This window comes from Hypanus sabinus, chromosome 14 (assembly GCF_030144855.1).
Source record: "Hypanus sabinus isolate sHypSab1 chromosome 14, sHypSab1.hap1, whole genome shotgun sequence".
Taxonomy (NCBI): Eukaryota; Metazoa; Chordata; class Chondrichthyes; order Myliobatiformes; family Dasyatidae; genus Hypanus; species Hypanus sabinus.
Genome location: NC_082719.1, coordinates 46,349,887 through 46,606,750, shown reverse-complemented (window position 1 = coordinate 46,606,750; position 256,864 = coordinate 46,349,887). Strand labels below are relative to the sequence as shown.

At 40.5% G+C, this 256,864-nt stretch overlaps 2 protein-coding genes across 9 annotated transcripts; one reads left to right on the top strand and one right to left on the bottom strand.

Moving 5' to 3' along the window:
• The first annotated feature begins 37,762 nt into the window (after nucleotides 1–37,762).
• On the top strand, nucleotides 37,763–100,426 carry LOC132404715 (BEN domain-containing protein 4). 2 transcript variants are annotated; one of them, XM_059989109.1, is made up of 5 exons: nucleotides 37,763–38,590; nucleotides 74,792–75,349; nucleotides 76,451–76,542; nucleotides 81,330–81,570; nucleotides 95,874–100,426. In XM_059989109.1, exons 1-5 carry the CDS (start codon nucleotides 38,116–38,118, stop codon nucleotides 96,089–96,091), a joined length of 1,584 nt encoding a protein of 527 aa, XP_059845092.1. In that variant the 5' UTR covers nucleotides 37,763–38,115; the 3' UTR covers nucleotides 96,092–100,426. The 2 variants fall into 2 exon arrangements, with proteins under 2 accessions (XP_059845092.1, XP_059845093.1); XM_059989110.1 differs by lacking the exon at nucleotides 95,874–100,426 and adding an exon at nucleotides 84,096–84,179.
• A 4,310-nt stretch (nucleotides 100,427–104,736) lies between these two features.
• Nucleotides 104,737–212,416, bottom strand: slc30a9 (solute carrier family 30 member 9). Of its 7 annotated transcripts, none has more exons than XM_059989103.1 (21): nucleotides 212,230–212,416; nucleotides 209,054–209,125; nucleotides 206,055–206,186; nucleotides 195,871–195,994; nucleotides 191,144–191,323; nucleotides 189,789–189,836; nucleotides 187,988–188,087; nucleotides 182,622–182,714; nucleotides 145,168–145,250; nucleotides 143,379–143,437; nucleotides 132,714–132,781; nucleotides 130,639–130,741; nucleotides 129,523–129,578; nucleotides 129,113–129,248; nucleotides 127,997–128,036; nucleotides 127,251–127,322; nucleotides 118,451–118,558; nucleotides 114,084–114,249; nucleotides 111,800–111,929; nucleotides 110,605–110,718; nucleotides 104,737–110,202 (listed from the first exon to the last, which is right to left on the bottom strand). In XM_059989103.1, exons 4-21 carry the CDS (start codon nucleotides 195,965–195,967, stop codon nucleotides 110,158–110,160), a joined length of 1,698 nt encoding a protein of 565 aa, XP_059845086.1. In that variant the 5' UTR covers nucleotides 195,968–195,994; nucleotides 206,055–206,186; nucleotides 209,054–209,125; nucleotides 212,230–212,416; the 3' UTR covers nucleotides 104,737–110,157. The 7 variants fall into 7 exon arrangements, with proteins under 7 accessions (XP_059845086.1, XP_059845087.1, XP_059845089.1 ...); XM_059989104.1 differs by having other exon boundaries at nucleotides 195,871–195,991; XM_059989106.1 differs by having other exon boundaries at nucleotides 212,301–212,384.
• Between the last annotated feature and the right edge of the window lie 44,448 nt (nucleotides 212,417–256,864).

Here is a 256,864-nt window from a genome sequence, read left to right as displayed (position 1 = left end):
ACTCAGAACAGGGAGTTAGAGGACAGATGGCACCTGGAGGTATGTACCCAACAGCACCTGGAAGGGGAGGCTGTGATAATTGGAAAGCAAGGGGCAGCTTTACAAGTTAAGTGCAACACCTTTTTAGAAAAATGGTACAGGATACCGGAGGCTGCGCCCCACATAACGTTGTTGGTAAATATGGGATATCAGACTTAGGACCCTTAGTTAAGAGTATTGAAACCGTAACAGTGTGGAGGAAAATCACGCCAGAGGTGTGGATATCAGAAGACAACAATTGCATTAAAATAATGGTAAGTGTAGATATGGTAGGGACAGTGAGAGAGGTCGAAATAACTCCCCAACCACACCTGCCCTTGCTGGGAAAGCAAAGAGGCCAGTGGAAAGATAGAAGGTTAGATGAGTTACCGTCTATTCTGTGGTCACAGCATGACACGGACGTAGGGAAAATAAAAACAGCTAGTCCGGTGGAAATAAGGCTGAAAAGTGGAGCAATTTCACCCAGGAGACCACAATACCCTCTAAGACCAGAAGCAGAAGAGGGAATAGCATTGACAGTGCAGGGGTTGCTTGAAATAGGAGTGCTTAAAAGAACAAACAGTCCATGCAATACCCCGTTGCTGCCGGTCTTAAAAGCAGATAAATCTAAGTGGAGATCGGTGCATGATTTGCGAGTGGTAAATGATGTGGTAGAGGACTGGCCAGCGGTAGTCCCCAACCCACACACGCTTTTGACTAATGTTCCACCAGAAGCAAGTTACTTTTCAGTGATTGATTTGTGTTTGGCTTTCTTCAGCATTCCTCTGGCCGACCAGTGTCAGTATCTGTTTGCATTTACTTACAGAGGTGCTCAGTATACCTATACCAGAATGCCGCAAGGATTTAAACATTCACCACACGTTTTTAATCAGGTGTTGAAGGCAGACCTAGAGGGCATACCATTGGAAAGTACATTGTTACAGTATGTGGATGACCTGTTGACTTGCTCCCACAGCGAGGAACAGTGTGAACAGGACACTATAACTCTGTTAGAGAAGCTGGCGCACAGAGGACATAAAGTATCCTAAAAGAAACTGCAATTTTGAACGCAGCAAGTGGAGTACTTAGGCAGGGTAATATCCAAGTGAGTGAAGGCGATAGCACCAGATCAGATTGAGACAATAACTAAGGCCCCAAAACGCCAGACTGTAGGGCAGATGATGACGTTTTTGGGAATGGCAGGGTACAGCTCAGATTGGATAGGAGAATATGCTGAGATTGTGGCACCTTTGAGAAAGATAATGAAAGAAGCAGGACATACAAATTTGAAAAACGGCTTACAGTGGAATGGAGAGGCAGAGATAGCTTTCAATACTATTAAGCAGGAATTGCAGTCAGCACCAGCATTAGCTTTGCCTGACTACGAGAAGGTTTTTCATTTGTAAGTATCCAACAGACAGGAGGGTTATGTCACAGCGTTATGTCACAGGAGGGTTATAACACAAGAGACAGGCACAGGAAAAGCAAAGCAGCCGATAGCATAACTATACAGAGATGCACTACCAGTAATATAGTCAATTTTGTCCCTTTGGGCTATGAAGGAGAACCCCATGATTGTGTAGGGAAGACAATGACATTTGCCAAATTGAGAGCAGATTTACGGTCAGAACCACTAGAGAATGCAGATAAAAAGGTTCCGTTCGTAGATGACTCTTGTTATAGGGATTATGATGGAAATCATGTAGGGTTCTCAGTAGTGCATCAGGATCAGTCGAGCTATAAGATTATTAGGATGGAGTCCTGTCCCCAACCGTGTTCTGCCCAACTAGCGGAAATCAAAGCCCTGACAGCTGCGTGTGAAATGATGGAAGGTGAGAAAGTAGATGTCTATACTGATTCGGCATATGCTCATGGATTATGCCATTTGTTCGGGGCAGTGTGGAAGCAGAGAGGTTTTAAAAAACGTAGTGGAGATCCCATACAACATTGTCAGCAAATTCTAGACTTAATAAAAGCCATAATGAAACCTAAAGCATTGGCTATAGTAAAATGCCAGGCACATAAAAAGGGAAATGATGTAATAACAAAGGGAAATCAAGCTGCGGATGAGGCAGCCAGAAAAGCGTCTGGGTGTACATCAGCTGTCATTGCCCCCCAGGTAAGCCTAACTCCAGAACCGGAGGTAGAGGACCTAATTGAAATACAAGGTAAGGCAACTTTGACAGAACAGACAATGTGGAGACGAAGGGGGGCCAAGCAGAACCCCGAAGGCTTGTGGAGCACGGAAGACGGTTTGTTGGTAGCGCCCACCCCTCTACTAACGATTCTGATTTCAGAAGCGCATGGGATGGACCATTGTGCAAGGGGAGAAGTGATAAAGAAAATAAAGAAGGATGGTTTTTGGTCACCTTATTTACAGGCTTCAGTGGACTTTGTCTTGTCACAGTGCGAGGTATGCGCACAGAATAATGTTCGGAAGGGAATTACAACCCCAATAGGTCACATTCCTGTACCTGAAGGACCATTTAAACATCTAGTGATCGATTACGTAGACATGATAAAGACAGTGAGAGGGAAAAGATACATGCTGGTAGTAATTGATCGATTTAGCAGATGGGTGGAGGCGGTACCTTCAAGAGATGAAGGGGCAAAGACAGTGGTAAAATTTCTGACAAATGAAGTGATCCCAAGGTTTGGAATACCTACAGAAGTTAGCTCAGACAATGGTTCAGCTTTTATCCAGAAAGTGGTCAAACTGGTACTACAGGCGCTGAGGATAAAGCAAAGATTTGGATGTGTATACCACCCTCAGTCGCAGGGCATGGTAGAGAGAATTAATGGAACCCTGAAAGCATTGGACTGGCTGTTGGCAGAAAAAGGAGGAGTTTGTGTGATGTTTGGAGAGAAGTGCTGTACTTTTATACCAAATGACACTAGTCCAGAAGGATCGTTTACTAAGGCAATGTATAAGTTGAAAAGTCTAAGAAAGGAAGTTAAGCAGAATGCAGGGTTCGGACATCAGTTATTTGATTGGTTAGAAAGTAGACTCGGAGGATGGGGAGCATGGCTGACTAAAATGGCAATAACTGTCAGTATTGTATTGTTGAGCTGTGCGCCTGTGCTGTGCTGTTTTCTTCCTTGTCTCAAATCTCTTGTAGTGCGTGCTGCAACCAAACAATTTCCGATGCTCTTGGCAATTACTGAAGCAAGCTTAGTGGAGAAAGAAACACCGAAAATGTATCGTTACAGCCTACAACACCTGCAGGATGACCAAGAGCAAAATGACAGTGTGGGAGTAGATTGTAAGGGCTTCTGAGTCTTTTTCCCTGTCTCAGGTACAGAGGGACAGGTTTTTGGCTCAGCGGCCCAGGGTAACAGGGAGAGAATACTTTGAGGTCTTGGCACAGAAAATTATAGTTTAACCTGAGATTTGGGAATAAGTGCTTGAGTTTATTGGGGCTTTTGTGCACAGACTCTTAGTCTTTTCTCTGTGTGAGAAACCTCTGGGTCTCAAAGGGGGGATATATTGGAGTATAAAAGTTGAGATTGTTTGCTGTGTAACCAAAACTATGTAGTCAGCTTTGAAACTTGCTATTTGCTATGCATGCACCCAATTTAGTGGGAGAATGAAATCCTAAGAATGTAGAAGACAATGGTGTGTTAATAAGAGGAAGCTAAGAGATGTAAATTATGTAGTCTGAGTTTGCTATTTGCTATGCATGTACCCAATTTAGTAGGAGAATGAAATCTTAAGAATGTAGAAGACAATGGTGTGTTAATGAGAGGTAGCTAAGAGATGTAGATTAGAACATGATTAAGTCAATGGGTAGAAACAATAGTGGCAGATGTACATGTGGTTGGATATGCTAATGCAACTAAATCACGAGATTGCTATAAAAAATGCTAGTACAAGGATTGGTGGGCAATCAGCGACTAGCTCAATGACTGTCTCAGCTTTGATTTGCAAAATAAAGTTTAACCCTTCTTGAAGAATCTTCTGCGTCTCCTGGTCATTTGTGGGGCACGAGAAACCAGGACAATGTTAAGATATCAAAGGAAGTGACACTGTAATCGTTAACTGTTTAGATGCTGAATTGAATATATACCTGTATTACTCTGTAGAAAAAAACTTTGGTGTTGCATTAGATTCTAAAATCCTGCAAGATTTTTGTATTCTGTATTCTGTATTACTCCGTTTTTACTGATGGTAAAAACGTGCTGAAGAAAGGGGGTGTTACACCCGTGGCCCCCTCCTTTTTGAGAATCGCAGGATCGCTATTGATTCGAGTCAGGAGACCCAGGAAATGAGAGAAAGACATGCAGAATCCACAAAGAGTTTGGAATGTGTCCTGGCCTCCGAAAGGCGGAACCATTGATAACGGCTATTGTCTCTTAGAGAGGGGATTGTGTATTGAATACTGTACGATGCATCGAAGCCCCCCTGGCAATGAACCGAGGTGGGGGGGTTGGTGGAGGGATTGCATCATCTCACCCTGATTGACATCTGAGACCCTGTGAGTCAGGCTAAAAGAAGGTCTGGGGAACAGCCCCTTCAGACACACCAGAAGAAACGCTAGCGATCCCGTAATAGTGAAAGCCGGTGGGAAGGCCACGTGCGTCCATTTCCATTTGCCCCGGAATCGGTGAGCTTTTACCACGGAAGAACGGTTTTTAGCTAACAACGGGGAAATCAACTCCCAACGACTCTTGAAGGAATGACATCATAAAAGGAATGGGCAAGTTTTAACCCGTCTTTCTCTCCAACCAAAAAGCTGCAGCTTGAATGAACTAAAGTGACTTTTATATTTCCATCGGACAATACATTATCCCCTAGACAATGATAGAGCTATTCCTTATCGATTATTATTATACCCGCGCTTTTAGATTTAGTATTGATGACGTATATTATCTGTATGTTTGCATTGATATTATTTTTGTGTATTTTTATCAATAAATACTGTTAAAAATAGTACCATCAGACTTCAACGGACCTCTCTATCTTTGCTGGTAAGTGATCCAGTTATGGGGTATGTAACAAAGGAAAAATATTGCCTGATAAAGCTGTTACAAAAATACAAAAAATATAGAGATATTTTATTTATATAAAACATAACAAGTAGGATGCACAAAGGAGAATTGGTGGATGTTAGATTTTCAGAAGGCCTTTGACAAGGTGCCACACATGAGGCTGCTAAACAAGATAAGAGCCATGGGTATTTCAGGAAAGATACTAACATGGGCAGAGCAATGGCTGATTGGCAGGAAGCAAAGAGTGGGAATAAAAGGATCCTTTTCAGAATGGCTGCCAGTTACTTGTGGTGTTCCATGGGGGTGTGTGTTGGGAATGATTCTTTTTATGTTATATGGCAATGATTTGAATGATGAAAACTGCACCTATGTACAGTGCTCCCATGATTGTCATCTTCTGGATCGACCATGAAACCATCTATTTCATTTCTTTTATGACTATGGGCCAAACGGTCTAATTCTGCTCCAATATCTTATGACCTTTACATTTGTTTTTCACCTGGAACGGTTGGAGCCTGTGATTTTCAGTTTGGAGATCATTTGGGTGTTTCTGCCCTCTGCAGTCTCCAAGGGGATTCCAGGACACACAGGTGTCGTGCGTGAACTTCGCGGCTAGGCGGCTGCAGGGTGGGGCGCAAGCTGATGTTCAACTCCATTTCACTAATTCAGGCTTCCATTGTTTACCGATTAAAGCAATGAGGAAGTTCGAAGCTTTGAGGCAAATTGAACTGGGGATGAGAAAAGTGAATACAATGTAAGCATTCATTTCAAGAGGACTAGAATATAAAAGCAGGAATGTAATGGTGAGGCAGTGAGGCCTCACTGGAGTGTTGTGAGCAGTTTTGGACCCCATATCTTAGAAAGGATGTACTGACATTGGAGAGGGGTCAGAGGAGGTTCACAAAAATGATTCCATGAATGGAATAGTGATTGAAGGTCTGGGCCTCTACTCAATGAACTTGAGAAGAATGAGAGGGGAATCTCATTGAAACCTTTCAAATGTTAAAAGGCCTATATAGAGAGAATGTGAAAATGATGTTTCCTTTGGTGGGGAGTCAAATCCGAGGCATAGCCTCAAAATAGGGCGATGTCCATTTAGAACAGAGGTGAAGAGGAATTTCTTTAGCCAGGGGGTGGTGAATCTGTGGAATTCATTGCCACAGGTGGCTGTGGAGGCCAGGTCACAGACGTATATAGGTTTATGATTAGCCAGGGTGTGAAAGGTAATGGGGAGAAGGCTGGAGAATGGAGTTAGAAGAGAAATGGATCAGGAATGATGAAATATCAGAGCAGACTTGATGAATAGTCTAATTCCAGCTCCTATGGAATTATGGACAGCCCTCTCTCATCGCCCAGAACCCTGAAATAGATTCATTATTCCAGGTCCTGCCATGGAAAGAGACTACCTGGTAGACAGAAGAAAAGATTCAAGAATGTCCTTGAGAGCTCCCTGAAAAGAATACAACATCGCCAAAAATTCTTGAGTGCCCCTTGACCATGGCCTCCCAAGCATCAGAAGTACACAGGAGCCCAACAGAAACAACAGTAAGCCCACCAGCCCACAAATTACTTATCAAATGACAGAAATTACTAATTCTGTCAGGCATTTCCCACCCCACTCTGGTGCCAAAATCTGCAGATACCATACTTAGACCATAAACTATTAGAAATAGGAACAGAATTAGGCCATCCAGCCCAACTCTGTTTGACCATTTCATCAAGGCTGATCCCAAATCCCACTCAACCACATACACCTGCCTTCTCACCATATCCTTTGACACCCTGACCGATCAGGAAACTATCAAATTCTGTCTTAAATATACCCTTGGACTTGGCCTCCACCACAGTCTGAGGCAGTGTATTCCACAGAATCACTACTCTGTGGCAAAAAGAATTCCTCCTTACCTTTGTTCTAAGGAGATATATTGGCCCCAGCAACTACCTATAGAGAGCACAGAACTGGTGTAGAAGCAGAGCATCATCAGTCCCAAGGATCCTCATACCAGTTGTTCTGAGGTGCCAGAAAGTTAATGAGATTCAGAAACATTTATGTTCCCAAGGTAATTTCCATTGTGGAAAGTTGTGTATTTAATACTTAAGTAATACTGTAAATATGTTGTTGATTAAGCATTCTTGTCCACTTAAATAATTCACTATAGGTTATATATAAATATACATGAATTCCGTATGTCATAAAACTACCACATGATACATGCACACCTTGCTTAAAGTAAACACTAAGCTAAACTCACATTTCAGATTCCTGTGTCTTCCTTTGAATTGGTTTAATATTTTGAAGTTACAAAACATAAGATGGACAGACTCTAAAAGCAATAACGAAGGTTCAAAGATTTTCCTTAATGTTGAGTGAAAGATTGTTCAAATATGGAAAGCTGTACTACATTTAGCTACTGAAACCAAGTCAAGCAAAACACTGAAGAAAGAACTATATAAAATTGAGAAATTCATTGAAGGATAAAGAGTGTATTACACATTGCCATTATTAAGCTAGCACTATTACAGCCTTTACATAAACAGGTCGATGCCAGAAAAAGGGCCAGCGATTTCATGAAGGATCCTATCCACTGTACTAACGGTTTGTTTGACACACTCTCATCAGGGAGGAGGCTACATAACGTCACCAGACTCAAAAACACCTTCACTCACTAAACCACCCCACCACCACTACTTTGATCATCTCCTGTCAGAGTCACCTTATGTAGAGGCACCCCTGTACCTACTGTCACTTCCTGTACATACAATCAATGTAGATGAATGATCATATGTTTTTATATTTATTGTGTTTTTATTATTATTGTGTTTTTTTTTTAGCTGCATCAGATTGAGCGTAGCAATTATTCTGTTCTTTACACTTGTGTACTGGAAGTGACATGAAACAATCCTCAGTTGTGAATTTTGAACCTTAGTGGGCCAAATGACCTCCTCATGCATGCAACAGTGATCTATTATACATGAGAAGGCAAGAAGCAGAAGCAAGTAGCCCATTAGTCTCTTTGAGCTTGTTGTGATGTTCAGCATTATATTCATGCTGATACTGTGCTCCATTCACTTTTGCTGCATGCTCACTATGTCATTTCATTGCCAAAACCCTGTTGATCTCAGCCTTGAATTTCCTCAATGCCAGAGCTACCGCAGATATCTGAGGTAGCAAATTCCAAGTTTACAACATCCCGCGTAAAGAAATATCTTCCCAATGCATTTATAAATGACTGACACTTGTGATTTTACCACTCACTTGCTGTGTGAATCAGTGACTAGTGGTGAAAGCTAAGATATGTTTGTACCTGCATTCTGATTGCAGGTATATCATATCTTCATATCTTCTTAACTTACAAATGATTGCACTTAAAAAGATGAAACAGATGCACATCTTGTCTAAACATTAAGCTTTCTCCATGTCTCCTACTGTGTATTTGCTTCTTCCTTGTGGTTCATTGCATTAATGTCAAGCTGGACATTGTTCTCTTTGTAGGGCAGTAGCTTCCATCAGGTCACATGAGCTGGTTATCAAAAAAATCCTAAATGTATTATGTGGATCTCTGGGTGATAACAGGATTCCTGTTGGTACAGCCAGACATGGAATTATCATTTTCTTAATAAATGTTCAGAATCTTAAATAAAAATCAGAAAATACTCAGCAGGTTGGGCAGCATCCGTGGAGAGAAGAGAGGAATTAATGCTTTGGATCAGTGACATCTTATGTGATCTTTCAGAACAATAATAGTTTCTAATCATGAACCAGAAACATCTTCTCTCTTCACAGCTGCTGCCTTACCCCTTTACCTCCTACAGGGTAAACACATTAATGAAGGACAGTCTTGAAGTTTCTAAATCAATCTGATGCAGCTTTCACACAAAGCAGAATATGCACTGATCTGAGAATAACTGAATAATTACATCCCTGAAGAAGGCCACTGAGATATTAAGAACAAATCTTTTAGTTCCATTCCCTGTTTATTTTTCTCCCTTAAATTCCTGTCCAATTTTCTTTTGAAAGGATTGAATCTGCTTGCACAGCTTCTCATACAAGTGACAGAAGAATGCGCAGTGCTTCTGTCAGTGCTGACACTTTATTTTCTTTTCCCAGTCACAATAAATCCACATCCTCTTGTCTTCATTCCCTCCGAGGATGGAAAGGGTTTCTCTGCACAATATTTTCTTTGTCTGACTGGATTTTGCCTGATCTTGAACATTTCCACATCATCAGTCATCTGAGAGTTATTTTAGCTCCTACCCACGTCTATCATCCCAAGTACTATTCTATTAAACCTTCCCTGCAGCCTTTCTCAAGCCTTCATGTTCTTGCTCAATTTCAGTGGCCATTATTGAAGTGTGATCTTTTTTTGTCACAGAACCATTGTTTTATAAGTGTTCAATGTAACAATGTTCATTGAACTGTGTTCCTTTCCTTATAAGGCCTTGTTTCTCCAGTTTACCACTTTTTGGTAAAAATCATTTTTTTCAACTTATCCTGCCACCCACCAAGATTGATGTACTTGTACACACTAATGTCTGAGTTGTTGCATCCATTTTATAATTTTTTTTTGCTTTTTTTTCTTTTCTTTTGCTGAAAATGTATCACTTCTTAATTTCTCTGTTTCCTCCTAATGTTTATCACCATCTTATCAGTATTTATTACACTTCCAAGTTTCATCTCCATTTTGCACTGGTGCCCTGTATACTCTGTTGCAGTTAGTGACATTTATCAAAAAAAAAATCAGTGGGCCAAGTAGACAATAGACAATAGGTGCAGAAGTAGACCATTCGGCCCTTCGAGCCTGCACCGCCATTCTGAGATCATAGCTGATCATCTACTATCAATACCCTGTTCCTGCCTTGTCCCCATATCCCTTGATTCCCCTAACCATAAGATACCTATCTAGATCCTTCTTGAAAGCATCCAGAGAATTGGCCTCCACTACCTTCCGAGGCAGTGCATTCCAGACCCCCACAACTCTCTGAGAGAAGAAGTTTTCCTTAACTCTGTCCTAAATGACCTACCCCTTATTCTCAAACCATGCCCTCTGGTACTGGACTCTTCCAGCATCTAGAACATATTTCCTGCCTCTATCTTGTCCAATCCCTTAATAATCTTATATGTTGCAATTAGATCCCCTCTCAATCTCCTTAATCCCAGCATGTACAAGCCCAGTCTCTCTAACCTCTCTGCGTAAGACAGTCCTGACATCCAGGAATTAACCTTGTGAATCTACGCTGCACTTCCTCTACAGCCAGGATGTCCTTCCTTAACCCTGGAGACCAGAACTGTACACAATACTCCAGGTGTGGTCTCACCAGGGCTCTGTACAAATGCAAGAGGATTTCCTTGCTCTTGTACTCAATTCCCTTTGTAATAAAGGCCAACATTCCATTAGCCTTCTTCACTGCCTGCTGCACTTGCTCATTCACCTTCAGTGACTGATGAACAAGGACTGCTAGATCTGTTTGTATTTCTCCCTTACCTAACTTTACACCGTTCAGATAATAATCTGTCTTCCTGTTCTTACTCCCAAAGTGGATAACCTCACACTTATTCACATAAAACATCATCTGCCAAGTATCTGCCCATTCACTCAGCCTATCCAAGTCACCCTGAATTCTCCTAACATCCTCTTCACATGTCACACTGCCACCCAGCTTACTTGCTGATGTTATTCTCAATGCCTTCATCTAGGCATTGAGGCAAGTACCTACTACCCATGGGACACCACTGCCTCCCATCCTGTTTATGTCTTTATACCAAGTTCACATCCATGCTGCCACTGTCCTTTCCCTTCCACTGACTTCAATTTTATTGGCTAGCTTATTTATAGCAATTCATCATATTCCTGTGAAAATGCATTAACAAAATTAAATACATTACTTTTATCAATGTTCTTCATTACTTCTTTGAAAAAGTATTAACATATTGGCCTTTTAAAAAAATCTGCTTTTCCTTTTTTTACCCTTTAATTGTTTAAATGATTATAATTGTCTGTGTGCTCATTGTCCTTCAGAGCTCTGACATGACCTCCATATCAGAAGATTATAGCCCATCTTTCCCTAGCTTTGACTGTTGACTGTCTTCTGCAACATGAAAGGCATCCCATCCAGATCTAATGACTTGTCACTCAGTGTTCACTCCCCTTTATCAGTTTGTGGTCAATTCAACATTTCAACTTCTTGCTCTTCGAGGATTGCTTTGGTTGCGTTTTCTTCCTTAGTGAAGATAATTACGAAGGATTCATTTAGATGCTCTACCATTTCTCCTGCTCCCATGGTCAGCGCTATTTCTTCTTGTGTCACCAACTCATTGTTTATATGCTGGTGATGACTTTTTGATGGACCTCTTTTTATGAAATCTCTGTCTACTCTCGTATCCTTTCATTGCCCTTTATGTTTCTAATTCCCTCAGATCTTTCTAAATTCTCGCTGATTTTCACTTACGAACTTGACATTTCTTTCTCTTTCAAGTTAGCATTTCTTTTGCCATTCAGCAGTTTCTGGCTCTCTGTGCTCCACCTTGCCCTCCGCTGGACTTTTTCAAATCGCCTCGTCTGCCCATTGCTCAATTATAGTTTTGCCTCTCATCTCATCTTTCCCTGACCAGATCCATTTTTAACAGACTGAAATTGGCAGACTTCTGGATCAAATATTTATGCTCCAGGTTACTTGTCCTTCTCTATTGTTAATCTAAGCCCTATTGTAAAATAAACACAGTTCACTGAATATCCTGACATGAGGAACACATTTAATAGTGTAGGCTTTTTGCCAGTCACAATAAGCAGGTTTTTTTTTGTGTATTAATGAAGCCAAATAATTATATAACATTTTGTGTTCAAGTCAAATCAAACTGGATAGCAATGAAAATAACAAGAATAGGAAGCATGACTCTTAATTCTGTCTCTTTCCCTGACCTGGAATTCCTTCCCTGCCCAGTCAAGTGGATCACTAGACTTCTTTCAGAGAGGTGGCCCAAGACTAACAACCATCTAATTCTCTTTCACCTTTTTGTATACACCAGTGCACTTGGATTAGTCAACCTAACTGCAATGGAGAGGCAAGCTAAGAACACTGATGAAGGGTCTCGGCCCAAGACATCTACCATTGTTCCTCTCCATAGATGCTGCCTGCCCTGCCAAGTTCCTCTGGCATTTTGTGTGTGTGACCCTTGTTCAGCTCTGCAAACCTTTGCCTTGTTCTTGGCTGAAGCACAGAGGCATTTTCCTTTTTCTCTTTGGAGCACTTCTGCATGGTTCAATTCCAGTTGTGTCTGACATTGCAATGATGGTGACAGTCAAGATTTGACTCTCATGTGGCAGCAGATTTAATCTTAGTTGCATCTGTCTTTCGTGGATCATGCCCTACATGAGCATTAACCTCCTTTCCACACGCAGTAGGCCTAGTTTCATTGAGGCCAAAAGGGGAAGGAAATCTTATAATGTTTCCAACCTGCTGTTAGCAGAAAAATGCAGCCTTTGGTCTTGACCTTGGTGACTATTAAAGGTTCAACACCAAGACATGAGTCAAATGGATTTGCTTCATGTTAATTTGTATTAATTGGTTCGTTTCACTCAAGGCTACAAAGGAAGTTTTATGTGGGAAATGAAAATACCAGGTTCCAAGCAAAGCTCATTAGGAACTTCAAATGCCATAATTTGTTAATACATGGTTGTGAGTGACTTAAAAATATGCAACCTTATAGGATTTGCCGCTGATTGAAAATTGAACCAATTTCCTTTCCCCGTCATCACTAATTATGAAATATATGAACTACGTAAAACGCAATTAACATTAACACTAGGACTTACGAGAATGTTCAACAAAGTAACAAACCAGTACGCTTTGCCAAAAAAATGCTGTGCTCACTTTGAATTTAAAATGATCATGTCAGAAGTAACTACACTGGAAAATAATACTGAATATTCAAGTTGCATTTGGTGTCGTTAGCCATTTGGATCAAGTTAGATAAATTGAACAATGTCCCATTTTGTTTGTTGAGCTTTGATCTCTATGTTACTTGGGTGCATAATGCATGCTCTCATTAAATGGACATAATTGCTCACTTTATCACCTGTTACATATACTGTATCTATGTAAGACTTCTCTGCTGCTTAGAGTTTTCAACACCTTTAGATAATCAGCTTTGTTCTTGCTTAATTCAGATCTGATTTTGTATTTCTTTGAAAACTATGGGATGACTGAGTGAAAGTCAAAGGTTAAAATGAATGCACAACAAAAAAAAAATCAATCCTAACTCATTCACTTTTGCTATACTCAGAAATTAAATTGTGGATGTAATAATTAATAAAGAATTACTTTATTAATGGCATAACTGGTATTAATAAAGCGTGATGTACAAAATGCAGTTTTGATGTTGTTTCCTACTTTCTGAAACATGTTGTGGACAATATTTCACAGCACCCTCTTTGCCAGGGTCCAGAGCATAGAGCATGGAAAAGTACCACACACATAATGCTGGAGAAACTCAGGCGGCCAGGCAGCATCTATGGAAAAGAGCACACAGCACCAGAATTACATTCACGGGGAAGCTAGTCTAAAGGATTTAAAGTCATAGATGGAAACAGGATTTGAATCAGCACTGCCCATCAACCTTCCAGTTACACTAATCTTATGTTACTCTCATTCTGCTCTCCCTATCAACTCACCCCAGTTCCTACACCCTCCTATATATCAGGGTAATTTGAGGCAGTCAATTAACCTGCATGTCTTGGAATGTGGGGCGGGGGGGGGGTGGGAATTGTAGCATGAAGAGGAAAGCCATGTAGTCACAGGGAGGACAATCAAACACCAAACAATCAGCACTGCAGGTCAGGATTGCACCTGGCTCTCTGGGACTCTGAGGCAGTGGATCAACTAGCCTCATCAGCCAGCTGACTAGTGCAATGTTGTAAAAAGGAAAACCTAGTTATTATAAATGATGCAGCGATAAAAGGATATCAATCTGATATCCTTTATTTACATTATATACAATATTTACATTATTTGCATATCACCACCCACTGGTTCCCCTCAATGTCACATGCACTCTATGGAGGAAAAGTATGGTTGGTCCTCCACTGTTGCTGGTTGAAATCCTGGAACTCCCTTATCAACAGTACTGTGGGAGTACTTTCACAAGAAGGCTGAGGTGGTCAAAGCATGCTGCTCAGCACTAGTTTCACAGGCCTATACAGAGGGGACGTAAAGAGGGTATTTCCTATAGTGGGCATAGCCTCAGAATAGAAGGATTTCCCTGAAGAACAGGGAATTTCTTTAGCCTGAGAGCGGTGGATCTCATTGCCAAAGAGGACCGTGGAGGCCAACTCATTGAGTATGTTTAAAGCAGAGGTTGATAGGTAACAACATCAAAGGTAACGTGGAGAAGGCAAGAGGGGGAAAATACAGCAGCCATGATCAAGAAGTGGCATGGACTCAATGAGCAGAATGGCTTAATTCTGCTCCTGTGTCTTAGTGTCTTCACAGTCAGTTAGGAATGGACAGTAAATGTTGGCTCTGCGAATGACACCATGATCCTGAAAAGCAAGTACACAACAGTAAAAGGTTTTACTTATATATCATGTATCTGCAATAGCTGAAAGACTGTGCAGACGAGTAAGGGTTTATTGGGAAAACTATATTCGATTCTGGTTCTCCCATTTCAGCAATGTTGCGGAGGCTTCGGAGAATGTGCTGAAGTGGTTCACGAGGATATTGCCTGGTTTAGAGAGTATTTGCTATAAGAGGTTAGACAAACTTGGACTATTTTCTTTAAAGTATTGGATGCTGGGAGCAGCTCTAACAGAAGTAAACAAAACTAGATGAGGCATAGATAGGGTAAGTAGTCAGAGTTTTCCCCAGGATAAAAATTACAAATACCAGGGGGCTTAACTTTAAGCTGAGAAGGAAACATTTTCACAGAGATGTGCAGGGCATGTTTGGAACGTAGAGAGCAGTAGGTGCCGAAAACACATTGCCGGGGTAGTGACAGAAGTGGGACTTACAAGGCATTTAGACAGATACATGTACATGAAGGAAGTGGAGGAATATGGATGAAGTGCAGTTAGATGAGGTTGCTTTTCTTTGGCTCCATGGTCAACACAGACATTGTGGGCCAAAGAGCCTGTTCCTATGCTGCACTTTTCTATAAAAGTTTCTTAAGAAGTCCTCAGACATGATGATGCTTTATCAATGCAAGTTTGTTCTCACTTTTAATGATAAGGTGGTAACATTAAGATGAGAAATATAACTATGGGGCAAAAAGCAGCCTGCTGGAGGAACTCAGTAGGCCAGGCACCACCTTTGGAGGGAAATGGACAGTCGGCATTTAGGGTCAAGACCTCTCATCTACTATGTTTGTGGACAGCCTCACTTGCAAACTTTTGGTGGTAAAAGTCAGGAATTCCAAATGGTCAAATTTAAGGCGTGAGGATTTCTGCACATGTCGTCCAGTGCGGATGTCAATCACCACTAGCTGTAGCCATTTATTGCAGTGCTCACCTCTGTGGCACTCTCCACAAGGAGTCCAACAACTGAGCTGCATCTTGTTGAAATCCCCAGCACCTACACCATGCACTTGATCTGGACTCTTTATGCACTTAGACTGGGTACACATAAAAGCAAAAAGAAAAAGGTCAAATGCTGGAAATATGAAAAAAACTGAAAATATTAAAACACTCAGCAAGTTAGGCAGCATCTGTGAAGAGAGAAATAGCGTTAATGCTTCAATTTGCTGATCTGATGATGAGCTGTTACAAAGACACTTGAGAAAGTAAATTAATAAATATGTATTTGTTTATTTGTAGTTCATTTACTGTTTTAATTATCCTCACTGACGATCGACACTGGTGCACCTCAGGGGTGCATGCTTAGCCCACTGCTGTACTCTCTATATACACATGACTGTGTGGCTAGGCATAGATCAAACACCATTTATAAATTTTCTGACGATACAACCATTGTTGGTAGAATCTCAGGTGTTGATGAGAGGGCATACGGGAGTGAATTACACCAAATAATGGAGGATGGTCTGTTTCTATTACAGTTTGAGTATCCTTTGCATGCATACAGAGCTCTCAGTTAATAGTTACTTGATTGGATTCACTCTTCCTTTATCTTCAATCTCCTGCCTGCCCCCCCCCCCACATAATTCTTGTTAGTATTTTCTTGCCTCTGGTTCATAGAGTATCAACAAGACAAAACAGCTAAACTTGTCTTCACAAAACAAGGTTATTTAATGCTGTAAAAAGCTCTAACACTACAAGCATTGTACTCATTGCTGTTTAAACAATTTGGTTGCTTGAATTCTTAAAGAGACAACTGCAACCCCCATCTAGAGACTTTAATTTTGTTCACACTCATTTTTATTCATGACTGCAACTCAATTGCATCTCTGTCTGTGGTTTCCATTGAAAAAGCAATTTCAACGGCTCTTTTGAATGTATATTGTGCTTCATTTAGGAGCCATTTTTGAATGCTTTCTTTTAAGATTGCACAAATTAAATGATCTCTCAGCGTATCAAGCCCATTACTGAACTGACAATGCTTAGACAATCTCTTCAGTTTGGTCACATACACTGAATGGACTCTCCTTTACATTTGATACCACTTATGAAAGTTGAAGGGTTCTACAATCAACAATGGCTTTGGTTCTAACTGTTCTTGCATTACAATTTAAAATAGCAGCAAAACTCTTTTCTGCTGGTTTGATTGGAGCAGTTAAATTTTGAAGCAAACTGTATGCCTTTAAACCCAAGGCACTCAGCAAAATTGGCACTTTTTTCTCATTTGCTATTCCACTTGCTTCAAAATACTGCTCAGTCTGTTCAGTATACATGAACCAATTACCTGTTGTGTAATCTAGCTAATCAAACTTACCGATGTAGCCAGCCATTTGAGTCTTTAATGAATTATCACCTGGTACTCACTCTTTATGAACACATGAATTCTCCATTTTCTAACTTAGAAAAAGAACTCGATCCTGCCCTTCCTTCCAAAGAACATGCGCTGTGCTGTTTTTTTAGACTCAACCCATCTCTCCATGTGCTGGCTGTTTTTTCACTTGCCAATTCTGTCTGTGCTTTTCTTTGAAATCAAATGTCTCACTGCACTTCAACAGGTCGATAGCTGTCTCGGGTTTGTTTTAAAATTACCCCGACGCCAAGGTTAGGTTGCATTAAACTACTTCAACAGGAGACAAGGGAGTCCAAATTGCTTCATGTTTACTTTAAGCGAGGTGCACAGGGTAGTGTGATGAGATATGCAATTCATGTATTTATACATATAATGTGTAGTGAATTATTTAAAGAACAAGAATGCTTAATTAACCTATATATATATTTTTTTCTTTTCATTCCTCTGTGACTGGTGAGCAGACCTCTGGTAGATGTGTCATCATGTCTACCACAGCCTTTAACCCTGCACCATTTCCAACATCAGCTTGTTTCCAAGGGTCTAGGCTCTCAGTTACGACCATAAGAAGTACTTAATTTCCTTTCTTTTTTGTCCCTAAGGAACGCATGTAGTCACTGGTTCATTTAGTGGTCCCTCAATTCTCTAAGCAACTAGTTTCATGACACACTTTTACTGCGTTTATCAGTTGATCACCTTCTGCCCCTTCAACTGATTCCCCATCACCATGATTCAATTCAAATCTACTTACAAATTCCCTCTAACCCTCTCGGTTACGTCATGTACACCATGATTGCAACTGGTACATTCAAACATTGGGTAAAATTGATTGTTCATATCAGAATCAGAATCAGAACCAGAATCAGGTTTATTATCATCAGCACGTGATGTGAAATTTGTTAACTTGCAGCAGCAGTTCAATGCAATACATAATCTAGCAGAGAGAGAAAATAATAAATAAAATAAAACACAATAATACTTAAACAAGTAAATCAATTATGTATATTGAATAGATTTTTAAAACATGCAAAAACAGAAATACTGTATATTTTTTTAAAATGAGATAATGTCCAAAGCTTCAAAGTCCATTTAGGAATCACATGGCAGAGGGGAAGAAGCTGTTCCTGAATCACTGAGTGTGTGCCTTCAGGCTTCTGTATCTCCTTCCTGATGGTAACAGTGAGAAAAGGGTATGCCCTAGGTGATGGGGGTCGTTAATTATGGACACTGCCTTTCTGAGACACCACTCCCTAAAGATGATTTACCTTAATTAACTTATTGTTGGATGAGCAAAGTCACCGGAGAGAAGTACTTGGAATCTCTTCCCAATCTCTTTATTCTCTTTATTTGACAAAATATTACAAATAAGCACCTAGCCTTTGAAGTCATGAGAGAGAGAGAGAGTGAGAGAGTGATCATTTTATCATTTTTAAGACTATATCCACCATTATTTCTGAAATGCAAGTATTTACATGTGTTTGTGTAACTAGATATGATTTCCTGTAATATTGCTAATGAAAATTATTGGTGTTTTATAATACATTAATGATTTGAGAAGAATACATCAAATAACAACTGGTATAGTAATATCTTGCTACTTATCAATATCTTGACAACTATAAAAGCAGTCGTTGACATTGCTGTAACCAGGCAGAGTAAAGGGAACTGTATTTTGTTGTTGGAATATTATATTTCCCATTCAACCTTTGGGCAAACAATTATACTTACTGGCATCTGGACATATTTTGCTCTCATTCTTTTGAACTAGGTCTTTAAATCTCTAAGAATGCATGAAATCCTTTATCATATAAAATTCTTATCCCCATTCGGTTAGTGTTCAGCCTGATATGGTAGTAATTGTTCTTCATTCTAGAAAGGTGGTGAAAGGAAATTGATGATTTTAAGAAAAGTCAAAGCCAATGATTTTGCTTAAAAATCCAAACGCTGCATTGCTGTAAATGTGAAATAATACAAAAAAAATGCTGAAAATGTGAAACAAGAACAAAATGCTGGAAATACTCAGCGGGTCAGGCAGCATCTGTGGGAAGAGAAATCAAGGTAACATTTCAGGTGGAAGACTTTGTTTAAAAGGGAAGGAATCAGCAAGTCAGCAATTAAACTAAATTGTATTTTTTACCTTTTTTCAGTTCTGGCAGATGTTATTTGACCTGACCTGAAGAGTGTTTCTGGCATTTTTTGCTGTAATTGACCTTGGTGTAGGAAATTCAGGTCACTGAATATCCTACATCAAAGACAATGAGAAGAGGGCAGGGTTGTAAGCATTGGCATATTAACAGCAATTAAGAATTTTAAAGAATGAGATAATGTTAACTTAAGTGGGAATGTGGTCGATAATAGTTTATTAAATTTGATGCTTTCTCTTTGACCTCTTCTCGTTTCTAGCCCATTGTGATATATTAACCGAACCCACAGGATTGGTCATACTTGTAAAGTTAATAATTAACTTTATGGTCTGAGTTATGTCAAAACCTCAAAGTATTTCTTAAATAAAGTGCTCTATTACTATAGCATATAAATCTTCTCTGTAATTTGGAAGGAAATTAATCTTGGGAGTATAAAGCATTCCTTCCATAAAACTGGCCTCCCAGCTCCTACAATAAAAATAGATAATATGGAGGATACTCTGGTGGAGAGAGAAACATTTCAGGTTGGTGTTCCTCTAGCACATGGACTTGTGAGAAATCAAGTAATTCTAAGTTTCAGAGTGCAAAGAGTGGAGAGAACAAGACAAGCATTTGAGTTAAGAAGTCTGTAGTGTATTTAATATTTCATCAGTATTTGAGTAATAATGCAAATATATTGTTTGATTTAGCAATCTTTGTTTGTTACATAATTCATTATGGGTTATATGTAAGATATGCCTGAATGACATACGTCATTAAACCACCAGAACATATCTGAGCACCTCAATTAAAAAAATCTAAGAGGGCATGTATCCTGACTCTGATGTTTCTGCTTTGATTAGTTTCTGGAGTTACAAATCATAACAGAGACCACAGGACCATAAGAGAACCTAAGATGACTACCTACTTGTTGAAGAACATCACCTTTTTCTTTCGAAGTTGAGAAAGATATTTCAGTTTTTAAAAAAAGCAGAAAACAGATGATTTAAATATGCAATAAGTATGGAGTTGGGTTCATAAACAGTGAGTACTGGGTGATAATAATAAATAATAAAAAAGCAGAAATGGTTAACTACATCAGAAAGAAGGACATGTTTGATTGCGCAACAGATAACTGGATGATGTACATTGAATGAATTGAGCAGTATTTGGATGCAAATGAAATGGCCAATAAAAAACAAGTGTCAGTGTTGCTAAATGTAATGGGTGCAAAAGTACAGAGTTTGCATAGAAGTTTAACTGTCCATCCAAACCAGCTGTCATGAACTTTGCTGATATTGTAATACAGGAACATCTAGAACCAAAACCATTGTTAATTCCAGAACACTTTAGGTTTCATAAGTGGAAGAGTATCCATTTCAGCTTACTTAGTTGAATTCAATAATTTGCCTAAGCATTGTCAGTTCAGTGTTGGGGTTAAGGTTGCACTGAGAGATCATTTAGTTTGTAGAATCTTACAAGAAAGCGTTCAAAAACAACTCACTGAAGCACAACGAACATTTAAAAGAGCAGCTAAAGTAGCTGTATCAATGGAACCAGCAGGCAGAGACGCAATTGAGTGGCAGTCAGGAATGAAAGCGAGAGTGAACAAAACTGTAATATCTGAACAGAAACCTGCCTGCCTGACTGAACAAACTGCACTATCGTTGTGGCAGGAGATCACATATACCAGAGCAAAGCAGGTTTAAAGATGAAACTTGGAGGAAATGCAACAAGTAGAACACATACTTTGCAAGACATACCAAGAAAAATAAATGGACTGCTCAAGGAAGAGAAAAAGATAAAAAACAAGTCAGTTTTAAAAGAAGAGCACTAATCTGCAAGCTGTTGATGAAAAATCTGATAATGATGAGAGTGCTACAGGACTGAATCAACTTGAGAAATACAATGTGAAATCTAACAGTAGATAAGCCATATTGCCTCCACCAGAAGGGTATGGCAAATAAATTAAAATGTAATTGGATACTGGCTGTGCTGTTTCAGTCATTCCACAAAGTAAGTCCGAACAGCATTTGAAAGATACTGATCTGAAGCCTACAGATATCCAACTAAGAATTTACTCTGATGAAAAGATAACTCCTGTGGGAATCACATTTGCAACAGTGAAATACCACAATCAACAAGCCACATTGGGCTTCTATGTTGTTAAAACAAAAGCATCAGCATTGTGGGGCCATGATTGGCTGAGACAATTACAACTTGATTGGAAATCCATCCACCATTTGCATGTCACATCCCCTGTGATAGAGTTAACTGAAAGAAAATTCAGAAAGGTACTGGATGATGCCACAGCAGTGTTCAAAGATGGCATTGGGATCTCAGATAGATCAAAGGTAAAATAATGTTAAGTGAAAATTCCTCCTTGCATGTCACGATACAACACACCCCATAATCAACAGCTCTGATGTCATCAGTCATTTGAGGAGAGCAGAGAAGAAAGGACCTCCGGGGCTGTCAGAGCCACTTTTTGCAGTCCCAGAGTTAACTTCTACAACCACTATGAAGGAGGCCTCAGAACCTGAGATTGTTTCACAGCTACAAGCCTCACCTGCGAGGCAGAGATCCCCCCATCAGGAAAGAGTAAGAAATCCTCCTCAGTGATTAAGTCTTTTGGCCTGAATGGAACAATTTAAAATTTGCTATGCTGTGTATGTTGATATAGTAGTTGTATTATAGAGTATACTGTGAAATTAAAAAAAATATATAAAGATAGCTGGAGAATAGTATGTTACATATTTGAGTTGAGATGTACTCTATATTGAGTTGGAGTTTATAGCTAAGCTGGAAGGAGTGCAGTGTATTTTCTATTTTAGTAATATTTAATTAATACTGTAAATATATTGTTTCAGCATTCTTTGTTTACATAATTAATTATGGATTAATGTATATGTAAGGAGTACTTAAATGGCATATGCTATTAGGCCACCACACCATACAGTAAGCACCTCACTAAAACTAAACTAAGTAGCAAGTATCCCAGCTCCTCTGTCTTTACTTTGATTGGTTTCTGGAGTTACAAATCGTAATGGAGACCATGTTTCCCTTTCCCTTATTCCTGACGTTGGCATAAAATAAAATGAAAATGCCTGTAGTTCTTAATCTAGGTAGTATCTTAAAACTATTTATTTTACACTGGGATTAAATTTCCATTCCTAATTGCAAATATGGAATACTTCTAAACCACCTTCACAAATAGAGAAGAAAGGAATTTTTAAAGAGCTACAACTAGAACTGTTAGGGCTGACATTTAACAATGGATTCCCAAAAGCTATGGACCCGTTGTATGCTATATTAATGAAAATCTGCGGACCAGTCACAAATACTGATACAAACCAGACAAGTTATTTTGGTTTCTTACATTGCTCTCTTTTGATTGAATTTATTAAAATCAGAATCTAAAGGCAACATATCTCCAATTCTTGAGAATATCCTTTTCTGAGAAGGAACCACAAACTCTTCTGATTAAGAAATTCCTTATCACTGCAAGCAGTACAAACTGTTCATAGATAACAAATGACTTCCACTTTTACAGATGTCCATAAGTCAATTTTATCTGCAAGTTGGGAAATATCCAAAAGTCACTCAATACGGTCACTATACCTTCATAGTATTGTAATGAATGACATCAAGTGCACTTAAGATCGATAAGAAAGAACAATTACTAAAAATGGGGAGAGAGGAATTTGTAGGAATGAACATTGGTATGTACGTTGGACTTCTGAATTCAATAATATCATGGGTGCTCATTTGTATATGGGGATGTCACGACTGTAAGTGAGTGTTCATAACTCAAGGATGCACAGGATTTCCCCAGGGTAAGTGTAGATTCCATCAGTGAGAACTGTCCATAAACTGAAATTTCCCTGTCAGAAATGGATAATCTCCACCCTAAACCCCACAAATTATAATGTGAATTCTTTAGCCCCAACAGCCTTTGGGGACAGAGTTACAAAGAATAGACGAGGAAGGGTCAACATAGGTGGAAAGAAATGTCACCAGCAAATGAACTATGATAAATGTTTGTTTGAATACAATTGGTGTGACGAGGGAAGCTGATCTGCTAATTAGTGTTAGTACTATCAGCTGTTTAATAAAAATATGTGGCATCAAGTTTGTAAAATTTGATCTTACCTGAAGTGAACTTTGGAGAAGGCATTGGCTTTTCCTGTAAGTAGTCTCTGCATTGTTTCCTAGTAAGGAGATTCTGTACAAGGGCAGAATCTAGGAAAATTTGGCTTAGGTTGGTCTCTGCTGTAACCTCCAGATCCTGTGTCTATGGCTTTATCCTGACTTACAGCTTTGTAGAGATTACTGAATTGGGAACATACAAAACAACAGATATATGCAGAGCATTCTTAAAGCAAAACTAATGAATGTGTTCATTCTTAATGCCATATATTTATTGCCAACTCAGGTTTTATTGATGGAAAAAGCACAATTTTACAGGTAGACTTTGGGGATGATTTTTATGACTTCTATTGGTTAAAACCAAACAAAAAATCATTTATATAAGTGAGCAGGTGTCGTGGTTTCTCGTGCCCCACAAATGATTAGGAGACACATAAGATTCTTCAAGAAGGGTTAAACTTTAATTTACAAATCAAAGCTGATTGCCCACCGATCTTTGGACACAGCATTTTTTATAGCAATCTCCTGGTCCAGTTGCTATAGTTGCATATCACACGTACCACATGTACATCTTGTCCCTATTGTTTCTACCCATTGACTTAATCATTTTCTAATCTACATTTCTTAGCTACCTTTCATTAACATTCTTAATATTTCATTCTCCTGCTAAATTGGGTACATGCATAGCAAATAGCAAGTTTCAAAGCTGACTACATCTCTTAGCTACCTCTCATTAACACACCATTGTCTTCTACATTCCTAGAATTTCATCTTGGATACATGCATAGCAAACAGACTACATAGTTTTGGTTACACAGCAAATAATACAACTTTTATACTCCAATACAGGCCAGAACCTGATTATATCGTCCTTCCCAGAACTGCTGCTCTGGGGTACCAACCCTGCACTTTCCTGGAGCAGATGTGAAGGGTCAGTCTAGCTGGGCTTCAAAGTGACCCTCAGGAGGTACAGAAAGGAAGCCCTTCCCTCAAACACCTCAAAAGCCTCTCACAGCCAGTTTATGGATTGTAAAATTTATCATTGATCTTAATATTTTTGATGTGCTTCTGACATACAGAAACATTTAGAAACCACAAAACTTTGAAATAAATAATTTAAAGCAAAAAATTGTATTTTTAAAATCAATTTAACTGAGTAATTTTAAAAAGTTAAAGTAAAGCAGAATAACTTTAATAAGCTAATACACCATACTCTGCCTTAGATCTTTGCCAAATGGGGTCTCAGATCCTGAATCAGGCCTAACTTGGCATAGGATCGGAGAGGTGATTTCCCAGTAAGACTGAACACTACTGTTGGTTCCAGGAGGAGCCTGATGTACAAGCCTTCTGACATGCTGGTCTTCCAGACCTGTCAGCAAGTCCCGGACCTGTTCCACAGTAGACGTGTGGGATTTCAGTTTTAACGGCTAATTGGTAGCAGTCAGCAACATCTGGCCCTGTGTCTTTGTACACACATCCTCCATGACTTCCTGAACAAAGGTGATTCTAGCACTGTAAAACAGAGTTGTGGCTTGTGTAAAGGGCACTATATCATTTCCTGATGGCACAATGGAACTCCGCTTTCTCTCATATTTTCAGATACATTAGCTTCATTCCTGCATTAACTCCCAGTGACAGGTATTAAACTTGGGTAGTCCTGTTGCTCTGAATCCTTCATCCCAATAATCTTCACTTTCCTGTCTCCCCTGATCTCAAACAGAATTTCTGGGACTAACTAAAGATTTCATTGTGGACTGGTTATCTATTTAATATCAAAGACTTTCATTCCACCTACATTACCTACATACTCCATACAAGACGTGACAACTGGAGCTTCAGACACTTTTTCCTTCCTTTTAATGTTCTGCAGCTTAAGCACTGGTCATCCAGACAGTGTTTCAATATCTCAAATACTAAAAGATTAAGCAAGGTTCCATGCCCAAATTGGCTTTTTATTGTTACAAGTATCAAGGTACAGTACAGTGAAAAACTTTGTTTTACATGCCATCCTTGCAGATCATTTCGTCACATCAGTACATCGAGGTGGTACAAGCGAGAAACAATAACAGAATAACAAGTGTTTCAGTTTCAGAGAAAGAGCATTACAGGCAGAAATCAAGGCACAAGGCCAAATCAAGGTAGATTATGAGGTCAACAGTCCAACTTACTGTACAAGAGATCCCATCAATAGTTTTAGAACAGCTGGGCAGAAGTGGTCCTTAACCCTGGCAATATGTGCTTCCAGGCTTCTGCCTGACGGGGTGGGGGAAGAAGAGAGAATATACGGGGTGGGTGGGGTCTTTGGTTATATTGGCTGCTTTACTGAAGCAGCAAGCAGTGTGGATGGAGACTCAGACGGGGAGGCTGGTTTTCATGGTTTGCTGAATTGTGTTTTCTGGAAGATAGTAGGCAACATAAATATGGAAAAAGAGAAGTACGGTAAAAGAAAATAACCTCACAGGAAATAGAATGGATGATAAGAAAAGATCTTAACATCAATTTCACCTTATCATTTGGTACAGCTAATGTGACTGAAGCAGCTTGCCCTTTGGTCATTTTAATAATTTTATGAGAATTAATATGTCATTTCATTCAAACTCTTAGTTATTTCATTTAGATAATTCTCAGTTTGAATCACGTGACATTAATTCTGCCAAAACAAAGGCAGTGGCCTTTCGAACCTGCAGTTACTCCAGGCCTAGAGAGACAGTTAACAGTGCTGCTTGGTACCAAGCATTTCAAAGCGCTTTCTCTTTCGCGTATGATTTACTGTGAAACTATGTGGCTTCCTTTCATTTAAATAACTAATCAAGGAGACTGGCAAAATGGATAATATAAGAAGCATGACTGGTATTCAATACAGAGAGTCTATTGAAGGTTGTTCCTTAGCTCTAGGTTAGTTGACAGCACTCTCACATCCAGGCTTGAAGGTTGAGGGTTTAAGTTCCCTCTAGAGACTTTTGCATTTTTATCTAGTTCTGTCATAGGCAGTGAACTAGAACCGATGAGCATACACTGAAATTTATACTAATTGAGGGACCTGATAATGTCCAGTATTGTTAGTGTATGAATTTATGCCTATAAGTCATGAATTACTTTGCTATCACATAATATGTGAGAAATTTCATGAGGATTGCAAACCTGCTGAACCAGCACTGCCGGACATCAGGGCTCCTTCTCTGGAAGGGAAGTAACCAACGAATCCAAACATAGCACAATATCTTAACCATGGAAGTGGTTTTTGGGCCTGGAGCCAAATGTTATCCGATATTGTTTCTCTGTGGAACAAGCCAACAACAACAAGGGCTCCTTCACTCACAGGTGTAGTGAGAAACAAGCTGTCTCAGCTCAGACTTCCTCACAGCGGTCTTGCACCATTATCTGCAGCCTCCTCCATTGCTAGGGAGCAGTCGTCCACTGGCTTGGCTACAGTGACATGGACACATGGTGGATCTGGCAAGGACATGAGGAAGGAAGGCACTAAGTAAAATCATGAGGATGATTAGTTAAAGAGATTCACTTTATTTATTACGTGTACAGAAAAACATCATGAAATACGTCATTTTATGTCCAAACAAATTAATGAGGATTTCCCTGGGCAGCCTGCAAGTGGTGCCATGCTGCTGGTGCCAACATAGCAAGCCCACAATTCACTAACCCTAACCATAAAGCTTTGGAATTTGGGAAGAAACCGGACGACACCCATGTGATCATGGAGAAACATACTGACTCCTGACAGACAACTCCAATCTTACAAATGGTGCTACTGTGCTGGCCTGGTCAGTCACTTTATGTACAGACATCCCTGTGCTTAGCGTCCCTTTATGGACATACAATCAATCTATGTATATCAACTATTTTATGGATTTTAGTTATTTATTATGTTTTTATTAATATTGTGTTCTTTATCTTATTGTGTGTTTTTTTGTGTTGCCTTGGATCCGGAGTAACAATTATTTTGTTCTCCTTTACTCTTGTGTATGGAAATTACATTAAATGATCTAGAATCTTAAATATTATATACTGGAGTTGCTTGATTCTGTCTTTCACAATAATGCAGGATAGTACCCTAGCTGAAGGATACCAATGTGTGTATTGAGTGAGTGGAGGGAATTCTTGACAAACCTCTCTTACTTCTACTGAGTCTGTGGTGGGACACACCCAGACCTGATGCAATGATTTGCTGAAGGATCTATGATATTTGCTTTCATCGGACCATCTTGAACGCAGTTACCTGGGAGGGGAACAACCTTATCTAAGAGAAGAGGTTATGTGATATCTCACAGATGTTTGAATATCCAGCTCACCTTCTGTGGACGAGTAGCGTGCAGCAGACAAGCTATGACACACTCCGAGGAGAGCACTGTACGGTATCCTATCACTGATCTGGATAAGGGGGGTCATCTGGAGGATGCTTGTGGCACGTTTCTCTGGGCTTCTAAAGGCCAGTAATATGATTGCAGTTTGCTCTACAGCACAGCCAGCAATCCTCTCTGAAGTGAGGAGGATATGATCCACAAGGACAGGCTGAAATTTGGTGGGCAAAATGGACTGGCTGAGGATGGATGTGTCATGCAAGCTTCACAGATACAGGTTGTTGATCATCAGCATGGACTTACATCCCTGAATTTTCAGAGGGTGGTAGCCCTTGCTGCTGATGAAGGTTTTCAGGTTAATGAGTAGAACTTGTCATACTACAAGACATCAGGGACCCCATTGTTCTGGCAAGTGTGCAGTCACTGCTTTCTGCTCAAGGAGAAGGAAATTAGTGTGGAGAGACTTCCTATGTGCTACCGTGCATTAGAAACAGTGAGGGGTGGTACCTGTATACCTCTATAACCCTAGGGAGGTATGTTGATCCAGAGGATAATCAGTTTGAGGACATGATAGAGAAGACTATCTTTAAAACCAGAGGGGTCTAGCTTTGGATGTGACAGGTGGTTATCTTCACTGCCTTGGAAAACTTTCTCTGTTAGATGGAGGCTTTTTCCACCCAGTCCATAGTTTATTCTGAATATCAATACTCATGGTCTTTGCCCAAGTGACTTTATTTAATTTTATGAAGGTTCCAGCACCACAAAGGTCATACTTCCACATGATTTGGGCTACCTGGTTGCTTTGACTTATCCAATGAACAGATAAGACTAGATAACACGAGTGAATCTGCAGATGCTGGAAATAAATAAAAACACAAGATGCTGGCAGAACTCAGCAGACCAGACGGCATCTGTGGGAGGAGGTAGTGATGATGTTATGGGCCGAAACCCTTCATCAGGAGTGAAGTAACATGGGATGGTCAAGGGGGGATGAGAAGTAGGGGGAGGGATGAAGTAGAGAGCTGGGAAATGATAGGCTGAAGGGAAATGGGCTAGGGGGAAGGTGGAGAATTATGGGAAATAAAAGAGAAAGAAAGGTAGGACCATTTTGCAGAACACCGGCGCTCAGTCCTCCAGCAGTGGCGGGATCTCCCTGTGGCCACACACTTCAATTCCACAGACCACTCCCACTCCGATATGTCTGTCCATGGCCTCCTCTACCGTCAAGATGAGGCCACACGCAGGTTGATGGAGCAATACCTTATCTCCCGCCCAGGTAGCCTCCTACCTGCCGGCACGAACATTCAACTCACAGACCTCTGTTGATACCCCTGCCCCCACCTTACCCCATCCCTATCTATAATTTTAGTCTGGTTCTCTTTCTCTCTCCTTTTCCCCCCTCACTATAATCTCCCCCCAGCCCTACCTTTCTTTCTCTTTTATTTCCTATAATTCTCCACCTTCCCCCTAGCCCATTTCCCTTCAGCTTATCACTTCCCAGCTCTCTACTTTATCCCTCCCCCCACTTCTTATCCCCCCTCGATCATCCCATGTTACTTCACTCCTGATGAAGGGTTTCGGCCCATAACGTCATCACTACCTCCTCCCACAGATGCCGTCTGGTCTGCTGAGTTCTGCCAGCATTTTGTGTTTTTATTAGATAAGACTAGATGATCAGTCCTTCCCATTTCAATCTCCAGTTGTTAATCAGTTCACTTTCTTCTTGGTGTCCTATAAGACCCTGATGGAAGTTATATACAGACCATTGAACAGCAGCCAGGATGTAGATTTAAATTATAACAAGAGATAAAAAAGGCATGTAAAAATGGAAATGTTACAATCGTCATGGGGGATTACAATATGCAGATAGTTTGGGAAAATCAGATTGGTGTTGGATTCCAGGAGACAGTATTTGTAGAATGCCTATGAGGTGGCTATTTAGAGCAGCTTGTCATTGAGCCCACTAGGGGAAAGGTAATTCTGGATTAGATGATCATAATATGATAGATCTGGGAGTGCATGTCCACTAATCCCTGAAAGTTGCCTCACAGGTAGATAGGGTCATTAAGAAAGCTTATGGAGTGTTAGCTTTCATAAGTTTTCTTATAGATAAGTTGAGGGATAGAGTTTAAGAGTCACGGGGTAATGATGCAGCTCTATAAAACTCTGGTTAGGCCACACTTGGAGTACTGTGTCCATTTCTGGTCGCCTCACTATAGGAAGGATGTGGAAGCATTGGAAAGGGTACAGAAGAGATTTACCAGGATGCTGCCTGGTTTAGAGAGTATGGATTATGATCAGAGATTAAGGGAGCTAGGGCTTTACTCTCTGGAGAGAAGGAGGATGAGAGGAGACATGATAGAAGTATACAAGATATTAAGAGGAATAGATAGAGTGGACAGCCAGAGCCTCTTCCCCAGGGCACCACTGCTCAATACAAGAGGACATGGCCTTAAGGTAAGGGGTGGAATGTTCAAGGGGATATTAGAGGAAGGTTTTTCACTCAGAGAGTGGTTGGTGCGTAGAATGCACTGCCTGAGTGAGTGGTGGGGGCAGATACACTAGTGAAGTTTAAGAGACCACTAGATAGGTATATGAAGGAATTTAAGGTGGTGGGTTATATGGGAGGCAGGGTTTAAGGGTCAGCACAACATTGTGGGCCAAAGGGCCTGTAATGAGCTGTACTATTCTATGTTCCATGTTCACCCTGCAGTTTGAGCAGAAGATAAAGTCAGATGTATCAGTATTAGCAAACACGAGGAAATCTGCAGATGCCGGAAATTCAAGCAACCCACACAAAATGCTGGTGGAACGCAGCAGGACAGGCAGCATCTATAGGAAGAAGCACTAGGAAGGAGTTCTGGTGAAGGGCCTTGGCCCAAAATGTCAACAGTACTTCTTCCTATAGATGCTGCCTGGCCTGCTGCGTTCCACCAGCATTTTGTGTGTGTATCAGTATTAGAGTAAAGTAAAAGGAATTACAGAAACATGAGAGATGAGCTGGCCAAAATTGCTTGGAAAGGGACACTAGCAAAACAGCAATGGCTGGAGTCTCTGTGGATAATTTGAAAGGTGCAGGATAGATACATTCAAAAGGTGAACTATTCTAAAGGGAGGATGAGGCAACCATAGCTGAAAGTGAAGTCAAATGCAGGAGAAAACCAGAAGAGAGGCATAGCAAAAATTAAAGGGAAGTTAGAGAATTTAGATTAGATTAGATTAGATTCAACTTTATTGTCATTGTGCCGAGTACAGATACAAAGCCAATGAAATGCAGTTAGTATCTAACCGGAAATGCAAAGAATAGTGTTATTTATAAAATAACTACAAATAAAAAGTAAGTGCTACAGCACACAAATATAAAAGTACTGAGACAGTACAATATGGGTGCAATACTGCTTAGCTGCAGGGATTTGTAAAATTATTCATCTCTAACACAGCTTAGCGCTGTGATGTGAGGTTCAGCAGGGTCACAGCCTCAGGGAAGAAGCTCTTCCTGTGCCTGCTGGTGCAGGAGCGGAGGCTTCTGTAACGCCTACCGGATGGGAGGAGAGTAAAAAGTCCATGGTTAGGGTGAGATGCATCCTTGATATTGCTTTTCACCCTATCCAGGCAGCGTTTATAATAGATGTTCTCAATAGTGGGCAATTGGGTGCCGATAATCTGCTGGGCAGTTTCCACCACATGCTGGAGTGCTTTGCGGTCCAATACGGGACAATTGCCATACCACACTGAGATGCAGTTGGTGAGTATGCTCTCAATGGTACAGCGGTAAAAGTCCGACAGTATCCTGGGACAGAGGTGAGCTTTCTCGATGCTCCTCAGGAAATAAAGGCGCTGTTGCGCCTTTTTGATCAGGATGGAGGAGTTCAGGGACCAGGTGAGATCCTCGGAAATGTGGACACCAAGGGATTTGAAGCTTGGTACACGCTCTACTACAGCTCCATTGATGTAGGTGGGGACGTGAGTGTGGCTCCTAGCATGCCACAATGGTCTCCTTGGTCTTCTGGGTGTTAAGGGCCAGGTTGTTGTCGACACACCACGTGGCCAGGTGCTGAACCTCATCCCTGTAGGCCGTCTCATCATCCCCTCTGATCAGGCCAACCACAGTGGTGTCATCTGGGAACTCGATTATGGAGTTAGAACCAAGTACGGGAACGCAGTTATAGGTGAAAAGGGAGTACAGAAGAGGGCTCAGCACACAGCCTTGAGGCACACCAGTGTTCAGGGTGAAAGTAGAGGAGGAGAGGTTGTTTAACTTAACAGATTGGGGTCTGTTAGTCAGAAAGTCCAAGGTCCAGTTACAGAGGGATGAGCTGATACTAAGCTGGCAAAGTTTGACAATCAGCTTGGAGGGAATGCCGAACTAAAGTCAATGAACAGCATTCTGATGGAAGAGTTGGGGCTGTCCAGGTGGGTCAGGGCAGAGTGAAGTGCCATGGAGATGGAATTGGGAAACTTTTAAAAACCAGAAGGCAAATAAATAAGCCATTAGGACAGAAAGGATGAAATATGAAAGTAAGCTAGCCAGTAATATAAAAGCGGGTACCAAAAGTTTTTCTCAGGTATATATAGAGAAAAGGAGAGGTGAGAGTGAATATCAGTCTGCTGGAAAATGATGCTAGAGAGGTAGTAATATGGGACAAAGAAATTATGGACGAACCTAATAAATATTTTGTATCAGTTTTCACTGTGGAAGACTCAAGCAGTATGCCAGAAATTTGAAGGACAGATGTCAGTGTTGCTGTTGTTACTAAGGAGAAGCTTCTTGGGAAGCTGAAAGGTCTGAAAGTAGATAAGTCACCTGGACCAATGTTCTGAAAGGGGTAGTTGAACAGACAATGGAGGCATTAGTAACGATCTTTGAAGAGTGAATTCTGGCATGATTCTAGAGGACTGGAAAACTACAAATGCCACTCCACTCTTTAAGGGAGGGAGGCAGAGAAAGAGTTATAGGCCAATTAGTTTGACTTCAGTGGCTGGGAAAATTTTGGATTCTGTTATTAAGGATGAGTTTCAGGATACTTGAGGCGCATGATAAAATAGGCCAAAGTCAGCATGGTTTCCTTAAGGGGAAATCTTGCCTGAGAAATCTGTTGGAATTCATTGAGGAAGTAACAGGCAGAATAGACAAAGGAGAGTCAGAGGATGTCGTGTACTTGGATTTTTGGAAGAATTTTGACAAGGTTCCACACATTAAGCTGCTTAGCTAGATAACAGCCCTTGATATTACAGGAAAGATACCAGCATGGATAAAAGATTAGCTTACAGGTAGGAGGCAAAGAGTGGGAATAAAGAGTGACCTTTCTGATCGGCTGCCGGTGACTAGTGGTCTTTTGCAGAGGTCAGTATTAGGACTGTTACCTATTACGTTATATGTCAGTGATTTGGATGATGAAATTTGTGGTTAATATGAAGGTAGATGGACTGGCAGGTAGTGTTGAGGAAGCAGGGAGTCTGCAGAATGGATTTTGACAGATTGGGAGAATGGGCAAAGAAATGGCAGATGGAATACAGTGTAGAAAAGTGTATGGTCATGCAGTTTGGTAGAAGGAATAAAGATGTAGACTATTTTCTAAATGTGGAGAAAATTCAAATATCAGAAGTGCAAAGGGACCTGAGAGTTCTTGAGCTGGATCAGAATCAGAATCAGGTTTATTATCACTGGCATGAGACGTGAAATTTGTTAACTCAGCAACAGCAGTTCAATGCAATACATAATATAGAAGAGAAAAAAAAATAATAATAAATAAATCAATTACAGTATACATATATTGAATAGATTAAAAAACATGCAAAAATCAGAAATACTGTACATTAAAAAAAAGTGAGGTAGTGTCCAAGGGTTCAATGTCCACTTAGGAATCGGATGGCAGGGGGGAAGAAGCAGTTCCTGAATCACTGAGTGTGTGCCTTCAAGCTTCTGTACCTCCTACCTGATGGTAACAGTGAGAAAAGGACATGCCCTGGGCACTGAAGGTCCTTAATAATGGACACTGCCTTTCTGAGACACCGCTCCTGGAAAATATCCTGGGTACTTTGTAGGCTGGTACCCAAGATGGAGCTGACTTGATTTACAACCCGCTGCAGCTTCTTTCGGTCCTGTCCAGAAGTCCCACCATACCTGACAGTAATGCAGCCTGCCAGAATGCTCTCCACGGTACATCTATAGAAGTGTTTGAGTGTATTTGTCGACATGCCAAATCTCTTCAAACTTCTAATGAAGTATAGAGGCTGTCTTGTTTTCTTTATAACTACATCTATATGTTGGGACCAGGTTAGATCCTCAGAGATCTTGACACCTAGTAACTTGAAACTGCTCACCCTCTCCACTTCTGATCCTTCTATGAAGATTGGTGTGTGTTCCTTCGTCTTACCTTTCCTGAAGTCCACAATCAGCTCTTTCATCTTACTGACGTTGAGTGCCAGGTTGTTGCTGTGACACCACTCCACTAGTTGGCATATCTCACTCCTGTACGCCCTCTCGTCACCATCTGAGATTCTACCAACAATGGTTGTATGGTCAGCAAATTTGTAGATGGTATTTGAGCTATGCCTAGAAACACAGTCATGTATATATAGAGAGTAGAGTGGTGGGCTAAGCACACACCCCTGAGGTGTGCCAGTATTGATCGTCAGCGAGGAGGATATGTTATCACCAGTCTGCACAGATTGTGGTCTTCTGGTTAGGAAATCGAGGATCCAGTTACAGAGGGAGGTAAAGAGGCCCAAGTTCCGTAACTTCTCAATCAGGATTGTGGAAATGATGGTATTAAATGCTGAGCTATAGTTGATGTACAGCATCCTGACTTAAGTGTTTCTGCTGTCTAGGTGGTCTAAAGCCGTGTGGAGAGCCATTGAGATTGCATCTACCATTGACCTATTGTGGCGATAGGCAAATTGCAATGAGTCCAGGTCCTTGCTGAGGCAGGAGTTCAGTCTAGTCATGACCAACTTCTCAAAGCATTTCATCACTGTAGATGTGAGTGCTACCGGGTGATAGTCATTTAGGCAGCTCATGTTATTCTTCTTAGGCACTGGTATAATTGTTGCCTTTTTGAAGCAAGTGGGAACTTCCCTAAAGATTATCTTGCAGATTGAGTCTTTGGTAAGGAAGGCAAAAGCAATGTTAGCATTAATCTCAAGAGGACTAGAATATAAGAGCAAAAATGTAATAGTGAGGCTTTATAAGGCATTTTTCAGACTGCACTTGGAGTATTGTGATCAGTTTTTGACCTGTTATCTAAAAAAAAGGATGTGCTGGCACTGGAGAGGGTCCAGAGGAGGTTCACAGGAATGTTTCCAGGAATGAAAGGGTTAACGCATGAGGAGTGTTCGATGACTTAGTGTCCATACTCACTGGAGTTCATAAGAATGAGGAGGGGATTTCTCTCTGTCTCTATCTCCACTCTCCGCCCCTTCCTCTCTCCATCTACCTCTCAACCCTTCCAATTAGCTGCCTGTCCTGGCCTTACTCTTCCCACCCATTATACTGGCTGTATCCCTCTATACTTCCAGTCTTGCTGAAGATACAATTTCAACATCTAAGAGAAATTTTGATAGATGTGTGGATGGAAGGGGTATGGAGGGCTATGGCGCGGGTGCAGTTCAAAGGGATTAGGCAGAATAATATGTTGGTATGGACTAGATGGACTGAAGGGCCTTTTCCTGTGCTGTAGTGTTCTATGACTCTATAACAGTCTTGACCTGAAATATCAACTAGCCCTTTGTCTCCACAGATGTTGCTCAACCCACTCACTATTCGCTCCAGGTGACAGCATATACAGTCTCCAAAAAACTATGTAAAATGACTTTGAGATGGTCGTCTCCCACCATGCCTTTAGTTATGGATATGACCTCCCCAAAGATCTCAAATAATAGAATCCTCCAAGAGGATTACAACCTCATCGTGGTTTGAAAGCTCACTTGTGGCGCTTGGTACTGTCACCCATGGCAAACAGGTTGACGCACCATCAATAACTCTCCGAGATGTGAGGCAAGATATTGGCTTTTATTAACTGGAAGAAAGAACAAGCAGCAATTGACGACCACGCTACATCCTGGAGATTGAGAGGCAGGGCTCAGGCCCCAATCGCCTTTATACCGAGGTCTGTGGGAGGAGTCACAGTCAGTGGGAGGAGCCACAGGAGCAGTCAGCAGGGGGGGCGTGTCCAGACAGGTATATGTAGTTCACCACACAGGTCAAAGGTTAGAAGCCAGACTAAGGGTGGCCAACCAGTCCTCCAGTTTTGGGGGGGGGGGGGGTTCAACTCAGGGCTAACAAATTTGACTGGTAAAACAAAATTGTTAAGGAAACAGTGATGAAGAATTCTTCTACATTGTGTTCCCAAGTCTCCACCCAAAACATGAATGGTTGGCAGTAGTGAAAACCAAGAAGGATTGATACAATGAAGGAAGCCCTGAGGTGGAAGACCTTCACTGCTGCCCAACCTGGACAGTAAGTAAATAAGTACTTCTGAATCCATGAAACATCATTGTATTCTCATATAAGCAACAATTTTGGTTGGACATAGGACTTAATATACCTACCATGGATTCAGATTATTTCCATCTACTTCCATTTAGCAATAATTATCTGTCTCCTTCATATCACTTGTGAAGTGAGAGAGAACAGAGCAGTTCACTCCATAGCATATGCAAGTTTGCTGGGTAAGACAGAGGAAGGTCCTCATAAATATATTAACTTGTGAATCTCAGGTATAGGAAATGTGTATTCATAGATTTAGTTTATTGAGAGGCGCACAAGAAACCAGAAAGCACCAGCCTCCAATCTTTTCTGTGGTCACTGGGTCACTGCAGCTGTATTTAAGTACTTACTGTAAAAAAAAGTTCAGTTTTAACTATGAATTTTCACCCTAATAAACTGAATATAACAACCATGGATGACAAAGTGGCACTTGACACTTGGCACTTGTAAGATTCCCAACAACCCTGTCTGAGACAGTAGGATCACCAGCCCAGTAGTCATAGAATTCTAAGTGTTACTCAACATAAAAATAGCCCTTTGCATCAGAGCTTTGAGGACATCATTAACACAAGTGTGAGTGACAATAGAAGTCTTACAGGCTGGAAGAATATAGGTCTATAACATATACATAATGCATTGAATAATTTTCTACCTGCTTTTGCTTTCTTATTATTGCAGAATTTAGCAGGGCAGGGACTACACTGGAAATTGAATTGTGGCTGGTTATTAATTTTCTTCTAGTTGCATATTTAAGAAAATTGACATATAATCTACAGGTGTAGAAAGAACTGTGCGCTGTGTGCTAAGATGATAAGAACAAAGATTGGCATTTTGCATGTCTTGTTTATCCCTTGCTGACAAGGCATTGTGTAAATTATATTGGAGTCATTGTAGACAGCCAGAAACATTATACAGAGGGACAGACAGATACAGGCACAAATCTACAAACACTAAGGCAGGAATGCCTGAACAGAGGTACAAAATTTTACTGAAGGTGAAAGAAGCCTGCAAAGACTTACACTTGCACAAGCTACAATGTACCTTCCCTGTATCAGCGCCAGAGACCTGGGTTCAATCCTAACCACGGGTGCATGTTCTTCCTTGGGTGACTTCCCGGTGTGTCAGTTTTCTCCCAAACCCCAAGGACATGTGGGTTAATGGGATAGGTAACCACTGTAAATTGTAATGGTAGAATTTGGGGGAATTGATGGTAATTTGGGGAGAATAAAAAATGAGCTTAATGGAAAATTAGTGCAAAAGGGCAGCTGATGGCTGGTGCGGACTTGGGTCCATGGCCTGTTTCCATGCCTTTTTATAACTCTCTCTCTGTCTCTCTCTCATTCTCCCTGACCCCCTCTCTCTCCCTGTCCCTCCCCTGCTCTCTTACACTCAAACTAAGGGGGACATGCAAATATACCACAGCCAAACATGCACACATAAACATAACCACCAACACAGAAACATAGAGATGCACAAATACATAACCAGAGGTATACACTGAGAGACATATACAACACAGATGCACGGAGGGAGATCTGTGTACGTACACTTGCCCACACATACACACAAATCACATGGATATAGAAACAGAAAGTTTGACACAGACACACGGTGAGACATACGTAACGAGAATATTAATGATAATAGGGACAATGACACATAAGTATACATACATGCTAGAGGGTGACAGATACATAGGGAGACTGAAACATGTAAACATGCTGAGACACATTAGGAAGCGCAGACTCATGCTGGGTCACTGGTGCTTACAGGCACATAAAGAGGTACAGAGACCCACCCACTGTGATACCCAGGTACAGGGTGGGACACTGACACACGCAGACTGAGAGAGAGACCCAAGTGACAGAGACCGAAGCAGTTACACAGACAGCAGTGACAGAAGCCTCTGTTGAAGCAGAAGTCCCGCCCTCCTCTTCCTCTCATTGGGTCGCTCCGGGGCTGCGCGTCGGTTCGCCGGTAACTTTCCCGGGCGTAGGTCAGCGGCGCTGCCAATCACCGGTGGCCCCTTCCGACTGTGAGCTGGGCTTGGTAGAAGCGTCAAAGCAGAAGCTGAAGGGAAGCCGCTCGCCCGCCTCCGCCTCCCCGGTACCAGCGAGCCGCAATGGAGGAGGCGATACATCAGACGGAAGATGAAACGTTACGCGCGGGCACCGTCCCCAAAGTGTGCAAACAGCGAAGCCCATACAGTGTGCACAAAGCGTTCCCCGGGAAGAAGGTGATGATGGCCAGGAGGTACGAGAGACCTACAATGGTGGAGATCCCGCAGCTGGCCATTGGCGCTGGAGCAGGAGGAGGAGCTCCCCATCAGAGTCACCACCAGCAGCCCGTTGCCATAAACAGCGGGCAGCAGCAACAGCATTACCACCATCAGTACCACCAACAGCAGCATTACCCTTATCAGAGCACGTCCAACAGTAGGCTGGTCCCGGGAACAGCATCGCCAGCGACATCAACGTTTGCTTCGGCATCTCAGTCACACCTTGGAGCGACCGACCCTGACCATCCTTCCGCCAGGTACAACGGCATATCCACGAACCAGCCAGCGGCTGAGAGCAGCAACATCAACCTGAGCGCAGGTATTTGCCCCTGGTCATGTGTTATCCATGTGCTGCTCTGCATTTAACTCCCTCAGCTAAAAGTTTCTCGTTTTGTGCTTTGCCATTTTGTGCTTGACAAGTTTTCCGAAGAATGGCTGAACTAACTCAAGTTAGTTTTTATGTTACAACCTGTTATCCAGCTTTGGCAAGCACCATGGCGACAGGCACTGAGTTTGTAACTCCGCGTTACAGCAGGAAGGTAGGATTTACTCTCAGTTAAATCCGTATTACGAGTAAGGTTTTGAGGAACAATTTTAGCAGATGATTTCAGTTTTATTACTTAGAGACACGGCAGCAATTCAACAAATTGAAGCTGCAAGGTAAGCTTACGAAATTAAAAACCTGAGGACGTTGAAAAAATGAAACAAATTAGTTGGTGTCTGAAGCGAAGACGGGCATTACAGATGGGAACACGATCAAAATGATAGCATTTGTATTCTGTGTACATGCAATATTAACAATCTCTAAAGCTTTGTTGTTGGGAGTTAATCTTGCTGTGCAAATTACAACATCTTCACTGTGTATATATTAACGTTAAAGGTAACACCTTGTGGTACAGCTAAAAACAGCTTGAGTTTTGAATTGCATTTGTAAAATTGATTGTGAAACGGATTTTCATAGTTACCACATTGTTTCTTCTGATTGTAAGAAAAGGATGAATGTTTTGGACATTCTAATAATCTAAACTAGAATACCCTAGTCGCAGAAGTGTACAACAGGACAGAAATCACTGTTAAACCGGGTAAATCATGAGATTTGTGCCAGTTCTAGGGATCTGATCTTTAATTACCCGAGGCTGTATTGGCATATTGAAGACAATGGTAAATTTCTTCTACGGTTTAAAGAGCCGCTCGGAGTCTGGAGCTGTCGTTGTACCAGGTCTTCGTTCAGAACAAGCAAACATACAAGAGAGAGCAGTTGAATGTATCTCCAAGATCATGTTGCTGTACGTTTGAGGTATAAAAGTAAGAAAAGCTAATGAATATAAGTTACAGTGTGTAGTTTACCTCAATATGTTGTGAGTGGACAGATTATTCTATGGAATTTTGTACTCAAACGGGAACACATCTTAAGTGGCAAGACGAGTTCTGAATATTCAAACAACTTTATTGAGACTAGGTAGTGTCAGTGTCAACATCAATGTTCTAAAGTCAAACCCAGATGCCCAAAACATACAAATGTTTAACCACTACATGGTGAGGGGTGTTTTCTTTAATTTACAGATAGCCCAACATTTGTATTGGACTGTTTGTTCTGCCCATTGATTGACAGACAAAAAAGCTTATGACCATGTTTGAAGTACTAAGTGGCAATATTGCAAGTACGGAACTTCCTTTGATCCCAGACTTGGAGAAACAATTATCTATGTCATTTATCTATGTCACAAAGACACAAAGTATTTAACTCATGACATCTGGTGCCTCATTCCAAATCCTAGAACTTCATCTATTGTTTTTCCATAGATATTACACTCCCCAATCACTGTAGTCATGATTGGGAGTTTGATGTCCTGTCGTTTCTACCTTCGGTTAATGCATGTGAAGATGTTTCATGATCATGTCACTTTTGTTTTGGGCAAATATTTAACAGATATCTTTATGCAGATATCCGTTAAGGGACCACATATTACCTTACCAATTTCCAAAGGATACCTCTTGAGCTGTCTCCAATTGTAGACTCCGCCTTTCACAGAAAACATTACTTATTTATCCATATGTCCTTGCAATTTCAAAATCCATTACTGCTTGTAAGTTGCTTCTGAAAGTAACTAGGTAGGTGGGTCTTATTTGTATGAATGAAGCCAATGGTTAATTCACTTTATACCTCCCCTGGGACTGTGGCTTGATGCTCCCTAAACACATGAACTATATCTGCCTTTGTTGAGAAGCCACCTGAGACGCAAGAAATTGAGCTAATCTTCCAAGCTGTTGCTGAGAACCTTTATAGTCAGAGGCATGTGTGTGTAATAAGAGGAATTGGTAGGGGACCTTCATGTGGTGCTCATTCAATGTAAGGCCCACCTTTTTGTAAGCTTCGGTGAATGAATTGATGGTGGCCTCAGAATGGTCTCCAATCACTTCCAAAATGTAAGTGTTGTCTACATATTACAGCCCACTGGGTGCAGGTAATCTTGGTTCTGGAATGTAAACACTGCAGTTTGAACAGGTCTAAAAATTAGCTCCCCTGCGATAGGACATTGTAAGAAACCATGTTATAGTGAGAAGGCATGGGCCAATGACAGTCTACCTTGATAGTGGAATTCATTGAGCTGGTCTGTAATGTAACTTGGTTGGTTAGGTTCATTGCTTGTGTAAAGCAAACATAAGATGAAAATAGCTTTCAGTGAGTCGTGGAAATAGAGCCGCTGCTGCACATTCCCTCTTGGTTTGGTGGTGTTGAAAGAAATCTGGAAGGAGATGGTTGATGCTGCTCCCTGGATCTCTATTAGAGTTGTCATGTGGTGAATATTGTGTGCACTACGCCTCCATATGGATCGAATCACACTGTAGTTTGGAGCTGGGCAAAGCTACCCAAGGATAATGCTGGCAAAGACTTTTCCTGTGGCAAACAGCAGGGGACTGTGTACCACAGTGACATGGCTTGCTTTTCCTTCGATGCCAGCTACCAGATGGGTTTCCCAGGGCAAATTTCGGATCTAATGACAAGGGAGATTAGGACAATTGGAGACTAGGCTCTGTTGCATGTGATTTTATGCTCACACAACAGCGGGCATATAAACAAGTATCATTTATCAGGTATATCCTTGCTCTCTTGCACCCACCTAAAAGATGTAGGCTCGAGTCCAAGAACCCTTGCCCACTAACCCGTTCCTTGGTTCTCAGCAACCCTACTCACCCTCCTGTCTATGTGCCCACTTAATCCCAATCTGTTTGCACCTTGGAGGGGTGGTGGTGTCACAACAAAATTACTAACCTTTTTCTCGCTAGTTTGTGGGGTTTTGGTGATGCAGCTTTATCGAGTAACTACAATATATTGTGCAGGAGGCATACACTGTAGATACAGTATATTGTTCTTGGGGTTGTTGAATGTTTGAGGTATCATTCATTCTTTCTTTTTCCATCTTTTTATTATCATTATTAATAACAACAAAATAAAATTGGTACATAGATAATGGGATTACAAATGTACATATTTCAACGAACTATAAAAGATTACAAAAACAATAATTACAGTATAAATGAGTATTCCCACATCGTAAAAGATACAATATACATATAAACAAGGCAAACCTAGGTGTATCATAATATAAAATAAAAAGAAAAAATAAAAAGGAAAAAAGAAAAAAAAGAAAATTTATTATGCAAAAACTAAACTAAAAATCTAATAACTAATAGGAGAAAAAAAACAAAAAAGAAAAAAGAGAAAATAAAAAAGAGAGAAAAGAAAAAAAAGGGCTGTTTATAATATCTCACAAAAATACAAAATCATCAGTGTTGTCAACTCCGATCCTCTTGACATATATGAAAGCAAAACTGGAAAATCAAATAGGCCTGGAACAGGGTCCTATTTTGAGGTATCATTCAGTTGGTTTGCTTTGGATACTGTTGAATTTGTTAAGTTTTGTTGATGCTGTCCTCATCCAGGCAAGCAGAGAGTGTGTTGTTATTTCCACATCTCACCTGTAGTACCTCGGGAAAATTAAATCAATCTAGAATAAAAAATTATTAGCAGAAATTATGACTGTGAATTACTGGACTGTGATTTTAAACAATCAGTCTCATTAATGTCCTTTAGATTAGAGTGGAAATTATAGAGTCATGCAGCACAAACAGGCCTTCAGCCTACCAAGTCCTCACCAACCGTCAAGCATCATTTCCACTAATTCCATTTTATTCTCCACATATTTCTGTCAATTTAAGCAATCACCTAATTGCCTTAACATGGTATGTCCTCACCAACCACCACATGAGACTCCACATCCAACAGATCATTCACCACAACTTACACCATCTCTAACAGGATCCCACCACCAATCACAGCTTTACTTCCCCCTACCCCCACTCTCCACTTCCTGTAGGAATCACTCCTTCTGTGACTCCCCTCTCTATTCATCTCTCCCTCCTGGCACATACCCCTGCAAACAATAAAAATGCTGCACCTGCCCATTCATCTCCTTTCAGGGCTCCAAACAGTGCTTCCAAGTAAGGTAAGACTTCACTTGCAAATCTTTTGCAGTTGTCTGTTGTATCCAGTGCTCCCAATGTGGCCTGTGTTTCACCTGTGAAGCAGCGGTCTTATTGCATGTGAATAGTCACTGCACTCTTTGAGAAAATCAAATTACACAGTGCTACACTAGGTGCTAATAGGCCATCAGAAGTTTCTAGGTATTGGAAGGAGGCAGTGAATAGAAACCATACAGTTTTGGACATAAGTTTTGTTGGTAAGAAAAAGAAAACAATATGTACAAAATATTTACATGAGCAAGAACAATTCAAAATTCCAGTATTCTGATTAGGTTCCAAATTTAGTTATCAAACCAAAGCAAATTAATTTTTAATTATTTTCAGTGAGATTCCTTTATTACTCTTAATTTCTCTAACTAATTAGATCTAATGTTATTCCCTAGTTAAAAGTTTACAGACCAAATTTTCCTTTTCACTTACCCCTAGTTAATTAGAAAACCAAATATAATTTCTATTCTTAAGTATATAGTTATCTTCAGTTTCAGTTCTAGGCAGTATATCTACAAGTTTAGATTCCAATTCAAAAATTAGATTTGCACAGTTTAACTCCTTTCATGACAATTCTCCAACATCACAACTTCTAAGTGAAGTAAATCTGATTCAGTGACTTATCAAACTCTTTGCGAAAATAATCAGTTCTTGCAGGGAATCAAATTCGGATTCTTTGAATGAAAATAAACATATTCAATCACATTAAATCTTTGCGTCATTACACATTTTGTTCCTGCGCTGGTTCTTCAAATCTTGGGGAGCTCGCCATCTTCTTTCTTGGTTCATTGGGGTGAAATAGTTTAACATCTATGGCAAGTCAATTCACAAACTCATACAAAAACATGACCAAATTCCCTGGGATGATTTTACAGAACTAATTCACGACTACACGGTAGGGATCTTGCATACTCATCTCTGCTGATATTGTCTCGTTGTAGCTGCTGCGTTTTATAGCCATAGCTTCTATAAATCTTTTATTTCTGTTGTCTGTCCTCCAGGGGCTTCACCCTGAGGTTTTCAAGTTCAGGTAAAGATACTCACTACTAATTCCACTCTTAACTGTTCATATCTTTAGCTTCTAATCAGTGCTGTGTTTCTCTCCTTGTCCAAGCCTGCATCAGCTGCACCTTGTTCTTGCGTAGAGTTTTTTCAAATTCTCTTTTTTAAAAATCAGTAAACCTTGTTTTCATCCTTCCGCAGGTGAAGCTTTCTAACATTGCATCTTTGGGTTTAATTAATGTGGGTTACACCTGCTTTAAGCTGGTGAAATCCGACGCAAATCGGGAATCTCGCTTTGTTGAGCACCTTCACTTCATCCAGAATTACCTGGTGGCCAACCATTTTAATTCCTATCCTCATTCCTGTTCCGACATATCGGTCCATGTTTCCCTCTTCTGCCACAGTGAAGCCACTCTCAGGGTGGAGAAGCAACTCCTCATATTCTGTCTATGTAGCCTCCAAGCTAATGGCACGAACATTGCTTTTTCCTTCTGTTAATCTTCTTTTTTTTGCATTTCCCCTCTCCATTCCCTCTTCCTCTATTCCCTTACAGAGTGGTATAGATTACAGAATTCTTCTATTGCCCACTCTAGCTTCTTACTTCTTCTCCACTCCTGCCACTGGTGCCCTGCCTTCTTCCCTTTCTCCCATGGTCCACTCTCCTCTTGTATCAGACTCTTCCTTCTCCAGCCCTTTACCATTCCTACCCACCTGGCTTTACCTATCACCTTTGAACTTGCCCTCCTTCCCCTCCCCCCCACTTATTTATTCTGGCATCTCTCCACTTTCCTTTCCAGTCCTGATGAAGGGGCTCAGTCCGAAACTTCGACTGTTTATTCATTTTCATAGATTCTGCCTGACCTGATGAGTTCCTCCAGAATTTTGTGTGTGTTGCTCTGGATTTCCAGCACCTGCAGAGACTCTTGTATCCATCAACTTAACCCCCCTCCACCCTCAACCATCTCCTCGGCAGATTATTCCACTTACCTACACACTTGCGATGATTTACAGTGGCTGATTAACTTATGATCTCCATGTTTTTTGCGGAATGAGTGGGAACTGGAACACCTGGGAAAACCACATGGGAACGTGTGAATACTCCATGTGGCCAGCATCAGAGGTAGGGACTGAACTGGGTTGTTGGAGCTGTGCCCTTACTTACTGATGCACCATCACTAATTCTCAGAGACGGGAGGCAAGCAATAGGCTTTTATTAGCTGCAAGACACCATGATTAGTAGCAAGAGACCACCACATAACATCCTGGAGACTGAGGGAGGAGCAGTGCCTCCAATCACTTTTATACAGGGGTCTGTGGGAGGAGCCACAGGAGCAGTCAGCAGAGGGGCATGTCCGGACAGGTATATGTAGTTCACTACACTTACATTACATCCTTAGCAATATGATTACTGGCCCCCTGAAAAGGCCCAGCGAGTTTCTCGATTTGAGAGATTTGTGCTTTGTAGATGGATGTCAGAAAGAATTCTAGTTATTGAGCCACGTGCCGTGGGATTCCAGGATCAATGACTCATTCTTATACTGAACTTGTGTTGCTGGCCCAATGGATTACCAATAAGTGGTGTTCCCCTCCATGCGGGAATTTTAATGTTGGCCACCATGAATATGGTACTGTAATTAATATAGATTGTCAACATGGTTCGACATTGTTTTGTTGGACTTAATAACTGTTGAACACCTATACAATAATCACAGCAAAACCACTGATTGCAGTAAAAGAGACTTCAAACATAATTTCTCCTGTACTTATGCAAATAACTTTAATACATATTATATACCATGCAATTGTCATACACTTTGGATTACTGGGGAATATTCACAATGTTCAATCGAGTACATGGGCCCAAGTGAAATTTTGAAGTTCCTCTGTTAAATCCTGGGAAGTCACATCAAAAGCAGAAGTTATCTCTAGTTCTCTTGGATGCCATTCCCTAGTTTACTCACTTACACCAGCGAGAATGATATTATCATGATGACAACCCCTTTGAACATGTTCCAGTTTCTTTCCATCAATGTTGGCTGAAGACTCAAGAACACAAGACATTCTGCAGATGCTGGAAATCCAGAGTACAAGTACAAAATGCTGGAGGAATTCAGCAGGTCAGGCAGCATCAATGGAAAGGAATAAGCAGTCAACATGTTGGGCCAAGTCCCTTCATCGGGACTGGAAAAAAAGGGGAAGGAAACCAGAATGAGAAGGTGGAGGGAGGAGAAGTAGTACAAGCTAGAAGATAATAGGTGAGGCCAGGTGAGGGGGTAGGTGAGTGGGAGAAGGGGGATGAAGTGAGAAGCTGGGAAGTGATAGGTGGAAAAGGTAAAGAGCTGAAGAAGAAGGATATTCTTAGGAGAGAAGAGTGGACAATGTCAGAAAGGGAAAGATGAAGGGCACCAGGAGGAGGGGGTGATAGGCAGGTGAGCAGAAAAGGTAAGAGGGAGCCAGAGTGGGAAATGGAAGTAAAGGGAAGAGAGAGAGGGAGAAAGCTGACCAGAAGTTAGAGTAATCGATGCTCATGCCATCAGGTTGGAATCTACTCAGATGGAATATGAGATGTTGCTCCTCCAACTGGAAAGTGGCCTCATCATACCAGTAAAGGTGGCCATGGACCAACATGTCGGAATGTGAGTGGACTTTGGAATTAAAAAGGTTGGCCACTGGGAAATCCTGCTTGTTCCGGACAGAGTGAAGGTACTCTGCAAAGCAGTCCTCCAATCTGTGTCGAGTATCAGCAACGCAGAGGAGGCTGCATCGGGAGCACCAGATACAGTAGATGACCCCAACAGACTGCAGGTGAAGTGTTGCCTCACCTGGAAGGACTGTTTGGGGCCCTGAATAGAGGTGAGGGAGGAGGTGAATGGACAGGCATAGCACTTCTTACGCCTACAGGTATAACTGCCAGGAAGAAGATTAGTGGGGAGGGACAAATGGACAAGGGAACCATGAAGAGAGTGTTCCCCATGGAGGGCAGAGAGTAGGTGGGGGAGGAGGTAAAGATGTGTTTGGTGGTAGGATCCTGTTGAAGGTGGTGGAACTTCCAGAAAATGATTAGTTGGATGCGATGGTCGTGATGTTCTTTCAAATCCAAGTTGCATCAACTTCAGTTGCCCACAGCCACTGAAGGCAGAACAAGAAGAAATTTCAGGCAATTCCAAATAATTCTTACATAAATTATATCTTCCCTTTACCATAATAAACTTTGATTTACAACAAAGTCTTTACATATATCAAGCTCTTACTGATTTAAACCCTTGGGCAACATCATGCTACAAAACACTGCAGCAATGATCTTCTGTCATCTCATTTTATTTACATCTTCATTGCTCGGACCCTTGACAGGTCATCATTGTTGTCACCTGCATCAAACATGATTTTTGTTGCAAAGAGCTGAAGCATCAATTTGCCACAAAACAGCCTATAGTCTTGTGTTTCAAAGCTACATTTTAACATGCATTTCAAATTGTTGAAGGACAAGAACGAGACTCAGTGCCCTTTCCCAATGGAGGAATACTTTGCTTGAGAAGTAGCTGACCAACCTTTCCAGTCCGGCACTTCACCTTAGATCAGAATTTCTCCCACTCATTGCAAGACTCAAGAGCCACTTCAAAGAGATTCCTAGAATCAGAGGGTTGGACCCATTTATTACAGTGACCCTCAATTTCTCAAGTGCTCTTTGTCTTTACAGATTTTATATATTTATTTCCACAGTAGGGTAACTACAGTTTTGAATTTGGAACAAACACAAGATGGTTGCTCTGATTAGAATTGATCTCAAAGGTCATCAGCATACACAGTCCGCCGTTACTCAACATGGTAATCACTTTCCCGGTCATTCTCTGAACGGTTTCCAGGGGTCTTCCGTACCAAATGATATGGCTTTATGCTGAAACAGCCCATCTGATGTGCAAAAGGCAGGTAGATCCATCCACTGGTCAGTTAGTAATACTTGCTGATATACTTTTTGCGGATTGATTTAATTTAACCTTTCAGTCATATTCTAGGGCTCAAATTTGTCTTGTACATCTCAGAGACATCTCAGTGCGTAAAGGGCAAGGTTGGAAACCACTGTTGAATGTGCATGATCTTTGAGCCAAGAAACCGTCATCCTACTGTGACAATTATAGCCACCTGGGCTCGGGAGTACTTCAGAAAACCATTGTCACTTAACACAGTCCGTTGCTGCATCCAGAAATGCAACTTGAAACTGTATTACGCAAGGAGGAAGCCATACATCAACTCTATACAAAAATGCCGGCGAGTTCTCTGGGCCCAAGCTCATCTCAGATGGACCGAAAGACTGTGGAACCATGTGCTGTGGTCAGATGAGTCCACATTTCAGCTAGTTTTCGGAAAAAACGGGCATCAAGTTCTCCGCGCCAAAGATGAAAACGACCATCCTGATTGTTATTAGTGAAAGGTGCAAAAGTCAGCATCTGTGATGGTATGGGGGTGCATCAGTGCCCACGGCATGGGTGACTTGCATGTATGTGAAGGTACCATTGACTCTGAGGCGTCTATTAGGATTTTAGAGAGACATATGTTGCCATCAAGGTGACGTTTCTTCCCGGGACGTCCATGCTTATTTCAGCAGGACATTGCCAGACCACATTCTGCATGGGCTACAACAGCGAGGCTTTGTAGACACAGAGTGCGCATGCTTGACTGGCCAGCTGCCAGTCCAGATCTATCTCCTATTGAAAATATATGGCGCATCATGAAGAGGAGAATCAGACAACGGAGACCACGGACTGTTGAGCAGCTGAAGTCTTATATCAAGCAAGAATGGACAAAATCTCCAATTGCAAATCTACTACAATTAGTATCCTCAGTTCCAAAACGATTAAAAAGTGTTATTAAAAGGAAAGGTGATGTAACACTATGGTAAACATGCCTCTGTCCTAACTTTTGTTGAGTGTGTTGCAGCCATCAAATTCTAAATTTGTGTATATTTACAAAATACAATTAAGTTGGTCAGTAAAACTATTGAAAATCTTTTCTTTGTACTTTTGTCAGTTAAATAAAGGTTCACGTGAATTAACATATCACATATTTTTGTTTTTATTGCATTTTGGAAAATACCCCAACTTTTCTGGAAATGGGGTTTGTATATCCAGCTCATAACATTAGTCCCACCATGCTCAACCTTTTGATTCCTGACATTGTTTGAGGTCTTAAGAAGATCTGTCTCCACAACCACTCCACTATCTGTTCCGTCACTCTGCAGCTCTAGTTTAAACGCTCCCGTGCAGTACTTGCAAACCTTCCTGCTAGGATACCAGTCCCATCCAGTTTAGGTGTAAATCGCCTCTTCTATACAGGTCCCATTTTCTCTGAAAGACAGCCCAATCATCCAAAATTCTGAAGCCCTCCCTCCTTCACCAACTCACTGGCAACATGTTAAACTGTATGATCTTCCTACTTCTGGTCTCACTAGCATGTGGCATGGGTAGCAACCCTGGAGGACCTGTCCTTCAGCTTAGCATTTAACTCCCTGAACTCATTTTGCAGAAACTCATCCCTCTTCATACCTATGTCATTTGTACCTATGTGGACCACGACTTCTGGTTGCTCATCCTCCCATTTAAGAATGCTGAAGACTTACTTGATCTGAGATGTCCCAGACCCTGGCACCCTGGAGTCAATATATGGCCTGTTTTACAGATTCAGCAACAATAAATATATAAGTGAGGCAGGGTTTTTTTATAACAAATAAAACATTTATTAAACACTGAAAAACAAACCCCCAAATGTAAACAAACCACTAATGTAACCAGAAATCAGCTGCTGTGCGGCAGCTTAAACAGTTCTTAAAGCAATAATGCTTAAACAGTTCTTAAAGCGATGTTGCAAAAACAGTTCTTCAAAGTAGTACTGCAAAAGTTCAAAATGCTTACAGTCCATTAAAGGAGAGACTTTTTAGACGATTTAAATTCTCTTTCACGTCGTGTTGTTGCGGTTCCCAGTCGAACTATACTTTTCCCTGGAGAATTTACGAAGATGAAAATGAAACGGCTTAAAGGCACTGACCTTTCCTTTACAAAACTGTACCCAATCCTTTCTGCTATTCACAGGGGTTACCATGGGGACAGCCAACGAATTCCTTCCGAATGAGGATCAGACAAGGTCGAACCTGTTTCACCGTCAAAATCGACTTTCCTCGATCTTTTAGCTCCCGAACTCTGATCTTCACTCTCCATTGATTTTTAACTGGCAGTATTATAAAGAAACTGCCAGCAATGACCTTTTAAACTTTAGGCATTAAATAAAACTCCACCTTTCAACCAAACTGCGTCATAATATTGGACCATGCAGTGGCATGGAGTCAAAATGGCAAATCCAGCCATGAACTGCCCCTCCTCACAGGGAGGGGTCCTCCTTTTATACCCTGTGAAAAAAACCTGTCACATGACCTCTACTGGTGGGGAAATGACATCACTCCACCATCACAAGACCACTACCTTAAGTCCAGTACAGCTTCAACACCACTGTCACGTGACAAGTACAAGATACCTACAGGTACGTAACATCTGGAATTCTCATTCTCGTCCACAGAACCTCCTTTCTGTTCCCCTGTCATCACAGCTTGCCTCTCCCTTTCCCTTCTGAGCCACAGGCCAGACTCAGTGCCAGAGACCTCTTTCTTTAATTTCTCCTGTCAGCCACAATGAACCACTTTTCCTGTGGGGTTTTGTGCCTTAAAGGTTATTACTGCCTGCTAGCACTGTCAACAACACCATTCATCACTTTGCTGATGATTGCGAGTAAACTGATTGGGATGCCATTAAGGTGGATTAAATTTGTCCTATGTGTTCTGGACAAGGCATCCCTAGGCTGTCAGGCACATGCCAGGATTATTAACTATTTTCCCATTCCAATCAACATTCCATCTCTTCCTGTATTCTTTCTTATTCCTTATTCATTTAATCCCAACAGCATGCTCATTACGTTAATACGATAAACATCTGAAAGAGGTCCCTGTAAATATCCCAAGGATGCACTGCTGTAAGTACAGAAGTATGGATAATATGTTCTGCCCCTGAATCTGAACCATTAGGTTCGGTCAAGGCAGAGCTGAACCACAAATTCATATATATCTTTGATGAATATTGTAGCAGTTACTTGAAAACAGACCAATACAGAGACTAAGCACGGGGTGTTAACATTGTATGACATGCTCCACGGTAGTGAAGTCCTATGTTGAAGAATTATATTCGATCCTTTATTAAGAAACCTACAAAAATGAACAACCTTGTAACGATAAAAAACTCAAAACTAAAACTAGCAATATAACAAAATAAGCAGTCTAAGCGTATTCAAGCATACTTAAGTATTAGCATATTTAAATGGACAACAAAAAATATAATTCCGACTGCCTGTTGTTCTAACCTGGACTAAACTGAACAAGACAAGGCATAACTATATTCTTCACTTCTCCCATACCCCAACCCATGTGTCAAATTACACATAATAAACGCACAACACAAAATACAATCCAGAAAGACAAAAAATAGATATATGGCTCCTGCATCCCAGCACCTAATTATTACACGAAAATTATTACAGCTACATACTACTAAAAACAGGAGACATGAAATCCTAACATTCATGCAAATGTCCTTTTTCTTCTTTCTTCTTCCAGATAAGTCATGCAACAGTTATTTAGGCCAGAGGTTAACAGCACTTACCTCAGTACAACGTGATCTTTGTCACCACTCTCTGTCAAGTCAAGGTCATGAAACTTCTAGAACTGTAGCTCCTCAAACCTCTGCCTCCTGTAGAAGATAGATCATGGTTATAGGACTGTCCAGACAGTTTGTTCTGATCTTGATGCACACAGGCCGCACAAATCCTCTTCAGTCCAAAAAGACTTGAATGATCCATGAGTTTTGAGGTGTTGTGTCATCAGCTAATTATCTTTTGGAGGGAGATTGCATTTTATACCTGAGCATCTGTGATGTTGTAGCTGTTGTAAATACTCCTTGAGTAACCGTGTCCAAAACAAGTTTAACATATATTGGACTTGCTTTCATCTATGACAAGCATAAATGTCGACCTTTTGAAACTCTCCTGGTGGTAAAGATAATGAGGTCTTCAGAAGCAACAAATGGTTGGAAATTGATGCTTCCAAATATTGAGGTCAGGATGAAGCTACTGTAATTAGACAGCCATTGATAATGGTCTCCACCAGACGAAAAGCTGTGTTGAAACCTTCTTGGTCAAGATTCTGCTTTCTCCCCTTTGCAAACTTAAGAACTCATCTGAAAAGCTTTCTTTGGCAAAAACCAATAATCTCCATTTCAGCCTTTCTGAGCTCCTCCACTGAGAAACAGTCTCGGCTGATCTGACCTTTGTCAATCTCAGTCTCTCTCCCCAAAAAATACCATTGCAGTTCTTCATCCAAGTCAGACTTTGCAAGAACAATGTTCAATTGCTTCAACTTCTGACTAAGAAACAAGATAGGTTCTTAAATCTAAGCACGCAGACCACTGTCTTCCTCAAGCAGGTCCAAGACGAGCTGTGATGGATTATACCAATCTTCTTCAATCTGTATGACATTCACTGTAACACTCTTCTTGACTTTCTGATTATATAGCACAGGGGTTGGCAACCTTTTTGCCTCTGTGAGCCAGATCGTGTATTAATGAGCAGATGGTGGGCCAGATAAATGCCATAAAAAGTTTGAAATATGGGAATTATCCACTTAAAAACATCTAGTTACGTTTTGCCTCAAATTAATGAATAACCCATGCTAGAAAACCCCATGGGCTGTAGGTTACCTACCCCTGGTCCAACAGAAGGTCTCCAGAACAATCGGGATTCACAGGCCATTTACTTTCAGGCTGATGAAGGTACTGAGGCCCTGACACCCATGTCTTATTCTTTAGGAAAGCCTTCACCTTCAACCCTCCAGAGACCACATCTGCCGGATTGCTTGAAGTGTTTACATACCTCCATTGAGATGCTTGTGAGACCTTAAAAAATTCTGAAGCTTTATTAGCAACTAAGGTTCGGAACCTGAAAATTTTATTCTTGATGTATTTCAGCACAGAAGCACTATCGGTCCAAAAAACTGAGTCCTGAAGGTACATGTGCAATTTCTTCCTCCACAATGTGCCCATCCTAATGAAGTATAGTCACTGTCTTGCCTTCTATATAACTGCATCGAAATGTTGGGACCAGGTTAGATCCTCAGAGATCTTGACACCCAGGAACTTAAAACTGCTTACTCTCTCCATTTCTGATCCCTCTATGAGGATTGGTATGTGCTCCTTTATTTTACCCTTCCAGAAGTCCACAATCAGCTCTTTCATCTTACTGACATTGAGTGCCAGGTTGTTGCTGTAATATCTCTCCACTATTTAGCATATCTCACTCCTGTATGACCTCTTGTCACCATCTGAGATCCTACCACCAATGGTTGTGCCATCACATTGCGTCCTTTGTAGCAGCGATGAACTCCATACAAGGGGTGGAAACCAGCGTCAACAAAGCTACTCTAGATTTTCCCCATGATGCACCTGAGAACATGTGTTCTGCAACAATAGTCACTGCTCCATAGTCATCTTCATTTGCATCTGCAAAGTGGTATAACTGTGCAGCAATAACCTCTCCAAAATCCAAAAGTATCAAGACAACCTTGAAGTCTTCCAACTGGCAGAGTTCTTCCAGCCATCTTGTCCACTCATGAGCAACAGATATTGGTATAGTGTTATCCCAGCAAAGCTGTTTCTTACATAGATCTTGTAGGATCTTCTTAGCAGATAACACAGCTGGAGTCGCGATTCCGAAAGGATCATAGATGGAACTAACTGTGGAGAGGACCACCTTTCTGGTGAGTGGTCTATCTTGGACTGTGATCTTAAACTTGAAAGTATCTGAATGCACCATTGCACACCCAGTGCTCTCTCCACCGATAGAATATCTTGATCCAAATCCAAATTCTTCATGTTTTTCGCTCTTTGCTCTCTTTGTTGCTTAACCACTTTGTGAGTTGAGAACTGTCCTTAGCACGGATGGATACAAGGTCATGATAGAGCGACACCATTCCTTCCTCAGAGGACACTAACACAAGGCAGTCATCAAGATAGAAGTAACCAAAGCCTGATCCGCCATATTGTGGCTGAACTGTTCTTCGTTATCTTCTGCGTATTTGGCACAGAGTGAAATCGGCACAACTCTGTTTAGGAAATAGATGGCAGAGGGGAAGAAGCTGTTCCTGAATCGCTGAGTGTGTGCCTTCAGGCTTCTGTACCTCCTACCTGATGGTTACAGTGGGAAAAGGGTATGCCCTGGGTGCTGAAGGTCTTTAATAATGGATACTGCCTTTCTGAGACACCGCTCCTGGAAGATGACCTGAGTACTTTGTAGATTAATACCCAAGATGGAGCTGACTAGATTTACAACCCTCAGCAGCTTCTTTCGGTCCTTTGCATTAGTGCCCCACCACCATACCAGACAGTGATGCAGCCTGACAGAATGCTCTCCACCATACATCTATAGAAGTTTTTGAGTGTACTTGTTGACATACCAAATCTCTTCAACCTCCTAATGAAATATAGTTACTGTCTTGCCTTCTATATAACTGCATCAATAAGTTGAAACCAGATTAGGTCCTCAGAGATCTTGACACCCTGGAACTTGAAACTGCTCACTCTCTCCACTTCTGATCCCTCTATGAGGATTGGTGTGTTCCTTCATCTTACCCCTCCTCAAGTCCACAATCAGCTCTTTCGTCTTACTGACATTGAGTGCAAGGTTTTTGCTGTGACACCACTTCACTAGTTGGCATATCTCACTCCTGTACGCTTTCGTCTCCATCTAAAATTCTACCAAAAATTGTATCATCAGCAAATTTATAGATGGTATTTGAGCTGTGCCTAGCTACACAATCATAGGTGTAGGGAGAGTAGAGCAGTGGGCTAAGCACACACCCCTGAGGTGCATCAGTGTTATCGTCAACATGGAGGAAATATTATCACCAATCGGCACAGATTGTGGTCTTCCAGTTAGAAAGTCATGGAGCCAATTGCCGAGGGAGGTACAGAGGCCCAGGTTCTGTAACTTATCAATCAGGATTGTGGGAATGATGTGGTTAAATGCTGAGCTGTAGTTGATGAACAGCATCCTGATGTAGGTGTTTGTGTTGTCCAGGTGGTCTAAGGCCGTGTGAAGAGCCATTGAGATTGCATCTGTCATTGATCTATTGTGGCGATAGGCAAATTACAATGTAGTTGTAACTGTAGTTGTGTTCTCCCTTTCAAAGCATGCATAGAAGGCGTTGAGTTCATCAGGATCTTCTCGACCTGTGGTACATAGGAGAATGTGTGTCCTTTTTCCTGTGAAGTTGAGCTTGTTCATTAGGCCCACTGTGCAAAACACTGCTGTACTCTCTTGATTTAGGAAAGCACAGTAACCATTGTCTTGTTACCTTTCTTAGACTTCACTTGTACTGGAATTATGGGAAGTTTACAATCATGATTGCCAGCCCCAGTAGAGCCATTAGACACCAGGGCACTACTCACTGCTGTGTCTGATTCTTTCACGGCTTGTTTAGATTCTGCACGCTTTTCATCAGAGTGAATGTGAAGTATGAAGGGATGCTTGCCACTGCATGCCTTCCATAAAAGACGCTTCCTGCAATCCTTACTGATGTGTCCTGTGCACGAACAGCCAAAGAAGACACCATTTTCTTTTAGGAAAGCAATCTTCTCAGTCTGAGCCCTTTTCTCCAGATGAGGGCATGAATCCAATATATGTTCACCTTTGCAGTACGGTGAACCCTTTTGCCTGATGAGGCAACTTCCATTCCATTAGTTCCGGGTTCAGTTTTAGCTTTACTTCACACAGAGGCCTCAGTAGTGACAAAGTGGCTTCCTTTAGCCGTAGAACAAAATAGTGACTGACCTTTGTTCACACCTTTGCTCATTGCTGGTAATATAACATCCTGTATATTCCCAAACACCAGGCACTATTCTCAAAAGCCCCCATGAATGCATGATATTGCAATGGATCACCATCGAAGGTTTGAATCTATCTTTTAGGCAGAGATTAAATGCATTATTATTGTACCAATGAAGTTGTTATTTCATTTTCTTCCTCGTGGCTTCAGTAGTACTATTCAGGCTTCTTTCATCTAAAACAACAGTGGTTACATGCTGTAAGTTAATGTCCCCATGAGCACTTTGAGCTGTTGGATAGGACATAGATTCAGAATGCCTCCTTACTGCAGGCTGAGTATGAACACCCTGAACTACCTCTTGAGGGTCTAACTCATCTTTCACAGACACGTGAGGACCAGATGAATCAACATTGACATTGAGCATATTGGGTTTTCTCTTTGTCATCAATATAGGAACTTGCACTATATGACTGTCCTGCTGAAGCACTCTAACACCTGCCTCACTTGAAGCCCTTAGCATATTAACTTTGGCCATCTATGTGGCAATTTCTTCCTGAAACATAAGCTTCTGAAGCTGCTCCTCCAGCTCTTCCAGCACGTTGGTCCTTCAATAATTGTTGCCATGTGATCAATGCAACTAAATTAACCTCCATTTTACGTTGTTCAGAGGAGGTATTAGATACAGAAGATGCTCTGCTTGCAGAAGAACTAGGAGCACAGATACTCTGATGCACTGATGCACTGTCGCTCAGATTTACACCATTCTGTGGGTCCTTCGCTATATGCTAGTCAAAACTTACCTTGGAATTTGAGAAACGTTTTCACTTGTTTCAACAACATGACCTTCAGCCTCACATGTCTGGATCATCCATTGTTCAACATCCCCTATGACGAAGGGATGACAAAGGGATTCAATATCTACAAAACTTTCAGTTTGCTTATCTTGCTCTGGCTGGGATTAAAGACAGTAATATGTAAAGTTGCTTAGCAACAGCTTCACAGAGACCAGTCAAATCATTAAAATAAGATTGCACTTGTAAGACATTTTTCAAATTCCCATAAGATCCTTAATTAATGGTATTAAATCTTTAATTTTGTTCACACTCTTCTTGTATTCCTTTTGAAGATTTTTGATTCTACTTGCTAAAGTTTTTGAAGTAAATTTAATTTCTTTTAGCCCTGACTTCAATGTCACAGCCATCATTTCCAAACTTTGATTCACTCCTGTTACTTTTTCTAGCTGTGCCACTTGCTATTAACTCTTTGTTCGGCTGGTGAACTGGCAATATTCTAATATGATAAACATAGTCAACAACAAACTATCCATGCTTCCACGGTGCTTAAAAAAGACCAAACAAACAGCATTCAATTGAAATGTCAGCATCGGAATATTTCAGCACTTTGATAAAACAAAGTGACAAACCTTCAGGCAAATACCACACCATTGAGTAATGGTCCCCAGTGGGCAGCGCTGACCATTCCAGACTACGTTTAAACCACAAACACATGGCACGAGTCAACAAAAGGCCATTACCTGCTGCAAGCTGCTTTGGCTTCCCAGTGTTGTGATTCCAATTTCACCAGTAGGTCCGAAGCTATCTTTAAACATAGGCTTGTGTTCATTTGGTACAACGATTTTTCTGTTGACAAAATGTAGCGGGTTACGTGAAAACAAACCAAACCGTTCAGAGACTAAGCTTGGGGGTTGGCACAGTATGATGCACTCTACAATAATGAAGTCCTATGTTGAAGAAATTATATTCGATCCTTTATTAAGAAACCTACAAAGATGAACAACCTTGTAATGATATAAAATTAATGAAAGTAAACTAGTATACTGTATAACAAAATAAGCAGTCTAAACGTAGTCAAGCATACTTAAGTATTAGCATACTTAAATGGACAACAAAAAACTGCCATTCTGGCTGCCTGTTGTTCTAACCTAGAATAAACTGAACTAAGACAAAATGTAAATTCATAACTATACCATTTGCTTCTATCAAACCCCAACCCATGTGACAAATTACCCTTAATAAACACACTACACAAAATACAATGCAGACAGACAGAAAATAGATACTGTACATTGCTCCTACAAATATCTTTTCCTTGAAAAATGTATTGATTTTGGTCTTAAAAGTTTAGATTCTAGTGTTCATGGCCTTCATGAAGAATGAGTTCCATAGTTGCACATGTCACTATTTTCTAAATGGCCCCAATTTTAAGAATGATTTGGAATCCTCCACCAGAATAGTTTATTTTGGCTAGTCTATCAAGTCCTTTAGTTGCTTCAATGACATAACTAAAATTACCCCCCAACTAACAAACGCAGAAATGTCAGGCAGATTAGCACTATCTATCCTCTGTTGGAAACCACTTTTTTAAAAATAATACTTTTTATAAGATTTGTGCTTTTTAACAAACTCATGTATTTTTCATACTCACTGGCAGAAAGTGGTATAGCAGCTAAACTAACAGTTTATCACTGATCTCGTTTTTCATTGGCTAAATATTAACACATTAGCCATGCAATGTAATTGTTTTAATTATGTAGCCTATTAACTAATTCATCACTCTCCAAGGAATTTTCTTTATCTTTTCTATAAAAGTAATAGGATTTTCAGAAGTGCCATCTTTTATTCCTTTGTATTACACCGCTTAGCATTACCGCCCCCCCCCCGCCCCCAGCATAGTTTCTCAGCTCTGTATTTACTTTGTGTGGTATTTGTATGTTGAATTAAAATGAACTAAGACTGCTCACTATTTTTGACTCCCGGAAGAATGCTCAGGATCAGAAATGAAACAGTGATCCAGCACCTTGTAATGTGATCCTTTAAGTCTCCATATCATTCTGTTATTCCTCCCTGAATACTTCCATGTTTACTTTCTTCATTCCCAGTTAGTTTTCCTAACATTGGTACCCAAGTCTGAATTGTGTATGCCAGTTAGGGTTTGACTGAGGTTGTGTCAAACTGAAGAGTCACAGCCTGCTCCATCCGTCAATATAATTCACTCTGCTTCCTAAAATAATGCCCTCTGCAAACTGGAATATCTGGCTCTTTACTCTTTTTTTTTGTATGGTTGGAGCAGCATTTATAAATTGAGGTTTGTTAATCATGATTTAATCAGTTTGGAGCAACCATTATCTAAAAGGTAATACCATTGAAATTATGCTATGGACAGGATGTAACAGCATCTCTTAAACACAGAGATTCTGCAGACACTGGAAATCCGGAGCAACACACAGAATGTTGGAGGAACTCAGCAGGTCAGGTAGCATCTATGGAAGGGGATAAACAGTCAATGTTTCTGGCCAGGACCCTTCATCAGGACTAGAAAGGAATGGGGGATCAAGCCAGTATAAAGAGCTGCAGGGTGGGGGGGGGGTGGTAAGAGAGAGGAAGGTATACAAGCTGCAAGGTGATTGGCGAAGCAGGGTGAAGGGAAAGCTGGATGAGTGGGGAAGGGGGAATGAATTGAGAAGCCAGGAAGTGATGGATCGAAAAGGTAAGTGTGGAGGATTTTGGCCAACTGGGTCTGGTAAATACCTTTCCGAGACTATAAAATTGTGTGTCTGTAATGTTTAATGCCTGGATCAGCAGAAAATCGTGGAGCTGCCCTCTGCCCTACTGCTGTAGACATAAGATTATGTGTTGTTGCTCTCTAGCCTACAGCTGTACACCCCGTGACTTCGGTATTTGTTCCTATAGCTTGCTTATACCAAATATTGAAATGTTGAACAAATCATACCTGTTAGAATCAGCCATAAAGGGGTGTGTGTACTGATTATAAACAGAGTTGTTGGTCTTGGGAGGGACAGTTCTCCATGTCATGTAAATAAAGAGTCTCCTAAAAAAATACCTGGATCTGAGTCTTCTGTGGAAAAGGAAATTCCCTAGCATTAAGGAATCTGATGGGACAGGAAAGTGGAACAATGGGAGAAAGTAACTGTTCTTGCTGGTTGTGCAAGTCCAGAAACACCTGAAGGCAGAAGCAAGAAAAGAGTGTGGTCTGGGTGATGAAGACCTTCGATGGATACCACTTTCCTACAGCAACATTTCAAAGCTCAATGGTTGGGAGTGTTTTACCTGTGCTGTACTGGGCCAAATCCACTACCTTTTGTAGGATTTTCCCCTCAAAGGCATTGGTGTTCCCATACCAGGCCATAATGCAGACAGTCAGCACACTTTCCACCACAAATCTGTAGAAGTTTGCCAAGATTTTTGATGACATGCCAAATCTCTGCAGACTCCTGAGGAAGTAGAGGCGCTGTTGTGCTCTCTTTGCAAGTATATTTATGTGATGGGTTCAGGACATGCCCCCTGAGATAGAGCCAGAATGGAGGAATTGAAAAGGAGAGAAGAAGTGAGGAGAAATTACTGCAAGTTAGAGAAAATAATGTTCATGCTGTCTGGTTAGTGGCAAACAGGCAGAATATGTGCTGCTCTTCCAACCTGAGCAGGCCCTCTTTGAGGCAGTAGAGGAGGCTGTGGACTGACGTAAGACTAAGACCGAGGATCATTTGGCCCATTGAGTCTGCTCTGACTGTCAGAATGGGAATGGGAAGTAGAATGAAAATGGGTGGCCACTGGGAAATCCTGCCTTTTGTGGCAGACAGAGCGAAGGTACTCATCTAAGCAATCTCCCAGTCTACACTGGGTTTCACTGATGCAGAGGAGGCCACTCTGGGAGCACCAAATACAGTAGATGACCCTGACAGACTCACAAATGAAGTGTTGTCTTACCTGTAAGAACAGTTTGGGGCCCTGAATGGAGCTGTGTGGTAGAGCCTGAATGGTGGTAATGGCATCTCATCCACAGGCCGAAAAGGATTTTTGCTGCAGTTTTGGCATGAAGTGGTCATGGTCTCTTTCTCCAGTTGCAATCTTATTTAACACTTCCAATGTCCTTCAAACCTGTTTAATGATTGTTTGCTTTGGTTCTTAAATGAGTTCACTATGTTCATGATTATGGTTGAATGACAATTAAATTTGAACTTGAGCTTGAAATTGAAGCAGTTTTATATCTAGGATTTACTTTCTTTGTCCCTTTTGAATTAAGGCAGGGAGGATAGAGACAAAGCAGGTGGTTATTGACCAGGAGAACTTGTACGTCTCACAGCTCCTTTCACATCGGCAGCACTTATTGGAGTATAAAAGTTGAGATTGTTTGCTGTGTAACCAAAACTAAGTAGTCAGCTTTGAAACTTGCTATTTGCTATGCATGTACCCAATTTAGTAGGAGAATGAAATATTAAGAATGTAGAAGACAATGGTGTGTTAATGAAAGGTAGCTAAGAGATGTAGATTCGAACATGATTAAGTTACGAAATCCTTAGAAGACAATGGTGTGTTAATAAGAGGAAGCTAAGAGATGTAAATTATGTAGTCTGAGTTTGCTATTTGCTATGCATGTACCCAATTTAGTAGGAGAATGAAATCTTAAGAATGTAGAAGACAATGGTGGGTTAATGAAAGGTAGCTAAGAGATGTAGATTAGAACATGATTAAGTCAATGGGTAGAAACAATAGTGGCGGATGTACGTGTGATATGCAACTATAGACCGATTGGATATGCTAATGCAACTGGACCAGGAGATTGCTATAAAACATTCTATGTCCACGGATCGGTGGGCAATCAGCGACTAGCTCAAAGACTGTCTCAGCTTTGATTTGCAAATTAAAGTTTAACCCTTCTTGAAGAATCTTCTGTGTCTCCTGTTCATTTGTGGGGCACGAGAAACCACGACACATTGCAGTGGAAACTGCAAGCAGTTTCAAACTTCTGGCAGTGCACCTCACACACAACCTCTCATGGTCCCAGAGCACATCCCACACAGTCAAGAAAGCTCACCACCACCTCTCCTTTCTAAGTAGGTTAAAGAAAACTGGACTTTGCACATCCATACTCACATCAGTCTACAGGTGCACAGTAGAGAGCATCCTGACTAGCTGCATCACTGCTTGGCGTGGAAGCTGCTCTGCGGCGGACAGGAAGATTCTCCAGTGGGTAGTCCAAACTGCTCAATGCATCAGTGGCATCAGCCCACCCACCATCAAGGGCATACAGTATATACCAGAAGAAGGGTCAGTCACATGAAGGGTTGCACCCATCCTACTGATTGTCTGTTTGCCCCACTCCCATCCGGGAGAGGGCCATGTAGCATACACACCAGAACCGCCAGCTCAAAACTGTTACTTTCCCCAAGCAGAAAGGCTGGTCAACACCTCCACCCACTAACTCCACCACTACTTTATTATTTCCTGCCAGTCGCCTTATGTACAGCCTGGAGTCACTTTATCGACATTCAATCAATCTATACAAATATAAATAATTTATTGTGTTTTTATTATTATTGAGTTCTTTATCATTTGTGTTTTTTTTTGTGCTGCATCGATTCCAGATTAAGGATTATTTTGTTCTGCTTTACACTTACGTACAGGAAATGACATTGAACAAATTTGAATTAAGCACTTTTGTGGTAAGTTGAGGCAGTCAGTGAGATCTGTTGCATTGAAAGATAGAAAATGCTGACAATTTGCACAGTCTCTGACATCTCTGACATCTCTGACATCTCTGGCATCTCAATGAATGTGAGAAGGGTGTGACATTTAAAGGCATCGAGCCATCAATAAGGTGCTGACTTCAGAGTTCTGGTGATGGTAGCGTTCAGCTATGCATCAACAACCCTTGTAAAGCAGCTCATTAGTAGGATGAGAGTGTGGTACCTGCAGATGGAGTGTGTGAGCATGAGAGCAGAGCTCTGCAGTAGTACCCAGGCTAGGGCCTGCTAATTCACAGACTACATTAATCCATGGTTTGGTCTTGGCTGTGATCTCCCAGCAGTGATCAGAATAGTTCATTGACTTGACAGGAATTGCCCCAAAGTGCCAAGAAGTGATTCTCAAAGTAAGTTAAAGTCACTGAATTTTTCATTTTGATTCCATGTTGGCTAGTCAATGTTATTCATGTGTTAACCAACACCATTCTGTCTTTATCTTGGCTTCTGCTGTTTTTTTTCTCTCTCATATTTCTTCACTGGGGTATGACTTTTGTGTCTTCTGTCACAAATTCAGTTCCTAAACATTTTATTAAAATTACTGTTCATATTTGCACCATCAACTTCCAAACTATTGTTGTCCAGGGAAAGCAGCATATCTTTATGTGTGTGCTTCACTTTTAAACATTGCTACTGTCCCCATTTACTAACTCTAAGTGTTCGTACTCCTTCTTTAATTACCATTTCTAAAACTCCAGGTTGTTTCTAAAAGCCCTTTGTGATTCTTCATGAGGCACCAAGTTCCTTGGTGTGCACATAACTCAATAATTTACCCTGGATCCACACCACCTCCTCATTAGTCAAAAAGGCACTACAGCATCTACACTTTCAGTGAAATTGAGGCATGCAAGGCTCACCGCTTCCTTTCTAACAGCTTTCTACAAGAGCACCATCAAAATTGTCCCGTCTGGCTGTGTCACTGTGTGGAACGGAAGTTGCGAGGCATTGGACTACAAAACCCTACAGAGGATAGTAAAAACAGCTGAAGGGATCACCGGGGTCTCCCTCCCCCCATTTGTAACATTTGCCAGGAGCGCTGCATACAAAGGGCCAAAGCTTTGTCATGGATACCTCGCATCCATCCCACAATCTCTTTGAGTTACTAGCATCAGGAGGGAGGTACCAGAGCATCAGGACTAGAAGTGTCAGACTGGGTAACAGCTTCTTCCCCTGCCTTATGAATACCCTGGTCGCATCACTAGGACAGCAAGCTGTTTATTGTTTACCTGTGCTGTACACTTCACATGCATTTAAAATTGCATTTTATTAACTTATTTGTGGTAATATTTTGTTTTATGTGCTGTGTATGATACATGTTTTGTGGGTGCACTGTGATCTGGAGGAACATTGTTTCATTTGGTTGTATATATGTACAGTCAAGAGACAATAAACTTAAATTTGATTGAGAGCCTTTTATACATTTAAGGAATGGAGGGTTATGGGCTGAGTGCAGGTAGGTGGGACTAGGTGAGAGTAAGCATTTGGCACGGACTAGAAAGGCCGAGATGGCCTGCTTCTGTGCTGTAATTGTTATATGGTTATAAATCCTATTGACCTACCTAATCTCCTTTTTAAAAAAATATGTGTAGTTTTCTTTTATACTGTTCTTGTCTATTTTGTTTGCTTCTTTTTAACTTTACTTCCTGCTCTAACCTTCCTGTGGAAATCCCACTTTGGCATCCCACCTTGATTCTGGGTCAGAATGTATTTGAAACCTTGGCAACCTCTTGTTTCAATATTTCTAACTGCTGGACCATTATTTGATTTGGACTTCACCCGAAGAATTACTCAGGCTCTCTTATATGTCACTAAAAAGAAATAGTTTTTCACTCTGGCTCTGTTACATTTAATTATGCTTTGAAATAATTCTAAGTCTAATTATTTTACAGTAATGGTTTTCCTTGTAGCTTTAAACATTGAGGTCAGTACTAGTAGAGTGCTATGAAACATGCTTCACTTTATGGAGATGCAAGGATTGGTTTGTGATGCTTACCAAGAATCCCTTTCCCATTTTGATAACAAGCTTTTAAAACTACTTAAGTTCTAATTTCTATAGTTAAAATGGGGTGTGATGCCTGTCAGCTGTTTGTAAGGATGCATATGGATTGGTGCGGGCAGTGGAAGTCAAGTTCTTAAAGGGCATTCAGTTGACCTAATCTTAATACGACATTCACACAATACCATATCAATGGGAATCTCATTGAAATTAAAACAGCTGCATGGTTAGCAAAGGCAATGAAATATGTCATAGTAGTACATTGTGTGCTTGTTCATGTGTGAGACAAAATGGTTGGAGTAAGTTGAATGGCGTCTGACAGCGCTTGGCTCCCTAGACTTTGCAATTGATGCTGAGACTATAAGATGGAAGGTTTTCTATCATGGCATCTTGTGGGCAGCCAAGAGCTGCACAAAAAAAGCAAAGCATTTTCTTTCCTCTCCACTAACCTACTGACATAACCAGGTTCTTAGAACATAGTGGATATATGTTCTGGAACTGTCATCAACCCAAGTTTCTTTACACCAGCCACTTTCATTCAAAATGTAGTTTTAATTAGTTTGTATGCAGTTCAAAATAAACGTGGAGGGCACGTTTACCACTGAAAGAGCCAATATGGACCCATTTCCCACAGAAAAGAAAACACTGGGAGCCACAAAATGAAATAACACTGCATACAACGGGTTTTTTTTGCCTTTATGCTATGTATAAACAAACTATAATGTGTTGCATTTATGAAATTGATGAACTCCTGCAGAGAAAACGAAATTACATTTCTGCATGCAACAAAAACATTTTGAACTCCGAAAAAAAGACGTTGGGTTGAAGGTTACTCCCCAGGTAGCCTACCTTGGATCGAAGAATTAAAAGAAAGCGCGCACTGGCGGGTGTCAGGGATTGGCAGTGGTGATGTATATTAATAGCGATAAAAAACACGTTGTAGCGGTGTAGCGCTAAAATAAAGACACTGCAGTCAAAGGTGACTTTATTCGAACTAAACAGCCTTGCTTTAAAGCCTCCCTCAACCCGTCCCCGTGGGCGCGGATGCTCCAAAAGACACGTACTCACAAACCCCCGTAGGCTATCTCCCTTAGTCGGAACGGTAGCTAATTGTGAGCCGGTTCGGATGTGCCAGGAAACGGTGTCTCCGCAAAGTTTTCATATTGTACAAGATCACCATAATCTTCAAATTTCGAATTACATTTCAAAAGCTAACAAACCACGGGGAGCCGCATCACAGAGATCAAAGAGCCGCATGTGGCTCTGGAGCCGCAGTGTGTTCATTGGATTTCTTGAGTATGCCCACGAGAAAACGAATTTCATCATTGTATATGGTGACATATTTGTACTACGATAATAAATTTACTTTGAACTTTGAGTATCATTGCCTAGAAAATGATACTCAAAGTTCAAAGTAAATTTATTATCGTAGTACAAATATGTCACCATATACAATGATGAAATTCGTTTTCTCGTGGGCATACTCAAGAAATCCAATGAACACAATAAAATCAATGTAAGACTGCACCAACAGGATGGACAAGCAACGAATATGTAAAAGACAACAAACTGTGCAAATGCAAAAAGGGAATAAAAAATAAATAAATAAACAGACAAACAAGCAATAAATATCGAGAACATGAGATGCAGAGTCCTTCAAAGTGAGTCCATAGGTTGGAAACAGTTCATTCATGGGGCAAGTGAAGTTGAGTGAAGTTATTCCCTCTGGTTCAGGAGCCTGATGGTTGATGGTTAATAGCTGTTCCACAGGTGTGAGTCCTGAGGTTCCTCTACCTTCTTCCTGATGGCAGCAGTAAGAAGAAAACAGGATCTGGGTGATGGGAGTCCTTGACAATGGATGCTGCTTTTCTTCTAACAGTGATTCTCTTTGGAAAATCTGTAATTAGAGCTACAGTATTAGCTAAATGCAGACTGCCTCTTCGGTTTCAGTCTCATACTTCACACTGGCAAACAAACACTGCAAAATGACATTTAAACAGGTTGCTAAAGGTTGTGAGTTTAATATTATCTTACAGTGGCATGGCAATTCTTATAGCTTTATTAGTCTCATTCGTATGCAAAACCGGCCTTAGTCTCAGATCTTTTGTAGCATATCTATTTTGGTGATGACAGAATGTCAAACATGCCTGTACATCATCTTATGCATATTTATGAATCATCACATAAATGACAGCCAATCACTGCTGAGTGTACCAAACGTTTAAAGCATTATTTCTGTGGCCAGAATACTCTGTGTGAAACTATCAGCAGTGCTGTGTATTTGGCAGTAACATTTATCTTTGGTGAATCAAATAATGCAGCTAGGAAAGAAAAGTAATTAAAGATCCAAAAGGCTTAGATAAATATCTGCATTTTAAAAATGTAGGAAGAGTGAAATTGTAATTTGTGAGTAGAAACTCACAACCGTGGCTTTTATTGAGCAGTTTTGATGTGTGTTTACACTGCATGTTTGAAAAAGCTTCAGGTCCTGTTCAAACCATTCTTAAAATAATAAACTGCTGGTAGAGCTCAGCAGGCTGAGCAGCATCTGTTGAGGGAAAGAGATGGTTGACAATTCAGGTCAAAACCTGCATCAGGACTGAGAGTATAGACTGGGGCAAGGTGGCCTGTATGGTGAGTAGGTGCTGGCTGGTCGTGCGGGTGGGGATAGGCAGAGGGAATGGTGAAACTAGGTGAGGGAGAGGGAGGATTGAGACAGTGGTTAGTAAGCGATAGGTAGAAACATAAGGAGAAGAAACAAAATAAGCAGGTGGAGCCAGATGGAAGAGCTGGAAGGTAGAGATCGGCTGGTAGGTGATATGTGGAAATAGAAAAGAGCAATAAAGGCGGATGGAAGCACGATGTGGAGGGAATAGGAAAGGCAAACCAAGGGGGAAGAACACTAAGTTCGGTAGGAATGTGGATGAAGGACTTATGGACCCCACTGGTGAGGAAATGGGTATGGTACCCAGGTAATGGCAGGAGAGATATGAAAATGGTGAACAAGAGGAGAGAAGATCTGTGTGGACAGTTGGTAGTGGGAAAGGGAGACTTTGGAAATGGAATATATATATATCTCTGTCTCAGCTATTGTCCTCCTCTACCTGGTTCCATTTACCCATCCCTTCTGGTTCCACCTATCAGATTGACTCCATGGCATTCTAAAAGGGGAAGGTGAGCACCCAGAATTCTCAGTGAATACTGGCACTAATGATATAGGTAGGAAAATGGAGGAGGCCCTGGAGAGGATTTAGGGAGTTAGGTGGAAAGCTGAAAAGCAGGATCTCCAGGGTAGTAATTTCTGAAAGTTGCCTGTGCCATGTGCCAGTGAGGGTAGGAATAGAAGGATTTGGCAGATGAATGTGTGACCCAGGAACGGGTACAGGGGGCAGGGCTTCAGATTTCTGGATCATTGAGATCTCTTCTGGGACTATGACCTGTACAAAAAGGGCAGGTTACTCCTGAACCTGAGGGGGGACTAATATCCTTTTTGGCAGGTTTGCTAGAGCTGTTGGTGAGGGTTTAAACTAAACTAGCAGAGGAAAGAGAACCAGAGTGATAAGGTTGAGAATGGGGCAGTTGGTGTACAACTGGATGCAATGTGCATTGGGACTGACAGGAAAGACAGCAGATGATAAGGCAAAATTACAGTCAGTGGGATAAGTTGCAGTGTAACAGGGGGACAAAATCTAAATGGGCATCAAATACAGGGCTGAATGTGATATATTTGAATGCACACAGAACAGGAAATAAGATAAATGGTCTTTTAGCACGGTTAGAGAATGTTAGGTATGACTTTGTGAGCATCATTGAGTCATGACTGAAAGAAGATTATAGTCAGGAACTTAATATCCAAGGGTACACATTATATCAAAAGAACATGTTGGTAGGCAGAGCGGGTGGGGTCTGTTGGTAAAAAGTGAAATCAAACTCTTAGAAAGAAGTGATATAGGATGGGAAGGTACAGAGTACTTGTGGGTAGATGTAAGAAACTGCAAAGGTAGAAAGACCCTGATGGGAGTTATATACAGGTCTCCAAACAGTAGCCATGAATTACACCAGGAAATAGAAAATATGCGTCAATATATTCAGTTCTTTGTGGGAATGGGACCCGCTGTCAGGGCCTCACAAGCGGCCATTTTTTGATAAGCCACAGATGTAGCCTGGAAGGCTAGCATGCCTTCAGGGTGCCGGATTTTTGTGTCTCTGGGGGTCAGTGCTGCCGCTGAAAACTGGCGTGTCATGGGGGTACATGGAAGATCGAAAGCAGTGAGCTGGCTATCACCTACCAAGATCTTTGGGCACAGAGCTCAGAAGCAACAGACTTTTAACATCGTAAATCAGTGAGTTGTTTGTTATGTCTTCCCTCTCCCTGTGAAACGGGGACACCTCTTTTACCCTTATTAGGGAGAGAGAGAGAGCCTGTGGTATGTCGAATTACCGGGTGAACGAGTAGTCTTTCGAGTACTGCAAGTCTGTGTCTTTATTGATGTTTTGCTGCACGCTTGAGTGCTCAGTGAGGCGCACCACTGCTTTTTTGCTGATGGGGGAGGGGAGTCATTGTTTTGCTGCTGCTTATGTGTGGGGGGGAGCTGGGGGGGCTTCAAGGTTCTGACATTTAACTGTCGTTCATTCTTTGGGGCACTTCTCTGTTTTCATGGATATTTGCGAAGAAAAAGGATTTCAGGATGTATATTGTATACATTTTTCTGACATTAAATTGAACCTTTGAAAAGGGCAATGTTACAATAGTCATGCAGGTAAATTGGGAAAATTAGGTTGGTGCTGGATTCCAAGCTACAGTATTTGGAGAATGTCTACAAGATAGCTTTTTAGAGCAGTTTGTGGGGGAGCCCACTAAGGGAAAGGCCATTCTGGATTGTGTGTTATGTGATGAACTGGATTTGATTAGGAAGCTTGAAGTATAGGAACCCCTAAGAGACAGTGATGATAAATATGATAGCATTTACCCTGCAGTTTGAGAGGGTTAAGACAAAGTCAAATGTATTAGTATTAAAGAGAATCATAGAGGCACGAGTGCACGTGACTGATGCTAGTTAGAAACTACTTGACAATAGTCTCCCATGTCATTAAGTGGCATAGTGACCCAAATATAAAAGGGAATCCTGACTATTTTCTTGATTTATTTTTCTTCTTTGAGTTGTCCTAAGTAAGAGGCTGTCTCAATTAACCAATGGCCCAATTAACTTGAATCCACCATAATCATTTAGCTTGTTGATTATGGGTCAAATCTCAAAGCTGACCATCACACATATACCAATATAAACTAATATGTAAATTAAGAGCAGAAGAAAGCTATTCAGCACTTTCAATCTACCACTTAATAAACCCTTGGCTGATTTGACAGTATCCTCAGTTCCTCATTCTCGCCCTCAACTTTGCTTATCAATAACCTCCCTTACGCTGCCTTAAAATATTTAAGAATCGTCTTCCACTGCCCTTTGAGCAAGAGAGTGACAAAAATTCATGACCTTTTGAAAGAAATAAAATTGCCATACCTCTGTCTTAAATGAATGACGTCTTTTTAAACAGTGCTGACTAAATCAATGATTCACGCATAAAAGTAAACCTCTTCTCCACATTCACTTTGCCAAGCCCCCAATAGAGGATCAATGCTGCATTTTTACGGTTGCCATCTTTCACAATGAAACATGAGATTAAAGGAGATTCGTTTTATTTGCCGCATGTACATTGAGACATACAGTGAAATGCATTCTTTGTGTCAGCAGCCATCACAGTCTGTGGATGTGCTGGGACAGCCCATAAGAGTCACCAGTGCTTCCGGTGCCAGCATAGCATGCCCGCAACTCGGTAACCAGAACCCCGTATGTCTTTAGGATGTGGGAAGAAACCATGAGCACCTAGAGGAAATCTACGTACTCATGGGGAGAATGTACAAAGTCTTAACAGTCAACAGCGGAACTGAGCCTGGGTCACTGTCACTATAATAGCATTACAGCTATGCTGTTGTGTTCCCATTCCCATGTGGCCCCATATCCAGTTCAGGTTTTTATTAAATATTCCAACTTTTACATTGATCCACCCATGACAGGTGGAATAAGAATTTAAATATGAGAAATATGTTACAATTATCCTCACATGATTGTTGTTTTTAAGGCAACGAGTACTGGAGTATCTATGTTTCTTGCCTAGTGCATGGGACACCTCATTAGTATAAATAAGTCAAATCCCATGGTGTATCTGGGAGTGTGTTAATCGCAATTGTCTGGGTTTGGAAAGCCGGGCAGTGAATGTGAGATAGAAAGGGAAGACTTTGCTGCATGAAGGCGCTTTACAACATTTCTTGCAGCAAAGTGGAAAAAATTCACTTCAGCCCATTAAGAAAGCCTTCAGTCTTTCCACTTCTCTGATCAGCAACCTTCCCTCAAACTCGCAACAACTCTCCCTACCTTCTGCCGACTTGCCCAAACCCCAATTACCAATCCTTTCCTAGTTTAAATCTATTTGCATAAATGGTAATTCATCTCTGCTTCATCAGGCAAAAGACAAGGAAAATGAGAATAATATTGTGAGATTGGGCTAGTTCTGAGATTAAACACTAAGTAGTTTCTCAGTAGCTTTGGAGGGGAGGAGAACTCCTAACCCTCAAGACTGTCAAAAATATTCAGTCATCTCTCTCAACGTAAAGCAGAAAATATCTGTGTACAATGGGGTTAAATTAATAGAGCAGTAGACCAAAATGAGTCAATTCTACATTGCAAACAGGAAATGATGACTTGACAAGATAAAGAAAAGATGAAGTGGACTTGCCAAAGTACAGCTCTCTTGGACTAGAAATAATGACTTTGCAGAATAATAGCTGTACAGAATCACTAATGTATTTTTCTCCAGTTATTTGCATAGCGTACAGTGAAGATCTTTTTCAGTCCCATTTTTGTAAATTGTGTAATGACACCTGCTTCAGTTCAACTATCTTTCAGAAGTTTTATGCAGGCAGTGTATAGTCTTTTCAAGTAAGGGCATTTGCAAATGAGTTAAGAGTGTGATATGTTGGTTATGATCAACAGACAGCAGTGTTATGCGAAACTGTTCTTTTCACATTCTACTTAACCACTGTATTCCCAAGTCAACGTACACAGTACATTTTTATCACATTTCCAGCGTCTGCAGTTTTTTTTTGTATTTTCTGTTTACTTTTGACTCTCAGCTAAATGAGGAGATAAACATAAATTCTCCAAACCGGCAGTTCTCACTTGGTGACAGAGAAAGCAAACTCTAAGGGCTTTTCCCCTTTGTTCATTTGGTTTCATTATAGGACTCACTTATTCCCATTCTCTTTTTAAAAATATTATTTATTTATTAAATTTTAGAAATTACAAAGAATAAATGTGGTAATAAAATAAAATTCCCATTCTTGAGCTCTGAGGAAGGGCTTACACCCAATATATTATTTCACCTTATATCTTTACAGATGTGCATACCCAGCATTTATTTTTCATCTATAAACCCATACTCATTGGATAAATTTTGTAAATGTTCGGCAGGTCTACCTGCATTAGTGATGGAAGGTCACCATGTTCTAGTGCGATTGTCTTTCTTCACAGTCACTCTCTGCCCTACTGAGGAATTCCAGCACTCACTTTTATCTTAGGTTGTAGCATCAGCAGTATTTTGTGTTTGTGATATTTTTGTGGGGAGTGACCCAGATCAGCAAGCTTGTATTTTGATTGCTTATCACTAAAAAGAGATAATTAACTTATTTGAATATGTATAGGCATCCGTTAGTCTTGTGAGACCATGTATTTGTGCCTTGGAAGGTTTTTCTAGGGTGCAGGCCTGGGCAGGGTTGTATGGGAGACCGGCAGTTGCCCAAGCTGCAAGCCTTCCGCTCTCCACGCCACCGATGTTGTCCAAGGGAAGGGCACTAGGACCCAAGCAGCTTGGCACCGGTGTCGCAGAAAAGCAATGTGTTGTTAAGTGCCTTGCTCAAGGACACAACATGCTGCCTCAGCTGAGGCTCGAACCAGTGACCTTCAGATTACTAGACTTGATGCCTTATCCACTAGGCCACATGCCAACCCATTTGAATATAATGTACAGTATTTCAATGTGACCAAATCACTCTACAGTCACTATTTTTTCAATGGTCCTTTCACTGCAGTCAGTTAATGGTTCCCGTTTTAATCTTACTCTTATTCTACTTTAATTACAATGCAATCAAATGACTATAAGATCTCACCTGCTGCACTGTGAGCAGTAACTATAAATGGGCTTGTGTCCAAGGCACTACGCTGCCCTCAACATGGCATTGGCACTAAACTGCTAACTCCTGTCAAGATCTGTAGACCAGTTGATGACTTCATGCCAACAAGAATTGGAGCTGGAGTCATTCTAGTAGAGGACTACACCAATCCAAGAGGAATTGGAATCACTCCAACTCAAACCAGAGCAGCTCAAAGATAGGATGGAGTTCCAGCACGGACGAAGGTCGATGTCAATCCCAGAAGGGAAGCAGCTGTGCCCAAATCCTAGCAGCAGCTGGAACCACACCGACAGCAGCTAGTGAACAAAAGAACATAATCAATAGAAACAGATATGAGGTATTAGACCCCCTCCCCCCACCACCCCGCCACGTGAGCTCCACAACTCAGTGAAATCATGGCAAATTTTTAATTCAGCAATACTTCCCTGCTTTGATATGCTTAGATTCTCTTAATATCTAAAAATTAATTGATCTCCATCTTGAATATACAAGTCATATCCTCTCAAACTGAAGACAAATCTTTTATTATTTATACCTTACTGAAATTCAGTAAGAAATATCCCCATTCTACCTCTGATAACTTGGTTACTTCTTGTTCTAAAAAATAATTTGCTCAAAAAATATGAGTGATCAACTTTAAATTAAACAGACTAGAGTGTATGCAGTGGGTGCTATCATTTGATAGAATTATGGTGAGTGCAGTTATCTGCCGAATAATTATTGCATTATGGTAACAAAGATGTTGCTGCAAGTTCAGTGCATGTACTGATCATAGGCTGTTGTAATGTATGTAGGCTTAATCTAAAAAGAAACCTGTATCCTGTAGGATTAATCAATGTGGTGGTTTCTCAGGTTCAGAATAATGGTGGTTGAGTGTCTATCTATTAGTGTTAAACGGGAAGCCAGAATTGTCTTAGCAAATCATTCCATTGGGGATGGGATTCAGTGTTGATTTGTCTATCAGTTAAGTGATATCAGTGAGCATAACGCATTTCCAAACTTCCAGCGTTTAACCACTTCTCCGTGCAGAGCAGCCTTTCTCAACCTTTTTGCCCTGGAGGAACCCTTGAAATAATTTTCAGGTCTCTGGGAACCCTTGCATAGAAGTTATGATACCTGCAGCTCACGGTATAGTAGCATAATCAATAAGTTGTAGATATAATAATCCCAAAATAATTGTCATTGCTCTTTTGAGTAGAGAAGGAATTTTTAGCCAACCTTTCTTGAAAAAACCAGATTGCTAAACCTAGTTTACCATTCTTGAAATTAATCTCTTTCTTTCCCTTTCACAAATGTTTAAAAAAAAACTCATAAGGTAAACATAACAAATGTCTGTCAAATAACTGACTTAACGCACTGTATTTCCAAGTCAACGTACTCAGTACATTTATGTCACATTTCCAGCATCTGCAGTTTTTTTTGTAAATTGATATTAATTAATGCAATTTACAACATGAAAATTTATTGACAATGTTGAATAGTAAAGTTACTAAAAACCATAAGCCAAAGCAGGGGTTAATAAAATATTAAAAAGAGTGACATAGTAAATGAATGAGAAAACCTCAAAAACTTCACAATACAATTCACTTCTAACCTACGCAATCCATATTTTGCAATGTTTACAACAACAGCTGAGCTATGGCACATAAAAATTCCTTCTTTAGAGTGAAATTCTCTGTCCAGATTTCTACTACACTTATAGAGTTTGTTTGCTTCCATAAGTCAGTCAGCTGTGCGTAACGGGAAGTTGGGGGATGTAATTCAGGAGGGAGAGGCTGACGTCACAGCCCAAGTTGGCCAAGACCATTCAGTGCTTGGAAAACACGCTTCACACTCCTCATCAGTCAAGCAAACTCCCCTCCATGCAATACAGCACTAACCAGTCATCAATGGCCTTCCCTATCTCACATCAAAACTGAGAATGGACTCAAACAGATAAACACAGTCCTACTGTGCACTGTCACTCTGTGCTGAGGGATCTCTAACAAGATTGCTAATGGGTCTGCTTGGTCACGACCCACCACTGTGAGTGCTACCATTGCACGTTGCATGAAGTTCAAAAAAAGCTAGTTATTTTTTTAATCACAATCACTCGCAGAACCCTAGGGTTCCATGGAACCCCGGTTGAAAAACCCTGGTCTAGAGCAATGGAAGCCATGGTAAGACAATTAGTTGGGTGAAGAAATAGAAGGTTGGGGAGGAGATGTGGTGGCCGATCAGAAGACTTTGCTCTTGCTAATTTGTAGAACATTGTGTTTTTCTGTTGCGCCACAGAGAGCCGCTTAATACTTGATGCCTTTGCACAACAATGCAGTCGAGTCCTGACTCTCCTGAAGGACAATGGAAAACTTCTGGACACCAGCCACCCTCAAGTTATTTCATGTGTGAAAAGGGAGAGTGGATGTTATGATGAGCACACAGGACAGTGCCAACTTGTCCGAGGTGACCCCGTGCAGCCACAGACAGCAGGCAACCCCGAGATGGAACTGGAGTATGTGCAGAAGAGACATCAGACCTCAGCCTTGCTACGGGTATTTACTGATTCCCTTCAAAGTTACCTCCTGACTGGAGGGCGACCTTCACAGAGTAATGTAGAAGGAAGTGAGTGCAGTCACATGACAGAAATGGATCCACTTTCCACATCTCCTACCCACACGATGGGAGGGTGGACATCCCCAGCAACATCAGAATCTCATGTCCATCCGTCATCAACATTTCCTGAGGAGGAAGAAGAGGATGGCTACTGTCAGAGGTGCCAAGAGCTGGAACAGGAAGTAGTTTTACTCCAACAGGAAAATGAGGAGCTGAGGAGAACCTTGGATAACATTCCAGGTATGTAGTGCTTAAACCAGTCTTTCTATTACAGTTCCACCATAGCCACGGTAGATGACAACTGTTATCACCTTTTACACCAATTATTTTATAGGCAGAGGGGAAATTCTGTGATTGAAATGAATCTTCTTAAATATCGATTTTATCACGTGTTAGAATATCAGATTTAATTTTAGGAAATCAGTTCAATTTTAGGACAGAAGCTAATGTTACAGGAGTACTTTCCTTGGAAACACGAAATGCAATAGTTGCAGTTTGGTCAAGCACACATTTTACCCTGGGTGCTGTGACCGTGGCACTAATTTGTTGACAAGATGAAACTGGGATGGTTTAATGTGATCTGGTTTCTCCTTTCCTTTCCGAGAGCAATGAATCAGTGGAATAACCTGTCCCAGGGGGTGGTGGAAGACAGGTCACTAGATACATTGAAGGTGGAGATAGATAAAGGTCAATGAATTGAGGGTTATGGAGAACTGATACAAAACAGGAGGTATCGGTCATGATCGTAATTCAGTGACAGGACAGACAAGGGGCTGAGTGATCAACTGCTCTTATTTTCTTGCATTCTTTTGTTCTATGCACTAATTCTAAATCTTGACAACACAGTACTTTCTCATGAGATTCTAGTAACTCCGCAACAATACACGTGTTCTACAAACGTACCTCTTGGCCTATTTCATTTGTAAAACTGGCAGTTGTATGGTACAATGCTCACAGCTGTTACTATTCACAGTGTAAGGCAAAGAAAATTTACTGTAAGTTCTGCTTTAATGGGCCAGATTTTACAAGACTTTAATTTTATCTGAATGATATCAATCTTCACAGATGTCCCATGATGCAATAACTTCACAGAGGTTTGTCGATAACTTGTTATTAACAGAAGCTCTTCCTTGCTGGGAGTTAAGTGTGTCTGGAATATGCTGTAAGAGTAAGGAAAGTCATCTGGTTAGCATCTTATAATTATTATAATTGGATAGTCCTGAAAATAACCTTTTAATCTTTGTAAGATTTCACCTAGTTGAATGATGAAGTAGTCTTTCATTCTATTAATATTTCATGATTGTATTAGGTGATTATTTGAAATGATTTTAATCTATGCAGTGCCCTGCCAGACTGTTCTCGATTATTACAAGACTGTCCTTCAGCATCACAACCAACTTGTTCAACCAGTCTCAGAGGAGCAGCCACCAGAGGTAAGTACTTTCGAGAAAGAACAACTTCATGATACGCTCTTGTGGTTTAGAGAGAGCGATCTCATTAAATGTCAATTTCACTCGGAAGCATAACTGCAGCTTCTGTCACCACAGGTACAGCCTGACTGCTGGGAACGTCCAGCATTTCCTGCTTTATTTCAGACTTTCAGTATCTGATGTTTTTTCTTAGCATGCAGAAGAACGTGGAAAAGCAACAGCACAATACAGGCTCTTCGGCCCACAATGCTGTGCCAAGCATGTACTTACTTTAGAAATTACTGAGGGTTCCCCATAGCCCTCAATTTTTCTATGCTCCATGTACCTATCCAGAGTCTCTTAAAAAATCTTATTGTATCTGCCTCCACCACCATCGCCGGCAGCCCATTCCACGCACTCACCACTCTCTGTGTAAAAAAAAAACTTACCCCTGACATCTCCTCTGTACCTACTTCCAAGCACCTTAAAACTGTGCCCTCTCGTGTTAGCCATTTCAGCCCTGGGGAAAAAGCCTCTGACTATCCACAAGATCAATGCCTCTCATCAGCTTGTACACTTCTATCAGGTCACCCTTTCATTCTCTGTCGCTCCAAGGAGAAAAGGCCAAGTTCACTCAACCTATTCTCATAAGGCATGCTCTCCAATCCAGGCAACATCCTTGTAAATCTCCTCTGCACTCTTTCTATAGTTTCCACATCCTTCCTGTAGTGAGGCGACCTGAACTGAGCACAGTACTCCAAGTGGGGTCTGACCAGGGTCCTATATAGCTGCAACATTACCTCTCAGCTCCTAATTTCAATTCCACGATTGATGAAGGCCAATAAACTATACACCTTCTTAACCACAGAGTCAACCTGCGCAGCTGCCTTGAGCATCCTATGGACTCAGACCCCAAGATCTCTCTGATCCTCCACACCGTCAAGAGTCTTATCATTAATACTATATTCTGCCATCATATTTGACCTACCAAAATGAAGCACCTCACACATATTTGGGTTGAACTCAATATGCCACTCTCAGCTGAGTTTTGCATCCTATTGATGTCCCTCTGTAACCTCAGACAGCCCTCCACACGATTCACAACACCCCCAACCTTTGCATCATCAGCAAATATACTAACCCATCCCTCCACTTTCTCATCCAGATAATTTATAAAAATCATAAATAGAGAGATCGCAGAACAGATCCCCGAGGCACACCACTGGTCACTGACCTCCATGCAGACTATGACCTGTCTACAACAACCCTTTGCCTTCAATGGGCAAGCCAGTTCTGGATCCACAAAGCAATGTCATCTTGGATCCCTTGCCTCCTTATTTCCTCTATAAGCCTTGTATGGGGTACCTTATCAAATGCCTTGCTGAAATCCATATACACTACATCTATTGCTCTACCTTCATCAATGCGTTTAGTCACATCCTCAAAAAATTCAATCAGGCTCGTAAGGCACAACCTGCCTTTGACAAAGCCATGCTGACTATTCCTAATCATATTATGCCTCTCCAAATGTTCATAAATCCTGCCTCTCAGGATCTTCTCCATCAACTTATCAACCTCTGAAGTAAGACTCACTAGTCTATAATTTCCTGGGTTATCTCTACTCCATTTCTAGAATAAGGGAACAACATCTGCAACCCTCCAATCCTCTGGAACCTCTCCTTTCCCTATTGATGATGAAAAGATCATTGCTAGAGGTTCAGCAATCTCTTGCCTTGTCTCCAACAGTAACCTAGGGTATATCTCATCTGGTCCCTGTGACTTATCCAAATTGATGCTTTCCAAAAGCTCCAGCACATCCCCTTTCTTAATGTTTATATGCTCAAGCTTTTCAGTCCACTATAGGTCATTCCTAAAATTGCCAAGATCCTTTTCCGTAGAGAATACTGAAACAAAATATTCATTAAGTACTTCCTCTATCACCTCCGGTTCCATACACATTTTCCACAGTCACACTCGATTGGTCCTATTCTCTCACATCTTATCCTCTTCCTCTTCACATACTTATATAATGCCTTGGGGTTTTTCCCTAATCCTGCTCGCCAAGGCCTTCTCTTGACCCCTTTTGGCTCTCCTAATTTCATTCTTAAACTCCTTCCTGCTAGCCTTATAATTTTCTAGATCTCTATCATTACCTAGTTTTTTGAACCTTTTTAAGCTTTTATTTTCCTCTTGACTAGATTTTCAACAGCCTTTGTACACCACAGTTCCTGTACCCTAATATCCTTTCGCTGTCTCACTGCAATGTACCTATGCAGAACGCCATGCAAATATCCCCTGAACATTTGCCACATTCTTGCCATACAATTCCGTGAGAACATCTGTTCCCAATTTATACTTCCAAGTTCCCGCCTGATAGCCTCATATTACCCCTTACTCCAATTAAGCATTTTCCTAACTTGCCTGTTCCTATCCCTCTCCAATGCTATGGTAAAGGAGATAGAGTTGTGATCACTATCTCCAAAATGCTCTCCCACTGAGAGACCTAACATCTGACCAGGTTCATTTCCAAATACCAAATCAAGTGCAGCCTCTCCTCTTGTAGGCTTATCTACATATTGTGTCAAGAAACCTTCCTGAACACATCTAACAAACTCCACCCCATCTGAATCCCTTGCTCTAGGAAGATGCCAATCAATAATGGGGAAATGAAAATCTCCCATCATGACAACCCTGTTATTATTACACCACTCCAGAATCTGTCTCCTTATCTGCTTCTCAATGTCCCTATATTGGGCCTATAAAAAACACCCAGTAGAGTTATTGACTCCTTCCTGTTTCTAACTTCCACCCACAGAGACTCCGTAGACAATCTCTCCATGACCTCCTCCTTTTCTGCAGCCGTGACACTATCTCTGATCAGCAGTGCCACACCCCCACCTCTTTTGCCTCCCTCCCTGTCCTTTCTGAAACATCTAAAGCGTGGCAGTCAAAGTAACCATCCAAGCCCCTGAGCCATCCAAGTCTCTGTAATGGCCAAAATACCACAGCTGCAAGTACTGATCCATGCTCCAATCTCATCCTCTTTCTTCATGATACTCCTTGCATTAAAATAGACACATCTTAAACCATCAGCCTGAGTGCATCCCTTCCCTATCACCTGCTTATCCTCTCTCTCACACTGCCTACAAACTTTCTCTATTTGTGAGCCAACCACCCCTTCCTCCAGTAATTCTAGTTTAAACTGTCCCTAACAGCCTTAGCAAACCTCCCCGCCAGGATATTGGTTCCCCTCGGATTCAAGTGCAACCCATCCTTATTGTACAGGTCACACCTACCCCAAAAGAGATCCCAATGATCCAGAAATCTGAATACCTGCCCCCTGCTCCAATCCCTCAGCCACGCATTTATCCTCCACCTCACTCTATTTCTATGCTCACTATCACATGGCACAGGCAGTAATCCCCAGGACCTTGTGGTCCTGCTTCTTTGACAATTATCTGTAACACTGTGATTGCGTGAGCTGTGTTTTCTTTAGTTTTGTTTTAATTTTTTTCCTTCTCAGTAAGTTCTTCACACATGGGCTGTGGATATATGGAATGCTCTGCCAGGGGACTGGTAGAAGCAGCTACATCAGGGGCATTGAAGAAACTCTTAGATAGGCACATGCATGATAGAAAAATGGAGAGTTATGTAGGAGGGAAGAGTTAGATTGACCTTAGAGAAGGTTAATATGTAGATACAACATCATGGGCCGAAAGGCCTATTGTGTACTTTAATGTTCTATCTTAACACTGGTTAATTCTGTGTCAGCTTTCAGTGCGTTAGCAAGTAATACATCCAGGATTTCTAAATATTGTTTGTAATTTAAATTATGGTTAAAGGATATGGTAATTCCCAAATATGACCTCAGTGACTAATGACTGTATGATTTGACAGTAACAGTTTGTATTTCTGAAGAATTTTGGGTTAGTCTAAGAGCTCAGTTTTTGATCCAATAAGTCATGTGCTTTCATTTTATCTGTTTTGCGTTGTACATTGTTGCAACTAAGCCCAGCAAAAGGTGTAAGAACCTTTGAATATCTTTAGATAAGTAAAGCTAGGCATTATTCTTGTTGCTGTCCTGTGGGCCTTATTCCATAACCTGTCATGTCGGAGGGACATTGTACTTCAGACATGGGCTGAGCGGCACTCTGTACAGAGTCACAGTGATGTCCACCGTTTTGTTCTGAATTGACATTCCCTCTTCTCCCCTCTTCCACTGGGCAGAAGGTACAAAAGCTTGAAAGCACATGCCACCAGGCTTAAGGACAGCTTCTACACGGTGTTATAACATTATTAAGTTGTTCCCTAGTTGGATTCTTGAATTCACAATCTACCTTGTGAATTTGCACCTTATTGTTCACCTGCATTTCTCTGTAGCATTCTTTATTCTGCATTATTGTGTTCCCTGGCTCTACCTTAATGGACTGTGTATTGATCTGATCTGTATCAACAGTATACAAGTAAAGTTTTTCTCTGTGTTTGGTATATTTGATAATAATAAACCAATTCCATTGAAGCAGCTTTGTATGTGTCATAGCCACGATCCCATCTTCCTCCACTATAGGGAATATAGGGAATTCTTTGAACTGAAAGCAGTACAAAATTGATTTACTAACGCATTACAATTTGAGTGTGTGTCTATATAATTCTTTTAGTAATCTTTATAATTTCATTAAGTTCTGAAAGGATTTTGTTGCCTGATGATACTGAGTAAAAGAAGAAGCAGTTTTAAATGTAGTGTTGATTTCCTATGTTAAGTGCAGTTATTATGGACTTGTTTTCAAATGTTTCTTATCTTCAATTTTCAGGGGAACAAACAGTTGTTGACCAACTATCCAGTCTATATCACCAGTAAACAATGGGACGAGGCTGTCAATTCATCTAAGAAAGATGGCCGTCGACTACTCCGTTACCTCATTAGATATGTGTTCACAACAGACGAGCTGAAGTATTCGTGTGGCCTGGGGAAAAGGAAGCGATCAATGCCACTTGGGGAGCCAGGGCCTGAGCGACGCCCTCTCGACCCAGTCAAAGTGACCTGCCTCCGAGGTACGGAATAAAGTTACAGGGCTCACTTTCCAGAAGGGATGTAGATACAGACACGCAAAACAACTGAGAAAGAATTGTTGAATAGCATTGCGTGCTTTGCGTGTATGCTTCCTGCTTCACGCAATAGAATTGGCGTCGCGGACATTGCGAGCACAAAGTTCTCTCCTTCTGAACCACAGCATCAGAGCGAGTGAACAAAGTCAGGCAAGCTGCAGGTTGGGGAACGGCATGATCTGGGGTGGCAAGAGAGGTATAACAGTCAAGAGTGCAATGAGTGAGGAGGATTGGAAGCTCCTGATGGTGAGTGATTGGGAGGGGGTTGAGAGGGTGTCATGATTGGCTGCTGGGAAGGGATGAGATCACAATTGGACTGGGATAGGGTGTTGGGGGCTGAAGGTGACCAGCAGCAAGGGGATGTATAGAACTTAAAGGGACTGAAACACTTCGTTTCAATGAACAGGATCCTATATTTATCCCTCAGCTGGTGCCTTTCATTTAAACTTACAGTATGTTTTGATATGACACTGAATGAATACCATGGACGAGAAAGCTCCTGATCGGTGATGCAGTAGCTGATTCAGTTAAAGCCGGAGCATATTATGCAGGTGCTGGGTATTGAGCAAAGACATAAACAGCAAATACCCACTGCTGATGCTACTGCTTGAGAGGGCAGATGCCAAAGATCAGGCCAGGTTCAGGTTCATCTCCTTGATGCCATGCATCAGGAAATAGCCTGAGCTAATGTGAAGATGTGTCACTGGCAAAATGCTGGGGCAGGGAAGTCACTGCACAATCAAAATCAATGGATGGGGATATTCAATCAAGTAATGAGAGTTTTTTATTACTTTGTAACATTAAATCACTCACAAATGGCAAATAATTGTGTTCAGGGATTTCTGTGTATATTAAGTTCTATAAGACCATAAGACATAGGAGCAGATTTAGGCCATTCAGCCCGTCGAGTCTGTTTTGCCATTCAATCATGGCTATTTCATATTCCCTCTCAACCCCATTCTCTGGCCTTCTGCCCATAACCTTTACCACCCTTACTAATCGAGAACTTATCAACCTCTGCTTTAAATATAGCCAATGCATTGATCCATCTGTGGTGATGAAATCTACAGATTCTCCCCCCTCTGGTTAAAGAAGTTGCTCCTCATCTCTGTTCTTGTTGACCAAACTCCTACTCTTCGGTCTAAATACACCATTGTGCAACTGGGTGTTGGACTTCCTAACCAACAGACCCCAGATAGTCAAGATGCACAACTGCCCCTCCCTCCCCATCATCCTCAAAGTGGGTGCCCCCACCCCCCACCAGGCTGTGTGCTGAGCCCATTGGTGTACACTCTGCTCACACACAACTGAACAGTCAAACACCCCAGTAACCACATGGTCAATTTCACCAGTGACATAACAGAGCTGGGGCTCATCACCATCAGTGACGAGATGGCCTACGGAGAGGAGGTGGAAGAATTTGAGGCCTGGTACCAGACAAAAGCCTCTTTGTCAATATCAACAAGACAATGGAGATGGTTATCAGCTTGCACCATTCACACACCTGTTTACACTGGTGGCACAGCAGTGGAAACCGTGAGCAGTTTCAAAGTGCACATCTCACACAATCTCTCACAGTTCCAGAACACATCCTACAGAGGTAAGAAAGTTCACCAATGCATTCTTCCTGAGAATGCTGAAGGGAGATGGACGTCCACATCTACACTCATCTCCTTCTTCAGATGCGCCTAGAGAGCATCCTAACATGCTACATCACCAGGATCACAGGGCTCAAAATCATTTACTTTCCCCAAGCAGTAAGGCTGATCAACACCTCCACTCACTAACCCACCCACCTCACCACCTACCACCACTATTTTATCATTTCCTATTAGAGTTATCTTATGTACAGACACACCTGTACCTAGTGTCTGTCACTCTATGTACATACAATCTCTTCATCTACATTTTGTATTATATGTTTATTATGTATTTATATTGATCTTTATCTTATGGTGTTTATTTTGTGTTGCATTGGATCTGGAGTAACAATTGTTCTCCTTTACACTTCTGTATTGGAAATGACATTAAACAATCTTGAATCTCCTGAAGGAACATCCTTCTATTCGGAGGCTGTGTCTGCTAGTCCCAGACTCTCCCACTTTTGAAAACATTCTCTCCATGTCCACTCTGTCCGGCCACTTCAGTAACCCTTCAATATTTGGTAGGTTTCACCTTAGAATTTGTATTTTCTTTCACTTGTACTGCACGGCATTCGGTTGCCAGTGGATCCTTTGGTCAGTTTTTCCACCCTGCCCTCACCCCATCAAAGCTGGGAAAACCATGAAGCTCTTCACAATGTCATCGGAAATTTGATGGTGTCAAGTTATAATTTTTAATTCTGCAATATTATTTGCCTATAAGAAGAATTAGATGTTTAGTTTTATCTTTGGTTTTATATTTCCAATATATTTTCAGAATTAAGAAATAAAAATTATCTGCTATTAGCATCCCATGTGATTTTTCTCTAGGATTTTCACGGCTGTTTCTGAAACATTAACATTTATATGCAATTAATGCATGAATTATATGGACTACACATCATTAATCCCCACCCAGCACTCATTTGGAAACTCTCCTTTGAAATTGGTATATTATCTCTATGCATTTAAATCAAAGAGAGGAAGGCTGCAATCCAGGGGAAGAATTGTGAAACTCCAAGTGCACTGAAACCTACCTATATTTCTGCAACCTCTAAGACTGCAATCCTATCAGAAGGACTAAAGCTCTCTGCTTATGTCTGCTAGTATGGCCCCAACCACAAGGACAGAAGTCACCTGTCACAATACTTACAATTGAAACCACAGAATGAAGTTGGCTGTTCACTCCAGAAAACAGTTCTGTTCACAAGTACCGAGGCCATCTACTTACCCCATAAAGTGCAGATATGAAGCCAGCATGGCTCTACTCATTCAGGATGACAATGGCTCACTTGTGATCCATCCATCATTGACACAATGGCTACCCTAACTTCCAGAATGTGCGGCGCGTTTCCCCCCATCATAAAGGGACATCTTAACCTGTCTCCCATTGTCAGGCGAATACTTGAACATCTGCAAAGTGGACTGAAAATCACAGCACATCTTCCCTTTGGCAGAAGTGGTTCATTCGTAATGGTCATCTCATGGAAAACGATGGAATACAGTAGGATCAGGTAAAAGGCTCTTTTAGACCAAAGGGAGACAGACATAGTTAAATTAAAAGTCACAAGTAACACACACACAGTGCTGGAGGAACCAAGCAGGCCAGGCAGCTTCTATGGAAAAAAGGACTTCAGCAGTCCTGTCAAAGGGTCTCGGCCCGAAACGTTGACAGTACTTTTTTCCACCGATGCTGCCTGGCCTGCTGAGTTCCTCCAGCATTTTGTGTGTGTTGCTCGGATTTCCAGCATCTGCAGATTTTATCTTGTTTGTGAAAAGTCACAAGTGTCTCCTTTGAGGAGGTGTCATTTTTCGATTATCAGAAAACATTTTTCTTTCTACTAAGACAAAGAGCTAGAAATTCATGAGCTCTAGTCTAGTGGCTTAGAAGAAAAGTGGCCAGAAGTATAAACATGTGCAATTGTTTTTAATTGTTACATCTCACTGTGTGCTCTCTCATCTAATTCCATTTCACTCTACTGTTCTCTTTTGAAAAATATATACACTGAGTGGCCACTATATTAGGTACACCCGTACACCGCCCGATAATGCAAATATCTAATCTGCCAGATGGGAGTGTTTGAGTATCTCAGAAATTGCTGATCTCCTGGGATTTTCACGCACAATAATAATCTCTAGAGTTGACAGAGAATGGAGCAAGAAACAAAAAATTTCCAGTGAGAGGCAGTTCTGTGGGCAAAAATGCTTTGTCAATGAGAGAGGTCAGCAGAAAATGGCCAGACTGGTTCAAGCTGACAGGAATGCAACAGGAACTCAAATAGCCACGTGTTACAACAGTGGTGTGCTGAAGACCATCTCCGAATAGACAACACATTGAACCTTGAAGTGGACGGGCCACAGCAGCAAAAGACCATGAACATACACTCAGTGTCCTGCTTATTAGGTATAGGATGTACCTAAAAAAGTGGCCACATAAAACCTTTAAGTTTTCAACTGTTTGGGGACCACTAGTGATATTTAATATATGTTTTGTGTTTTAATGAAGCCTTAGTTGTTTTCTGATCAGTCTAGACCAATCCACATAGCTACGTGGGCAATCTAAACCACAACGTGAAGTGCTATGGGGAAGCTGTGAAACAAATATGAAAGTTTATGTTTCTTGTGTGGTCCCTTTATGAGAGGCAGGTTGCAGCTTTGAGAAGAAATGAACAGAAGGAAGAAGATTGGACTAAAGGGCATAGGTTTAAGAGAAGAATGATTTCAAAGGGGTAACACACACAAAATGCTGGAGGAATTTGGCAGGCCAGGCAGCATCTATGGAAAAGAGTACAGTCAACATTTCAGGCCAAGACCCTTCATCAGGACTGGAGAGAAAAAGATGAAGAGTCTGAGTTAGAGGGTGGGAGGAGGGGAGTTGATTGGTGAGAGAGATAGAAGGCTGGAGAAGGGGGAATCTACTAGGAGAGGACAGAAGGCCATGGAGGAAAGAAAAGGGGGGGGAGCACCAAAGGGAGGTGATGGGCAGGTAAGGAGACAAGGTGAGAGAGGTAAATAGGAATGGGGAATGGTGAAGGAGGGGGGGAGGCCTTTGCCAGATGTTGGAGAAATCGATTTTCATGCCATCGGGTTGGAGGCTACCCTGATGGAATATAGGGTGTTGCTCCTCCAACCTGAGTGTGGCCTCATTGCGACAGTAGAGGAGGCTATGGACGGATATGTTGGAATGGAAATGGGAAGTGGAATTAAAACAGTGACCTCGAGAAAATCCTGCTTTTTCCGGCAGATGGAGTGTAGGAGCTTGACGAATCTAATCCCGTATGCCAGAAAAAGTGGGATCTCCATGTGGCCACTCATTTTTGATTCCACTTCCCATTCTGACATGTCAGTCCATGGCATCCTCTACTGTCACGAAGAGGCCACACTTCGGTTGGAGGAACAACAACTTGTATTCCATCTGGCTGGCCTCCAAGTTGATGGAATGAATGTCGATTTCTTGAACCTACGGTAATGCCGCCACCCCCACCCCTTGTTTACCATTTCCCTCTCACTTTCTATCCTTACCTGCCCATCACCTCTCTCTGGTGCTCACCTCCCTTTTAATGCCTCCATGGCCTTCTGTCCTGTCCTATTAGATTTCCCCTTCTCCAGCCTTATATCTCTCTCACCAATCAACTTCCCAGCTCTTTACTTCACCTCTCCCCCTCCCCATTTCACCTCTCACCCCCACCCCACCTTCTAACTCTAATTCCTCATCTTTTTTTTGTCCAGTCCTGCTGAAGGGTTTCAGCCTGAAACACCGTTGGTACTCTTTTCCATGGACACTGCCTGGCCTGCTGAATTCCTCCAGCACTTTTGTGTAATGTTTGGATTTCCAGGATCTGCAGATTTTTTCTTGATTGTGATTTAAAAGGGCATACTTTTTCACACTTATGGTGGTGGGTATACCAAACAAGCTGCCAGTGGAAGTGGTGGAGGCTGGTGTAAATACAGTGTTTCAATACATTTAGACAGAAACATGAATAGGAAAGATTCAAAAGGATTTGGGCCAAATGCGGGCAAATGGGACTAGGTCAAGTAGACAAGTTGGATAAATTGGGACTCGGGGCCTGCTTCAATGCTGTGTAAGTCTGTGACAAGCTGAAGGACACATTAGGCATGAACAAATAATAGAATTGCTTGCAAAATCTGGTTAATATAAAGTTTAAGCAAGATAGAACTTAGAACAATTAGCTAATTATAAACCAATGATCTGTAATTAGGTGCAGTGTAGAATTAATATTGATTTCTAGACATTAAATTTTATACGCTAAAATTCAGTTAATATTGGATTAGGACTTGAAAGAAAATTCATCAGGAAGGAGTGTGATTGATATGCATTACCACACACAATAAATTAAATATTATTCTGCATTTTTATACACTGAAACTTCACTTCTCAAAGGGTACGCTGTCCTCTGTGAAATAGATAGCCATACACTAGAATCGTGATAGTCCTCAAAGGACGGTTGTTTCTCACAGGGCATTGCTGCACTGAGGTGGCCCTGTCACTAACACCTCACTCAGAGCCTAGATTCCACGACAGCTTATGACGAAGTGGAGCACACAGGCAGACTCTGAAACTCTGCAAGGTTGTAATCCACGGTCACCGGCTGACAGCTTCCTGTTCGCCTTGCAAATCCCAGTAACCTTCCCCAGAACAAGGACAACCACTTGAAGACAAGCCAGAGGAAATGTGGCCTCCAGCACCGCAAGTGAGACTTCAGGAACAGCCCAAATTGTGACATGATGAACTCCTGCCTGAAGAAGTGGTCTCACATTAAGTCACTGAAGGGATACCAAACTTTGTACAGAAATGCCATCTCATTGTCATCTCACGCTTCAATTGCCTTCCTATTGTTGATTCCTGAATGATGTCAATGATCAGTGAAGAGCAAACATTAGCTCCATTTTGTGTCAGTAAAGAATGAACATGCATCATTCAGTGTACAACTGGTAAATATCAGCTGTGCCTGGCTCAGTTTTCTACTAGGTCTGACTTTTCTTAGCATTGATCACCAGTACAATCTGCCCCATATTCATGCTGGAAGACCGCTTCAGTGGTATCAACTGCCTGCCAGGGCCACAACCCAGTGCATCTGTTTTGTATAGATCCAAAATGGAATCTGACACAAAACACAACACACAAGAGGAACTCTCATATCAAGGGGAGGAAATGGATAGCCAACATTTTGGATCAAGACCTTTCATCTGGTTGGAAGATAGAAGGGAGATGGCCAGTCTAAAAACATGAAGGAAAGGAATAGAGTAAGAACTGGTAAGAACTGAGAGAAGAGCAGAGTGGGAATAGTGCCAGAAGCTGGGATGTAATAGGGAGAAATGACAAAGGGCTGAAAATGCTGGAGACCTGATAGGAGAGGAAGATGGAGCATGGAATCAAGGGAGAGATGGTATTGCTGAGGGCAGTGGGGAGTAGTTGGAGACAAGAACCAGTGGGAGGAGTGTGTAGGTAGTGGGCAAATAGTGGAGGTGTGAAATGAGATCTGTTTCGTGTGAGTTTAAAGAGCAATACTCTTTGATTATAGGAGATGCCAAGGCATCTATAACTCGATGCATACTAATTTTCCACTGAAGCCCAAGCATTTCGAGAATGGGTCAGGTACAAACTTTGAATGGGTAACCTTCACTAGCTGCTAAGGGAGCCCTGCTCTGCAAAGAGCCTTTTTAATCAAATCAGACAGGCTATGCCTCCAGAATTGTTTTGCAACCCAGTTGTTCTATATCCCCACATGTAGAATCTGTTGGAGATTAAATATTAGCCAATACCTTGATGCATTCACAAATATTCAGGAGCATTAAAGATCCAAGAAAAAAATTAAAATCCCTTAAAAACTTGGACACTTAAAATATCAGTAAGCAATTAAGTGAATTTAAATAAATTTTATTGAGTGAAAGGAAGAAAATTAGCTTGTAATTTCTTTTCTGCTGCACTGTTTCTTCCCATGAAAGAAGCATCTGAAGAGATTGTTGAGGTATTAGTCATGGTCTTTCAAGAATCACTAGATTCTGGAATTGTTCCGGGAGACTAGAAAATTGCAAATGTCACTCCACTGTTCAGGAAGGGAGAGGAAAAGCAGAAAAAAGAAAATAATTGGCTAGTTAGTCTGACCTCAGTGGTTGGGAAGTTGTTGGAGTCAATTGTTAATGATGTGGTTTCAGGGTGCTTAGAGGCATAAAATAGAGCATAGTCAGCATGATTTTCTCAAGGGAAAATCTTGCCTGACCAATCTGCTGGAATTCTTTGAAGACTGATAAGCGGGTGACAGAAGAGAGAAGGGCAGGAGTCAGATACTAGAGAGTATGCCTGTGGCCATCCCCTTAACAATAAGTACTCCTGTTTGAGTACGGTTTGGGGAGGGCCAGCCTACCTGGGGGAAGCAACAATGGACAGCCCTCTGGCACAGAGTTTGGCCCTGTGGCTCTGAAGAGTAGGGAAAGGAAGAAGGCAGCAGTAATAGGGGACTCTATAGTTAGAGGGTCAGACAGACGATTCTGTGGACACAGGAAAGAAACGTCGATGGTAGTTTGCCTCCTGGGTGCCAGGATCCGGGATGTTTCTGATCGCATCCGTGATATTCTGAAGTGGGAAGGTGAACAGCCAGAAGTTGTGGTAAATATTGGTACCAATGACATAGGTAGGAAAAGGGAGGAGGTCCTGAAAACAGAGTGTAGGGAATTAGGAAGGAAGTTGAGAAGCAGAACCTCAAAGGTACTTATCTCGTGATTACTAACTGTATCACCTGACAGTGAGTATAGGAATAGAATGAGGTGGAGGATAAATGCGTAGCTGAGGAATTGGAGCATGGGGCAGGGATTCAGATTTCTGGATCTTTGGGACCTCTTTTGGGACAGGCATGACCTGTACAAAAAGGTTGGGTTGCACTTGAATCCGAGTGGGACCAATATCCTGCCAGGGAAGTTTGCTAAGGCTTTTGGGGAGATTTTAAACTAGAATTGCTGGGGGTGGGTGGGAACCGAACTGAAGAGATGGCGGAAGGGGCCGTTGGCTCACAAATAGAGAAAGCTTGCAGACAGTGCGAGAGGGAAGTTAGGCAGGTTATATAGAAGGAACACGCTCAAACTAATGGTTTGAGATGTGTCTATTTTAATGCAAAAAACATCATGAACAAAGTGGTTGAACGTGGATCAGTACCTGGAGCTATGACGTTGTGGCCATTACAGAGACTTGGATGGCTCAAGGACAGGAATGGTTACTTCAAGTGCCAGGCTTTAGATGTTTCAGAAAGGACAGGGAGGGAGGCAAAAGAGGAGGGGGCGTGGCACTGTTGATCAGAGATAGTGTCATGGCTGCAGGAAAGGAGGAGGTCATGAAGAGATTGTCTACTGTGTCTCTGTGGGTGGAAGTTAGAAACAGGAAGGAGTCAATAACTCTACTGGGTGTTTTTTTATAGACTACCCAATAGTAACAGGGACATCGAGGAACAGATAGGGAGACAGATTCTGGAAAGGTTTAATAATAACAGGATTATCATGGAGATTTTAATTTTCCAAACATTGATTTGCATCTCACTAAACCAAGGGGTTTAGGTGGGTGGAGTTTGTTAGGTATGTTCAGGAAGGTTTCCTGACACAAAATGTAGATAAGCCTACAAGAGGAGAGGCTGTACTTGATTTGGTATTTGGAAATGAACCTGGTCAGGTGTCAGGTCTCTCAGTGGGAGAGCATTTTGGAGATAGTGATCACCATTCTATCTCCTTTACCATAGCATTGGAGAGTGATAGGGGCAGACAAGTTAGGAAAATGTTTAATTGGAGAAAGGGGAAATATGAGGCTATTAGGCAGGAACTTGGAAGCGTAACTTGGGATCAGATGTTCTCAGGAAATGTATGGCAGGAATGTGGCAAATGTTCAGGGGATATTTGCATGGTGTTCTTCATAGGTACGTTCCAATGAGACAGGGAAAGATGGTAAGGTACAGGAACCATGGTGTACAAAGGCTGTTGTAAATCTAGTCAAGAAGAAAAGAAAAGCTTACAAAAGGTTCAAAAAACTAGATAATGATAGAGATCTAGAAGATCATAAGGCTAGCAGGAAGGAGCTTAAGAATGAGATTAGGAGAGCCAAATGGGGCCATGAGAAGGCCTTGGCAAACAGGATCAAGGAAAACCCCAAGGCATTCTACAAGTATGTGAAGTGCAAGAAGACAAGATGTGAAAAAATAGGGCCAATCAAGTGTGACAATGGAAAAGTGTGTATGGAACCGGAGGAGATAGCAGAGGTACTTAATGAATACTTTGTTTCAGTATTCACTACAGAAACGGATCTTGTAAATTGTAGGGATGACTTACTGCAGATTGAAAAGCTTGAGCACATAGATATTAAGAAAGAGGATGTGCTGGAGCTTTTGGAAAGCATCAAGTTGGATAAATCTCCAGGACCGGACTGGATGTACCCCAGACTTCTGTGGGAGGTGAGGGAAGAGATTGTTGAGCCTCTGGTGATGTCTTTGTATCATCAATGGGGGCGGGAGAGGTTCCAGAGGATTGGAGGGTTGCGGATGTTGTTCCTTTATTCAAGAAAGGGAGTAGAGATAGCCCAGGAAATCATAGACCAGTGAGTCTTACTTCAGTGGTTGGGAAGGTGATGGAAAAGATCCTGAGAGGCAGGATTTATGAACATCTGGAAAGGCATAATATGATTAGGGATAGTCAGTTTGTGCCTCAGGAGCCTGAATGAATTTTTTGAGGATGTGACTAAACATGTTGATGAAAATAGAACAGTAGATGTAGTGTATGTGGATTTCAGTAAGGAATTTGATAAAGGCTTAGTGAGAAAGTAAGGAGGCATGGGACTCAAGGGGACCCTTGCTTTGTGGATCCAGAACTGGCTTGCCCACAGAAGGCAAAGAGTGGTTGTAGACGGGTCATATTCTATATGGATGATTAGTGGTGTGCCTTAGTGATCTGTTCTGGGACCCCTTCTCTTCATGATTTTTATAAATGACCTGGATAAGGGAGGGATGGGTTAGTAAATTTGCTGATGACACAAAGGTTGGGGGTGTTGTGGATAGTGTGGAGGGCTGTCAGAGGTTATAGCGGGACACGGATAGGATGCAAAACTGGGCTGAGAAGTGGCAGATGGAGTTCAACCTAGGTAAGTGTGAGATGGTTCATTTTGGTAGGTCAAATATGATGGCAGAGTATAGTATTAATGGTAAGACTCTTGGCAGTGTGGAGGATCAGAGGAATCTTGGGGTCGGAGTCCATAGGACACTCAAAGCTGCTGCGCAGGTTGATTGTGTGGCTAAGAAGACATATGGTGCAATGGCCTTCATCAGCCATGGGATTGAGTTTAAGAGCTGAGTGGTAATGTTACAGCTATATAGGACCCTGGTCAGACCCCACTTGGAGTACTATGCTCAGTTCTGGTCGCCTCACTACCGGAAGGATGTGGAAGGCAGAGGAGGGTGCAGAGGAGATTTACAAGGATGTTGCCTGGATTGTCAAACATTCCTTATGAGGATAGGTTGAGTGAACGGCCTTTTCTCCTTGGAGTGACAGAGGATGAGGTGACCTGATAGAGGTGTATAAGATGATGAGAGGCATTGATTGTGTGGATAGTCAGCGGCTTTTTCCCAGGGCTGAAATGGTTGCCACAAGAGGACACAGTTTTAAGGTGCTTGGAAGTAGGTACAAGGAGATGTCAGGGGTAGGTTTTTTATGCAGAAGGTGGTGAGTGCATGGAATGGGCTGCTGGCGATAGTGGTGGAGGCAGATACGATAGGGTTTTGAGAGACTCCTGGGTAAGTATGTGGAGCCCAGAAAAATAGTGGGCTACGGGTAACCCTAGGTAGTTTTTAAAGCAAGTATATGTTTGGCACAGCATTGTGGGCCGAAAGGCCTGTATTGTGCTGTAGTTTTTCTATGTTTTATGTTTTTTTTAAATAACAAGCAGGATAGAAAAGGAGAATCAGTTGATGTTGCGTACTTGGATTTTCAGATGGACTTTGACAAGGTGCCACACATGAGGCTACTGGACAAGTTAAGAAACTATGGTATTACAGGAAAGATACTAGTATGAATAAAGTATTAGCTGATTGGCAGGAGGCTAGGAGTAGGAATAATGGGAGCCTTTTCTGGTTGGCTGCTGATGACTAGTGGTGTTCAACAGGGGTCTGTGATGGGTCTGCTTCTTTTTACACTATCTGTTAATGACTTGGATGATGGAATAGATAGTTTTGTGGTGAAGTTTGCAGAGAATAGGAAGGTAGGTGGAGGGGCAGGTAGTTTTGAGGAAATAGAGAGGAGACAGGAGTTCAACAGATTAGGGGAATGGGTAAAGAAGTGGCAGTTGAAATACGGTGTCAGGAAGTGTATGGTCTTGCACGTTAGTAGAAGAAATAAAATGGTAGACTATTTTCTAAATGACAAGAAATTTCAAAAATCTGAGGTGCAAACAGACTTGAGAGTCCTTGTGCAGAATTTCCTAAAGGTTAATTTGCAGGTTGAGTCGGTGCTAAGGGAGGCAAATGTGATGTTAGCATTCATTTTAAGAGGACCAGAATTTATGGCTGGTGGCGTAGTAACATCCGCGCTGGACTTCAGGGCAAGAGGTCCTGGGTTCGAATCCGGCCGGCTCCCTTGCAAAAGACTCAAAAAACTCACCCCAGCAGAAGGCAATGGCAAACCATTGCTGTAACTTGCCATGTACATGAATTCCCAATAAGTCAGAGTGGCATGGAGGGAAATCATCTGCCAACTGGACATTCCAGGTGCGACCTACCGACGAGAATATAAAAGCAAGGAATGTTGATGCTTTATAAAGCACTGGTGAGGCCTGACTTGTATTGTGAGCAGTTTTGAGCACCTTATCTTAGAAAGGATGTGCTGACCTTACAAATTACACAGACATTTTATACATTTGGCCCTTCTGTGGCAGAATCTGGCAAATTCCCAATCTCCTATAGACATTGTCATCCAGCTCAGAGATCACAGAACTGAATTGGATACAAGTCGCTCTAACACCAGGATGCAGCAACATCATTTTCTCTCTTGAAACTCCAGATATGACTCCTACCAGAACTGGGACATTCTCAACATGCACTTTGATCTTTGCAGTACCCTCCCTCTCCGAACCACTTGCCTTCCAGCTGAATCCATATTTTAATATCCTCTAGGCTCTCTTTATAATAAAATTTTCAGGACAGACCAAAAATTCATGGATGTTCTCAGCGTGTCTTTGATGTGGAATGTTAACTCCCTTTCTCCTTCCACAGATGCTGCTCAACCTGCCAGTGTTCTCAGCATTAATTTTTATGTAAGATAGGGTTTTGCTGGCAAAGTAGCTTTTATTTCCTGTCATGTTCATGACACATTGTGGTCTTGTTACTCATAAGAATTCAATCATTTAAACCCTGCATATGCACTCAGTGACCACTTTATTGGGTACACCTGTACATTAATGAAAATACCTGATCAGCCAATCATGTGGCAGCAATGCAATGCATGAAAGCATGAGGTGGCTGTGCAAAAGACCACAAAGGCATATTCATTGGGTAGAAAAGTGGCCACCGAGTGTACAAAGGAGGAGCAATATATTTGCCAGCCGAGAAGCTGTATGACTTGGAGAGGAACCCATTCACAGTTGTGTCGCCATGTCCCTGCTGCTTTGCTGATAGGGTACTCATGAAGTGCCCTCATTTTAGAGTTGGGAATGACTGCCCTCAAGGACAAACTTTATTCCCCAGATATATTTAAATGTTTAAGGAATTTGCTGTGGCATGTTGGTGCAACATGCAACAAAGCAACAACATTCCACAATTATAAGAATAAAGAATTATATTAAAAAAACTTAGAGGGTAAAGTATGGATTTAGAATAAACATGCATAAATACATAAATACCATCATGTATTTACAATGTAAACGGCTGTATATAAAAAGTGGTTTAAATTATTTACAGTGCAGTACAGAGGCTACGGTAATAGATAAAAGGGGGTGTAGCTAAGGAGAATAGTGGATCAGGTTAACAGTCTGGTGTAAGAAACGTTTAAAATGGCATTAAGTTTTTGTTTTAATAGTCCTATATTGTTTCCAGAAGGAAGGTTTTGGAAGCGGTAGTTTGCCTCTTAAATACAAATCCTGCAGTGATGGTAGACGGTAGCCAGTGTACTTTTCAGCTGACCTGACAGTTCACTGTAGTTTTTTTACATGGCGGGAGGATGCTGTGCTAGACCAGACTTGTTTGGCATCCTTCTACCATATAATGATAAAAATAGAGAATGCTGTCCATGATGTTAGTTTAGAATTGCTTCATTATGTTCTGTGGAAGATGGCAATTGCCACAAGAAGTACCGAACATCCTCTTCTGAGCCTTTTTGTTAATGAAGGAGATATGGTTCTCCCAAATGAAGTCCTGTGAAATAATAATGCCCAGGAACCTTAATATTGAAATGGTGCTAACTGCAGAGTTTTTGATAAGTGGGTGAAGAGGGTAAGTGGAGTGGTTTATTAATCCTGATGATTGATATACAAAAGCTATAAACTGCAACTTACTAATTCTTGACATTTGCACTAATTCAGGAGGTCTGCATCTTATTTCAGTTTCTTCAATTGCTATGTGTTGCTTGCAGAATTCATTCGGATGCATTGCACCTCCAACCCGGATTGGTGGATGCCATCAGAAGAACAAATTAACAAAGTCTTCAGTGATGCTGTTGGGCATGCTCGGCAGGGACGCGCTGTGGGAACTTTCCTTGGTGCCAGTGGCCCCTATCATGAAGGCTATGACCATCAGATGTCACAGGATGAAGTATACAACAAGGGGTGCCATGAGGGTGCTGGAGACTGAGCCCACACAGTTTGATGTAACTGCCAGGCTGATGTAGAAAATGAATGTGTAATACTCCATCGTTGTATTGGTGTTGACACCAACTTGATATGATGCAAATCAATTTAAAACGAGAACATTTAATTAAAATAAGATTTCCTACAGAAGAGATACCAAAAGTGACCTCAAAGGTTAACCTGCTTTGACTGTGATTAATTTGGTAAATCCATTGTCCTGACCACCTGAAGTGCTATCCCAGGCTTGGGACTGAGGAATGTTACTTATCTGACCAAATTAACAAAATATTATTCAGCCTAGAAAGCATCCTTTAGAAGTAAAACATCAAAATAGTTTATTTTCCACATGTGTTTGAGTGGTCTGAAGCTACAAAAATTCTGAATTAACTGTGGTTGAAATACATCAAAATCAAATCCTGGGCATATAAGCTCTAGTCAACTCATGAATTAATAGGAAAGTATAGCCTTTAAAATCTGGAGCTTGTCCTAACTTGCAACATTTCAGAGATATCAAATTAGGAGTTAGGCTTGTAGTCAAAGACATCTTAGCTGTGTAGTAATATCATTTACTGAATGTAAAATTTTGCCCAGTCTACCATTCTGTAAACTCAATTGACCACCACAGTTTTAATTACCAGCTTTATTATGCAGCTGTTCAGAAATGTAGCCACCTTGTTAAGGAAATCAATGAGAAGTATGATGTTAATTCTAAGAATGACAGAAGAAGCTGAGGCAGGTAAGTAGCATTCCCTTCAGAAATGCCTATCTGCCAATTATCTCAGACACTGGTTTAGGTTATATTGCACTTTGTTTGAATACCTTCTATCTGTGTGTACAAGTGCATTAACAATAAATGTTGTAGCTTTGTATTACTTGTATTAAAATAATTTTGTTAAGGAAATTAACTTTAAAAGGTATATATTAATTATTCCATCCCATAGGAGATGTTTCTTATCCACTTTCAAACTGACTGTTATGAAAGCATTTGACCCCATTTCATGTTCATAGTTAGTTGACCCACTGATTATGATTACTATATCACCCTGTTGCTACTAATAAACTTCAACTATTAAAAGTTTTGCACATTTGAAGAAAGCTTAAAACAGTGACTTGGGAATCAAGAGGGTGCATCATTCTGCTTGTGGAAAAATATATAGTGTAAAATGAAAGGAAACATGACCAGCTGTCTCTTTAATAGCATCCCACATTACAGTCAGAGGACCTTTATATTTTTATACTTTTAAACACTGAGGTTTTTTTTTTACCTTTGTTATTTTCTAATACAGTATTAAATTGTAACCCTGTAAGGAGCAATCAATAAAAATATTTTCTGGGTAATAAATACATTAGTTTGGTTAAAGAGAAAACACCATTGAAGCTTTGTTTTAACATTATGATAACATATAAAGGTGGTATCTGCTGATAAATCTGAAAAATTATTTCCAAAGTGCAGCTTGTTCATTTGTACATTAGAATGAAAAATCACTTGTCAGATCCAATCATTCACCAGACAGTAGATTGAAAACATAGTAGATTTAACATTACTCATGCTATCCTCTAACCTTTATCAAAATATTGGAGGGTAGTGTAAAGTCTCCAGTACATTTCAAATCCACCGTGAATGTCATGGAATTTGATTTGCATGAAGTATCAACTACAGCTCAGTTGGTAGTATCCCTGCCTCTCAGTTAAAGGATTGTAGGTTCCAATACAACTCCAGAGACTTTGAGACTTGAGTGCCAACCCAAGCTGATAATTCATTGAAGTAGTGATGAATTGTGCAATGACAGCTATGCCGTCTTCCAGATGGAACAATAAACCGAAGGTCTGTTTTCATTTTGAGACTTTGCAGAACTACTCTGCAGAAAAATAAGGTACAATGTCACTGCGAGTAGAACTGCTGCTCACAGCAATAGAGACCCCAGTTGAACCCAGAACTCCCTGTGACTAAGTAATAGTTTAATTGACCACTGTAAATTGCCCCTAGAGTGGAGGTGAATAGTAGAATCTTGGGAGTTATGGAGGATGTGAGAAAATAAAATGGGAATAATGTAGGATCATTGCAGATGGGTGGTTGATGTTTGACATTAGACACTGCGGATCAAAGAACCTGTTTCTGAGCTGTGTGAATTTATGACTCCAAGATGTTCTTTCAGCATACTGGTCAATATTAATTGTTCATTCATCATCGCAAAGTCAGATTTTTATTTCGCTCATTACTTCTTTGCTTTTTGTGGGATCTTGCTTTGTGTAAACTGACTGCTACATATCAGAATGGGAGGTAATTGTGTCCATTAACTCCATGCTGGCTGTCCCCTATCCCCTGCACATTCCCCGTAATCCTATATTATAGTGGGGGGGGGGGGGGGGCGGGTACAGGAGTAAGTTGGGGTATGCTAAATTCAGCAGGAAGTTTAGGAATGCAGTTTCTTTTTCCACCTGACATCCATTGTGGATGATCTTTTAGTGAGCAGCAGTAATCTACACGATAGCATTCATTCTTTGAAAACATCTAATATTTCCTAAATGCTTTGCTTGTATTGGGGTCAGTTCTGTGAAGACTTTGTGTTCCGTGTGCCAGTGATAAGGACTGAATACTTTGCACTTCCAGCATTGTCCATTAAACATAATAGAAACACTGACCAAGGGTGCAGGCTACTGAAGGCAGAATATAAGGTTATTAAAGTCTATTGTGAAGTCTGTTGTTATAACTAAAAACCTAACTGCCACTGCAATGCAAATAACAATAATCCAAATTACTTACAGTGCTTCTATAATTAGTCCACTGAGGAAAACAATTGTACCTAGCAGCACATTAAGTTATGAGCCAAGTTTCAGCTATTGATTAAGAATGGACAACAAAAACTAATCAATTGAATGTAATTTTGTTTGATTGTCTTTCCCTTCTTTCATTGCTGACATCTGGCTGCTCGTCCCTGGTTGATTTTCTAGGCCAAACTTAAACATGTAACAGGTAATGTTACTACAAGTCTTGCAGACAAGACTTATATTCATGTTACACACTATGTTAGTACTTCTATTGTAAATGAGTGGGAACCTACACCCAGTTCCCCGTTCCATAAAACTCCAAAGAGGAACACCTCAATGGGATTCCAGTAGGTGAACTGACTCAGGAAGAGCAGAAACTAAACCTAGTTCAGTACAATATACTGTGTATATAAATCAATTATACAGGAAAGAAAAGTCAGTCTGTGGAAGCTCTGATTTATGCAGTCTTTGAGTGGGTTTTCCTTTTGGGAATATGGAATCAGAATTTTCTCTGAGAAATGCAATAAAGAAAACAATGTTTAACTTGTTAATTAAAAATATGCTTTGATTTTGAACATTTGATTACTTTAGTCCATTCCTAGGTTCTGATAATTTGTTTGGTACCAATACTGGCATACGGTACAATGATAATTCAGTCAGTTGTCAACAGCCTACTGAACCCAATTCAGAATCAGAATTATCTCTTATAGATAACAGACATTTGTTTTGCTGCAGCAGAGCAGTGCAAAGACATAAAATTATAATAAATGACAAAATAAATTGCGCAAAAGAAAGGATTAAGGAGTTAGTGTTTATAGGCCAATCAGAAATCAGATGGCAGAGTGAGAGAAGCTGTTCCTGAATCATTGAGGGTGGGTCTTCATGCTCCTGTACCTTCTTCCTGATGGCAGTAATGAGAAAAAGGCATTACCTGAATGGTGAGGATCTTCTTTAGGCTCTACCTCTTTAGGATGTCCTTGATGATGAATAGGACCGTGCACATATTTTCAGAAAGCATTGTATGATTATCAACCCAATACCACCTTCTGCCCCAGAGTGAGACGCATTTGCTTTCCAACCTTTGGTTAAACAAGAAATATCATCTATGGGATTCTTTTATAAGGTTGAGCACTTTTCCCTGTTTTTGCACCATTAGTGTGACTGGTCAGTGCAGTGAAAAGTAAATGTAAAATCTTGTTGACTATGGAAGATTAGTAATGTTAGCATTCTCACAAGTGTACTTCACTGTCTTAATTAAATGTGCACTGACTTGGAACAGACCTTTTTGTTATATGTTGACCATCTGTCTATGGTAATGTGTGTAGTCTCAATGTAGCTTTTACATTGTCAATTGTTGAGACCAGCCACACAATAAATGATGTACATTACTGCTTTGTCTTTGATCTCTGTATTATATTTGATGTTTTAGGATCTTCCAGTTTCGTAGTTGTCTTTTTTTTCTAAATTGAGCAGCAAGGAGGGGAAGAAATTGTATACACTTGTGATTTTGTATGTAGCGATTTAATCTGTCCTCTACACTTGTACGACATCTGCCTTAATAACAACTAACTTCATAAGGCAATGAGAGTAATTTCATGATTGCTTTATCAAATAAAGATTAAAATGAGTAAGGCTGCTTTTTTTTTACTTCTTTGGATGTCACTCTCATTTATTTTTTTATTTAATTTGAGTTAATTTGTATGACTTTGTACAGATGACCCAGGCAAATGGCAATATTGACCAGATCACTAGGACAATTCAGTTTCCACCTACAGAAAACAAATCGTCAAACCCAACCATACATGGCTTCACTCCATGCAATGACACATATTACATTAATTTACTAAACTTAACATTTGATGTTGGGATGAAAGGTAATTTGAGCAGAGCAGTAGTTTTAAAGAACACCTGGCTGCTTAGAAAGCATTCGCCTTGTAAAAGAAAACCAGGAACTTTGGCACTCATGCTCATTACTGAGTAACATCTACCACAACTTTAGCATCCCTATTTGTTTACCAAGGCTGCAAATGCTGAAAATATTCAAGTCATGCAGCACTAACCAATAATGCTTCAGGCTGAGGCTTTTTCATCAGAACACTAATGTACATGGTACCTCACCAGGAGCAACTTGGCAGCAAAATAAATAAAGCAATGAAATTTATTTATTTGCCCATTTTGATATTGACTATTGGTGCCAGAAAAAAAAAGCATTTGTTCATGGACTTAATTACTCTCAGCCACATTCGTAATATATATATAAAAAAATCTATAGGCAGTATCAAAATCTTTCAGGTTTTAAGTTCGTCTTTTCTCATTTTTTAAATATCACTCTGCTTTTTTTTTTAAATTCTGACCAGCTATGTTAACACATACTCCTTGGTTTACACTGTGTACCTCTATGAGGCAAAAGTTTTGGTTGTTGGACAGAAATTTCCCACAGTATTGTAACTCTGGTTGCTTTGTTGGATTTGAGGTCTGAAAGATTGATCTCTAGTTATGTCTTGGTATGATAATAGTGCACTGAAAGGCAAACATGAAAGCTGAGAGTGGGTATTGTGGAAACTCACCTGTCCCTCAAGCAAGCCTGTAAGGCTGCTTTCCCTTTCAAGTTGTCCTTGCCTCCAATCAGCTGCTGGGTTTCCTCAAACCTATGAAACAGTTAGCCAGAATTACACCTGAAAATAGGTCAATATTCGATGGCCAGACTCATTACAGTATTTAAATGACCAAATTATCACTTAAAGCTGTTTATGCCCAGCTCACCTGTGCTGATTTCTAAAGATGTGGTTTCCGGGCATTTGAGATTTTAAGGTGTTATATCTTGCTGCAGTTTCAAGAGATAAAATTACCTGGTCTGTTAGTAAATAGTCTTCAAACTGATTGCTTGAATTGACTTTATTTCTTACATCCTTCATATACATGAGCAAAAATCTTTATGTTACACCTCCATCTAAATGTGCAATCACTTATAACTTATAATAAATAGAACAGTCAATGTAACATTGAAATACACTCAAATCAGCGGGAGTTCGTCAGTCTGATGGCCTGGTGGAAGAAGTTGTCCCGGAGCCTGCTGGTCCTGGCTTTTATGCTGCTGTACCATTTCCCAGATGTAGCAGCTGGAATAGATTGTGGTTGGGGTGACTCGGGTCCTTTTCTCACACTTGTCTTTGTAAATGTCCTGAATCATGGGAAGTTCACAACTACAGATGCACTGGGCTGTCCACACCACTCTCTGCAGAATCCTGCAGTTAAGCGAGATACAGTTCCCATACCAGGCAGTGATACAGCCAGTCAGCATTCTCTCAGTTGTGCCCCTGTAGAAAATTCTTAGGATTTGGAGGTCCATACCAATCTTAGTCAACCATCTGAGGTGAAAGAGGCGCTGTTGTACCTTTACCACGCAGCTGATGTGTAAGGACCACGTGAGGTCCTTGGTGATGTGGATGCCAAGGAACTTGAGACCCCAGATCCATTGATGTCAATAGGGGTTAGCCAATATTATTTTTTCAGCTCACTTAGGATCTGAGCACTATATTGTTTTAGATTCTTACTGGAGACAATCTACTGTTGAAAAGCTCACACAAGATCAGTGAGCAGCTGCAACTCTAATCACAGCAGTATTATAGTTAAACTTGTCAGCAAAATCCACTGAAACAAGGGTCTACCCAGTCGTTCTCACCTAGAAGCTTGTGCCTCCGACGGGATAGAAATGGTAGGTCCCTCTCCTACTAAAGAACAACAATCAAATAGGCATGTTTTGGACATGTTACCTGCCAGCTATATGAGATTTACTAAACTCGCTTCTGCTGCCATTTTGCCCCCATTTCCAATATAGTGTGCATTGTGCTCTCAAGCACTGATGTCATTGGCGATCAAATTAATCCTGATTATAACCTCATCTGTGCACGTGGATGTCAACTCCTCCATAAGGTCCTGTGTGAGTATACATGCACATGCATTGTATCGGGGTGAAAAGGTTAAGGTAGCTAAATCACTTATCAAAGGCACACAGAAAATACAAATCAAAAGATGCTTTACTGCTCTTTGTAACTAGAAGGCTTCAAAGGTTTAGATGTTATATCAAAGCCATACACACCCAGGTTACACCTCAACTAACAATACAATGAATAATTCTGGAAACTACCTTAATTGCTATGTATTTGGAAGGTACACTCTGTAAATTCATTTACATAATACCAGGACCCCAAGGATAAAAATATAAGAAAACAATTTGACTTCCTGGAATTTAAGTCTAAGGAGATTATTTTAGTGAAGTTTATTAAATACACTAGAGACCTGCTGGGTTGAATGCAGATAATCTACTTCAGCTATTTGAGGAATCCAAGATCATGGGACATATGCATAATGTCATACAGCACAGAAAGTCCTTTGACCCACCCTGCCCATGACAACCATCAAAGCCCTATCTAGATTAATCCCATTTACCAGCACTTGGACAATAGATTTCTAAATTGGCGATTCAAGTGCATACCCAGATACTATTTAAATCTATCCCTCAAGCAGTGCATTCTCGAGTCCAGTCTCGATGAAGACAGTTTTTCCTCAAATCCCCTTTAAACCTCTTGCCCTATACCATTGTCTTCTAGTTGTAGATAACTCTGCTACATGCTGGTGGCCATATGGCAACATTCTGGTTAATCTCCTTCTGCATCCTCTACCAGGGCCATCACATCCTTCCCATAGTGTGCAGATCAGATATGTACACAATACTCCAGCTGGCACCTCATACCCCAATGTTTTATAGTTGTACCAAAACTTCCCTATATTTATATTCTATATCCCAACTAATGAAGGCAACAATCCCATACATCTCCTTACCTGCCATCTTCAGAGATCCTTGAACTCCTACACAAGATCCCTCTCCTTACCAATTATTCCTTTGCATCCTACTATTTATTTTATGTGGCCTTGCAGCTGCATTTTCATTTACCATGCTTATCTTTCAGCAGCCAAGAAACTACATCTTATCACCCACTCTTTTAAAATGCTCCTTAAAAAGCCTTATGTTTTTGACATGTTATTTCCCTTTTACTAAAAAGTTTTTTTTGTTTGTAATTAAAGATGTTGATGATAATAGCAACTTACAGCTGCAACTAAACCTAGACTGAGATATCTCAATGCACCATTGATGCCGCCATCTTTCAGATCAGGCAATAAAGGACGACCTTCCAAGAGACAAGAATGATCCCAATTTCAAAGGTAGGGGAGTTTGTCCTAAACTGATACTTATCAGTCAGTCAATAATACAATGAGGAAATAGATAATCTAAGGTTGTCACTAGACTGGTGCAAAAGCATCATGCAGGAGTTGGCTAGCGTATCACAATAATGACAAAAGCAGTGTAGCATGCTTCAGAATAATCTGGGCCATGAAAGGTGCTTTACAAGTGCAAATGTTTCTTTTCTCTGTCAATTCATGATAAATACATTGGCCCACTGTAACATAATTGCTGGTTCAGATTATTGCTATTCATTCTGTTACCCATTCCCAATTTTAAATTTTACGTTTTTCAGATATTGCTAAATACATTTTGTATATTTAAATGTAGAATCACTTCCCAGGATAATAGAATCATAAAGCCCAAAATAAAGTTTGCATATTGATTCTAGTTTGACTGTGGATGAAACTTTAGCTCTGTTTAAGAATTTGCCCCAAGTCAATGAAATCTAAAATTTTCTGTTCTACATTGTTACTATGTATGCACTTATAGAACTTGTTTGGCATGCAAATTTACTAGTTAATGGACTATTGGAGTGAAAATCAGATTCTACATTAAGACAAGGAGCAGAATAGAAGGGATTACACTTAACAGAAATTCTATTAGACAAAAGCAAAAAGCTCAATTTAAAAAAATACTCAAGTTCAGAATTAAATCTTTAATAACTTTAGATTGCATATACAATTAAATATATTATTCTCTATTCTAACAATATTAACGCAGCTATTGAAGAACTCTTCATAAAAGATTCATTCTTTAGATGAGTAAATAAGTACACCAGTTAGGAAATGCCCAAGAGCTGCACCTGCTCTGCCAGTACTTGGCAAGTTTCCACCCAAATGCAACCCAGCAAAACAGAAGCAGCTCCAAAAAATCTCCCTGCTATTGACATTTCCAATATCTATCGAGTCATAACTTAGTTTTCAATATGGTTTAAATTTAATATTTAAAACAGTTATTTTGCTCTATATTACATTATATTCAAAACCTCCTGCCATAAAATTGATACATGTGCCATAAAGTGTCCAAAAACAAAAACTAATATTGAAAGAGTCTGTCATATGCAAGTAGTTGCATATAGAAAAAAATGTAAATAATTAAAGTTCATAATTCCAGTAACCATTGATAATAACAATTTATTTTAAGCTTCAAACCCAAAATTGTTGGACATTGATGTGTAAAAACACCCTTTTTTCCCCAGATAAATAAATGTTTGAACTGATCAATAATTTTCAGGGATTGTTTTTGTACTCTTTTGAAGTTAAATAATGTTAGCACTGCATTTACATGGTAGCTTTAGCATCTGTTCAAAAAGATTTTTAGCTTTGCCTTTACAGCAAACTTATGGTGATAAAAAAAATCAGCAAGCTTTGAAGTGAATTACAATTACATTCTCCTGCTTAGGGGTGATGAACCTTTCTGAGAGCATGTGCACAAATTGACAATAATCTTCTAAAAAAAATCCTCTTGCATGCAATGGTAATTTTGAGCAGAGATTACCACTGATTAATGAATAAATGCAATAATTATGGAATTATTTAAGGAAAAGGATAATTCAGTTGCTTATTTACATGTATTGTTTTGCTATTAATAAAATTATAACAGAGATAGATTGAAATAAATGAAGCATTTTAGAAAACCTGCACAAATCTTTTGAAAAGAATTTGAAAAATAATTTCCAAATAATATTGTTATTGCAACTGTTTTCTATCCAAATACAATGTGTACACTAGGTCTGCAAGGATTTCAAAATGTATCACTCAACTTCTCGTGTTCTTGCACCATCCAACTGGCGCCAAACTAGCATGAGACCTCTTCTGTGAAAACATATTACTGCTCTCAGGTTGTAAAAATCATTTGATGCATCATTTGGTAAGAAAGATAATTTGGAAAAATGATTATATGTTTATTATGGATGCAGTTTAGAGAACTGAGGTATGATACAGCATGCCAACAAATTTTTTGCGCATGCCCATGGGTTCACTACCCCAGCAGCTTATTCATGGAATCACGCACCATTTTGGATCAGCACAAGCAACTATAATTATAGGGAAGTGCAATACTACCGAAATGTAGATCAGCCTTGGAATAGTCTTACACTGTCTTAAATCTGAAAACCACCAAGGTCAATTTGCAGATCCGACACTTTTAATGACCCATGCAAGACTTCAGCAAAATTACAAGAAAATACAAAATCAACCAGGTACTCTCCAATATTTTCCATTTCTTCAATAGCAGATTTTAATTTATCATAAACTTTTACTGAACTGCTTTGAATCCTAAACTAAAAGAAACAAATCAAGGAATGTATACTGAAAACAATTTTGAAGCAAAGAACAAGTGTATATAAAAAAAAGTATAAGATAAATTATTCACTATAAATTTCCATACAAAATGTTTTTTAAGGTACAGTATATCTGTCAATGAAAATCCTGCATGTATTTCAAAGGGAGGGGCAAGAGAGGATGCACATTGTTGTTCCAGATAGAATTATGTACTAACTGCTTTTAAAGATTGTAACACTCCAAAAAAATGGTCAACTGATTTAATTTAAGATGAGATAAATGAGTGCCACAACAAAATGTATCAGCCAACTTTCTGGATAATTTTTGTAAAGGGCAAAAGTGGGAGTGCGCAAGTTTGGATATCAGTACAACTTATACCAGTGTGTTTGTGTAATATTTGGATTGTTCGACTCCAACATTTTCAAAGCGCTACTTGTTTTAAAATGAGTCAAACTTCATTCTTGCATAAAGGGACCGAATTGAATCAGAAATTGTAAGTAAATAGCTCACAGGTCTATTTCAATGAATCTGTATTTTGTTTTAAGATAAATTTAAAAGCCATGAATACATTCCTCTCATCACTTTGATGCTGAATACTAACTATAGTGATCTGGTTAATTAGCCCAATGGTTATTCATGGCAGCCCCTTATTTGGTACAAACCTTAAAGAACAAAGATCAACCAAGAAAATTGCCAGGATTCCATTGTTTATTTGGGACACTATACTATCTAATTGGTACAAGAGACTGTAGCAAAATGGTTACTAATTAGAGGCAGTCTTGTGCACTTGCATGCCTGTTAAGACACTGTACTGTGCTTAGAGTGAACAGATTTTAAAGAGCGTCAGTTGTGCTTGTATTCGAAAGCAGTAATTTTTGTCACTAATAGTTAGCAAGAAATAAGTGGTAAAATCACTTGGAACTGTTTTGCTCACTGTGGTTTCAAGCATTCAGGTTTAAAGATGCCAGAAACAGCGGAAAGAAAACATATGAAACAGTTTCACTACTTCAACAAGTTAGAAACTACAAAGAATTTGGAGGTATCAACAATCATTTTGAATGTTACTATGAAAAAGAAGATTTTGAAGATCCAATCATCGAAAACAACTGGCACTAGGTACCAGTACCGACTTTGTTTATTTCCAGTCTATCAAAGAACATGGCAGCATTCAGAGAGCAAATTACTCTGTCAATGACTATTAGGAACCAATACGCAGTTTTATAGTACTGCAGTGACATTTGTAATGTTCTAATTTGTTCTGTATTTCATTTAAATTGTATTTTTTATACCAATTTAACTATTTCTATTGAATTTCTGCTATTTGGGGCAGCCACTTAATTAGGTCAAAATGCACTGATCCAAATGTGTCCCAATTAACCAGAATCCACTGTATTCCTTTAACATTGAACATTTAAAATGTTTATCAACAAATTATTAAGGTATGGGCATAATTTAGATTGTTTCATCCTTAATACAAATAATAACCTATATTTACTAATACTTCATTTGCACATCAGGTTATTGATAGCCCATTAAAACTAGTGTTAACATTTCCATCAAGTGGTAACAGGCTTTTACAAGACCTGGTGGATTCCTTCATTAAGTAAGTAAAAGTTATATCTTTGATAGGGTAACAGAAGGGTTGCTATGGGGACAACCTATCAGAGACATTTCTTTTGTACTATTCATTCCTACCCACTGTCTCTGCAGAATAATATTTCCTTCTTTCCCAATTCTAACAAAGTCTGACATGAAACCTTAACTATATTTCTTTTTCATAGACGCTGTCTGACCTGCTGAGCTTTCAGTTTTTTCTATTTTTAAAATCACAGTATTAACAAAAACAGGAAAGAAACTGTCATAAATATTTCTATTGGATGAGCAGCATAACATGTTCAAAACAATTAGTATTTATGTTGTCTGTAGATGAACTATTTTGGCCAGTTTTAACATGCAAATCATTAACGCATTCTTTTATATCATTCAGGCTTTTTCACAATAAAAGCTAACCTAATACTAAAAGAAATTAAAAATTTAGAGTTCAATTATTTTGTACATGTAAAAATTGACTATGTACAGTAACTGAAAATATTATTAAGCAGTCAGAATCCACAATACCATTATTGAAAAATTTAACATTTTGGCATAGCAATAATATCTAATTCTATACTCATTATTTGCCTTCCAATTCAAAAAGGTACATTTTAATTTTCTATACCAAATATCCTGAAATTACAGACAACTTGCATTACTTTATTTGGTGAGGGGGTGGGGATAGGGCGGATGTTGCATTCCTAGAAATTATTTGTATTATGATTTTCCGCAACATGAAGCTGCATGCAAAGAGAAAAATAAACAAAACAAACAAGTAAAAAAAAAATGATTTGTTAATTTTGTAAGGCTAAATTTCTGTTACCTGAATGCACTGTAGCATAGAGGTCAGTGGTATCATCTCAGTTCGAACGAAATTTCAATAGTTTTAATTACAGGCATTTTGAACTACTGATTTTTCATTGAGTCCCTTATAAACGGCAGAGAGAGGGAATATTGAGATTTCCTTTACTTCCACCAAGTGTCAGAATCAAATAGATTAGGTTAATCATTGCATCATCTAGCACCCTTAAAAGAGGAACTACATACCTCAAGATTTTCTCAGCAGCTTTACCCCTAACAGCTCAAACTCACATGCTGTCATGAAAGATATATGACTCCAGTATATTCTACTTACTGTTAAATTTCATAAATACACTTACATGGTTTATATCACTAAATTCAACTGCTAATTTTGTACCTGATTTCAGCTCATTTTCAATGTAAACAAAGTTGTAATTTTTAAGTTGAAAACTAAGTTGTCTGCTTTTCATGTCTTGATTGTCATTAATAAACAAACACTTTTTTTGGTGGATCAATGTGAAAACTCCATGTACAACAAGGACAAATTCAGCTCTCAGTCTAAAGCAGTGTTGTTGAGTTTCCCAGATTACTGCTACACAATATACATTTTGGTTTGTTAAATATTTCATAAAGTAAAAGTCAATTTCTTGTTTTCTGTGCACGTAGATAATGAGATGACATACTACTTGATAAAATCACACAAAAATACAAAAAATACAACCCTAATAATATGAACATGAAACTTCAAAATCTAAATACAAATAGCTTTCCCCACCTTCTAAAATGTTTCTCCAAATTTCAAAAGAAAATTAAGACAATGTGTATAGAATATACAACCCCCATATAATTTTAGTTTGAACCAATTGTACCAGTAAATTCAATGGACCAAGAATTTTAAATAAAGGGTTTATTTGAAGTTAGTTGTCATTTTTAGGGCTAGCATTATGTCAAAATGAACAAGATGAAACAGAATAGAGTACTGTTTGAATCAGGGTGAATTTAGATTAGTAAAGCAGGAAAACTCTATTCAGGTTGGTCAATCTATCCAACCTGTGGACAGGTGGCAAAAGTTACCTATTTTAACCTCTTTCCTGCCTTCCTGTCACATGCTCGCACATTCACTTTGACAGCATTCTGATGAACAGTCAAGAGGAGATTCAAAATTTTGTACAGCTAATGAATAATATTATAATTCCTCAACTATGTAACACACTAGATCCCTTCATACCACTGCAACTTTGTCTGTCAATCCTACATAAATTATACCGTGAAATGTCTTTAAAACATTGAAAAGCAGCTTATAATGACCACAAAAGGATTAATGGACTTTTTCTCCCTCCCTGTAGTTGCAATGATCTTCATTAGACGTTCCTGGCATTTTTACAAGATCTCCAAATCCACATGACGTACATCTGGATGTTTTTGCTGTAAAGAAAATGTATTTACAATGATATATTTAGTTTTCTTTAAAGCAAAACAATTGTAATGCAATGTCAAAAATTAAGCCAACACCCACAGGTATATTTGTGAAAAGATAGATAGATAATAAAACATTTGAAATACATGTTATTTCATATGTTTGCAGATAAAACTTATTATTTTAAAATAAGGGAATATTATGAACGTTAATTCCAGCACACTGGAATATTCAACTTGAAGTATTATTACTTTGTTAATGTAGTCATGTTACCAGATTCCTTGTCCCAGATTTGCCTAAAAAACTGAGCTGAGAAGCAAAGCTCAAAAATTCTATGACATCTCGTGGTTGTTAAGATTTTATAATGTACTTACACAAGAGAGATGGCAGAAAGGAAAAGTAGTATCTACCTTCAGTGCCTTTTCTAATCGGTCAACCTCAGCTCCCAATGTATCAATAATATTCTCTCCATGTTTCAGCATAAAAGTTTCTAAGTCTTCAGGAGATTTTACCTGCTGAATTTCCTATAGAATAAAAAATGGGCAAGAGTTTCAAAGCAGTTCCAGTGGCAATAAACTTTTCTACTAAATATCTTCAGTGTTGTAAATAACAAAAATCTGCCAGAACTAAATTCCTAAGTAAGAAAATCCCACTTGTAGTATTACACACTTCTTCCCCCAACCCCACTGGCGATAAAGAAACAAATGGCAGCATCCTAAAGAGTGCCTTTTAAGAGGTTAAACTCCCAAAGAGATTCACAACAGTAATTGTTACTGGAACTACAACTTTTAAAAAATGACATACGTGTTTGTTGTAATCTGAAAGTTAGATTTTACACATAGAACCTCTAAGCATGTTCTGAAACTTAGTACATTTTAAAAATTGAGCTCCCCACCCCTCCCAATACACAAGACCCAAAAACAGAGAGGCACATCATGTTTACAGACCTTTCATCAGTTTTTGCCAATAATTTACGAAATTAGGGCAAGATTGTGTATTTATTGAAAGAATCTGTTAACAAGTGTTTCCTGATTTTGAATTTAGGTAATCTGTAATATCTTGCACTGTTTGAGTGCAGTTCTGTAATACATCGACCAAACGTAATGTATAATTTTCAAGTGAAAATGGTTATTTGCTTCAGCATGATACTATTCATTTTCACTGAATTGTATAGTTACACTGTGAACCATCCAAATGGATATTAAAAACTATGCAGATTTGATTCACCCACTGTTAAATGTACAGAATCATAAAGAACAGAACAATGTTGTTGAGGAATATTCTCTATCAGTCCAGAAAAATCCCACAGTCACTCACACATTGTATTACTACAGCACACTACTTTCTTTAAAAAAAATTGGCCCCCTGTCCTAATGACATTTTTATTTATTCAAGATGACAGATATTCAACTAGCAAAAACTTAAAAGGATGAAAGAATTACACACAATTCATTTTTAACTGTGCAAAAAGAGATTAATTTACAACCATACTCATGGTGCATTACATATCATGGCCTTTAATTTCTGAACTCTTACTAGATATTGCAATTTCAATAGGATAGCAGAATGACTCCTCCACAGTGCCAGTGCTTAAATTTTACATACATTTAAGATTGCATCAATGTCTTGCTTCTCCAGATAAGATCTTGTCACTATCCTTCCATCAAAATCAACTTCTGCTTTAAATCGAACTGTATTCATGCCCATGTCTGTGGCTTTTACATCATGGACAGCCCTGAAAAATCAGAACCAGCATTAGTACATATTTACAGAATCAGAAATGTATTTTTAAGTATTAAATAAAATCAAAACAGGAATTAAACATAATTTAACACTGCAACTGGTTATGCAAGGGTTTATATCACTGACTGCTAGGGTAGACTTGTCTTCAGAATTTCAGTTGCTCAAGTTATTCAGCTTGCTTAGGCAATATTATACAACTCTACTGTGACACCAAGGAGCTTATTAATTCAACATTAATTCAGAAATATTTTACTATAGCCATATTTCACCTGTGACTCCAACTTCCAGCTTTGTCTATTTCTTTTTCTCTTTAACATTTTCCCATCTCTTTTAAGCAGTACAGGGAGTCCCCAGGTGATGTATGAGTTCCGTTCCTGAGTCCGTTTTTAAGTCAGATACTTAAGTTGGAACAAGTACATCCGGTATTATTTAGCGTCAGTTAGTCAAACATTTGTCTTAGTATATAGTATATATTTTACCTTTCTATCCATATAAAACACTTAAGAAACATATGTATTCCAATAATTTAACCACTGCATTGCTTAGTAATAATTGTAGCTTTCATCGGGGCAGGGCATTTCACATGCTCCATTATTCTCACTTTATCCTCTATCCCTTAAAATTGTTCCGATCATTGACCGACTGTAGCCTAGCGCTTTTCCGATGACCGATGGCGTTTCACCTCAACGCTTTATTATTTCCACTTTATTTTCAATCGTGATCGCCTCCCGTCAATGGAACAGAAACACTGCGGGCGGCAGGTCCCGACCTGCGCTGGCTCCCGAGGTCCACTGGGTCCTAAATACCACAGCACTGAATTCCCCAGGTCCTAAACTGCACTGTGACAGGTTAAATGGGACAAGTGGGGGCTGTGCTGGGTTTGGGTATTTGATCCTCCACAATATTCCGCGTGGGAATTTAAACTGGAGGCAGCAGTGTTTTTTTATGAGGTCGAGCTGCAAGCTCGACATCAACCCGGCACGGATGGTATGGGAGTCCAGTGATCGACATCAACCTGGCACGGGAGCGGTCTGTCACTAAATCAAACTTGGGAACCTCCGTTCTCTAGCCCAGTGCTGATCTGACTGCACCACAAGCCAACCAGAACTGGGGGCGGGTGCTGGGGGGGACAGGATCAGGGTGAATCTTACTAAGAAAAATTTAAGCCAAATACAAAGTTAAACACTGAACACAGTGTCAACGGCAACAACTTAAAATGGCGGACGGCGTTCTCCTTCCTTGGTTCATAAGTACAAGTTATCCATAAGTCAGATGTTCATCACTTGGGGACTACCTGTATACAAGTTCTATGAATATACAGTTTACTCCCTTAAATACATATACCCTAACACTCACCGTAATGAGGGAAGACCATCATTAGTCAAAGTAACTGTATTTACGTCTTAATAACAGCCACATTTCGCAAGAAATTATTTTATTCGGAAAGTTGATGTTGCTGGCTGCCCTTTCCATCTCCATCATTACTAGGGCTCTATACAGATAAGTAATGAAGCTACCTTACCAATGCTTCATGTTGGATTTTCTTAAAAATGGAATAATGCCAACTGAATGTATGCTGGCTATCAGAGGAATCCCACCAATCCAATTCCATCATTTACTTCCCTGCAACCTATCTTCTCTCACATGCCCATCAACTTCACTGATTCTCCTATAATCCCGGTGTAACTTACAACAGCTAACTAATGCATCGCCTAATGTTGGAACAGCCAGGGGAAACCCAGGCAATCACAGGGAGAATGAGTAAACTCTACAGGGGGCTGAGTTGAACTACCATGATTGTGCATAGGTGCAAAACAAGTATCACAAGCCAATGCAAATTTTCTATTCAATTCCAGGGCTGTGATTAGATCAAGGGAAAATTTATGCCAGTCTTGTGCCAATGATTCAGAAAGCTTAATATATTAAAGGTGTTATTATGTAGATATTATCAAAGCCTGTAATAGACCTTTACAGTTTTCATATCTATCATAAGGCAGGAAACACAGCAGACTATTAGGTACCCTATCAATCCTTTCTATTCAAGAAAACTCTCTTATACAGTCAACAATTTGCTAGATCCTTTTCCTGAAAGGATATTTAGCAGCACTGTAAATCTCCTGATTGCAATTATTGTCTATTGAATTACCTTACTGAAGGGTCATTCTCTAAAAGTTCAGTAAGTCTTTGTACATTTTCTGGCTGGATAGATCTCCCAATCAGAGCCTCAGTATTTGTGTAGATCAAGAATGAAGAAATGGTACCCAGAAGTGCTCCAACACCAAGAGAGCCAATGCTGTCATAATAAGGATTACCTAAATCAAAATACAGAACATCAGTAACTGTTTGAATTGCACAACTGAATCAGATACCAAAATACACATATTAAAAATCACACCTAAACTATGTATCTGCATGACCACAGAAGCAACATTCATACTGTAGGTGAGTATTTTGCATTTTCTGTGACTGCTGCAATGGACTCTGCTTTGTAAAATGGATTTATGCCGTTTCATACGAACACATAGGACAAGATGCATACATATTATCCTATGAGAAGTTCTAACAAGAAAGATACCAGAATAAAGGAGATGAGAAAATATGCAAAAACATACATGGAGACAGAAACCAAATAAGTTTCAGGTTCCTGACTTTTCATTAGAACTGGAAACAGTGCTTAAAATCTATTGCATCAGTAGCTAAGAGGTAGGCGAAAGGAGGGGTGGTGGAGAAAACAAAGAACAAAAAGAAAAAAGGTTCAAATTGAACCATTAAATGACAGAAGGAAATGACAACGCATCCTACTGAAAACTACCAAATTAACTTTAATGAAAAGTTAAAAGCAAAGTTACATTTTGTTTTAAATATTCACTGAATTTATTCTCTTGGATTTCTAACTTAGCTGCATTAAAACTGACTATCATCAGTTGCTAAGGCCACAAAGTCTTGAGTTTTGCTCTTCTGCTCCACATTTGAAATGCTTAACACCAACCTCTCAGCAAGCTTGTGCTCAAACAAGCTAGCATCTCCTTGTACAGCCAGATGAGAAATGCTACTTGTTAATGCCCTTTAGGAAGTATCCTTATGTTAATACTACATCAACACGTTGTTTTTATTGTCTTTTCTATACAAAATGCTGAGACATTTTCTTTTCTGCAGCAGATGTGATGTATGCTAGGGTAACTAAAGAAGATAGTCTGATGAATAGAACATTAAAAAAAACACCTGCTCAAAGTTCACTCGCTCACAAAGATCCCTGAACTGAAATGTCAACTATTTCGCTTCCCACACATGCAGGCCGACTGCTTAAGTATTTCTAGCACTTTCTGACTTTATTATTACAAATTAAATTTAAGTCCGGCTCTTCACAGTTTGGATATACAAAGCTATGTAGTGAGTTAAACACCTTCTGAAAAACCACCCAAGATGGAAGCTTCCTTCAGGGTTTTTAAACAAGATCTTAGAAACTGCAGAATGTTAAGAAAAATACATATTAAGTTCAATACAGAATCGCCACATGTCTGAATATGCCATCAATTATTCTCACAATCAGTGTTAACAAAGGTAACGTATACACAACAATCCATAACTACACCATGTAAACAAGAGTAAACTTGTGGCACAACAGTATCTTAACAACAGACAATAAACTATACTTTTCAAAATATATCTACTAAATGTTAACAAAACTTAAGATTCACAGATATTGCTGCTTCAAGGGTAAATAAAAAGGGAATAGAGATGGATACCTTTCCTCCATGTGCTTCAAAACAAAAACCAAATTAAACCGCACAGGAAATGTAATAAAAAACAGCTTACGTACAATGATTTCCATACAAAATGACCTGCTCTTCTAGAGGCCAAATCAGTGGCATTCTGATAAAAAATGTGAAATACTTTCTTTTTTTCTTTTTTTTCTTTCTTTCTAAATCTTTTTATTAATATTAGTAATATGGACAGAATACAGATGATATATTGATAAAGAAATTACCAACATAGACATTCCATTACATATGAAAAAAAACATACATAATAGTTACAATATAAATGAGTTTACCAAGACATAAGCCATAAGATATATGTATGGACATAGTAAATCTAAATATTTCATAATGTATAATATAAAAAAACAGAAAAAAGAAAGAAAAAAAAATTATATAATGCAGAACTAGCTAATCTAATCTAATAACTATAACTAATAAATAATATAAAAGAAAAAAAAACAAAAAAGGAAAAAAAAACGGGCTGTTTATAATATCTCACAAAAATAAGTATTCATCAATGCCGTCACTTCCAGTCCTCTCAAAATACATAAGCTGAAAACTGGGAAATCAAATGAACTTGGCACAGGGTCATATTACATCATATGAAAATGTTGAATAAATGGTCTCCATAACTTTTCAAATTTAATAGAAGTCTCAAAAGTACCACTTCTAATTTTTTCTAAATTTAAACATAACATAGTTTGAGAGAACCAATTAAATACAGTGGGAGGATCAATTTCTTTCCAATTCAACAATATAGATCTTCTAGCCGTGAAATACTTTTAACTGAACATATCTTGGATGATGACTGAATCACAGCTGAAGTACTGTGTCCAGTTTAGATCTCAATAAAGAGAAGTTATTAATATTTTGGAGTGAGACAAATTAAAGTTTTATGTTGACTGCCAATCCAAAAACTTGAAAGGAATTTTCATAACTTTAAAATTTTCCAGAAGCTGAAAAGATTATATTCTGTTTTACAAATAATCTGTGAACGATTTATTTAAATCCAGGAAAATATGAAGATGAAGCAGCTCTGATCAGATGGCAGCAAAACTATGGAATATGCTACTTGTAAGGATGATAGAAGAGAAAATCAATAACAAGTTCAATTTCAAATTTAAGTGTACTTATCATTCAACCATTCATGAATATAGCCAAATGAAACAGTGTTCCTCTGGAGCCAAGGTGCAAAACACATTACTAACCGCGCAAAGCATAGAACATAGCACAAATAGCACATATGGTTAATTGCAGAAAAATAGTCATAAAGAAAGCCCTTGAGTGACAGATGCAATTTGTCGTGCTCCAGCTTGTTCCTCCACCCAGCGAACACCAAGGGCAGCCCCAAAGGGAAGTGCCAGCCTTTAACCTAGAACAGATTCCTGCATGCCCACAGAGGACTCTGCTCTCTTCCACACTACCTCTGGTGTCTCCTCCCATGGGTGACTGCCACAGGTGACCCCACGGCAAGGGCCTAGTCCTCGCCACAACCAAGGCAACACAGTTCCCCCGCCGTTGGTCTTTCTGATGAATCAGTGAAGTGGACTTGCAGTATTCTATATTAGCAAACTCCACCAGGATCTTGCAATCACAACAAAAAATATTCAGAACAATCACAGCAAAAAGTCCAGGCGACAACACAACAATGGTACACATTAAGTCCTGCTCCATTGCTATTAAACAACTCGATGATGAGAGATTCCTGTGGTACTTGATGATCTTAGTATCCAGCAGTGAATTACAATTGTAAAAAAGATGTAAAGGACAAAGATGGGATTGGACCCAGAGTGGCCGCTGCATCTAAGCATGCTGCCATCTTACAGGAATAATGAACTGGACAAAAAGGAATGCAGAGATGTTAAGAATGGACAGCTCCAAAAGAAAGGCTCAACAAGAAAATGGTCTTTTCTCCTATTGCTGAGTTAATATCCTTCTGTAAAAAAAAATAAACTGAGAGCATTCTACAGTTTTGGGCAAGTTGCTAGTTTTGCTAGTGACCTAATTGGTAAGTATATATTTATCTTTTATTAATCCATTCAAGTCAAGCAGCCAGTGTGCCTAAATAAAAGCTCCACGTGATATAACATATCATGAGGATGGATTTGGTGATGCCAAACTCACTAAACAGCTAAAAAAAAAAATAATTCTGGCTATTGGTTTAGCCATGACCATGGGCAGCAAATTCTCAAAGATCAAGATTTTACAGTTTCCGAATGCCCTTGATATTCAATTGTTTCAATGAAATTTAGATTTTTTTAAAAATTTAAATTCAAGCCATTTGGCTAGAGTTAATTAACTCAAATATGTTCACAATTATTCTTTTCCTCTTCTTATTGAAATGAATCAATCCTTTGTTCTTTTGCCAGATCGAACCTGGCATATGTTCAGTAGTCACATTCTCCAGCCTAAGTGCCAGGTCACTGCAGCAACCTCATGCTCAGTCCTGTATTACATGTGGGGTCAAAGATACAGAGCATTTAGAAAAACACCAGCAAAATACCAAGTGGCTTCAACACAGAAACCGCTGGCATTTATCAGCAAATTCCAGCCCATTTGGTCACTGAAAATGCAATAATCAACACCCAAAACATAGCTGTTTGAATGCAAATTAATACCGCTACTTCAGTAATTTCAAGGCCATTTAAAATAATCTTCTTTACATTTTTACCTTGTACACACAAATTAAACCATGTGCATTCCTAAGCAGGAAACTAAATTAATAAATCAGTGAATCAGTAACATGTCTTACCTGTAAGGGAAGTTAGCCCCATGCAACCAGCTGCTAACAACACTCCCAGCACAGCAGCTGCATCTTCCAACAGTACAACATTGGTGGTTGGATCATGACTATGTACCACTAGGAAACAAACATATTCTACTTTAATAGAGGCACAATGACCATGTCACTGAAGAATTTATTACTTAATACATAATGAATCTTCACAACCCAACTACTACATGGTAGTCTTAAAGAGTACACTGATGAATATCTGGAGAAACATGAACAACAGCTGCCACGTACGTGTACAGTACAGACTGCACCATAAACAATACACAAGTGCATTAGGTATAATTTAGTTACAAAATATTTGCATCTGTATCAGAAGCAGAGTTCGAAAGTCTTCCACAGAATTTGTAATATAGGCTGACATTTCAGAACACTTCAGGACTCCCTCAATTTATGAGATTCACAATTTCCTGGAATGTTTTTATTTACAAAATCTTGCTTTATGAAAAGGCTGATTTAAATGCTATTACACTTAAGTACAAGTTCAAGTCTAAATTCAACATACTGTCATTCAACTGTACACATGTATACCGCCAAATGAAATGATGTTCTGCTGGATCAAGGTGCACACACAAAACTCACACACACACAAAATATTATGAATAAATTAACAAATGATAAAGTGCATTTATGACACAAGTGAAAAAGTAAACAATATAACACGACTGGTGGGTTATATGTGATAAGACCTGGGTGATGGCAGGGAGTTCGGTAATTTCATGGCCTGGGCGAAGAAGCTGTTTCCCCATCCTAACAGTCTTTGCCTTAATGCTATGGTACCTCCTGCCTGATGGTGGGGGGGGGGGGGGGGGGTCAAGGAAATTGCTGGACAGATGGGAAGGATCATTGACAATGCTAAGAGCTCTGCATATGCAGTGTGCTAAATAAGCATCTGTTGGGTTGGAAGGAAGATCCCAATGATCCTCTCAGGAGTCTGCACAATCCTTTGTAGGGATTTGCAATCAGATGCCTTGCAATTCCTGTACCAAACAGTGAAGCAGCTAATCAGGACAATCTCCATAGTGCATCTGTATAAATTGGTTAGAATGGAGTGGGATGCCTCACTCACCTCAATCCCCTCAGGAAGTAGAGACATTGTTGTGCTTTCTTGACCACAGAGGTGGTGTTGAGTGACCAGGTGAGATCACCTGTTATGTGCTTTCCCAGAAATTTAGTGCTCCTAACTGTCTCAACAGAGGAGCCATTTATATGCAATGAGGAATGGTCAGCCTGCACTTTCCAAAGTCCACAATCATCTCTTTGGTGTTGACAATGTTGAGACTCAAGTTGTTTCACTCGCACCATTCTACCAGCCACTCTACCTCCTCTCTATACGCCATCTCAACATCACTGGCGATGAGGCCAACTACTGCTGTGGCATGAGCAAACTTGATTCAGTGGTAACTGCATTTAGCAGTACAGTCACATGTCAGCAGCATTCAGCCCTGGGGGGCACCCATGCTCAGTGTGATTGAGCAAGAGACGTTGCTGCCAACATAGACCAACTGTGGCTTTTCTGTCAAGGATTCCAAGATCCAGTTAAAGAGATGTTGAGAACCAACAAGGACAGCTTACCCACGAACTTCTGTGGATGATCGAATTAAATGCCAAGCTAATGTCAATAAACAGCTTCCTGGCATATGAAACACCAGTTTCCAGGTGGGACAGGACGGAATAGAATGCAGAGGCTATGGCATCAGTGGACCGATTTGAACAATAAGCAAACTGGAAAGGGGCCAATGCAGTAGTAAGAGGGTATTTAATGTGATCCATAACTAGCCTCTCAAAGCATTTCACTATTGCTTAAGTCAGTGCCATAGGTCATCAGTCATTGTGGCGGGTTACTGTTGCCATCTTGGACACTGGGATGCTGGAGGCCACCTTGAAGCCTGTGGGGACAGTGAGCTGTTAAAGATATCTATTAGAACCTTTTAATTAGGCTACACAGTCCCTCAGCACCTGACCACGTATGTTATCGGGGATTTTATTAATTTTGAAATGATGCATTTCTGAAGTTGCTATTAACTACAGCAAAAGCATAAAAATACAAATATTAAAACTGTATACACAAAGAAACAATGGCATTATAGCAATAATTCATAAATTGAACATGTGCAATTTAAAGAACTAACAGTGCTTTACATTGTCAGAGGTGTCTTTTTTGGATGTAGAAGTTAAACTGAGACTCCGCTTGGGTAGAATTAGAGGATTCTGTAATAATATATTTCAAATTTATACAGAAGTTTTCCTGAATATCTGCACTTTCAAATACATTACCAAATCATGGGAAATATTGTCAAATGTCCATTGCAAAATTTATATACATATAACATGCAGTGGAATTCAAGTGAATTTATTGAAACTGGTTCTTTCTTCTCTCAGCACCCAGCTAAGCAGCAATATAGTGCACTGTATTCAATCTTTCATAAGCTCAAATATTAATGAAAAGAGAAAGCACTCAATATTATACAACAAATATTTTGCATCAGCTGAACAATGGGTTTTGGCCATTAATAACAGAATTAAAATAGATAATATGACTTCAATAAGCTTGCATCAAAATAACAAAGGCACCATTGTGCTTTGCTTCCTCCCTCTGTAATTACTCAATTATTTATTTTAAATTATAATTGAAACATGGCAAGCATTCTGCATATATAATTATTTGATGCAGATTAGTAAAAAATAACTGGACCCGATAGTATTCTATATCAGAGGATAATGAGATTCACCTTCAAAGATTACAAGTAACAACCCCTAAAAATTTAAATACAGAATATGATTAACCACATTAATAAATCAGTTGTGCTCAAGCAATTGTTGTAAAATCTGACTAGTGTCACTCCTCTTCCAAGCAATTATCTATCTTGTAAAACTATTCAGACACTATTATTATAGAGAACAGTACAGCATGCGATCCCTCCCTTTAATCCACATTTCTGTACTGAACACAATACAGTTTAAACTAATCCTGTCTGCCTGAATGTAGTTCATATCCATCACATCTCTGCTTGTATATGTGCCTGTCTTGAACTCTTATTCATTACTGAGGCCTATCTAATCCTGACACAATATTTGTAACCTCTTAAAAGAACTATCAAGGTGATATCATCACAAAATTACCGACAAGATAAACTATCCAAATCATTTTAGTACAGTGTAGAGAAAAACCTCGACTTCCTACTTCATCATGGCTTTCAAATGTTTAATAATTTCACTGCTTTACATAGAGGCCATTTTATAATCTGATAACTACTTCACTCTCTGACCCAGAAAATCCTTTTCGTATCACATAAAGTTATATAACTAATAGGCAAATACTTTAGGTGTGTTGCTCAAGGTTTCTAGATTTTGCAAAATCTCTTGTGCACTGACAGGCCACTTCCTTTAGTATCTGAGCATCACAAACACTCAAATGCCCTCTCGAACATCCTGCATTCTCGCCTAACATTGGATACAGGCAACTAATTACCAGTCAACACTGCAAAATATTCATTCTGCACACCTGGGTGTCTGCACTGAAATTAGCAGAGCTCATCAAAACAACAACCTAACTCTTAAACATCACAGCCACAACAAGTAGTGGAGCTATTGCACAGGACCGAAAGAAACTGCAGAGGGTCATAAATTTAGTCGGCTCCATCTTGGGTACTAATCTACAAAATACCTAGGACATCTTCAAGGATTGGTATCTCAGAAAGGCAACATTCATTATTAAGGACCCTCATCACCCAGGGCATACCCTTTTCTCACTGTTACTATCACGTAGGAGGTACAGAAGCCTGAAGGCACACACTTAGCGAATCAGGAACAGCTTCTTCTCCCCTGCCATCCAATTCCTAAATGGACATTGAACCCTTGAACACTACCTCACTTTTTAAATATATATTATTTCTGCTTTTGCATTATTAGCAATCTATTCAATATAAATATACTGTAATTGATTTACTTACTTATCTTTTTCCCTGCTATATTATGTATTGTATTGAACCGCTGCTGCTAAGTTAACAAATTTCATGACACATGCCAGTGATAATAAACCTGATTCTGAAACATTCTCTCCACATTTACTTTATCAAGGCCTTTCATCATTTGAAATGTTTCAATGAGGTAACCCCTCATTCTTCTGAATTCTAGTGAATATAGGTCCAAAGCTATCAAACACTCTCATATGACAACCCATTCAATCCTGGAATCACTTTCATGAACCTCCTTTGAACCCTCTCTAGTTTTAGCACATCCTTTCGAAGATAAGGGACCCAAACCTATTCACAATACTCTGAGGCCTCCCCAGTGCTTTATAAAGTTTCAACATTACATCCTTGCTTTTATATTCTAGTCCTCTTGAAATAAATGCTAACATTGCATTTGCCTTCCTCACCACAGACTCAACCCATTAATTAACCTTTAGGGAATTCTGCACAAGGACTAACAATCCCTTTGCACCTCAGCTTTTTGTATTTTCCCTCCATTTAGAAAAGAGTCAACCCTTTCATTTCTCCTACCAAAGAGCATGCCCATACACTTCCTGACACTATTCCACTTGCCATTTCTTTGCCTGCTCTCCTAATCTGTCTAAATCCTTCTGTAGCCTTTCTACTTCCTCAAAACTACCTACCTCTCACCTATCTTCATATCATTTGCAAACTTTGCAACAAAACTATCAATTCCATCACCAAAATCACTGACATATGAAGTAAAAAGAATCATTCCCAACACAGACCCCAATTAGCCACTGACTTATCTATGCTAGAATCTTTCCTGAAATACCATGGGTTTGTAGCCTGTTAAGTAGCCTCACATCTGGCACCTTGTCAAAGACCTCCTGACAATCCAAGTACCTAACATCAGCTGACTCTCCTTTGTCTATCCTGCTTGTTAATTCTTCCAAGAATTCTAACAGATTTGTCAAGCGCAATTTTCCCTTGAGGAAACCATGCTGACTATGGCCTATTTTATCATGTGCCGCCAAGTACCTCGAGTCCTCATCCTTCATAATCAACTGCAACATCTTCCCAACTGCTGGGGTCAGACTAATTGGCCAATAGTTTCCTTTCTTCTGTCTCTCTCCCTTCTTGAAGGGTGGAGTAACATTTATCCCTAGCCTAATCACAAGACAATTCACAATGACCAATTAATGTACCAAGCAGCAAGTCTTTGGACCGTGAGAGGAAACCTGAAAATCCAAAGGAAACCCCACAGGGAAGTGCATTCAAAATTCTTACAGATGGCACTGGAATTGAACTGTAAACTCCAATGCTTTGAGCTATAATTTTGTTGTGCTAACGTGGTGCCTTAAAAACAACTTCCTGACTTTTGAATTCATTGCCTTGACTAATTAAGGCAAGCATGCCATATGCCTTCTGAACCTGTGCATCCACTTTCAGAGGGCTTGGACTTCAATACCCTTCTGCTCATCAACACTGGTCAAGGCCTTGCCCAAAACAGTGTACTATATTTTAATATCTGATCTACCAAGGTGCAAGACCACACATTTGGCTGGGTTAAACTCCATCAGCCAATATCCCAGTCAGCTATTTCTCTGCCCATATCAGCAATGGATCTATATACCACTGCATTCTCTGTCAGTCTTCTACGCCACTGATCTTCCCATCATCTGCAGACTCACTAACCCACCCATCTACATTTTCATTCAAGTCATTTGCATACATCACAAACAGCAGAGATCCCACTACAAAACCCTGCAGAACACCACGAATCACAGACCTCCAGCTTGAGTGAGTCCCTTCGATCACTACACTGTCTTCTAGGGGCAAGCCTGTTCTGAATCCAAACAGCCAATTCACCAAGGATCCCATGCATTTTAACCTTCTGGAAGATCCTCCCATGAGGGACCTTGTCAAACACACTTTACTAAAATCTATGTGGACAACATACACAGCTCTAAGCTTCAGCAATCACCCTCGTCACCTTGTTAAAAAAAAACTCCATCAAGTTAATAAGACATAATTTGTCCCACACAAAGCCATGCTGGCTCTGCCCAATTACAGCATGGCTTTCCAAATGCTCATAAATCCTATCCTTAAGAATTATCTCTAGTAACTTCCCTACCACTGACGTGAGACTCACTGGTCTATAGTTTCCAGGATTATCCCTGGTTCCCTTCTTGACTGGTGAGTAGCTAATATTGTTGCATTATTCCAGAAGAAAACCAGGGATAATCCTGTTTAATTCTAGCTTCTGAAACTTAACATACTTTTCCTTTTTCCTTCTTGACTAAATTCATCACCTCTGTCGAGGTCCAAGGTTCTCTTGGATCTCTTGACATCCTTCTTACTGTAACATACCTGTCCTGTACAGTTTGTCTTTAAAATACCCTCCACACGTTAATGTGTTCTTGCCTAAAAACAACTGTTCCCAATTTGTTCTTCCTTATTCCTGACTAATGCTCTGTAATTTGCCCTGCTTCAATGTAATACTCTCCTGCAAAATCCATACTTATCCCGATTTACAGCTATCTTAAAATGCTGTTTGCTGCTCCTTAACTGCTGATCTACTGAAAGGTCAGACTCCTGGCCAGGCTCATAACCCAACACCAGGTCCGGTACACCCCTCCTCTTGTTGGACTATCTACATTTTGATTTAAAAAAAAACACCCTGGATGCACCTAATAAATTCTGCCTCACCCAAACCTCTTGCACTCAGAAGGTCCCAGTTTACATTAGGGAAATTGAAGTTCCCCATGATAAAAACCCAACGGCTTTTATACCTTTTCTTAATCTGCCTGTATATCTGTTCCTCAATGTCCCAGTGGCTACTGGGGGGGAGTGGGGGCATCTGCAATACAATTTTACCAGAGTTTGAGATCTACCCATATAGACTCAGTTGAACAGTGCTCCATTATGTCCCCTCTGAGTATAGCTGTGATATTGTCCCTGATTAGTCGTGCAACTCCCCCACCTCTTTTACCTTTCACACCATTTTTTCTAAAATATTTAAATTCTAGGACATTAAACACCCATTCCCATCCCTCGCTCTGTGATAACTACAACATCATAGTTCCATGTACTGATTCATGTGTTACCTTCACCCATAATGTTCCTTGCATTAAAAGGCACACACTTTAAACCGTATGTCCCATCATATTTATTGCTTTGCCTCTGCCCGTTTTTACTGGCTCTGTTACCTACCTTCCTCTCCATCCATCCAGTTTCTGGCCTACTACCATCCCCGTGCTGAACCAGTTTAAACCCTAGCGAACTCATAGATGACAACAAATGTACGCAACCTACACAGCAAATTATTTTAAAACTTGCAGACCAGGTATAGAGAAATTGCTTATCGAGCATTTTGCTTCAAACACTATAAATTTTCAGTTGCTCTTTTCTTTTTAAACATCTCTGCTACTTTTGTATTTCCCAATAATAACAGCTGCCCCAGCTAAGGGACCTTTTTTATTTTTACTGTTCTTTTCTTCAAAACATAGAACATCTCAAACATTTTCATAAATGTTTGCTGCTACTCTGCAGCCAAATACAATTTCCTTCTACTTGATCAATTATTTGCTAATTTCTAAAATTCTTCTAATTCTCAGGCAGCTTTACAATTTTATAATCAAGAAACTCTTATATAGGCACATGAAAATGCAGAAAATAGAAGGATAGTGTTATCATGCAGCACATTTGATTACAAATTTAATTAGTTTAGCACAAAATTGCAAACCAAAAGACCTATTCTTATATGCTACTGTACTAATCCTTCTCTTCAAATCTGGTATCTCATGTTTTTTTTAAGTCAGCCACAAATCGATGCAGCTTTTTTCCCTTAATGAAATGTATACTTTTCCCTTGTATACATTTCATTAAGAAAAAGACTTCTTGTTGAGAATTTGAAATAAGTCTTTCAAACTTTTTATGAATGTCTGATATTTTATTCCATCAATGTTTATTCTGAATATTGGTGCTCCATAAGGTAGCATTCTCAGTCCAATACTCTACTCACTGTGCACTCATGACTGCAAGGCCAGATTCTGCTCTAACTCGGTCTACAAATATGCAGATGATACCACCATTGTATGCCTCATCTCAAATAATGATTAGTTAGAGGACAAGAAGATAGAAAGCTTAATAACATGGTGTCATGACAACAATCTTTTCCTCAGTGTCAGTTAAACAGAAGAGCTGGTCATTGATTTCAAGAAGGGGGCCCATGCACATGTTACTGTCTACATCAACAGTTTGAGGTTGAGAGCATCAAGTAGTGAATATCACCAGTGTCTAGTCTAACCAAATAGATGCCTTAGCCAGGACAGTTCAATGCCTCTACTTCCTCAGGAGGTTAAAGAATTTGGCATTTCCTCATCAATCCTATCAATTTTTATTGATGCATCATATCTGGATGCATAACAGCTTGGTATGACAACTACTCTGTGCTGCCAAATTAATTTGTCTCAACATTTGGTACCTAGCAATGAACTGATGGGCAGTGTATCCAACATGAAAATCTGCAGGTGCTGGAAATCCAAGCAACAGACACACAGACACACAAAATACTGGACAACCTCAGCAGGCCAGGCAGCATCTATAGAAAAGAATAAACAGTCGATGTTTCAGTCCAATACTCTTCATCAAAGCTGATGAAGGGTCTCAGCCTGAAACATCAACAGCTTTTCCCTTACATCCATGATGAATGCTAATGCAGGGTTGTGCTGTCTTTGTCAGCTTATGCACATATTATCAACTGGTAGGACAACTGCATTTAAATAAAGTGTACTGGAATGTTAAATATAGAACTGACATACCATATTGATAAAATGTTATTCCTTTAGCTCGAGCACTCTTTCGGAGTTCATTTATTGCTACCAAAAGTGTTGCTATACAAAAAAATACAATAAAGTAATTTGTCACAAGCAAAATAATATTACTTTAGAAACATACAAACTTATGGCAACAATACTAGCTCCCAACAGCTAAATTATTAAGATTAGCCAAATATCAAATAAGTTTTAAAGAAACAGACCACTTAATATGGAATGAAATGTGAACTATATTGAATAATTGCTATAAAGCAAATCAGGGCAACAGTATGATTGTAAGCATTGTCAAGTAAGAATTAAACCAGGTATTTAAAGGCCATAGGCTACAGCAAAACATGTATGACAAGAAATGAAATTCTGAGCAATTTTTTAAATTCTTAAATAGCTTTACTTTTTAAACAGCAATTAAAATTTTTACTTCAGCAGAGAAGTGATGTAAATTATTACAAAAAGTTTAGTTCTACCAAATTATAATAAGTTAGAAACCAGATGCGTTACTGATCACATTATAGAATGTGATTAAATAATAAGCAGAAGGATAGTCAAGCAGAATTAGAATAAAACACAAGAAATAAATGAAAACAAAAATAGTATGCAGGCCAAATCATTTAGTGAAAAAGGTGGATGAAAACTAAAACAGATCAAATAAGATTTATCTTATTAATTTTATTATGAAATTAGTTGGGGTACACAATACAGTAACTTTTTAAATTTTCATATGAATATCATACCTCCTTCCGACACTAATGAGCCAGCCAGAATAAAATAGGCCTGAATATAAATGGAACATTAAGGAAAATGTTTATTACTGCATTTAAGCATAACTAAAAATTCAAAAATACTATTGTATTAATTAACATTCTATATGCAAAATCACATTTTAACAAAACTCAACAGCCAGAAAATAATCCATACAAATAATACAACAGCTTGGTGAACATGTTTCAGCAAGAATATAGAAAGGATAGTTAAATTGTTTCAACTTTGATCTACACTGAAGCTCTGTTAGAAAGTTCCATTTTTGTCAGGTTGTATTTACTTCAAAGAGACCCAAAATATATATAGGGTTTTAGTATTGATGTATTAGTTTTTTTTAAAAATGGTAATACAGTAAGGTGATCATTATTATGAATGCCCATTTCCTAAGAAAATCACTAAGGGTACTTGAAATTTGTTATTTTGGGGAAGAACACACAAGATAGCACATCTGTTTCCAGGCACCCTAATACCTCACACTTTGCTAATCAAAGATCAGGGATAACGCTCAAAATAACAATGCGTTCTTTCTTATACCATGAAAAGAAAAACTGCTTTGGTGACAAATAATCTTGTGCTAATAAAAATTCAACCCTTTCGTATTAAGCAGAACAATACTTGGATACTGAAGACCTATTGTCTGGAAATGGTGTTAAGGCTGGAGGGGGCAGCTAAAATCATATGCTAGTTACCAGTTTGTGATTTAAACAATAATTACTAATTACTTCTTTCATAGGAGCAAAAGCAGACTGCAGCTTCAAATTAAAGCTGAAATACTAGCAAGGACTATGCCGAGTGGGAAAATATTTCAAGGGCAATGTAACATACCAACTAAAACTGTAGTTAACAAAATATACTCAGGATCATACTGCATTTCAGACAATATATTTAGATTATGTAAAATAAAGGGTTTGGTGTACAATTTGTTATGCTTAGATTGAGCACCTGCAATAGGGAAAGCATTGTATTTTCTTGCAGAACCATTTTTTTTGTTTACAAAGTTCAAAGCAAATTTATTATCAAAGTATATGTATGTCACCATATACAACCCTGAGATTCACTTCGAAAGCATTTGTTAATGCAGAACTTACCCACATTAAGGATTCTATATGGTGGGGATGTAAAAGTCCACTAACTCCATGGTACACGGAAAGTCCTGCACCCATCATAAAAATTCCTACGCCACTAATGAGAGATGCAATGGAGCGCATATTTGTAAATCCATACCTTGATTTAAACAAAATCAGAATACAAAGACAATTAAACACACTACATCAGTTTGGTTGATGGAAAGATTATGTTCTACTTTGCATGCAGCATTAAAATTAATCAATGGTCATCACAATCATTTTAAATGGTAAAAACTAACAAACTTCTGAATCTGCAACAGCAAAATAGCTGTTATAACTAATGGCTCTTTCTCCACCATTTTCCTGATGTGAGAGACAGATGCCAGACAGAGACACATTTCTGATTATAAAGAAAATTAAATTTTTCTTACGGATGGCCAGCATCTGGAGTCCTAGAAGACTGAATGACACCCACTGCTAGTAATGCCTATGAAAAACATATCTTTGTATCAATTTTATGGCAAAATTGTAAGAATTAGTCATTAATAGAACATTGCAAATAAATCAGTTCTAGTCAGCCAAAAAGGTTAAATTCTGATGTCAGTGTCAAATGGCCAACAAACGCCATTCATTGCAGTGCTGTAATGATGATTTCGGTTTTCAATTATTTGTATTATTCACTGGCTGGATGCTTAAGTTGAGCAAAACTGTTTCAGTGCACCAAAAGCTTTTGATCCACACGTTGAAGCAGGTGGATGATGCTAATGCACATGACAATAGCTTATCCATGACCAAATGTCATTTTAGCAAATGAAATTCAAGGATTAAGCATAAAATAACTAAAGTAAATGGAATTAATCAAGTGATGCTTAAAAACAAAAAAAGGGAAAAATAATTGGATTGAGGGAAATGACAAGACAAAGGAAATGTAAGAACTTTCTTTTGACTTCAATATTATAACAACTTCTTACACAGAAATTAGACTGAACACAATAAATGCTCTTTTTGGGTTGATTTGTTGAAATTAGTAAGCAATTAACACACAAATCAAGTGAAGTTAACAAGATACATTAAAAAAAAAGAGCACCAGATTTTGAAGATTCACTACTTTCCCAACTATTCTCTTAACTTGCTGAACATTCTAGGCTACGTAGCATGTGTCATAAATTTGTTGTTAGTTCAGCAAAGACTAGCTATTAGGATTAAGTGCACCAATTATTAACCCAATTTTATTTTTTAAAAATTTGTTTTTAATTATTGATAAATTAACTGCTGTATACAACCTTGATCCATAGCCATAAAGTAGCAGTAATTTATATTTGGAAAGGTTTTAACATCCTGAGGCTTTCCAATTTCCAACTGATAATAACTGAACAAACACTTTGTATGTCCTAATTTAAATCACATTTGGAGGTCAGCATGACATAGAATAAACTATTCAATACTGTGGCAGGGTAACTTAGAGAGGAAGTCCAAAATTCCAAAAGCATGTGTGGTAATTGAGGACATTCAGTTATTCCCACAGAATAAATTGAGACCTTCCCTACCTGGTTACAGGTGTCAGCCAGTGAGTGTATAGCTTCTGAGAACATTGATGCAGACCCTGTATAAACCCAGGCAAGTAGTTTGAAGATAAAATTCAGTCCATTTCTAGAGATGGAGTTAATAAAATTAACATATTGACAGCACAGAAATTGTTGAATTCAGGACCAACAATAAAACAATTTTTAACATTGCTTTAAGTTCAACTAAAATAACATGAAGCCAACACTTAATTACAAAATCTCCCATATATAGTGGCATGTAAAAGTTTGGGCAACCCTGGTCAAAATCTCTGTGACTGTAAATAGTTAAGTGAGTAGAAGACGAAATATCTCCAAAAGTCATAAAGTTAAAGATGAAACATTCTTTCCAACATTTTAGGCAACATTGGTGTATTAGTTTTGTTTTGTACAATTTTAGAATTTAAAAAAAAGGAAAGGAGCACCATGCAAAAGTTTGGGCACCCCAAGAGATTTGAGCTTTCAGATAACTTTTACCAAGGTCTCAGACCTTAATTAGCTTGTTAGGGCTATGGCCTGTTCACAGTCATCATTAGGAAAGGCCAGGTTATGCAAATCTCAAAGCTTTATAAATACCCTGACTCCTCAAACTTTGTCCCAACAATCAGCAGCCATGGGCCCCTCTAAGCAGCTGGCTAGCACTCTGAAAATTAAAATAATTGATGCCCACATAGCAGGAGAAGGTTATAAGAAGATAGCAAAACGTTTTCAGGTAGCCGTTTCCTCAGTTCGTAATGTAATTAAGAAATGGCAGTTAACAGGAACAGTGGAGGCCATGTTGAGGCCTTGAAGGCCAAGAAAACTTTCCGAGAGAACTGCTCGTAGGATTGCTAGAAAACCAAATCAAAACCCCCGTTTGACTGCAAAAGACCTTCAGGAAGATTTAGCAGACTCTGGAGTGATGGTGCACTGTTCTACTGTGCAGCAACACCTGCACAAATATGACCTTCATGGAAGAGTCAGCAGAAGAAAACCTTTCCTGCATCCTCACCATAAAATTCAGTGTCAGAAGTTTGCAAAGGAACACCTATACAAGCCTGATGCATTTTGGAAACAAGTCCTGTGGACTGATGAAGTTAAAACAGAACTTTGTGGCCACAATGAGGAAAAAAGGGTGCAGAATTTCATGAAAAGAACACCTCTCTGACTGTTAAGCACGGGGTGGATCGATCATACTTTCGGCCTGTGTTGCAGCCAGTGGCACGGAAAACATTTCACTGGTAGAGGGAAGAATGAATTCAATTAAATACCAGCAAACTCTGGAAGCAAACATCACACCGTCTGTAAAAAAGCTGAAGATGAAAAGAGGATGGCTTCTACAACAGGATAATGACTCTAAACACACCTCAAAATCCACAATGAACTACCTCAAGAGGCGCAAGCTGAAGGTTTTGCCATGGCCCTCACAGTCCCCCAACCTAAACACCATCGAAAATCTGTGGATAGACATCAAAAGAGCAGTGTATGCAAGACGGCCCAAGAATCTCACAGAACTAGAAGTCTTTTGCAAGGAAGAATGGGCAAAAATCCCCCAAACAAGAATTGAAAGACTCTTAGCTGGTTACAAAAAATGTTTACAAACTGTGATACTTGCCAAAGGGGGTGTTACTAAGTACTAACCATGCAGGGTGCCCAAACTTCTGCTTCGGGCCTTTTTCCTTTTTTGTTATTTTGAAACTGTAAAAGATGGAAATAAAAAAGTAACCTTGCTTAAAATATTAAACAAATGTGTCATCTTTAACTTTATGCCTTTTGGAAATCAGGTCATCTTTTACTCGCTTAGCTATTCACAGTAACAGAAATTTTGACCAGGGGTGCCCAAACTTTTGCATGCCACTGTAGCTTAATCACAACCATACATTAGATTGCCAAATTGAGTGTGTTGATACCCTGTAGAACAAACTATGTATGTAAATAAATAGTCATGCATGAAATTTTGCAAAATAACATTTTAACCATTAATATGTTTACCATTATCTTGTTCTTAATTTGTTTTTGCTAAATCCAATTCCATTACTAAAACAAAAAGAAGAATCAATAGATGCAGAACAATAACTTACATACAGATAGCAACCAATACAACCTTTCCTGGTCCTTGTAAAAATGGTGTTGATTTAGTTGATCTAGGCTGAAAAGAGAAAAAAAAACAAAATCTGTAACACCAAACACAAGGAAATCTGCAGATGCTAGAAATTCAAACAACACACACAAAATGCTGGTGGAACACAGCAGGCCAGGCAGCATTTATAAGGAGAAGGGTCTCGGCCCAAAACGTCGACAGTGCTTCTCCTTATAGATGCTGCCTGGCCTGCTCTGTTCCACCTGCATTTTGTGTGTGATCTTTAACACTAGATGACTGAAATACAATCATTTTTTTGCCTAAAGGAAAGTACAACAAAAATCTGCAGGGATCTGTTCTGGAACCCCTCCTCTTTGTGATTTTTATAAGTGACCCAGATGAAGAAGTAGAAGAGTGAGCAAGTTTGCTGATGACACAAAAGTTGGGCGTGTTGTGGATCATCTGGAGGGTTGTCAGAGGTTACAGCAGAACATTGATAGGTATGTTCTATGTTCTTAAAAACTCACTTCATTGATTGATTGATGATGGAATTGACTTATGAGGAGAGGCCAAGCAGACCCAGGTCCACAGTCTTTAAGAATTGAGGAGATCGAGCATGTTTCTTTGAAAAATACAACTTAAGTTTCTCAAGGCAGATGCTTTTCTTATTGAAGTCCAGAATACGAGGGTGACAGCCTCAGAAAAATGAAAACTGTTTTAGATATAGGCAGAAGCTGTTTAGATATAGAGAAGAAGCTAATAAGATAGGAAACCAAAAGGATGAACTTTATAGAGATTTCTAAAAGGCCACCAATGAGAATAATCAAGAGGGTGGGAAAACACATCTTGGAACAACAGAAAGTTTAGATATACAGAAGAGCCAATTCATGCAAGAATTTAAAAACAGCTAAGAATTACTATTTGTACGCAAGCTTACATAGGTAGACACACACACACACACACACAGATAAAAGAAGAAGAGGGTTTTCTTGCATATTTGGGCATAGCAGAATTTTTGAGAAATGCTATTGCACATTGTGGAAGAAGAGAGACTGACTAGGCAAACACCGGAATAGTTAAAATTGGTAAAACAAATCTCTTATAGCAACTGAGACTGAGATATAGGGATACAAGAAACCAAAGTCAACAAATGGGAGTAGATGAAAATATAGAGTGGATGATCAGCCTAGGATCAAATAGGACATAGCGCTTGGTCAAAATCAACTGATGGCCAGAGAGCAAATCAAAACAGTTAATCAGGAACAAGCATTGAAAAAGGCCGGAAAAAAGGCCCTGTTCTTGTCCTGGTTTCTCATGCCCCAAAAACGACCAGGAGACACAGAAGATTCTTCAAGAAGGGTTAAACTTTATTTTGCAAATCAAAGCTGAGACAGTCATTGAGCTAGTCACTGATTGCCCACCGATCCTTGTACATAGCATTTTTTATAGCAATCTCCTGGTTTAGTTGCATTAGCATATCCAATCGGTCTACAGTTGCTTATCACAAGTACATCCTCCACTATTGTTCCTACCCATTGACTAAATCCTGTTCTAATCAACATATTTTAGCTGCCTCTCATTAACACACCATTATAATCTACAGCTCTTAGCTAGCCTCTCATTAACACCCTATTATCTTCTACATTGTTAAGATTTCATTCTCCTACTAAATTGGATACATGCATAGCAAATAGCAAACTCAAAGCTAACTACATAGTTTTGGTTACACAACAAACAATGCAACTTTTATTCTCCAATAACGCCAGCCAGGATAGCAGTGTATCAGATGCTATTGACATTTCCAGACATAACTATACAGAGATGCACTACCAGTAATATAGCCGATTTTGTCCCTTTGGGTCTGAAGGAGAACCCCATGATTGTGTAGGGATGACGATGGCATTTGCCAAATTGAGAGCAGATTTACGGTCAGAACCACTAGAGGATGCAGATAAAAAGGTTCTGTTCGTAGATGGCTCTTGTTATAGAGATGATGATGGAAATCATGCAGGGTTCTCAGTAGTGCAGCAGAATCAGTCGAGCTATAAGATTATTAGGATGGAGTCCTGTCCCCAACCGTGTTCCGCCCAACTAGCGGAAATCAAAGCCCTGATAGCTGCGTGTGAAATGATGGAAGGTGAGAAAGTAGACAGCTATACTGATTTGGCATATGCCCATGGAGTATGCCATTTGTTCGGGGCAGTGTGGAAGCAGAGAGGTTTTAAAAAAAGTAATGGAGATCCCATACAACATTGTCAGCAAATTCTAGACTTAATAAAAGCCATAATGAAACCTAAAGCATTGGCTATAGTAAAATGCCAGGCACATAAAAAGGGAAATGATGTAATAACAAAGGGAAATCAAGCTGCGTACGAGGCAGCCAGAAAAGCGTCTGGATGTACATCTTCTGTCATTGCCCCCCCAGGTAAGCCTAACTCCAGAACCTGTGGTAGGGGACCTAATTGAAATACAAGGTAAGGCAACTTTGGCAGAAAAAAGAGGAGTTTGTGTGATGTTTGGAGAGAATTGCTGTACCTTTATACCAAATAACACTAGTCCAGAAGGATCATTTACTAAGGCAATGTATAAGTTGAAAAGTCTAAGAAAGGAAGTTAAACAGAATGCAGGGTTCGGACATCAGTTATTTGGCTGGTTAGAAAATAGACTCGGACGATGGTACAAGGATTGTACAAGGATTGGTAGGCAGTCAGCGACTAGCTCAATGACTGTCTCAGCTTTGATTTGCAAATTAAAGTTTAACCCTTCTTGAAGAATCTTCTGTGTCTCCTGGTTGTTTGTGGAGCACGAGAAACGACGACAAAATTGGCGACCATGGCAGGACCGGAAAGAGACCCGCAGAAAGGAAACGGCAGATTGGGGACGCTTCCCAGTTCTCTGGGGACCCTCACAAGACAAACAGAATTAAGGGTGCACCCAAACAAAAGGTAAGCGCTTTTTGCGACAATTTGGACTAAGAATTCTGTTGGTTTTGGGGAGGTCTTGGAGTCTCAGAAGTGTGGAACCACTGCCGAAGGGTCTCTCCCGTCCAAAGAATCTGGCAGAATTGAGGGTTAACAGGAGGCTCAGAGGATTGATCAAGAACACTGCAGTGAGGGTAAGTACAAATAAGCTAATAAGAAGTTAAGTGAAGAAAAATTCCACGTGGTGGTCCCTGTGGATACCGCTTCATATAAAATGAAGGTCTGAACGGGCAGGGAAAGGAAAAATAGAGAAAATCCCTGTGGATACCGCTTCGTATGAAACGAAGGTCTGAACGGGCAGGAAAAGGAAAATAGAGAAAATCCTTGTGGATACCGCCTTAAGAGATAAGGGTCTGAATAGACGAGGTGCAAAGAGAAAGTTCTGTGGGTACCGCTCTGAATAGAGGTCTGTACGGACAGAACAGAATAGGAAAGAAGGACTGTCCAATATATAGTTTAAAGCGCTGGTAGATAGACGATAGACTAGGCATAGAATTAGAGTAAATAATGTTATCCTGTAAACCAACTGTGAATGTCTGAAATACCTTAAAAAGAGAGAACAACATGACAGGTAAAGGAACGGCAGTACAGATTCTGAGCAAAAAAATCCCGTTAAATAAATATGAGATCACAAAAACTTCAGAAAAATGGGAAAAGAGAACAAAAAAACCTGGTCACAAAATGGCCAAGAGAAGGAACGTTTGATGTAAGCTTGTGCGAAGAAATGGAGGCACTAATTAAAAATTACAAACCAAAAGATAAATCTAAGAAAAGAGGGCAAAAAAGAGAATGAGAAATGGAAGTGCTAAAACTCTTCAGAACGGAGGGAGAAAGGCTGAGGAGGACAGGTAGAATATTGATTACAAGCGAGGAAGACACTAAGGTGTTGGAGAAACAGCCTGTTAGAGAGAGAGGAGGGTACAGTGAGAAGCTGGCTTCGGCTCCATACCCAGATGTGAAAGAAACAGAAAAGCCCCCTCCCTATAATGAGGAAGGAACCCCTAAGCAGTGCCTCTTGCTGATGGGAACAGTAAACACGCAGGGAGATGTACAAGTTTGGGATAATGAGAAGGAAAAACGACAATACAAGAAGGAAAAAGCGGCGATATGGAAGGAGATACATGCAGAACGGATAAAGGTGGAACAGGCAAAGAGAGAAATGAAAGAAGAGATTTAACGGATGAAATACTTGAGAGAGGAAAAGGAGTATGAGTAGTATCGGTTATACCACAGAAATCAACAGACTAGAAAAGAAAGTGGCTCATCAAGGCAGGAAGAGCTGAGGCATTCAACAGGAAGTGGAAAAAGATAGGAGATGAGAGTCTCAGAGAAACGCAAGAGAGAAGGGAATCAAGCACGAGTAAGGATCATGAGGAGTCCCTGCCACAGGTGTACAGACACGGACAGGAAGAAAGAGAAGGTGACTCATTGGAGGAGCAAGAGTTAAGTGGAGAGAGAGAGGATGTGAGAATTTGTGGGGAAGAGGTAGGAGGCAGAAGCCTAGAAGAACAGAAGGAGGCGGTAGGGAAGCGACTTGCGGAAGTAGAGAGAGAGCTAGATAAGTTACTGAGAGGGGATTGCCAGAGGAGATGCGAAAAATACTCCAGGGGCCAACCAAGTATTGAATCAGGACAGAAAGGAAGGACTCCACCGGGAGACTGAGGGAAGAAGAGGACCCCGGAGAAATTTGTGTGGGAGGCAGTACAGATACACCCTGAGACAGATGGGGAGTCAGGCGAGGAGGAGAGCCAGGCCAGGGTAGGTGGGAAGGAGGAGGAAGAATGATGCCGTTGTTAAAGATCAGGACAAGTGCAGTATATCCCTTGGGGATCCCAGGACCTAGAAGGGCTGAAAAACACTGCCAAATCTACATGAAGGAGCAGGGAAATTGATTAGAGGCTTTGAAGAAGAAACGGCGGCACAATTATTGGCTATGGGAGATTTGAAGGCACTATTGATAACGTTGATGGGAACCTCCAAATTTAACGAACTAATGGAAATGGCTGGCATAGTAAACTCGAACGACCCGAGAACTGATGGAGATGGGTTTGACAGAGTGAGGCAGAGGGTATGGCAGGCCCTCAGGAAGCTTTATCCACCCAAAGTGGACCCCAAAGCCTTAAAAGGGGATCCACTGGGAGGCACTGAAAACCCAGCAGCCTACGTAGAAAACCAGTTGAAAAGGTGGAGACGGGAAATTGAGCTTATTTATCACCACACTGTTCCGACATAGCATTTTGGATCTAATGCCTCCGCAAGTAAAATCCAGACTGGAGGAAGTTGTTGGGCTGACGTCAATGACCCCACAAGAATTTAGAGACTACGTAGTCTATGCGGTTGAGAAATACTGGAAAGACAAACCAAGGTTGGCTGAGCAGCAGGAAAAGGTGCAAAGAAAGTTAATACAAATGCAGCTCAAAGAACTCAAAAAGAAGGAAATAGAGAAAAGCAAAAAGATGCTGCCAGCAACCACCGGTCCGAGTACAGCCATCGAACTGGATGAAGCACCGTTTTATATGGAGGAACCGATCATACTGTAAGACAAGGGCCGGAAAACCCATTCCAATAATCTACATCTTTGAAAGAGCATTCCCACAAATGCCCTATCAGGAACAGACTGAATTCAAACAGCCCAGACAGGACTGGAAGTCCCAAGGAGGGGGACAAAGGAGCTATGGGCAGAGGGCACCAGTGAGGAAACAGGGAGAAAGAGAGGTAGAGAGGCTGTGCTGGGGATGTAATCAGCCAGGTCACATGAGAAGAGATTGTCCGTTTACACCATGGCCTGTCAGACACCAGCAGGAACCGATGAGAAGGGAACTAAAGTTTAGCCAAGGACCAGCCCCCGCAGGCCCAAGCGGACCTGTGAACCCCTATGCGAGGTATTAGGGGTGCCCCGAGAACTCGAGTGAGAAGGGACATTACCCAATGATAACAATGGAGGTAGACGAGGAACCCATTGTTCAGGTTATGTTAGAAGGGCAACTGACACCAATGATGATAGATACTGTAGCCACGTACACTTGTGTACAGCTACAGTATGCCCTTCACCTTCCCATGTCAGGAAAGTTTATTAAGACGGTAGGGTTCTCAGGGAAAACACAGTTGACACAGTGCACGGATCCAGTGCAGTTGAGAACGGGAAATAAAGGAATTGTTTTGCCAATGCTAGTATCTAAAGGAACTCCGATTAATTTGTTAGGCAGAGATGCCTTATTGAAACTGGAATTAAAATTAGAATGCACCAGAAATGGGCTGAGTGTGGAAAGAGCAGGGGCTCAATTGATAGTGCGAGAAGACAAGAAGGCTAGTGTTTTTTGGATAGGAGACATCGCAGATCAGATTCAGGAAACCTGGGAAAAATGGAAAAGGGGCGTGCAGGCTATATTACCCAGGGCTGTAATGCCCAAATCTGAGCTACATTATACAGTGATTTTTGACGAGACTCAGAACAGGGAGTTAGAGGAGAGATGGCACCTGGAGGCATGTACCCAACAGCACCTGGAAGGGGAGGCTGTGATATTGGAAAGCAAGGGGCAGCTTTACAAGTTAAGTGGAACACCTTTTTAGAAAAATGGTACAGGATACTGGAGGTTGCGCCCCACTTAACTTTGTTGGTAAACAAGGGATATCATCTAAAGACTTAGGACCCTTAGTTAAGAGTGCTGAAACCGTAACAGTGTGGAGGAAAATCACGCCAGAGGTGTGGATATCAGAAGACAACAACTGCATTAAAATAATGGTAAGTGTAGATATGGTAGGGACAGTGAGAGAGGTCGAAATAACTCCCCAACCACACATGCCATTGCTGGGAAAGGAAAGAGGCCAGCAGAAAGATAGAGGGTTAGATGAGTTACCATCTATTCTGTGGTCACAGCATGACATGGACGTAGGGAAAATAAAAACAGCTAGTCCAGTGGAAATAAGGCTGAAAAGTGGAGCAATTTCACCCAGGAGACCACAATACCCTCTAAGACCAGAAGCAGAAGAGGGAATAGCATCGACAGTGCAGGGGTTGCTTGAAATAGGAGTGCTTAAAAGAACAAACAGTGCATGCAATACCCCGTTGCTGCTGGTCTTAAAAACAGATATATCTAAGTGGAGACTGGTGCATGATTTGCGAGCAGTTAATGATGTGGTAGAGGACTGGCCAGCAGTAATCCCCAACCCACACATGCTTTTGACTAATGTTCCACCAGAAGCAAGTTACTTTTCAGTGATTGATTTGTGTTTGGCTTTCTTCAGCATTCCTCTGGCCAACCAGTGTCCGTATCTGTTTGCATTTACTTAGAGGTGCTCAGTATACCTATACCAGAATGTCACAAGAGTTTAAACATTCACCACATGTTTTTAAATCAGGTGTTGAAGGCAGACCTAGAGGGCATACCATTGGAAAGTACATTGTTACAGTATGTGCATGACCTGTTGATTTGCTCCCACAGTAAGGAGCAGTGTGAGCGGGACACTATAACTCTGTTAGAGAAGCTGGCGCACGGAGGACATAAAGTATCCAAAAAGAAACTGCAATTTTGCACGCAGCAAGTGGAATACTTAGGCAGGGTAATATCCAAGGGAGTGAAGGCGATAGCACCAGATCAGATTGAGGCAATAACTAAGGCCCCAAAACCCCAGACTGTAGGGCAGATGATGACGTTTTTGGGAATGGCAGGGTACAGCTCAGATTGGATAGGAGAATATGCTGAGATTGTGGTACCTTTGAGAAAGATAATGAAAGAAGCAGGACATACAAATTTGAAGAACGGCTTACAGTGGAATGGAGAGGCGGAGATAGCTTTCAATACTATTAAGCAGGAATTGCAGTCAGCACCAGCATTAGCTTTGCCTGACTACGAGAAGGTTTTCCATTTGTTTGTATCCAACCGACAGGAGGGTTATGTCACAGCGGTTCTAACACAAGAGACAGGCACAGGAAAAGCAAAGCAGCCGATAGCATACTACAGTACGAGACTAGATGAGGTGGCTCAGGGGTATCCACCCTGTTATCAGGGATTGGCGGCGCTGTACAATGCATATGGAAAGGCATCATCTGTAACCCTGGGCTATCCTGTGACTCTGTACACACACCACAAAGTAGCAGAATTGCTGGAAAAAAGGAAATTTGTGCTGACGCCAGCCAGGATAGCAGCGTATCAGATGCCAATATTGTCATGGTTTTTCGTGCCCCACAAACGACCAGGAAACGCAGAAGATTCTTCAAGAAGTATTAAACTTTAATTTGCAAATCAAAGCTGAGACAGTCATTGAGCTAGTCGCTGATTGCCCACCGATCCTTGTACATAGCATTTTTTATAGCAATCTCCTGGTTTAGTTGCATTAGCATATCCAGTCAGTCTACAGTTGGTAATCGCAAGTACATCAGCCACTATTGTTTCTAACCATTGACTTAATTATGTTCTAATCTACATCTCTCATTAACACACCATTATAATATACATCTCTTAGCTACATCTGATTAACACACCATAATCGTCTACATTCTTAAGATTTCATTCTCCTACTAAATTGGATACATGCATAGCAAATACCAAACACAAAGTTGACTACATAGTTTTGGTTACACAGCAAACAATGCAACTTTTATACTCCAATATTCTCCACAACGCTTAATGAGAGGAAGCACGTCAAGGTTAGAGGTGGATGAACATTTGCAATAGTTAGGACCGAACTCTGATGGCTTGGGCAATTGGTGTTAAAAAAAATCCAATACATTTCAGTGTGATCCAAACAATAACAGCAAAAAGATGGATAAACTTTGGAAGATCTAACTAGATCTAGGAACAAATTTATGTTTGCTGATGACACCAGTCATTGGCTGAATAAAAGGTGGTGACAAATCAGCACAAAGGAGGGAGATTGAAAATCTGACTGAGTGATGTCACAACATCTCACTCAATGTCAGCAAGACCAAGGAGCTGATCACTGACCTCCAGGATGAAACCCGAGATCCATGAGCCAGTTTTCATCAGGTGGAGGGGGTTGAAGGTACAATACCTTGTATTCCATTTGGGTAGCCTCCAACCTGATGGCATGAACATCAATTTCTCAAACTTCCAGTAATGCCACCCACCCCACCTCACCATTTCCCATCCCCTTGTCCTTCTCTCATGTTATCTCATAACCCACCCATTGCCTCCCACTGGTTCTCCTACCCCTCCACACCCCCACCATTTTTTTTTCTTCTGTGGCCTTCTGTCTCTTTCACCAATCAACTTCCTACCTCTTTGCTTCATCCCACCCCCTCCAAGTTTCACCTATTGCCTGGTGTTCCTCTCTCCCTTCCCTCCTACCTTTTAAATCTCCTCCTCAGCTTTTTTTCTACAGTCCTGCCAAAGGGTTTTGGCCCAAAATAGCGACTGTACTTTTTCCATAAATGCTGCCTGGCCTGCTGAGTTCCTCCAGCATTGTGTGTGTTGCTTAGATTTCAAGCTTCTACAGATTTTTTTCTTGTCTGTGACAGAAAAGCAGCATCCATCATCAAGGTCCCTCATCACCCAAGCTATGCTCTTCTTAACGTTGCCAACAGGAAGGTGGTACAAGAGCCTCAGGACCCACACCATCAGGTTCAGGAACAGTTAGTACTCTCAACCATCAGGCTCTTGAACCAGAGGGAGTAACTACACTCACCCCATCGACTGAACTCTTTCCTGAACCAATGGAGTTACCTTTAAGGACTGTTCATCTCTTGTTCTTGACATTTACTGCTTTTTTTCCTCTCTCTTTTGTATCTGCACAGCTTGCTGCCTTCTGTACATCGGTTGTCTGTCTGTCCTGTTGGGTGCAGTCTTCCATTGAATTTTTGTATTTTTTGGATTTACTGCTTATGCCCACAGGAATACAAATCTCAGGGTTGTATGAGGTGACATACAAGTACTTTGATAATAAATTTACTTTGTACTTTGTAAATGACTAAAACAGCTATTTAATATAAATGTTCATTATCTGCATCCCTTGGACCATGGATGAGATCCTCTTCAGAGAACATAACGTGAAAGAAAGAGATTAAGGAAGCCATAAGGGAGAAAAGGCACCAAAGGCAAAGACAGAGGTGAGAACCTGACTGAACAGATTGCCAACTGCAGAAGTATTATGCTGACTTGAGGAACAAAGCTAGATCTATTTAAACTGATAAATGCCTCCAAAATTTTTGTAGAGAACTTTAAGGGGAGCAGAACTGGAAGTAAAATGTACTTTGACAGGTTCTATTTAAATAGCTTGTGTAAATTGGACCAAAAAATTGGTGCAAGGACAAATGATTACTCAAATTATACTTTTTATCTTATGACTATGATTGCTCAAACATTATACTGGTCTACCTTTTCATATCTCTGCCATTCATTAATTCATCTGCATGGAGAAACAGCTGTCACAACTCAAGGTATAATTTATACAATAACTGGTATATATTTTTATATACCTTAAATAATTCTGTGCAAAAACTGCAAAGTATTTTAAATAAAGTAAATACTATTAACAATTTTACATATACTAACCAATTTACATAATGGATTTTGACAGAGAGCAATGAACCTCAAATTGGCTAAAATACCATAAGTAAGTGCAACTGTTCGTGCTTAAGTCATTTATTTTTTTTAAACTGCTACATTAACTGGATGAGAAGCTGGATGAACTTTAAAAATGCACATTATTCAATCATATGGTCTCACCATAGTGGTACCCAAAAACTCCTTGTATTCCTTCATTAACTTCTGGTTCCTGAAAAGATCTACAAAAGTGAAAACATTTGTCAAATTAATTTCAGCTTGTAATAGAAAATACAAAAATATATTTTCTTTGTAATAGAAAATATATTTAATGAATTAACCTCAAATGGTCTCCTGTGCAACTGAATAGGATGTGTAATGTAGAGCTAGGGAGAGATTACACTAATAAGATTAATAATTATGATTAAATAAGATGAAATACTTAACCAAATCACAACTCTGGGAAGGGCTCCACAGAGGACAGGAACTGAAGGTAAGGAAGAATGTTTGAGTCACAATGAAATTCAATGAACAGACCAGCAATCAATAGCTGGAAACACTAGAGAATGCAGTTACTGAAATCTGGAACAAAACAAAACTGCTAGAGGAACTCAGCATGTCAGGCAGCATCTATAGAGAGAAATTAAGTCGATGACTCATTTTACACTGATTTCCCCACAAATTATTGTTGTATTATTGACACCTCACTGATTCTTCAAACCAACTACTACACCAGAGAAAATTAAATTGACAAACAGCCCAATCTTTGTGATATGAACTGAAACAGCAGCATCTGCAAAACTGGAGTATTGTAAGCAGTTATGGGTCTCTTATCAAAGAAAAGGATATGCTGGCATTGGAGTGGGTCCAGCGTTCATAAGAATGATCCCAGAAATAAAGGGGTTAACATATGAGGAGTGTTTGATGGCTCTGGATCTGTATTTGCTAGAATTTATAAGTACGAGGTAGGATCTCATTGAAACGTATCGAATATGGAAAGATCTGGATAGTGGATGTGGACAGCATGTTTCTTATAGTTACAGTGGAGGAAACCTAGACAGACAGCACAACCTCAATAGCAGGTCCATTTAAAACAGAGAGAAGGAGGAATTTCTTTAGCCTAAGGGTGGAGAGTATCTGTGGAATTACTTGCCACAGACTTCATTGGGTATATTTAAAACAGAGGTTAATAGGTTTTTATTTAGTAAGGAAATCAAAGGTTATGGGAAGAAGACAGGAGAATGAAGTTGAGTGCGATTTAGAAAAAATATCAGCCATGATGAAATGGCGGAGCAGACTTAATGAGTTAAAAGAGCTAATTCTGCTCATATGTCTTAGTGTCTTAAGATCATTAGAAGGAAGTATAAATTCAACAGTAACAGCTGCACTACTTGCAACACCACTGTATTGTCCTAGATTAGAGGTGAACACCTGCACCTGCAGCCTGCACAAAGCAGCTAGTTGGAGAATTGTTGTAAAATATTGCAATTGAAGAACCAGAACTACTGATGTGCTGGAAACTCTATTTTTCTGTACTTGAGAAGCTCTCAGGGGTAACTGAGACTGCCCATGAACCAGCATGAATAAAATTTTGTGTAAACCCTACGACCCATGAAGACTGTAACACAAAACATATTTGATTTGAAGATCAAATCTTCTTAGAAGTATAAACATAGTTATTTGCCAATTAAATTGATGTTTTTCCACTTCATGTACAGCATTGAAACAAATAAATTACATTTCAGGAAGCAGCCTTTGGCACCGTTGTGAGCTAAATCACCACCTTTCAACATTTAGACTTGCACAATGGGGGAAAAAAAACAGGAACTGATTACAATTTGAGAAAGGGCAATGGGAATGAGTGGACAATCTGTTTTTGGAATAATAAATACACATTTTCAGGGTTTTGCCCCCTCAATTCTCCAAAAGTTAATGATATGGAATACATCTGAAATATTTCACACACACTTACTTTCTCTGTATGCAATTTCTTCTTCCTTACGTTGCTTCTTTGCCCTTGCAAGAGCTTCTAGACTTCCATGCACCTCAAGCGCCCTTGAAGAGATATTGAGCAATTATCAGAGATGCTATTACATCTAAAATTAATAAATTTCATGTTATTTATGAAGAGGCATGCCATTCATAAATGTATTAATAAAATACTTAAATCAACCAGAATTCTTTTGCCAGTACATGTTTAATTATTTATCAGTGTTGACATGTTTTTTTCAAACATTTTCACTATAAGTAATTGTATGTTTATCACTGTTCATCATTATGTGCTGTATTGTATGACGGAGGTAACAACGGTCTGATAACCATAATTGTTCTTGGCAAATTTTTCTGCAGAAGTGACTTGCCATTGCCATCTTCTGGGCAGTGTATTTACAGAACAGGTGACCCCAGCCACTGGGAGACAGATTACAAAATCAGGACTTGTGATATGCACCAGCAGCTTATACCACAATCCACCACCTGCTACCAGGATCTCAAAAGCTGTACAAGATGCTCCTTCCCTCCACTAGCCTGCAGGTCACCCTTGGGCAATGAGTAGCACCTGGTTAGTCTGGGGGGGGGGGGGGTGGAATTAAGCAGGTGCTACACCTATTGGAGTATAAAGGTTGAGATTGTTTGCTGTGTAACCAAAACTATGTAGTCAACTTTGAAACTTGCTATTTACTATGCAAGTACCCAATTTAGTAGGAGAATGAAATCTTAAGAATGTAGAAGACAATGGTGTGTTAATGAGAGGTAGCTATGAGATGTAAATTAGAACATGATTAAGTCAATGGGTAGAAACAATAGTGGCAGATGTACTTGTGATAAGCAACTGTAGACAGATTGGATATGCTACTGCAACTAAACCAGGAGATTGCTATAAAAAATGCTCAGTGGGCAATCAGCGACTAGCTCAATGACTGTCTCAGCTTTGATTTGCAAATTAAAGTTTAACCCTTCTTGAAGAACCTTCTGCGTCTCCTGGTCATTTGTGGGGCATGAGAAACCACGACAAAATTGGCGACCACGGCAGGACCGCAAAGAGACCCGCGGAAAGGAAACGGCAGATTGGGGACGCTTCCCAGTCCTCTAGGGACACCCACAAGGCTAACAAAATAAAGGGTGCACCCAAACAAAAGGTAAGCGCTTTTTGCGACAATTTGGACTAAGAATTCTGTTGGTTTTGGGGAGGTCTTGTAGACTCAGAAGTGTGGAACCACTGCCGAAGGGTCTCTCCGGTCCAAAGAATCTGGCAGAATTGGGGGTTAACAGGAGGCTCAGAGGATTGATCAAGAACACTGCAGTGAGGGTAAGTACAAATAAGTTAATAAAAAGTTAAGAAAAATTCCACGTGGTGTTGATAAGTCCCTGTGGATACCGCTTCGTATGAAACGAAGGTCTGAACGGGCAGGGAAAGGAAAATACAGAAAATCCTCGTGGATACCGCCTTAAGAGATAAGGGTCTGAATAGACAAGGTGCAAAGAGCAAGTTCTATGGGTACCGCTCTGAATAGAGGTCTGTACGGGCAGAACAGAATAGGAAACAAGGACAGTCCAATATATAGTTTAAAGCGCTGCTAGATAGACAATAGACTAGGCATAGAATTAGATTAAATAATATTATCCAGTAAACGTACTGTGAATCTCTGAAATACCTTAAAAAGAGAGAACAACATGACAGGTAAAGGAACAGCAGTAGAGATTCTGAGCAAAATTTCCCGATAGATAAATATGAGATCACAAAAACTTCAGAAAAATGGGAAAAAAGAACCAAAAACCTGGTCACAAAATGGCCAAGAGAAGGAACTTTTGATGTAAGTTTGTGCGAAGAAATTGAGGCACTAATTAAAAATTACAAACCAAAAGATAAATCTAAGAAAAGAGGGCAAAAAAGAGAATGAGAAATGGAAGTGCTAAAACTCTTCATAACGGAAGGAGAAAGGCTGAGGGAGAAAGGACAGGTAGAACATTGATTACAAGCGAGGAAGACACTAAGGTGCTGGAGAAACAGCCTGTTAGAGAGAGAGGAGGGTACGGTGAGAAGCTGGCTTCGGCTCCGTACCCAGATGCGAAAGAAACAGAAAAACCCCCTCCTTATAATGAGGAAGGAACACCTAAGCAGTGCCTCTTGCTGATGGGAACAGTAAACATGCAGGGAGAAGTACAAGTTTGGGATAATGAGGAAAAAAACAATACGAAAAGGAAAAAGTAGCAATATGTAAGGAGAGACAGGCAGAAAGGATAAAGGTGGGACAGGCAAAGAGAGAAATGAAAGAAGAGTTTGAACGGATGAAATACTTGAGAGAGGAAAAGGAGTATGAGGAGTATCGGTTATACTATGGAAATAAACAGACTAGAAAAGAAGGTGACTCATTGGAGGAGCAAGAGTTAAGTAGAGAGAGAGAGGATGCAAGAATTTGTGGGGAAGAGGTAGGAGGCAGAAACCTAGAAGAGCAGAAGGAGGCAGTAGGGGAGCGACTTGCGGAAGTAGAGAGAGAGCTAGATAAGTTACTGAGAGGGGATTGCCAGAGGAGATGTGAAAAATACTCCAGGGGCCAACCAAGTATTGAATCAGGACAGAAAGGAAGGACTTCACAAGGAGACCGAGGGAAGAAGAGGACCCCGGAGGCATTTGTGTGGAAGGCAGTAAAGACATACCATGAGACAGATGGGGAGTCAGGTGAGGAGGAGAGCCAGGGCAGGTGGGAAGGAGGAGGAAGAATGATGCCGTTGTTAAAGATCAGGACAAGTGTAGTATATCCCTTGGGGATCCCAGGACATAGAAGGGCTGAAAAACACTCTGCCCAATCTACATGAAGGAGCAGGGAAATGGATTACAGCCTTTCAAGAAGAAACGGCGGCACAATTATTGGCTATGGGAGATTTGAAGGCACTATTGATAACGTTGATGGGAACCTCCAAATTTAACGAACTAATGGAAATGGCTGGCATAGTAAACTCGAACGACCCGAGAACTGATGGAGACGGGTTTGACAGAGTGAGGCAGAGGGTATGGCAGGCCCTCAGAAAGCTTTATCCACCCAAAGTGGACCCCAAAGCCTTAAAAGGGAATCGACTGGGAGACACTGAAAACCCAGCAGCCTAAGTAGAAAACCAGTTGAAATGGTGGAGACTTGAGACTGAGCAAGAGGTGGAGAATAGCTTATTTATGACCTCACTGTTCCGACATAGCATTTTCGATGCAATGCCACCACAAGTAAAATCCAAACTGGAGGAAGTGGTTGGGCTGACGTCAATGACCCTACAAGAATTTAAAGACCACGTAGTCCATGCGGTTGAGAAATACCGGAAAGACAAACAAAGGTTGGCTGAGCAGCAGGAAGAGGTGCAAAGAAAGTTAATACAAATGCAGCTCAAAGAACTCAAAAAGAAGGAAAAAGAGAAAAACAAAAAGATGCTGCCAGCAACCACCGGTCCGAGTACAGCCATCGAACTGGACAAAGCACTGCTATATGGAGGAACCGATCATACTGTAAGACAAGGGCTGGAAAACCCCATGCCAATAATCGTCTTTGGAGGAGCATTCCCACAAATGCCCTATCAGGAACAGACGAAATTCAAACAGCCCAGACAGGTCCCCCAAAGAGGGGGACAGAGGAGCTATGGGCAGAGGGGACCAGTGAGGAAACAGGGGGAAAGAGAGGTAGAGAGATTGTGCTGGGGATGTAATCAGTCAGGCCACATGAAAAGATATTGTCTGTTTACACCATGGCCTGACATGACATGATGATAGATACTGGAGCCACGTACACTTGTGTACAGCTACAGTATGCCCTTCACCTTCCCATGTCAGGAAAGTTTATTAAGACGGTAGGGTTCACAGGGAAAACACAGTTGACACAGGGCACAGATCCAGTGCAGTTGAGAATGGGAAATAAAGGAATTGTTTTGCCAATGCTAGTATCTAAAGGAACTCTGATTAATTTGTTAGGCAGAGATGCCTTATTGAAACTGGAATTAAAATTAGAATGCACCAGAAATGGGCTGAGTGTGGAAAGAGCAGGGGCTCAATTGATAGTGCGAGAAGACAAGAAGGCTAATGTCTTTTGGATAGGAGACATCACAGATCAGATTCAGGAAACCTGGGAAAAATGGAAAAAGGATGTGCAGGCTATATTACCCAGGGCTGTAATGCCCAAATCTGAGCTACATTGTAGAGTGATTTTTGATGAGACTCAGAACAGGGAGTTAGAGGAGAAATGGCACCTGGAGGTGGCATGTACCCAACAGCACCTAGAAGGGGAGGCTGTGATATTGGAAAGCAAGGGGCAGCTTTACAAGTTAAGTGGAACACCTTTTTAGAAAAATGGTACAGGACACCAGAGGCTGCGCCCCACACAATGTTGTTGGTAAACAAGGGATATCAGTCTAAAGACTTAGGACCCTTAGTTAAGAGTGCTGAAACCATAACAGTGTGGAGGAAAATCACGCCAGAGGTGTGGATATCAGAAGACAACAATTGCATTAAAATAATGGTAAGTGTAGATATGTTAGGGACAGTGAGAGAGGTCGAAATAACTCCCCAACCACACCTGCCCTTGCTGGGAAAGCAAAGAGGCCAGCAGAAAGATAAAAGGTTAGATGAGTTGCCATCTATTCTGTGGTCACAGCATGACATGGACGTAGGGAAAATAAAAACAGCTAGTCCGGTGGAAATATGGCTGAAAAGGGGAGAAATTCCAACCAGGAGACCACAATACCCTCTAAGACCAGAAGTAGAAGAGGGAATAGCATCGACAGTGCAGGGGTTGCTTGAAGTAGGAGTGCTTAAAAGAACAAACAGACCATGCAATACCCCGTTGCTGCCGGTCTCAAAAGCAGATAAATCTAAGTGGAGATTGGTGCATGATTTGCGAGCAGTAAATGATGTGGTAGAGGACTGGCCAGCGGTAGTCCCCAACCCACACACGCTTTTGACTAATGTTCCACCAGAAGCAAGTTACTTTTCAGTGATTGATTTGTGTTTGGCTTTCTTCAGCATTCCTCTAGCCGACCAGTGTCAGTATCTGTTTGCATTTACTTACAGAGGTGCTCAGCATACCCATACCGGAATGCCTCAAGGGTTTAAACATTCACCACACGTTTTTAATCAGCTGTTGAAGGCAGACCTAGAGGGCATACCATTGGAAAGTACATTGTTACAGTATGTGGATGACCTGTTGATTTGCTCCCACAGTAAGGAACAGTGTGAGCAGGACACTATAACTCTGTTAGGGAAACTGGCGCACAGAGGACATAAAATATCCAAAAAGAAACTGCAATTTTGCAAGCAGTAAATGGAATACTTAGGCAGGGTAATATCCAAGGGAGTGAAGGCAATAGCACATCAGAATGAGGCAATAAGGCCCCAAAACCCCAGACTGTAGGGCAGATGATGACGTTTTTGGGAATGGTAGGGTACAGCTCAGATTGGATAGGAGAATATGCTGAGATTGTGGTACCTTTGAGAAAGATAATGAAAGAAGCAGGACATACAAATTTGAAGAACGGCTTACAGTGGAATGGAGAGGCGGAGATACCTTTCAATACTATTAAGCAGGAATTGCAGTCAGCATCAGCATTAGCTTTGCCTGACTACAAGAAGGTTTTTTATTTGTATGTATCCAACCGACAGGAGGGTTATGTCACAGCGGTTCTAACACAAGAGACAGGCACAGGAAAAGCAAAGCAGCCAATAGCATACTACAGTACGAGACTAGATGAGGTGGCTCAGGGGTATCCACCCTGTTATCAGGGATTGGCGGCGCTGTACTATGCATATGGAAAGGCATCATCTGTAACCCTGGGCTATCCTGTGACTCTGTACACACACCACAAAGTAGCAGAATTGCTGGAAAGCGGGAAATTTGTGCTGACGCCAGCCAGGATAGCAGTGTATCAGATGCTATTGACATTTCCAGACATAACTATACAGAAATGCACTACCAGTAATATAGCCGATTTTGTCCCTTCAGACTCTGAAGGAGAACCCCATGATTGTGTAGGGAAGACGATGACATTTGCCAAATTGAGAGCAGATTTACGGTCAGAACCATTAGAGGATGCAGATAAAAAGGTTCTGTTCGTAGGAGGCTCTTGTTATAGGGATTATGATGGAAATCATGCAGGGTTCTCAGTAGTGCAGCAGGATCAGTCGAGCTATAAGATTATTAGGATGGAGTCCTGTCCCCAACCGTGTTCCGCCCAACTAGCGGAAATCAAAGCCCTGACAGCTGCATGTGAAATGATGGAAGGTGAGAAAGTAGACAGCTATACTGATTTGGCATATGCCCATGGAGTATGCCATTTGTTCGGGGCAGTGTGGAAGCAGAGAGGTTTTAAAAAAAGTAATGGAGATCCCTTACAACATTGTCAGCAAATTCTAGACTTAATAAAAGCCACAGTGAAACCTAAAGCATTGGCTATAGTAAAATGCCAGGCACATAAAAAGGGAAATGATGTAATAACAAAAGGAAATCAAGCTGCGTACGAGGCAGCCAGAAAAGCCTCTGGATGTACATCAGCTGTCATTGCCCCCCAGGTAACCCTAACTCCAGAACCTGAGGTAGAGGACCTAATTGAAATACAAGGTAAGGCAACTTTGGCAGAACAGACAATGTGGAGAAAAAGGGGGGCCAAGCAGAACCCCGAAGGCTTGTGGAGCACGGAAGACGGTTTGTTGGTAGCGCCCACCCCTCTACTGATGTTTCTGATTTCAGAAGCGCATGGGATGGACCATTGTGCAAGGGGGGGAAAGTGATAAAGAAAATAAAGAAGGATGGTTTTTGGTCACCTTATTTACAGGCTTCAGTGGACTTTGTCTTGTCACAGTGCGAGGTATGCGCACAGAATAATGTTCGGAAGGGAATTACAACCCCAATAGGTCACACTCCTGTACCTGAAGGACCATTTAAATATCTAGTGATCGATTACGTAGACATGATAAAGTCAGTGAGAGGGAAAAGATATGTGCTGGTAGTAATTGATCAATTTAGCAGATGGGTGGAGGCGGTACCTTCAAGAGATCAAGAGGCAAAGACAGTGGTAAAATTTCTGACAAATGAAGTGATCCCAAGGTTTGGAATACCTACAGAAGTTAGCTCAGACAATGGTTCAGCTTTTATCCAGAAAGTGGTCAAACTGGTACTAAAGGCACTGAGGATAATGCAAAGATTTGGATGTGTTTACCACCCTCAGTCGCAGGGCATGGTAGAGAGAATTAATGGAACCCTGAAAGCCAAACAAAACAAAATTTGTGCAGACACTAAACTTAATTGGGTCGATGCTTTACCGTTAGCATTGATGAGTTACTGCATGTAAACTAATTGAATAACATGCCTGACACCGCATGAGATGCTCACTGGGAGGCCCATGCCAGTGCCCCAGTGGAGAGGGCCGTATAAGGGACCTAGTTTGGAACAATTGGAAATAGAATTGAAACAATACATGCAGCAGCTAACTATGATACATAGGTCTATTTATGCACAGGAAAAACAGAAAGAGCCGGAGACCGTACAAGGGGAAGGACCGATCAAACCAGGAGACCAGGTTTACGTGCGAGTTTTTCAGAGGAAGTGGAATGAGCCAAGAAGGGAAGGACCCTTTACGGTGATCAAGGCATCACCCACCACAGCTCAGGTAGAAGCTCCACCTGGTACCATCTGAACCATTGCACGAGGGCAGTCCCGCAAGGGCAATCAGGTGAAGTGTCCGAGGTAAGTGATGCGGAAGTGCAGTTAGCAGGGGACAGACAGGGGGAACAAGAAGCTGACACTGCACCACAGGAGTTTGATCAATTAGTAAGGGAAATTTTTGATTCTGAGGATGGGCCTGAAGACCCTCAGGATGTGGTGGTGGACAGTAGGGCTTCTTCAGATAATGGGGATGAGCTGGGAACGACCAGTCGTGCCCCTAGGGACAAAGCACCCACATACTCCAGTGCAGACTTGGGAACCATCAGTGTGGCATATATGGAATGGGACTGGTAAGCTACAGAAAAGAAGTAAGATGAGCACAACACTTACCTCCTCACCATGGTTAAAGACATGTACTAATCAGTGGTATCAATCGGCAACTTACACGGCAGGAATGATGAAGAGACAGAATTGTTACCTGTGCTCAAGGGAAAGCCCCACTCAGCATGTAGTTCCCATGCCTTATAACTCCTCCACTTGCACGCAGTGGCAACGAGAGCACAGGGAACAATGCGAAAGACTGTCCAGGTCCGGTTAGGGCTTGTTTCATGAGGATTTGCATTAAAACAGATCCCTGCTATCAAAACTGTATAAACAATGCACCAATGTGCCCCTATTGGTGTATGCTATATCAGGCTTCCTCGCAGTGTGATCAAAGCAAGCTTGCCTCTGAATGCAATTACAGCAGACCATGGGCTGTAAATAAAAGAAGCCAGACACCTACACTGCAACAGCTTATAATGCATCTGAATTATGAATGGTTCATGCGGGTGGGCACTCACCCAGTTGGCCATTTCCGAGGCAACTGCAGTCGGACGTGGGATGTAACCCCAGGTAAAAGACACTTAACGGGTTCCCCTCCTCCTGAGGGTGCAATGGACTCTCAGACTATCCCATTAGCAGACACTTGGTGGCTGTGTGGACAGGAAGGAGGTATGAGATCTACGCTCCCCCTCCGGTGGGCAGGAGTATGTACGTGTGTCATGTTGCTTCAGGAAGTTATAATGTCCCCTGAAGTACAGTCCAACGCTAACTTCCTTACGCAGCGGACCCTGCTACGGCAGAAGAGAAAATATGACCCGGACCCGACAATCTGGATTGACAGCATAGGGCAGCCGAGAGGTATACCTAACGAATTCAATGCACGAAATGAGATTGCTGCAGGCTGGGAAGCTATACCTGTGATAGGGGTAAGCAAAAATGTTGAATGGATAAACTATATATACTACAATCAACAGAGATTCATCAACTACACCGATGATGCACTGGAGGCTTTAGGGCAACAGCTAGATCCAACTAGCAGGATGGCGTGGCAAAACAGACAGGTACTGGATTGGCTTTTGGTAGAAAAACGGGGTGTGTGTGTAATGTTTGGAGAACAATGCTGCACTTTCATAGGGAACAATACTAGCCCAGAAGGGTCTTTCACCAGAGCAATGAATAAATTAAAGAATCTGCGGACGGAGGTCAAACAGAATGCAGGATTTGGACATCAGTTCTTTGATTGGTTGGAAAGTAGACTCGGAGGATGGGGAGCATGGCTGACTAAAATAGCAATAACTGTCAGTATTATATTGTTGAGCTGTGTGCTTGTGCTGTGCTGTTTTCTTCCTTGTTTCAAATCTCTTTTAGTGCGTGCTGCAACCAAACAATTTCCAATGCTCGTGGCAATTACTGAAGCAAGCTTAGTGGAGAAAGAAACACCGAAAATGTATCATTACAGCCTACAACACCTGCAGGATGAACAAGAGCAAAATGACAGTATGGGAGTAGATTGTAAGGGCTTCTGAGTCTTTTTCCCTGTCTCAGGTACAGAGGGACAGGTTTTTGGCTCAGCAGCCCAGGGTAACAGGGAGAGAATACTTCGAGGTCTTATAACCATATAACAATCACAGCACGGAAACAGGCCATCTTGGCCCTCCTAGTCCGTGCCGAACTCTTAATCTCACCTAGTCACACCTACCCGCACTCAGCCCATAACCCTCCACTCCTTTCTTGTCCATATCCCTATCCAATTTTACCTTAAATGACACAACTGAACTGGCCTCTACTACTTCTACAGGAAGCTGTAGAAAATTATTTGGGAATAATTGCTTGAGTTTATTGGGGCTTTTGTGCGCAGACTCTTAGTCTTCTCTCTGTGTGAGAAACCTCTGGGTCTCAAAGGGGGGATATATTGGAGTATAAAAGTTGAGATTGTTTGCTGTGTAACCAAAACTATGTAGTCAGCTTTGAAACTTGCTATTTGCTATGCATGTACCCAATTTAGTAGGAGAATGAAATCCTAAGAATGTAGAAGACAATGGTGTGTTAATGACAGGAAGCTAAGAGATGTAAATTATGTAGTCTGAGTTTGCTGTTTGCTATACATGTACCCAATTTAGTAGGAGAATGAAATATTAAGAATGTAGAAGACAATGGTGGGTTAATGAGAGGTAGCTAAGAGATGTAATTAGAACATGATTAAGTCAATGGGTAGAAACAATCGTGGCGGATGTACGTGTGGTACGCAACTGTAGTCTGATTGGATATGCTAATGCAACTAAACCAGGAGTTTGCTATAAAATGTGCTATGTACAAGGATCGGTGGGCAATCAGCGACTAGCTCAATGACTGTCTCAGCTTTGATTTGCAAATTAAAGTTTAACCCTTCTTGAAGAATCTTCTGCGTCTCCTGGTCATTTGTGGGGCACGAGAAACCAAAACACACGTTGGCCAAGGGAGATTAAGCAGGTGCTACACCTTGCCCAAGGGGGATTAAGCAGGTGCTACACCTTGCCCAAGGGGGATCTGCAAGCTAGTAGAGGGGAGCTTATACTGCCTTTGGTATAGATGCATCTCTACCCTGCCACCCAAGTGAGAATGTTTGGTTTGGAAAACTTCTTCCATTTATTTACAAGCTTAGAGAGCAGTACTCCGAATAATGCAAATGTAAATGTTGTTGTTGGCAAAAATTAAAGAATGAATCATCTGTTTATATGAATAGAGAGGTATGCAACTGTGAAGAGAATGGTAAAAACCATACTTTTGGTAAGAAAACAGTGCGCTCCCAGAAACTATACAAATACATTTTCAGCAATATAAATGCTTTCAGGCAGAAGACAAATTACTAACTTTAATTAAAAGTTACTCATTGCTTTCCCATAATCATTTTTGTCAAATTATGAAAATGCACAAGTTAAATAAGTTGACGTACTGCAGCTTTATGTTCAATAATAATGTGCATTTATATAGGTGTCTGTAGTCACAACATTCCAAGTTTCATAGCCAAAGTACTCAGACAGCAAAGTCAATACAGTAGTATAAAATATGTCAGTCCATTTGTACAAATTTACTTCTAACAATATAATGAAATAATCTGTCCTAATTGTGTAATTAATATTTCAATAACATTTGAGCACTATTGTAAATATATTGTCTGATTAAAGCATTTGCTGTTTCAACAATTTATTACGTTATATGCAAAAGTGAATGGCATATGTCAATATGCCACCATGTCAAATTTGCATGCCTCTCTAAAGAAGAACTAAGTAGACATGTTATCCCATTCTCCCAAGTTTTTCTATCAAACAGTTTATGGAGTTACAAAACATAACAAAGGTGATGAGTTAATTTTAAAATGAACCTAAAACAACTACCTAGCTGCTAAAGCACAGCAGGACATTCAAGTTACAAAGAATTCATGGGTTCATAAACAATGAGTTAGTTCCTTATGTGCTGTGCTGTACGACATGGACGATCATGGTCTTTCCATGATCATGACTGTTCTTGGCAAATTTTCTACAGAAGTGGTTTCCCATGGCCACCCTCTAGGCAGTTGTATTCCTGGTCATTATCAATACAGGGGAGTGAAGTAGGTGCTACAACTTGCCCCTCCTTTGGTTGAGACGCATCGCCACCTCGCCACCCGTAAAACAGCAAGTATAATGGTAATAATCAAATTTTAAAAAAGCAAAACTGGCTGGCTACACTGGAAAGACAGATGTGCTTGAATGAACAACAGATAACTGGGTGATGTATACAGAACAAATTGAGCAGTATTTTAAAGCAAATGGAATAGACGATGAGAAACGAGTTCCAGTTTCGCTGAGTGCTATTGGTGGAAGAGCTTACAGTTTGCTGAGAAATTTGACTGCTTCAACCAAACCAGCTGAAATGAGCTTTGCTGATATCATGAACATAATGCAGGAAGATTTAGAACAAAACCCATTGTTGATTGAAGAACACTTAGATTTCATAAGCAAAATCAAAAGGCTGGGGATTCCTTTTCAGCATACTGAAGAAATTGAGCATCGCTAATTCAGAAACGGGCTTAATGATGCACTGTGAGATCATTTAGTTTGTGCAATGTAAGAAAGCATTCAAAAAGGGCTCCCAACTGAAGCACAACTCACTTTTAAAAGTAGTTTACAATTGCTGTATCAATGGAAACAGCAGGTGGAGGTGCAACTGAGTAGCAGTCAGGAATGAAAGACAGTGTGAATAAAATTGCAATGTCTAGACTAGTGGTCGCCAACCTGTCGATCCCGATCGACTGGTTGATCTTTGAGACTTTCCCGGTAGATCCCGAAAAAAAAGAAAAATAAATACACAAATACTGTAGAGAGATTGTTTCCTGGTTGCGGGGTTTTAGTTCCGTTCTTTCTGCCCAGTGCGCATGCACATAGCTCTCTCGCACTACTCAGTGTACTTCAGTGGTCCCCAACCACTGGGCCGCAAGGAAAAAATATGAGTCAGTTGCACTTTTCCTCATTCCGTCATGGCCACTGTTGAACTTGAACCCACGCGAGGTCATCGATCGCCTAAGTGCAGTGCTACTCTCGCACCAGTGTTCGCCTCACACAGCCGGTGAGAACCGCCGATGCTACTGGCCCAGTGCGCAGACAGATGGGTGCCACCTCTAAACCTGTTTAGCACACCAAGGTTTCATAAGTAGCAGAGCAGATACCTCGCTGCAATATACTGAAAGTGATCCCTCCAGCCAAACTTTCGACGGCCAATAGATCCTACAAGGGGGGGCGGGCGTGGGCGTGTCGCACTCCTCACTTGGTTGGTCACTCCCTCCGGACTGCGAACGCCGCAGCCCAGGCACGGGGACCTTCGGCCCTGACCTTGTCCTCTCAACCCACCCACGACCAGTCGCAGTTGGCCAGGGCATCTGGTGGTGGGCAGTAGGAGGCTGGATTTCGGGCCGGGAGGCTGTCTAATGAGGCAATGAAGTCCTCAAAACTGCTTTGGTACCCTGAGTCCAAGCACCCTGCACTTAAAGATGAACCCGTGAGTTTTTCAGCGGAAAAAACGTGAATAGCACGGGACAGCAGCTAAGTGCCAAGAGCCCCGAAAACTAAACTGCAGAATAGATTGGACATAAGGAACCTGCTTTGAGTATCGTTCTATTCCTGTCGTGTTTAACACCACCCCCCACCCCCCGTCAGCCGGACTGCAAGAATATTGTCAATATTAAACCTGTCTGCAGTGCAAAAAAATGGTGGGTACCCCTGGTGTTTATGCATTATTTCTACCTCCAGGTTGCGGGGTTTTACTTCCGGTCTTCTTTGCCCCAGTGCACATGTGTGTAACTAATCGATCTGGGGTCGATCTCACCTTTCACTAAGGCTGAGGTAGGGGATCTTGAGCTTAAAAATGTTGATGACCACTAGTCTAGAACAACCCTTCTCGACCTTTTTGTCCTGGAGGAACCCTTGAAATAATTTTCAGGCCTCAAGGAACCACTGAGTAAAAATTATTATATCTACTGCTCACAGTACGTTAGTGTGATCAGTAAGTTTATGGATATAATAATGCTAAAATAACCGTCAACACTCGAGTGGAGAGAGAAATCTTAGCCAACCTTTCTTGAAAAAAGCAGGTAGTTAAGTTTAATTTGCCTTTCTTGATATTAATCCCTTAAATTTTAAAAGCTCATAAGGCAAACATAATAAATCTGTTATTTAACTGGCTTAAACCAAAATGGGAGTTTAATTTTTCTAAAGGTAGGCTCAGTAGATTTAATTTAAATAAAGGATGTAAATCAATTTTAATTAATGTTAATTAATTTAAAATTTAACTGATTTTTACAACATGAAAATTTATTGACGATGTTGAATAGTAAAGTTACTAAAAAACCATAAACCAAAGCAACACCATTACCAACACAGTTCCTCCAAGACAAACCTCTTGTTTCCAGACATGCAGACAACACGCTAAATATATCTTGGGCTTTGCTTGTTTCCGGCAACATAAAATGTTTTCTTGAATTTCACCATCATTTACAAATGCTACATGACATTTATTGGTGAAATCTGGTGACTCATCAACCTGGATAGAGAAGATGCTATTTTTCAGTTTATCACACAAAATCTCTTCACGATCATGTGACTGTCATCAATACATTGACTTATCATACCGCTTGACACTGAAACCTTTTCGATATCTCATACTGCATCTAGCCCTGACATCTTACCCACTATAATTTTACATGCTGGCATTAGATTCTCACCAATTGTGTTACTTTCCCTTTTCTGGGAAATTAAGTTCTGCTACTAAATGACTTGCTTCCTGAACCCTTTTACTGACTATGACTTTAATAACAAAAGCTTTACTCTGTTTTGAAATTCCAACAGCTAACATAATAAGCACTTTTACATGTCGTATGGCTGTGATTTGTAATTAAATGTCTTTTCAATTTCATTACAGCCATTGCTGCATTTATATAAGTTGCTTGCCACAGACGAGGAACAATGGAATAGAACAACTTGTCTCACCAGTCCATGTGAAACCCATTGATAAGTAGCTTTCATTTTAAGGACAGACTTGTGTGTCTGTTGTTGCACTCGTGCAGTGAAATGACTCAGAAGACTGTACCATCAGACATGTCCGTAAAACACGGGTTAATAAAATATAGAAAAGAAAGGCATAACAAATAATTAAATGAGAAAACCACAAAAAAATAAAAACTTTACAATACAATTTACTTGTAACCCACACAATTTGGCTTTTGCAACATGTACAACAGCGAAGTAGCAGACCAGCAGCTGCGCCACGGTGCGTAAAAATTCTTTCTTTAAAATGAAATTTCCCTCTAATTTACTACTATACGAGCAGAGTTCTATTGTTCTCACAAGTTAGTCGACGACACAAGGAGAAGTTGGGAAGGCAATTTGGAAGGGAGTGGCTGGGTCACAGCCCAAGTTGGGTGAGTCCATTCATTGCTCAGAAAACGTACCTCATGCTCATCAGCCTACCATCCTCCCCTCCATGCAATACAGCGGTAATTAACTATCAACAGCCTCCCCTATCTTGCATCAAAAACTGAGAATGGACTCAATCAAATAAACATGGTCCTCCTGCGCACTGTCATACTCGGCTGAGAGACCTCTAATGAGATTGCTAATGGGGCTCGATCACTGCACACCACTGCAAGTGCTAGCATTGCACAAAGTCCAAAAAGCTGTTTTTTGCTTTAAATCATGTTCTCTCACAGAACCCTAGATGTCCAGTTGAGAAACCATAGGCTAGGAGGAGGCCAACATGGCCAAATTGTGGTACCGTAATAGCAGGGGCTCTTGTACACCAGACCAATGCAGGTTTAAAGCAGAAACTTGCAGAAAATGCAACAAAGTAGGACACATAGAAAGTGCATGTTGGGCAGACATAAATAAATGGACTGCACAGAGAAGAGATAAATATAAAAGGTCAAGTTGCCTTTTAAAAAAGAGCACTAATCTGCACACTGTTGATGAAAAATCTGATAGCGATGGAAGTTACAGGAAGTTACAGGAAGTTACAGGATTGGAGCGCCTTCAGATTTACACTGTGGAAACTAACCAGAGACAAGCAATATGGCTTACAACAGAAACGTATGACAAATTAATAAAAACTGAGTTGGCCACTGGCTTGGTCATTTCAATCATTCCACAAAACAAGTTTGAATGCAGTTTCAAAGATACTGAAGCCTGCAAATATGCAACTAAGAACTTATACTGGAGAAAAGATAACTCTTATGGGAAAGACATTCGTAACAGTGAAATACAACAATCAACAAATGATATTGGCTGATGGAGGGCCAGCATTATGTGGCCATGAGTGACTGAAACAATTACAACTTGACTGGAGAACAATCCAGCATTTGCATGGCACATCCACTGTAACAATCAACTGAAAGCGAATTAAGAAAGGTACTGGATGATGACACAATGTTCAAGGATAGCAGTGGAAAACTCAAAAACACATCAAGGGTAAAATAGTGTTAAATGAAAATACCACACCTAAGTTTTACAAAGCCCATCTGATTTCTTATATCATCCGTGATAAAGTAGCCAGTAGTGCACGGAGGCTGAAGGAATTCTTTCCAAAATGGTGCCAGTAACAAAGAGAAGTGGGTCTTTCGGGATCTGTGGTGATTTAAAGCTTACTCATCACCCAGTACTGAAAATAGATTAATATTCTAAATCCTGGACAGAGGATCTATTTGCAAACCTTTCTGGAGAGAATCATTGAATTGAATTGACTTTATTACTTACATCCTTCATATACATGAGGAGTAAAAATCTTTACGTTACGTCTCCGTCTAAATGTGCAATTTATAGTAATTTATAATAAATAGTATATACAACAAGACAGACAATATAACATAAAAATACAGTTGTGACAGCATGAATTAAGCAGTCTGATGGCCTGGAGCATGTTGGTCCTGACTTTTATGCTAAGTACCATTTCCCAGATGGTAGCAAGTGGAAGGGTTTGTGGTTGGGGTGACTCGGGTCCCCAATGATCATTCAGGCCCTTTTATCACACCTGTCTTTGTAAATGTCCTGAATAGTGGGAAGTTAACATCTACAGATGCAATGGGCTGTCCTCACCATTCTCTGCAGAGTCCTCCGATTGAGGAAAGTACAGTTCCTATACCAGGCCGTGATGCAGCGAGTCGGGATGCTCTCAATTATGCCCCTGTAGAAAGTTCTTAGGATTTGGGGGCCCATAACAAATTTCTTCGACCATCTGATGTGAAAGAGGCGCTGTTGTGCCTTTTTCACCACACAGCCAGTATGTACAGACCACATGAGATTTTCGGTGAAGCTTATGCCAAAGAACATAAAGCTGTTCACCCTCTCAACACCAGATCCATCGATGTCGATAGGGGTTAATCTGTCTCCATTCCTCTTGTAGTCCACAACCAGCTCTGCTGTTTTTGCGACAATGAGGAAGAGGTTGTTTTCTTGACACCACTGCGTCAGGCTGATGACCTCTTCCCTGTAGGCTGCCTCATTATTATTTGAGATTAGGCCAATCAGTGTACAGTCGACCCTCCTTATTGACGAGTTACGCATGCACAAATTCAACCAACCGTGAATCAAGAAAACCCGGAAGTGCTCTTCCAGTACTTGTTGTTTGAGCATGTACAGACTTTTTTTCTTGTCATTATTTCCTAAACAATGCAGTATAACAACAATTTTACATAGCATTTGCATTGTATTAGGTATTATAAACAATCTAGAGATGATTTAAAGTATACTGGATGACGTGCACAGGTTATCGGGATCGAAAAAAATCGAAAGTTCTCTTACTAAGTAAGTCGGAACAGGTACATCCCCTATTATTTAGCGTCAGTTAGTCAAACGTTTGTCTTAGTATATAGTGTATATATTACCTTCCTATGCATATAACACACTTAGGATCAAAAACCCAAAACTCCAAAACCCAATAATTAAGCCACTGTGTTGCTTAGTAATAACTGTAGCTTTCATTGGGGCAGGGCCTTTCTCACTTTATCCTTTAAAATTGTTCCGATCGTTGATCGACGTATCCTAACGCTTTTCCGATAACAGTTGGCATTTCACCTCTTTCCGGTCGCCTTATTATTTCCACTTTACTTTCAATCGTAATCGTGATTATTTTCCTGAACAGAAACACAGGATTCAGAGGTCCTAATGTCCACCGCACTGAGACAAGTTAAAAAAGGTCTGGGGTTCCACTGGGTCCTAAGGTCCACTGCGTTGAGACAGGTTGAATAAGGGACTTGAGCTTTCTCGTTTTTTGGTATCCGCATGGGACCTCGAACCAATCCTTTATGGATAAGAAGGGCCGACTGTAGTGTTGTAGATATGGGCGGCGACACAGTCATGGGTATACAGAGAGTAAAAGTGGGTGCTTAGTACACAGCCTTAAGGGGCACCTGTGTTGAGCACCAGAGGGGCAGTGGTGAGGGAGCTCATTTTTACCACCTGCCAGCAACCTGATAGGAAGTCCAGGATCCAGCTACACAAGGCAAGATAAAAGCCAAGGTCTCTAAGCTTCTTGTCAAGCCTGGAGGGAATTATGGTGTTGAATGCTGAACTGTAGTCCAAGAACAACATTCTCACATAAGCATCCTTCTTCTCCAGATGTGTAAGGATGGTGTGTAGAGCTGTGACTAATGGCATCAACTGTTGATCAGTTGTGTTGGTAGGCAAATTATAGGAGGGCCTCAGCAAAGTGGACTTAGCTGAGGCCCACCTGCAGATGGAGATAGAAAAAGAGTCCAGTGTTTCTCATCATAAATATTCACAATTATCACTGTAATAGGCTTTTTCTTGGCGTAGCGTCTGCACCTGCACTCTGGCAGAAAGCTATGAAGCAGATGCTACAAGGTTGCCCAGGCATTGCCCTGATGACATCTTTGTTATCAGTGAGGATGACAAGAGACATCTCTAAAATATCAAAATTCAGGGTTAAAAAGATTAGAAGATTATGGGCTCAGAGCTTGGTGCAACAAGTGTGAATTATTTAAAACAAGCATCACTTACTGTGGTCACATCATTGACACAATATTACAATATCACAAATATTACACAAATGTGCTAAGAAAATTCAAGCAGCGGTGGATGCCCCAAGGCCAAAGGAAATGTCACATTTGCAGTCCTTTCTGGGATTTTTCAATTACCATAACAGGTTCTATCCAAACCTGGCTACTGTGCTCCACCTATTGAACTCATTACTGCAGATCGGGAAGAAATGGCAATAAACAAAACAGTGTGAGGTGGCTTTCCAAAAGACAATGGTGACGTCAGACACTACTCACACATTATGTGCTACATTGTCCAGTGAAGCTTGCCTATGACACCTTGCCTTATGGTACAAGGGCAGTGCGTCATGTTATGAATGATAGAAGTGAATGCCCCATTGCCGTTGCATCATATTCCCTTACCACACCAGAGAAAAATTACGCAGAGATTGAAAGAGAGGCACTCAGTAAGTCAAGAAATTTCTATGAAAATGAATAAATAGTCGGCATTTCAGGCTAAAATGCTTTTTCAGGACTGGAAAGAAAGGGGGAAAATGCCAGAATAAAAAAGTGAGAGGAGGGAAAGGAAGATAGCTTGAAGATGATAGGTGAAGCCAGGTGAGTAGTAAAGATAACAGTCTGGGGATGAAGGAATCAGATAAGAGAGGAGAGCAGACCATAGGAGAAAGGGAAGGAGGGAACACAGGTGAGGTAAAGAGGCAAGAGGCCAGAGTGGATAATAGAAGAGGTGGGGGTGGGGGGGGGGATATTTTGTTTACCCGAAAGAGAAATCGATATTCATGCTATCAGGTTGGAGGCTACCCAGACAGAATATAAGGAGTTGCTCCTCTACCCCATAGGTCACGTAATCTTGGCACAATAGGAGGCTATGGATCAACATGGCAGAACTGAAATTATTGGGAGTATAAAAGTTGCATTGTTTGCTGTGTAACCAAAACTATATAGTCAGCCTTGAGCTTGCTATTTGCTAAACATGTATCCAATTTAGTAGGAGAATGAAATCTTAAGAATATAGATAATGGGGTGTTAATGAGAGGCTAGCTAAGAGATGTAGATTATAATGGTGTGTTAATGAGAGATAGCTAAGAGACTTAGATTGGAATATGATTAAGTCGATGGGTAGAAACAGTAGTGGCGGATGTATTTGTGATACGCAACTGTAGACTGATTGGATATGCTAATACAACTAAACCAGGAGATTGCTATAAAAAATGCTATGTACAAGGATTGGTGGGCAGTCAGTGACTAGCTCAATGACTGTCTCAGCTATGATTTGCAAATTAAAGTTTAACCCTTTCTGAAGAATCTTCTGTGTCTCCTGGTCGTTTGTGGGGCACGAGAAACCAAGACAAAATTGGCGACCACGGCAGGACCGGAAAGAGAACTGCAGAAAGGAAACGGCAGATTGGGGATGCTTCCCAGTCCTCTAGGGACCCCCACAAGGCTAACAGAATTAAGGGTGCACCCAAACAAAAGGTAAGCGCTTTTTGCGACAATTTGGACTAAGAATTCTGTTGGTTTTGGGGAGGTCTTGGAGTCTCAGAAGTGTGGAACCACTGCCGAAGGGTCTCTCCCGTCCAAAGGATCTGGCAGAATTGGGGGTTAACAGGAGGCTCAGAGGATTGATCAAGAACACTGCAGTGAGGGTAAGTACAAATAAGCTAATAAGAAGTTAAGTGAAGAAAAATTCCACGTGGTGTTGGTAAGTCCCTGTGGATACCGCTTCGTATAAAACGAAGGTCTGAGCAGGCAAGGAAAGGGAAAATAGAGAAAATCCCTGTGGATACCGCTTCGCATGAAACAAAGGTCTGAACAGGCAGGGAAAGGAAAAATAGAGAAAATCCCTGTGGATACCGCTTCGTATGAAACAAAGGTCTGAACAGGCAGGAAAAGGAAAATAGAGAAAATCCTCGTGGATACCGCCTTAAGAGATAAGGGTCTGAATAGACGAGGTGCAAAGAGAAAGTTCTGTGGGTACTGCTCTGAATAGAGGTCTGTACGGGCAGAACAGAATAGGAAACAAGGACAGTCCAATATATAGTTTAAAGCGCTGGTAGATAAGCGATAGACTAGGCATAGAATTACAGTAAATAATATTATCCAGCAAACAAACTGTGAATCTCTGAAATACCTTTAAAAGAGAGAACAAAATGACGGGTAAAGGAACGGCAGTAGATATTCCGAGCAAAAAAAATCCCGGTAAATAAATATGAGATCACAAAAACTTCAGAAAAATGGGAAAAGAGAACCAAAAACCTGGTCACAAAATGGCCAAGAGAAGGAAAGTTTGATGTAAGCTTGTGCGAAGAAATGGAGGCACTAATTAAAAATTACAAACTGAAAGATAAATCTAAGAAGAGGGCAAAAAAGAGAACGCGAAATGGAAGTGCTAAAACACTTCAGAACAGAGGGAGAAAGGCTCAGGAGGACAGGTAGAATATTGATTACAAGCGAGGAAGACACTAAGGTGCTGGAAAAACACCCTATAATGAGGAAGGAACTCATAAGCAGTGCCCCCTGCTGACGCGGACAGTAATCATGCAGGGAGAAGTACAAGTTTAGGATAATGAGGAGGAAAAAAGACAATACGAGAAGGAAAAAGCGGCGAGATGGAAGGAGATACAGGCAGAAAGGATAAAGGTGGAACAGGCAAAGAGAGAAATGAAAGAAGAGATTGAACGGATGAAATAGTTGAGAGAGGAAAAGGAGAATGAGGAGTATCGGTTATACCATAGAAATCAACAGACTAGAAAAGAAAGTGGCTCATCAGGGCAGGAAGAGATGAGGCATTCAAGAGGAAGTGGAAAAAGATAGGAGATGAGAGTCTTGGAGAAACACAAGAGAGAAGGGAATCAAGCACGAGTAAGGATCATGAGGAGCCCCTGCCACAGGTGTACAGACACGGACAGGAAGAAAGAGAAGGTGACTCATTGGAGGAGCAAGAGTTAAGTGGAGAGAGAGAGGATGCAAGAATTTGTGGGGAAGAGGTAGGAGGCAGAAACCTAGAAGAGCAGAAGGAGGCGGTAGGGGAGCGACTTGCGGAAGTAGAGAGAGAGCTAGATAAGTTACTGAGAGGGGATTGCCAGAGGAGATGCGAAAAATACTCCAGGGGCCAACCAAGTATTGAATCAGGACAGAAAGGAAGGACTCCACAGGGAGACCGAGGGAAGAGGACCCCAGAGAAATTTGTGTAGGAGGCAGTAAAGACATACCCAGAGACGGATGGGGAGTCAGGCGATGAGGAGAGCCAGGGCAGGTGGGAAGAAGAAGGAAGAATGATGTCGTTGTTAGTTAAAGGATCAGGACAAGTGCAGTACATCCCTTGGGGATCCCAGGAACTAGAAGGGCTGAAAAACACTCTGCCAAATCTACAGGAAGGAGCAGGGAAATGGATTAGAGCCTTTCAAGAAGAAACAGCGGGACGATTATCGGCTATGGGAAATTTGAAGGCAATATTAATAAGGTTGATGGGAACCTCCAAATTTAACGAACTAATGGAAATGGCTGGCATAGTAAACTCCAACGACCCGAGAACTGATGGAGACGGGTTTGACAGAGTGAGGCAGAGGGTATGGCAGACCCTCAGGAAGCTTTATCCACCCAAAGTGGACCCCATCGCCTTAAAGGGGGATCCACTGGGAGACACTGAAAACCCAGCAGCCTACGTAGAAAAACAGTTGAAAAGGTGGAGACCAGAGACTGAGCAAGAGGTAAAAAATAGCTTATTTATCACCACATTGTTCCGACATAGCATTTTGGATGCAATGCCTCTGCAAGTAAAATCCAAACGGGAGGAAGTGGTTGGGCTGACGTCAATGACCCCACAAGAATTCAGAGACCACGTAGTCCATGCAGTTGAGAAATACTGGAAAGACAAACGAAGGTTGGCTGAGCAGAAGGAAGAGCAGCAAAGAAAGTTAATACAAATACAGCTCGAAGAACTCAAAAAGAAGGAAAAAGAGAAAAGCAAAAAGATGCTGCCAGCAACCACCGGTCCGAGTACAGCCATCGAACTGGATGAAGCACCACAATATGGAGGAACCGATCATACTGTAAGACAAGGGCTGGAAAACCCCATGCCAATAATCAATGTTTTTGGAGGAGCATTCCCACAAATGCCCTATCAGGAACAGACTGAATTCAAACAGCCCAGACAGGACTGGAAGTTCCAAGGAGGGGGACAGAGGAGCTATGGGCAGAGGGGACCTGTGAGAAAACAGGGGGAAAGAGAGGTAGAGAGATTGTGCTGGGGATGGAATAAGCCAGGTCACATGAGAAGAGATTGTCCGTTTACACCATGCCTGACACACACCAGCAGGAACTGATAACAAGGGAACTAAAGTTTAGCCAAGGACCAGCCCCCACAGGCCCAAGCGGACCTGTGAACCCCTATGCGAGGTATTGGGGTGCCCCGAGAACTCGAGTGGGAAGGGACATTACCCAATGATAACAAGGGAGGCAGACGAGGAACCCATTGTTCAGGTTATGTTACCAATGATGATAGATACCAGAACCACATACACTTGTGTACAGCCACAGTATGTCCTTCACCTTCCAATGTCAGGAAAGTTTATTAAGACGGTAGGGTTCTCAGGGAAAACACAGTTGACACAGTGCACAGCTCCAGTGCAGTTGAGAATGGGAAATAAAGGAATTGTTTTGCCGGTGCTAGTATTTAAAGGAACTCCGATCAATTTGTTAGGCAGAGATGCCTTATTGAAACTGGAATTAAAATTAGAATGCACCAGAAATGGGCGGAGAGTGGAAAGAGCAGGGGCTCAATTGATAGTGCGAGAAGACAAGAAGGCTAATATCTTTTTGGATAGGAGACATCGCAGATCATATTCAGGAAACCTGGGAAAAATGGAAAAAGGGCATGCAGGCTATATTACCCAGGGCTGTAATGCCCAAGTCTGAGCTACATTCTACAGTGAGTTTTGACGAGACTCAGAACAGGGAGTTAGAGGAGAGATGGCACCTGGAGGCATGTATCCAACAGCACCTGGAAGGGGAGGCTGTGAGAATTGGAAAGCAAGGGGCAGCTTTACAAGTTAAGTGGAACACCTTTTCAGAAAAATGGTACAGGATACCGGAGGCTGCACCCCACGGAACATAGTTGGCAAACAAGGGATATCAGTCTAAAGACTTAGGACCCTTAGTTAAGAGTGCTGAAACCGTAACAATGTGGAGGAAAATCACGCGAGGTGTGGATATAAGAAGACAACAATTGCATTAAAATAATGTTAAGTGTAGATATGGTAGGGACAGTGAGAGAAGTCGAAATAACTCCCCAACCACACATGCCATTGCTGGGAAAGGAAAGAGGCCAGCAGAAAGATAGAAGGTTAGATGAGTTGCCATCTATTCTGGGATCACAGCATGACACAGACGTAGGGAAAATAAAAATAGCTGGAAATACGGCTGAAAAGGGGAGCAATTCCACCCAGAAGACCACAATACCCTCTAAGACCAGAAGCAGAAGAAGAAATAGCATCGAAAGTGCAGGGGTTGCTTGAAATAGGAGTGCTTAAAAGAACGAACAGTCCATGCAATACCCCAAAGCTGCCCATCTTAAAAGCAGATAAATCTAAGTGGAGATTGGTGCATGATTTGCGAGCAGTAAATGATGTGGTAGAGGACTGGCCAGTGGTAGTCCCCAACCCACACACGCTTTTGACTAATGTTCCACCAGAAGCAAGTTACTTTTCTGTGCTTGATTTGTGTTCAGCTTTCTTCAGCATTCCTCTGGCCGACCAGTATCAGTATGTGTTTGCATTTACTTACAGAGGTGCTCAGTATACCTATACCAGAATGCCGCAAGGGTTTAAACATTCACCATATGCTTTTAATCATGTGTTGAAGGCAGACCTAGAGGGCATACCATTGGAAAGTACATTGTTACAGGATGTGGATGATCTGTTGATTTGCTCCCACAGCGAGGAACAGTGTGAGCAGGACACTATAACTCTGTTACAGAAGCTGGCGCACGGAGGACATAAAGTATCCAAAAAGAAACTGCAATTTTGCACACAGCAAGTGGAATACTTAGGCAGGGTAATATCCAAGGGAGTGAAGGCGATAGTACCAGATCAGATTGAGGCAATAACTAAGGCCCCCAAACCCCAGACTGTAGGGCAGATTATGACGTTTTTGGGAATGGCAGGGTACAGCTCAGATTGGATAGGAGAATATGCTGAGATTGTGGCACCTTTGAGAAAGATAATGAAAGAAGCAGGACATACAAATTTGAAGAACGGCTTACAGTGGAATGAAGAGGCGGAGATAGCTTTCAATACTATTAAGCAGGAATTGCAGTCAGCACCAGCATTAGCTTTGCCTCACTACGAGAAAGTTTTTCATTTGTATGTATCTAACCGACAGGAGAGTTATGTTGCAGCGGTTCTAACTCAAGAGACAGGCACAGGAAAAGCAAAGCAGCCGATAGCATACTACAGTACAAGACTAGATGAGGTTGCTCAGGGGTATCCACCCTGTTATCAGGGATTGGCGGTGCTGTACTATGCATATGAAAAGGCATCATCTGTAACCCTGGGCTATCCTGTGACTCTGTACACACACCACAAAGTAACAGAATTGCTGGAAAGAGGGAAATTTGTGCTGACGCCAGCCAGGATAGCAGCGTATCAGATGCTATTGACATTTCCAGATATAACTATACAGAGATGCACTACCAGTAATATAGCTGATTTTGTCCCTTTGGGCTACCCCATGACTGTGTAGGGAAAACAATGGCATTTGCCAAATTGAGAGCAGATTTACAGTCAGAACCACTAGAGGATGCAGATAAAAAGGTTCTGTTCGTAGATGCCTCTTGTTATAGAGAATATGATGGAAATCATGCAGGGTTCTCAGTAGTGCATCAGGATCAGTCGAGCTATAAGGTTATTAGGATGGAGTCCTGTCACCAACCGTGTTCCGCCCAACTAGCGGAAATCAAAGCCCTGACAGCTGCGTGTGAAATGATGGAAGGTGAGAAAGGAGACATCTATACTGATTCAGCATATGCCCATGGAGTATGCCATTTGTTCGGGGCAGTATGGAAACAGAGAGGTTTTAAAAAAAGCAGTGGATATCCCATACAACATTGTCAGCAAATTCTAGACTTAATAAAAGCCATAATGAAACCTAAAGCACTGGCTATAGTAAAATGCCAGGCACATAAAAAGGGAAATGATGTAATAATAAAGGGAAATCAAGCTGCGGACGAGGCAGCCAGAAAAGCGTCTGGATGTACATCAGCTGTCATTGCCCCCCAGGTAAGCCTAGCTCCAGAACCTGTGGTAGAGGACCAAATTGAAATACAAGGTAAGGCAACTTTGGCAGAACAGACAATGTGGAGACGAAGGGGGGGCCAAGCGGAACCCGGAAGGCTTGCAGACCATGGAAGAAGGTTTGTTGGTTGCGCCCACCCCTCTACTGATGATTCTGATTTCAGAAGAACATGGGATTGACCATTGTGCAAGGGGGTAAGTGATAAAGAAGGATGGTTTTTGGTCACCTTATTTACAGGCTTCAGTGGACTTTGTCTTGTCACAGTGCGAGGTATGCGCACAGAATGCAGGGTCCGGACATCAGTTATTTGACTGGTTAGAAAGTAGACTCGGAGGATGGGGAGCGTGGCTGACTAAACTGTCAATAACTGTCAGTATTGTATTGTTGTGCTGTGCGCTTGCACTGTGCTGTTTTCTTCCTTGTCTCAAATCTCTTGTAGTGCGTGCTGCAACCAAACAGTTTCCGATGCTCTTGGCAATTACTGAAGCAAGCTTAGTGGAGAAAGAAACACCGAAAATGTATCGTTACAACCTACAACACCTGCAGGATGAACAAGAGCAAAACGACACTGTGGGGGTAGATTGTAAGGGTTTCTGAGTCTTTTTCCCTGTCTTAGGTACAAGGGGACAGGTTTTTGGCTCAGCGGCCCAGGGTAACAGGGAGAGAATACTTTGAGGTCTTGGCGCAGAAAATTATAGTTTAACCCAAATTTGGGAAAATGTGCTTGTGTTTATTGGGGCTTTTGTGCGCGGACTCTTAGTCTTCTTTCTCTCTGTGAGACCCTCTGGGTCTCAAAGGCGGATATATTGGAGTATAAAAGTTGCATTGTGTAACCAAAACTATGTAGTCAGCTTTGAATTTGCTAGAGAATGAAATCTTAAGAATGTAGAAGACAATGGTGTGTTAATGAAATGTAGCTAAGAGATGTGGATTATGTAGTCTGAGTTTGCTAATTGTTATGCATGTATCCAATTTAGTTTGCTGTGTAACCAAAACTATGTAGCCAGCTTTGAACTTGCTATTTGCTATGCATGTATCCAATTGAATGTAGAAGACAATGGTGTGTTAATGAGAGGTAGCTAAGAGATGTAGATTAGAACATGATTAAGTCAATGGGTAGAAACAATAGTGGCAGTTGTACTTGTGATACCCAAATGTACACCGATTGCATATGCTAATGCAACTAAACCAGTTTGCTATAAAAAATGCTATGTACAAGGATCAGTGGGCAATCAGCGACAAGCTCAATGACTGTCTCAGCTTTGCTTTGCAAATTAAAATTTAACCCTTCTTGAAGAATCTTCTGCGTCTCCTGGTCGTTTGTGGGGCACGAGAAACCACGACACAATAACTAAGGCCCCAAAACCCCAGACAGTAGGGCAGATGATGACGTTTTTGGGAATGGCAGTGTACAGCTCAGATTGGATAGGAGAATATGCTGAGATTGTGGCACCTTTGAGAAAGATAATGAAAGAAGCAGGACATACAAATTTGAAGAACGGCGTACAGTGGAATGAAGAGGCGGAGATAGCTTTCAATGCTATTAAGCAGGAATTGCAGTCAAGCACCAGCATTAGCTTTGCCTGACTACGAGAAGGTTTTTCATTTGTATGTATTGTCGTGGTTTTTCGTGCCTCACAAATGACCAGGAAACGCAGAAGATTCTTCAAGAAGGGTTAAACTTTAATTTGCAAATCAAAGCTGAGACAGTCAGTGAGCTAGTTGCTGATTGCCCACCGATCCTCGGACACGGCATTTTTTATAGCAAAATCCTGGTCCAGTTTCACACGTACGTCCCATTGACTTAATCATGTTCCAATCCACATCTCCCAGCCGTCTCTCACCAACACACCATTCTCTTCTACATTCTTAAGATTTCATTTTCCTACTAAATTGGGTACATGCATAGTAAATAGCAAGTTCAAACTACATACTCTACATCAAGGCTGACTACATAGTTTTGGTTACACAGCAAACAAGTTCAAAACAAAACATCTCTTAGCTACCTCTCATTACCACACCATTGTCTTCTACATTCAATTGGATACATGCATAGCAAATAGCAAACTTCAAAGCTGACTACATCTCTTAGCTACCTCTCATTAACATATATTAACACACCATTGTCTTCTACATTTCTAGCATTTCATCTTGGGTACATGCATAGCAAACTGACTACATAGTTTTGGTTACACAGCAAACAAGTTCAAAGCAAAACATCTCTTAGCTACCTCTCATTACCATACCATTGTCTTCTACATTCAATTGGATACATGCATAGCAAATAGCAAACTTCAAAGCTGACTATATCTCTTAGCTACCTCTCATTAACATATATTAACACACCATTGTCTTCTACATTCCTAGCATTTCATCTTGGGTACATGCATAGCAAACTGACTACATAGTTTTGGTTACACAGCAAATAATACAAGTTTTATACTCCATAATATTTTTATACTCCAATAGTATCCAACCGACAGAAGGGTTATGTCACAGCGGTTCTAACACAAGAGACAGGCACAGGAAAAGCAAAGCAGCCAATAGCATACTACAGTACGAGACTAGATGAGGTGGCTCAGGGGTATCCACCCTGTTATCAGGGATTGGCGGCGCTGTACTATGCATATGAAAAGGCATCATCTGTAACCCTGGGCTATCCTGTGACTCTGTACACACACCACAAAGTAACAGAATTGCTGGAAAGAGGGAAATTTGTGCTGACGCCAGCCAGGATAGCAGTGTATCAGATGCTATTGACATTTCCAGATATAACCATACAGAGATGCACTACCAGTAATATAGCTGATTTTGTCCCTTTGGGCTATGAAGGAGAACCCCATGATTGTGTAGGGAAGATGATGGCATTTGCCAAATTGAGAGCAGATTTACGGTCAGAACCACTAGAGGATGCAGATAAAAAGGTTCTGTTCGTAGATGGCTCTTGTTATAGAGATTATGATGGAAATCATGCAGGGTTCTCAGTAGTGCCGCAGGATCAGTCGAGCTATAAGATTATTAGGATGGAGTCCTGTCCCCAACCGTGTTCCGCCCATCTAGCGGAAATCAAAGCCCTGACAGCTGCATGTGAAATGATGGAAGGTGAGAAAGTAGGCAGCTATGCTGATTTGGCATGTGCTCATGGAGTATGCCATTTGTTCGGGGCAGTGTGGAAGCAGAGAGGTTTTTAAAAAAGTAATGGAGATCCCATACAACATTGTCAGCAAATTCTAGACTTAATAAAAGCCATAGTGAAACCTAAAGCATTGGCTATAGTAAAATGCCAGGCACATAAAAAGGGAAATGAAATCAAGCTGCGGACGAGGCAGCCAGAAAAGCGTCTGGATGTACATCAGCTGTCATTGCCCCCCAGGTAAGCCTAGCTCCAGAACCTGTGGTAGAGGACCAAATTGAAATACAAGGTAAGGCAACTTTGGCAGAACAGACAATGTGGAGACGAAGGGGGGGCCAAGCGGAACCCGGAAGGCTTGCAGACCATGGAAGAAGGTTTGTTGGTTGCGCCCACCCCTCTACTGATGATTCTGATTTCAGAAGAACATGGGATTGACCATTGTGCAAGGGGGTAAGTGATAAAGAAGGATGGTTTTTGGTCACCTTATTTACAGGCTTCAGTGGACTTTGTCTTGTCACAGTGCGAGGTATGCGCACAAAATAATGTTTGGAAGGAAATTACAACCCCAATAGGTCACATTCCTGTACCTGAAGGACCATTTAAACATCTAGTGATCGATTACGTAGACATGATAAAGACAGTGAGGGAAAAGATACATGCTGGTAGTAATTGATCAATTTAGCAGATGCGTGGAGGCGGTACCTTCAAGAGATCAAGGGGCAAAGACAGTGGTAAAATTTCTGACAAATGAAGTGATCCCAAGGTTTGGAATACCTACAGAAGTTAGCTCAGACAATGGTTCAGCTTTAATCCAGAAAGTGGTCAAACTGGTACTACAGGCACTGAGGATAAAGCAAAGGTTTGGATGTGTATACCACCCTCAGTCGCAGGGCATGGTAGAGAGAATTAATGGAACCCTGAAAGCCAAACTAAACAAAATTTGTGCAGACACCAAACTTAATTGGGTTGATGCTTTACGGTTAGCATTGATGAGTTACCGCATGCAAGCTAGTCGAATGACATGCCTGACACCGCATGAGATGCTGACTGGGAAGCTATCATACCTGTGATAGTGGTAAGCAAAAATGTTGAATGGATAAACTATATATACTACAATCAACAGAGATTCATCACTACACCGATGATGCAGTGGAGGCCTTAGGGCAACAGCTAGATGCAACTAACAGGATGGCATGGCAGAACAGACAGGTACTGGATTGGCTTTTGGCAGAAAAAGGGGGTGTGTGTGTAATGTTTGGAGAACAATGCTGCACTTTCATACCGACCAATACTAGCCCAGAAGGGTCTTTCACCAGAGCAATGAAAAAATTAAAGAATCTGCAGACAGAGGTCAAACAGAATGCAGGATATCAACATCAGTTCTTTGATTGGTTGGAAAGTAGATTCGGAGGATGGGGAGCATGGCTGACTAAAATAGCAATAACTGTCAGTATTACATTGTTGAGCTTGTGCTGTGCTGTTTTCTTCCTTGTCTCAAATCTCTTGTAGTGCTGATTTCTTCCTTGTCTCAAATCTCTTGTAGTGCGTGCTGCAACCAAACAATTTCCAATGCTCGTGGCAATTACTGAAGCAAGCTTAGTGGAGAAAGAAACGCCGAAAATGTATCGTTACAGCCTACAACACCTGCAGGATGAACAAGAGCAAAATGACACTGTGGGAGTAGATTGTAAGGGCTTCTGAGTCTTTTTCCCTGTCTCAGGTACAGAGGGACAGGTTTTTGGCTCAGCAGCCCAGGGTAACAGGGAGAGAATACTTTGAGGTCTTGGCGCAGAAAATTATAGCTTAACCCGAGATTTGGGAGTAAGTGCTTGAGTTTATTGGGGCTTTATTGCGCAGACTCTTAGTCTTTTCTCTGTGTGAGACTCTCTGGGTCTCAAAGGGGGGATATATTGGAGTATAAAAGTTGCATTGTTTGCTGTGTAACCAAAACTATGTAGTCAGCTTTGAAACTTGCTATTTGCTATGCATGTACCCAAATTAGTAGGAGAATGAAATCTTAAGAATGTAGACAATAGTGTGTTAATGAGAGGTAGCTAAGAGATGTAGATTAGAACATGATTAAGTCAATGGATAGAAACAATAGTTGCAGATGTACGTGTGGAATGCAACTATAGACCGATTGGATATGCTAATACAACTAAACCAGGAGTTTGCTATAAAACATGCTATGTACAATGATCAGTGGGCAATCAGCGACAAGCTCAATGACTGTCTCAGTTTTGATTTGCAAATTAAAGTTTAACCCTTCTTGAAGAATCTTCTGCGTCTCCTGGTCATTTGTGGGACACGAGAAACCACGACAAAGGCAGCCAGAAAAGCGTCTGGATGTACATCAGCTGTCATTGCCCCCCCAGGTAAGCCTAGCTCCAGAACCTGTGCTAGAGGACCTAATTGAAATACAAGGTAAAGCAACTTTGGCAGAACAGACGATGTGGAGATGAAGGGGGGCCAAGCAGAACCCGGAAGGCTTGTGGAGCATGGAAGACGGTTTGTTGGTAGCGCCCACCCCTCTACTGACGATTCTGATTTCAGAAGCGCATGGGACTGACCATTGTGCAAGGGGGTAAGTGATAAAGAAGGAAGGTTTTTGGTCACAATTACAGGCTTCAGTGGACTTTGTCTTGTCACAGTGCAAGGTATGCGCACAGAATAATGTTCGGAAGGGAATTACAACCCCAATAGGTCACATCCTGTAACTGTCAGTATTGTATTGTTGAACTGTGCGCTTGTGCTGTGCTGTTTTCTTCCTTGTCTCAAATCTCTTGTAGTGCGTGCTGCAACCAAACAATTTCCGATGCTCGTGGCAATTACTGAAGCAAGCTTAGTGGAGAAAGAAACACCGAAAATGTATCGTTACAGCCTACAACACCTGCAGGATGAACAAGAGCAAAACGACAGTGTGGGAGTAGATTGTAAGGGCTTCTGAGTTTTTTTCCCTGTCTCAGGTACAAGGGGACAGGTTTTTGGCTCAGCGGCCTAGGGTAACGGGGAGAGAATACTTTGAGGTCTTGGCGCAGAAAATTATAGTTTAATCCGAGATTTGGGAATAAGTGCTTGAGTTATTGGGGCTTTTGTGTGCGGACTCTTAGTCTTCTTTCTGTGTGGGGGGATATATTGGAGTATAAAAGTTGCATTGTTTGCTGTGTAACCAAAACTATGTAGTCAGCTTTGAGCTTGCTATTTGCTATGCATGTATCCAATTTAGTAGCAGAATGAAATCTTAAGAATGTAGAAGACAATGGTGTGATAATGAGAGTTAGCTAAGAGATGTAGATTGGAACATGATTAAGTCAATGGGTAGAAACAATAGTGGTGGATGTACGTGTGATAGGCAACTATAGACCGATTGGATATGCTAATGCTAAACCAGGAGATTGCTATAAAAAGTGCTATGTACAAGGATCGGTGGGCAATCAGCGACTTGCTCAATGACTGTCTCAGCTTTGATTTGCAAATTAAATTTTAACCCTACTTGAGGAATCTTCTGCATCTCCTGATCGTTTGTGGGGCACGAGAAACCACGACAAAATCAGAATTAAAATGTTTGGCCACTTTTCACAGATGGAGCTGAGGTGCTCAATGAAGCAGTCCCCAATTTACGATGGGTCTTATCAATGTAGAGGAGGCTGCATCAGGAGCACCAGACACAATAGACACGATTCACAGGCGAAACATTGACTCACCTATTTGGGGTCCTGAATGGAGGTGAGTGGGCAGGTGTAGAACTTTGGCCATGTGGAGGGATCAGTGCCAGAAGGGAGATGAGTAGGGAGGGACAAATGGACAAGGGAATCATGGAGAGATCCCTACAAAATGCAGAGTGGGTGTGGTGTGGGAAGGTAAAGGTAAAGATAAGTTAAGTGGTAGGATCCCTTTGGAGATGGTGGCGGAAGTTGTGGAGGAAGATGTGTTGGATGCAGAGGCTCATGGGGTGCTAGGCCCATGAGGAACAAAAGGAACTCTATCACTAGTAAGGTAGTGGAAAGATGGGGCGAGCAGATATTCCAGAAATGGAGGACATGTGGGCAAGGGCAACATTAATTATGGAGGAAGGGAAGCCTTTTTAGAAGAAAGGGAACACTTCTGATGTCCTGGAAAGGAAAGCTGCAACCTGGACCAGATGCAGTGGAGACGAAGGAGCTGAGGAAAGGGAACAGCATTTTACAAGAGACAGGGTGGGAAGTGGTATAATCAAAGATTCAAAGTACATCATTGAGTATGTAAGCAGTGTACAACACAGAGATTCGTCTTCCCCACAGATAGTTACAAAGAAAACCATAGAAAAACATCAAACACCCCCATGCAAGAAAAAAAACAAATCACACAAATGGCAACAACAACAAAAAAATCAAATGAGTCCAGGCATCTTCAGTTCAGTGTTTGTTACCTGTAGGCTGCCCCGATTCAAAGTCACTCAACGTACCAACGAAAAAAAACAGCAAACAGATGCAGAAAGACATCATAACGTGACATACAGAGTGCAAATCACAAGCCACATCTGGGAGACCTTGCCCAACACTCTGGACTCCAGCAGCATCAAGATGCAGGGACCTTCCTCCAGGAACAGTGAGCAAGAGGGGGAGGAAGAGAGAGAGAGAGAGAGAGAGAGAGAGGGAGAGAAGAAAGATCATCACACGCTGACCACTTCCTCCGGCAGCAGCGAGCAAGAAGTTGGTATACGGCGCAGAACAACAGCTCATCTTCTGCACTTGCCTCGATGATTTCAATCAGCCAGAAATGGGGTCAATCGTGGGGTCACGCCCCACCTTCAAGCTTCTTGGCATCAAGCCACACACTTCGCTCGAAGCCTCATGGAACACACTCAGAAACAGCAAAGGGTCAGATCACTCAATTGGCCCAAAACCACACCACAAATGTTGACCACAGGCTCCAACAGAAACAGAAACTCATTTGAAAGAAAAAAAAGTAAAATAAAGTAGTTTTATGAACCATCTGGAGGATGTCTCCCTTGGTCCCGTTGTTCACTGGCACCATCTTCTTCCAGAGGTATAATCAGGAACATCTTGTATTCCTTTTGGGCAGCCTCCATCCTGATAGATTTCTCTAACTTCCAGTAATTGACCCCCCGACCTCCTCACCATTCCTGTTTCCCTCTTTCGCCTTACCTGCCCATCACCTCCCTTTGGTACTCTTTCCCCTTCCCTTTCTTCCATGGTCTTCTGTCCTCTATCAGATTCCTCTTCTCCAGACCTGTACCTCTTTCTCCTATCAATTTTCCAGCTCTTTACTTCATCCCACCCCCTCTCCCGGTTTCATCTATCACCTACCATCTTCCTCCCCTACTCCAAACTTCTTGTTCTAATTTCTCATCTTTTTTTCCCAGTCCTGATGGAACCTTGGTCAGAACATCAATTGTTCACTCTTCTCCATCGATGCTACCAGGCCTACTGAGTTTGTCCAGCATTTTGTGTGTGTAAATGTGGAAATCGGTAGGTTTATAGAAGATGTCAGTCGACAATTTGTTTCCAGAAATGGAGACAAAGAGATCAAGAAAGATGAGGTAGGTGTCAGATATGGCCCAAGTGAATTTAAAGGTAGGGTAGAAGTGAGCGGCAAAGTTGATGAAATTGGTGACCCCAGCATGTCCAATGCAGTCGTCAATGCCGCGGAGGAAGAGTTTGGAAGCATTATCAGAGAAGGCTGGTACATGAGCTGTCCACATAGCCAAAGAGGAGCTAGGCATAGCTGGGGCCCATGCAGGTGCCCTTGGCTACCTGTCAAGTCTGGAGAAAGCAGGAGGAGCCAAATGGAAAAAACTGTTGAGGTGAGGATCAGTTCTGCCAGACGGAGGAGGGTGATAATGGAGGGGAACCAGTTGATTCTTTTATAGAGAAAGAAACAGAGCTTTAAGGCCTCTATTCACCATCAAGGAGCGACTGGACATTAAAGCAGTCAGGGCCAGGAAACTGAAAACTACTGAGATTGAGAGCATGAGAAGTGCCATGGACATAGGTCGGAAAGGAATGAACCAAACAGTATAGAATGCAGTCAAGGCATGTTCAGTGGAGTAAGAGCAAGCAGAGGCAATACGCCAACCCGAACAGTCTGGTTTGTGGGGGAGTCTTGGGTAGGGGAGGGGGGAAGGGAAGGGGAACCTAGGAGTCCAGCGGTTGCAAGGAGGGTCTCAGTCTGGAGGTGTTAGTGATGGAGGTCCAGGTTGGAGCCGGAGCTACAGGCCATGTGATATGCAATCTAAAGGCACCTGGGTTCAAGGGAACTGGCGCTGACGGCAGTAGAATCCAGCATCAGGATCTTCTTGGAGTCAGTGGAACAGGGGTTGGCAACAATCGTATCACTGATCCAGAGGCATCCAGGACCGCTGGAAGCAGGGTTGGAGTCAGCAAGGTCCGTGGTCTGGGCTTGTCTAATTGAATGAAGTTCCAGGGCTGTCAGAACCAGAGTTGGAGGTGGCAGGATCCGCAGTCTTACAATCCTTCCTGGATGCAAGGAAGGCAAAGAAGGCGTGGATCCGGCAGATGATGCAATGTCGGAGAGGTTCATGACAGGCAGAGGAGAGAGGGGCCCACAGCGGTGGCACAGACTGACACAGGGCCATCTAATATCCCTGCAGAGCTGAGAGGGTGGCAAATAGAATTTGGAGGGAGAAGCTACAGGAGAAGCAGTCAATCAGACATCAGTACCTGGGATCCATGTTGGATCTAAACCGCGAGTGCTGAAAATGGATCTAGAAGCCAAGTGGAACAAGATGGCATCAAAGGCAAGTTTGCAAGTCTGCATGAGTCATGGTCAAAAAGTTAGAGGGCAGCAGAGATCATGGGGGTGGGGGGGGGGAGGGAGCCAACACACGCGAAATGCTGGAGGAACTCAGCAGGTCAGGCAGCATCTATAGACAGAAATAAAATGTTGATGTTTCAAGCCAAGACACTTCTTCAGGACTGGAAAGAAAGGTGGGTAGACTTTAGGCCTATTGCAAGTATGTGTGATGACTTGAGAGCAATGAGTTACATTGAAGTTTACAGCTAAGCTATAGCTAACCAGGGGGGAGTGTATTTCAGTAATACGAATAATATTGTTAATCTATTGTTTGATTAAGCATTCCTTGCTTTTTACTTCCAGTCATCCATACTCCTCTGCCTTCTCCCCACACCTTTTGATGCCCTGGCTAATCAGGAACCTATCTATCTCTGCCTTAAATACACCCAATAACTTGGCCTCCACAGCCGCTCGTGGCAACAAATTCCACGTATTTACCACCCTTGACTAAAGTAATTTCTCCGCATCTAAATGGACGTCCTTCAATCCTGAAGTCATGCCCTCTTGTCCTTGACTCCCCTACTATGGGAAGTAACTTTGACATATCTAATCTGTTCGGGGCTTTTAATTTTTCACATTATGAATTACAGGTTATGTGTAAAAGTATGTGACTGACATCCGTCATTATGCAACCGTGTCATATTTGCGCACCTCACTAAAGTAAAACTAAGTAGGCACATTATCCAGGCTCCTATGTTTTTCTTTCAATTAGTTTCTGGAATTACAAAACACAACACTAGTGATACTAGTTTAGGCATAAACATCAGCAAGACACTAATGGAAATGCAATTGGATAACTTAAGAGTACATTCGGCAAGATGAAGATTCAAAGTTTTAAGTAATAAAATTTTGAATGCCAGGTCAAAAAACGTAGATACAAAAATATTCAAAGTATAGAAATACAGGCAGACAAGGTGGAATTCAGTGTTTCAAGACCAAGGAATGAAATACACAAACAGGAAATAATATTAACAAATAAGCTGAAAGCCCAGCAGTCTTCTGAAAAAGCTAAATAACTTCCTAACTCCCACCATTCTTTGCATGAAAAAAAAATCAACTTCTCTTAAATCTTTATATGTATACTCTTGAATTACACCTCTGTTAAGGGAAATAGATCTGTTCCACTGCTCCCACAGTTTTTTTTTCAGAAGATGTACCTGACTCAGAGGCAAATTCAGAATGCTTGGGTAATTATAAATACAAACAAAATTTCAGTGAAACATAAAACTCAACAATTACACAAAAGCTGTTGGCTATAATTTCAAAACAATAATCTAATGAAAAGCACACCGTTATTTTATATTAAAGAATACACTGAATAATGTACAGTACTTGACAAAGAAAGCCAGGTTTCATCAATAATTCTGTTTATTTCCAATTTGAAATGGCATAGTATACTAATATAGAAAAGATGAATGGGAAACCATATATTACAGGAAGTGAATGTTAGAAAGTGCTCAGTCAAAAAACATCTCACAGTCAAACTGGAAAAGTTAACAGAATGGCAGGGAGTACTGGTGTATTGATAGTTGGAACAATTGATCTGGAAGCTGCATGCCGATTCATCATTCTACTTGTTTCCCAATCTCAGCTCCATTACTTTCTATGTTTCTACCTTAGCTTCAGAAATTACAAAAGTAAATGTTAACAGATGTCCATTTATGATTCATTTATCCATTAGAGCAGGATTAAATTTGATCAATACTCACTTGGCTTCTATGTCAGATCTCAAGTGTACAGTAAAAGCCTCTGAATCATCATGGGGACTTCGCCGTCTTATTTTCCTCAACTTCTCCAAGTCACTGTAGACAAAAGTAGGTGAGCAGTTATTAAAGAGGAACTGCCATGGACAGCATTACAATACAGTATGTTCAGTATGCTGGAACTACACTGTCGCACCTTGGCACAGTGAGCCTGCAAAGCTAAAGCTTAAAAATCTTAGATCAGTCTTTATGTAAATCAAAATCTTAGAACAGTCTTTATGTGAGCTATATATAAATGCTAACTTTGATGAAATAAAAGAATCTTACAGAATTTTCTATTACCAGTCTTTCTATATTAGCACCAGTTGGTTTCAACAATGCCATTCAATGCAATCATACCCGCAGTTCTCATCAACCAGCTCCAAAACCTGGGCTTCCGTAACTCCCTCTGCAACTGGATCCTTGTTTTCCTCACCAGACCACCACAGTCAGAGCAGATTGGAAATAACACCTCCTCCTTGGCACACCTCAAGGATGTGTCTTTAGCCCATTTCTCTATGGTTAGGGGTAGGGTGCGAGTATGCGGGCAGTGGGCAAAATAGCCCTCTAGTGTTTTTGGATCTCGTAATAGAGATGCTGTTCACTTTACCCTGCCACTTTGTTTTGGCCCACATTGTCATTATCTCGGTCCCCGACTTGCCTTTATTGGGATCTTCCTCCTCGTTAACCTCCATTCTGGAGTTTAAGTTAAAGTGGCGGGGTTATTGTTTATGGACAGTGCTTTAGATTTAGATTTCAGGTTTTCTTGTAGGGACTAGGTGCTGTGATTTGGGGGTTGTGCAGTAGCTAATTGTGGGGCGGGACAGGCTTGGGGGAAGGTTTGGGTAATGGGGGTTGAGGACTCCAGGCCAAGGGAGCTGAGGTAGAGTGGCCAATGGTATTGTGGGTGGGGGCGGGTGTGGGGGTCCCACTGCAGCAGGGGAGAAGAAGAACCAGACTAGGAGTGTAACTGTTGGTAATATTGGGTGGACCTGGCTCCTTGATGGCTTGGGTTTATGGGGGTGTGTAGCAGGGTTGAAGATGTTAGGTTTAGGAATAGGGTAAGGGCCATTATGTAAGCCCCTTTTGGGTAGTGTGGTTTGGGTTATTCGGGGTGCTGTCTGGTTTAGTTGGGGTGCGCAGTCCATTGGAAGTTAGGGTTAGGGTAAAGGGTAGGAGTGGGGATGTTTGTGTTGATGTGTGGTGAAATTGGCTTCCTGGTGGAAAGAGGGTTCAGGTTTATGGGGGAGTGTAGGAGGGTTACGGGTGTTAGGATTAGGGGTATGGCTGGGAGGTGGGGCTGTCCTTTCTGGGGACTGGCTTGTGTTATTTGAGGTGCTACCTGATTTAATTGGGGTGCATGTTCCGTAGGAAGTTAGGGTTAGGGTGAAGGCTGGGATTTGGGAATGTTTGTGGGGTGGCGTTGTACTGGTGATGTGAGGTGAACCCGGCTCCCTGGTGGGGAGAGGCATAGGGTTTATGGGGGTGTAAAGGGTTGGAGGTGTTGGGCCGTGGTGTCTGGGTGGGTAGTGGGGTCACGGGATCTACCAGTGGTGGGGGGTTTTGGGCTGGACTACCCAAACCTATGGTGTAGTAGTTCTGTTCTGGGACCTAGCTGTTAGGCAAAAAGTCCCTTTCCTAGTTAATGGCTCCCTGTCTTAATTCCGCTTCTGGGTGGGTGATTGAAAGGGATCCTCCTCTTCCTTCTTACTCTGATTTTCTCAAATTAAAAAAATAAAAAAATGAAAAAGTAATTTTTTTTGTGTTGGCTGTCTAGTGGGTGTATCGTATTCAGTTGGCCCAGCTTTTTAGGCCTCGTTTAGGTCGTACGGGGAATAAGTGTGTAATGTTTCAATCCATCTCCTCTCTGCTCTTTTTCTTTGGGTGTTCGACCAGTTTATATTAGTTTCCAGGCCCAATATTTTTAAGGAGTGCATTCCATGCTCCTGGAAGTGACTGCTAACTGGTCTGTTTAGGTCTCCTCTTCTGATGTTACTGAGGTGTCCCGTGAGTCTGGTTCTTAAGTTGTTGCCCATCTCCCCTATGTATATAATATGGCATTGTGTGCACAGGATTGCATATACTACATTCTTTTGTTCACAAGTTATCCACTGCTCTATCTCGACCCACTTTCCTGAGGCTCTGTTGTGTACGCTTTTTGAAATTCTTAGGTACGTGCATGCTCTGCAGTTCCCCACCTCGCAGTTTGGTGCTGCCCGTACCCTAGTGCTGACTAGTATGTCTTTCAGATTTCTACCCCTTTTGAAGACTGAGATAACAGTCCAAGTGTCCCCACTTCTGCTTTTAGTTCTTCAAATGTGTTTTGACTGCCCTGTGGATATTCACTGCCAACCCACTGTATCCTGTTATCAAGAGTAGTTTCCGTGTTGTGTTGTTCCGTGGTTGGGGATTTGTGATACTTTTCAGAAAGTCAGATTTGATGTGTCTAGGTCTCCTTCTGCTGTAGCCCCTGTGTCTAAGTGCAGAGAAGAGGATGGTTGTGGCCTGGTGGAAGTCTTCCGCCCTGGTACAAATGCGGTGAAACCGGGTCAGCTGTCCTTTTCCAATGCCTCTGAAGGTGTGTTTGGGATGGTGGCTCCATGTGTAGGAGGGTGTGTGTGTCCGTGGTTTTAAAGAATACCTTGGTAGCTAGTTTTTGGTTGCCATTTTCTGGTGCTAGCTTAAATACTGTAGTGTTCAGGAAGTCAATCTTCTCTCTATCTGTTGTGGCTTTAACCTTTATGGATGGATGATGAGTGTTTAGGATTTGAATAAACTCCTTTAATTCCCCCTCTGAGTGTATCCACACCCCCCAGATTTCATCCAGGTATCTGTAGACACACATGGGTTTTTTGGGGCACTTTGGATAAACTGTTTCCTCCCACTTTGCCATGTATATATTGCCATAGGCTGGAGCAAACTTCTTTCCCATTGCTGTGCCCTTGACTTGTAGGTAGAATTCACCATTGAATTCAAAGTCATTTTTAGTCAGGCTGTGAAGGAGTTCTAGCAAGGCCTCGTCTGGTCTCCCTCGCTGAGGGTTTTTCCGTAGGATATCCCTCACTGCCTCCATACCCCTGTCCGTTTCGATATTGCTGGACAGACTTTCAATGTCCATGGTGAAGAGTAGGGCCTCAGAGGGTACCAACATGGAATTGACTATTCGGACAAAGTGATATGTGTCCTTGATGTAGCTGGAGTGTTTCTGTGATAGTGGATTAAGGCAGGCATCAATGAACTCCACTATCCTGTATGATTCACTGCCGCAGCCTGACACAATGGACCTACCGGGTGGTATTTCCCACGGAACAGTCCATGCGTCTGGGTTCTTGTGTATTTTGGGGAGAATATAAAACTTTCTAGCTCATGGCTGTAACCTTGTCAGGTACTCTACTTGCTTCCCTCGGAGGTATCCAGTCCTTTCAGTTCATGCAAAATGTTCCTGATTTCTGTGTGTGTTTCCCAGTATATGGGTTCCTTTAGTTTAGTGTAGTGTTCCGTGTTGTTTAGTTGTCTGTGTGCCTCAAATAGGTATTGCTGTTTGTCCATGATAACTATGCTGCTCCCTTTATCTGCTGGTTTGATAACAATGTCCATGTTTTCCCTCAGTTCTTTCAGGGCTGCTCTCTCTTTCCTAGTTAGATTGGGCTTATCCTGTACTTCTCTCTCCCTCTCTCTTATTTCATCTAGTGCGCTCTCAAATTCTAAAATAGCTTCAGATCTATACCTTCGCTTGGGCATCCAATCTGAGGGAGGGATGATAGGGTAAGGGTTAGGTTGAGATTATGCGGGCAGTGGGCGAATCAGCCCTCCTGTGCTTTTTGATCTTGTCACTTGAGATTCAGTTTCACGCGACCCTGCCACTTTGATCCGGCCCATGCCTTCATTAACAAGGTCCAACACTTGCCTTTGTTGAATCTTGCCCCTCTTGACATAGGACATCAGGTTTGTGGGAGTTTAGCAAGGGTTAATCAGGGTGTGCCTAGGGTTTGTGGGGCTGAAGCCAGTGTTAATTGGGGTGTGCCTAAGGTTTGTGGGGCTGAAGCCAGTGTTAATCGGGAAGTGCCTAGGGTTTGTGGGGCTGAAGCCAGTGTTAATTGAGAGACGCCTAGGGTTTGTGGGGCTGAAGCCAGTGTTAATCGGGGTGTGCCTAGGGTTTGTGGGGCTGAAGCCAGTGTTAATCGGGAAGTGCCTAGGGTTTGTGGGGCTGAAGCCAGTGTTAATCGGGGTGTGCCTAGGGTTTGTGGGGCTGAAGCCAGTGTTAATCGGGAAGTGCCTAGGGTTTGTGGGGGTGTGTGCTCCTTTTGGACTAGGGTTAGGGTTAGATTGTGTGGCTAGACTCAGTAACATGACATCTCTCAATGTACTGATAACACAACAATTATTGGTAGAATTTTAGATAGTGAAGACATGGCGTACAATAGTGAAACAGATCAGCTGGTTGAGTGGTGTCGCAGCAACAACAACCTTGCAGTGAGATCTTCAGGAAAAGGAACTTGAACAAACACACACCAGTCCTCATTGCAGGGTCAGCAGTGGAAAGGGTGAAATACTTCAAGTTCCTGGGTGTTAACATCTCTGGACATCGATCCTGGGTCCAACATATTGATGTCATTACAAAGAAGGTACAACAGTGGGTATACTTCATTAGGTGTTTGAGGAGGCTTGGTATGTCACCAAAGACGTGCAAATTTCTACAGATTTAGCATGCAGAGCATTCCAACTGGTTGCACCACTGCCTAATATCGAAGGACCACTGCACAGATTTGGAAAAAGATGCAGAGAGTTATACACTCAGCAAGCTCCATTATAAGCACTAGCCGCCCCAGCACTGAGGACACTTTCAAAAGGTGATGCCTCAAGAAGGCAGTATCTATCATTAAGGATCCCCATCACCCAGGACGTGCCCTTTTTTCATCACTACCATCGATGCTGGTACAGGAATCTGACACTCAACATTTCAGGAACAGCTTCTTCCACTCCGCTATCAGATTTCTGAATGGACAATGAACCCATGACCACTATCTCACTATTTCCTTTTCCTATTTTTGACACTACATTGCTGAATAAAATCAGGTTTCACGACATTTGCCAGTGATATTAAACCAGATTCTGAGTGTAGCATCCTAAATTAGTCATGTTATATGTATACTTTTACAATTTATTTCTTAATCTGATATCTGGGTTTGGCAGGATTCAGACCAAATTTTTGATTTGCATACTATAGGTTCTCTTTGCCACAAAAGAGGGTAGTTATCCAGCAGAAATATAGCAATTCGTGTTATTTTGTATTCTGCATTAATTTAAACACTCTTAATAATACTACTGAATACCTGGGTTTTAGACAGAACTCATTCATTGCCCGCATAGCTGTGATGAAATTATTTTGAGTATATTTGGACCCATAATCTCGTTTCTTCAGAATAGCTTTAACTGGAAAAATGTTAGAGAATTAACATTTAAATAATGAATTAATCATTTTTACACATTTTCTCTACTGAAACAGAACTAAAATTTATATTTTACACATTTCAATATAGAGACACTCAATGTCAATCAATATCAGCAATATGTCTGGGAGTCTGAACTTTAGACAGAGTACACTACTTAACTAATACTTTTGCTCTTCAGTACCTCATAATTATTAGACCATTGGTTCCTAAGTGTTTCTGGCAGTTTTATACAGTACACCTTCTTTTAAGACAGTCAATGCCTTATCCTGCATTTTAAGTTCCGTCATCTGTAAGGACCCTCATTGACCTGATGGTCCTTTCATTTATCAGAGACCAGGAAAGCTCAGTTTAACATTCTTTAAAAATACCAATAGGAGATGAATATCTAGGCAAACAACATTTTGGACATGTAAATAATCTTAATTTATTTGTTCTTATTCCCTTTAAATTTTGAAGTATTTCCAATGTTGATTCCACTGCTAGTTTGAAATTAAAACTTATCACACTCCATCTACAAAGCAACCACATTCTATCATTCAAAAGGACCTGCTTATAAATTAATTCAAATATATTTTACAAAAATAAAAGACAATTAAAAGAAATCTGTCCAAAAACCTTTAGAAGCCTACTTTCATTAAAACTACCATTCATCCAGATAACAAAGGAAGGCTTTAAGCTACTTCAGAAGGAGTATTATATTAGAAAAATCAATGCCTATTAAGATATTAGTGTTAGAAATTATACTGAATCAGATAAGATGATAGAAAATATATATATTAGGTTTGGAGTGCAAAGAGTGTAAATGCATTAAGTGCAATGCAAGTAGAAATAGCACACTATGACATGGTGTCAATGGTAAGAAGATCTCAAACAAAAAGAAGATTGAATACATAGTTATTACTGTTTTAAAGAAAATTATCATAAGGCTAGAAGAAAGAACATCCTCCGGAGGATCATTGGTTGTGGGAGTTTGGGAGGTGGATGGGGTTCAACCCATTTGGTTGGATTGAGAAATAATAGAGCAATAAATACACTATCTCATATATTTTACACACTACTGAATAAGGGCAAGAGTTAGCTGTATGAAGAATTTACCAAGAAATACATGAACTAAAGAATATCATTGCAAAAATCAACATTAAATAGAGCAGATGAGCAAATTTTCAAAACGTGTTCATGAAAATAATGCTTTTTGGTATGTTTCCTGAAATAGAAACTGAAAATACTCTAATGGTTTTTGACCCGAAACATGCAGTATATCTCTTTCCAGACATGCTACCTGATCTACTGAGTGCTTCCAGCAGTTTTGCTCAAAGAAGGCAACATCAATGTATATAGCCTAGATGAATAGAGTTTTCAAAGTGGCCATCATTTCAAAAGCTTTATCTTAGGTTCATCATGAGAAAAGGCACAAAGCAATCCAAAGTGAAAATACACAAATGAGTAAGGGAAAATTTCACAAAATGAAAGACATGATTCAGGTAAACTAGACTCAGAAAATTGGCCACTAAAACAAACATGAAACTCTGCACATTCTCAGCAAATTAATCAGCATCTGTAGATAGAGAACAACAGAGCTAATGTTTGGGTTTATAAGAACAATAAAACCACCATAGATATAAACCATGATAGTTGGCACACTCCAACTGCTACTTAATTAACATAGAATAAAATTGCTTACCTTTCACTTGAATTTGCTCCAAAGTAGGTTGACTTAGAGAACTTGACCCTTGAGCAAGTAAGATAATTTTGCATTAAACAGAAATTAGAAAGTCGTACCTTAATTTTTTAATACAGGTAAAACCATGATATAGAAGGGAGTGATTAAATATTGCAACATTTGTTAAACCTTATAGTTAGGACTGACTGAAAACTTGAAAGGATTAGTAGCAACAAAGAAAATAGATTTGAGAAAGGGTGGTCTGGACAGAGAATACATGAAAATTCTGCTTCAAAAGTTAGTTGGAAAGAAACAGACCTGTACACCTGATAAAACACATGCAAAATTCTGTTTTGTTAATTTAAAAGCTTGTTTTAAAGTTCATATCTTAATTTAACTTAATTTCAAGTATGCCTGTATTCGATTGACAATATAGATCTTGATAGTCTACAGTCAGTCCATAATAAGGGAAAATTTACATCACAGATATTTCTAGAATGTTGTGGCAGCTTTATTTGACATGTTGTAAATGTTATTGTGGCTAAAACTCTAACCCATTGAATTTTAAACTGAAGATTTTCAAAACTCAAGGAGAAATGGCTTGCAAACCATATTATTACAAGAATTTTAAATTTAAAAAATGGGTCAAATTGTGGCATCAAAGGGATAGTGAATGATGTAGTGACTTTGTTAAAAAAAAAACTGCCTGCAAGGAATTAGCAGGCTGTGTGGATGCAAACTTTCCCTGCTCTCAACATATCAAGCAACATGTATCGAAGACACCTGACAACCAGAAATAGCATAATAATCAAACAAACTCTGCTGAATTAAGAATTTTAAAATACAGCAAATTACTAGTTTTATTCCCTTTATTGGAAAATACAACAATATTAAAATTAAGTGTGAATCTATATTTTTTAAAATTATAATATTTGGAGGTGGTACATTTATTAAATTAGTCAATCATGGTGAAGGTGGTTAGTCAGTAGTAATTACTACTAAGTACTCAAATTAAACACAGTTCCACATTCAGCAAGGCTTAAGAATGTTCTATTATTTTTACAGCCTAAATAGTTAACAAAGGATCCTGGGCTAATATATGAGACTAAACAAATTCATAGATCAGGGATGCAGGCTGAAGCTTACACAGGAACAAGTATCCTCTAAATGAGGGTGATGATGACAGTTTACCCCCTCACCTAGACAGAAACAATGCAGATCAGGCTCCCAGTTCCAAACAGCTTCCAATGTCATAAAAAGCTAAGTTCAAATTGGTCAGGAAATAGCATGCAATGGTCAAATATTAGTTGCTGTACAATACTAAGCTTGCCTTCTGGTTTGTAACAAAACTTGCAATATAAAATAAGTAATATTACCAGCTCTTTTGGGATCTTGCTGAGAATTGGATTCTGTTGAGGTAGTGCTGTGACTATGCTCACTAATGCCATCCTTTTTGCCACTAGATGAACATAAACGCAGCTGGGCAACAGCGCTGATAGGAAGATTTAATCCTACATTATTGAAGAGATACTGATGGGCCACATTGCTCCTATATACTGAAAGTAAAACAAAATGGAAAAATGCAACAGAATTAATTTTCTGACAAACTGCAGTCTTAAAGATCACAGAGGAAAAAGTTACCTTAAGGATAGCAACCATAAATCATTTCCATTAAACCAAGCGATTTTAAGTTTTAAGTCAAAATCCATAAAACAAGCTTTATTTCAATTCTATTGTTCTTAACAAATAGAATGACAGAAAGTAAAAGCAAACAATAAAGTGGAATATTTCTAGATTTTTGTGTATATTAACCAGGACATATTAACAGATTTATGGAAAACCTATTAATTGACTAGCAGTGTCAATCAGCTTGCCATCATGCTCTGATTCAACTTCTGATTTCAGCCTGTAACTCTCAGTTAAAAATATTACCCACATCATTCTCCCACAAACTCAATTTTTGGACCCGAGATCTAAATGCAGCAGCTTTACTTCTCAATTATGCCTCCCATTTACTTGAGTGCAACATAACACTGTGGAGATGAATAAGACGTTGTTTATTGATTTAACTTCTCTCTCAATTGCTGCCCTCAATATCTCTACATTCTCCCAATAAAGTTCAACTTCAGCTCCAAAAATATTACCTTAATTTCCTCCTATCCATTCCAGTTTCTCTGATCTGAAGACTAACATTAGACCTCAACTAGTCTTCATCTTCGAAGATGCAGGGATTCATTACAGAATCATGAACATCTGGAAGGAGGGAAGGCATGTTCATGTTTCAGCCATTGATCTTAGTCAGAATGTACCTTTTGGAGTGCTGCTTGACTGTTTTCTCATATGTCAATAACAACAAACCATCAGAAGTACTTCTTAGATCAAATTCTTCCATAAGCAGGGAAAATACCAGGTAAAAAATTCATTTCTTGTTTTATTGATTTCCTCAGTATGATGGTTTTGTGTATCATTAACCTGTTCTCAACTCTTCCAAAATTTTTCTTTTTGTCCTAGCTTATTAATTGTGATGGTGTTCAGCATTCATAGTTCTTCATTTATAATATTTAATCCATTTGTTCTGTGCAATCCCTTTAAAAAACAGTCACCTTCCAGTTCCAAGAATTTAAAGAATATATTTTTTCTCAACTTTAGTTTTTTTTTAAATTATGTATTGCACTGTACTGCTGCCACAAATAAACCGCACAACATATCCCAGTGATATTAAACCTGATTCTGAATCTGCAACAAAATTATAACACCTCCCATATTCGACTAAAAGACAGACAGTGAGCAAAATTGGAACAGAAACTCTGGACAAATAGGAACCAGATATTAAATAAACAAATAGCATATGTTTAATCCATCCATAAATGCAAAGTAAGAGATGACTGATCGTATACTTGAACCACTGATACAATTCATGAATTGTAACCAAAGGCCCAGTGCCACTTCAATTTCCTGATTCCTTTACCAATTTATATACTTGAATGACAGAACTGTTAAGAATACATTTGGTATAGAACTCAAATCACATGTAAGAGTAGTTTCAATCCCCAAAAGGTACTGGAGGATTGGAGGATTGCTGATGTTGTTCTACTGTTTAAGAAAGGCTCTAAAAATAAACCAAGAAATTATAAGCCAGTCAGCCAGACATCATAAGTGGGTAAGTTATTGGAAGGTATTCTAAAGGATTGCATATGAGAGTATTTGGATAGACAGGGACGGATTAGGATAGTCAGCATGGCTTTGTGTGCGGTAGGTGGTGTCCAACCAAACTTAAGAGTTTTTCCAAGGATGTCACCCGGAAAGTTACCGAAGGCCGTGGATGTGGCAAAGTATTTAACAAGGTCCTGAATGGTCAGGAAAGTTCAGTAACCTGGCATTCAAGATAAGGTGGTAAATTAGTTTAGACACTAACTGGAAGAAGCCAGAGAGTGGATGCCTCTCTGACTGGAGGCCTGTGACTAGTGGAGTGCCACAGGGATCAGGGCTGGATCCGTGTGCACATAAAATTGTGTGCAAGGCCAATTCTATCAGGCATGATCTGGGTGCCATTCACAATTAATTGCTGGAGTTTTGGACTTTGATACATAACCTCCATGAAGTGCTATTTCTGGATATCCTTTCATGTGTTTAAAAAATATTCCAGATCAACATCTCCATGCTCCAATAATGCTTAAAATACCAGCTATGTTACCCATTTGATTATTGCAAGGAAAATCTAAACCTACAACCTTTCTTTGCAGCTGATTCCTTGATTTCCTTACCAGGAGACCACAGTCAGTATGGGTTGGTAATACCTCCTCACTGAATCAACTTTCAAGGATATGTGCTTAACCAACAGTTCAGCACTCTCTACATTTATGGCTGCTGGGGACTAGTTGTGTTCCACAGCAGTCTGTGTTGGCACCACTTCTTTTTATGTTATACGTCAATGACTTGGATGACAGAATTGATAGCATTTCTGCAAATTTGCAGATGACACGAAGTTAGGTGGAGGGGGCAGGTAGTTTTGAGGAAGTAGAGACTACAGAAGGACAGTTTAGGAGAATGGGCAAAGAAGTGGCAGATGGAATACAGCTTCGGGAAGCACATGGTCATGCACTTTGGCAGAAGAAATAAAAGGGTAAACTATTTTCTAATTGATTGAGGAAAAAAAATAAAATCTAAGGTGCAAAGGTTCTTGGTCATCCTTATAAAGGACTCCCTAAAGGTTAACTTGCAGATTGAGTCAGTGGTGAGGGAGGCAAATTCAATGTTAGCATTCATTTCAAGAGGACTGGAATATAAAAGCAAGGATGCAATGTTGAGGCTTTGTATAGCACTGGTGAGGCCTCAATTGGAGTATTGTGAGAAGTTTTGGGCACCTTAACTAAGTAAGGATGTGCTACATTGGAAATGGTTCAAAGGAGTTTCACGAAAAAGATTCGAGGATTGAAAGGTTTGTTATATGAAGAGCATTTGATGACTCTGGGCCTGTACTCATTGGAATTCACATAAATGAGGGGTGACCTCATTGACACCTATCAAATGGTGAAAGGCCTTGATAGAGTGGATGTGGAGAGGATACTTCCTATGGCAGGAGAGTCTAAGGCCAGAGAACATAGTCTCAGAGTAGAGGGGTGTCCTTTTAGAATGGAGATGAGGAGTAATTTCTTTAACTAGAGTGATTTGTGGAATTTGTTGGCACCGGCAGCTGGAGAGGCCAAGTCACTGGGTATATAAAAGGCAGAGGTCGATTGATTCTTGATTAGTCAGGGCCTGAAGTGATATGGGAAGAAGGTGGGATATTGATGCTGAGAGGGAAAATGGATCAGCCATGATGAAACAGTGAAGACTTGAATGGCCAAATGGCCTTATAGACTGCATGGAAAAGTACTATTTATATGCCATCTATAAATTTGCTGATGGCACTACTGTTGTTAGTAAAATCATAGATGGCAATGAGGCAGAGTATAGAAGGGAGATAGATTAACTGGTTGAATTGCATTGCAACAACCTTGCATCCAATGCCAATAAGGCCAAGGAATTGATGGTGGACTTCAGGAAGGGAAAGTTGGGAGAATATAAACAAATCCTCACTGAGCTGTCATTAGTGGAAATGCTGAGCACCTTCAAATTCCTTGATGTCAACAACTTGGAGGATTTATCTTGGGCCTAACACGTTAATACAATCACAAAGGCAGCATGCTAGTGGCTCTACTTCATTAGTTTATAGTGATTGGTATGTTCCTACAGATATGCTGTAGAGAGCATTCTGACTCATTGCATCATAGCCTGATATAGAAACATAGAAAATCTACAGCACAATACAGGCCCTTTGGCCCATAATGCTGTGCTGAACATGTACTTAATTAAAAATTACCTAAGGTTACCCATAGCCTCCATTGTTCCAAGCTCCATGTACCTATTCAGGAGTCTCTTAAAAGACCCTACCGTATCTGCCTCCATCACCGTCACCGGCCACCCATTCCACGCACTCACCATTCTCTGAGTAAAAAACTTACCCCTGATATGGAAACTTCATGCACAGCACCACAAGAGGTTGCAGAGGGCTGTAGACTCACCAACTCCATTATAGACACAACCCTACCCACTATGGTCTCGCCATCTAGGACATGTCCTCGTCTCATAACTGCCATTGGGGAGGGAAGATGAGCTTAAAATTCCACACTCAAAGATTCAGAAAGATTTTGCTCTCTTGCATCAGATTCCTGGTGTGCATGAAATCAGGAACGCTACTTTATTATTCCCTTCCTTTTTGCACCATTTCTTTTGGTAATTTATAATAATTTCAGGTCTTTGCTCAGAATTGCTATAGCAGCAAAACAGCCAACCACATCATCCAATTAGGTGATGGTAATTCTGCAAAATCAGAGTCATATGAACTGTAAGGAGAACAGTAACTTCTCCAGGTACTTTCAGGGCAGGATTTGAATAACATGGCATAAATTGTCATTACAGAGAGATAACAAAGTGATTATAAATAACATCAGGCAACAAAACAAAACCTATCATCACAAGAAAAAAGACAAAAACAGCCAGTGAGATTAAGATTGATACAGAAATCTGATGTGGTCAAATTCTATTAGTACATTTTACTCACCATAATGAGCCACACCAGCTCTGATAGCATAATGTCGGAGATAAAACCTGCACATCGTGTGCCACGGCTTTTGCACGAGACCAACAAACATATTCATATAGGTTTCAGGAGACAATTTTTTCTGCTAAGAAAATAACATCAGTTTAGAAACAAGAATTTACAGTTTGAACATAAATAGGTTAAATAGCTGCCTGGAATTTGAAAGCTTCCTTCCTCCCTTCACTGGTTTCTCCACACTACCTCTTCAACAACTCGCAGCCCAGATTGCAATCTTCTTCCTGATTCTGCTTTACTATGCAGTTGCTTCACTCCAAATACCCCAAGACAGTTTTTGTCCGTCTGGACACTGCTATAGGGCATTACCTAAAATCTTCTGCTTTGTTACATCTATCCTGCCACATATATATCTAACATATTTACAGTGCCCATAAAAAGTATTCCCCCTCCCCGGAAGTTTTCATGTTTTTATTGTTTTGCAATTAAGATTGATACAGAATCTTAGAAGTGAGATCAGTGGACTTAATTTGGCTTTTTTGACACTGACCAACAGAAAAAAAATCTTATGTCAAAGTGAAAACAGATCTCTTCAAAGAGATCTAAATTAATAACAAATATGAAACACATAATAATTGACTGCACATGGATTCACCCCCTTTAACACAAAATACACAAAATCATCACTGGAACAGCCAAAGAGTTTTAGTAGTCACATAATTAAATGGAGATCACTAGTGTACAGTCAATGTGTTTCAATTGATTGTCGTAAATATACACCTGTACCTAGAAGGTCCAACTGCTGGTGAGTTAGTATCCTGGCAAAAATCTACACAATGAAGCCAAAATAACACTCCAAGTAACTTCGCAAAAAGATTACTGAAAAGCACAAGGCAGGAGATGGATACAAGAAAATTTCCAAGTTACTGAATATCCATTGGAAGAAATAGGAAGAATATGGCACAGCCATAAATCTGCTGAGAGCAAGCGATCTTCAAAATTAAGTTATTGTTGTTATGAATGTGGAGCAACTCTGATGGGCCGAAGGGTGCAAAGTCGCCCCCTCCTTTTTGAGAATCACAAGATCGCTATTATTTCGGGTCTGAGACCCAGGAAATGAGAGAGATACAGATCATGTCAGTAATGAGAGAGGGACACAGGAATACACAAAAAGTGGAATGTCTCCTAACAAAAAGCAGAACGGAACCACTGATTTCTGCTATTGTCTCTTGGAGAAGGAATTGTGTATTGAGTACTATACTATTCATTGAAACCCCTCAGGGGACAACCAGAGTGGTCTGGCTGAGGGATTGCATCATCCCAACCTGATTGAGATCTAAGACCTCGTGAGTGAGGATAAAAGTCGGGTCTGGGAAACACCCCTCAGACACACCAGGAGAAACGCTGGAAATCCAGTGACAGCGTTTTATAGTGAAAGCCGGTGAGAGCTCGTGTGTGTGTCCTCCCTTGCCTGGGTAGCGGGCTCATCACAGAAGAACGGTTTAGCTAAAGGAGAGGTCATACTTGAACGGCCACAACAACGAGACACCGACGGATCGAAATCATAAAGGAAGGTTGGCAAAAACAATAGCGGTATCTGTTCCCATTCTTCTATCTCTCTCTCTCCAACAATTGCAACACAGCGACAAACAAACACCGCAGCCTGTGTGAACTGAAACTAACTTTATATTTCCATCGGACAATTCATTATCCCCTAGACAACGAAAGAGCTTATTTTTTATTGATTATTATTATACCTGCACTTTTAGGTTTAGTGTTGACAATGTATATTATCTGTATATTTGCACTGATATTATTTTTGTGTATTTTTACTAATAAATACTGCTAAAAATATTACCACCAGACTCCAACGGACGTCTCTATCTTTGCTGGTAAGTAACCCAGTTACGGGGTTCGTAACACTGTGCAAGGAGGGGACTAGTGAGGGAGGCCACCAAGAGACCTATGAGAACTCTGGAGAAGCTACAAGCTTCAGTGGTTGAGATGGGAGAGACTATGCACAAAACAACTGTTCCCTAAGTGCTTGACCAGTTGCAGCTTTATGGGAAGAATGACAAAGAGAAAGCAACTTGAAAAAAAAAATGAAATCTCAACTAGAGCTTGCCAGAAGGCACGTGGAAACTCTGAAGTCAGCTGGAAGGTTCTATGGTCTTTTTGAGCTTTTTGGCCACCAGACTGAACACACCATCCCTACCATGAACCCTGATGGTGGTTCCATCATGCTGTGGGGATGCTTCATTGCAGCAGGCCCTGGATGGCCTGTGAAGATAGAGGATAAGAAGAATACACAAAATACAGGGAAATCCTGGATGAATGCCTGATGCAGTCTACAAAAGAACAACAACTTGGGAGAAGATTTGTTTTCCAGCAAGAAAATGACCCCCAAGCATAACGCCAAAGCTTCAGGGGAATGGCTTAAAACCATTAATGCCCTGGAGTGGCCAGGTCAGAGTCCAAACCTCAATACAATTAAGAATTTGGGGCTTGGCTTGAAAAGAGCTATTCACTCATGATCCTCATGCAATCTGGCAGAGCTTGAACTGTTCTGTAAAGAACAATAGGGGAAAATTGCAGTGTCCAAATGTGTAAAGCTGATACCTACCCACATAGACTCAAGGCTATAACTGATGCCAAAGGTGCAACTACTAAATACTGACTTGAAGTGTGAGTAATCATGTAATCAATTATTTTGTGTTTAATAACTGTAATAAATTTAGACCAATTCATAGAAATTTCTTTTCACTTTGACACACAAGAATCTTTTCTGTTGATCAGTATCAAAAAACTATTAAATTCACTGTGATTCAATGTTGTAAAACAATAAAACATGAAAACTTTCAAGGTGGTAATACTTTTATAGGCACCACAACCATATTCTTGGATTCTTCCCCAAATCTTAGTTAACCAGCCTCTCTCCACCTATCTCTGTCTATGTTTGTAAAGAACCTTAGCACATTTTAATACTATAAATGCAAAGAATTGTTCCTTACATTGACAACCTATAAAAGCTATTAGTTTACAAATGCAAACAAATTAAAATCTAAAAATACTTTACCACTATATCTGGAATAAATCAAATGACAGCCAAATCTGATGATAAATCAGTAAAGTTGTCTATTATTTTCTTCCCATAGACACTACTTAAAGTGCTACATATTTTCAGTTTCATTTCAATTTTTTTAAGCATATGCAGTGTTTTGCTATCTCAGTTCTTTTTTAATCATTGTCCCTTAGCTAACACAACCACCACACGCAATCTCTCATGGCCATCACCCTATTAGGGGCATTCATTCTCTTCTTCCTTGTCCATCCCTTTTCTGCAACATAAAATATATTTTTTTAAATCAGAAGAAAGGCTTGCCAGCCTGAAATGTCAACTTGTTGTTCTGCTAATATTGGAGTATAAAAGTTGAGATTGTTTGCTGTGTAACCAAAACTATGTCATCAGCTTTGAAACTTGCTATTTGCCATGCATGTACCCAATTTCGTAGGAGAATGAAATCTTAAGAATGTAGAAGACAATGGTGTGTTAATAAGAGGAAGCTAAGATATGTAAATTATGTAGACTGAGTTTGCTATTTGCTATGCATGTACCCGATTTAGTAGGAAAATGAAATCTTAAGAATGTAGAAGGCAATGATGTGTTAATGAGAGGTAGCGGATGTACGTGTGATACACAACTTTAGACCGATTGCATATGCTAATGCAACTAAACCAGGAGATTGCTATAAAACATGCTATGTCCAAGGATCGGTGGGCAATCAGCGACTAGCTCACCGACTGACTCAGCTTTGATTTGCAAATTAACGTTAAATATTTCTTGAAGAATCTTCTGCGTCTCCTGGTCGTTTGTGGGGCACGAAAAACCATGACACAATTGGCGACCGTAGCAGGACCAGAAAGAGACCCGCAGAAAGGAAACAGCAGATTGGGGACGCTTCCCAGTCCTCTAGGGACCCCCACAAAATCTAACAGAATTAAGGGTGCACCCAAACAAAAGGTAAGCACTTTTTGTGACAATTTCGACTAAGAATTCTGTTGGTTTTGGGGAGGTCTTGGAGTCTCAGAAGTGTGGAACCACTTCCGAAGGGTCTCTCCGGTCCAAAGAATCTGGCAGAATTGGGGGTTAACAGGAGGCTCAGAGGATTGATCAAGAACGCTGCAGTGAGAGTAAATACAAATAAGTTAATAAGTTAAGTTAAGAAAAATTCCATGTGGTGTTGGTAAATCCCTGTGGATACCGCTTCGTATGAAACAAAGGTCTGAACGGGCAGGGAAAGGGAAAATAGAGAAAATCCCTGTGGATACCGCTTCATGTGAAACGAAGGTCTGAATGGGCAGGGAAAGGAAAATAGACAAAATCCTCGTGGATGCCGCCTTAAGAGATAAGGGTCTGAATAGACGAGGTGCAAAGAGGAAGTTCTGTGGATACTGCTCTGAATAGAGGTCTGTACGGGCAGAACAGAATAGGAAACAAGGACAGTCCAATATATAGTTTAAAGCACTGGTAGATAGATGATAGACTAGGCATAGAATTAGAGTAAATAATATTATCCAGTAAATGAACTGTGAATCTCTGAAATACCTTAAAAAGAGAGAACAACATGACAGGTAAAGGAACAGCAGTAGAGATTCTGAGCCAAAAAATCCTGGTAAATAAATATGAGATCACAAAAACTTCAGAAAAATGGGAATAGAGAAACAAAAACCTGGTCACAAAATGGCCAAGAGAAGGAACATTTGATGTAAGTTTGTGCGAAGAAATGGAGGCACTAATTAAAAATTACAAACTAAAAGATAAATCTAAGAAAAGAGGGCAAAAAAGAGAACGAGAAATGGAAGTGCTAAAACTCTTCAGAACGGAGGGAGAAATGCTGAGGAGGACAGGTAGAATATTGATTACAAGCGAGGAAGACACTAAGGTGCTGGAGAAACAGCCTGTTAGAGAGAGAGGAAGGTACAGTGAGAAACTGGCTTCAGCTCTGTACCCGGATGCGAAAGAAACAGAAAAGCCCCCTCCCTATAACGAGGAAGGAACCCATAAGCAGTGCCCCCTGCTGATGGGAACAGTAAACACGCAGGGAGAAGTACAAGTTTGGGACAATGACGAGGAAAAAAGACAACACGAGAAGGAAAAGGCGGCGATATGGAAAGAGATACAGGCAGAAAGGATAAAGGTGGAACAGGCAAAGACAGAAATGAAAGAAGAGATTGAACAGATGAAATACTTGAGAGAGGAAAAGGAGTATGAGGAGTATCAGTTATACCATAGAAATCAACAGACTAAATTCAAACAGCCCAGACAGGACTGGAAGTCCCAAGGAGGGGGACAGAGGAGCTATGGGCAGAGGGGACCAGTGAGGAAACAGGGGGAAAGCGAGGTAGAGAGATTGTGCTGGGGATGTAATCAGCCAGGTCACATGAGAAGAGATTGTTCGTTTACACCATGGCCTGACATGACATGATGATAGATACCGGAACCACGTACACTTGTATACAGCCACAGTATGCCCTTCACCTTCCCATGTCAGGAAAGTTTATTAAGACGGTAGGGTTCTCAGGGAAAACACAGTTGACACAGTGCACGGATCCAGTGCGGTTCAGAATGGGAAATAAAGGAATTGTTTTGCCGGTGCTAGTACTTAAAGGAACTCCGATTAATTTGTTAGGCAGAGATGCCTTATTGAAACTGGAATTAAAATTAGAATGCACCAGAAATGGGCTGAGTGTGGAAGGAGCAGGGGCTCAATTGATAGTGCGAGAAGACAAGAAGGCTAATGTCTTTTGGATAGGAGACATCGCAGATCAGATTCAGGAAACCTGGGAAAAATGGAAAAAGGATGTGCAGGCTATATTACCCAGGGCTGTAATGCCCAAATCTGAGCTACATTGTAGAGTGATTTTTGATGAGACTCAGAACAGGGAGTTAGAGAAGAAATGGCACCTGGAGGTGGCATGTACCCAACAGCACCTGGAAGGGGAGGCTGTGATATTGGAAAGCAAGGGGCAGCTTTACAAGTTAAGTGGAACACCTTTTTAGAAAAATGGTACAGGATACCGGAGGCTGCGCCCCACTTAACTTTGTTGGTAAACAAGGGATATCAGTCTAAAGACTTAGGACCCTTAGTTAAGAGTGCTGAAACCGTAACAGTGTGGAGGAAAATCACGCCAGAGGTGTGGATATCAGAAGACAACAACTGCATTAAAATAATGGTAAGTGTAGATATGGTAGGGACAGTGAGAGAGGTCGAAATAACTCCCCAACCACACATGCCATTGCTGGGAAAGGAAAGAGGCCAGCAGAAAGATAGAGGGTTAGATGAGTTACCATCTATTCTGTGGTCACAGCATGACATGGACGTAGGGAAAATAAAAACAGCTGGTCCAGTGGAAATAAGGCTGTAAAGGGGAGAAATTCCACCCAGGAGACCACAATACCCTCCAAGACCAGAAGCAGAAGAGGGAATAGCATCGACAGTGCAGGGGTTGCTTGAAATAGGAGTGCTTAAAAGAACAAACAGTCCATGCAATACCCCGTTGCTGCCGGTCTTAAAAGCAGATAAATCTAAGTGGAGATCAGTGCATGATTTGCGAACGGTAAATGATGTGGTAGAGGTCTGGCCAGCGGTAGTCCCCAACCCACACACGCTTTTGACTAATGTCCCACCAGAAGCAAGTTACTTTTCAGTGATTGATTTGTGTTTGGCTTTCTTCAGCATTCCTCTGGCCGACCAGTGTCAGTATCTGTTTGCATTTACTCACAGAGGTGCTCAGTATACCTATACCAGAATGCCGCAAGGTTTTAAACATTCACCACACGTTTTTAATCCGGTGTTGAAGGCAGACCTAGAGGGTATGCCATTGGAAAGTACATTGTTACAGTATGTGGATGACCTGTTGGTTTGCTCCCACAGCGAGGAACAGTGTGAGCAGGACACTGTAACTCTGTTAGAGAACCTGGCGCATGGAGGACATAAAGTATCCAAAAAGAAACTGCAATTTTGCACGCAGCATGTGGAGTACTTAGGCAGGGTAATATCCAAGGGAGTGAAGGCGATAGCACCAGGTCAGATTGAGGCAATAACTAAGGCCCCCAAACCCCAGACTGTAGGGCAGATTATGATGTTTTTGGGAATGGCAGGGTACAGCTCAGATTGGATAGGAGAATATGCTGAGATTGTGGCACCTTTGAGAAAGATAATGAAAGAAGCAGGACATACAAATCTGAAGAACGGCTTACAGTGGAATGAAGAGGCGGAGATAGCTTTCAATACTATTAAACAGGAATTGCAGTCAGCACCAGCATTAGCTTTGCCTGACTACGAGAAGGTTTTTCATTTGTATGTATCCAACCAACAGGAGGGTTATGTCACAGCAGTTCTAACACAAGAGACAGGCATAGGAAAAGCAAAGCAGCAGATAGCATACTACAGTACGAGACTAGATGAGGTGGCTCAGGGGTATTCACCCTGTTATCAGGGATTGGCGGCGCTGTACTATGCATATGAAAAGGAATCATCTGTAACCCTGGGCTATCCTGTGACTCTGTACACACACCACAAAGTAACAGAATTGCTGGAAAGCGGGAAATTTGTGCTGACGCCAGCCAGGATAGCAGCGTATCAGATGCTATTGACATTTCCAGACTTAACTATACAGAAATGCACTACCAGTAATATAGCCAAATTTGTTCCTTTGGGCTACCCCATAATTGTGCAGGGAAGACGATGGCATTTGCCAAATTGAGAGCAGATTTACAGACAGAACCATTAGAGAAAGGTTCTGTTCGTAGATGACTCTTGTTATAGGGATTATGATGGAAATCATGTAGGGTTCTCAGTAGTGCAGCAGGATCAGTCGAGCTATAAGATTATTAGGATGGAGTCCTGTCCCCAAGCGTGTTCCGCCCAACTAGCGGAAATCAAAGCCCTGACAGCTGCATGTGAAATGATCTAAGGTGAGAAAGTAGACATCTATACTGATTCGGCATATGCTCATGGAGTAAGCCATTTGTTCGGGGCAGTGTGGAAACAGAGGTTTTAAAAAAAGCAGTGGAGATCCCATACAACATTGTCAGCGAATTCTAGATTTAATAAAACCTAAAGCATTGGCTATAGTAAAATGCCAGGCACATAAAAAGGGAAATGATGTAATAACAAAGGGAAATCAAGCTGCGAACGAGGCAGCCAGAAAAGCGTCTGGGTGTACATCATCTGTCATTGCCCCCCCAGGTAAGCCTAGCTCCAGAACCTGAGGTAGAGGACCTAATTGAAATACAAGGCAAGGCAACTTTGGCAGAACAGACAATGTGGAGACGAAGGGGGGCCAAGCAGAACCTGGAAGGCTTGTGGAGCACGGAAGACAGTTTGTTGTTACGCCCACCCCTCTACTGACGTTTCTGATTTCAGAAGCGCATGGGATGGACTATTGTGCAAGGGGGGAAGTGATAAAGAAAATAAAGAAGGATGGTTTTTGGTCACCTTATTTACAGGCTTCAGTGGACTTGGTCTTGTCACAGTGCAAGGTATGCACACAGAATAATGTTCGGAAGGGAATTACAACCCCAATAGGCCACATTCCTGTACCTGAAGGACCATTTAAACATCTAGTGATCGATTACGTAGGCATGATAAAGACAGTGAGAGGGAAAGGATACATGCTGGTAGTAATTGATCGATTTCGCAGATGGATGGAGGAGATACCTTCAAGAGATCAAGGGGCAAAGACAGTGGCAAAATTTCTGACAAATGAAGTGATCCCAAGGTTTGGAATACCTACAGAAGTTAGCTCAGACAATGGTTCAGCTTTTATCCAGAAAGTGGTCAAACTGGTACTACAGGCGCTGAGGATAAAGCAAAGATTTGGATGTGTATACCACCCTCAGTCGCAGGGCACGGTAGAGAGAATTAATGGAACTATGAAAGCCAAACTAAACAAAATTTGTGCAGACACTAAACTTAATTGGGTCGATGCTTTACTGTTAGCATTGATGAGTTACTGCATGCAAACTAATCGAATAACATGCCTGACACCGCATGAGATGCTCACTGGGAGGCCCATGCCAGTCCCCAGTGGAGAGGGCCGTATAAGGGACCTAGTTTGGAACAATTGGAAATAGAATTGAAACAATACATGCAGCAGCTAACTATGATACATAGGTCTATTTATGCACAGGAAAAACAGAAAGAGCCGGAGACCGTACAAGGGGAAGGACCGATCAAACCAGGAGACCAGGTTTACGTGCGGGTTTTTCGGATGAAGTGGAACGAGCCAAGAAGGGAAGGACCCTTTACGGTGACCGAGGCATCACCCACCTGTTCAGGTAGAAGGACGCTTCTCCTGGTACCATCTGAACCATTGCACGAGGGCAGTCCCGCAAGGGCAATCAGGTGAAGTGTCCGAGGTAAGTGATGCGGAAGTGCAGTTAGCAGGGGACAGACAGGGGGAACAAGAAGCTGACACTGCACCACAGGAGTTTGATCAATTAGTAAGGGAAATTTTTGATTCTGAGGACGGGCCTGAAGACCCTCAGGATGTGGTGGTGGACAGTAGGGCTTCTTCAGATAATGGGGATGAGCTGGGAATGACCAGTCGTGCCCCTGGGGACAGAGCACCCACATACTCCAGTGCAGACTTGGGAACCATCAGTGTGGCAGATATGGAATGGGACTGGTAACCTACAGAAAAGAAGTAAGATGAGCACAACACTTAATTCCTCGCCATGGTTACAGACACGTACTAATCAGTGGTATCAATGGGCAACTTACACGGCAGGAATGATGAAGAGACAGAATTGTTACCTGTGCTCAAGGGAAAGCCCCACTCAGCATGTAGTTCCCATGCCTTATAACTCCTCCACTTGCACGCAGTGGCAAAGAGAGCACAGGGAACAATGCGAACGAGTGTCCAGGTCCGGTTAGGGCTTGTTTCATGAGGATTTGCATTAAACAGATCCCTGCTATCAAAACTGTCTGAACAATGCACCAATGTGCCCCTATTGGTGTATGCTATATCAGGCTTCCTCGCAGTTTGATCAAAGCAAGCTTGCCTCTGAATGCAATTACAGCAGACCATGGGCTGTAAATAAAAGAAGCCAGACACCTACACTGCAACAGCTTATAATGCAGGACCATCTGAATTATGAATGGTTCATGCGGGTGGGCACTCACCCCATTGGCCACTTCCGAGGCAACTGCAGTCGGTCATGGGATGTAACCCCAGGTAAAAGACGCTTGACAGGTTCCGCTCCTCCTGAGGGTGTAATGGACTCTCAGACTATCCCATTAGCAGACACTTGGTGGCTGTGTGGACAGGAAGGAGGTATGAGATCTACGCTCCCCCTCCGGTGGGCAGGAGTATGTACGCGTGTCATGTTGCTTCAGGAAGTTATAATGTCCCCTGAAGTACAGTCCAACGCTAACTTCCCTACGCAGCGGACCCTGCTACGGCAGAAGAGAAAATATGACCCGGACCCGACAATCTGGATTGACAGTATAGGACAGCTGAGAGGTATACCTAACGAATTCAAGGCACGAAATGAGTTTGCTGCAGGCTGGGAAGCTATCATACCTGTGATAGGGGTAAGCAAAAATGTTGAATGGATAAACTATATATACTACAATCAACAGAGATTCATCAACTACACCGATGATGCACTGGAGGCCTTAGGGCAACAGCTAGATGCAACTAACAGGATGGCGAGGCAGAACAGACAGGTACTGGATTGGCTTTTGGCAGAAAAAGGGGGTGTGTGTGTAATGTTTGGAGAAGTGCTGTACTTTCATACTGAACAATACTAGCCCAGAAGGGTCTTTCACCAGAGCAATGAAAAAATTAAAGAATCTGCAGACGGAGGTCAAACAGAATCAGTTCTTTGATTGGTTGGAAAGTAGATTCGGAGGATGGGGAGCATGGCTGACTAAAATAGCAATAACTGTCAGTATTACATTGTTGAGCTTGTGCTGTGCTGTTTTCTTCCTTGTCTCAAATCTCTTGTAGTGCGTGCTGCAACCAAACAATTTCCAATGCTCGTGGCAATTACTGAAGCAAGCTTAGTGGAGAAAGAAACACCGAAAATGTATCGTTACAGCCTACAACACCTGCAGGATGAACAAGAGCAAAACGACAGTGTGGGAGTAGATTGTAAGGGCTTCTGAGTCTTTTTCCCTGTCTCAGGTACAGAGGGACAGGTTTTTGGCTCAGCGGCCCAGGGTAACAGGGAGAGAATACTTTGAGGTCTTGGCGCAGAAAATTATAGTTTAACCCGTGATTTGGGAATAAGTGCTTGAGTTTTTTGGGGCTTTTGTGCGCAGACTTTTAGTCTTTTCTCTGTGTGAGACCCTCTGGGTCTCAAAGGGGGGGATATATTGGAGCATAAAAGTTGAGATTGTTTGCTGTGTAACCAAAAGTATGTAGTCAGCTTTGAAACTTGCTATTTGCTATGCATGTACCCAATTTAGTAGGAGAATGAAATCTTAAGAATATAGAAGACAATGGTGTGTTAATGAGAGGTAGCTAAGAGATGTAGATTAGAACATGATTAAGCCAATGGGTAGAAACAATAGTGGCGGATGTACGTGTGATACGCAACTATAGACCTTTTGCATATGCTAATGCAACTAAACCAGGAGTTTGCTATAAAACATGCTATGTCCAAGGATCGGTGGGCAATCAGCGACTAGCTCACTGACTATCCCAGCGTTGATTTGCAAATTAAAGTTTAATACTTCTTGAAGAATCTTCTGCGTCTCCTGGTCGTTTGTGGGGCACGAGAAACCACGACACTAACAATTTCCATCATTCTCTTTGAATTTATGGCACAATACTCCCAGTACTATAAGCAGCACAAGCTCAGCATACCATAATTCTGGCATTATTTTGCAAAATATATGGAAAACATTTTATAGTAAGGCAGAGTTAACCTATAGTAACCTACTGTTAACCTATAGTAAAGCTAATCTATTATTGTACAGTCAAATATTACAAAAGGCTGAAATGCATCTGACAAGTTTATCAAAACTTTAAGTACTTGGAGAAATATGAAACATTTCAGTCCAATCCATGGAGGTATAGAACATCAAGAAAACATGGAAATAATGTACATCTCAAGGTTTGGATGATAAATAATAAAATAAACTTTTCTGAAAGACAATTGTTTAAAGTTTCAGATGACAAAGCTAACTACATTGAGCCTTTTTAACAGAAATCATGAGGAAGTCATTTAATGGTTTATTAGTAGCAAAGCCACAAGATTCAAATAAACCACTGTCTTTCACAAGCTATTAAACCACATGATATAAAATCTATTAAATAGCTTTCATGGTTTACAATAACAGATCCTGAAACTTGGGAAGAGCATTTTAGAACCAACATCCTACTGCTATCTGTACTTCAGATATGTCCAAGTTCACTTTAAAACTTCAATTTTTGACTTTATGTAATAGCAGCCATGGGATAACAATTGTATTTCATGCTGATGTTCAACATCTCTCAAGGAACCAGTACATTTTCAAACTCATCAAAATTCTTCAGAAACAAGCCAAATCTAATAATTCAAATCTAAGCTGTAAAACTTCACAGCAGATGTCCTTTGAAAACTAATCAAAACATCTTATAACCAGGTAAAGGGACCTTAACTGAACAGACATCTCCTTTGAAATGAAAGTTACAAGGAGTTATTGATGACAAACTGAGAAAAACGACCTATCTCACTCACCACCCTGAAATTATTATTTCAAACTAATATGGAATGGACCGATAAAGGGCACTGTATATATTTCAGTATTATTCAGCATAAAAAAAATGTAATATTGTTCACAGCCATGTTGAAATAAAATTAGGCACAAATTTCACTACCTATGGATCCCTGCAACATTCCCGATTGTGATTACAGAATGTATCACTGTATGCACTAAATGTACACTATAATTTTCAACACCATGACACCCAGAGAAACTGTATAATGTCCATTATGCACATTTTCTTTAATTCAGCTCTTTCTCTTAGAACAAAAGATAACCATTTCAATTTCTCACATTTTAGGTAAGTACTGAAAAGGAATGAAAGTGATATGAAACTTATTTGCAATGGAGATTTGCAGTAACAATATATCTCTATTTCAACTGATGAGAATTTTTTTAATCCATTTAAAATAGAAAGTATTACTAACCCAATGGAAACATTAGACATAACTTTTTTTTTGAATGATGAATTGTTAGGATCACTCAACCATACTTAAAGCCTGGTAAAAAAAGAAACAAAGTTAGAAACATGTTTATGGGGTTGACAGAACAAACAAAAATTCATACTGAAGGATACATCAGTGAGAATTAGAGAGTTTCTTAAAACAAATATTGAAAAGATTTAAGGAGCAAACAAATAAATATGTTTGAGATTAGGGAAGGGAAGACAAATCTGTCGGTACTCTTGATCAGGAATCCAGGCAAATATTTAACATGAAGAAATTGTAGATGACAAGACTGCATTCAAGCATGAAACAATCAATAAAGATGGCTGAGAGAATAAAAGATAATAGCAATGTTAGGATGGATGAAAATGCCCTGAATAAAAGAACATGATCAGAAGTTTAACTTAAAAAGAAGGTTCTGACCAGAGTGTGTGAAGGAGTTAATTGCAGATTGAATTGTATGCTGAACACAATTGCTTCTCCTCAGTTTAACTAGAGCTCACTGATAATTGGATTATTTTAAAAAATAGATCAGTACAGCACAGAATAGGCCCTTCAACCCACAATGTTGTGCTGAATGTTTCACCTACTCAAGACCAATCTAAACCTTCCCTCCCATATAGCCCTCCAATTTTCTTTCATCTATTTGCCCACAACTTAATAACCCTACCCATACGTCTTTGGGATGCAGGAGGAAACCAGACTGCCAAAGGAAACTCACAAGGTCATGAAGAGAATGTACAAACTCCTATAGACAGTGGCAGGAATTCGACACGGGTCACTGGTGCTACAAAATGTTATGCCCACTTCTATGTTACTGTGCCACCCTTACGACAATGTCACAACACAATTATTCAGGACAGGATACTCCACCAACTAAGGCTGTGCTAAACCTTTGAAAACTGATATACATTTACACCTCTACCATGTGACATTTTCCTAAGCTCATTCTTTTCACTTCAAGCACAATTTCATATTAAAAGGTATTATGGTATCTTATGTTGCTCTTTCAAGCAGTGAGCTTCAGATTGTACCAAACACAAAAAACACCTATGTCTTTTTCTTCCAATTACTTTAAATGTGATACATTTTTGCATCATGATGAGGTAATCTAAGGTCTTTATGGCAATTCCTGAGATAACAGTATCGGGATAAGGGTTAGAGAAGTAATTATTCAAGATGCTCTGGATATAACCAAGGTGATAGGTTTTAAATAAACCAAGAAGTAAGATCATCTGATGCAACAGCCAATGCTGCAGTAATTACAGAGGATATGGGTAAACAATGAAGGGAGGTTTGAGAGCTTCAAGTGCCCAGAAGTGATCATCCCCAATTGCCCATCCTTGTCCAACTATATTGACACTGTCACAGCCAAGAAAACTCTTGAGTGCTTCTACTTCCTCAAGGGGCTAAAGAAATCTAGCATGTCCCTTTGCACCCCAACCAACTGATGCACCATCGTAAGCATCCTATCCAGGTGGCTCACAGCTTGCTTTGGCAACTGCTGTGTCTGAAACCACAAAAAAACTTCCAGAGTCACGGATGCAGCTCAACACACCACAGACACCAGACTCCCCTCCATGGATTCTGTCTACACTTCTCTCATTATCAAAAACCCCACTCACCCTGGCCATTCTCTCTTCTCCCCCTCATCAGGCAGAAGATAAAAATTCCTGAAAGCACATACCAGTCAGGTCAAGGACAGCTTGAGGCTATTGAAGGCTATTGAAGGCTATTGAAGGATTCTTGGTATAAGATGGACTCTTGACCTCAATCTACCTTGCTACGACATTATTGTCTATCTGCAATGTACCTTAATCTGCACTCTGCTGTCATTTTACATTGTATGACTTCAATACAGTTGTCTTAAATTGATCTGCATTGAAAGCAGGCAAGACAAGTGAACCTCAGTGAAACAATGAACCAATTTACTCTCTGTTCAATGACTAGAAAGGAAAGAGGTGTTAAAAACAAAACCTGCCAAAGATGAACAAGGCAACTTTTCACAGGACAGGAAAAATGAGAGGAAAGTGAAAAATTCAGGGTCAGAAGAGATGAAAATGGACATTTGAGTGAAGAAGCCCAGAATAGCAGGCAAGGTTTGAAGAGATAAATAGATTATCTGACTAGGTGCTAGGTAAGTCCAAGAGTTCACAAAGTTCTGCCCCTTTCCAATCCTGATGGCCTGAAACTTCAGCTGTTTATTCCACTCAACAGGCACTGCTTGACTTGCTGAGTGCCTCCAACATTTTGTGAGTTGCTCAAGATTTGTAGCATCTGCGGAATCTCTTGTGTTTATTCAAAGTAGGATTGACCAGCAGTTCAAATAAACCTGCTGGGTGTGGGGGAACTGAGATTTTAATCGCAATGTGAATATTAGCAGGCTACAAAATTATTAATATTCAGAGATAATATGAAAACTTCCACACACAATTACAGTATTACCATTGATTCATTTAAGAGGGTTTAAGCATTTTAGAGATTCCTACTGAAAAAGTTTTATAGTTAGATCGTCTCTTTGGTCATTTGCTCTTCTCTGTCAACGGATGACTTATTAATTCCCCAACCTTCTTGCACAACTACTGCTGGCGTAAAATGATTACTCAGTACCTACTGTACACAAAAATGCCATTGGATTAAACCGATCTATGCCAAGTTTTTTTGCTGCAAAAAGACTCCTCCCACTCCCAATTTATGCCCCCCCCCCATTCCTTTCTCTCTCCATTAAAGTGAATCTACACTTCATGCCTCACGTAGTGGCGAGTTTCAGTTTTGTCTTCCACACAAAGATGCTTCTCTAGGCTTCCTTATTAAGCTTAGAATTGTAAATATCAAATGAAGCGTCACGTGATCCATCTCGCAAGCTGCAAGGATATCAGCAGTGTCCAGAGAAGGTTGTTTTCGAGACAGGTTTCGAATCGGATGCGGGATAGGAAAGGGGTGGGTGAAGAAACCCCTCCAGAATACAGAGTGGCCGACCAAAGCAAGGGCCGCCCTCCTGGTAACGGGATCACCATCTCCTCCCGGACAGAGTCGGCCCTGGCGCCGTTCCACCTTCTATTTCATCCCATGTCTCCCACCCGGATGACTGAGCCGGCAGTCCATGTCTCGTGTGTCGCCTGCAACATCTCACAGCTGCGCCGAGCTTGGCCGCTCACCTGTGGGTGTGTTTTATGCCAGTGACCAGCGCCCTGCCGCCCCACCTTCATAACCCACGCCGCCTCCTTACTCCTCATTCATTCCCAGAGACCCCATCGCCGCCTCCACTGCCTCACAGACTCATCTTCCTCGCGATCCAGACGCCGGGCATCGCGAGATCACGGCGAAGCGGCACGTCGGCTGGCCGAATGCGGCGCGACGTCATCCCTCCGCTACGGTGACGTGCGCCTCGGGCTGTAACTGGGGGTCACGCCCTGGTGATTGTTGCCAGGCAGTGATGACGTCATAAAGTCAACCCGCCCAGTTGCCGCCAAAGTTCGCGATTTTGTTTATTACGGCTCGGGGGAATTATTCATGCCGGCTCAGAGTCAACCGAGACGGAACAGAAAGTGGTCGGAACTCGTGAACATGAATAGAGGGATTATCTGCAGATTATCGAATCACAAATGAAACTCAAACTGACACGCCTTATTGCTAATCCTGGAAATGACAAGTGTTTTTAGGGTGGGGAGATGCGGAGTGAGTTGTTGTCATCCAGCATGTTGACAGGCCCTTAAACCAACCACGTCCATGTCGACCATTGCACCCCTCTACTAAACACATTTACCCGCATTTTGTCCCAAACATGGTATGTCTTGCCAATTCAAGTGCTTGCCGAGATGCTTTTTAAATGTTGTGAGAGTACCTGCCGTCACCACTTACTTAGGCAGTACGTTCTGTATTTCAATTAATCGTTGAACCCCCCCCCCCCACAAAGAATCAGTCAGTACACTGATGCCCTGTCTTGTTCATCATGGGGAGGGGGGGTCGATTTTTAATATTTCCCCCCTCCACGCGTATAACTCTCTTCCATAGACTTCAAAGGTCAAAAGTTAAAAATAAATTTATTATCTAAGCATGTCACCATATACAGCGCAGTGATTAATTTTCTTGTGCGCAGAATCAATAAATCCATAGTAGAATAATAACCATAATAGGTGCCAGCCGGTGGTGTAATGGAGTCAGCACTGGACTTTGGGGCAGATGGTGCTGAGTCCCCATGAGTCATCGCCTACTTGACGGCATGCAACAACAACAACCATAATGGAATGAAAGACCGCGGTCATAATGAAAGACCGCAGTCATAATGAAAGACCACACCAACCAGCATGTAAAAAACAATAAACTGCACAAACAAAAAGAAAGAAATAATAATAAATTCAGATTCAGTTTATTGTCATTTAGAATCCACAATGCGATGCAGTTAAAAAATGAGACAACGTTCCTCCAGAATGATATCACAAAAGCATATGGCAAAACAGACTACACTAGAAAATCCACATAACATTTGGCAATCCCCAATCCAGAGTCTGGAGAGGCTGTTGCATATTAATATCATGCTACCGTCTTAACGCGTTCTCTGGAAAGGAGCTCCAAATCGACCAGACAAACAAGACCAAAAACTAAAGCTACAAGACCTGCACAAAACCACATAGTTACAACATATAGTTAGTGCAAACAATAGCATAATTGATAAAAAAAACATACCATGGGCACAGTAAAAATAGTCCAAAGATGTTAAAGGACTATAAGTTCAAAAGAAATCACCACACAGTTTCCACAAGTCCCCAGGGTCCCGACAGACTCACCATCCCACGCTGGCGGCAGAAGGGAATACCCCCGCTATGGACTTCCACAGCGCTGCCTGACTCAGCCTCACAGACGCAGCACACACCAAAAGCGACCTGACCGCAGCGGACTCCGAGTCTGTCGAACCTCCGAGCCAACGACCATCCCCTCTGGCACAGCTTCTCCGAGCACCATCCTCTGCCGAGCGTATTAAGACGCACCCGGCAACGGCCATCGGCAACACGACCCTGAGGACTGGGGGCCTGTTCTTCCCAGCAGAGTCCCAGACCTCACAGCAGCAGCAGCAATGAAGGTCTTCCTGGAGATTTCCCGATGTTCCTCTGTGCTCCCACATCCATTTTCAATCGATTATGATTGCACAAGACACCCCACTTCACAAATAACAGATAATCAGTTCTGGAGTGGCCACTGCAAGCTGCGTTGCGCCGCCATCTTGGAAATAAAAATACATAAATAATACATAATAATACATAAAATACATAAATAAGCAAAAAAAAAAGAAAACATGATATAAAGAGTTCTTGAAAGCAAACCCATAGGTTGTGGGAACATTTCAATGATGGGGACAAGTTGCCCTTTATTCCCCTTGGTTCAAGGTGTGAGTCCTAAGGCTCCTGTACCTTCTTCCTGATGGCAACAGTGAGAAAAAAAAACAGGTCCTGGGTGGTTGGGGTCCCTGATGATGAATACTGTTTTCCTGCAAAAATGCTCAATGGTGGGGAGGGTTTTACCCGTGATGGACTGGGGTTCTATTCACTATTTTTTGTTGGATTTCAAGAGCATTGGTTTTACCATACTAGGCTGTGATGCAGCCAGTCAATGTACTCTCCACTATACATAGATAAAAGTTTGTCAAGGTTTTAGATGTCATGCCAAATTTCTGCAAAATCCTAAGAAAGTAGAGGCACTGCCGTACTTTCTTCATAACTGCACTTACATGCTGGGCCAAGAGAGGTCCTTTGAAATAATACAACCTGGGTTATAGACTTCAATACCTAAGAGATTCAAGTGTTCATCTGCACAACTCTTAAAAGCTTAGTAGGATAGAAACTGTCCTTGAGCCTGTTAGTACCCTTCAGGCTTTTGTATATTTGGCCCAGAGAAAGATGAAGAAAAGACAGAATGTCTGGGATGGGAGGAGTCTTGAATTATGTAGGCTGCTTTTCCACAGAAGCAATTGTTTTGACAAGGATGAGGGACCAAAGAGAATGTCATTGATGAGATGCAGTCTTAAGTTGTCAGGGTAACTATTATTTTCAAAACTAACAGAGACAGAAAAGAAAACAATAATGAATTGAAGCAGAAGGATCTCATATATGGAAAATAAAAAAAGTAGTTAGCAGAAGTCATACTTACTATCTGAAGAATTGCAATATACACAAACAGTATTAATGGTTATTTAGGACATAAGTTTTATTAGGAAGGATATGATAGTATTGGTGAGGATGCAGAGGAGATTTAGAGGATATTGCTTGGGATGAAGCATTTTGGTTATGAGGAGATAGGTCTGTTTTTCTGGAAAGGATGAGGTTAAGAGAAGACATATAGAATAAGCCTTGCAGCATCAGAATAGGCCCTTCGACCCACAGTCCATGCCTCATTAAATATGCTAATCTTTCCCCTTTCTCATCACACATGGTCCATATTCCTTCATTTTCTGACATGACTCAGGCATAGAAAATTATGAGGGGTGTAGAAAATAATCTATTATCAGAGAAAATAAAATCAGAGGACAAAGATCTAGAGTAAGAGATTTGGAAGGGATTTTCTTTACCTGAAATGCACTGCCAGAGAAAGTGATGGAAGCAGAATCAGTAAGCATTTAAGAGGTGTCCGGATAAACACGTGAACCTCCTAGGTATTGAAGGCTATGGCCCAGGTACAGGATGATGGAATTTATATGGCTGGATGCTCATTGGCTGACACAGACATGATGTCCTGCTTCCACTCAGTATGATTCAATAATTCTCATTAATAGATAGACTTGTAGTTTACACTTCTCCCAGAAATTGTAGATTATATTTCTTGGGCAAAGTGCCATTTCATGAACATATTAATTTCTAATGTCTAGATTTTTGAAGAACGTCTTTCTATCTGCAGATAAATAATATTTGTATTTTATACTCAATCTGAAAGTAAAAGATAGATGGGTTGTCACACCTGTTTCACATGTGAGCCACAGATACACCTGCTGACTTTCATCTTTAGATTTGCTCCACTATATTTTATGATAGTCCTTTGGATAGTTCGAGCAGGTTGCATCAACACACATGTTATTCTTTGTTTTAAGTTGTAGCTCATTAAATATAAAAAAGAGAGAGTGATATAGAATTATGTGCTATGACCAAAACTAAAAGACAATAGAACCTTATGGAAGGAACTTAAAAAATATTGAGCAACACACACAAAATGCTGGAGGAACTCAGCATCTAAGGGAAAGAGTACAGCTGATGTTTTGGGCCGAGACCCTTATCAGGTGTGTGTTGCTTGGATTTCCAGCATCTGAAGATTTGCTCTTGTTTGTGATTAAAAAATGTTGATCTAACATTGCCAACTGAGTTAACATGCACTGAAATACGCACATAAGTTGGTAGATAAGAGTGCCCATGTCCAAAGTTCAAAGTATATTTATTTTCCATGTATGTATACATTATACAACCTTAAGATTTGCCTCCTTACAGGCAGCCACGAAACAACAAACCCTGAAAAACCCATCAAAACCCAACACCCAAGGTGCAGAAAGAAAAAAACAAAATCATGCAAAGTAAGTAAGTAGCATTTAGAATGGAAGTGAGGCAAAATAAATACCAAACTTGTAGATATCTCTTCCCTTGGTGGTGTTATCCACTTAATTCCACTCCCCTTCTCTTTCCTTATAACTATTTTCACATTCAGTAATTACCCTCTTTTTTATATTGAATCTGCTATGAATCTGCCTTTGTTGTCCTCTTAGGTAATTCACAACTTAGTGTATGTATCTTTAAGAAACTTAGTTCTTTCATCAGTTTTCTCCGTACTTATATTTACCAGCTTATACTCCCAAGACTGAAAACTATGACTGGTTTTGGAAATGAAAGTATAACCAGTCTGTCATAGATTGCCTATTTCACAAATCCAGGTATTGCTGAGTTTTATTTTTTTTTACTGTTTAATTCTTTTCCCAGCTATCTCTCTAAACATGGAATTTATGTATTGTACACCCAAATCTATATTAATATTACATCAAGAAAACCAATAGTCTGAATAAAAATTCTATGGAGCATTGCTGACGACTTGAAAGGTGACCAATTCACATAATTATCTGCTTTATGTCCCTTAGTCCATCTTCTGTCTGTACTTTACTGTCCCTTTAGTCCCATAGAATACAATTTCACTGGCAGCTGCCATGTGGCAGTCTGTCAAATGTGCTTTGAAAGGCTAGATGCACAGCATGAACTGCACTAATTTCATCAGCCATCTGGCTGTGATGAAGCACACACACCGATGAAGTTTGCGCCAACACATTTCCATTTAGGGAAATCCTCCAACTCTCTGCCCTTTTCATGGCCACTATCCCAATCCACAGTGAAATAATTGTTGTTCTCCCATCAGCCTTGCAGCTTTCTGAAACTGACCGGCGGATTTGCTTCTCTACTCCCTACCTGGAGGCCAGTAGATTTGTAGCCGGGTTGAAGCTGTTCCTCAATTGATATTTAATTCAACCAGAAACTGCTTATGAACTGTTAACTACTTCATATGTCTCCAGTGCTTTAATATTGCTATCCCTAACACACACAAACTCCTTCAAACAGCACTATTTAGCATTTACATGGAATTTGTCTCTGTTGGCCCAGCTATCTTCACTAAATCCTTAAGTTCTAAGAACCAAAGCCATTACCTGGGGAATGTAAGAGCAAGGTGTTAGCCCCTTGAGTTCATTCTAGTATTCAGTAAGATCAGTGATCTGTAATCTAATTCATGATCATAATAAATGACAGGGCAGGTTTGATGAGCCCAATTGCCTACTCCTGCTAAATCACTATATAACTGTCATTGTCCTTTATCCATCTCCTTTACCTACAGTTAAGAATTTTTCAATTTACAATAAAACAATGGACAACTAAGCATCAGTTACTATTTGCAAAAGAGAGATGCAGATTTTCACCACCTAATGTGTGCAGAAATGTCTTTTTTTAAACATCCCTTCTGGCTGTACCAGCACCAGATGAAGACCCACTCTGGCCAGCAGAAATATTTCTTGATCTACCTGTCAGTTCTCTTTGTTATCTTGTGGACCTCAGTTAATTCACTTAAACTTTCTATCTTTCAGTGAATTTATCTCCACATTGTGTAATCTTCTAATTTAATCCTTGAAGACCAGATATGACTCTAGTAAATTACCGTTGCACTCAGTCCAATGCCAATATCTCCTTTCTCGCTATCCCAGAACTGTTCAGAATATTCTACCTGTTATTTATCCAGTGCAATGTAAACTTCTACCACTCTGCATTCCTGCTGTCTTGTTAAAAAGGTCTACATTCCATTAGCCTTGGTTACTTCCTGTTTCCTTTCCTTATATTTATTTAGATGTATGGGCTGAGAAGTGGCTTCAAACGTTACTGCTTCCAGCTTTTCACATTCCGTTTGATCCTTTTGGGTGGAAAATGGATGGGATTACCATTTCCTACACAGAAGTGTGTTTGAAACAGTCTTGTTGTTTGGCCTAATCTTTTAATATCCTTGGCAGGTTCACGGATTTACACAATTTAGAATAAATGCTTAACAAGCTGTCAAACACCACCAGTCAGGATGCAAGTTAAAACAAGCTCAATTGCTCATTCAGGCAAACATCATTTAACCAGTGGACTGAATGTGGCTTCTGATGCAGGGTATAAATGGTTGATACCTTTAGTTCACTGCTAACCATTAATTCCAGGCCAAGGTAAATTTTTTAATCTCTTAACAAGATACTTTGTGATTGTTTGGATGAAGTTTATTGCACCCTCTGTAGGTTATACCATTCACTACATGTGATAACATGGATAAATTGCTGCATCATAGGTTACAGGCTGTCTCTGGGTAATGAACAGGTTATGCTTTATGGTAGTCCTTAAATCGAATTTGCCTATTTGTGGGAAAATACATAAAAATCATTCAATATAGTAACCATACGTTCATAGTATTATATTGAACGGCATTGGAAGAAGACAAGACTGATTAGAGAGAACAATTACTGAAAGTGGGGAGACAGAGGAAATTAGTTCTGCCATTCATATGAACAGATGCTTATCTATACACTGGACCTTTGAGTATTATGGGGACTCGCTTATATGTAGAGGTTTCTGTTAGTTAGGCATACATAATCCAAGCTTGATGAAGGAGGTAATGTTTTGCCGAAGACTGGCTGACTAACAGAGTAGGCATAAATAGGTATTTTTCTGGTTGTCAAGATGTGGCATGGGGATTGGTGCTGGAGCCTCAGGCTAGGCTGAGGGCATTGAGGTTAATAAATTTGCTTGTGGGACAAAGTTAGGCAAGAAAGTGTGAGAATCAAGAAATTTCAAATGATGGAAATCTGAAACTGCTGCAAATACACAATGGGTCAGACAGTATCTGTGGAAGGTCAAACAGTTAATGATTTGGGTATGAGACCCTTTTTCAGAACTACCAAGTTCCCTGACTCAGATTGCTTCTCCTTAAACAAAGGTTGCCCAACCTGCTGAGTATTTTCAACATCTTTTATGTATGTAGGTAGGAAGGTGTGTTGTGAAGAGGATATGAAGGGGAGAGAAAGGGATGTGAATAAGTTACATGAAATGGCAAATGGAAGAAAATGTGGGGAAATGTAAAAATATCCATTTTGACAAGAGAACTGAAAATAAACTTTTCAGAAATGATGTGATTGTGTAGAACCATGAGTTGTAGAGGGGTTTTGTTAACCTTGTGAAAGCTTTGAAAAAGGCTAATATACAAGTATCTCAATTAAACATTGTTACGAATGTGAAGCAACTCTGAGGGGCCGAAGAGTACAAAGTCGCCCCCTCCTTTTTGAGAATCGCAAGATCGCTATTAATTCGAGTCTGGGACCCAGGAAATGAGAGAGACACACACAGAATACACAAGGTTTGGAATGTGTCCTGGCCTCAGCGGAACTGAGCCACTGATAACAGTCATTGTCTCTTGGAGACGGAATTGTGTATTGAGTACTGTACTATTCATTGAAGCTTCAGGGGACAACCAGAGTGGTCTGGTTGAGGGATTGCATCATCCCAACCTGATTGACATCTGAGACCCCGTGAGTAAGGATAAAAGAAGGGTCTGGGGAACAACCCCTTTAGACGCACCAGGAGAAACGCTAGAAATCTCGTGACAGCGTTTGATAGCAAAAGCCGGTGAGAGCTCATGTGTGTCCTCCCTTGCCTGGGTGGCGGGCTCATCACGGAAGAATGGCTTAGCTAAAGGAGAGGCCACAAGTGAACGGCCACGACAATGAGACTCCTGACGGATCGAAATCATAAAAGGAAAGCCGACAAGTTTTTCTCCAAATCTCTCTCTCTCTCCAACCATTGCAATGGCTGCAGCCTGCATGAACTGAGTGAACTTTATATTTCCATCGGACAATACATTATCCCCTAGACAACGATAGAGCTTATTTCTTATTGATTATTATTATACCCGCACTTTTAGATTTAGTATTGATGACGTATATTATCTGTATATTTGCATTGATATTATTTTTGTGTATTTTTACTAATAAATACTGTTAAAAATAGTATCATCAGACTTCAACGGATGTCTCCATCTTTGCTGGTAAGTGACCTAGTTACGGGGTTCGTAACATCATAAAAAGAAGCAGAGTGATTTTATTTACTGCCTGGGCAAATGAAAGCAAAAGTAGAGGGATTATATTTCTCAGTTAAATGAGATACTGGTGAGACCTTATCTGGAGCTCTAATATTGGTATCTTTATTTAGCAAAGAACATGGATGCCTTGGAGGCAGTTGAGAGAATATTGCTGGACTAACACCTGGAATTGGTAGATTGCTTGAAATGATCAGGTTGGACAGCTCAGCCCTGCATCTTCTGGAATTTGGAAAAGTGAGAGGTGACTTGATTGAAACATAAGATCCTGATGGGCCTGGACAGGATAGATACAGAGAGAACAGAAATCTAGAATTTAGGGTCACTGCTTCAAAATAAAGGGTTGCCCTTTTGAGATAGAGATGGTCATGAATCTTCAACCTCTTGTTCAGAAAGGATGCTGGCAGCAAAGTCTTTGTACATTTTACAGCTGCAGGTAGATAGGTTCTTGATAAGCAAGCAGGTGAAAGTTATAGTGGGTGGTCTGGAATGTGAAGTGATATTCAATTTGATCAGCCATGATCTTATTCAATGGGAACACAGAATTTTAAGCAAACCAACTACTCGTAACACGATGACATGAAAATCAGTAGAAAGGTGGATAGCAACAATATTTGTCTAAGAATAAAGCAGGATATAGATCACGTGTTGGCATGTGGCCAAGTGGTTAAGGTGTTGGTCTAATGGTCTGAAGGTCACTAGTTCGAGCTTCAGCTAATGCAGTGTGTTGTGTCCTTGAGCAAGGCACTTAACCACACATTGCTCTGCGACGACACCGGTGCCAAGCTGTATCGGCCCTTGCCCTTCCCTTGGACAACGTTGATGGCGTGGAGAGGGGAGACTTGCAACACGGGCAACTGCCAGTCTCCCATACAACCCTACCCAGGCCTGTGCCCTGGAAACTTTCCAAGGTGCAAATCCATGGTCTCTCGAAACTAACGATGCCTATTTAGATCATGATAAAATAGGGAAAAGTTAGCACAGTTTCCTTAAGGGGAAATCTTGCCTGACAAATCTGTTGGAATTCTTTGAAGAAAACACAGGCTAGATAGACAACAGATAGTCAATGTCTGTTATCTGATGTTGTTTACTTGGATTTTTAGAAGGCCTTTGATAAGGTGCTGCATATGAGTGGATAGCTTGTGCCTCTTCCCCAGGGCACCACTGCTCAGTACAAGAGGACATGGCTTTAAGGTAAGGAAAGGGAAGTTCAAGGGGGATTTTAGAGGAAGGTTTTTTACTCAGGGTGGTTGGTATGTGCAATGCACTGCCTGAGTCAGTGGTGGAGGCAGATACACTAGTGAAGTTTAAGAGACCACTAAACAGGTATATGGAGGAAGTTCAGGTGGGGGATTATATGGGAGACAGGGTTTGAGGGTCGGCACAACATTGTGGGCCGAAGGGCCTGTAATGTGCTGTACTGTTCTATGTTCTATGAGGCTATCTAACCATACAAGAGCCCATGGTAATACAGAAAAGGTACCAGCATGGACAGAAAATTAGCTGACTGGCAGGAGGCAAAGTGTGGGAATAAAGGGACTAGCAGTGTTCCACAGAGGCCAGTGTTGAGACCTCTTCTTTTCACGTTGTATGTCTATGAATTGTATGATGGAATTGATGGCTTTGTGGCCAATTCTGAGACAATATAAATATAGTTGGAGGGGCTGGTAGTGTTGAGGAAGCAGGGAGGCATGAGAAGGGCTGAGAATTGGCAGATGGAACATAGTTTAGGAAAATGTACGGTCATGCACTTTGGTAGAAGGGATAAAGGCATAGAATATTTTCTAAACAAGGAGGAAATTCAAAAATCAGAGGTGCATAGGGACTTGGGAGTCCTCATACAGAAATCCCTAAGGGTTAACTTGCAAGTTGAGTTGGTAGTAAGGAAGGTAAACTCAATGTTGGCATTCATTCGAATATAACAACAAGGATGTAATACTGAGGCTTTATAGGGCACTGGTGAGGCCTCACTTGGAATTTTGTGAGCAGTTTTGGGTCCCTTATTTAAGAAATTATGTGCCGGAATTGGAGAGGAGGTTCATGAGAATGATTTCAGAAATGAAATGGTTAACATATAACCAGTATTTGATGGTTCAGGGCCTGTGGAATTTAGAAGAATGAGGGTGGGGAATCTCATTGAATCCTGTCAAATATGGAAAGGCCTAGATAGAGTAGATGTGGAAAGGATATTTCAAATAATGAGGGAATCTTGGACCAGAGGGTAACCCCTGAGAACAGAGATAAGGAGGAATTTCTTTAGCTGGGGTGGTGAATGTGTGGAATTTATTGCCACAGATGGGCGTGGAGGCCAAGTTATTGGTATGTAAACCAGAGGTTGATAGGTTCTTAATTAGAAAGTGTATAAAAGGCTATGGGGAGAAGACAGGAGAATGTAGTTGAGAAGGATTATAAATCAGCCATGATGGAATGGCAGAGTAGACTCACTGGGCCAAGAAGCCTAATTTTGCTCCTAAATCATATAGTCTTATGGATCAGTTCGATTCTCTATGTACAGTGGCATGCAAAGGTTTGGGTACCCTGGTCAAAATTTCTGTTACTGTGAATAGCTAAGCAAGTAAAAGAAGACCTGATTTCCAAAAGGCATAAAGTTAAAGATCACATTTCTTTATAATATTTTAAGCAAGATTACTTTTTTATTTCCATCTTTTACAGTTTCAAAATAACGAAAAAAGGAAAAGGGTCCAAAGCAAAAGTTTGGGCACCCTGCGTGGTCAGTTCTTAATAACACCCCCTTTGGCAAGTATCACAGCTTGTAAACACTTTCTGTAGCCAGCTAAGAATCTTTCAATTCTTGTTTGGTGGATTTTCATCTATTCTTCCTTGCAAAAGGCTTCTAGTTCTGTGAGATTCTTGGGTTGTCTTGCATGCACTGCTCTTTTGAGGTCTATCCACAGATTTTCGATTATGTTTAGGTTGGGGGATTGTGAAGGCTATAGCAAAACTTTCAGCTTGCGCCTCTTGAGGTAGCCCATTGTGGATTTTGAGCTGTGTTTAGAATCATTATCCTGTTGTAGAAGCCATCCTCTTTTCATCTTCAGCTTTTTACAGACGGTGTGATGTTTGCTTCCAGAATTTGCTGGTATTTAATTGAATTTATTTTTCCCTCTACCAGTGAAATTTTCCCCATGCCACTGGCTGCAACACAAGCCTAAAGAATGACCGATCCACCCCCGCGCTTAACAGTTGGAAAAGTGTTCTTTTCATGAAATTCTGCACCCTTTTTTCTCCAGACATACCTTTGCTCACTGCAGTCAAAAAATTCTATTTTATCTTCATCAGTCCTCAGGACTTGTTTCCAAAATGCATCAGGCTTGTATAGATGCTCTTTTGCAAACTTCTGATGTTGAATTTTATGGTGAGGACGCAGGAAAGGTTTTCTTCTGCTGACTCTCCCATGAAGGTCATATTTGTGCAGGTGTTGCTGCACAGTAGAACAGTGCACCACCACTCCAGAGTCTGCTAAATCTTCCTGAAGGTCCTTTGCAGTCAAACGGGAGTTTTGATTTGCCTTTCTAGCAATCCTATAAGCATTTCACTTGGAAAGTTTTATTGGTCTTCCAGACCTCATCTTGACCTCCACCAGTCCTGTTAACTGCCATTGCTTAATTACGTTACAAACCGAGGAAATGTCTACCTGAAAACGCTTTGCTATCTTCTTATAGCCTTCTCCTGCTATATACGGTATTCACTATTTTAATTTTCAGAGTGCTAGGCAGCTGCTTAGAGGAGCCCATGGCTGCTGATTGTTGAGACAAAGTTTGAGGAGTCAGGGTATTTATAAAGCTTTGAAATTAGCATCATCTGGCCTTTCCTAACGATGACTGTGAACAAGCCATAGCCCTAACAAGCTAATTAAGGTCTGAGACCTTGGTGGAAGTTATCTGAGAGCTCAAATCTGTTGGGGTGCCCAAACTTTTGCATGGTGCTCCTTTCCTTTTTTTCACTCTAAAATTGTACAAAACAAAAATATACACTAATCTTGCTTAAAATGTTGAAAAGAATGTTTCATCTTTAACTTTATGACCTTTGGAGATCAGTTCATCTTCTATTTACTTAACTATTCACAGTAACAGAGATTTTGACGAGGGTTGCCCAAACTTTTGCATGCCACTGTATCTAACAAATTGATATTCTAGACCTAGGACTGAGGAAAATCCCATAGTGGGGTCTTTATAACTTGTGTCATTATATGTTCTATATTCTAAGGAGCAAGCGGCTTTCTGCTAATAAGTAATATACTGTTTTTATGTACTAATTTGCTAATACTGGTGAAAAGGTAATTACAACTGCTGAAGTTTTCATGGAAACAAATTTCTATTTTCTCTTACAAGAAAAAGTCTGCCAGAGCTGGAAATCCAAACAACACACACAAAATGCTAGAGTTCCTCCAGCATTCTGTGTGTGTTCCTTTTATTTTCTCTTTGCAGTTGTAAGTTGAGCAGGTTTTTGTTTTCAATATGAGAAAGGTAATTGCAGTTTCTGCTATCCTTTGCCTTTCGGCACTTTATCATATCAGTGGAAAAGATTATTTTAATCAATGTTATGAGGCTAACTACAAAATACTTGGCAGCACTATTCCATTACGCAAAGGGTATATGTGAGAAACATTAATAATGTATTTCTTTGGTTACTTATATCTCAGATTATTTTGGCAGAGAAGTTAGAACATAATATTTGTGGAAAGATTGCCTGGAAGTTTGAAAGCTTCCTGCTCCTATAACCACAGAACATTCTATAAAATGGTGCTAAAGTGCCGCTTAAACAGTAATGTATTATGCACCCATTGAAATGGCGTTCCTCTAAGGAGAAACTACATAAAAATTCTCAATCAATGGTCAGTTCCACAACTGCTGGCTTGATCACTGCTGAGATAGTGCATTTGGAAACACCTGACCTTTTCTTTTTTTAAAAAATTCAAATTTGCCACATTTTCAATAAATATATAATGTAAATAATAGAACTTTGGATTGCTGTTGCACTGTCAATTATGTAGATTTGAACCTAATGGACTGATAAGGTGAAAGGTATCAGTGTCTGATGACTGAAGTGATAGTGTGAGACATCTGTAGGTTTTGAATTTCACCAACATTAAAATTAGTTTGATAAGGCAGTGCAGCAGTTAACCTCTGGTGCTGACTGTGTGGAGTTTACATGTTCTCACTGTGACAGTAGAGGTTCCCTGCACCCCCACCCCCCCGCCCCGGTGCTCTGCTTTCCTTTCCCAATCAAGAAGGTGACTACTGTAGACTTCCCCTGCTGCAGGAGAATTGGGGTAGATTAAATGAGCATTTCAGAGAGAGTAAGTTGCAGGGAAATATGTAGATGAATTTGGACTGCTGGGTGTGCTTTAAGAGCTGGCATAAACTTGATAGGCCAAAGGGTCTTCCTCTATGTCGTAGGAAAAGATGGGAACAATATTTGGAAAAATATTGTTAATTTTCTGGGAGAATCATTCTGTCACATTCACTGCACAATACATTATCACTAATGTCACTTATTCATCTTTGCTGTTTTTGACAATGAATAAATGGGAAGGGTTTTTTTATAGAGCTAGGAAATTAATTGATATTCGTACTTCCAATGGAAGTAAAAACTGAGGTAAATCAAGATGGATTTAGACAAACTGATGTGGATAACAACTTCTAGTGAAAAATGAGATGGAGCGCCTGTGTAGCAAACTTCACCTGTACATTGTGATTATGGATTTTACTTTTCAGGTTTTCAGAGCAGACCTATTATTTTATTTTTTCTGAATATGCAGGAATATGACCATTTTCTGAACTTGGCATGTTCATTTTACATTGTAAAAATTAGACCAGGAAAACATAAACTATGCCAAAATGGTCTGAATTATGCCTGAATTCAAGTTTATTTTGAGCAGGCAAACTGATATTGTCTTTCAGATCCATTAAGAAATGCATTCACTATCTTTTGGATGGCTTAATGCAAAATTGTGGTATTGGTCAGATAGCAAGCTATATGTAGTTATGTATGGGAACTTCTGGGATGTATAATGCATTTGTGCAGAACAAATAGGTAGATGGATTTCAGGGCTAATGGGATAATTTGAATAATAACTAAAATGGATAAGAAAATGGATCTTGCATAGTCCCTCAGGACATCAAGCCGATGTCTGGCATATGTGAAAAAGCAAATGAGATGTTGCATTAAAAATGGAAAGTACTGTCAATCAAGGAAGCAATTCTACCGCCATTTACATCATTGGTCAGACCCCAGAGCAATGAGCAATAGAAAGATGCAACTGACATGGAGAAAGTTCAAAATGGAGTAATTGAGGAATCAAAATATAAGGATATTATAACAATCTGGAGTTTTCAATTGGAAGGCACAAGACTAATGGTATTGTCACAATTTACAGCATGGATCATTCATATATCATTTCCCTGGCTTGAAAGTGCAGAACAAAGGACAGAGTTTGACCTAGAAGAGACCAGGATCCTGATCCACATATTTAAATAAAGGCTCTGCAGGTGATTTCACTCCAGAAAAGAGCAGCTTAAAATTAAAATCAATTTGAAGCCATTGAGATCGCTGACATTATTTCTGTAGCCATTTTAACTGCAGTTCCTGCAATGTATGTAAATTGAAATTGCCCTTGTTGGAAAGCAAATGCATCTGGTGAACAGGAGGGCAGACTAGATGCTTTCTTTAAACTCAATTTTCAGTATCATGAGATGTTTACAGTGTTCAAAATAACTTGCCCTAATGATGACAAATATTCAGTCATAAGACTATGATCAGTTAAGATACAGAAATTAATACTATCAGATGTAAAATCAAATGGACGTCATTTCTGATGAAATATCACTGATCTGAAACATTGACTCTGTTGCCTCTACATCTGCTGCCTGACTTGCTGAGTATTTCTAGCATTTTCTGTTTTTATTACTAATCTCTTTTCTTTAAATAGGTAATCTCTGCCCTAGCAAGAAGAATAGGTCCAGCAACTCTCAAAAGATTATGATATCCCAATCAGCAACATGTTCCACTGTCCCACTATTCCCTTGAAAAATAATTATTTTTTAACACCTAATTTAACTCTGGCCCTGAATAATCAAAGACTACGCTTTGGGATCCACACAGACCTTTTCAGTGAAACAAGCTACCTACATCATTGTCTGCTTAATTTTAAATCTTGATTAGATTATCTCAAGAAAACATTTCTGTAAATATCTACATTATCCAACCTCTTTGTTCCTATCTTTGGAACCAAGCTATTTCGATTTGGAAATTGTTTTTGTAAGTTCTTCTTTGCACTCAATCCAAAATTTTCATCTGAGGATATTAAAACTAAAGCACAGTATTCCAAATGAGGCCTAGGCAAAAGGGTTGTTATGGGGACAAGATTATATATTTTGGCTTATGATTAATACTCTTATGTACATCCTGGAATCTAAGCTGTTATTCATAATGATGGAGTCCATGTTTAGAGATCAATAAACTGGAATGCCCAGATCTCTCTCCTTCTGTGCCAGACTTTATGTGGTCCCTGGAGATTTATCCTGCCCACATATATACCATTATACCTTTTTCAATTATATATCATTTCATAATCACAACATTAGTGCCTATGCACAGACTCCTTACATAATAGTAGAGAATCTTCAGTATTTGAGACAAATCTTATTATATCATACTCAACACCGACATGTAGATCATTAATTAGAAATCATCATAACACTATTTTCTCCTGTCTGCTGGTCCTTTCTAGTTTGCTTGTTCAAATACATATCACATATAGTGTTTGTAGTTAATACCTGTTAAGAGACGTGATTTTCAGAACTCAGCTAACTTCATATATTCATAGTAACAACATTACCATTACTTTGCTAACCTTAAACACCAAGCTGTATTGCTAAATTTAAGAATATTACATAAATTCATTAAATCAGTTCTGTTAAGGAAACATCCCTACTACAGATAAAATATTTGCATTTCCTCCCTATTGATTGATAGCTTGGCTGATCTCAGTTATATTGAAGAAAGCTCTCTTGGGCCTGTGTGTAGAGTTCAAATGACAGTATATCTTCTCTTACGAGGTATAGCAGAACTTACTATGATTTAGTTGCTTCTGGTAAACATTCCATAAGTTTGATGGGTCTGCAACTTGCATCTAATTGTGATATCAGTAATGGAAATCAACTAGTGTTCTTTAGGGAAAATGAGTTTTTAACCAACACAATTTCTGCAGAAGTAAAATACTGACTATACTCAAAATGTCACACTACCTTTGTAGAGGGAAACAGAGTTATTGTTTCAGGCCAACTGCATAGCCATTACAACTACAGAATTTGTTCCAAAGAATTGCCAGTGCATGTCAGGAAACTCTACATCCATCAGTCCTTATTTTTTTCTAATTAAAACAAATAGACCTTAAATGGCAAATTTAGATGGATAAGTGCCCAGTGTGCTTTTTGGCATGCAATTTTGGAATTACAAAGCCAAGTAATCCTGCCCATCCGAAAGATTATGAGCCTATGATGAGGTCATTTTATAAATTTTTAAAATATTTGTCGTATTTTTAAGAGTGAATTTATTTTTCTAGGCTAAAACTTTTGTTGATCTCTGCATTTTTAAAGCAAAGGTAAATTTTAGATTTGTTTGCCTTCCTGCCATTTGTGTTGTTTAAGACAGATTGTGCAACAAAAGTAATTCGATGGGCACTGAAAGTAATTGTGTGGGCAGGCATGAGGTACCAAGCACCAAGAGCTATGTATCGTTGCAGAGACGTCAGCAGATATAGGAGAACATTTCATCAATTAGGTTAAAATTGTATTGTTAAGACTTTTAATGAACTGATATTCCCTCAGCCACACACGTCATCACATCTGCAAATGCAGATGATGCACAGTTCTCAGCAGTTGTCCTTTCATTTGCCGCTGGCATCTTCTTACGTGATCCCGAGGTTCCCAGTAATCCGTGAGCGGTATTCCCTTACTGGTAGAAAGGTACTCTGGCAGTGCCTTAACCAGTGGTGCAGTGCATTAATGCACTGGTTCATGCAGCAGGGGTATTGCAGAGTTTTAGTAGCTTCATTCTCCACATAGCACCCAGATGACCATCACAGCTTATGAGAATGTTTTATTACTGGTACGTTATTCAACCCATCAAGCCTGTATCAACTATTATTTGACACTTATCCTTGATAGCATCCCAGAAAATGCATTTTATACTTTCCCCTTTGTACTTACAGTATGTTATTCCTACAAGGACATTCCTAAAATAGTATTAAAAATATGTGCACATTGTAAATATGTTGCCATTTCGTTACATTTGAGAGAGTAGTGACATAGGCTACTTGACATAAACTGCACTGCACATGGCTTTTTTAATCCGTCCTTTGCTTCTGTATCCAGACATCTAAACAATCTTTCCAGGTAAAGCAGCAGTCCACTTGTACTGCACTGCTGGTGTTCATGTCAGAGAAACCAAACAAATGTTGTGGAACATCTGTACCCAATCCACAAGATGAACCTGTGCTTTCTGATAGCTATCATTTTAATTCTCCATCCCATTCCCACTCTGGTGTGTCCATCATGCTTGAAAGAACAACATCACCTCTCTCATGTAGGCATGTTGCAGTCTTCTGGCCTCAATACTGAATTCTCTAACCTTAGCTAATTCACTTTCTTTGCCCATATCAAAAATGGTTATTTCTGCTGCAAGTCATCTATCTGTGATATTAGCTCAGGTTTTTTGTTCTCTATTAGCAAGCTTAGCATGCTCCACAGCCCTGTCATTTGTGATACATAACAGGCAAATAACCACACTCACCATCTAGCTGACCAATAACCCATTTGACCTTGTGTCATCCTATCCTGACTATCCCCTCATCACATTTTCTGTAACTAAAAATTAACTTGTTTTTCTCCTTTTCTCAATTCTGATAAAAGGTCTTCAACCTGAAATATTCTATTTTCCTCCTTGTAAGTGCTACCTGACCTGTTGAATGCTTCTAGAATTTTTGTTTTAATTTCAAATCTTCAACATTTGCAGTTAATTTTCAATTTTTTTTGATTGCTACAGAATATTTAACCAGCAGAGGGCAGCACTTTTGACAGTGAGCTTCAGGACCTGTTGGTATGTCGGTTCTTCAGTATGAATTGTTTTTATTCAGTGTGATCACAAGATGGCATCAGCAGCCTCAAAAGGCCTAGCTGATTTTTGTTTGTTTAGACCTACAGATCAGAACTATCGTAATGGATGCGATTGAGCAAGTTATTGTGGCTTGTCGTTTTGAGATTATTCATATCTTTCCAATAAATCTACATCGTACTTTCCTCATCTCTACTATTTCTTTCCAGTGACTAGAATACTGTAGTTTGTTTCAGTCTTTGGAAAGAAAGCAACCATCATTTCACTCGAGAATTATCATTATCTTTAATTTTGTAACCAACATCTCCTAATATAAATATAAATAAGATATAGGATAGTTCAGCATAGGAACAGGTCCCTTGGCTCTCAATGCTGCACTGAACTCACTGAATTAGTAATCAAATGGCTAACTAACTAATTGACCAAGATGGTGCAAGCAAACAATGTGACGAACAAGGACTTCCTGCAGACAGTTCACTAAACTACTTCCATTATTTTTTGTTTACTTCTTCTTCTTTCAAATATGATGCTATGACTAAGCTGCATGCAATTGGAACCTGTGATTTACATCTTGATGTTGTGTTTTTGGGCTGACTGAATAATCTGGCACTTCGCTGCCTCCCGGGGGTTCGATGAGGTTGGGAGTGGAGTGTGCAGCCTGGTGGCCGGACGTGATCGACTTCATTACTTCTCTCCGACTGAGGTGTCCGGCAAGATTGCAGTCAATGAAGACAGGAGTGTAATGTGGGCAGATGTTCGGTGCCATCGTCCTATGTTTGACTGGTCTTGCTCTCCCTCTCGCTGTTGGAGGAAAGCGCGGGAGTCTTGTGTTCCATGTTGCAAGGTTTGATCGGCATGGCTCGTAGCTGTGGACTCCTTTCGGGGAACCTTGAGGTTCATGTTGCATGTATTTCTGGGTTCTCGATTACTTTTTTTTTGCTGTTTTTGAGCAGTTTAATTGGGTGCAGATTGGGGCACCTTGGCAAAGATTGGCTCTGTGGTCTGTAGTTGGCTGTCAGTGTGGAGCTGAACTGAACTAAACTGAGGACTCCTGGACTCCTGTTTTGATGTTTGACCTCCTATATTTGTTTATTGTTTATACAATTCGCTCTTTTTCGCGCATCGGGTGTTTGATATTGTCTTTGAACAGGTTCCACAGTGCTCCTCTGTTTTGTGGCTGCCGCAGGAGGACAAATCTCAGAGTTGTATTGTGTGTACATACTTTGATAATAGATATACCTTGAATCTTTGAACTAAACTAATTGCTTCGGTCTTCATAACGTCCATATCCTTCCATTTTCCTGACATTCATGTGCCCATCTGAAAATCTCTTACAAATCTCTAATTTCTAATCTAATTTCCTTCTCATTTTTCAGCTATCTCACAGATATTTAAAATCTTTCCTGCACACCTAGGTATCTTTGTTAATCATCTGCATTTAGAAATATGTTGCAAATTGTATTTATAAAGCACATTTAGCATAGAAACTTGTTTTAAGAGGTTTAATAGGGGCATAATTAAAGAAGATTTGACAATGAGGCACAAAGAAATACTAAAGTGTCCATTATGATCTTATTCAGAAGTATGTTTTTAAAAGAGCCTTAAAGAAACAAAAGAAAGCTTAGAGAACCTTAGATATTTGCCGCTGAAGGGATTGTGCGATGATAAAGTTTAGGAATAACTGAGTGGCCAGAAATGAAGAATGCAGATAGCTTGGAGGGTTGTAAGCTGCAGGATGTCAGAGAACCAGGCAAGATAAAGCCAGGGAAGGATTAGATAAAGAAAATAAGAAGAACTTTAAAATCAACACCTTGTTCAATTGGTAAATCAACTTAGGTCAGGAAGTATGAAAGTAATGAGTGAAACGTTTTATCGTTTTCACTGATTTCATCCCAGGGTATATTGTTTTCACTAAGTCTTCAAAGACACCTCAGGGTGAAACATTGAAGCCAAGGTCCTGAATATTCTGGTTGAATTTCATGCAGATGCCAAGCTAAGGGATGGAGTTGGTGGATTTAATTATCAAAATCAATGACTCCCTGATCATACTGATGGCTGGATGAAATCTTTCCATCCTCAATCCAAAACTCTGCCATCTCACCTTTTGCTACATCAAAATGCACCTCATTTGTTTTCAAACTTTCTATCGCTCCATAGTTTCCTACGAAGGCAGAAGACATGGCACAGGAACTAAAGCTGTACTTTCACTGTGCTCAATAAAAAGCAACATGCTCTCACTGCTACAGTAAAGAAGGAAGGAGAAGTTCCAGAGGATTCCAGATTACTTTTATCAACATGTTTGGATTCTGAGGTGATTGGTGAGGTCACTGTGGGACCCATGGACTCTGTTGCAGGTGGAACAAAAAGTCTAATGTTTGTTGAGGTGATGAACTTCTTGCAACATTTACATTGGAGTTCAATGCATTTCCAACATATGAATGAGGTTCATTGCTGAATGAATGGTATTTCTCCATTTTGATTGATCATAGCCCAAGGATTCCCAGATGGGATGCCATGCTTTTTCAAAGGAGGTTTTGAGAATATCGTTCCACCGTTTCCTCTCTCAATTAGTAATCAAGTAACTTATCTACCTATTTATTTATTTATTTATTTGTTTGTTTGTTTGTTTATTTGGGATCTCTACAGCCACATTCCTCAGTGTAAAGCTCTAATCTTTATTAACATCTCTATGTATTTCTGGTCAAAACAATTTGCTGCCTTCTCCCTACCTCCACCCCACCACTGAGCTTTAAACATGATTAACTTCTAAGTAGGTCTTTGTCTCTTGTGATGAAGTGGGGTCACTATCTCTGCCTCTCATGGTTTGCTCAAGTGAAAATCTTGCCTAACAAATCTGTTGGAATTCTTTGAAGAAGGACCTTCTCCCAGAGAGTGGTGGGGGTCTGGAATGCACTGCCTCAGAAGGCAGTGGAGAGCAATTCTCTGGATGTTTTCAAGAAGGAGCTAGATAGGTATCTTATGGATAGGGGAATCAAGGGATATGGGGACAAGGCAGGGACCGGGTATTGATAGTAGATAATCAGCCATGATCTCAGAATGGTGGTGCAGGCTCGAAGGGCCGAATGGTCTACTTCTGCACCTATTGTCTATTGTCTATTGTCTAAATAACAAGCAGGTTAGGCAATCGGTTCATGTTGTGTACTTGGATTTTCAAAGGGCCTTTGACAAGGCGTCACACATGAGGCTGCTTAGCAAGCTATAAGCCCGTGATATTACAGGAAAGATTCTAACATGGATAAAGCAGTGGCTGATTTGCAGGAGGCAAAGAGTGGGAATAAAGGAAGTCTTTTCTGGTTGGCTGCTGGTGACTAATGGTTTTCCATGGGGTCAGTGTTGCTACTGATTCTTTTTACATTATATGTCAATGATTTGGATGATGGAATTGATGGCTTTGTTCCAAAGTTTGCAGACAATATGAAGATGGGTGGAGGGGCAGGTAGTGTTGAGGAAGTAGAGAGGGTACAGAAGGAGTACACACAATATGCTGGTGGAACACAGCAGGCCAGGCAGCATATTGATATAGGAAGAAATACTGTCCTGACAAAAGTTCTTGGCCCAAAACGTCAACAGTGCTTCTTCCTATAGATGCTGCCTGGCCTGCTGCGTTCCACGAGCATTTTGTGTGTGTTGCTTGCATTTCCAGCATCTGCAGATTTCCTTGTGTTTGGGTACAGAAGGACTTGGACAGATTAGCAGAATGAGCAAAGAAACGGTAGATGGAATACGGTGTCAGGAAGTGTATGGTCATGCACTTTGGTCGAAGAAATGAAAGGGTAGACTAAATGGAGAGAAAATACAAAAAACTGAGGGACCAAGGAACTTCTTCTCATTTCCTCTAGTATCATTCACTCTTAAAATAGATCTTAGATTCAGAACATTATGAAATTCATTTTCTTCATCTCTAATCCTTTCCATCTGCTGAATCATTCCTATTTCAATTATTCTTGCCTAATATTAAGCTTATCAACTGAACTTCCTCAATCATAGGTCATTGCACCACCATGCCATAAGTGCTTGCCTCACTAGAGCTAAAACAGAACTAAGGCATGTATCTCCCGGCTCTGTGTCTTTTTTTCTGATCAGTTTTATGTTTTTGAGTTGCATACAATAACCAGTTATGAATTGGAAACAAGTGGCAAGTGGTTCCTGTTAGCTGGGAGGAGACTTGGAGGTTTCTGCCTGTGCATGGCTGACAGGATGACACCTCCACCCATCCCCCCCACCACTACCTGCGGCCAACACCGATGCCCCAGGGCAATCCGGATGGGTCCTATGGAACTCCTTAATCATTGATGGATTCAAAATGAAACTGGGCACATCCAAGACCTTTCCTCCAAGCTGTAGCCTTCCCAGTTGACCAGGTACTGCACATATGGTCCACGGCAACATGACTCCACCTATCAATGAACCTTGTACACCGAACCTCCTTCCACCGTCCTAGGTTCTGGAGGTGTAGGCTCAGGTGGTCTTGAGTGGTCCATGGACAATGGGCTTGAGGCAGGACATGTGGAAGGTAGGTGTGATCCTGAGGAATGGTGGCAGCTGGATACAGTAACTGACCTTGAAGGGACCAATAAATTGGGGCAAAAACTTCCGAAAGTAGGTATACAGGAGAAAATCACCATTTCAGAATCGTCTGACTGGGCATCAATGATGGTTGGTCTAGTGGCAGTAGGTGCAGTTGGTAGGTAGGATGGCCCTCTGTGCCCTCTTCCAAGCATTCCGGCAGTGGCAAACCAGGAGTCTGTCAACAGGATCTCCACTGTTAGCTCCTCTGTGAGGAGCAGCTCTGTTTGGTAGCCATGAATCACTTCAAAGGGTGACATACCTGTGGCAGCGGGGGGGGGGGGGGGGGTGTAAATTGTAGGATTGCTTGGCCCAGACCAGTTACTTCTTCCACATGGAAGGGTTAGAGAGGGAAAGCATCAGAGAAATGTTTCCACTTGCTGATTGGCTCTTTCTGACTGACCATTGGTCTGTAGATGATAGTCAGAGGACAAACTCACTGAGGTGCAAAGAAGGGAACAGAAAGCTTGCCAGAAACAGGAGATGAATCGTGGGCCCCGGTGCAACACAATATCCTGAGAGAAGCCGTGGAGGCAAGCTACATATTGGAGAACCTGTCCACCACTGTCATGATCACTGTGGCTCTATCGGAAAGTAGCAAACCTGTGATGAAATCCATGGTAATGTGAGACCACGGGCATCAAGGAGTCAGTATGGGCTGCAGGAGCCCAGAGGGCCACTGATAGGAGGAATTCAACTGGGTATATTGAGGACATAGAGCGATCAACTGACATACATCAGAATTGGTGTTGCAAAAAACTCCAAGTACGTTGTGTGACTGGATGGCTGGAGTGGGGTAAGGAGTGGACCCACTAGAGTGCCTCAGGGCATATGACCACCATCACATGCATGTGATTGCCAGGAACGTTGGGTAGAGGAGGTTCTTGCTGATCTGATTCTCAAGGTCTCAGATGACCGGGGTGAGGCCCCTTGAGGATGGAATGATGGGCTGAGGGTCAACTTCCATTTCATCTGGGTCAAACGGTGTTCTTGGAGCTGGGTTAGTAGGAGATGGTGAAGTTGAGTTGGTTGAAGAAGAGGGCACAGTGAGCCTTAAGTGATTTGAGTTGGCAGACCTGTTGTATGGATATGAGGTTCTGATGTTCAGTATAGATCAGGAAGGGATCAGTGTTTCTCATCAATCAATGTCTCCATTCCTCCAAAGCACATATAATGGTGAGTGGTTCTCTGTCTCCTACTCCAAAATGGCATTGTGTAGAATTGATTTTGCATAAGAAGAAGGCAGATGGATGTGTCTTCCCATCTGGTCCTCACTGGGAGAGGGTGGCCCCAGTGCCTATGTCAGATGCATCCACCTCTACCACAAAAGGTCCAGAGGGTTTCAGATGGTAGTGGTGGTGAAGCATGTCCTGAGCTCCACAGAAGTATAGTCCACGGCAGCAGACCAGGTTGTCTGTGTGGTATGTGGCGGTGGGGGAGGTGAAAGCAATGGCCATTTGGCTATAGTTTCAGATGAACGGCAGAAGTTGGAGAAGCCCCAAGAAGTGCTGTAGTTGTTTGAGGAAATGCAGCTGGGGCCATTCAATGATCGCGCATACTTTCTCTGAGTCCATGGTTATGCCTTGTGGTGAAAGGACATCACCCAGGAAGGAATTGACTGGGATGTGGAACTGGCAATTTCCTAATTTATGGTACACCTGGTTTTCGAGGAGATGCTGAAGGACTGAGAGGATATGACAGACAGGGTCATGGACATCCTTGGAGAAGATGAGGATGTCGTCGGGGTAGACGAACACAAACCTGTGTGGCATGTCTCAGAAGATTTTGTTAATGAAGGCTTAGAAATGGCTGGACTGCTGGAAGGTCTGAAGGGCTAGTAGGTGTTATAAATGCATCCCCTGGTGAATGCAATCAGATTGTGTGCACTGTGCAGATCCAGTCGGTGAAGATCTGGGCTCCCCAGAGTGTTTTGAATGTTCTATCCATCAAGGGGAGAGGTTAGCATTTCTCATTAGTGATTTTGTGGAGTCCACGGTAGTCAATGCAAGGCCGAAGACCCCTATCTTTCTTTTTGACAAAAAAGAATCCTGCAGCAGCTGGGGACTGGGATGGTCAACTGAAGCCAAGCTGCAGTACTTCAGCAATGTAGAAATTCATGGCTAGGGTGTCAGGAGGGGAGAACAGGCCACCCTGGGGGGGGGGGGGGTGGTGAGTGGCACCCAGAGGAGGTAAATGGCACAGTCATGTGGTCTGTGAGGTGGCAGGGTGCTGGCTTCCCTTTCACTGACGGTGATTGCTCAGTCATGGTATTCCTTTGGAAGTTTGGTGGGGTAGAGAGTTTCCTCCGACTGCACGGATTTACAGGGTGAAGTCATCTGAGGTTGTAGGCATGTGGTCCAGCAGACGAGTCCCTAACTCAACAGTGAACCAGACAAAGTGAGGGCTGTGAGTAGAAGGCCAGGGGTAAGCCAAGATTAGAGGAGTGTTGGCTGAGTTGATAAGGAGAACTTGGATGGGCTTGTGGTGCTCTCTGATGCTCATGCACAGAACATGTGTGCGCTCTGATCATTCCAGATCCCAAAGAAATGTCTGTCAATGGCTATGATGCAGAAGGGGTGAGTGATAGGCTAGGTAGGGAGTCCAAACTGCACACTCCGAGTCCGGTCCAGAAAGTAGTCAGCTGACCTGGAAACCACCATGTGTGTAGAGTGGCTGGGGTGTAGAGGAGGACAAAGAGAGTGAGTCAAGCTATGGTGCTGGAACTAAGGGCCAGGGAGCTAACTAGATAGAAGCCACCTGGTGGTGTCATTTCCTGGACCCTGTGGGCATTTGATGAGTGGGTAATCTGCGGCTCTGTTGTAAGTGTTGTCCACCAACACTCATGCTCTTTTGAGGTTAAGGGAGCTCTCCCTAACTGTATGGGTTCCGGAGGTGTTGCTGATGGGGGTCCTGCAGCCTGAAGTGGTTCCGGGAATGGAACTACAGTTTTGGCTGATGATGTGGAGGGTCATTCCATAAGACGGCTGTCAATTCAGAGGGCCAGAGTTCCATTCCAGAACGGTCTCGGCCCGAACCGTCGACAGTGCTTCTCCCTATAGATGCTGCCTGGCCTGCTGTGTTCCACCAGCATTTTGTGTGTGTTGTTGTTTGAATTTCCAGCATCTGCAGATTTCCTCGTGATTCCAGGGTTCTGGTGTTTTATATACCATAGAGGGGAAGTTCTAAAGGGGGGAGGGGTGGCCTTACTAGTAAGTGAAAATTTCACAGCAGTGCTCAGACAGGACAGACTGGAGAGATCGTCTGCAGAAGCTATATGGGTGGAACTGAGTAATAGGAAAGGGTGACTAGGTCAATGGATTACATAATAGTCAGCTGAATTTAGAATAGGAAATTTATCAAGAGATAGCAGACTGTTGGAAGAAAAATAAGATTGTGATGGTACATGATTTTAACTTCCCACGTATTGACTGGGATTCCTGCATTATAAAAGGGTTGGGTGAGGTTCAGTTTGTCAAATGTGTTTAGAAAGGTTTTCCTAATATCAATATTATCAATATACAGAAGTCCCAACTAGAAATAGTGCAATACTAGATCTCCTATTAGGGAACAAGATAGGGCAGGTGACAGAAGTGTGTCTAGGGGAACACTTTGGATCTAGTGATCATAATTCCATTAATTTTAAGATAATTATGGAGAGGACTAGTCCTTGGGTTGAGATTCTGAATTGGAGAAATGCCAATTTTGATGGCATCAGAAAGGTTTGTCAAGTGTGGAGTGGGATAGGTTGTTTTCTGTAAAAATGACGGTAAGTGGAGGACTTCAAAAGTGAAATTTTGCAAGTACAGAGCCTGTATATTTATGTTAAAGTAAAAGGCAAGGCTAACATGTTTAGGGAACCTTGGATTTGGAAGAATATTGAGGCCATGGTTAAGAAGAAGAAGGAGGTACATAGCAGGCTTCGGCAGGTAGAAACAAATGAGGTACTTACAGAGTATAAGAAATGCAAGAGAACACTTAAGAGGGGTATCAGGAGGGCTAAAAGAAGGCATACAATTGTTCTGTCAGATAAGGTAAAGTAGAAACCCAAGGGCTTCAGCAAATATATTAAGAGTGAAAGGATAGCAAGGGATAAAATTGGTCCTTTTAAAGATCATGCATACATGGAGCTGAAAGATCCATGGATTTTTTGCACCTGTATTTAGAAAACAGACACAAAGTCTATAGAATTGAGACAAAACATGGACCATATCCAGATTACAGAAGACGAGGTAAATCCCCAGGGCATGACAAGGTGTCCCCTCCGATCTTGTAGGAGGCTAGTGCATAAATTGCAGGGGCTTGGTTGAGGTATTTGAAACGTCCTTAATCATGGGTGAGGTACTGGAGAACTGGAGGATAGCTAACATTGTTCCATTGTTCAAGACACGTCTACTTTCTGAGAAGGCCAAAGAGAGCTGAACAATGCACATCTACACTCACATCCTTCTCCAAGCGCACTGTAGAAGCATCCTAACATGCTGCTTCACTTCTTGCTATACAATCTGCACTGTAGCAGACAGGAGAGCTCCATAACATGTAATCAAGACAGCCCAACGCATTACCAGCACCAGCCTACCCACCATCAAGGACATCTAAACAGAAAGATGCCGGAAAATGGATCAGCATCATCACGAAGAATCCCACCCACTCCCACCAGGGAGGAGGCTAAGCAGCATCCACAACAGGACCACCAGAGTCAAAAACAGCTATGGTACTTTCCCCAAGCAGCAAGGCTGATCAACACCTCCAGCCACTAATCCACTACCACTACTTTATCATTTCCTCTCATGGTCACCTCATGTACAGACACTCCTGTGCCTAGCATTGCTTTACGGATGTACAATTAGTCTACATATTTAAGGTATCTTATGTATTTACATTTATTGTGTTTTATTTATTATTGTATTATTTATCTGATAGGTTCTTTTGAGCTGCATCAGATCAGGAGTAACTACTGTTTTGTTCCCCATTACACTTGTGTACTGGAAATGACATTGAACAACCATGAAGAAAGGCTCGAAGAATAAATCAGGAAATTATAGGCCACTGAGCTTGACATCAGTAGTGTGTAAATTATTCTAAAGTATTCTAATGGACAGGATATATTTGGATAGATTAGGCTGATTGGGTATAGTCAACATGGATTTGTGCATAAGTAGGCCATATCCAACCAAACTTACTGAGGAAAGTTGATGCAGGAAAAGCAGTGGGTGTTGTCTGCATGGACTTTGGCAAGGCCTTCATCAAGATCCTGCAAGGAAGGCTGATCCAGAAGGTTCAATCACTTAGCATTCAAGATGTAATAAATTGGATTCAATGTTGGCTTTGTGGCTGCCAGAGAATAGTAGTTGACGGTTTCCTCTCTGAGTGGAAGCCTGTGGTTACTGGTGTGCTGCAGGGATTGGTGCTGGATCCAGTGTTGTTTGACAGCGATATTAATGATTTGGATGATAATGTGACAAACTGAATCACCAAATTTGCAGATGGCACCAAGATTGGAGGCTTAGTGGATCACAAGAAAGGCTATTAAGGAGGATTGCGAAGCTTTTAAAAACAATTTGAAGTCAACTAAAGAAGTCATTAAGAAGGTAAGATGAAATAGGAACATAAACTAGCCAGTAATATTAAGGAGGGAGGATACCAAAAGTTTGTTCAGATACATAAAGTGTAAAAAAGAGGTGAGAGTCAATATCGGAACGTTGTAAAACGATGCTGGAGAGGTAGTAATGGGGGACAATGAAGTGGCAGATGAACTGAAAAAGTATTTTGCATCAGAGATCACTGTGGAAGACACTAGCAGTATAGTGGAAGTTCCAGGTATCAGGGGACTTGAAGTATGTGAAGTTATCATTACTAGAGAGAAGGATCTTGTGAAACTGAAAGGCCTAAAGTAGAGAAGACACCTGGAGCAGGTGGTGTACACGCCAGTGTTCTGAAAGTGGTAGCTGAAGAGATTGTGGAGGCATTAGTAATGGTCTTTCAAGAATCACTAGATCCTGGAATGGTTCCAGAGACTGGAGAATTGCAAACATCACTCCACTCTTTAAAAAAGGAGAGAGGCAGAAGAAAGGAAACTATAGGCCAGTTAATTTGACCTCAGTGGTGGGAAGATGTAAGAGTCGATTATTACGGATGAGGTCTCAGGGTATTTGTAGGCACACGGTAACATAGGCCATAGTCAGCATGGTTTCCTCAAGGGAAAATCTTGCTTGGCAAATCTGTTAGAATTTTTTGAGGAAATAACAATCAGTTGATGTTGCGTATTTGGATTTTCTGAAGGCCTTTGGCAAGGTGCCACACATGAGGCTACTTAACAAGCTACGAGCCCATGATATTACAGGAAGGATTCTAACATGATAAAGCAGTGGCTGATCGGCAGAAGACTAGGAGTGGGAATAAAGGGAACCTTTTCTGGCTGGCTGTTGGTGACTAGTGGTGTTCCACAGGAGTCTGTGTTGAGACCGATTCTTTTTACATTATATATCAATGATTTGGATGATGGAATTGATGGCTTTGTTGCAAATTTACAGATGATATGAAGATAGGTGGAGGAGCAGATATTTTTGAGGAAGTAGAGAGGCTACAGAAGGACAAGACAGATTAGGAGAATGGGCAAAGGAATGGCAGATGAAATAGTGTCATGAATTGTATGGTCATGCACTTTGGTAGAAGAAATGAAGGGGCAATTATTTTCTAAATGGAGAGAAAATACAAAAAAAAAAGAAGTGCAAGGGGATTTGGGAGCCCTAGTGCAAGATTCCCTAAAAATTCACTTGCAGGTTGAGTCTGTGGTGAGGAAGGCAAATGCAATGTTAGCATCCATTTCAAGAGGATTTGAATATAAAAGCAAAGATATAGTCTTGAAACTTTATAAAGCACTGGTGAGGCCTCACTTGGAGCACTGTGAGTGGTTTTGGGACCCTTATCATCGAAAAGATGTGCTGAAACTGGAGAGGGTTCAAAGGAGGTTCATGAAAATGATTCCAGGATTGATTTGCTTGTCAAATAAAGCATGTTTGATAGCCTTGGTCCTGGATTCACTAGAATTCAGAAGAATGAGGGGTGATCTCATTGAAAACTATCGAATGGTGAAAGGCCTTGGTAAAGTGGATGTGGGGAGAATGTTTCCTACAGTAGGAGAATCTCAGACCAGAGGACACAAACTCAAAATAGAAGGTGTCCTGTATTACAGAACGAGGATGAGGAGGAATTTCTTTAGCCAGACTGTGGCGAATCTGTTGAAATTTTTTCCCATTGGCAGCTGTAGAGGTCAAATCTTTATGTATATTTAAAGGAGAGGCTGATACATTATTGATTGGTCAGGACATGAAGGGATACGAGGAGAAGGCGGGAGACTGGGACTGAGAGGAAAATTGGATCAGCCATGATGAAAAGGCACAGCAGACTTGATGGGCTAAATGACCTGACCCTGCTTCTATATCTTGTGGTCTTATGGTCTAGCAAAGCTTGCAGCAGGTTCTGGACCTTCCGGAAAAATGGTCTGAAAAGTGGCAGATGGAATTTAATACAAACAAGAGGTGCTGCACTTTAGGAGGAGAGACCACGGTAGCACATACACGGTGAACAGTAGGGTACTGATGAGTGCGGTAGAACAAAACGACCTGGGAATGCAGATAAATAATTCCTTGAAATGTTGTCACAGGCAGATAGAGTCATAAAGAGAGCATTGGACAATTTGCCCTTCATAAATTAGTGTTCTGAGTACAGGAGTTAGGATGTTATGTTGATGTTGTATAAGACATTGAATGTCCGAATTTGTGGTGTTCTATGCAGCTCCGATCACTTAGCTACAGGAAAGATATCAATATGATTGAAGGAGAAAATTTGCAAGGTTGTTGCCAGGACTTCAGAATCTGAGTTAAAGTACATCACTCATTGGAATCTAGGAAAATGAGAGGAGATTTGATAGAGGTATACAAATTTGAGTGGTATACATCAGGTATTTGTAAGCACATTTTTTCCTGAGTCTAGCTGTGGCTAGAAATAGAGGTCATCGGTTAAGAGTGAAAGGTGAAATATTTAACGGGAACCTGAGGGGGAAATTCTTCATTTAGAAAGTGGTGCAAGTGGTGGACGTGAGTTCTATTGTAACATTTAAGAGAAGTTTGGATGGGAGGGGTACAGCCCAGGTGCGGGTCAATGAGACTAGGCAGAACAACAGATTGGCATGAACTAGGTGAACTGAAGGACCTGCTTTTGTACTGTGGCTTTTATGACTCTTGACTCTGTGACCCCAACTTTCAAACTTTTTCCCAAACTAAATTCGGTACATTTGCAGTGTTATTGTTGGAGGTGGTCCAATATTTGTCAGCTGAGTGCAGATACATTATAACAAGTGTCAGCCACCAAATGCAAAACTCTGTCAGAACATGTCACCTTAACTAAAGCTTTCCATTTTTAATTCAAACCACGCTAGAAAACACTATCCATTAGTGAACCTTATGATTAACACTCCCTCTGGTCCACTCTTCCTCTCCTAAATAGCGACATCATTGTTCAGTGTCTGGCTTTCACTTACTATAATCCCTCTGGACAGTCTGCACCACTCTTAAGTGTCCTTTTAGACACTGTTTCTCAATTACCATATGTGTGGTGAAATGCAACCATCCCACTCTTTTGTTAATGGAAATAATGAAATCCATACATAAAATCAATGTTTTGAAATCACCCTGCTGGATAAAGCGGTGGGTGTTTAACATATTCATCCAGGCATTGTCTGTGCTTTTAATGCAAGTATTAACCAACTTGTCCTGAGCGGTTAAAATCTTTGCCAAAATATCAATGGAAGGAATTTCAGATAAGCATATCAATAATTTATCATTTAGCAAAATTAATAGAACTAGAGACCTCCCCCACACTCTTCAAATTAAATGCTACTAATGTGAATTGTAGAACACTGCATAATATAGTTTCTTTCTGAGACCCTACTTTAATGCCATTGTGTTAAAAATACAATAGCATTGATAAATCTACAATTTATGAATTTTGTTAAAATATATTTATTACTGCATCCTCCACCTAGATAGCCTGCAATAAGTTATCTTACAATCTTAAACTAGCTATATAACTCAGGATATAAATTTAGCATTCTATTTGCCACTTATGTTTTATGATGAATAATTTACACCCAGGAAAGATTTTAATAAATTATGATTAATATTTATTGATGGCTTAGTTTTTAGTACAATCAATTTGATAGCAAGAGCATATCGATATATTGGGACTGTTCTAGAATATGGTTAAAATATATACAGTGGGGGTCTAAAGAGATCTGGGAGCTGATTTAAATTAGGGATCAGAAGTAAATACAAAAGAAATAGATACAAGAATGTGTTACTCACATAATCTGACATAAAATAGTAAAAACCATTGAGAGGATCGCTGGGGTCTCCCTCCCTCCCATTTGTGATATTTACAAGGAATGTTGCAGCCGAATGTTGCAGCCCAAAGGATCCTTACCACCCACCTACAGTCTCTTTGACCCACTACTGTCAGGAAGGAGGTATAGAAGCATCAGGACTAGGATTTCCAGATTGGATAATAGCTTCTTCCCTCAGGTTGTGAGACTAATGGAAACTCTGCCACCACCCAGGTCTGGTCACTAGGACAGCAAACTATTTACTGGTGACTGTCTACTGTTCACATGTGTAGTGTACTACATGCATTTTGAATTATAGTTTATGAACTTATTCATGGTAATATTTTGAGTTGTGTGTTGTGTGTAATCTATGTTTTAGGGGTACACCATGGTCCAAAGGAACGTTGTTTCAATTGGTTGTATATATGTACAGTCAGATGACAATAAACTTAAATTTTAACTTGAACTTGAACTTAAATAACTCAACACCTAATTGAAATTCCAACTTTAATCATTTTGCTGTGTTGTTCTCTAATTCTCTGTTTTTGAGTCAAAAATAATTTATTACAACTAAATCAGCTAAGATTGAAAATTTAAAGTAATACCTAAGCCACAAAATGTTCAGATCAAATATACTTTGGTGATTATACATAGATAAACAATTATAAGTTCAAAGAAAGCTAAGGAATTTCTTCACTGGAGAAATGATTCAATTTAAAAATAAGTGGAGATCTGACTTTAGATTGATCACTAACTATAACCTATGTTAAATTTGTTCTCCATATTATACATTTACACTTAGTATAGCTAAAACTCATTGACTAGAAAGCAATCTCCTGTTGTTAACATGAACTGAACATAGGGCAGGTTTCATTAAAAAAAACACTGGATAGGTAATCAGGGTGCAATGTGCCCAAATGCAATTGCATGTTTCATTTTCACATGGCAGGCTGTCTTAATCTTTAACTAGCAGCAGGATAATATGCCTGCCAATCTACATGATGTTGAAGATCTAAATTAAGCAAATAAAAGAATAGGTTTGATAGTGCTATTTTCATCCTAGAGTAGTTGGTAAATTTTAGATTTTATCTGTATTGTGTCTCGACTTTAAAGGCACATAAAAAACTGACCAAGAAATGGCAGTATATCCATTGTCAACTGCCCTGTTCATTGCTTTCATGATCATTATAAATTATTATGAATTACCATGATTGCACATTTATACGGAGATGTACATAAAGATTTTTATTCCTCATGCATGTGAAGGATGTAAGAAGTAAAGTCAATTCAATTTATGTCAGATGGTATTGTAAGCTGTAGTGTCAGTGAGACTATTTCAACAACTTCACATATCATGCACCTGTTTTGAAATGGGGGGGGGTCAAAATCACAGTTACTATTTTTTTTTCTAGAACTTGTGGCCTTTCCAAGTTTGCGGTCATCCATTTGCATGAAATGCCAGATTAAAAGCCTGTGTAAGTTAAACAAAGAAGTTTCATTTGAACTTTGCTTTTCTTCCTCGATTTTGTGAAAACCTATAACTCAAATCCTCACAAGCTTTGTATTATCTATTCATTACAATGATTTCAGCTTGATTGAGACTTTATGGATGTATGACACCTACAGCGTATGGGGTGACATGGTGGTACAGTGATTAGTGTAACACTATTACAGCACCAGCAACCCAGGTTCAATTCCATCACTGTCTGTAAGCACCTTGTACGTTCTCCCTATGACCAGGTGGGCTTCTGATTATTGCTCTGGTTTCCTCCCACATTCCAAAAGATATACAGTTTATAAGGTTAATTGGTCCTTTAATGGGTGGTGCTGATTCTCTGGACTGGAAGGGCCGTTACCATGCTATCTCTCTAAGTAAATAAAATATGGGATCCTTGAAATGCCATGTTGAAATTCTAAGGCGATATGGAACAAGTTTTTTTGACGGTCCACTATAGTTACAACTGAAGACATATTGACATCTCACGGCAGCTTATCATTGAGCATAATAAGGAGAAAATACTAACGTGAAGCACAGATCCTGCAATTCCCGAGCGATAGTGTGAGTGGAGCAGAGCAGAAATCCTACCTACATGGACAGCAGTCTGCTGATCCCATCCCAAATCCTAACTATAGGGTCAATTGCCTTGCCAAGATCTGCTCAGTGAGATTTTAATTAATTATAAGAATTAACATTTATTGCTGTGTTTAGTTTATACCGCTGTGATTTTGATAGCAAGAGTTACCAATATTTATGGACTGCGTGAGTATATCTGCTTAAAAATATACAGTGGGAGAGTTATAGAATTAGGTAATTGAAGTAAACAAAAAGGAAATAGATGGGGAAAATGTGCTACTCTCTCTTATGCATATCAGCTGATTGAAATTATAACTTTAATAATTTTGTTTGCCTTTCCCTAATTTTCTGCTTATGAGAGAAAAAAGTTTATTGTACAGATGACTCTGTTGTTCAGAGCCAAACCACCTTCAACCAAAGTTATCCAAGTCATAGTTTGTTAAATCTCAAAAGAAGTGCCTGAGCTGCAAGCAGAACAGTTGCAACTGCAGGAAAGTATCACTTAATAAAGTGTAGTAATTTGCAAAACTCTGTTGAATTATTCATTTCTAAAGGCTGGTGGGGGTGTATGTACATGGGAAAGAGCTTAAACAACTCAAAAATGCCTTGTACATATGGCATTTCAATCACAATATAAATGAAATGTTTTACCTTTTATACAAAATCTTCAGTGACTTAGTCATCAGGCAGATGCTGGAAACCTGAAATGAAAACAGGTAAGTCTGGAAACACTCACCAGGTAAGGCAGCATTTTGTGAAAAAATGTATTATTTTATATCAGAGATATACAATCTGAGTGTTTTCAATAAGAAGCTTTATTTCTTTTTCTTTTTTCCCCACAGATTAGGCTTGGTCTTCTGAATACTTACAGCATTTTCTGTTTTAACCTAAATTTACAGGTCTTCATTGTTCCAACTCATGGATGAATTTGATTTAGTTACCAGGACCTGCTGCAGAAATAGGTGAGTCTGGACTCTAGCATCAAGCAGGTAGACAGAAAGCCCTGGGAATGGTCAACATGGAGATCAAAGACCCAGAGAGTAACCAAGAGGCTGGTAAGGGAGGTGGTTGAGCTTACAAACTTAAGAATACAGTCATTTGTTGGACAGCATGGTCTATTCTGGTAAAGGTCTGACAGATTATCCACTACTTCCACAGTGTGATCATTTAGATAGGGCCTTAATGAATTGTAAAATTAGTAATCTTTTTAAGTCACTATTTTGCCTCCATTTGCTTTCAGAGTTCTTAGAATTTTTGCATTCATGGTGTAAGGTGAACAGATTTCAAAAGGATTTCGAACAACAAACAATTGGCAAGAGGAAGTCAGTAAGTTCATCTGTTGGGGGAAGGAAATTGTCAATGTTGCAGGATTAATGTTGGTGTTGAACCAGAACATTGGCAATTCCTTCCACCTCCCCACACAACACACAGGTGCTGCTCAAACTGCTAAATTCCTCCAGCAGATTGTTGCTTCAGATTCCAACATCTGCAGTCTCTTGCGTCTTCAAAATGATTTGCACTGATTAATTTGCTCTTGATACTCTTTCCTAGCAATACAAATAATCTAAAACACTACTCTGTCCTAATGAACATAGCTTTTATTATTTTCTTAAGCAGCTTAAAGAACAAGACCCTGAGTACCAGACAGAAAATAAGCAATTGATAACTAGTTATATATTGTATGTTATCCAAATGTCTGTTACATTGTCTGTTGCACTGGACAGAGCACTGTATTCCACAGCAATTGTGAATTAATAACTATTAATGTACACTGATCACATTGGGTTCTGCATTGTGTTTCATATTGAGACGTACACTGTTGAACTATGCCGAGAGTCATGCATGCTTTGAGAGGGTCTTCCAATAACGAAGCGAGAAACATATTGTTAACTTTCAGACTTGAAACTATCTTTAATTTACAATTTGGAGATTTAGTGCTTTATTTATTAATGCATTATTTTGTTCATTTAATTATCCGAGCAGATATTTTCAGAATTATCCAAGATGAAATCCAATTCTTGTTCAGTAATTTTCTGAGGAAGTGCTGAAAGATTGTACAAGCCTTCCCCAAAAGAGAAATAAACTGTTAAATAATACATGTATTTTCAAAGAAGAATATAAACAATGTGCAAATCAAGAATTGTGAAATAAAAATTATATAAAAATCTGACAGTGGTGACAGCAACAGAGACAAAATAATGAAAAGGATAATTTAATTTAAATTTAAACAAACATTGTCTCATATTTTGCAATAAAATGCATGTACAAAGATGGGTCACAATAAATTACAGCTGCCATTGCAGAATGCCCTTGACATTTCCAATTTTACACCATCAGATTTATCATTCTTGCTGATTTAAGCAGAACCTAAAACAAATATGGATCCAAAGGCTCACATTCACAGGTAATGGCAAGTCTAATTCACTGTGCTGATCCGATTTGGAAATCTATAGGGACCTGTAATTGCTGCATAAAAGAAACAGCAAATAAAGTCCTTTTTCTTTAGTGTCAGCAGACTGTGATTATTGCATTTATTGGATTTTACTGAATGGGTTTCACATTTTGTCAAATGAGCAAGGGAAATATACCTGCCCTCTAAGGTCTGCATTAGCATTTCTGCACCATAACTGTAGATAAACCAAAGTAATTTTTCAATTCCAGGTTGAGTGTAATGGGATATCTGAAATCCCAAGCCATAGTTATTTTATGAAGTCTGACTCCTTTGATTTAAAAGAGCAGTGTTCTATTTTCTGAATCCACTTCTAAGTGTTTTGTTTTCCACTGGTGGTACAGGGACTATTTATTTACAAATGCTTATCAAAAGATGGGCATGAGCCATATGTTCCCTTCACAACCAGAATGGGCAAATTATACATGTAGACAGACATCAGTTATTGTTCATCAACTGTGGATTTTTGGACTAATTACAGTAACCGAATGTCATGGGAAACAGTTCAGGAGGGAGTTGAGATCTAGCATTTCGTATGGAGAAATTGCATTTCCCTCATGTGAATATATAGACATTGACTCACTGAACCCATATTCCAGAGTTATTCAATTTTAATAAAAATGAGTTATAGAATAAAAAAACGATTCAAATCACTGACTGTAATTGTTACCGTATTTGTTTCTTTTTTATTGGACAAATTGTCAATTACTTTCTGATTATGTCTCAGAGCTCAGTCATTTCTAGATACCAGGAATTTTTGTGCTTTAGATTTTTCAGCATTTTCAAGAACATGAAAAAGCAAAAAGCAAAATTTTTAAAAGAACTGCTGGTTCAATTTTGTATCTTCCTTCCATGCATCATGTAGAGTCCACTTTACTCCGGGCTTTGCAACTCCCCAATCTCTGCTAAACTCCCAAAAGCAAGTCCAGAAAATCAATCGGTATCTTATCCTGTCTTATTCACTTGTAACCATTGACAACTATTGTGTCTACATGTGCTTGGTTGGACCATTTGTTGCCATTCAGACAGAAAGCTGGTGCTCAAGCTGAATAATGAAAGAATGCCAAATTGTTAGACTACTTGTTTCAAACTGAATATATTCAGTACTAAAGAAAGCAGAGTCTTGTTCCTCAACATGCTCTAAAGTTGGATTTTATATTATTGGTTTTGGGACAAAATGGATCCGAATTGGTCCCAATTGCCATACTTTGTTTACATAACAGTCATTGATCCCCAAAGTAACAAATTTCCAAATTTTCTGAGATGTATGCACTTAATAAAGAGTCATATAAATGCACAGAGCTTATTATTTTCATAGGTCTAACAATCTCAGGATTAATTCAAGCCTTATGTAGAAAGCTGTAAAAAATCCTATAATTTAAACACTGGCACAGGTAGACTGGAAAGGCAAGATGTCGGGACAGGAGGCAAGGATCTGGCCAATTTCGCTCGCTCTCCTATGATGTTCACTCCCCTCCCTGCAGCACGGAGGCTGTGGGAATGCCTGGCTGCTGTGCCTTGTGTCTGTGAACTTCGTGCTGATTGGCCCTGCTAATATGATGAAGTGTCATCAAGGCTTTAGGCCTACTCTAGCTACTCAGGGTTCAGATGTATGGACTAAATTTTGTTCAGAATGCTGTTGCTTGCTTCTACTGTTTGCATGATTAGTGTTTTTTTTTCCTTTCTCTATGCATTGGGAGTTGGTTGTTTTTTTAGTTGGGTTTTTTTGGGTTTCTTGCTTTGTGGCTGTCTGTAAGCAGACAAATCTCCAGGTTGTATAATTTACACATACTTTGAATCCTTAATGCTTGGTCCTGTCCTCTCAGATGTTAATTTGGATACTATTAAGAGATCATACAGCAAAGCTGCATAACTTTGTGTAAAAGAAAATCATGATTTCAAATCTTGCTCAATTCTTTTTACTGTTATAAGCTTAAAGATTAGCTTTATTTGAAACATCGAAGCGTACAATGAGGTGTGTTGTTTGTGTTGCAAGTGTCACCATGCTTCTGGCACTGGCACAACATGCCCACAGCTCACTAACCCTAACTGCATATCTTTAGAATAGGTGAGGAAACCCAAGCAGTCACAGGGAGAACGTACAAACTCTTTACAGCAGGAAGTGAACCCCAATCAGTGATTGCTGGCGCTAGAAGGTGACACGCTAACCGCTACACTACCATGCCACCTCTTTTAGCCCTTTATGCTGCACTCATAATGAAAGTTATGTTATGTTTTCTCAGTTTTAAAAAATAGTAAATTATTTGCCTTCTTAATCCATACATCTCTGTACAGAAGAAAACAAGGACAATCCTTAGGACACTTTTTTGAGCTTTTTCTACCCATGTTATCTTTGGATATAGGATTAAGGTGCACTAGATTAGCAGCTGATGTCAAAAGAAAGATCAAGCATCTGTGAATAATTACAAGGATTAAAAGGAAATTGTTAGGGAGTAATAGCAGAAAATGCTGGAAAATCTCAAAACATCATTATCTGTGTAAAGAAAAACTGATTTAACCTTTCAAGTTGAAAACCTTATTTAGTTATTTATTTATTTATTTATTTATTTTAAAGACCTTTTTATTTTTACTTCAGACTTCCAGCATCTTTAATTTTTTGATTTTCTTTACAAGTTGTAAGAAAATGTTAAGATGACAGAATGGCCAAGAAGGTGACATAAAACTTTCAATATAAGTATGAGGTATATATATTTCAACAAAAGATGAAAGGAGCTAAATCTATTTGAATCTGTAAAGGTGGAGGGTATGAAAAAGCAGACAGACTTCGAGGTTTTGATTTACAAAAGAGGGAAAATCCTCTTTATGGATTTTATGTCAAGAGATTTATAATGTAAAAATATAATGAAAACCAATATAGTTTTTTTGTGTGTTCACATTTAAATAATTCTGCGTTATCAATGAAATAGAGAAAGTACAACGCAGATTCTGTAGGATGCTACCTAACATCAGCAATGATAGTAAAAGAACTTAAAGATTTGGAAATATATTCATTAGAACAGTGGAAGATCATGAAGTGGTTCAAATAAAAGTTGTGAAGGAATTGGAGAGGTTAGGTGGAAGCAGACTGTTTCTAGTGAATGTACAATCCAGGATGAGGGCACTTAGCATACATACAGTTAATTGAAGCACATAAAAAGATAATAAATTGAAGTTGAAACAGACCAAATGACATGGCATGTAAGAACAGCACCTTGATAGGCCAAATTGCCTGTTTTCATTTGGATTTCAATACAATTTCATGTCCTGTGCTATTTACACAATTAATTTAATCCAAATAATTGAACTGTACTCAGATTATGTACAGTATGTCATTGGATTTGTACACCTGTGATCCAAGCAGTCTAAAACCACAAGTTGTGTCAACGAAAATAATCACCTCCAGATTATTGTGTGGAATGTTAATATCAAGCTGTCCATCTGACACCACGACAGATGGACAATTTGATATTAACGTGCCACACAGCTATCTCTAATATCCTAATTTCAAGAGAGAAACATAAACAGAAGTTCTAATGAATGGTATTTCTGGTTATCTTTTTTAAAAATGCATCCTGTCTACTTTGTCTTTCAGATTAGTTTTAAATATATTTTTATAATTAATTTCTTGGTCATAGTGCCTCATTGTAAATTTGGATTCTGCAATTTATCGCAGAAAACTCTCAGTCTGTTGTTTATATATCTGAAATTATAATCAATAATATGGAGAAATAATAAATTAAGATATTTATTAAATATCTCATTAAGGACTGAACATGCTAACTTTTGCTGAAGTTTGCATTGAGAATTCTTGAAGCTGATGGAGTGTCAGACTTCCATCAATACACTGTGAAATCTGGAGGTCTGGCATTTACTGGTAGATCCAGAAGATGGAATCTTTCAGTCTCCTCCAGGGCAGAACGTGGGGGTGGTGGGGTTGGCCTTGCTTATAGTGGTAAGCCACCTCTTGGATCATTTACAAGGGTCTGAGATCATATTGATTTCCATGGAATTTTTAGGTCAAAAGTGAAGGTACAGTATGTTAATTTTATAAAACTATTTTGCTTTGAGTAATGTCTTAATGATTTGTAAGTAGAGTTTGAATTTTTCAATTTTTATTTTTGGTTTACTTGGAAATGGGGAATTCGGTTTCATTAACTTTCGGCAAGTTTAGATATTTCAATCATTGTAAAATACCATTCAACATGTCAAACCTTAGTGTCAATAAGCCATAATAAAATCAGAATTGGTAATAATGTAATTCAAAACACTAAAAGATATTTGCCCAATATCCATCCACTTTTTTTATTCTTCCAAATTTCAAAGTAAATTTATAATCAAAGTACTTAGTATATGTTACCAAATACCACCCTGAGATTCATTTTCTTGCAGGGATTCAAAACACAATAAAGAGGCACAATGGAACCAATGAAAGTCTACACACAAACAAAGACTGACAAGCAACCAATCTGCAAAAGAAGATAAACTGAGCAAATACAAAAAGAAACCAATAATAATAATAATGGTCATAACACAAGTAAATGAATAATACTGAGAACGTAAGTTGTAGGTTCCTTAAAAGTGAGTCAATAGGTTATGTTCAATGATCCGTTCAGTGTTGTGGTAAGTGAAGATGATCACGCTGGGTTGGCAGACTGATCATTGAAGGGTAATGACTGTTCCTGAACCTGGTTGTGAGGGATCTTGCAGGCTTTTCTGTTTTTGGGCATTGTTTTTTTTTTCTATACTAGGCCATGATGCAATCATTCTGGATACCCTCTACTGTGCATCTACAGAGGTTTGTCAAAGTTTTAGATGACATTTCATATCTGTGCAAACTTCTAAGGAAGTAGCAGCACTGCCATGTCTTCTGTGAAATTGCATTTATGTTCTGGTTGCAGCACAGATTCTCTGATATGATAACATCCAGGAATTTAAAGTTATTGACCCTCTCCACCTTCGATCCCCTAATTTGCACTGGCTGATGGACCCACAATTTCTTTCTCCTATAGTCAATAATCTGCTCTTTGGTTTAGCTGACAATGAATGAGAGATTGTTGCCGTAGCACCGCTCAACCAGATTTACAACCTCCTTCCTATATCCAATTGGTCACCACCTTTGATTCAGCCAACAACAGTGGTGTTAAAAGCAAACTTAAATATGTCCAGATCTTTGCACACTCTTGTCATGACCATTGTATCCCATAAATAAATGCCATTTGTACAATCATTTTGAGGTCTATATGCTACATTTTAAATTTTAATTCACCAATTCTACATGTTGATATTTATTGTCACCGGAGCTTTATCAGAACAATGCAAATAAAAATCAATACCTCAAGTAGGCCTATTAAGATTGATTTATGTATTTACTTAGTATTTTTACTTTGTCTTTAATTACTTAGAATCATAGAATCATACACTGCTGTAGCAGGCTGCTTGGCTACGTTGATTATCCAGTACCCATCTATACCAATCCCATTTATCAGTGTTTGGTCTGTAGCATATATGCCTGAGTGCTCTAATATTCCATGCTCTAGCTAGCATCTTGCCCTTGTTGCCACTTTCAGGGAATTTTGGACTTCTACAACAAGGTCCCTTTTTTATCGCAATACTTCCTGGGTCCCTACTATTCATTGTGTACTTCCTACCACATGAGTGCTCCCAAAGTGTAATATCTCACACCTATCAGATTAAATTCCATTGCTATTGCTCTGCCCAATTTACCCAGCTGGTCAATATGATGCTGTAGTCTAAGACTATCCTCTTCAATATCAATAATTTTTATGTCATCTGTAGTCTTACTAAGCAAACCTCATACATTAATATATAAGTTGCTAACGTATATAACAAACAGTATCCCAGTACCAATCCACAGGTATCTAGTCACCCTCTACCTGGCCAATTTTGTCTTGGATTCAATGGGCTCTAACACTTTGGATCAATTGCTTCAATGATGTTTGCTGCAATTGTAATTGTGATTCCTAATACAATCAGTAACACCTTTAGCAGTGGCAGAGCTCCAGCCCAGCTTGGCTGCCCGCTAGAATGTTTCTAAAGTGGTGACTCTGCACCGTCCTCCTGAGGATCAGACACTGGGCCGACTGCAGCACTGAACTCCAGGAGGATCAATGAGGCAGGCATTCTGTATTTTGTAAATGGGAGAGTGATGGTCCATCCTGCCCAGCGACTCTGGGCAAAAGAATGGATCACCTAGTACATATCGAAAAGAGATATGATATAGGACTGTCTAAATATCATTTTCAGAGCTTACCTGAACCCTGGGGCCAAATCCTACCTTTATGCATCAGATCAGCACCAACAGTATATGCACCATTTGTTGGGTGAATGTGTTCATCTGAAATTGATGTTCAGCCATTTCTATAAGTCAGCGCAAGGTATCAAATTGGATCTCCGTTATTTCTTTGGTCACAATGTCTGGCTTTCATCTGAAACCTGTAAAAAGCAACAAGTGTATTAAAATAATTGATAAAAGAGAAAAAAAAAGAAGTCCTGCAGAACTGTGAAGAACAGGAATATGGATTCTTCTTCTTCTAAGATTGGTTGGCAAATAGCTTTAAGGCACATTACTGTCAACCTCTGAAATGGAGTGTGGGCCAGGACATGTAAATCTGATACATTTATATTTGTATCAAGTTCTATGAAAAGACCAGTGTAGTTAAGGAACTACTCTATTTTTAAAGCAATAATCCTGTTATCCTTTATGAAAAATACTGATAATTTTAAATTGTATTTTATTTGATGATAACTTTAAAATCAATCACCCTTTCTCTTGGTTATATCTTGAACACCTCAGCAGTAAATGCTTCTTGTTAGTTACAATACTCACACCTCCCATTATTGTGTTTCTTCATTAGAAACAGTGTACTATTTAACCCTGTATGCCCAAACCTCAATCTCAAAAATATCACCTCCTCCCTCCTGCTCTCCCCTGCATTGCTCGACCATCACACTATTATAAAGGTTGTTCACTCTTCATCCCATTGTTTTCTCCACATTTTAAAGTTTCACTTTTAATAATGTTTTTCATTTCTCCTTTATTGTAATTTATTTGAATGACCACTTCCGCTCGTCTACCTGCCTCCTTTGCTAATTTATCCGCTTGCTTATTCTCTCTAATACCAACGTGCTGGAATCCACAGAAAACATGTAGAGTCCCAGCATTTTAAGTCTAAATAAGGTTTGTATTATTGCACACATAATGTCTGGTCTTGCCTCTGAATGTACGCGTAATGTGCATGTGAAGGTAAATGTTCAGAATCGGGTTTAGTATCACCAGCATATGTTGTGAAATTTGTTAACTTAGTGGCAGTAATACAATGCAATACATGATAAATATAGGGAAAAACAAATAAACCAATTACAGTAAATATATACATATATACTTTAATAGTTTAAAAAATTTAAACTTAAATAGTTAAATTAAAAATGGTGCAAAAACAGAAAAAAAAAGTGAGGTAGTGTTCATGGGTTCAATGTCCATTTGGAAATCAGATGGGAGAGGGGAAAAAGCTGTTCCTG

What these genes read in the sequence shown, in the direction of transcription:
- LOC132404715 (XM_059989109.1), top strand. Translation starts at nt 38,116, where the DNA reads ATGGAGGAGGCGATACATCAGACGGAAGATGAAACGTTACGCGCGGGC. An exon ending in CAACATCAACCTGAGCGCAG is followed by an intron (nt 38,591 to 74,791) that starts GTATTTGCCCCT and finishes GTTGCGCCACAG; the next exon opens with AGAGCCGCTTAATACTTGAT. An exon ending in CAGAGGAGCAGCCACCAGAG is followed by an intron (nt 76,543 to 81,329) that starts GTAAGTACTTTC and finishes TTCAATTTTCAG; the next exon opens with GGGAACAAACAGTTGTTGAC.
- slc30a9 (XM_059989103.1), bottom strand. Translation starts at nt 195,967, where the DNA reads ATGAATATGTTTGTTGGTCTCGTGCAAAAGCCGTGGCACACGATGTGC. An exon ending in ATATAGAATCCTTAATGTGG is followed by an intron (nt 128,037 to 129,112) that starts GTAAGTTCTGCA and finishes ATTTATATTCAG; the next exon opens with GCCTATTTTATTCTGGCTGG. An exon ending in AATAACATTTTATCAATATG is followed by an intron (nt 118,559 to 127,250) that starts GTATGTCAGTTC and finishes TTTGTTTCCTAG; the next exon opens with TGGTACATAGTCATGATCCA.